Here is a 274,755-nt window from a genome sequence, read left to right on the forward strand (position 1 = left end):
TGCTGGGGCCTTGGCCCCACCTTCCAGCCTGTTCCACAGAACAGCAGCTGGGGCCCTGTTGAGAAACTGCCCACAGGCCTCACCAGCGTAAACCCCTCCCTCTCTAATATCCTCCTGCCATCTGGCTGTGAAGCAAACAGCTGAACGCTTTGGGGTCTGAGCCTCAGGCCGACGTGTGCCCTGCTCCCGTGGTCTGGCCCATGTAGGTCACCGGCTCCCTAACTGCAGGCTCATGGCCACAGGGCGCTCTCTCCAAAGTCAACCCACTTCCTGGTCATCAAACTCAATCCTGAGAGGCCTTTAAATCAACATCTGCATCGCCTGACCCCTGGACCATTCTCTCTTCCTGCACCGTCCAGTCCAGTAGGCACTAGACACATGTGGCTACTTAAGTTTAAATTACTTAAAATTAAAACATCAGTTCCTTGGTCCTGGGAGCCCCACTCCAGGTGCCCAGTGTGGCTGGCATCAGGTGTCGCTGTGCATAGCTACCCAGGCCGGTGCAGCCCTTCTCCTGCCCCAGCCGCCAGGGCCCTTCCCGAGGCGGCTCCTCGGCCTCCTGTGTCCAGCCTTGCCCGGCGCCCCCACCCCATGCACAGCCTGAAGTACACACTGGGCCACCATCTACTGCTGCTAAACAAGGTCCATTCCTCTGGCCAGGGACCCTGGGACTCACCAGTCAGCTCCAACACGGAGCCCCTGGCGTGACCTCACACACCTCAGCCCTTGTCAGAGTGGCCCCCAGGCCTCTGCTGACTGGCAGGGAGAAGGCTCAGATGAGCCAGGGGAACAAGTAGCCTCCCAGAGGCCAGCAGTGTTCTCTCAGCCAGTGTCACCTGGGATTTCCCATTGTAGAGAAAGGTTTCTTATGTGTCTACCTCCCGTCCTCCGTTCCTCAGGGAAAAGTCCAGGTGGTCCTGACCTGGGAATCTGGTCTGGAGGCCACAGGGCTGAGCCGGTGCAGCTGCTACAGTCGGGACCAGACAACCTCACTCCCTTGCCCTTCAGAGCCCGCGTGGCTGTTCCCTCTGAGGGACTAAGGAACTCTGACAGAGCCTGCCAACACCACCGCAGGCAGGAGGGACACTCGCTGCCAGAAAGAATGCTGTCCCGTGTGTGACTCTGAAGGACGTGAGGCCACCATTTTAAACAACTCATGGAACGTTTACGGGATGCACACACAGTCACCCTCATGGACGAGTCCAAGTGACCCACTTCTGCTCAGCCCAAGAAAAGCCAGCAAGGCGTGTCCCTGACCCCTCAGTCATCAGTCTGGCTGAGCACCAAGTGTGACTCGCACCATCTGTCCCCACTGACAACCACCAGGATAGGGTCAGGGTGAAAGGCTGATGAGCACGTACCTTCAGCTGGAACAGGGTGTCTGCAAAGAGAGACGATTAAGGAATCGTGAGACGACTGAGGAATGTGAGAAGCAGCACCCCTAGCTGATGGGGTCACCACCTCCCCTGAATGTGAAGAGCTGGCATAGAACTGGGCCCTGCAGGGAGGCCCACTCACACCAGCTTGGCACCTCCTTAGCCACAAAGCTCGGGCAATGAGAGAGTTTCCCTGACCCTCTGACACGTCTAGGAAACACTTGGACGGCGCCAGCTGACATTAAGGGTATGAGCGCAGCCTACAGTGAAAACTCAGCATGCTCTGTAATCAGTGGAGCTTTACAAAGGGCCCTTGGGAGTTCTCCCCACTCTAGTAACGTTTACTACTTGTTGTTGTTCAGTTGCTAAGTCTTGTCTGACTCTTTGCAACTCCATGGACTGCAGCACGCCAGGCTTCCCTGTCCTTCACTATCTCCCGGAGTTTGCTCAAACTCATGACCATTGAGTTGGTAGTGCTATTTAACCATCTCATCCTCTGCTACCCCTTCTCCTTTTGCCCTCGATCTTTCCTAGCCTTAGGGTCTTTTCCAGTGAATTAGATCTTCACATCAGGTGGCCAGAGTATTGGAGCTTCAGCTTTAGCATCAGTCCTTCCAATGAATATTCAGGGTTGATTTCCTTTAGGATTGACTGGTTTGATCTTGCAGTCGAAGGGACCCTCAAGAGTTCTCCAGCACCACAGTTCAAAAGCATCTTCAGTGCTCAGCCTTCTTTATGGTCCAACTCTCACATCTGTACATAACTACTAGAAAAACCATAGCTTTGATAGAAGGACCTTTGTTGGCAAAGCGATGTCTCTACTTGTTAACAGTTTGTCATAGCTTTTCTTTCAAGGAGCAAGTGTCTTTTAATTCCATGGCTGCAGGCACCATCTGCAGTGATTTTGGAGCCCAACAAAATAGTACTTGACAGTCTGTTTCTCATGGATAAAAACAGCAGGGTAATGATTCTTACGTTGTAAAAGAGCTGGCCCACAGAGACCACTCTCCATGGGAGCTGCCATTTCTGAGCCATCAAATCTGCAATGACCAACCGGAGACGTGCATGTGCGCACGTGTTACTGGCAAAGTCCCTTGGTATCTGAATTTGCCACTCATCCAAACTCAAGAGCTAGGTAGTTTGGGGTTCATCTTAAAACTATCTCAGTGTATCCCATTCCTAAATTTGGGAAATGATTCTTGAAACTGTTTACCACACTAGCCCAGAATGAAGAAACAAAATCCTAGAACCAGAATCCAGACCTATAAAGGCAGGTGAAGGCTCCCAGCCAAGAGCTCCCCTGGGCCCTGTGCATCTGCCACCCATGAGCGCAGGCCCTGGGCAAGGCCAGGTCGTCTGTGCATCTAGAGCAGGTGGCAGGCAGTGTGCTTCCTGCGGGGGACAGCAAGGCTGTGTTAAGTGTGGCCCAGACTAGGGTGGGAGGGACAGACTCCACAGGGCAAAACCTGGCCCTGGAGAAAAGGGATATGGGAAAACAGAATTCCCTGGGGAGCTGAAGCTGAGTGCGGAAGGCAAAACCCAACGTGTGTGTGCTGGGCATTGGGGTGGGGTGCGTTCATCTTCTCTCTGAGGCAATCTGTATAGAATTTCCTTCTCAACAATGACGTTCCACCTCTGTCACACCAGCACTGAAATATTCTAGCAAATGTACCTATCTTCACTTTATCACAGATGCTTCCTGTTCCTAGGCAGAGCAGAGCAGAGAGCCCTGAGGTGGTACTGCTGGCAGTGGAGGACCAGACGGACGACCAAGCCGCCTGGGGCCTGCGCCTGCACGGACTCCCTCCCAGCCTCTGTTTTCCCATCTGCGGAATGAGATGATACGGTTCCTACCTCAAGAACTTCTGTGCCTGTACCTAATGAGGAATTTTTGTCTTAGCTCTTATTTCTCTTGATAGTGTTCTGGGGACACTGGTACAACTGCCTCCTTTTCGGGTGCCCTCTGACCCGGAATCCCAGGGCCCAAAAGCCTGATGTCCCTCACCAGTACAGCAGCTTGGCAAGCGGAGGGTGGGGCGGGGGCAGGGGCAGCCGGTCGCTGGGGAGAGGCGGAGAAGTGGGCGGGGATCAGGGAAGGGGCTCTGGTATCCGAGTTCTGGGTCGAGGTCCCGGGTTATGGGGTCGGGGACTGGGGTCCCAGGTTCAGGCCCCAGAGTCCGGGGTCGGGTTTCAGGGTCTGGGATCGAGGCCAGGGGCACCCGCCTAAGCCCCGCCCGCCCCGCCCCGCCCCGTGCAGCCCCGGAGGGCGGCGGCCTCTCACCGTCCATGGCTGGTCCGGGAGCGGCAGGCCTGGGGAAGACAGACCGACAGGATCTTCCAGCGGCGTCAACAGAACCGACCCCGGCTGGCGAGCGGACCGGAGGGCTGGTGGGCACTTCCGGGTCGCACCTATTTCCGGCTGCGGGGCGCTCTCGCGAGAATGGGCTGGTCCCGCGGGCGGTGGTGTTACCGTGGTGACCGCGCGGGCTTGAGTGGCTGCTGTCGGGTGTCTGTGAGTCAGTGGGCAGGGCGCCCACTAGGTGCAGGAGCTGGGACTGACGCTGGTGGGGGCCTGGGGCGGTGGGCTCACCTATGGGCCTTTCCAAAAGCAAACGCAAACTGGGGAAAGGTAAAGGGCCGGTGGCCCGCGATCTTCCCGGCGCGGCCCCGCCCCCGTAAATCTTCCAGCGCCGGGCTCTCTCCGAGGACGGTGCCTCGGGGACCTTTTCATCGGGGGAAGTATCCATATGTAGGGAAATGGAGTGCCCCAAGTCTTTCAAGCTATCTTATTTCATTCCGAACAGAGCAGGCAACTGAAGGATGGGGTCCATTGCCCAGACTCAGTAAAATAGATTCAGTTAATTGTACATGTATTTTCAGATGAGGAGTCGAAGACCTGGCGCACTTACTTAGTCTCAAAGGCTGAGGAAAGGCGGGTGGACAGACCTTCACAAGAGTCTAAGAAGCCTCCAGACACCAAGCCTGAGGAGAGCTTCCATGGGGAGAAAGGGGCGGCTAAGCGGCAGTGGCCTTCATCTGAAGTGGGAGGTAGGACAGTCCCGGAACCAGACGTGTATTTGAGGATGGGGCGCACAGGAGCCTGCGGTGGGGTGCTAGTAGCAGGGGGGCGTGCCCTGATGATTGAGAAGGTTTGGGGACCTTTATCTAGGAGGTAAATATGAGAGTTCTCGTGAAAAATGTAATAAGTTTGCATTTAAGTTTAATGTAATTGGTTTTTAAGTTTCCAAGTGGTAGCTGCGTAACACACAGCAAGGAGGGCCAAGCCATGTGCAGACCCAAACCAGCCTGTTGTCCTCCCGAGGGCTGCACACCTTTGGCCCCCCTGCCACTCCCTCCGCATTCCACAGACTGGAGCCTGAGCAGCTACTTTGGCGCCGGGGTGGGGGTGGGGGTGGGGTGAGGGGGCGCTTGTCGGAAGTAGTGGGGCTGTGCCGGAGGACTTGCTGTCTGACAGGATGTGGGGGCAAAGAGAGGAGCCACGTGGGCTTTGGTGACCATGAGAGTGGATGGCCCCGTGCATCCGACAAGGAAGCTCAGGAGGAGAGAGCAGCTGGGTACGGAGCTCACACTGAGGCCCCTTTGGGGTCATCAGGAGCAGGAAACCGTTTGAGAGGAGCATGCCGGCCATGGGAGCGAGGCCTGGGCTTCAAATTCCAATTCACGAGCTCTTATATAAGGCAGGAAGGGCCAGCATCCTAGGGGGAGGTTTGGAAAATTGCTGCCAGTCTGTCAGGACGCTTTTGGCCACCGGTCACAGAAGAGCTTTACTACCAAGGGGCTCAGTGTCCTCCAAGTAAAGGAGAGGTCAGAGGCTGGGCCCTGGGCGTGGCAGCATCCAGGATTGTGTGTTCACACTTGGCCACCCTCAGTGTCCATGGTCCGCAGAGGGCTGGACAGCTTTCAGTGGCATGCACACAGACTATGTCTCGTTTGTGAGAGGTGTTATCGTGCATTAGCAAGGGAACCGTCCCTCAGAGGCCTGCGTTCCCAGCTCTCCAGTACGGGCTGGACCTGTGCCAGCAAGGAAAGGTGTGGCCATGTGCGTCACACCCTCACTTCGGGGGCAGAATGAGGATGGAGTTCCCAGAAAGCAGGTGAAGAGTGCCGTCTCACGGAACATACCCCTGGCACACGCTGTCCTGGGTAGCACACCCTGTCCTGGGTAGCACACCCCAGGGCAGATTCGAGTGAAAGAAGCCAGGCACAGATCCTGCTCTGCTTATGTGAAAAGTCCAGGAAAGTCAACTCCATTTGGAAAGAGCCCGGGCCAAGGGTGGGCACAAGGGCTGTTCGGAGAATGATGGAAATAGACTTAAAAACTCAGTCAATGGGTGCCCAAGTTTGAAAGTTTACTAAATTCCATTGAATTGTATGCTTTACACAGGTAAGTTTCATGGTTTTTAAATTATACTGAATCAAGTTGTTAGGAAAGGAGAACTTGTTGGCAGTGTTGAATGCTGCAGAGAGGTGGAGTGAACCCAGGGAAGGCTGTTGAGTGAGACCAGCCGCTGCACTTGGTGGCCTTCGTGGGAACCAGGACTGAGGTTTGCCAGGATGACCACCTCGAGAAGGGCAGGGGCATCTTCTCATTCACATTCTTTTTTTTTTAAATAACAGTTTTTATTTATTCATTTATTTGGCTGCTCTGAGTCTTAGTTGTGGCATGTGAGATTTTTAGTTGTAGCATATGGGATCTAGTTCCCTGACCAGGGATGGAACCTGGGCCTCTGCCTTGGAAGTGCAGAATCTTAGCCACTGGACCACTAGTGAAGTCCCAAAATTCAAGTTTTAAAGCTGAGGATTTTCCCTATTGAAAAAATGAAAGTTAACTTAATACTGTAAAAACCTTAGAGAAATGATGAGTTCAACAATAAAAAATTCTGTGTATTATACAGTTAATAAAAATGGGCTTTACTACTGTTGAATGATTTCTGGGCTAGGGTCAGAGGAGGTGCGCTGACTGGAACAGGGCCCATGGGAGCTCGGTGGGATGCTGGAAAGTTCTGCATCTTGTTTGGATGTGGGAAACTGCAGCTGAACACTTAAGAACTGTTCATTGTGTCTGGTGTGAAGTATGCCTCAGAAAACATGGCATGGAATACACATGAGTCCTTGTCTCTTAGAGCTGTACCCCCAGTATTCTGAGTGTAAATAGATGTGCTGGATTGCCAGGTGAAGGAGTGCACGTGTTTTCACAGGTGCTGCTTCCCTCCCTCCCCGCAGGTTCTGTGATATGATCTCAACGCTTCTCCCACCTGTGGGCTCTCCCTCCCCTCTCTAAACCTTTGCAGGTCTGACATTGTCTTGTAACCGGTGGAGCGGCTGAAGTGACTTCCAGGCGGTGGGCGATGGAGGGAGGCAGGGTCTGGCAGGCTCACCTGGGTGCTGGCTGTGCTGCGCCGGCCGCTGGGGAGGCCATGGGGGAGCAGCAGTCACGTAGCCCGTCCCACCCGGGTGATGGGCATGTAAGTGACAAGCCTACAGTGACTGCAGCTGAGCTGCTGCACAGCACCTAGCAGCCTGGTGAGTGGGTGTCCGCCGTGACCAGCCCAGTCGAGCCTTCAGATGGCATTTGACTGTAGCCCCTGGGAAACCACAGTGATAACTGTCCACCTGAGCCTTTGCTCAATACCTGACCCATAAAATGGTGAGAAAGTAGTTATTTCCAGCTGCTGAGGTCAGGCTGAGTTGCTACCCATCAGTGTAGTAAGCAGAACACAGGTAAGTGCGTGCTGTGGTAGAGACCAGGTGTGACCGGGGTTTGTAGTTGTGGCAGCTGGTGATGCAGATGTATTATACTGTGCTCGCTTCTTGCTGTTTCTGTCCGTACTTCAAATTTTATATTAAAAACCCAAAAACATACATTATAGAGACTAAGGCACCACAAGTTGGCAGTCAGCCAGTTCCAAAATGCTGCAGAATCTTCTGGAAAAAAAAAACAAAACAAACTTTTCTACAAATAAATGACTTGAAAAGGAGTTGCTTTATAGGTCTGATCAGGTGGCCATCACAAACACCATGGGGTGGGGACTTGCTTGGCAATCCAGTGGTTAAGAGTCCACACTTCACTGCATGCAGAATGGGTTCAATCCCTTCTCAGGGAACTAAGATGCCACATACCCAGGGAAAAAAAGCAAATCCTATGGGCTTGGTTTAAACCACAGACCTCATTTCTTATCATACTGGAGACTGGGTAGGCCCCCTATCTGTCTGTGTTCCTACGAGGATCCCAGACAGCTGTCTGATGGCTGTGTCCTCACGCGGCCAGAGGAAGAAGGTTGTGGTCCCCTCGTCCTCCTGATCCCTTCCTAAGGGCTCCACCTTCATGACCTCATCTAACCCTAATTCCCAAAGGCCCCACTTCCAAATACCATCACATCAAGAATCAGGCCTTCAACATATGATTTGGGGGGAGGGGGACAGCAACTTTCTGTCCACAGCAGTTACTAGGAGATTTGAGAGACCTATGAACAAAAAGCAGTGTTTGGATCTGGGCTAAGTTATTCTTGAGATAACCGAACTGGGTATTAGATAATAAAAAGTCAATGATAATATCCTTAGATGTAACAGTGCCATTGTGGTGCTAAAAAAAAAAAAAATCCTCATCTGATAGAAATACTGTATTGTATTATCAACTATTAAAAAAATGTGAAAAACCAGTTTCCAAAGATTTACATGCTGCATGATTTTATTTATGTAACATTCTCCAATGAGAAAATGATGGTGATGAGGACAGACTAGGGACTGCCAGGGGTTGGGGTTGGGGCGGTGGAGCGGGATGAAGTGTGGCAGGAAGACGGGCCTTGTGCTATGCCTGGATCTGGTAGTGGCCACAGGTGATCACACGGCTCAGGACACTCAGCACACCACAGTCAGCCCTGTTCTGCTGTCGTCACCCGAGGTGAACAGACGTTCTGCTGCCCGAGGTGTCACCTGAGGTGCTGCCACTGAGGGCAACCGACAAGGGTGCAGGGAGCTCTCTGGGCTACTAGTGCAGCTTTCTGTGAATTGATAGTGTCACAGTAAAACGTTTTAAAAGACATCAAAAGTTATAATAATTGAAATAACATGGCTACCATATAAGAAGAGCAGGTCAGTGAACAGGGAAACACGGACAAGAGTGATTGTGTATGTATCGACATCACCATGTCTGTATATAATTAGAGTATGAGAAAGCTGGCACCAAAATCAGGTGGGAAAAGGAAGGCTTGTATGATAAACTGTGCTAGGAAGATTCCTTAACGTTTTAAGAGAAAACATAAGGTGGACTGTAACCTCCTGCTGTATGCTCTGATAAATTCCAGATGGGTTGAGTGAATATAAAAAGTGACTACATGTACATCTCTACTTAAAATTTTTTAAAAGGTAGACTGACTGTAAACTGATGCGGGCAACTCAAAGGGGAACTAGTACCATCTTCCAGATGACAGTGTGTGGTCATCTGAAAAAAATTTCCTTACTGGGAAAAAAAAAGGTGACTACAAAATATAAGATGTACATTTTATTCTGATTCCTCAATTGGAAACATCTTTCTAAGCCTCAGAGCAAAGACATTACAGATAATACTGAAGGATTTGACTACATTAAAACATCTCCCCAGCCCTCTATAAACAAATGAAAAACAAATAATGGTAAGCTCAAAAAATATTTACAACAGAAACAAGAGGTCAAAGAATAACACATGACAGGTCCAGAGCCCAGACACGTTGTGGGTCGAAGTCAGACTGAAGGCATCTGGTAACATGGGAGGTGGGGTTCAGAGGCCCCCAGATCGCAGTTCTGTGAACAAGGCTGTAGTAGTCCCTGCCCTTACGTGTGGTCATCCCTGTGAGAGGGATGGGGGAGGCTTCCAGGATCAGGTTAGGAACATTTGGTATTGGCTTAACCCAAATGGGGCTTTTCTGGAGCATTCCTGAGCTCATCAGAGAAGCCTTTGAAAAAGGTGAAAGCATCCGAGAGGTGGCTGTGAAGCAGTCAGCTCCCGTGGTTTGAGAGTCGCCAGCCAGCAGGGAGACAGTGCTTTGTCCTTGGCCCACAAAGAAATGAATTCTGCCTACAACCTGAGTGGCTGTGGAAGGTCTCCAGGTTCAGATGAGGACACGACTGGGCTGACAGCTGAACTGTAGGCTGGACTCCAGACCCAATGGAGCCCGTGGTGATGTGTGTGCTCTTTTACGTTGGCCACTAAAATGTAACTTGCAGGCAGTAACTGAAAAATAGTACAGGTTGTGTGCATTAAGAACTGTAAAAAGATTCGTGTTTATAAATGAAGCTTTAAAACTCTGAGCAAGATGCAAGGAGTCTTGTTTTGGGTTAGAAACCTCAGCAGCGTAACGGTGTTAATTCTCCCTTATTCTAGCAAATCAGTGTGACACGCGCAAAAGAGCACAGGTCATTTTGAGAACAGAACCAAATTACCCCAAAGGTCCTGTGAAAGAGGAACAGTGTAGGGATGGCAGGAGGCATCCGGAAAAGTGGATAGAACCGATAGAACCCTCTGACGTGTGAGCGTGTCTCAGTGATGAACTCACAGTGATGAACACGGTGTCCACCGTGCTCCAGTGGGGCCCCCAGAGGTGCTGTGCTAAAGATGGTGGTGGGGGGGAGACAGGTAATCTCACTAGACAACTGAGAAAACAAGTATGAAATAAGTATGAAAAGGAAACGAGTGAATGGTTTTTACAAGTTTGGAGCCGGGGGAGCCTTTTCCAGTCTGATGAACTCTACAACCCATTAAGGAGCAGATGGGTGAATCTGGTGCAGAAGAAAGCTGTAATAAAAAGCCAGGAGCTATCTGTAACATATTTAATAAATCCCTAACAGTGAGTTTCCCAAATATATTAAAAAAAAGCTCACACACAAAAAAGAGGTAAAAGTAGAAAATGCAGAATGATATTCATTCGCAGGAAGATTACAGGGGAGGCCCATGATCGAGTGAAGAGATGCCCAGCCTTCCAGCGTGGGCTGGAGGGGAAGCTCAGGGCAGCTGGCTGGCGACCAGTAGGGGCGGAGCCAGCACTTCCACTGTCACTGTAGCCTTGGAAAAGGTTTAGAAAAACGAAAGAAGCAGGAGCATGTGGAGAAATGTCCCTGGTGATAATCTCTTAGCAAAAATACAAATTAATATAATCTTTACGGAAAGCAATTTGACAATATTGGCTAACATTTTCCTAGTAACTTACCCAACAGGTAAACCTCCAAAAGTTTGTAAGTACCTAAATGCAAGAATGTTCATTGCAGCATAGTTTAACCAGAGAAACTGGAACTAAGCTAGGTTATATTCATCAAAGGGAGCTGTTATAGCATGATGGCCCCCACAGTGAACTCTAGGCTTGCCTGTGCTCAGCCGGGGAGGGTGTGGTCACTGCGAGACTCAGTGTGTGGTTCCAGCAGCAAGTGTGCGTGAAGTGTCTGCAAGAAGCAGCATTCCATATGTAGCTTTTAACCAATGTGGATTATTTTTAAGTGAAATGTTTTTAAAAAATATTTTTAAGTAGTCTTAATATGTAACATACCCGCTCAATTGGTAAAGAATCTGCCTGCAAGGCAAGGCAAATTCAATTCCTGGGTTAGGAAGATCCCCTGGAAAAGGAAATGGTAACCCACTCCAGTATTCTTGTCTGGAAAATCTCATGGACAGAGGAGCCTGGCTGGCTGCAGTCCATGGCATTGTAAGAATTGGACACGACTTAGCAACTAAACCACATTATGTAAAAAAGCTTGTGTAAATTGATATGAAGAAATTATCTTAATTTTAATTCAAAATACGATGAAATGCACATTGACTTATGCTAAAAAGGAGAAGAAAGGATGCTCTTGAGCTGAGTGCAGGCGTGGGCCCCTCGGCCGTGGTTAGAACCATGGAAGCTGTGTGTGTGGCCCTGGATGGCACCCGCATCTTCCTCGGCCACTAGCCCTGGGCAGGTGACAGCACTGCTCTGTGCCTCAGTTCCTTTAGTAAAACGTAGGTGTTAAAGGACCCACCTCAGAAACGTGTGGGTCGCTATTCCGGGGCTCAGAGCAATGTCTGGCACAGAATGGGCTGCTGCTCCTCCTCCAGGTGGCTGAGTTCCTGAGGTGTTAAGTGACGAACAAGCAGGTGACGATGTCTTCTAATTCTGTTCAGGACACGTGTGCGCACAGGGGACACAAAGACCTCTCTGTAGGGCTGAACAGAGGCCCAAGTGGAGGAGCCCCAAACTGGTGGCCTCCAGGAAGCAAGGCAGGAGGTGAATGGTGGAAGCAGTAAGGAGCTTCTGCATTTAAGCTTGTAGCATTTGGTAGTGGTTCACATGCCCTGTGCATTCCTGGAGACTGTAGCGTGTTTGAGGAAATGCTGCGGCCCCAGCTCTATAGCACCCCCACTGATGACGTTCTGTACGAGAGCTTCCACTCCGTTTAGAATCCTGTGGAAACTGTGTCTGAACCTTCACCTGTGGGGCAGACCCTGCCTCTTCCAGGTATCTCTCCTGCGTCTGTCTCTGGGCCGCCCCACAGCTCAGGCTCTGCACAGGATGGTGGGGGTGCCTCTCCTGTTCTCCTCATGGAGGGGGCCCCTCCTAGATTCACCACCTGCGTGTCTGAGTTGTTGCTTGGTTTAAGTTTTGGAATGTTCACTTAGGGTTCTGACTGCTTTCAACCTCGCTCATTTCTTTTCCTGAGCCACAGACCTAATTGCTTTGCTCTGGCCCTAACACAGACTCATGAAATGCTTGGATGTTTTCTTCCTTCTAGAGAAACCTGATGTAAATCCAGAAAAGAAGTTTGCCATCCCACAGATCATCACCACCACACCCTCAAAAGAGACTGTGATCAGCTATGGTTCCATGGGAATGCAGGAGCAGAGAACCATTCAGGAACGGGCTGAGCAGGGTCCCTACTCCCGACACAGAAACCCCAGCACAGTAGATGCCTATAACATAAAGACCACAGAATAAACAGGCACCCCAGCAGCTGTGGTCCCTCCCTGTGCAGTGTCTCAGTGGTGATGGCAGAAGGGCCACCCCATCCTGTGAAAACCTGCAGATGCCCCTTCAGTCAGCAAGGTTCCCCCAGCTCTCCGAGACCGGCAGGCAGCTTGGCAGAGGGCAAGAGTGACTCTGGCTCCAAGAGTGAACGTGGGGTGATCATGAGATGAGCCCTGCTGGAACTGGCTGGCTGCACATCTCGATGGAGAGGTAGCAGGCAGCATCTCTTGCAGTTCTGAACTGAACCCTTCCCGTTCAGGACCAAAGGGGCATGGCACAAGCACCCAGCAGTGGAAGTGAAGGAGGTGTACCCACCTCGGAACCAAAGGTGGGACTCTGAGGTGTCAGGACCCAGAACAGAGAAGGGCTTTTAGCTTGAGTACCACGTGATGTGCAGAATGTGGACGCAGCCCCAGCACTTGGAACGCTGGCTCTGTCACAGCCACCCCAGGGGGAAGGTGAGTTGAGCTGACAACTTCCCCTCTTTCTGGCTGTGTTTGAGAGCTTCTGCTGGGGAGGGGCCATTTGGGGACTCACAGCCTCAGGTGTCCCATCCTCATCAGCAGCCCTCGGGTCAGAGTCCACTCTTCTCCGGGTTGGCTGGAGGGTGTCCTGCCCTATCTGAACTCACATGTTTAGTCTGGTGACAGTGTGTGTCAGCTTTCTTCATTCCTGGAATGATCAGCAGGCTGCATACAGGCTCTGTCTTTGTTGAGGAGGATCATATCTTTTTAGTAGTAAATAGTACAAGTGACTTCCAGTCAATGAGTTTTGATATAACCAGGAAAACAGACATCTCATATTGACATCGTTTACTAACACATTGTTAATATACTCGTTCGTGTTTATTTAGTACATTTATTTATGCAGTCTGACTGACACGAATAAATATACAGAAAGATCAAGCCCATACAAAGGTGAATTTGATCACGGAGGGTCAGCATGCTTCTCCTCCATAAAATTTCTAGTAGCTGTTGCATTTCTATCATTTGACCTAGAAATTGCCCTCCTACCCCTGCCCTAAGCATCTCAAGCATATAATCCAAAAACTTGTTTAGTCTTTTAGTTGTGTCCGACTTTTGTGACCCCAAGGACTGTAGCCCACCAGGTTCTTCTGTCCATGGGATTTCCCAGGCAAGAATACTGGGGTGGGTTGCCATCTCCTTCTCCAGGGATCTTCCCAACCCAGGGATTGAACCTGCATCCCTGCATTGTCACATCCGCTGAGCCACCTGGGAAGCCTCCAAAGCTATATTTACTATGGCATTAATTCTAGTCTCATTATTAGCCATAAGTTTAGCTTATCAGAATTCAAAAACAACCAGAATGAAGCGAATGTGGTAACTAGTTTAAATCATTTTGACTCATTATCTCCTTTCATAATTATCAACTGTCCTTCACTTACCCTAGTAGTATTTTAGCATTTACAGTGTAGTTCTTCCTGAGCAGGCCGGGTGCATGACTTACCTTGTTTACTGCTTCCAGTGAGAATGTAAGGTGCCCTAGGGCAGACTCGGACATGGGCAAGCACGTAGTGAATGCTCAACAAGGATGTGTTAGGGGACCCATTGGTCCCAAAGTCCGTCCGTCGCCGCGTCCTGTCAGTTCTTCCCGCATCTCTCAGACGCTCCCTCTACTCTCAATCCCCCTGGCTCTGCCAAGCCTTTCCCTTCGCGGCTCCGGGTTGGCCCTCTAGTGCTCCAAGGAAGAGCTCTAAAGCACAGCTCCCACTGCAGGGAGGACACCACAGATTCCCGCCCCCTCAAGCGCCTCCCCCGACACCCCTGGGACCCATTGCAACCCCCCAGACCTCCTCCGCTGGCCATTACCCAGCGCGCCAGCGCAGTCATGTGCTTCTGTGTGTGTGTGTGTGTGTGTGTGTCGCTCAGTCGTGTCCGACTCTTTGTGACCCCATGGACTGTATAGACTGTAGCCTGTCAGGCTCCTCTCTATAGAATTCTCCAGGCAAGAATACTGGAGCGGGTTGCCATATCCTTCTCCAGGGGATCTTCCCAACCCAGGGACCGAACCAGGGTCTCCTGCATGGCAGGCAGATTCTTTACGGTCTGAGCCACCGTATTTAAAACTAAAATAAAGCTAGAATCTTGGTAGTTTGAGTGCTTCGTAGAAACTGAGGTTCTCTGGGATCTTGGGGAGGTTTCCTTGGTAACTGTTGCTAAGGAGGGGACGCCCCGGAAGTAGGCCATGCGCCTGCGCAGAGGAACCCTGGTCTGCGCCTGCGCAGATGGGAACCTCGAGGGGCTGCTCTCGGCATGGGGGAGCCGGAGCCAGAGCAGATCCGTCTGAAGTGTGTCCGTAAAGAAGGCTTCTTCACGGTGCCTCCGGAGCACAGGGTACGAAGAGGGCCTGTTCTGGTAGCTCTGTCCTCGCTAGCGGCAGGGCGGGGCTGAATCGTACTAGGGCCCTCAGCGTCGCCAGGTTTCCGTCAGCAGCGGGAACGGCAATCCCAGCGGTCCTCGGGGGTTTCGTCCGCGCCAGGGACTGGGCGGCTCTCAGGTCGCCGGCCTCCTCGTCAAGAGCGCGCTGCAGCCCGGGCGTTTCTTAGTTTTGCGTCCGGGACGGGCGCCTCGTGTCAGGGGAGAATAGTCGTGGGAAGTGTTGGAGACGTGTCTCCTACCAGCCTGTGGGTGCACTGGGCGGGTCCCCGTCTCTGACCCGGCAGCTCCGCTTGTGCCTTGCTCCGTGCGGGGCCTCTCCGTGTGTCAGTCACTTAGTCCTTTCGAGGACCCCTCGTAGAGGTGAGAAGGGTGAAGCTTAGGGGCTTCGAGTGGTTTTACTAAGATAGACGGCTCGTGCAGGGGCAGGTGTGATCCCTGGTGGCGGGTTGTTCTGACTACTTGCTGGTGCTGTGCGAGGCCTCATCAGTGTCCAGTAAGAACCGTAACAGACTGAATGAGTGAGCGCAGGAGCCAGCCTTGAGCGGTCCCTCGTTGTTCACCGAAACTCAGCAGCTGCTCTCAGTTAAGGCATACCTAGACGAGGACAGTGCAAAGTGCGCAACAGTAAGTGCTGCAAGACCAGTGTCAGGGGATTTTGCAGAGAAATGTTTTCAGCTGGGGGTCAAGAAGCAGTTTTGAGAAGGGTCAGCATTTCTGCTGGGCGGGGAAGTGTGACTGGGTTTTGGATGCAGAGATGAGGAGGCAGGTGGGCTTGCTAGACCTAGGGAGCAGCAGGAGCAAAATCCCGCGAAAGGCAGTGTGTCCAGGAAACACCAGGGGTTCCGTAGAGAGAGGGGGAACGAGGGAAGCAATTAGATTGGGATGGGATGAGGGAAGGGGTTCATTCGGAGCCAGGTGACCCTGACTTGGTTTCCCAAGATGGAGGGCAAGGTAAATAGAGGCAGAGAGAGAGTCAAGAGAGGGGCAGTTTAGAACCTGAAACTTGCCACATGTCATCCGACCCACGGGGAAGTGCTACAGATGAAGTTGTATTAGGGTACAGGCTCTGCTAGAACTTGGAGACCCCAAAATACAGTGCTTTAAGGACAGGACTTTTATTTCTGGTGCCCCTAACATCACACAGGTGCGCCAGGCACTCAGGTTGTCAGTTTTTGCTCCACCGAATCCTAGCGTGCCTCAGGAGGCAGAAAGGAGTGAAGGGCAGCCAGCTTCCTTTGATCAGGAAGTGGTGCTTGTCCCTCTGTGCACATCGCACTGGCCAGAATTTAGTCACATGTTTACACCTAGCTGCAAGGGAGACTGGAAACTCGGGCCACCATCTGGGTTGCCATGTTCCCCCAGCATTGTTTCATAACGCAGAGGAAGAAGTAATGTATGGATGTTGGAGACAGTTTCTGCCACTGTGTTTGGTAGATGCTTTGTGAAGGTCTTCGAGCTTTTCCATATCCAGAGCTTTGTTTATTTATTTATTTATGGTCACACTGCTCAGCCTGTGGGATTTCAGATCCCTGATCTGGGATCAACCCTCACCCTCAGCACTGAGAGTACAGAGTTCTAACCACTGGACCACCAGGAAATGGCCCAGAGCATAGTTCAGACCATTGCTGCTCAAGTGGACTTTCTGTGATGATGGAAATGTTCTGTCTTCTGAATTGTCCACTGTGGTCGCCATGAACTGCTTGGGGTCATCGAGCACTTCACATGGCTCATGCAGCTGAAGAAATGAACTTTTAATTTCATTTTAGTCAGTTTTAACCAAATGTGGCTGGTAGTTACTCTTTTTAGGCAGCACACATCTGGACCATGGGATTGAAAGGGAGTGGTTGGACCGACTTTGATTTCACTTTCAAAGTGTCTGGCCAGTATCATCACCCCATTTTCTCACCTGCAAACCCAAGTGTGTGGTCAGGACAGGTGCTGGCTCTTTGGAACAGCTAAAGTGTCAGTATCCATCTCTGGTTCCCTTAGCTGCCAGATCCCCTCACTGCCAGCACCTCTCTTTCAGCTGGGACGGTGCCGGAGCGTGAAGGAGTTTGAGAAGCTGAATCGCATTGGGGAAGGCACCTATGGCATTGTATGTGAGTGGCTACGGTGGCAGGCCTGGGACCCAGGGACTGTCCTGGCAGCAGCTGTGTCAGGGCTGGAAGGAGAGTGCAGGTGACCTTTAATCCTTGGTATAATTGCTGTCGATTTCATACCACGACTGAGTGAATGGAAGCATCAGGTTGTTCATGTGTCCCTGTGAGTGGAGGGCGCTATCACACGATCAAGTGTAGCACCGTGGACAGTGGCCAGAAGTGTACCCACAGCCACTGGGACGTCGGTGTGCATCACCCTGCCGCGGGTGTGGAAGCTGCTCAAATCCCCACAGTGCTCTGGGGATCAGCTTCAAAAAGATAAGGCTGCTTTTTTCACAATAAGGACGTTATTTGCTGTTAGAAACCACAGAACACGAAAGAGTGGTCTGCACTCCGACTCTAAGAAGGAAACGTTCAGGGAGACTCTTCTAGCGGGGGGTCCGCTGTTTGCTCAAGCCAGGGGACTCCTCAGGGAGCACCTGTCTCCCTGCATTGGAGTATTGCTTGCACAGGGTACCAGCAGTCAAGGAAGAAGAGCAAGGGTGCCCCCACGTGGCAGGAGGGCAGGGGGTGGGCCTGGATCCTACTGTGGAGGCGCTTCCCTTCCAGATCGGGCCCGGGATACCCACACAGATGAGATTGTCGCCCTGAAGAAAGTGCGGATGGACAAGGAAAAGGATGGTGAGCTGGGAGGGGCCGCTGCACCACTTGCGCTGAAGTGGGAGGGGATAGGAAGATACAAGTTCCCTGAGCTCCCTGAGTGGCACCTGCATGATGGTCAAAGGAGGCTGGTCTCTAGGGGGCTGCAGTCTGGCCCTGCCTGTCTCCCCTGGACTTCTCCAGCTCATCACCCCTCCTCCACACCCTAGCCTCAGTTCCCCTGAGCCGCGTGCAGTTCATCCCCTTCATCTGTCCTTTCCTTCCTGCTGGCTGACTCTGCCTTCTCTTCTGTCTCAGCTCAGTGTCACCCTCCCCAGGGCTTTCCCACTGAAGACTGGGCAGGTAGCCCCTGTCTGCTGCTCACACCCCTGCTGACCGCCCCTTGGCCGCCTGTGCAGGCAGGGCTGTGCTGTGCTCACTAGGGGCTGGCTGCCATATACAGTGGTCAGTACAGAGAGCTGCTTGTGTTTGATGGAGGAGGAGAAGGTTAAAGGTGCTGGTTTGGATGACCTTACCTCTCCTTGAGGTAGCAGGCAGAGTTCTGTCGGGTAGGGCTGGGAGTCACTGTCTGCAGGGGTGGGGTCACTGAGCCTGGGCCAGCTGCAGAGGCAGGGTCACCAAGGCCAGGCTGGTTGCAGGGGTCCCCATCAGCAGTCTTCGAGAGATCACACTGCTGCTTCGCCTCCGCCATCCCAACATTGTGGAGCTGAAGGAGGTGGTTGTGGGGAACCACCTGGAGAGGTGAGCAGTCTGCTTGCTGCCCCCACATTAGGCCCTGCCCAGCCCCCTCCCTGCTTCCCTTCCTGCTGCCCAGGAGGGTCCCTTGGCTCACCTGGGAGGAGGTGGGAGGTGGCATGCGTTTCTCCCTCTTACTTTAGCATCTTCCTGGTGATGGGCTACTGTGAGCAAGACCTGGCCAGCCTTCTGGAGAACATGCCAACACCCTTCTCTGAGGCCCAGGTTGGAGGCGGGGGCTGGGGTGGCTTCCCAAGCCCTTGTTAGGCACATTGTGCCAAAAACAGACCTCCTGGTCTTCTGCAGGTCAAGTGCATCGTGTTGCAGGTGCTCCGGGGCCTCCAGTACCTGCACCGGAACTTCATCATCCACAGGTGGGCGGGGCTTGTGGCTTGGGGGCGGGGTGACCACCAGACTGACTCAGCACCAACACGCAGGGCAGTAGAGCCACCTGAAGGCAGTGGAGCTCCTGGAACTGGTCCCAGGGGAGGGCGGGACAGCATGGTACCTGTTTTCCCCTCTGCCAGGCAGATGGCGGGGAGGGACCTGGATTCCCTGTGCAGGGTGGCTCATGTGGCCCTGAGGGGACCAGGACAGGACTCCACCTCTCAGGAAGTCACTGAGAGCTCTCTGCTGTTTCCAGCTACCAAATGGCCTTGCATTACCTGTGCTCCTCCTTCTAAAAAGTGCAAACAGGATGAGATGTGTGGGGAAGCTTCTGAGTGTTGCGGCAGCGGTAACAACCTCGTTCCTGCATGCGAGTTTCTGGGAACCACTGGTGTTCTCTTTCTGTCATAGGGATCTGAAGGTCTCTAACTTGCTCATGACGGATAAGGGCTGCGTGAAGACAGGTGGGTGCAGGTGCTGCCTCTATGATGGGGTCCGTGAGCGCCCCTGCACTGGGGTGGCAGGCTGGTCTCCGGAAGCTCCCTGCACACTACACACTGGCTTCAGGTGGCAGTGGTCAGTCTTCCCTGGGTGACACACTCTGTCTCGTCCCTCTGCCTCCATCTCAGCGGATTTTGGTCTGGCCCGGGCCTATGGCATCCCAGTGAAGCCAATGACTCCCAAGGTGGTCACACTCTGGTAAGTCGCTGGAGACCAGGGGAAGTTTGGGCGGGTGTGGGTGGGTCTTGCTGAAGTGGCCAGAGCATCTTAGAGGTCTTTCAGCTGCCAAGAAAGAGCAGTGCTGTCACGGGGAGGGACCTGCCCATCCAGATGGGGTGCTGTTCTGTCCTGAGGCCGCCTCACCCCCAGCTGGCTCTGTGCTGCTCAGAGGGGAGGTGGCTTCACCACTGGAGCGTGGGAACAGTGCAGGTTTCTGCAGTTACTTCTCACTTGACATTTTGAAGCAAAATGGGGTGTGGTTCAGGGCAGGCTGCGTTCTGCTGTGTGTCATTCACCCCGACCTGTGTAGAAGGGCCAGCATAGGACACTGCAGCACTCAGGGATCATCCAATGAACGCAGCATGTTTGTCGAGCTTTCGTGGAAGGGACAGCCTTAGCTGAGGTTCATGCTCCCTCATCCCAGGGCATCTCTGGCTCTCAGGGCAGGGTGGTGGCTGGTGGGTGCCCTGTGGAGGCCAGGCTGGAGGAGAGGAACTGTCAGATGCAAAGGAGGGGCTTCTGTTCGCAGGTACCGAGCCCCTGAACTGCTGCTGGGAACCACCACGCAGACCACCAGCATCGACATGTGGTGAGAGATGGACGCTGCTCCCAGGCCTCTCAGATGGTGGGGTGGTCTTGTGAGACCTGGGGGTGGGGATGGACAGCTCTGGGGCTGGGGTCTCACCAGCTCCCAGGAAGATGGGCCTATGCCTGGGGTCCTGAGAGGCAGAGGGAGACAGCCCCATCACTGAGGACCTGCCCTCGTGGCCATAGGAGGCCTGCTGAGGCCAGGTCACGTGGCTCAGCTGGAGACCCCAGTAGTCATCCCATCATGACCTCGTCCCAGCTCTGCCCCCAGCCTCTGCCCCAGCAGCTGGGGGACTGGTCCAGGCGGAGCCAAGGAGCTAAGAGGAGACCCTGCACTCCTCTGCAGGGCGGTGGGCTGCATCCTGGCTGAACTGCTGGCCCATAAGCCCCTTCTCCCCGGCACTTCCGAGATCCACCAGGTGGACCTGATCGTGCAGCTGCTGGGGACCCCCAGTGAGAACATCTGGCCGGTGAGTGCCAGCCTCGCCCTTCTCTCTCCTGCCCCTACTGGCCACCGGCCTTTACTGGCCCCTCCCCACAGGGCTTCTCTCAGCTGCCGCTGGCCAGCCAGTACAGCCTGCGGAAGCAGCCCTACAACAACCTGAAACATAAGTTCCCGTGGCTCTCGGAGGCCGGCCTGCGCCTGATGAACCTCCTCTTCATGTACGACCCTAAGAAGAGGTGCTGAGAGGGCCCCACATGTGCATGAATCAGGCCCGATTTTGTGGGGTTCTGTCGGTTTACCCAACTTCCTGTTGTGTGGAAGGGAACCAGGGGAGGCTCTGTGGGGCAGCTGTGCGGGAGACGAGCCTGGCTGGGCCTGGGCCCTGTGAACAGTGAGGTCTTCCCTCCAGGGCTACAGCTGGTGACTGCCTGGAGAGCTCCTACTTCAAGGAGAAGCCCCTGCGTGAGTCTTCCCTGCTGGCACCTGGCCGGGGGCCCTTGTGTAGGGTGGGGGTTAATGCAGGTGGGTGGTGGGGCCCAGGTGGGTAGGGGTTGTTTTGGGCCACGTACAGAGGCTCAGGAGGGGAGCAGAGGGTAGCATGGGGCCCCTCCCTCACTCAGGGCTGATGCAGTCCATTCCCCCAACCCCCAGCGTGTGAGCCAGAGCTCATGCCCACCTTCCCCCACCACCGTAACAAGCGTGCCACCCCGGCCACATCCTTGGGCACTGAGAGCCAGAGCCGGCGCTGCAGACCCTGATGGGTGGAGGCACTCCAGCTGAGTATGCCGCCTCCTGTGCCCCTGCCCACCTCTGCCCCGGGACAGCAGAGCGTGGACCTTGGGGGTGATGCCAGTGGTACACTCTGAGGGCCCAGCCACCCAGAGGCCGGCCCACTGGACTGTGACGCCACGTTGTGGCTGGGCTGGGTCCCACCTGTGGCCAGGCTTCAGATCCTCGGTTCCCAGGAGGAAATCCGGCTGAGCCCATCTTTAACGGGTGTTGCTGGCTTGGGACAAGCAGACCTCAGACCTCGTATGGTCACTTTTGTCCCCAGTTGCTCCCCAGGATCTGCCTGGAATGGAGAGGCCAAGGCGACCCCCCTGGTGGGGCTGGGGGGACTCGGAGAGGGGAGGAGGGATGGAGATGTAGACTGAGTCTGAGCTGCTCTGAGACCCCTAGAGTGAGAACCTTGGGTTGTGCCCTGGGCCCACTCCCCCCTTCTGAGGCCCATGGGGAATGGGGGTGGTCCGAGAGATAAATGCTTTCCTCAGACGGAGTTGGAGCCAGTGTCCTTTAATGTACTTGGAGGTCATGATTTGTGTGACGTGACAGGTGTGGGGGAGGGGGTCAGACGGCCTGGGGTGGGGGCACCATTGAGCAGAGGCCACACAGAAGACTGGCACCTGCCCCAGGAATCCCGGTGGGCAGAGCACCCCCAGTCCAGTGAGCTGGGGATGGCTGCTGGCATCTGCGCGCCGTTACCACTGGATCTGGGGTGGGCAGCCTTTGAGGTCTCCCACCCTGCCTTCCAGAGTGGGGGTGGGACCAGCGGGGAGCTGTCCATGGAGGGTGAGTCCCCACCTCACCCGGTAGGGCACAGACCGCATGGTAGGAGGAGCAGGGTGGCCAGTGGGCGGGGCCTGAGGCAGAACAAGCCCCAGAAAAGCACCACGGAGTTTCTCCGGAGAGCCCTTGCCCTGGGGCCAGGTGGGTCTAGGGCCCGGGCGCGGGGCTGTCATAGAGCAGGGCGTCCACCTGGGCTCGCTGCAGCCACAGACGCCGCTGGCTGTTCCCACGCAGGGTGCGCAGGCCGTGGCCGGGGTGGCAGCTGGGAAGGGCGGCACAGTGGGTGGCGTGCAGCTGGCGACACGTGTCACAGCAGAAGGCGGGCAGGGCTCCCGGGGCCAGGCAAGTGTGCATCTGGTAGCCGGGGGCCTCCGGGACGGGCGCGGGGCTGGCCTGCTCAGAGCTCCTAGGGGAATGGGGAGGGGCCAGGTCCCCAGGCCGACTAAGCAGCTCTCTACGCAGTGAGAGGAAGGAGAAGGCTTCGGGCTGGGGCTCCTCCTCTTCTGAGGCCCCGGAGGTGGGGCTGCTGGCCTCAGACGGCTCCCATGGCCCGCCCCCCGACCCCCACAGTCTGGCACTCTGCTCCCAGAACTGAGGCTGGCAGGCCAGTTCTGAGGCGGGAGAGTCGGGGCTGGGCGAGGGGCCCCCATACAGGCTGGCCTCATCTGAGCCCTCGTCCTCCTGCACGTCCCGGTACAGGTCCAGCTGGGCCTGGCACCCCGTGGGGGAGCCACGGGGGGGCAGGGGTGGTGGTTCTTCCTCACGGGCCAGTCGCTGCTGCAGCCAGGCCACGCAGGAGGCCACGTCCACGCTGGCCCGCCGTGCCTGCAGCAGCTCCTCGGCTGGCAGCACGCTGGTGCCCAGCTGCGCCAGCACCTCACCCAGGATCTCGCACTCCAGCCGCAGGGCGAAGCAGCCCAGGGCCACCTGCACCAGCTGGTGGGCGGGGGGCAGGGCAGCCACCATGAGGCGGTGGGCGTCCCTGCGCACGTAGCCCATCTTCTGGAAGCTCTGGATGAGGAGGTCCTCCGAGAGTGCGCCCTTTAGCACGTGCACGTAGCCCCCGGAGAACGTCTGCAAGGGAGGTGGTTGGTTGGTGGCAGCCCCGCTCCCACAGACCCAATGAGCTCACTTCCAAGTGGTGCAGCCCTGGACACAGCCTCTACCCAGGCTGGGGGTGTGAGCTAGGTTTTTGTCTAGGCCAGCTCTCCTAGGGCATGCAGGGGTACCCCCAGCCCCTGCCTACTTCATAGGAGATGCATTCATCTCATGTCCTCCTCTACTCCCTCCACTAGGTTCAGTCCCTGGTTGAGAAACTGGTATCCCGCAAGCTGTGCAGCCAAAAAAAAAAAAAAGAAAAAAAACAGAATTTTGGGTCACCTCTGAGGTTCTAATATTATTGGCTGAGGCAGGCCTAGGCGTCACAGTTTTTTTTAAAAGTCTGATACATTTCACCTGCATCATAGAACAAACTAAAGAGCCCCTATGCTGAGAAATCTCACTGCCCTATGGGTCCCTTCCATCTCCTGTCAACTGTAGAGGTTTGCTCCTCTAGTTTCCTGTGTACCTGCTGAGTGTCTGGTTATGCAAACACACAAAAAATAGAGGTGTTTTTCTGCTTCTCTGAGCAGGTAGCCACCTAAACAGTTTATTCTGAGCTCTACTTTTTCAGTTTCTGAGAGCTTTCTCTATTAGGACAGAGGGCTGTGTAGCTTTCCACCACATGGATGGAATGTGTAGTTTTTGGAGGCTCCAGACTGCGGAGGAACTAAAAGTTTCCTAGGATGGTGATCTTGTGTCTCTCATGTGTTTGCAAGCCTATGACATCTGGGACCCCATGAGTGCTCTGCTTAGAGCCACACATGGGGGAGCTACTGTGTGTAAGATTATACCCAGGGCTGTGCCTTCACCCCTCAACAATGAACCTTATGCTGGACTATTCTTTTGTCTGCTTCCCAGAGGAAGAAATGGATTCTTGCCTCAAGCTACAGCAGATCCCATACAGGTCTGCTCAACACTGAAGCCAGTTAGCGTCTCAAGATCAGGCCTGCCCATTCTGCACCTGGCCCATGTGGGGCTGGATCCTGCCCTCTGTCTGAGTGGATGAATGAAAGCTCTAGCAGATGTCCTGTGGGGCGGTGAGCCCCAGAGCTCGCAGTCCCTGAGAGAGGCTGCTGTTGCCATGACAACCAGCGGAGGCAGCCGCCCACGTGCCCAGTGACGTCATTATCTTCCCACTCTTGCCCAGTGACGTCATTATCTTCCCACTCCTCTGAATTAGCTCCGGAGCCCAAAGCAGCCTGCCCCCTCCTGCCAGCCCGCAGCTCACCTGGAGGGGTCAGGCCCGCACAGCCTCTACCCAGGCTGGGGGGTGAGCTAGGTTCTTGTCTAGGCAGCTCCTCTAGGGCATGCAGGGGTACCCCCAGCCCCTGCCTACTTCATAGGAAATATATCCACCCCATGTCCTCTTCTACAAACGGGATCAGCCCACATCCTGGAGGGATTAGGGTGATTATGGAATGCCGAGTCCTTCCCATGCACCTGTCCTAGGATTTCTATGGTAACAGGCCACAGGGCCGCTCTTAGGGCAGCGATACAAGGTTTAAGAAGCAGGATCCCTGAGAAGACAGGTACCCAGACAGGTGTTCTCAGCCCTAGGAGTACCAAGGGAACTTCAGCCAAGAGATGCTCCAACACGCCCAGGACACTGGCACACTGAGCCCTCTGAAACCCATCTGGCTCTGTGGACACCTGCAGTCCCTCATCCCAACGGTAGCCCCTGTCCGGGCGGTGCCCAACACCCAGTAGCCGGGGCAGGGAACCTCCACGCGGCTCGGCGCCCTACCTTGATGGTTGTGAACTCCTTTCTCCACGGCAGCAGGTACAGGTGCACGGCTGCCAACTCCAGCAGCTCAAAGGCACGGGCCAGGCCGCGCAGCGCGGGGGCCAGGTCTGCGCGCCCCCACAGGCCGTCGGTGAGCAGTGCCAGCGCGTCATCCTGCAGCGCCCCGTGCAGGTCGAAGTCTTCCACGAGGATGTGCCAGAGCACGGCCCGCAGCGATGGATCCCCGCACACGCCCGCGCGGCCGCGCCGCAGTTCCCGCTCCAGGCACAGGCGGTAGTCCTCGGACAGTGAGCTACTGCCCATGCTGGCGGGCAGGAGTAGGGTGTCAGCACCCAGAGGCCCCTCCCTGCGCGCTCCGCTCCTCCAGAGTCCCCGCCTGCGTCCACAGTACCCCCTCACCCCCAGCTTAGCGCCCCCCGTGTCCACAGCACCCTGTTCCTTGGAGATTTGCGCCAGTTGAATCTCCCTTCCCAAGCAGAAATCCGCTTTTGCCCAGCAGCCCACCGCCCTACCTATCTGCCCCCAGCGGTGCCGACGAGCGCCGGCCGCTCTGTTCGGGCTTCTCAGCAGGCAGTAGCGCGCTTCCGCCGGGGGCGGCTCCGCCCCTCGGCTTTGGCCCTGACGTTCAGGGCGGAGTCTCCTCGAGGGCGGGGCCTAATCGGGGCCGGGGAGCACTAATACAACGCACCTGCAATGCCCGCGGGGCGGAGTGAGGGGTGCACAGCGGGCGCTCCCACCCAGGCTGGCACGGGGCGCTCTCCTGCTGCGGGGGCAGACTGCCAGAGCTGGTCCCTTGGGAACGCTAGGCCGCAAGGGAAGCAGGTACCGGGGCTCCTCGTGGGCACGTAGGGGTCCCGGGCCGAATCTTGAGGGCGGGGCTACCCGACGGGGCGGGACCCTTCTCGTCGCCTAACGGGGATGACCGGATATGGGGAAGAGGGCGGAGCCGGCGCTCAAGGTGGGCGCCAGACGTGCGTTTCCGTGTAATTTAAAACAGCAACCCGGTGGTCCATTTGGTAGGACTCCGCGCTTCCGCTGCTGGGGGCCCCGGGTTCCATTCGTGGGCAGGGAAGTTCCTTGTGCGCGCCTCCCAAAAGAAAAAACAGAACAGCAACGTGGGCCTCTCTGACTCGGTCAGAGATTCCAGGCATCCGGGCCCAGAAGGGCCACAGCTTCCAATTTCCTTATTCTGGTTTTCCTGCCTAACTCACCGTTAAGACTGTGTGGAGGAAGGATGGGGGAGGGGGTTCGCTCCCTGAGCAGCCAAGGGTCCGCGATTTCTGGAACCCTAACCTCTCCACGCCAAGTGGGACCTGACTGGGGAAAGGATTTCTATACTTTGAGAAAAAGATCATAACCAAGTAGGGAATCAGCCGAGCGGTGTTTTGCCGAGCACCGCTGAACGTTCCAATCTTTCACTTACTGTTTACTTGACTCAGCCCCCTCCGGGCTCGCATCGACCCTGAAGGGACATATGACTTCGCACACCTCCAAGTGCATCCTTGTGTGAAGGAAGAACAGCTGGGCTTACTACGCTCCTCAGTTCACAGTGGTTTATGATGGGTGTACAGCACCTGCCGCTCTGTGGCATCGCCTATGGCCTTGCCCACAGCGCCCCTCCTCCACAAAGGCGATCGCTGAAAGTGGTGGACACACCCTAGGAGCACAGTGTTGCCAATGTGCAGGCCCATGTGTGGACAGTGTTCTGCTTCGTGTCCTGCTCTGCTGCTCCACTCGGCCCCTCAGTGGCTTGCAGGTGCTTGCTCTGGATTGTGTGTGCTGCTCCAGGGAGCAGGCCCCTGTTTTGGTGGGACCCTTGAACCTGGGTAGGTCTTGGCACTGTCCTACCATAGAGGACACACAATGAAAATGACAGTGTGTGGCTTCCTAGGTTAGGTCATAAATACGCCTTGTTGTCTTGAGATGCTCACTCTTGGAACTTAGTCACATGCTGGGGGAATGCCAGCAGCTGTATGAGGGGCTAGATAAAATTCAGACTCCACAGAACCTGGGAATGTGAGCTTATATAATCAAGTTAAGACAAAGTCAGACTGGATGAGGGTGGACCCTAAGCCAAGTTAGAACTGTGTCTTTATAAGGAGAAAGGTTACACACTTCAGGAGGAGGTATATGATGGACACAGAGACTTGCAGCCACGGGCAGAGGCTACAAGAGCCCCCAGAGCTGGACGAGGCAGGGAAGGGATCTGTCTGGCACTCTGCCCGCCCAAGGCTCTGTGGATACCTTGATTTAAGACTAGGACTTTGAGAGTAAACTTTTGTTGTTTTGCGCTCCCCAATTTGTGTTGTTTTGTTATGGCATCTAGTTAGTTACAGGAAATGGATGTGGGCCTCGCATGACTGTCCTCACAGCCCTGAGGCCCTTGCTGATGGCAGAGGTGTAGGCAAGTCTCCAGATGACCCTAACCCCTGGACCTTGTGTCACCCCAGCTTGAAAGCTGACCTAATTGATGCTGGAGGAGGGCAGAGATGAGACTTCCATACTGAATCCTGCTGAAACAGGAGTTTCAAGAGCAAAGCAAATGGCTGTCCTGTGTTTAAGCCACCAAGTAGACTGGCTTGTCACCTAGCAGGCCGCTCTGCCTCCTGTGACCTTGGGCTACAACCAGGAGTGGAGTAGGTAGGTGGGAGGATCAGTTGATACTTACCTTGGCCCAGCATGCTGCACACTACATGTGCGGCCCTGTCTCCCAGGCAGCACTGCCTTCTGGGTTGTCCAACCTTATCTTCACCAGTCCAATGCCTAGGTTTCCTATCTTGTGTTTTACTTTGTATTTCTTGATTTTTAAAATGATTTCAGACACTTCTTATGCTGATTAGCTTTTTAAATTTCTTCTGAAGACAGACTGTTCATAGCCTTTGCTATTTTTCTAAGCGGAGTTCCTGCCGTTATCTTGTTGATCTGCAGGATTTTCTATGTGAAGAATCCATCATTCACTCGTTCTATGGAGGGCCATTGGCTGGGAGAGGCTAAAGGATTGGCCCAGAATCACCAGCAGGAAAGCTGTCTGATCAGAGGAAGGAGATAGCCTCAGGGCCAGCAGGGGCCTGCCCAGTCAGGCCTAGCTTGAGACCCACCTTTACGTCCACCTGCTCTGTGAGGGAGACTTTACAGTCCCATCCTCGAGATGTACCCACCAAGGCCTGGACCAGGGGTGTAATCCTCCCCAGCCTTCACAGCTGGCTGGGACTCGTGTCCAGGGCTGGGGGCTTTCCTCTGGAGAGGGCAGGGATGGGAGACAAGGGCAGGAATTCAGAGGCCGCAAGTTCTGAGAGCAGGGCAGGGTGAGTGGGTGGGTGCCTCCTTGTTTGTTCCTGGGGTGCTGGTGGGCAGGGGACTCCTGCTCACAAAGGCTCCCGAGACAGGCAGCTGCCCCAGTGCACTGGGCCTGTGCCTGCCCTTCAGGTTATGTCCAGTGATACCCTCTGGCCTCTGGAGTCAACCTGCTGGGCTCAAAGCCAGCTCTGCTCTGGGAGGTGTGGCCTGGAGGAGGCAGTCACCTCCTCGTGCCTCACTTTCCTCATGGTCTCCTGCAGAGCCCTGGGATAATGTGCACACAGGATGCACAGTCAAGTCCAACTGAGCCTTTCCTAGGGACCTGCCCACTCCTCCCATGATGGGCCTCTGCCGTGGTAGGGCGAACCACCCACCTCCTTCCCTGGCAGATGCTGTCTGGGGCTGCGGCCAGGCCACCTGTCTTGTGTTCTCCAGGGGCCCCTGGGTGTGCTGCCCACCTGGAGAGCAAAGCTGACTCCAGAGAACTCTTCAGAATAAGTGCTCCAGGCTTAGATCCTGCCCAGTGATGACCTCTGACCCTACCAACCCGCTAGGCCCCACAGAGTGTGTCTAATGCTACAGTGAGTGGCCCCTGCAAGAGCCCATCCCTGGGCAGAGGGTTGGGAGGCAGGGTGAGTTTGGCAATGGCCCCCTGGGCTCTCTGGGACTGTCTGGTTCCTGCCAGTCAGCCAGGAGTGGCTGTACTGTCCAGGCCTTGGGCTGGCCAGTGGGATGGGGAGCAAATGAGCCACGTGGAGGGAGATGCCAGTCACCTTTTTATTTCCAGTTGGGTCAGTGGCTGCCCAGGGGCCTGTAACAGTTTGTGGGCAGGTGGTGGGCTACAGACAGGTGCTGACCCAGGCTTCGCACCGACCCCAAAGGGGCTGAGTGGGGGATGGGGATTGGTGGGGGTCTCAGGATTTCCATCCCTACCACCAAGGGTGAAGTGTGGCTCAGAGGTCCCAGACATGGGTAGATGCCCTGGGGACACTTGGGCCTCCAGGACAGAGTGGTCAGTGTCCAATAAATAAACAGCATGGTCTGAACCCACCTGGGCCTCGGGCCTCTGTGGGGGTGATCAGCTCTCTTCTCGATTCAGACAACAACCTGGCTCAGGGGGCTCCGAACGTCACGGGAATGTAGGGGAGAAGAGCTGCCCTCGGCCAGGCCCACAGCCCCCTCAGTCCTTGTGCTAGCTGTCAGCGGCCCAAGCTGCCAGATGTTCATCCTACCAGGAGCAGAGGGGCCTCCCTGAGCCCTGGGGCCGAAGTCAGGCTGGGGCAAGAGCTCCTCCACGGCTGGCCTGCTGCCCCGCGCAAGTGCCTCCTGGCCAGTCCTTGGCCGGCTGGTCCTCCACTACTTGCCCAGGGCCCGCCGGGGCAGCAGCTCCACGTAGCTCAGGGCGCTCTGCAGGGATGTCAGGCAGTAGCCCTCCTCTCCAATCAGGTACCTGCGTGGAGGCGACACCGGCACCTGTCACTGGAGGGGCTGCAGGGCAGAACCTCAGTGCTGAGGTCCCACAGAGGCTGTCGGGGTCGCTTCTGGGCCACATGCTGAGGGTGGGGCAGGGACGGGCTCGAGGACCCCACCTCTCATGGATGAACTCCTCCAGGGCTGCACACTCCGACACCAACTGAGGGAGGCCACTTTTCAGCGCCACAAAGGACAGGATGGGCAGCAAGTCATCAGCACCACTGTTGGGGAGACACACATCCAGCCAGGAGGCTCCAGGGACCTGGGTAGGGGGGCCTGCTGAGTCCCCAAAAGCCTGAAGCTCCAGCTCAGTTCTTGGAGCAGCCTTGAGCTTGCTGGCTGCTCACTGTGCTCCTCCCACCCACTGGACGCATGGGATAGGGGGAGGGCTTGGATCAGCATGACAGACAATCTGGGAGCACTGAGGCCATCCTGAATGGGGACCCTGTGCTGCAGAGCCCAGGGCTGGACCAGGGAGGAACCGTTCCTCATTCCTGTGCACTTGCCCGAGCCCAAGGACAGGCGGCTGGAGTGGGAGGCCCATGTTCCCAGGCACCCTATTCACTCCTGGGATCAGGATCACTCATTTGCCATGTCTGGTATCCCAGATCTGATGCAGGACGCTTCTCAGTGAGGGAGTCCCTGGGGGATGGTCAAAACCCCAGTGAAGGCCCCACGGGTCAGTGGTCTCTGCCAGAAGCATGAAGGCACAGGCCAGGGACTTCTGTTCCCACTTCCCTGGGAGCCACACACCTGCACAGACACTCACCACCTCTCTGGCTCCTCAGAAATCCTGAAGGAGCTTATGTGGGGACTGGCACTCTGAATACTTTTAGTTCTGGGACCCTTTCACCTGCAACAACTTTTTTGGAGGCCAGATGGTAAAATGGTGAAAGCAACCCCAGGCCTCTGCACAGGTAGGTGCCACAACCTGCCCACTCGGGTGCAAGCACAGGTGCCTTCAGGGCAACCCTGGTCTCTGGCACAGTGTAGCAGGAGGCAGAGCCCTGGCAGGGAGGGTTCACCAGTACCAGGGCAGGAGACTGCCAGCTCTAGGCTGGCCCAGGTGAGTTAAGGCAGGACACGGTGGGGAAGGCCCCTACCTGCCTCCAGAGTATGGGCAGAGACTAAGGAGGCTTCCCCAAGTGTGAGACAGAGTGAGACAGAGGGGAGGCACAGGCTTCAAGAATGCCACTGGAATACAGAGGGTCAGGGCCCTGCCGTCTGCAGGGCTGGAGCCAGGGGTCTTTGGTGGGAAAGGGCCATCCTGTCCTTAAGGAGAAGCAAGACGGAACCCCAAGCGCCCAGTGCCGGGGCAGGGTGAAGCGTTTCTGCTTCCCTGAGCCTCTGAAGGCATTCACAGACAGGCCCAGCGCGCCGCCCCCCCCCGCGCCCCCCCCCCACCTCACAATGGCATCCTTCTGGGACTCACATAGCGGCGATGCCAGGCTGCAGCGCAGTCTCCCGAGCCCGGTAGTAATCTTCCGCACAGGAGCAGATGATTCGCAGGGCCCGAACTATGGCGCAGAAGCAAGGCTTCGGGTGAGGGGGTGGGGACGGCGTCCCAAACCGGCCCGGGGCACCACCGCACCCCCACCCCGTGCAGGACTGGGCAGGGCAGGACCGCTTCTGTCCCAAGGGACTCCTCCCAACCAGACGGGACCAGGCTGTGGCTCAGAGGTGCAGACTCAAGGTGCCCCGTGGGACGGGACACTGCTCTCCCTTCCCAAACCGCCCCCTCACCAATGCACTCCAGTTTCTTCTGGGGGCAGCTCTCCAGAACCAGCAGCCCCAGCTCCTGGGCTGCGGCGCAGTAGGGGTAGGGGCCCGCTCCCGCGGCCTCGGGGTCCTGCGGGAGGAGCCTGGTGGGGACACCGACGGCCGCCGGGGGCGCATTCCTGTACAGCTCCATGCTCCGGCTCAAGGCCGCCTCCCGCAGGCGGTGAACGCTCCTGGGGTGGAGAGGGGCCAGGTTCAGCGGCGAAGACCCCGGCCCCGGGGCAGACAGAGACCCTGCTGGGGGAGCCGGCCACGCCCAGAATCCTGGACGGTGGGCGTGGCACCGCCTGCGAACCAGAAACACCTGAGGCTGTGAAGGGAAGGCGCCCGCCGAGGGAAGCACCCAGGTGGACCTCAGGGTCGGGGGCCCACCTGTAGACGGCCAGCAGCAGGGGCCACAGTGGGGAGAAGAACGGCTCCTCGATGCAGGCCAGGCAGCGGTCCTTGGAGGCGGCCGTGTTTAGGCCTTCAAAAGCCAGGAGGGTGAGCGAGAGCAGCCTGTCTGCCGGGAGCAGAGCCGGCTCAGCGGGGACCTCCAGCCTCGCCCCGCAGAGACAGCCTCCTCGGGGTGGGCCTCGCCGCAGGTTGCTTCTGGGCTCCTTGGGAGGGCGCTCTGCCTGGCCCTGCCTCCCCTCCCCTTGAAACCCTGCGGCCTGGTGAGCCCTCATCCCTGGGGTCACAGGGTCACATGCAGCCGCCCAAGCGCCCGTCTTGGGGCCTCACCGATGGCGTCGTGTATGTCCTGCACGGTGCCCTTCAGCTGCTCCAGCATAGGCTCCTTCCTCACCCCTGGGGTCTGGAGCTCAGGCCGCTCTCCAGGGCCCCGGCCCCTCCTCTCAGGAGGAGCCAAGAACTGTTCTAGATCCTCGAAGGAGCTGTCCTTGCCCAGCAGCTGGGGTGAGGGAGGCCCTGCGGGGCTGCCGGGGCGGGGTGGGCTGGCGCATGGGCCGTCCGAGGGCCTTGGGGCCGGGCTGGGCTCCAGCGGGGAAGGCATGCAGTAGAGGCTCTGAGAAGGCCGGAGCCTCCGGCTTCCAGGAGCCAGCAGCCCATCGGCGTCAGGGGGCAGGGAACAGCAGCCGGGGGCGGCGCCCTTGCTCACGATGGGGTACAGCGCCCGGTACACCGCGCACTGGAGCTTCTTCAGGAGCTGGGAGATGGGGTGGTCGGGAACGCTGTGAGTGGGGTAGAAGCAGTGTAGAGGGCAGTCCCGTAGGGCTGGCGGCTGCAGCCTCCTCACCAGGCTCTGGGGTGGGGGCTACAAATCCTGCCCAACCCCCTCACCCACTGGTCATGTTGCCCTACTGTGAGGTGTTTCAGAGAAGGGACTGATGGATAAACCTTGTGGGCAAATGTCCCGCCCCCTAAGAAGGCAGAAGGCCTGTGAAAGGCCATCAGGGGCCTACTGCCCCTGCAGTCACCCCAGACCTCCCCCTCCTTCCCACTTAATCCTTTCCTCTGCCAGCAGCCTGCAGCCTGCTGGAGGGAGATGAGGCCTGATACCTGAGCAGGTGGGAGACCAGGCTGGTCACCAGGGACAGGTCCCCTGGGCTCCTCTTGAGCTTGGCCTTCCAGTGCTTTGGCCAGTCCTGCAGGACAGGAGCCCTTGGGAGAGAGCCCCCGGAAGCCCCTCCTCCCTCACCAAGGCTGCATCCCGGGGACTAGACCTTCCCAGCCCGCCCTGCCCAGCACTCACATGGTCTTGCTCGTACTCCAGGATGGCAGCATAGAGGGCCCGCTGCTCCCGCTCCTCGGGGGTCAGGGCAACCTGGCTGCAGAACCTCCTGGAAGGAAGGACAGGTCTGAGGACCTCAGGGCTGGACAGGCAGGCGTGGGAGCCCCCACCTGCTCCCCCACCCCCCGAAGTCCTGGGACCCAAGGCAGGGACGCACTTGTTGGCGGCCTCCTGGAGCCGCAGCCGGCGCTCTTCCATCTTCCTCTGCAGCTGGGGCAGCAGAGTTAAGGCCCTTTCTGAGTGGCATGTATGGACCCCTGGCGTCCCTGAGCCCTGCTGGACACGGGCCGGCGGGGTGGGTGGAAGAAGGCAAGTCCTAGTTGACCTGAGAGGGGTGGAGAGGAGTCTGTGGGTGCTGGGAGGGGCAGGGCGGCCTGTGCAAAGCCCAAGAGGCAAGAGGAAGCAGGCTGGGCAGGAACCACTGCTCCCTGCCCCCCCAACAAGGATGCTGGGCTCTGGCACCTCTCCTCCCTCAGCTTAAGCCTCTGGACCCCAAGGCTGGATGGAAAGGATACTGTGTCCTCCCGGGCCTTAGCGATCACCAGGTTCTCCATCATCTGGCGCTGCAGGGACAGGGTCTAGGACAGGAAGAGGGAATAAGGCCTGCCCCCCTGGCACCCCCACTCCACATGGTCCTGGGCCCCACTCACCAGGGATGTCTTCTGCATGGCCTGGCTGGGGTCCAGCCGGGCCATCCGGGCCTCATAGGCAGCCTTCAGCTTCTGATTCTGCAGGGAGGCCTCTTCCAGGGGTGTCAGCTCCCTGAAATGTTGACAAGTTGCTGGCCAGGCTCCAGGAAGCCCGCAAACCCTCCAGTCATCTGAGGACCCCTCCTGACCCTCCCCTGAGGCCCTAAAGTGAGGAGGTGGTAATGGGGGCCAGCAGGAATGTAAAGGAAAGAGGATGTCTGGGGTGGATAGGAGACACCTGCCCCCTGAAATATGGCCCTACTGCCTGGACTCCAGACCTTTAAGCAACTCAGTCATTTGAGTTTCTGAATAGCATGAAACTCTCTGAAGGCACCATGTGGGCTAAATAGCTAGTTTGCAGCCCACGAAAGGGAGGTCACAGTACTCTGTAACAGCCACTGACAGCCCTCTCACCATCCAAAGTTTCAGTCTAATATCTTCCTGCTTTCATGGGTGGGAGGAGGTAGGCTGTGGGGCACAAGACTGTCCTGGGATGGGAGTCGGTGCCTGGCCCTGCCCCAGAGCAGCACATGCAGAGACAAAGTGAGCAGTGGCTCAGAACCTGCAGCAGGAGGAGCCCATCCCCTTGCCTACCCTGCTGGGGTTCTGGCATTTGTGTCTTGGGGTCTTTCATCAGCTCTAGAAAGAAAATTGTCTTTCTCTCTTCAAATAATGCTCCTCTTACATTTTCTTTGTCATCTGTTTCTGGATAGACCTTCCATGTCTTTTTCATCTTTTCTTTTTGTGTGTGTGAGCCGTTCAGGAAAACCTTTAACCTTTTATTTAGTTCTCTAATTCTCTTCAGCTATGTCCACTCTGCTGTCACAAACTTGTACACTTCTTTTTGGGTCCACGTGTGTATTTTTACAGGAGAATATAATTTGTTTCCATTGTTTTTGATTAGTTTTTTAAAAAATTCAGTATTTCTTATTACTACTTGGTTCTTGCTGCTGCTGCTAAATCACGTCAGTCGTGTCCGACTCTGTGCGACCCCATAGACAGCAGCCCACGAGGCTCCTCTGTCCCTGGGATTCTCCAGGCAAGAACACTGGAGTGGGTTGCCATTTCCTTCTCCAACGCATGAAAGTGAAAAGTGAAACTGAAGTCGCTCAGTCGTGTCTGACTCTTAGCGACCCAATGGACTGCAGCCTACCAGGCTCCTCCATCCTTGGGGTTCTCCAAGCAAGAGTACTGGAGTGGGGTGCCATTGCCTTCTCCGACTTGGTTCTTATTTGACCTCTATTAGAAACAAGGGTCAGGTTTTACAGTTTCTTGTTCCCTAAAGGTATTTTAAAACTTTCTTTTTATTTCTCTGACTATAGAGAGCATGACTGTGTTATAATCCGTGTCCCATAACTCTATCTGAAGAGTTTTCAGCTGTGCTTCTGCTACTGCTCAAACTTCTTTTTGTGCATGGTTGTCTTTGACTACGTACCACTCATTTCATGGAAGCTGAAGGTGCTTTTCTCCAGAGACAATTTGCATTTGCTTCTGCTAGGCACCAGGTTATTTCCATTCTAGGGTTCTTTTTGACTAAAGCCACCACAGTTATCTCACTGTGCCTCCAAACCCAGGCTCAGCCCACAGGCCGTGCTGTCCCATCTTACTTCTTAGAGCTTTGTGACTCCACGACCTGAAGCTTCTGGAAGATCTCAGGTGGCAGGAACGGAGAGAGCTTCCCTCCCTCATCTGAGTATACCCGGCGGTGTCGACTAGCAGGGGAGGGCACGGGCGCAGCCACAGGCATGGCTGGCCTCAGGCATGTTTTCCCTGTAAGACACGCACAGTCAAGGATCCGAATAGGGGCCCCACATTCCACAAAGGAGAGGCAGACTGAGCTGGAGGGGTGGAAGTGGATGACCCAAGAAAGCTTTCTGCTGGACACCCACCAAGCTTGGCAGCTGTTGACTGGGCCCTCTCCAGACACTGCTCGGCCAGCTTCAGCATCTTTGAGGTATCAGAGGTCACAGTTTCCCCAGCTTCTGGGGAGCAAGTGACAAAAAAGATGGTTACCATCCCCTCTGTCACTGGTCAGATTCTCGCTGAGATACAAACAAAGGCACCCCCCTCCTCATCTCGGACCACCTGCCCTCTATGTGGCTATCCTGTCCTTCTGCCTGGACCACCAGAGCCTTTTCTCTAACTAACCTGGCCTTTTCTCCCCACGGACAGTTTCACACGTACTTACGGCCCCTCCTCCAGGCGGGCCCTGCAGACAGTGTGGCTGTTTCACAGAAATCATTTCCTTGTCCATCTCCAGCCCTCCACCCTGCATCCCATGCACCCCGGGGGCATCTGTTCTCTGCTCTGCACTCCCTCCTCTGGAATCGCTCCTGTCAGCAAACTCAGGCTGGAGGGGCTGCCATCTGACAGCCTCCCATGGACCCCACCAGCCCCAGCTCCTGACCCACCTCCTACTGCCTTCAGGGCCAGCCCCTCACTATACCCTAGTTCAGCTGCCAGATTTCTACTCATCCACTCATGTGCTACCCTTCTCCAAGGGTCCCTGACCCCTCATAGTCTTTCCTCTGGGACATCCCCTCAGGGCCTCTCCCACTGTGCCCTACTCCTATGCACAAAGCTCTGCTGAGCTCCCCAGGGCAGTGCTCACTGTGGGGACAGCCACCTCCCCCTGACCATGCCAGGGTGCCACACACCTGGAGCAGACCATGCCCATGATGGAGGCCTCAGCTCCTGCCACCTCCTGCTCGCTGGCTCCCAACCCACCCCCGCACCTCACTGTCCCCTGAGAAAGTCTGCTGAGGCAGATCTTTAGAGAACATCCCCCAAGCCCTTCACTTGCCCACCTCCCGGCACTCCCACCACTGCTGTCCCCACTGTGGGTACCTCCTGGAGGCTCTGCTGTCATGCTGGCCTCTGCTCACAAAGCATCCATTGAGCTTCTCCTCATGCCAGAACAGCCCCAGGCCTACCCAAGGCCCTGCCTGCCCCAACTGCACCTCCCTCTCTCCAGAAGGCCTTGTATCTGACGCCCTCTTCACTGCAGGGCCTCTGGGCTGCCCCCAGCGCCAAGCCATCGTGCAATTCACTCCTCCCAGGATTGGGGTTCAGTGGTCAGTCTGTGGTCATGTCCCCAACCATCTCCATCGCCTGAGTCACAGCAGCCGTCCCTTCCTGCTCCATGTCACACTCATGCTGAGTGTTCAGGTGTTCATCTGCTAATGACCAGGCAGGTAGGACATGGGACACACCCAGGTCTGGGGCCCGGAGACCCATTAAAGGCCAAGATGTCCACAGTCTGGGCAGCACAGGAGAAGCTGTACCTTTAGTGGCCTCCACTTCTTCCAGCAGCACCTGGGAGATGTAATGGATGCTCCTCAGGTATTCTGTATATGCCTCCTGAGCCCAGGGAAGAGAAATGACATAGGCCATGCCATTAGAGGCAAATAATTCCATCATGCCTGCTTGGTGCCCTTTTGAAAACAGCAACCATGGTGCCTGCTTATCTCTGAGATACACTTGCATTATCCCAGCTGGTTAGCTGGTACCTGCTTTGCCTGGGGCACAGAGAATAACCCTTTCTTCTAGACTTGAAGCTGGTGTCACTCCTTTCTCTTCAGCACGGAAAGGAATGGAGGTTCTCATTCAGTGGGTCAAGGAAGCAGCACTGGCGGGTGCTGCCGTTTCCACTCTATGCAACAAGTTCTTTTCCTGTATAACTCAGGGGCCATTCATTCAGTGGCTTTAAAGAAATATTTCCTGGGAGGTGAATCAGGGACTGTGTTGAGAAATCTTAGGGTCACTTTCTGACTCAGTCTGGGAAAACCCTTTCCTGAACCCCAGTGTAAGAATTCCCCGGGCACGCAGGAGTCTATGCCACTAGAATGCTGGCACTTTCAAACATGTGACCCTCCTGGTCAGGGCTGCCTGACAGAGCTCAGGGCATTTGGAATGATAGCACGGAGCTTTGTTTTTTGTTTCGTTGCATTCCAGTTCTCGTTACTCACCTTTGTCTACACTTCAGATAAAGATAAAATGGGTTCCGGGAAGGATTTCTGACTTGTGGGGGCATTTGCTGCCCTAGGATCCCGACTTGGGAAAGGAAACGGATGGAAGACCTGAACGCCTCTTCCCTTCGGCGGCCCAGAGTGGCTCCGCCGGCTTTTCCACGCGGTTGCCACCCTTAGAATTAACACCCATTCTCAGAAACAAGCCGCACCCCTCCCCCGCCGGCACTTCCTACTAAACAAGCTCTGAAGGCGACTGGAAAGCCGCAGTTAACCTCTTCTGCGTACCGTCCTCTTTGGGAATCTGACTAAATCTACAGGGCCCGCCTCCAAACTACACAAACACACTGGACTGTCTGCCAGATACACTTTGGAGGGCTGCTTCACGGAACCTCCTGAGTCCCTTCACAAATAAAAACGCCTCGGCTCCGACCGAATTGCTAAACAGACGGGGAAAAAAACAAAAAAATGTCGGGAGCTGTCCAAGGTCACGGCCTAAGCCGGAGCCGGCACACCGGAGTCTTCAGAGAGGCCTGGAGGTGCCCTGCCCGCGGCCCCGCCCTCGCCCACGCCCACCAGGCAGGTCGCAGATCGGCGACCGCCCCCGCCCCGCTCTGCTCCGCCCGCCTTACCCGGGGCCGGTTGCCCGTGTCCAGCTCGATGGCCCCGTTGGCCAGCTTCATGGCGCATTGCAGTGGCTTCACAGAGCCGTCCCCGGCCGCAGCGGCCATGGCGGCGGCGGCCGAGGGGCGGGGCGGCCGGCTCGGGACCCGGAACGCAACGTGTGCAGGACCAGGTGCCGCCCGAGCCTAGGACCATCGGAAAAGGCGGTACCAGCAAGGGCCCACTTCCGGCAGCCCCTCCCCGCCGGCGCGCTGCGCGCTGCGCCCTTTGCTCCTGGGGCCGAAGGGGTAGAGGTGGGGGTGACGGAGCTCTCAAATAACCTCCTTAGGCTGTAGCCAAAAGCGTGTAAGTGCAACTACTGCTGCCCGCACTCCACGTTGGTGACAGGCCAATCGCGTAGACCGCGTCCCTTACCCTCAGGCCGTGCTGCTCTGCCCTCACTGCGCCCCTCCCCTCCTCACTGCGCCCCTCCCCTCCTCACTGCGCCCCTCCCCTCCTCACTGCGCCCCTCCCCTCCTCACTGCGCCCCTCCCCTCCTCACTGCGCCCCTCCCCTCCTCACTCTGCTCCTCCCTTTACGCTCTCCTCGCCCTCCCCTCCGCTGGTCAGCCCGCCCCATCCAGGTCTCTTCACCCTCCTTCTCCCTCCCTCGCCCCGCCCCTCCCTCATCGCCTCGCCCCCCCTTCGAGTAAGTCCAGCGAAGCCGATCGGCGGAGTGGAACGGAAACGAACGAGCACAGTCCGCCTAGCGGACGAGAGGCTCCGGACGTCCTACTAGCTAGCCGAGCGGGGCCGAGTGGGACCGAGCCGGGCCGGGCGGAGCCGAGTGGGGCGGAGCCGGGCCGGACGGAGCCGGGTGGGGCCGAGTTGGGCCGAGCCGGGTCGGACGGGGCGGAGCGCTGGGGCCGAGCTTAAGCCGTCTCCAAGGCTATGAAGCGGGACCGGCTCGGGCGCTTCCTGTCGCCCGCGGCGTCCCGGCAGCGCGGGAGCTCGGGCCGCGGCAGTTGTGGCGGAGGCCGGGCCCGGGGCCGCCCCGCCCGCAGCGGGCCCGACGTGGCCGAGGCGGCTGCTGTGGTGGCGGCGCGGCTGGGCTGGGGCCCGGCGCGGCCCTGCGGGGACACGGGCCAGGACGGCGCGGACGAGGCAGGTGGGTCCGGCCGTCGGGTCGCGAGGGGCGGCGGGTGGGGCCCCTGTGACCGTAGAGTGCCCCCGGTGGCCACCGGGACCCCGCGGGACCCCCCGGCCCAGGTGGGTCAGAAAGCGGACTAGGCCTCCCCGCTGGGAGAGGTGAGGCGGCCTCCTCGGGACGCCGCGGCTGCGCGGGGTGCTCTTTCGCAACACAGCTGACCCGTCAGCTCCCCTCAGAGCTCGCGAAGTAGTTTAATGCTCGAGTCTTGCTGTCTGTCGGGCAGGCCTGGTTTCAGTCGTGGTTTTGCCCTGTGCTTTTCGGATAATGGCTGAATCTCTCAGGGCCTCAGCTTCCTTTTTGCTAAACAGAACTAAGGATTAAGCATAGGAGTGCCTGGGACGGACTGTATGGGGGTTAATATGCACTTGGTTTTAGTGTCATGCTTTTGCCCCCTCAGAAAAGACTTCAAGCTGCTCTCCTATAATCCCGGGGCAGAGAGGCAGGGGCATCGTCTACTCCTGCAGTCAGGAGTAGAGACCCCCCGGGAAAGCAGTATGTGGACGCGACTCCTTCGCTTCTGGTCTCAGGGGAGTGGTGTGAAGAGGAATGAAGTGTCCAGCTCAGTTTATGACGGTTCCATAGCTGTGGAGGCATTTATATACTCAAACTTATTTTTTTGAGAAAAAAATTTGATGTATAGTTGGCACATAACGTGATGTTGGTTTCAGGTATACTAACATCCATCACCACTCGAAGTTAGCAGTCTTTTTCTCTTGTGATAAGAACTTTTAGGATCAACTTTTAAGAGCTCTTAGCAATTTTCAGATATACAGAAAAGTATTATATTGTAGTAACTATAGTAGTTACCATACAGTAGACAACGTCTCCAGGACGTGGTTTATAACTGGAAGTTTGCACCTTTTGATCACTGCACACCGCATTTCACTCAGGACCTCACTCCCCTTCTTTCAACCAACAATATTTTTTCTGTAATTATTAGTTCATGATTTTCTCTTTTTGAAGATTCCACATGTTAGTAACATCATGTGGTATTTATCCTACTCCATCTGACTGATTTCAGTTAGCATAATGCTGATAATGTGCATCTTTGTCATTGGAAATGGCAGAATTTTCTTGTTTTTTAATAGCTGAGTAAATATTCCATTGAGTATACCACTTTGTTTATACATTCATATATTGATAGACACTTTGGGTGTTTCCATACCTTGGGTATCATAATGCTGCAGTGTATATAGGGGTGCATGCATGTACCTTTTCCTTTTTTTTTTTTTTGACATGATTATCATGTTTATTTTACCTTTGAAACTCAAGTTTTCATTGTAAACTGAGACATAATTACAGAAAAGTGGCCCCCTTTCCCCACAAAGTGCACAAAGATTACATGGCAAGCACCCTTCTAGAGATGTTGGTAGAACATCAACCAACTATGCCCCTTCCAAGGCTGCATGTACCTTTTCAAGTTAGTTTTCATTTCCTTAGGATAAATACCGAGCAGTGGCATTGCTGGACGGTATAGTAGTTTTATTTTTAATTTTTTGAGGAACCTCTGTACTGTTTTCCATAGTGGCTGCACCAAGTTACATTCGCACTAACAGTGTACAAGGGTTCCCTTTTCTGCACATCCTCACCAACACTTGTAATTACTGGTCTCTTTGATGATGGCCATTCTGATAGGTGGAAGGTAAATGTCTCGTGGGACTTTTTTTTTTCCCTCATTGTGGTTTTGATTTGCATTTCCCTCGTGAAGTAACGTTGACCACCTTTTCATACACCTGTTGGTTATCTGCACGCCTTCTTTAGAAAGAGGTCTCTTCAGAGCCTTTGCTCATTTAAAAAATCAGATTATTTTTGTTATTGAGTTGTATGAGCTCTTTACATAGTTTGGTTATTAACCCTCTATGTGATACATAACTAGTGAATATTTTTTCCTATTCAGTAGGTTGCCTTTTCATTTTGTTGATGATTTTCTTTGCTGTGCAGAAACTTTTTAGTTTAACATAGTCCCATTTATTTATTTTTGCCTTTGTTGCATTTGCTTTTGGTGTCAATCCAAAAAATCATCTGTAAGACAGATGTCAGGGACCTAACCATTATGTTTTGTTAGATGAAAGGAGTTTTATGGTCTTTCAAGTCTTTAATCCATTTTGAGTTGAGTATGGTATAAGATGGTCTAGTTTTATTCTTTTGCATATGGCTGTCCAGTTTTCTCAACACCATTTGTTGAAGAGACTGTTCTTTCCCCCATTGTATCTTGGCTTATTTGTTGTAGATTAATTGGCTATATATATATATATATATATATGAATTTATTTCTGTATTGTCAATTTTTTTTTAACTAAACATATTTATTTAGCTGTGTTGGGTCTTAGTTGTGGCATGCAGGATCTTTGATCTTTGTTGCAGTATGTGGGATCTTTAGTTGTGGCAAGTTCCCTGACCAGGGATTGAATCTTGGCCCCTTATAATGGGAACGTGGAGTCTTAGCCGCTGGACCATCAGTAAAGTCCCTTTATGTGCCTCTGTTTATGCCAGTACTGTACTGTGTTAATTATTGTAGCTTTGTAGTATAGTTTGAAATCAGGAAGCATGATGCCTTCAACTTAGTGCTTCTTTCACAGAATTGCTTTGGCTGTTCAGGGTCTTTATTGGTTTCATATACATTTTAAGATTGTTCTATTTTTGTGAAAAATACCAATGAGATTTTGATAGGGGTTGTTTTGAATTTGTAGATGACTTTGGGGAGTGTAGACATTTTAACAGTGTCTTGTTAATTAATGTCAATTGTCTTATTATTTGATGTCAATTAATTATTCCAACCCATGGTCATGGACTACTTATTTGTGGTTTCAGTTTTTTTTGTCAGTGTCTTACAGGTGTCAGTGTACAGGTCTTTCATCTCTTTGGTTATATTTATTCATAGGTATTTTTTTTTTGATACTATTGTAAATCTGATTATTTTCTTAATTTCTAATAGTTTGTTATTAGTATGTGGAAATCAACTTATGTTTGTATATTGATTTTGTATTCTATAACTGAATTTGCTTATTCTAACAGTTTTTCTCATGGAGTCTTACAGAATTTTCTATATGTAATATTAATACACAAACAGATGGTGTTGCTTCTGTCTGTATGATTTGAGTGGTTTTTATTTTTCTTGCCTAATTGCTTTGGTCAGAATGTCCAGTACTGTGTTGAATAAAAATGGTGAGAGTGGGAATCCTTGTTTTGTTCCTGATCTTAGAAGAAAGCTTTTAGCTCTTTACCATTGAGTATGATGTTAGCCTGGGGCTTGTCATGTATGGCTCTTATTATGTGGTGGTATTTTCTATCTGTATACAGTTTATTGAGGTTTTTATCATGAATGGATATTGAATTTTGTCCATTACTTTTTCTCCATTTATTTAGAGGAGTATGATTTTTATTTTGTTAATGTGTGTCACATGAATTGATTTGGGAAGGCTGAGCCATCCTTGCCTCCCTGGAATACTTTCCAGCTGATCATTGTGCAGGATCTTTTAAATTAAGTGTTGAATTCAGTTTGCTGTTATTTTGTTGAAGGCTTGTACATCTATGTTTATTAAAAATAAATATTATTTTATTTTATTGTTGTGTCCTTGTCTGGTTTTAGTATTAGAGCAATACTGGCTTTGTTTTGGAGGCATTTAGAGTTCTTTGAAAGGATTTTCCACTCAGAAGACCCTCCACTGGCCATTCTTCCAAAAGACTATATGTTCATCTGGGACCCTGGGTCCAGAGCCCTGCCTCTGGCCCAGACCTGGACTTGTATTTAAGGGACATATCTGGGGAGGTCCCACTCCAGGAGCTGGGGCAGGGGCTGGTGGAGTGTGGATCTCACCTCACCTGGGAGCTGTGTTCTGCTTGCCTGACTTCCTGTTTCCTGTGCTTGCCCAGGAACAGCCCGGGCCCTGGCCATGGGGCACTGTCGCCTTTGTCATGGGAAGTTCTCCTCCCGGAGTCTCCGCAGCATCTCCGGCAGGGCACCTGGGGAGAGCTCAGAAAGGCCACCCCCTGGGGACCGTGTTTTCATCCGGGATTTCCAGCGCCTCCTGGGTGTGGCTGTCCACCAGGACCCAGCTCTGTCCCAGTTTGTCTGCAAGAACTGCCATGCCCAGTTCTACCAGTGCCACGGCCTCCTCACATCTTTCCTGCAGCGAGTCAATGTTCCCCCGACAGGCCGCCGGAAGCCTTGTGCAAAGTAGGTGCCCCTTCCCTCCTTTGCTGGGGGTGTGCAGGAGACCCTGTGAACAGGGCTGCATGGGCACAGGGCAGCCCGGGTGCTGGTGAGGCAGACACTCATGAGCACCAGTGGCTGGGTGTGTGGGGAGACTGACTGGAGAGCACAGGGCGGGGAGAGCCTGGTGGGTGGCCTCGGAGGAAAAGGCTCAGGCGGCACACACAGTGGCCACTGGGCCCCATGCTTGCTCTTGGTGAGCAGCCCTGCTCCTTTGCAGGGTCGGTGTCCAGCCACGGATGGGGCCGGAGGAGGGAGCGTGTGTGGGTGAGTGCGCCCCCAGGGTGGGGTGCAGGGTGGGCGGGAAGTGGGGGGACTCAGTTGCTGACTGGCCATGGGCTGGCGTCTCTCTGCCTCTCCTCAGTGGACCTGATTGCTTCGAGCCCCCAGGGCCTGCGTGGCTTGGTGGGGTGGGTGCACAGACACGCGGCCAGCTGTGGGGCCCTACCTAGCCTCCAGAGGACGCTGTCCTCCGAGTACTGTGGTGTCATCCGGGCCATGTGGGGCTGCGACCAGGGCCATGACTACACCATGGACGCCGACTCCAGCTGTGGGGCCCTCTTGCTGGACAGCGCTTTGGGTGTCAAGTGGACGTGGGACAAGGATTCAGCCCCGCGACTCCCCCAGCATCGGGGGTTCAACCCCACCGGGGCTGCCCCTCAGAGCTCCCAAGGCAGAGCAGCTGCGGCGGGGGCTGAAACCGAGACACTCCCCAGCCTCGACACAAGCCGGCTTCCTTCAGATGGTGACCCAGTGGGGCCGGGGCCGGGCCCCCCGTCTCAGCCAAGCCTCCCCCGAAGTGGGGCCCCAGGTAGGTGGCTCCTCTGGGCTATTTGACCAGTATTCCTGGTCCTGAGCCAGGTAGGGCCCTTGACAGGAAGTGGCTGTTGTGGTGGTAGCAGTGGTATGCGCAGAGGGGCCAGCGTAGTGGCCAGGGCAGCCCTGGTACTGCCTCATGTGCGTCTGACAGCAGAGAGGGGCTGAAGACCCCGTTTGAGCGCCTTCCTTTAAGGCATGCTCGCCTGCCATCCAGGCTTCCTCCAAGCCTGCTTGGGGCCAGGGCACGGAGGGAGGAAGAGCCCGGGCCTTTGTGGGGCACGAAGGCAGCTGGGGTCAGGGGTTGTCCCGAGCCAATACAGGTCACTCCCTGGGCCTGTCAGTGCCCTGTGGGGCCTGATCCCGTGGCCCTGTGTGTTGGGTGCAGCTGTTCACCAACGTGGTATTAGGAGGGCTGGGCCGGCTTCCTACCCACGTCTCTCAGCTTCCATGTGGGTGCCAGGCTGCTCCTGCGAGTGATGTTTGCCACTGGATGGTTCAGAGTGAGGCAGTGCTCATGCTGGAGGGCTTCACTGTTCTTAGAACTGCTTGGAGTTTTGAGCCATGTGCCTGCAGTACTTGGATACCAGTGATCTTTTTCAATGTTCTGAAACATCCGAGAGCGACTGGATCTGAACCTCTGAGGCAGGGCTGAGTTTGCTGCTGTTGCTACTGCTGGCAGGACATGGGGGTGGTGTGGTGGGCTTGGCTATGCAGGCCTTGTTGAGGGGGCCAGGAGGTGAGTGGATTTGGAAGCATGGGAACCCTAGGCGCCCCGTCATGCCTGTGGGGAGCACTACCGTGCAGTTCCCCTGGGGTGACAGGTGACTAGAGTCTTGTTCTTTGTTTCCCAGGGCAATTGGGTGAGAAGCAGGTTCCATCTCCAACCTCGGATGATCGGGTAAAAGACGAGTTCAGTGACCTTTCTGAGGGGTGAGAGAAGAGTGGGTTTACATAGTCTAACATTCCTCCTTGGCAATCCAACGCCACCATCCCAGGGGCTGCGGCCTGGCTCTCACTGGCCTCCCACTTTCTCTGTTGGGAGGAGGGGAGTGGTAGGGGGTGCTTAACAGGCTTCTGTTTTTGATTGGGGGCACTTCAGACCTGATAGAGCTGCACGGGGGCCCAGCCAGGTGTGGACATCACTCTGTTCAGATGGTCCTCTGGCTGCTGGCTCATCTCGGCCTCCAAGGCTGAGTTTTATGCCAACCCCAGATTTTACTAGAACAGAAGCCAGCCTCTGGCTGTTTATCATGGTGTTTGTGTTGTGGAGTGGAGGACAGACCTTCTAGAGGCAGGCAGGATACCTGTCTGCTCCTGGGGACACCCCCTTCCCGGTCGCCAAGACCAAATCTCTCAGGGTGGAGGCTGCACACCAGCTGACCTTTCCACCCTGCCTTGTACACTGTGGCTAGACCACAGATGCACTTTGTCCAAACAAGTAGAATGACAGCGTGATTTTTGGTGCCAGTGACAGATGACCCAGGTGTTGGAGGAGAACCAGTGGGTGCCAGAAATCCACCCCCACCCTGGGTCAGGAGGCTGTGGCTATCCTACAGCCACCAGCCATCCTTGGGCCTTTCTCCGTGGGGAGGGTGGCAGCCTGTAGGGGCAGCTGAGGCATGCCAGCCAGGCTGTGTGCGGACTAGCAGAGCTTACATCGTGACTCACGTTTTGGGGTAGAGATTATAGACGTGCAGATCTTTTTCAGGTCTTTGTTACCCTTTGAAATCACTGACAGCTGGCCTGTCATTTGGGCAGGTGTTTATAGTTACGGGAGTGAGGTGACATTCTAAAAGCCTGCTTCCTGCGAAGCCACCTCTTGTGAGGGTCTTCACCTCTGCCTGGGGCCCCGTAGGCTGACTCTTTCTGAGTTTGGGGTCCTGTTGTGATGAGAGGCATGGCTTACCGGGGATCCTCAGCCTGTGACCCTGGTTTGCCCTTTGTGTTAGGAGATGGTACTAGAGGATTGGGGATTTTAGGCCTTCTGAGAAGTAAAACATGTAGTGTGGGGATCCACATGGTATTAGACAGGAAGTTTCACTGCTTCCATCACCTGCTCCAGAGCATTGCTGAAGGTTCTCTTCTTTCCTAGAGATTTCCTGAGTGAAGATGAAAATGACAAGAAGCAGAACACCCAGTCCTCGGATGAGTCCTTTGAGCCGTACCCAGGAAAGAAGTAAGAGGATGGTGGTGCCATGAGCTCCCCGGGGTTTGGGGGTGTCCAGTGGGTGACCTGGAGACCTGCACCTGCCCTGGGGGCAGCGGGGACCGGACGGTGGCTTGCCCCTGTCTGCCTTGGTCAGCACACACTCTGCTTCTCGAATGGCCTGACCTCACCAGCCCAACAAAGGGTGGCTTCTGGGTGACCCAGGAGGACTTTCCCAGTTCAGCGCAGGGACCTGGCCTAGCACAGCCCTGTGAATGTGCTCCATCCACCCACCCGTGTCTGCTCTGGTGGCCTCTGGTCCCCCTGCTCGCCTTTTGCCCTCTGTGCCCAGGGCCTTGGCGACATGGCCACCTGGCCCTGCCGTTGCTCTCGGGTCTACCTCTGGCCCTGATCCCTTGTTGAGGCAGCGCACCTCCCACAGGGTTTTGTGTTCTTGCTCTGTGGGTCCTGGCAGAGGAGGCTGGTTATCACTGTGTCACCCTGGGCCCAGGAACACCCAAACACCTCCAGTTAGTAGATGCCCAGCTTGGGCCTTTGGCATAGAATGAAACCACACCATCAGCCAGGAAAGTGCAAAACAAAATGGAGAAGCAGGCACAACTTCCTTTTTCCTTTGTGGGTGGAGACAAGAGAGGCGGTGGCTCGGGAGTTCCCACTTGGGATGTGGGACTGGGTCACGGCCCTTGAGCGGGCCTGAGTGGACAGACGCTGCTGGCCAGAGGGGCGTCAGGAGGGCCAAGATGGAGGGGCCAGGTCTGCTGCAGCAGGAGCCCTTGCTCCACCCTGATCTCCATGGGCCCCTCTTATGTCCTGCTGCCAGGAGTCCTAGGGCCACTGGCATGGGGTTAGGAGAGGGAGAGGCCCTGCCCTGCTCCAGGTGGAGATGGCACGCAGGCGGCCCCCTTCCCTGGGTTTCTGGGAGGGCACACAGACACTGCAGTAGGACGGGACACACCAGCTATGTGTTCAGAAAGAAAGAAAGTGGAGTCGCTTGGTTGTGTCCGACTCTTTGCAACCCCATGGACTGCAGCCTGCCAGGCTCCTCCATCCGTGGGATTTTCCAGGCAAGAGTACTGGGGTGGGTTGCCATTTCCTTCTCCAGGGCATCTTCCCAACCCAGGGATTGAATCCAGGTCTCCCACATAGCAGGCAGACGCTTTACCGTCTGAACCACCAGGGAAGCTGCAAAGTGTTCAGAGGCTGTGGTCAGATGGAACATTTTAGTGGAAGTTGTACCTGTGGGAGGCTGGAGCTCTGGGCTCCTTCCTGATGGCCTCTTGGTGCCTCCAGCACCACAACACGAACGCCTGCTGACGTCCTAGAATAGGGCCTGGGTCCATGTGACCTTGCAGCAGATGTGCCTGCCGAGGTCCTCAGCCACGCAGACAGAAGGGGACACCAGCTGCCAGGGCTCCCACAGGAGCCTGAGCGGCCATGGGAAAGAAAAGCACCAGCAGCCCCAAGTTGGGCCTGCGAGCGCCATCTTCCCACGCCTGCAGGGACCCCAGCCCCTTGTCCTTCAGGGACGCACTGGGAGACCTGGAGGCTGCTCCTGCTCTCAAGGAGCGTGTGATGTGGTGCGAGCACTGGGCACGGCTCAGCTCTCACTAGGTGCCTGAGCTGCACAGCAGCAGAGGGTGGAGGCCAGGACCGTGGCCGGGTGGCAGAGAATAATCATAGGCAAAGAAGGGGAGGAGCAGCCTGTGCAGTTGTTGAAAAGGTTCTTGTTAATATACTGTTTGAAGAGAAAAACAACTGTTCATGTTTCTATTTGTGGTAAATTAATACACAACAAAGGTTACTGTTTTACCATTTTCTAAGCGTACAGTTCACTCCCGTTTCAGAACTTTTACAATGTTGTGCAATTGTCAGCACTGTTTCCAGACTCACCATCCCAAATGCATCCTCATGAAGCAGTGACTCCCCTGTCTGCCCCTCAGGCCCTGCCCCCTCCTAGTGTAGGTATCCATTCTGGGGACTCTGTGTCGCTTTCCTACTGGCTTCTTTCACTCAGAATAGGGTTTTTGAGATTCATCCATGTTGTGACCTGTCAGTTTGATTCCTTTCTATAAGATCCTATTAAAGGGACTTCCCTGGTGGTCTGATGGCTAGGGCGCCACATTTCCACTGCTGGGGACATGGGTTTGATCCCTGGTCGGGTTGCCATGCAGCACGGCCATGGTACGGAGGGACCACATTTTGGCTGCTGTCAATAGTGCTAGAAAGGGTGGTGTAACAGTTATCTGTTTGAGACCTGTTTTTGATTCTTTAGGTCCTACGGTACTTTTAACTTTCTGAGGAACTGCCATAGTTTTCTACAGCAGCTGCACATTCTACATTTCCTGCTGCCGATGTACAGGGGTTCTGATTTCTACACATCCTTACCAGACCTTGTTATTTTAGGTCCTGCTAGTGGATGTTAAGTAGTATATCATTGTCATTTTGATTTGCATTTCCCTAGTGATAGTGTTGTTGAGTAGCTTTTCATGTTTGTATCATCTTGGGGAAATGTCCATCCAAGTTCTTTGCCTGTGTTTTAACTAAGTTGTTTGGTTTTTTTGCCACTGAACTATAGAATATATTTTCCCCTTTTTTCACTGTCTTGAAGTCCAGTGTTCCTATTTTTACTTTTTTAGTTTACTGTGCTTTTGGTGTCATATTCAGGAGAAACCATTACCAAGTCTAAGGTCATGGAAGATTTACCCATAAGAGTTTCAGTTTTCACTTAGATTTAGGTCTTGGATCCATTTGAGTTATTTCTGTGTATGGTGTGAGGTGTAGATTAAGCCCCACTCTTTTGCATGTGGATATGTGATTGTCCCAGCACCTTCTGTTGAACAGACTGTCCTTTCCCTAGTGAGTGGTCTTGGCACCTTTGTCAAGTCAGTTGATTGTACTTGCAGGGGTTTATTTCTGGTCTCTCAGTTCCTTGGTATGTATGTCTGTCTTTATGCCAGTACCATGCTGCTTTGATTACCGTAGCTTTGTAGTAAATTTTGGAATCAGAAAGTGTGAATCCTTCAGCTTTGTTGTCTTTCAAACTTGTGTGGCTGTTCAGTGTCCTTTGAAGTTCCATGTGAAACTTAGGATTTTTTTTCTACTTTGTGAAAAAACAGAATTTTCATAGGGATTGAATGTATAGACTGCTTTGGGGGATTATTGCCATCTTCACACTTTTAAGTTTTCCAGTTCATGAACATGTGTTTCTACTTGCTCAGGTCTTAATTTTCACAGCGTTTTCATAGTTTTATGTACCAGTCTTTAATTTTTTAAGTTTACTCCTAAGTATCTTATTTCTTTTGATGCTATTAAAAATGAATAGTTAATTACCTTTTTTTGACTATTCATTTCAAGTGTGTAGGAACAGGACTGGGTTCTAATGTGTTGATTTTTCCACCCTGCAACTTTGCTCAATTTTTCTGTGTAGGTTCTTTAAGGTTTTCTACATAGAACATCATGGCATCGTGAATAGAGGTAATTTTCTTTCCTGTTAATTTAGATGCCTTTTCTTTTTCTTTGCCTAATGGCTCTGGCTAGGACTTTCAGTACTGTGTCGAGAACTGGTGAAAGTGGGCATCTCTGTCTTGCTCCTGATACTCGAGGAAAAGCTTTCAGTTGTGACCATCGAGGATTGTATCAGCAGTGCCTTGTCTTTATGGCCCTAGAAGTTGCCTTCTGTTCCTGACAGATTTCCTTACATTCCTGGATCTAAGAAGAGGTGTGCATGTCTTTTTAAAACTTTGAAGGATACCAAGGGGGAAGCTGCTCTGTCTGGCCTGGTCCTCAGGGCCCTGTGAGACTGGCTGAGGTGCACAACCCCATGCTTGGAGGACAAGGTCCCCACTGCCTAGGGTCTGCGGTGGGGGGACAGCAGCAGGTGTAGAGCTCCCCCTGGTTGCTGAGGGTCTCCAGGCAGGTTCTAGGAGAGTGGATCTGGGTCTTCTTTCTAGCTTTCCCCACTGCAGTATTTTCCCTGGTATCTCCAAAGTTGTGTTTTTGGTGTTGATGACAGGGAGTAACACTTGGCCCTGAAGGCCCACTCCTGGCAGAGCAGGGACTCCACCTCCCCACAGTCTTTCTAGTTCTGGTGGGCAAGTGTCAGTGTGAAAGCCAGGTGGTCAGTATGGGGACTGGAGGTTAGCTCTGGAGATCTGAGGAAACCACCTCAGTGTTTAAAGAAAAATGAACACTGTGTATGCAAAAGATCAGAAACATTACTGACCAGTGTTGTCTTTTCCTCCAGGGTGTCTGGTAGGAAGAGTGAAAGCAAGGAAGCCAAGAAGTCAGAAGAACCAAAAATCCGAAAGAAACCTGGGCCTAAGCCGGGCTGGAAGGGCAAGCCACGGTGTGAGAGGTGAGGGGCTGGAGCGGGGGTTGCGCAGCCTGTGGGGGCCGTGGCTCCACGTGTGCTCTGCATTGCAGGGAGGAACTGCCCACCATCTACAAGTGTCCGCACCAGGGCTGCACAGCTGTGTACCGCGGGGCCGACGGCATGAAGGTGAGGGGCCTCCCAGGAGAGTGCACCCCCAGCTCTGCTGACAGGGCCTGGTTGGGTCTGTGCCTCCGCTGGGAGGAGGCACGCACGCTGGTCCAGGGTGTTGGCCAGGCTGGGGTACTCATGCCCCTGGTCCCTCCCACAGAAGCATGTCAAGGAGCACCATGAAGAGGTCCGGGAGAGGCCCTGCCCACACCCCGGCTGCAATAAGGTGTTCATGATCGACCGCTACCTGCAGCGCCACGTCAAGCTCATCCACACAGGTGTGTCCCCTCCCCTGCAGATGGGGCTCCAGGGAACTGACACAGAAGAAACCCTGGTGCTGTCCTGTGAGTTTATTGTGGTCTGTTTTAACATCATCATGTGTGTTAGTTCGGAAAAGGCAATGGCAACCCACTCCAGTACTCTTGCCTGGAAAATCCCATGGATGAAGGAGCCTGGTAGGCTGCAGTCCATGGGGTCCCTAAGAGTTGGGCATGACTGAGCGACTTCACTTTCACTTTTTGCTTTAATGCGTTGGAGAAGGAAATGGCAACCCACTCCAGTGTTCTTGCCTGGAGGATCCCAGGGACAGCAGAGCCTGGTGGGCTGCCGTCTGTGGGGTCGCACAGAGTCGGATGCGACTGAAGCGACTTACAGCAGCAGCAGCAGCAGTGTGTTAGCCACTCAGTTGTGTCTGACTCTTTGCAACCCCATGGACTATAGCCCACCAGGCTCCTTTGTCCGTGGGATTCTGCAGGCAAGAGTACTGGAATGGGTCGCCATTTTCTTCTCCATTTACATCATTACTGGAAGAAAATGATATGTGCTTTTCAGATTATAAAACTGACCCAAATTTATGGTAGCAGCTGGTGGGAAAAGCACAGGGAAGGTGGCGCCCCAGTGCTCACCGCCATCAGTGTGTGATGTTACTACCCCTTCTCTCTGAACACGCGTCCACGACCTTGGACTCATGTGTGCCTATGTTCGTGATTGCTGGTTCTGCCCAGAAGGCAGCTCTCCCGACCCTCCACCCCCATGTCCAGATAGTCCATCCTAAACGATATTTTTCCTCTGTTGACCTTTGTACAAATGATTGACTTCTTCACTCCGATTTGCCCACTTAATGGCTGGCTCACAGTCTCTCAGTTTCACACCATTTCATGCTTTGAGTGTTCTTGTCTGTTACTCCTGACACAGTAATTCCCTGGTGTCGGGTCAAGCCATTGTAACTCAGTCGGACCACAGTCGTCGTGATCATGAGCAGTTTTTATTTTCAGCACAGAACAGTCTAGACCTCACACTGTCAGGACGATTGCTCCTAGTCATGCAGGAGCCTGCCTGTGCGGCTGTGTCACGTATTGGTAGATGCGCAGTGATGTAGGAGAGAAGCATGTGGTGTTGCTCCAGGTGCATGGCTGGGGGTGTGATGTTCAAGTTTTGTTGAAAGGCTCTTTTAAGACTGACTGCCACAGTGGGTACCCCTGTGGTGGGCCCAGCATGGGGACAGTCCCTAGAGTAGCAGTAGCTGTAATCAGTCATCTGTGAAACTGCACCGATTGGGCTCCCTCTAAGAATTGGTGCTCCAGAAAATAGGAGGTTTAGGGAAACATGCTGCAGCCAAGTGGGTCAGAGCTGTGTCACCTGTGAGTCAGGTGCTTGAGCACCAAAGGGACAGTGTCAGGGCCTGTGGGTCACTCCCTGTCTGGTCCCCAGAGGTGCGGAACTACATCTGCGATGAATGTGGACAGACCTTCAAGCAGCGGAAGCACCTCCTGGTCCACCAGATGCGCCATTCGGGAGCCAAGCCTCTGCAGTAAGTGGGGGGTGGTGGCCCTCCCGCTGGCAGCACCCTGGCCCTGGCTCACTGGCCCCATCCCATAGGTGTGAGGTCTGCGGGTTCCAGTGCCGGCAGCGGGCATCCCTGAAGTACCACATGACCAAGCACAAGGCTGAGACAGAGCTGGACTTTGCCTGTGACCAATGTGGCCGGCGGTTTGAGAAGGCACACAACCTCAACGTGCACATGTCCATGGTGCACCCGCTGACGCAGACCCCAGACCAGGCCCCGGAGGCCCCACCCAGGCCCGCAGCAGGGCAGGTGGTGAAGGCTGAGCCCACCTGAGGGCCTGGCTGCCCTGAGCACAGGTGGTGACTGGTTCAGGCCTGTGCGCAGAGTGGTGCCCTGATGCGCCCCCACTCTGCGTGCTGGGCGGCGATGGTTCAGTCTGCGGCTCGCAGGATCTTGTGGCCTCTGCTCTGGGACCAGCAGTTTCTTCTCCTATAACCAGAGTGACTTGGGCCAGATGCAGATTTTAGAGAACTGATTCCTCTTTACCCACTAAAGCAATTGAGATTTGTAACCCACTTCCGAGGAGCTGGGCAGTGCCCTGTGCAGGTCAGGTCAGAAGAGTTGGGGCTCCTGGGAGAGATCGGGGTCCAGCACAGCCTGCCGCCTGCTCAGGAGGGCGGCACTCACTTCCGGGTCACAATCTCCACTCACAGCCAGCAGCTGCAACAAAGCCCACATGCTGGGCCCATTCTGCCCCCATCCCTCCTGGGCCTGGATGCTGGATGCCGGCTTTCCCCAAGGCGTCCAGCATCCTCATGTCACACAGTGACATGGACCTAAACATAGCCACCTCGGTGAGCACCTGGGCGTTACCTCTGCCACGTGCAAGAAGCTCCTTTCTGGGCACCGAGGTATCAGTTGCAGCAGAAACAGACGGGCATTTGTTATCAGGCTTATGGGGTCACCCTAGAAAGAAGATGGGCAGTGCCAAGGTCAGGGTGCCCAGAGCTGTGAACTGTGCCAGGAGCGTCACCCCAGCCTGTCTGAAGATGGGGCCTGGCCCTGCACCTGCCTGAGTTGGGAGCTCCCCACCATGGGCCACAGTCCAGACTGCACTGGTCTCCCCAGCCACAAAGAGGCCAACAAGCTTCAGGTACATGTTGAGAGCAACGTGCAGGAAGGCATCTTCTTTGAGGAGGGCATCCTCGTCAAAGTAGGGAAGGAGGCTGAAGGCAGACACAGGTGTCAAGTGACCTGACCTCACACGTCTGACTGGGGCTGGTGGCAGGCAGCAGGGGCACAGGCTCTCCGTCTTGAAGGACCCCTGCTGTTCCTCCCCTGACCTCCAGGCCCTGAGGGTTACCTGTAGAAGGCGACCGGCAGCAGCCTGACCTGGTGGTCGGGGGCCAGGCCAAGGAGGGTGCGCCCCAGGGGGACATCTGTAAAACCAAGGGGCTTGTCAGCAGTGCGGGGCCCTTCCATAGTGTCAGGGTCTCCACGAGTTGTGTGCCTGCTGACCCAGGGGTGGCAACCTCATGCCACAGACTAGGGGGTGGGGGCTGGGTCCCTGAAATCGTCAGGGCTCCACTAAATTATTAAATGAGTCTGTATACTTAACCAAGCACATAAAGTTGCAAAAATGAGTTTTTAAAGTGAGCCCCAAGGAGGGCTCCTGTGTAACCATTTGAAAGTTGGTTCTGAAGAGAAGGACTAAGGAGTCGGCTGCGGTCTGACCTGCTCCCGCCAGAGGGCTAGGAGCCAGCACAGACATGGCTGGCAGCCTCCGGATCTCTCACCCGCCTCCGTCAGCTGAAAGACCAGCAGCCAGGAAATCCTCCTCCTCTGCAGACACCCCAAGATCTCCGCACAGATGTCCAGAGCCCTCAGGGAGCCAATGGCCTGTGACCCACAGAAGAACAGAACTCAAAGGTGACAGTGGGCAAGGAGGGGCTGTCTACCTGGGGCCCTGCGCAGACCCTCAGGGTGCAGGGTCTGAAGGGAGACCCCACAGGGCAGGCCCATGGCCTGGGGTTTTCTCTCCTGAGAAAGCTTTTGCCCCAAAGGTACCACACCTCCCCTGCTCAAGAGACCTAACTTAGGAGGTCTGCGGAGAAATGGGGATCCATGGTTTCAAGTGCCCTGGGGGCAGGGGCTCGCCACCCTGTCCAGTGTGGGAGAGGGTCTGACATACCTGTGGAGTCAGATATGAAGAGAGCAGGCCCATCAAGGAAAAGAAAAACAGGGAAACGAACAGCTACAAATAAAAACACATCCACTCACAACATAAGACTACCTGTATTCTGTTCCCTGAGAGTATAAGTAAAAAAAATTCCTCACTGATTGAGTGTTTATAGGCCTAGGTTAGAAATCTTTGGGGGGATTTTTGCAGGAATAAAATTTGTAGTCGCTCTTACAGAATTTAATGGGTTATAAACAATTACTGCTTGGGGACCCATCTCTGTGGGTCTGTAAGGGGACAGTGGTCTGGAAGATACGGAGCCACTAAAAGCCTTCCAACAAAAACAGCCTGAAAAGTCTAAGAACAGATGCTCCCTGGGACTCTGTTACTTGAAATTATAATCACTCAAACCCCACAGCTCAGCAGTTGTTGTCAGGCAGGTGTGTACAACCTGAGCTGCTGGGGAGCTCTGGGTTTTAGAGAACTAGGGGTTCAACTGGGTGTACCATGGCGGCTCCCAGTGGGGACACCAGCCTGCCTTCTGAGCAGCCCTCCATCCAGCCCTGGTCTCAGCGAGCAGCTGAATGGGGTACAGGTACCTTGATGAGTGCCAGTCGGCCCTAACTGCCCCCACCTGGGGATTATGGGGAGAATAAACAGGTCAAATAAAAGCAGTTGAGAGTTATAAGTCTTATCAAACCTGTACACCCAGGAAGGTTTGCTTCCAAATAAAGTCAGAAGGACCCCAAACACTTGTGTGTCCTTGAAAAGCACTGTGTTAGATGAACCCTGAGAGAACGTGAGCTTGCAGGAAGAGGGTGTCATCCTTGCCTCCTCTCCTTGGCCATCCAGCTTCCCCAGCTCCTGCCTGAAGCTCTCCTTCCTGGCCCGTTGAATTGCAAAGTGCAGGGCAGCCGCGCCGAGCCAGGACGGGCCAGGTGCGGGGGGTGGTATGATGGGGGAGGACATGCTGCGCAGACAAGAGGAGTGTATCACCACAGGAACCCCTGCCCCCAACCTGGCTCTGCACAGACTGGCCCTGTGCCCTGGACACAGGAAGCGGTGCAGCTTGCAGGGGGTCTCAGCTTTGTCAGGAGGGTGTGGAACACAGGGTTGCCTGGAGCCCTTCCCCTGACCCCTAGACCCCAGAATCTGCACTGGCCTCCCACACAACCCCTGCCCCAATTGCACTGTGATGTTCAAGGTCCTTCAGCAGGTTAAAACGGCCAAAAGCGAAAAACAGAATACAGTGCAATGATTTAAGAAACTTTCCTGCTCTCTATACGATTAGAGTCAGTGGGCAGACTGGCTTTCCTTGTTTTCTGAGGTTTCCAGCATCCCTAACTCGGGGGGTGCCTGAGGGATGGAAATGGTCACAGAGGAAAATGTAAGGAGGCTGGAGAGGGCCAGCGATCCTCTCTGTGACCTCTAGGAGGGCACCCGCTGGGAAGTAAAAGGAGACGGGCAGGTGAACCCTGCACCTTGCAGAGCCTGTCCAGAGGCCTCTCCAGCTCCCGAGATGCTGGGCAGGTCAACGAGAGCGTGTGCCCATACTCACCTCTCAGCGAAGAGGTGGGCCTCCTGCAGCTTCCGCAGCTCTGCAGGCAGCGGGCTCTGGGACCACCTCCTCCACCGGCAGTGCAGCTCGGGCTCCAGGCTTGACCACCACAGCTCATGGGAGAGAATGGGCACCAACAGTCATTCACCACCAGCAGGACGCTTTGCAGACCTCAGTGACCCCGACCATCTGGGCAGGACACATCCACCTGCTGGCTGACACCCAACCCCCTGAGCCTGGGTCTGCTCATCTAGTGCTTCCTAACTACAAGGACAGTGTCTCATCTACGGCCCAACACAACTCATCCTCAGAGGACACACGGTTGCCCAGGGAGCTCGGCGGCGGACGTGCTGCTCTGAAAGAATGGGGCTGTGTCCTCCCTCCTGACAAAAGGGGAAGGGGTGAGAAAGCCCACAGGGGAGCCCCAACTGAGGAACTTCGGAAGGCCATGCAGAGGCCGGGCTGCAGGGGCCGAGCCGGCAGCTCCAGCCCAGAGCACACATTGTGAATGACTTCTGCTGCTGGCTTTGGTGCGGAGGGACTCCTGTGACCCAGTCCTCCCTCTCCAGTTCTCTCCCTACTGCTCCCAGGGCATCTGCTCCTGACTTAACACCCACTGCGCCTGGGATCACACAGCCAGGAAGCCCTAGACGTGCAACCCCCAGCCACACTGACCCTCACGGTACCCCACCAGGCCCGGGAGCTCCCCTGAGAAGATGGCAGGCCTACCAGAGCAGAGGTGAGCAGCAGGGGGCACTGGGTCTGGCAGGCGGTCAGGGCCAAGTCGGCTGCCAGGGATGGGTCTCTGCTTCGTGCACAGGTGTTGAGGAGCCCCTGGGGAGGAGATGCCCACCACTGGGTTTGCACATGGACCCTGGGAGCCACTGCATACGCAAGGGCCAGGCCAGAGGTCTGAGTAGTGACACGGGAGGGGTGGAGGGAACTGGAATTACCCTGAAGAAGTGGGTGGTGATGTCGTGGGTGAGAGCACCATCATGGGAGAAGTTTCTCTGCAAGATAGTAGAGGCCAGTGAGGAGGGAGGGCGGTGGACAGAGGTGGGCAGCCGTGTGCTGTCCCTCCTCCCCCGCACCTGGCTGCTTTCACAGGCCGTTCTCAGAGCTTGAGGGGGAACAGCCTCCAGAACGAACTTGAACAGAAAATCTCACCTCATTTCTGCTGCTCCCCAGTTACCCTATAAGCTCCACACACATGACCAGAACCTCAGATCAACCTCCAGCCACATGGTGCATTTTTACAAGGCCTCCTGTGGTGGGCACAGCACCTCCCTGTCCCTGACTGTGCACAAGTAAGGGAGGGCACCCTTTGGAGCCTGAAGAGCCAGGTGTAGGCTCTGTCTGGCTTTTGTGCCCAGAGGTGAAGCAGGCAGGTCAGTCAGCACTTCTGGGGCCCAAACTGCTAAACTGGGGAAGGTTCTATGAAGGAGTCATGTTCCGGAGAAGGCACTGGCCCCAGTCTCTGGCCTTGCCGCCTGTGTCCAACAGAGTGAAGGACTCCCTGTGTCTCCAAGTGCCACGGCCTAGCCTCAGTGACGCCCTGCAGGTGGGACCCATACCAAGGCCACTGGCTCCATGTGACCACAGATGCACTCCTGAACTTTCCCCAGAACCAGCCCGCGGTGCCCACATGGCCCCCAGCCCCGCACCTGACCTTATTCACTCCACACCTACCAACTCTGAGTTGACCAAGTGGAAGAAATCAGCGCAGCTGGGGGCGGTCGGCTGCTCCGCACAGGGGCTGCTGACTAGCATGGAGGGGGGCAGGCCGAGGAGGGTGCTGGGAGGACAGAGGTGTGGACAGTGACCCCCGAGAGCAATGCTTGGAGCGGCAGCCACCCTCCCAGCTTGCTGGGAACTGGCCCGAGTCTGCGGCCCATCCATCCCAGGAGGGCCTGGGCTCCTGTGCTGCTGGGCCCATAGACACCACTGTGCTTCCCCAAAGCAGCCATGCAGCTTCATGATGACCCAGGGTGGGAGCAGTGTGTGAACCAACCAGCTCACTAGCCTGGGAAGGATGTCAATTCACAGCTCAGTTGTGATGAAGCTGCTGTGAGGACCCCTGAGCCCACATTCGATGTGAGGCCTTTGAACTGAAGGGATCCTGGGCCCAGACCCTGCTCTCCAGGGGACTCCCGGGGAGAGGCCACCCTAGAGACCCACAACTAGAGGGAACAGAAGCCGAAGTCGGGAGAGACCCTGGGACGCAACCGTGTTACCGTTTGCAGGTGAGCAGCTCCTGCTGTCTCTGGAGGCGGCTGGCCACATCCCACCCATGAGTCAGGGCCTGGAGGCGTCTGCGGAAAACTCCGAAGAGAAAGTGTCCGTGGGGAGCAGCGTGGCCGAGGGGCGCAGGGCCCTGCTGCAGGTCAGCAGCCATCTCCTGGAGACGGCACCAGATGAAGAGCACCCGGTCTCCTCATCGCCCTGTCACATGCGACCTCTAAACCCATGACTCCTTCTGCGGCCACCCTCCCAGGAACTCTTTTCCACTTCCCACTACGATGGATGCAGAGGACATGCGTCCCTTTTGTGTGGAGTGTTAGGATATCCCTTTCATCCTCCACATTTTCTAAATTCAGGCACTTTTAAAGAGAGAGAGCGGGAATTCCAGATCCCATAAGACAGCTGCATGGCCACGTACACAGTTACAGACCCCCAGCGCACAGCTGTAGAGAAGGAAGGACAGGCCTGTTCTGCCTTCTGACCCCAGAGCCCACTGGGGCTGGGCAGCAGCATGCTGACAGAAAGGCACTTTTCACTCCAGGATGAGAACCTGCAGGGCCTCTGCACCCTTCTCAGTGTTCCTGCCTCAGTGACAAGTGACCTGGGAAACAGAAGAGGCTTCAGCCTCTGGTCTTTGCAAACTCTCGATACTCAGCCAAGTGGAGGGTTATTTATATCAATTCTCAAGAGTCTGACCTCCTAGCGCAGCACCCAGAGTTAAAGAGCAGAGAATGGGAGTAGCAACCAAGTTACTACTGAAGTCCACATTTTTACTTCCTGTTTTCAAATCTTAAATGTCCTAAAGCCTGGAGATGCTTCCTGTATTTCACCTTTCATTTTTGTGTTCCTTTGATGTTTATGGTGATATGAGTTCACAGAGCACGTGGCCTCTGGTCTGAGTGACCGTGTCTGTAACTCAGGCTTTCATTCTGCTTAGAACAGACATCTGGACTCATTGGATACTCAATAAATATCTTGATAGCACATGGCTTCGATGCAGTGGACACACTGAGTTTTGCATTTTCTAACTAACCTGCAATCTGGAAAAAATGTCCCGATTTCCTTTGCAGCCACCAAGAACCAAATCAGAATTCTCTGAGTGATGATAACTCCTCGAACTGAAATAAAAACAGTGAAAGCCTCTTTAGTGTCTCCTATCTATGCTGGGCTACCTCTTCTTCTGCCTCCAGCATGGCCTGTGGTCACAGGGCCAGGGAGTACCCAGGCACCACAGGGCACACATGGTGCCCCAGCAACAGCACAAAGCCAGCAACCAGCTCTGGCAGCATATCAAAATGATTACACAACCAACTGGGATTTATTCTAAGAATGCAAGGTTGGCTCAATATGCAAAAATCAATTAATGCAATTAACATGAGTAGAATAGAAAACCAAAACCCACACAGATAAAACATTAAGTTCAACACCATCTCATGACTAAAAAAACAAACTAGGAGTAAAAGGGACCTTCCTCAACCTGGCAAAGGGCATTTATGAAGAACCCACAGTTCACATTGTACTCAATGATGACAGACTGAAAACTGTCCTCCCAGGACCAGGACCAGGACGAAGTGTCTGCTCCTACTGCCTCCAGTGAGCATTGCACTGTGAAGTTCTAGACAGGACAACTCAGCAAATAAATCAGCACATAAAAGTCATTCGGATTGGAAAGGAAAAAGTTTAACCATCTCTATTCACAGGTGACAAGACCTTATATATAGAAAAATCATAAAAAATTAACAATAAAAAGCCATCTGAGCAAATAAGTGAAATTAAAGCAATGCACATTTACAATGGTGCCAAAAAAAATAAAATACTGCAGAATAAATTTAATCAAGGAGATGCAAGACTTGCACACTGAAAACTATAAAACACTGTTGAAAAATATTAAAGATGACCTAAACAAATGGAAGGACCCAAACTGATACAGTGCAGTCATTATCAGAATCCCAGCTCGTTTTGTACAAATTGATAAGCTGATCCTAAAAATCCAGATGGAGCTGCAAGGGCTCCAGAACAATCTTGATAAAGGGCAAAGTTAGCAGACTCATGTCTTCCAATTTTACTTCCTTGTTTATTTTTTGGCCGCACCGTGCAGCTTGTGGGACCATAGTTACCCAAGGACTGAACCCGGGCCCTTAGCAGTAAAAGCATGGAGTCCTAACCACTGGACTGCCAGAGAATTCCCACATTTTCCAATTTTAAAACTTATTACAAAGCTATAGTAATCAAAATGGTGTGGTCATGGCACAGGGACAGAGGTAAAGATAAGTAGAACAGAGTTGAGAGTCCAGAAGTAAACTCACACAGATGGTGAGTGGACTTTTGACAAGAGTAACAAGACCATTCAATGGAAAAGAACAGTCTTTTCAGCAAAAAGGGCAACTGGACATTCACATCCAAAAGAATGGGGCTGGATCTCTACCTCACATCTTACAAAAAATTTACTCAAGAGACTTCCCTGGTGGTTCAGTGGTTAAGAATCCACCTTGCAATGCAGGGGATGTGGGTTCCATGCCTGGTCAGGAAACTAAGACCCCTCATGCCGAGACGCAACTGAGCCTGTGGGCTGTAACTGGAAAGTCTGTGCACCTCAACTAAGACCTGATGCAGTCAAATAAATAAATTTAGGGGAAAAAATAACTCAAAATGGATCAAAGGCCCAAAAGCTAAAATTAAAAACAGATGAATACGGCTTCTTCAAAATGTAAAACTCATATGAATCAAAGTACTTTATCAAGGGAGTGAACCAATGACTTTAAGGGATGGGAGAAAGCATCTGTGATTCACGTATCTCAAGGGAGCTGGCATCTGGACTATATAAAGAACCCTTAAGACTCAATAAGCAAATAGCCCAATTGTAAATAGGCAAAGGATCTGATCAGACATCTGTCCAAAAAAGATAAATAAATGGTCAACACTGTGAGCCATCAGGGAAAAGCAAATCAAAACCATAACAAGATAACACCACACACCACCTGGACACAGCATATGTCCTCAACCAGGAGGATGATGAGACTGAACAGGCCGTGTCAGACACCCATGGCCTGCACGGCCCAGACGGGACTGGGAAGGCCTGCCTGTCGTGGCAGCCAGTCCACACCGGTACTTCCTGCACCATGGGTGGCGACACTGGCGCCCACCACCTACTAGGCCTTTTATTCTCACATTTGCTGACCAGGTGACGCACAGAGAGAAAGATGATACCAGAAGCTTGCCTTCATTGCGAAGATTCAGACTTGTTATCAGATATGTCCAAATGTGTGGACCGAGAGAAATAAAAACATTCTTAGAGCTACCAAAATCAAAACACACATGCCTCTGGGCACCAACGTTCCTAACCTTTGGCAGAAGTCCATGAGCACATCGACCAGGGTGGTACAAGCGGCTTCCAGGTCTCCATCGCAGCCACCGGCGGCAGAGGGCATGGGGAGGAAGTGCTGGTGGATGGCCCACTGCTGGAAGTCCTGCCTACAATGCAAACGCCAGGGTCTGTGCCTAGGGAGGCCGCCTCAGCTGGAGGGGTGGGGGACTGCAGGTGCACGGCTGCTGAGCAGGGGGCAGAGGGGGCGTCTGTACTGGCTGGGTCCAGCAGCAGAGCGCCCAGATGTGGACCAGGCTCCATAGTGCTAAGACCGCAGCACTGGCAGCCGCCAGTGCTGCAGTCTGCCCCCACAGGGAGACCAGAATCCAAGCAGGGCCTCGGCCACGACCACGAGAGGCAGGGGGCACTGCAGTGAGGAGCAAGGGAAGGAGGCCCCGACCTGAGGGAGAGCTAAGAAGGCGTACTCTGGATCTGCACGCCAGGACGCTGGAGAGGAGGGAGGCCCCGGGCTCATAAGCGCAGGAAGGAAGCGCTCAGGAAGCAAGCCGGGCACAAAGCTGATAGGTGGGAGTGCCCCACCAGCCCCTCCACCCCCACCCTCCGAGCTGCAGAAGGCATTGTCGTCACTCCCACTCCTGTTTGCCATCCTTCCTAAGTCTACTTGTTCCATCAGAATCTGACACCACGTCACAGCATCTCCACGTGTGGGAACGCCTCTGACCACACCACAGATGGCGGCCTGAGGACAGCTACCCCTGCTGCGAAGGCCCTCAGCACACACCTGAGCCCCAAACAGCACACCTTATGGCTCAGCCGTCTCGTTCACCGGCCCCGAACCCACAGGGGCTCCGGCACCCACAGGGGCTCAGACCCCAATTTGCTTACTCCTGTTGCCACGCCTCGAAGCCAGCAATTGATGAAGCCGTGCCCACCCTCCCCTGCCTTGGCTGACGCCAGCTGAGATCTTCGTGGCTCCCTGACCACGGCCCTCGGGGGTTCAGACTCCTTGCTCCTCACCTGCCAGCACCTGCTCCCACAGCCCTGCTGTATCTCCCTGCCTGCTTCCGGGCTGCACAGTCCCTCAGCAGGAGTGCCCACTCAGGGCCAACGGGGCAGAAGTGCAGGCAGGGAGCCCCATCTGTTTTGTTCACGCTATATCCCTAGCTCCCTGACCATTCTAGAAGTATCTGCCAAACCACAGGAGCTCAGGAAGTATTCCTTGAATAACAGAATGAATAAAATTATATTATACTATAACATAGACTTTATGTTAAGCTGAACGTTAAATTGAGGACATCATGACACAAAACAGTGTAACGTTTTAAAGGGCAGATCCTTTAAGCACTTACCTTTCTGTATCTGAAAGAGAATCAACTTCAGGCTGAATTTCTATTTCCAGTTGTAACCAGTCTCTATAAGTCAACTGAGAGAAAAAGCTCAAGTGACCACCATGCCAAGGATGGCCCACAGAAGCCACAGGGCAGGCTGTGACTGTGGCTCTCATGGCAGCTGGAGGTCTCCTGGGTCTCAGACCCTCTCATCCTCACGCCACTTCCCAGTGTTAGACAGGGAGCTTGGCATGAAGCCCCAAGAACCAGTAATTTAACCCTGAAAGTGAAGCTACCTGAAACTTTTCAAACTGGTCTTAAACTGCATCGTCCACACTGCTGCCTGGTCGTGGACAGATCGTGGCGTCTGCACAACTCATTTCAGCTCACCGAATTGGGCATATAACATGAAGCTTCCAGCAGTTGCACAGCACTCACCCTGTCTTTAAATTCTGGGGCAGCTCCACATGTCCATGGAGACCAACCTCAAAACCTCACACTGCGTGTAGCAGGTGTCCCAGGGAGGGGACTGCAGGACCTACCTGGAGCCCCTCCTGCTTCAGCAGTTCCTTCAGGGCTCTTTGCTTCCACAGGCAGAGGGCAGCTCTCCGCCAGTCCACGGAGGGCAGGCACAGGGGCCTCCAGGGTGGGCTGGCCAGGTCCTCCTGAGACGGGGGGTCTCGAGCTTCTGGGAACCATCTGAACATGATGAACTGGAACTGAAAAAACCCAGTGGCGTGTGTGCTGTGAGGCCGGCCACGCTCGGCTGGCAGTGGGGAGCCCCTGCTCCTCAGATGGCACTTCAAGGGGCAGCAGCTCTGACTGCACATCTGAGGCCGCTGTGTCCTGCAGCCGTGCTCAGCTGTCACCTGAGGCTCGCTGGCACTGGGGTGTGTGTGAGATGCTCCCGGGAGATGGACAAGCCACCTGTCTTTCCTTAGGAGACAGAAACCCCTGCCCTGTGCTTCCGGAGTCACAGGCAGCGCAAGGAGACCATGGCAGCTTGGGACTCCGCCTGACCTGCCCCCGTCCCACACTGTGAAACTGTGGTACCAGCCCCCAGGCTGCTCCTGACAAGGCAGCTCCTAGCAGGGCCCAGGAGTCCAACACAGAGCCTGGAACTGAGAAGCAGGCTTATCGCCGAGTGGACAGGCTCCCTGGAACTCTGCATGTGTCGCAACCCCGGCTCCCGCTGGAACGGACAGCCCTGCCACCCTTGACACAGAATCCCAACACGCAGTCTCCAGGGCTATCTTTAGAGGAAGTATAGGGCGCCTCTTTACCTGGGAAGACACTTCTTATGACTACTCTTATGAGCCAATTTTATAAACTGGAGGGACATCTGTGGTTCACCTTACACCCCCTCCTCTTAACTCAGCCAGAAAGAAAAGGCAGAAGGCGGTGGCTCCCAGGAGATAGCCTGCCACAGACCAAAGTGGTGCTGAGCATGAGATGGAGGCCACACAGCCTCGGGCCAGAGACCCATAGAAAACAGGAACTCGGCTGAGAAAGGAACCCAGAAGACTCACCTTTTTTATAAGGCCAGGAGACAGACAGCTGTGCAGAAGCTCATGTGACTGGGAAAACTTACACAAGGAATAAGAAATTGCTGCTGTAGAAAATCTGAGAATAGAAAACGGAAATTATAACACAGAAACGGGATGCACACAAAATACAGGGGGGAAGTCAGCATGAGTCACACAAAGTGAACCAAGGGCATCCCAGCACCCCCACCCCACCCCCTAGTAACGCATCTTGGAAAATGTAAACACACAAGCACTCCACGTAAGAGCTTGCTTCCCCAGCGTGTCGGGGAGGGCGTGCCCCGTGGGGTTCATGGGCATGACCCACACATTGTTTGCTGTTCCTGCCTATAAGGACCTCCAAGCCAGGGAGAAGTGGGTCCAGTAGCAGCCTCGGCTCTGCCCACCCATGGTGGCTGTGACAAGTCGGGCAGAGGCTGGCAGGGAGTCTGGGTGGTGAGGACAGGGCCTGACTCCCGGGGGCCTCATCACTGAGAGCTGCTCCTGAGCTTGGCTCTCCCTGTCTGCTGATGTCAGCTTAGTCCACAAGCCAGGACCCTGGCCCTGCCAACATCCCTCCCTGCCAGAGTCTCTGGCTTCTGTCCTGACTTCAGTCTGTTCACCTCAGCAGCTGCAGAAAGCCCCAGGTCTCTGCCATGGGTGGCCGCTCTCACCCCAGCCATCTCTCACACCTGCCAAGCCTGGTGCCGGGCTCCCTGCAACTGCTGGGTCCTGGGAGAGGTTCTGGTGCTTTGTGTATAGTGACAGGACAGCCATGTGTGCAGAGGAGTGCCCCAGAGAAAGCTGCTTGCCACAGGGAGACCCCAGAACTGAACCTGAGGGACAGGTCCACCCAGCTGCTGGTCACCCAGCCTAGAGAAGGACACCTGCAGCCCAGAGCCAGGGTCTCCAAAGGCAGGGAGCAAGGCAGGATGACTTCACTGTCCTAACCAGAGATACTAGCATGCGCCCAGATACATCCAGACAGGGTTCCTTCCGGGAGGCGTGGACCAGCACAGTACGAGCACGTGTGTCTGTGCTGTGCTGTCTGAGGAACACGTTACTACTGACAAGGTGTACTTACTTCAGACACAGGGCCGAGGCCTGCTGGGCCACACAGGGCAGGAGGCTGTCGATGAACTCAGGGATGGGCAGGCCCCTGGCAGGGGCAGGAGGGCCCACGTGCACCTTGGGGAGCACAGACCTGGACTCACCCAGGTGAACAGCCAGCGCAGCCAAGCCCAGCACGTGTGAGGCACTCAGGCTTGGGCCCTAAGACAAGAGAGAAAAGGTGTTCGGTGCTGGGGGGCAGGGTGGGGGACCCACTCCCAGCTGGAGGGAATGGCAGCCCTACCTGGTGACGGAGCAGCTGGCAGAGCCTGGTGAGCACGGCTGGCAGGAACCTGTGTCCACACAGGGCCCTCACGAAGTGGGTGGCCCAGGGGCCCTGCCTACGGGGGCAAGCAACAGAGAACAGGGCAGTGGCACTCCCAGCCCTCCCAGAGCCCATGGATGAGCAGGCAGGCACCGCAGACCCAGGAAGAGCCAAGTTGCTCCCCAGACAACAGGCTCACTGCCTTGGCCACGTGCCTGTGGTACGGTACATCAGCCCCCAGCCCTCCCCGCCTTCCCCCAGTGCAGCAGGACATCGAGGGCAGCCCAAGACCGATGGCCTCTCATCAGGAGCACCAGGCTGCCCTCGGGACAGCTCCAACCACCTGCTGGGACCACCTGGCCTCTACCTGTCCGGTGGGGCGACACTGGAGGCTGCCATGAGGTTCTGACAAAAAGACGTCAGCAGGAGGTCCACCACCTGAGAGGAAAGGTCTCGTTTGAGTGTTTACACCCCGGACACACAGGATCAGAGATAAGCTCACGAGACTATGAAACAGGCTAGTGCCCAGAGAGAAGGCTGCCACTCCCAGGTCATAGGAACCCTCAGACCCTGGGAAGGTCCCCCAGGGTCATGATGGGATGTGTCAGTGGAGAATAGGGTTGGCAGACCTGCCCACACCTTCCTCACAAATGCAGAGTTTGCATGCAGACAATACCAAACCCTCAACTCGCTCACACACGGTCTCCCACACTCACCCTCTGCTCCCGCGGCTGCAGCTCAGGGGCCTGGATGCTGAGCTGCACCGGGGCCGCCTCGCCGCTGCTGACATCCTCGCTGAGGCCCAGGACAGAGTGGAGCCTCTCGGAGACCATGGCCACCTGAGCTGATAGCACTACGAGGGAGGGGCTGCCATAAGCAGGACCACAGGCTACAGGGGCAGTGTTAGGAAGGGCCATGCTGGCCACAAGGGGATGTCCTGGGCCCGCAGGGTGACCACAGCTGCAGCAGAGCTAACCACACAGGGCTGGGACTGTGAAAACCATGTGTCACTTCTGACCCTCAATTTTAACTCCTCACAGGCTTCCATGTTCTCTGCAGGTCAGATGTGAATGTACATACACTATATGCATTCACAATATACCTAATTTTTTTTTAATATTTCCAGGCTACATGGTTTATCTGCAAGTTTTTTCAAATTGTCATTTACCTCCAAAAAATTAAGTATATTACTGAAAATAATCTGCATATATTGAATGGACCTGTGCAGTTAAAAACATGGCTTATTTATATTAGTTTCTGCATTTAGCATAACAAAGTCTAAAACTACTGGAACTGAGCACTTTATTTTGTGGCCACCGCGTGCTCTGAACTGCAAGACTGGTTCTCCAGGTCCCCCAGAGACAGTCCAGGAGCAGAGACCCAGTGCTGAGGGCTGGAGGTGCTGGGCAGTGGAGGTCAGAAAGAAAACCACACCCAGCCCAGCACACAGCTTCCTCCTCTACATCACCTATCCCACCAGTGCCAAGGAGAGAAAGTTCACCTTCTGCCAAGGCTTTGGGACAGCCTGCATGTCAGAAACAAGGCTGCGTCCTCCACACCCACCAGGCCATGGTCAGGGCTCGTGACAGATGCTGAGCTCAGGGAACGCAATGACCACTGTGGCTCAGGGACTTGAGCACACGGGACATGCCTTCCCACCCACAAACACCCACTGTGGAGAGCCCTGCCTGCAGCCCCCTCCTCACCGTCATGCTGGGTGGGGTCCGTCATAGAGGCCCTGAGCTCCTGCAGGGCAGCCATGAGCAGGTCCAGTGGCTCCTCTGCACAGCTGGGCTCCACCTCCCCTCCCTGGGCTGCATCTGAGAGGCAGGGGGTGATTTTCACAATTGGGCTAGACGTCAAGACACGGAATTTTAGGAAAAAACCATGGTTCTATGCACATCATCGCTGCAAGTGTACCATGCACATATGTAATAAAAAAGACCATACGCTTGTGGAGGGAGGCAGGGCTGGGGGTATGAATTATGGACAGATGATGGTCAAACTGATGATGATGTTTCTCAAACTTCTAAGTAACATTGTGATACTGTTTTTTATCACAGGATGTTAAGATCAGATGTTAGAGGGAATTACCAGTCCTCAACATACATTTAAAAGGTTCTAGAAGCCCTTTTCCAAAAGCAGGACCAGGGATCAGGAAGAGAGGCAAGGCTGCTCTTGGTTGTGGACACAGCCCTCCAGCCCCTTGGCACCTCATCAGTGAGATATTCTGACACAGGGCCAAACAGGTGTGGGTCCCCTTGGCCATCAGAACCTGTGGCAGACTGTGTGAGGGTGTTCTGCCAGACAGAACCAGAGAATAGAGTTGCAGGCAGTCAGTCAGCCTAACTGGCTGGCAGGCAGCAGAGGCTTTGACCAGCAAACAGCAGCACCATCTCAACACTGACAGGCCAGGTCCTGTGCAGATGGCACCTTGCTTCTGGGAGGTGGGGTAGGGACAGTGTCCCTGGCTGCTCCAAGTCGGATGCACTCTTGGCCCAGGTCTACATCACTGTCCCCTAGAAACAGCAAGATCCCCACCAACATCACCAAGAGCTGAGGCAGACCCCCAGTAGGACACGGTGCAGAACCAGCACCATGACCTCAGCCTGGCTGGTCACCTGAATGTAAACTCGAATCAGATGGGCAACAGAAACCATGTTACAACCTCAGCAGGGCACACAAACATGACAGTCAAGTGGACTTGGTACCACGTCCTTTAGGAAATGTATGGCAGGTACTTCCCGGCTGAGACCTGAGAGGATTGACATCACAGGCAGCCCTCTGGGAGTCACAACCATCCAGGGGCTGAGCCAGTCAGTCTCTGAAGCCACAGTTCTGACCAGACAACAAGCATGACATGACCAGACCAGAGGGACTAGGGCTCCACCGACAACGTCTCGTGATTCAGGAAGTGGAGATGGGCACGAATGAGGACCACACCTTCTGGCTGCTTCTGTCCGGCAGTGGAGCAGGCTTGGCGGTAGGTGGAGTACAGGGCTGGGGGAATTTTATCCGCTCTGGGTCAGAAGGAAACAGTAAAATAGACCACTGCAATTTAAATTGATTCTCAAGGTTACAATTTCAGAAACTATCAGAAAACAAAAATATGCAATACAGTAAACTATACGACACATAAACAGATTATACAACACCACACCACATGACTCTACTGAATGATACATGCTACATAAACGCCTGCAATGGCTTTTGTTGGGTAGAGAGATTAGAAATGATTTTCACTTCTCTCAGTCAAGTTTTGGTAATTCCCAAATTTTAAAGGTGAACTTAATTACTTTTTATGAGAAATGCTAAGAGAAACACCCAGTTAATGCTTATGTCACTCAAAATATAAGTCCAGTGATGATGCCGGGCAGCTACAGGGCATGGACCCAGGTGGCACGCCCTCATGGCACAAGGACGAGTCCAAGGACAAGAGCCGCGGAGTCACCTTCAGAGGAGTGGAAGTCACAAGCGGCCCAATTATGAGACACATGGACAGCAGCATGGTCTGCAGGACACTCCCCCTCCACACACACTGTGCTGCAAACTGTGATGGCAAGACTCAAGCAGAAGACCAGAGAGAGACCTGCTGTGGTCTAGAGTATGAATGTGCACAGGGACTGGAGACCAGGAACTGAGGGGCACCGCCTTCTGCCCTGCGGTCAGTAAAGCCTTTAGCCCCAAATCAGAAACCAGTGCGATTAAAAAGAGCAAACTCAAGGAAACAGAGAAATCCACAGAAAAGAAACTGTGAGTCTTTGCTCTCATTAATATCTTCAGAGAGACAAGACACAGCACTGCAGCTATGAAACAAGAATGGATTGCTGGGGGCTTCTCTGGAGGCTCAGTGGTAAAGAATCTGCCTGTCAATGCAGGAGACAAGGGTTCGATCACTAGTCCAGGAAAGTCCCACATGCCATGGGACAGCCCGTGCATCCCAACTGGTGAGTGTGTGCCCTAGAGCCCCTGCTCCACAAGAGAAGCCACCACAGTGAGCATCCTGTGCACCACAACTAGAGTGGCCCCTGCCTGCTGCAACTAGAGAAAACCTCACACAGTGACAAAGACCCAGCACAGTCAAAAGTAAATTATATAAGAAAAGGAATGGACTGCTGTACAAAGAAATATCTGATGGCAGAAATGAAACACTCAGTAAAAGTATCTACAGATAAACTTTAAGAAATCTCCCAGAAAGGAGAGGGAAAACAAACTGAAACAGATATGCAAAATATGACAAAAGAGAAAAAAGTCAGAAGACACTTCAGGAAATATAACACCTAAAAAAGAGAAGTTCCAAGAAGGAAAAAGACACAGAGGAAACTTTCAATGATATGAACCAAGATAAAATAATCAGCATCTGGGACTGGCTTCAAAACCATCCAGAATACTCAGTGGGTAAATGAATTTGAAGGCTACAGACGAAACAAGATTGGTCATTTATTGATAACTATTAAATCTGGGTGATAGATTCTATTCTGCTTTTCTGTCTTAAATTTTTTGTAAAATTTAAAAAAAGGGTTTTAAATATCCAAGAAAATTCCTTAGTACTGAAGGATATGAACTTCCAGATTAAAAGCCCCACCATATGCCCAGCCCGGAAATGAAATCAGATCTACAGTGAAATGCACTGCTATAAAACTTCAGAACAAAGGGAACAAAGACACTACAAGCCTCCAGAAAGAACACAGATCCCATGCAAAGAGTCAGAAATTGTAAATTTCTAACATGTCAGCAGCAACACTGGAGATTAGAAGTCAAGGAAGTGATGCAAAAATTTGAGGGAAAATAATTTCCAACTCAGATTTCTATACCCAGCCAAACGACCTATCAAATGACGGGCTAAAAAAAAGTGTCAAAAAATTTACCTCCCATCCATCCTTTTGTGAGAAGCTTCAATAGGATGCTTTCCACCAACACAAAGGGGTAAACCAAGAAAGAGGAGGATCTTGATATAGAAAAGAGAAGCCAGCACAGGCCATGGCAGAGGACAGCACAAGGTGATGCTGAAGGGAGACACAAGGGTGACAGCTGCCTTAAAGGCATAAACAGCTAGTAAGTGAGAGTGGAGCAGGTTAGAAGGCCTTAGAAGAGATTTCCCTACACTATAACTGCTGGGATACTCAACGATTCTGAACAAGAGAACAGTCAGACATCCAGCTGAGTTCGCAGGGAAGCATATAAATATATACAAGGAAAACTAAGATAAAACAAAGATGATTATGAACTCCAGAGAAAACAAAAGGAACAACTCTGAACAGTGTCTGGATAGCCTTAAAGACAAGCATTAAATACTAAGGTTTTAAAAACTATTACAGGAAGGATAGCTATGTTTGTTGGTGCAGGACAGAAAACTAAAACAGAAAAAGTGGTTAAGCACAGAAATAAAATTATTAGGAGATTTGGGGCAAAATATAAAAAAATCAGGTAAGAGTTGAAAATGCTTGCTTCCAGAAAGAAAGTGAAGTGGCAGGATGGGTGGAGCATGGCTATCTGTCTTAAACTTCATAGAAATATCTGATTCTTAAGTCTTTTTTTTTTTTAATTTTGATATATAGTTGAATTACAACGTTGTGTTAATTTCTGCTGTACAGCAACATGACCCAGTTATATATATCTACATTCTTTTTCATATTCTTCTCTATTCTGATTTATCACAGGATGTTGAATAGCTACCTGTGCTATGCAGTAGGATCTTGCTATTTATCCATCCTATATGTAATAGTGTACATCTGCAGATCCCAAATTTCCAGTCCATGCCTCCCCTTCTACACCTTGCTCCCCTCCCAGAAACAAGTCTGTTCTCTATGTCTGTGAGCCTGTTTCTGTTTCATTTGTGCCATGTTTTAGATTCTACATACAAGGGACATCATATGGTATTTGTGAAGTTGTGATATTCAGAATCAAAGAAATTTTCTTTTTAACATTTTAAGTAACTAATTTTAAGGCAACTTTATAGATAAATCGAGCATATACGTGACACCACACAGGTCTCTGTGCTGCTAGCCCCCAGCCGCACTGGCCACACGTACCTCCTCAGGGACTCAATAAGGGCCTCGCGGGAATCAGGGGCTCTCGGGAGCTATGAGGAAAGACAGACTCTGTGAGATGCCGAGAGGAACCTCAGTCTCTGCCAACCCGGCCCCAGGGTCACAGGGACGTGTACTGACCACTCGTGGTGTGAGCAGCGCAGGAAGGAAGTGGGACAGGTAATAGGACCTCCGGAATATGCTGCAACAGAGAAGGGCAGGCTCAGGGGAGGCCCCTGGCAGAGGACCTGCAGCAGGGCAGTGACCATCCACATCTGGGGCCGTCCCTGAAGGTCAGCATCACGTGTTCAAGTCTTCTTTCTCACTGGTTTGGGAGCCCTTTGCACAAATAGAACTCTGTGCTGGTGACTACCTGTGCCTGGAGAGTCAGGGCATTTTGGAATCTGGGCTCATCCATGATCAGGAGGCTGACTGTGGGAGCTGGAGGCCATGCACATCCCTCAGGGGCAAAGCCTTAAGAAAGCTACCCCACACTGGGAGCAGCCAGAATTTATACTTTGGGGTCACAGCAAATTCTACAAAATTTTGCTATTCAACTCCCTGCACTGGCCTCACACGGTCACAGCTGAAGCATGAACAAGAAAAATCATTGTGGCTTAAGGGAGGGCCTGTTCTGATCCCTCTGAACAGCTTTCCTAAAGGTCCCACCCATCATGGCCACAGACCTTTGCTGGGGCCTGCCCAATAGCCCTCCCAGTGTGTGACCCTACCTGGCCTCTAGGATGGCGACGGGAACCTTCCCTGTGTGTTCAAACACCGTGAGTGCCTTCTCGACATCCTGGGATGCTTGGCTCTGGGGCTGGACAGAAATGAACAGAAGACTTAAAGAAAAGGCAGGAGCAGAGCAGGGCCATGGTTTTGTGGTCAGGTGAGAGGCACGAGAGAGCAGGGCACGTGGCCGAGCCCCTGTGCCAGCAAACTGCTAGGAGGGATCAACTGCTGCCCCCAGCCTCAGTGAGCTCACCATGTGTGAGAACTGTCCTGCCAGCCCCCATGGGTCTGTCCCTCCACCCTCTTTCTGCTAGCAACAAAGATCCCAATGCAAAATTTTCAGGTGGGAAGATGCAGAGACCTGATTTTTGACATTTAAAAACATTTATGAAATGGCAACTTGTAAACAACAATAAATCTTAAATGGAAAACTGCTTTACATATTTTAAAGCTTTAATCTGACAGTCCAGCAGAACCTCCAAAAGTTCTTCATAGACTCACAACTTTGAGGTCAGAGTATCTTAGGAAAGCACACACAGCCCATATCCCCACCTGACATGTGTCTACACAAACAGTTAACACTTTTTTCTAGAATTCCAAGAAAAGCAGAACCCTGCCCTTCCCCAGCTGATTTACAGACCACTTTATCCATGAAACCACGTGAAGGGGACCCCAAGAAGAAACGTTACTGACCGTGGGGCCCCTGCTGCTGCTGTGGACAGACACCAGAGGACGGCTCTCCTGGCCGCCACACGTGCAGGTGCCCCGACGGCAGAGGCGCAGAGTCCAGGAAGGAGGCCACGCAACGAGCATGGGCACATTACCTGAGTGACATCTCCAGCAGAAGACAGGTCCTCATAGAGCCCCATGTTTTCTATAGAAACCTGCAGAGAGGTGGGTGTCGGTGAGGAACCCCAGGGGCACTGGGCTCCACGGACAGAGAGGAGGAGCTGGGACTCACTTTGAGGTCGGCCAGGCGCGTCTTGGCCAGCGCCACATAATCGGTGAGGAGGGTGCGATACTTGCCGGGGACCAGGGGTGGGTGGAGAATGTGTACCTGTGGGCAGAGGGTGGGGGCGTCCATCAGCTCCTTAGCTGCCCCGACTTTCTGGGGCAGTCACTCACACTGACCACAGAAGAGTCCCAGGATCAGCCACAGACCACAGAGGACATGGGGCAGACAGGGCCCTGGGCCAGCCGAGGGCAGGAAGGGTTCTGTCACAGAGCTGGCTCCCAGGCCCCACATGGGAGGGAGGCAGTGAGGGGCCGGGGGACAGGACTCAGGAGGGCCTGTGCTCACTCCCTCTATGTGCGTTACCTCATGTGTACTCTTTAAAATGAAATACACATTTCTTAATTAAATAGGATGATGATGTTCATTTTCCAAGTGTCTTACCCATGAAAGCGAGTGCTGGGGATAGTCATCCTATCACAAAAGCAAGTGCACAGCAGGATGCTTTTGGTGACAACATGAACTGAGCACCCAGTCTTACACCCCAGTAATAACAGTCATGGCCTCGGGGGCGTATTCCCCCAGCTTCTTTGTCAGTATACAGATCATTTTGAACACCAAGCACAGGGCCCAGGACGCTTGCCTGCCTCACTGTCTGTGGTGTGTGGGCATGCAGACAGTCCTGCTCAAGTATCAGCTCCCAGGACCACACACGCTGGTTTCTGGGCATTTACCAGAAGAAACCTGCCTCCGTCGGGTACACCCTGACACCCCAGGGTAGCATCCCCATCTTGTGACTGTTCCCTGCTGCAGTGTCCTGGGGGAACCCCAGGACCGGGGACTGAGCAGAAGGTCCTGCTGGCCTCTCACCTGCAGGTACCGGGGGACCTCGAAGGGTACAAGGTCGGACAGGAACTTGAAGAGGAAGACCAGCGCCTTCTTGCTGCAGCTGTGGATGCCCCTAGCGCTGCCGAAAGTAGCCTGGGGAGGAGCCCGGGAATGAGGTGGGGGCGACAGGAGGACCTGCCATGCAGTGGCCATGGCTACGTCCCGGCCTCAGCAACAGCAGGAAGAGGGAAGCAAAGTCATTTTAGCTTGTTTGTCTCCAGGATGCCATGACTGTGCCCTAGCTAAACAGACGGACTGAGAATTTAAAAAGTAAAAAATACAGTCCCGTAGGACTTCCCTGGTGGCCCAGTGGTTAAGAATTTGCCTGCAAATACAGGGGACATGGGTTCCATCCCTGGTTCAGGAAGATTCCACATACGGAGGAGCAAGTAAGTCCATGCACCACAACTACTGAGCCCCCACTCAGAGCCCATGCTCCACAACACAAGCCACTGCAATGAGAAGCCTGGGCTGACTCTGCCCAGGCCGCGTGGCCTCCCACCTCTTCACAAGTGCAGTCTGGCAGGACGGCGAAAACCAACACGGCTGCTCCTGTGCACACTGGGCTGCTCTGTGGTGGTTCTCACGTCCATGGGGATGGGGGGCGGTGCCCTTCTCTCTGCTCTGCTTCCCACCAGGTGCAGGTGTTTGTTCTACTCTCACAACTAGAGAGTAGCCCCAGCTTGCTGCAACTAGGGCTTGCTGCAACCTGTGCAGCAAGGAAGACTCAGTGCAGCCAAAAATAAATAAAAAAATTTTTAAATTTATAAAGAATACATTCCGGTAGAAAATGGTAAATACGGTGCCTTCCTATGAACCTTAGAGACAGGATTTGTCAAATGCCCATGAGAGCCCTGTCCTCGAAGACACACTCATTCCACTCTAACCGCATGCTCAGCTGAGTGGACGACAGCCCTGCAGGGGAGGTAGCCATAGCAGGTGGGCCTTCGGCGAAGCCCCAGGTCACAGCAGGAAAGTGAAGCAGACTCTTAGAGAACTGGGGGCGCCTAGGGGCGCCTGGGGGAGGGAGGTTCTGAAGGGTCGGCCCTGAGCAGTCTGGATGAGCCAGCAAAGAGCAGCACCCACCCCACGTGAGGCCCGCCCGCCCGCCATATTGCAAGGCCTGCGGCAGCTCCTCCTCCAAATCACAACCCTAGTTCTTCTGAAAAAGGCTGGTCAGACAGACAGCAGACATACAGTCACCAGAGTGAGCATGCAGGACACAGTCGACACCACTGGGGCTGCCATCAGAGCACTGCGTGGGCCCCAGGTGGATCCTCAGTGCCAGGATAGTGGACACAGCTGGGGAGCCACAAGCAGGAGCCCCTGGTCCGCTGTGTGGAGCTGGAGGACGCACGGGGCAGGAGGGAGCTTCATTCAGTGAAAAAACGAACCACGCCCACCAACCCGACAGGCAAGCCGGGCACAGAGGCAACAACTCTGCCACCCAAGCTTCTACGAAGAATAGGCCTTGTAATCCCAGGTCCACACGCACCCAGATGGGCTCAGCAGTCTGGGAGGAGCAGCAAACACCAGCACCTGGTGGGAAGTAGAGCAGAGGGACGGGCACCCCCCACCCCATCCCCATGGACGTGAGAACCACCACAGAGCAGCCCAGTGTGCACAAAAGGAGCCGTGTTGGTTTTCGCCGTCCTACCAGACTGCACTCATAAGGAGGTGGGAAACCATGCAGTCTCAGCAGAGTCAACCACAGCTGCAAGCGTGGGCCATGCTGGAGCCCGGGGGCCGGGCAGGAGTGCAGGCAGCTCACCTGAAACCAGGTAGCGTAGGACGGGAAGACAGCTGGGCCCTCTAGCGCAGCCTGCCGCACGACTAGGAACGCCAAGACCATGCTGTCCAAGTCCCAGCTCTCGAACGCACGTGTCAGCAGACGGGTCACCCAACCTAGGTAAGAACACCAGTACGGCTGTGGACGAGCCAGGGGTGTGGGCAGGACCGTCCGCCTGCCCCACACCGATCCCCAAGCATAGGCGGCAGCCCACACGCAGCCTGGCAGTGGGTACGAGGGCAGACGGCAGCGGGCAGACAGCTGAGCAGGGTGGGGTGCTGGGAGACACCACAGCCACAGCTGTCCCCAGCTGGATGATCACCTGCTGAGCAGGCGTGAAGGGCTTCGTTTTCACTTAGCTGGATACAGTAATTCCATGACAGGCTCACCCACAGACACTGGTCCATAAATCACACACACACACACACACACACTGAGAACAGAACACAGCTCCCTCCCTACGCGCCAACACACACACACCCGGAAAAGGACACAATTCCCGCCCGACGCACCATTAACCAGCTGCTGTGCATCCGGGAGGCAGATGACCAGCGTGGACACACAGGACAGCACGTGCCTCCAGTTTACCTCCTGCGTCTCCAGAACGTCTTGTAAGTGGCCCACCAGCTCCTCTGGGCTCAGGATCACAAAGAGCTGGAGGCAGAGAGTCAAAGCTGGACCTTCACCTCTCCCACTCTATGTCAGACACAACCTGGACTCAAAACACCTGCTCATGCTGACCCCCGCGGCCAGCACCAGCTAGAGGGAGTTCTCCTCTGAGGCTATGGTGCTCTGCCCTAGTAACAAGTTCAGTCTTGGACCTAGATGGTCATCCAGCCGGGGACAGCTGTGGCTGTGGTGTCTCCCAGGACCCCACCCCATGCACTCACCCTGCGGTACAGGCCACTGAGCAGAGCGGGGGTCCTTGCAAAGCTCCACTCTCTCTGCATCTGAACGGCATCGGAAACTTCATTCAGGAGGAAACACACAGAATGACAGATCAGCAATCATCAATGTTCATTGGTTCAATGTCAATCAACCACCGTGCTTTAATTTGCACTTTTCCAAGTGTATGTGAACTTCACTGTTTCATTTGTCAACCATTTTTTATGTCATATTCTTTATCATACATATCTACTAAATATCCTCCAACCCTTCAGTTACATTTTAATTATTTGGCTTTCAAACTTTCACTGTGAACAAGCAGTGAGGACGCTGTGGAAAGGATGGCAGGTGGAAAAGCACAGGTCAGCAGGTCCAGGCCCTCTGCTGGAGCAGCGGCCTCTTAGGAGTTTCCTGTGCCCCAAGGGCAGGCATGTTGGGAGCCATGCAGACCTGGAGAAGGCTTGGGTGCTGGACACCTTTCAAGAAGCCATGTACCCATAGGAAATGCTGACCTGAGCCACTGAGACAGAACCCTGGAATTCACAGTATGAGCACTGTTTTAAAAACCTACCTAGACTTCCCTGGTGGTCCAGCAGCTAAGACTCTTGGCTCCCAATGCAGGGGACCTGGGTTTGATCCCTGGTCAGGGAACTAGATCCCACATGCCACAATTAAGATTCTGCATGCTGCAACTAAGACCCAGCTCAGCCAAATAAATATTAAAAAAAAAAAACAAACACAAAACCTACCTAGAAAAGACAAGAAGGCCTTCACCCATTGCCATTCTACTGTGGCAATGGGTGACACTTCAATTCAAACTTTCTTTATGGGAAAGTGTTACTCTCAGACAAGATGTTTAATGACAGAAGACTGTCCTTCCAGTGTTAACACCCACAGTCTGAGTTCCCGTCAAGGGGAGCACCAGGGCTCTTGGACCCACCTTTTAGCACAGGCTTGTGGGTGAGGATCTGGGTCAGAGTATGACAGAACCACCTCTTCAGAGTCTCTGCTGAGAGTATACTCTGGCACATGGGTCCACTGAACACACCAAACCTGTAGACACAGCAGAGGCACTCAGGGAAGGGACCCTCTAGGTTCCCATTGCCTGGCTCATCCGAAAAGCAGCGGAGACCTGCAGGGCCCCCACTCCAGACCCCTGGCTCGGGCATACGGGCTGGCCTTGCCCACACCCTGCCACACTTCCCTAGCAGGCCTGCAGCCTGGCTTCCATGCTGCAGGTGGAAATGGGATCTAGGGGGGCATCACTCTACAGGACCGGATGAAAGGTAACAGTCACTGTCACAGAGAGAAGCAAGCAGGTCAGACAGGGGGCGTGGAGGGCCACTCCTCCCGGCAGGTTTCACAGGCCACAGGAACCACAGCTCCGCCCTAGACCACAAAGCTCTCAACCACACCCACGTTCCTCAAGCCAAGGACGCCATCCCGACATGAGAGGGAAGGCAAGATGAGGGTGCACAGAGTCACTGACAGGTGAGGAGGGACGGGGGCTGGGCCTGACAGTGGGGCGCCCCTTAGGGGAGAGAACCCAGGGTCCCAGATGCCATGTGACCTGCCTGCATCCCGCATGCAGTGAGCAGGCTCTGGGTGGGAGACAGGGCGGAAGGCACCCAGACAGGGCGGGGCCTCTGAGTTCACTGATTGAACCTGGGAGGCTGTGATCGCAGAGTCAGCACACGATGAACACGCACACACATACAACACAGCTGTGTGCTGTAGCTGCTTACTAAGCGCTGAACCACACAGCAGGCTCAGGACTCCTGATGTCATAGCGGGGAACAGGAGCCAGGAGCAAGGTAATTAAGAAGGGGAAGGACGAACAAAGCACAGAAGCCTCCCAGGGAAGAGCCACAGTCCAGGTGGCCTCAGTCCACCATCCCCTGAAACAGGTTCGGTCCCCAAGAGCATGGGGCACGCCCCCACAGAAGCATATACAGGTCCTGCTGGGCCAGCATGGCAGGGCAAGGCCACCCTGGCTTGGACCCTGAGGACCCAGGCCTGCCCCCTCCTCACACCCGGAGGGGCACAGTTCTCACAGGAAGGGCCCCATCTTCAGACGGTTCCTAGCACTTTGAGCTGTCACCACAATGGCAAAGGATCACGGAGCTTTCAGGAGGGAGAGCACAGCTGGGACGCTCAGCCTGCAGGCCCACCCCAGGAACTTACCAGCAGCTCCCTGCCTTGTATGCTGGGGACCCCTCCTGTAGGCCAGCTGCCATGGCTTCAAGAGTGGCTGAGGCAGAAAAGAGACATCAGCATCATATCATCACATCTGTCAGAAACAGCCTTGACCAAGTGCTTCTGGGCAAGTCAGGTCATGGACCTCCAACCCACAATCCCTTCAAGCTCCCATGCGTCTCGGTGGCACCAGACTCAAGCCTTGAAAATCCACCCGAATACACAGATAGGAGAGTGCTTTCCTAACAAACCATCTAGCTGTTACCACCACTGCTCTGGAGACCAGATGTGAAGCCAGCAAAGCTGGTCTCCAGAGGAGACTGCAGTGAGTTGGTCAGTTTGTACCCCATCACAGCCATCAAAGGGCCTCTGGACGGCATGACTGAGCTGGAAAGGCAGGAGCTACGGGAACCCCAACCAGCTGGGCCCACAGGGCCACTCACAGGCCAGTATCCGCTCAAGAACAGCAGCAGCGATCTGTGGGGACAGAACACTGCAGTCAGCTGTGTGCAAGCAAGCCTGCCATCATCCCAGATCCAGTCTCCAGACCCCCTCGGGGGGTCTGCCCAGGACACCCCTCCCCGTTCCCAAGCACTGGCCCAGAGTCTGGGAGCTTCAGAAACCAGCGACATGGGGGAGAAACCACTGCCCAGGCCCACGCCCTCGCAGCTGGACTCAGGGAGCACCCCCATATGGGGCTGCACACCCAAGCCCCTCATCCTGTGCCCGCTGCCCAGAGTCCAGCTCCACTCGCATGGCACCCACCTGGGCCATCTGCGCTGGTGCCCCGTCTCCCCTCAAACCCTCGCTTTTCTGGAATCCTCTCAAAACAAATATTTGCACAAGATCTGAAAAGCACAAAAGCAAAGTGTTTTTGTGCACTGTGATCCCTGGACAGACCACCAGCTTCAGAGAGTCTGGGAGGGCAGGATCTGCACGAAGCTGGAACGCTGGCTCTGGGCATGGGGGGTCCACCAACCGCATCCACCAGACCCAGCCAAGTCTTCTCTAAGCCCACTGCACAGAAAGGGAGACATAGCCGGTCAGGTTTATGGAAGGATGTTCTCACTTGAATAAATTTCAAGAGGGTTTCATGTGTCCTTTCCCTCCTACACAAACCAGACTAGGACGCTTTTAGGGCCTGAAAGTGTTAAACTGTGGGGAGAAGGGCAGGAGATGGACTCAGAGCTTCTGACAAGGTTACCATCAAGGGACTGAAATTAAACAGTTTAAGCTTCATATGGGAGCAGACTGCAGGATAACTCACATCGCAGGACAGTTTTAGGAAGAAGGAATGCCCCTTCCGCAAAGGAGACTGAACAAGCCCCACAGGGAACCCTCTCGTCCAGGCTTCCATTTACTCATGGGCCGCACTCCTCGGGGAGGATGGGGGACAGCAGGCCTGCTGACCCGAGCGCCGCAGGGGCCGGGTGTCTGAGTGAAGGGCCACAGCAGGCGGCCTTGCTCACCCAGGGTCGCCACATTCAGAGCACCTCAGGTTCCTGCCCAGTTTCCTCTCTGCTTCTCCGGGGCACTTTCTAAAATCACCAGTTGGAGCTGGGCCTCGCAGAGGCATGGATACTGCGCAGGTACTAGGAGCCGACTGTCTGCCCTCTCCCGCCCGCTCGGGGCCTGGGAGGCAGGACAGGTCATCCACGGAGCCCCTGCCTCTGTGCTCAGAAGGCCACCACGTGCCCGTCCTCAATATAGCAGCTGGCCCACCCATCAGGCCAAGAGGCTGCTGGCGCACACCCTTGAGGACAGGTGTGCCTGGCGCTGACTTCTGCCGGCTCTCCACACCCCAAGTGCAGCCCGCTGTGCTTCCCTGACCATCGCCGCAGGAAGCACCCGCCCGCGCCATGCACTCACCGGCAAGCACAGCCCTGGCGACCTCAGCGTGCTGACAGGGCACCTCTATCTGCTCACACAGCAGGCCCAGGTCCTTGCAGAGCCAGACCACCACGGCCTGGGTGTCAGCGCGGCTGAGGGCACAAGCACAGCATCCCGTTGTCTGTCACACTCACTCCACCAGGGAGCTGAGGCCACAGGCAGCAAGCCAGCACTGCTCAGCCTCCTGCCCCCACCACTGTGGGGCCAGCCAAGTAAAAATCATCACTTTTCCCACATAGTGTAGTTACTTGGAGTGGCTTACTATTGTTGGGGGAAAAGAAAAATCTTAATAACAGTAATGAGAGTAGTAATAATGGGCTTGGCTCTAGACCAACAGGGGAGTATCTGGCAGAGCAATGCTGGTTCGGGGGCATCGCAGTGGGTGGGCAACTCTCACTTGCCGGGTTTGTATTTCCATGGTGACTAATGATGGTGAGCATCTTTTCACGTGTTTGGCTATTGGTGGATCTTTTTAAAATTTATTTTTATTTATTTGGCTGTAGTAGGTCTTAGTTGTAGCCTGCAAACTCTTAGTTGTGGCATATTGAATCTAGTTCTCTGACAGGGACTGAACCTGGGCCCCCTGCCTGAGTGCAGCGTCTTAGCCACTGGACCACCAGGGAACTCCCTGAAAGATCTTCTTTAGAGTATTGAAATCCTTTATCTGCTTTTTAACTGGATTATTCCTCTTATTGTTGGACTAGAGTGATTATCTGACTTGTAAACAGTTTCCTGTGTACTCTTTTCATTGTCCTGATAGTCGCATGAACTTCAGGTGTCACATCCGAGAAACCCCTGCCTGGTCCAAGCTCATGAAGATTTACCCTCAGATCTTCTTCCAGGAGGGTTATGGTTTTACCCCTTAAGTTCAGGTCTCAGATGCACAGAGTTAACTGCCATCTGTACTGGAGGTAGGGGTTCAACTCCATCCTTCTACATGTAGATATCCAGTGGTCCGAGCCCCACTCCTGAAAAGACCATTTTCCCCCCATTAAATGGTCTTGGAACCGCTGTCAAAAACAACTGACCATAAATGTATGAGTTAACATCTGGACACTCAATCCTGTTTTTCTGTATGTCAACTGTTATGCCAGGACCCCGCTATCTTGATAATGACTCTTTTGTACTAAAAGTTCTGGAAACAGGATGTGTGGGAACTTCCCTGGTAGTCCAGTAGCTAGGATTATGTGCTTCTACTTGCAGGGGGCATGGGTTCGACCCCTGGTTGGGGAATCCCACAGGCCGCATGGCAGGGAAGCAAGCAAGAACTCAAACAATCAATAGAGTAGGTGAGACTCCTTCAGGTTTTCCCCTCTTTCTGAACAATTTTTGGCAATTCAGGCTCCCTTGCATTTCCATATCAGCACTGGGACAAGCTTGTCAAAGTCTGTGAGCAAAGCAGCTGAGACCTGAAGGACACGTACTGGGTGCACAGGTTGTGTTGGTGAGCAGTGCCATCTTGATAAGAATGTCTGATCCAGGAGCCTGGAGCATCTATTTAGGTCTTAGCTTCTTTTAGCATGTTTATAGCTTTCAGTGCACTAGCCAAGTTCTTTAACTTTTCCTTTTCGATGCACTATTAAATGATTTCTTAGTTTCACCTTCAGGCTGTGTGTTGTTATCGTATAAAAACAAAAGTGTGCTTGTGTATAGGTCTGGTACCCTGCGACCACACAGAATTCATTTATTCACTCCAGAACTTTTGGTGTGGATTTCTGAGGATTTTCTATATGCAAGATGATGTCATCTGCAGACAGTTCCAGTTCTTCCATTCCAATCTGGACGCCTTTTTATCCCCTTTGCCTAGTTCCCTGGCCAGGAAGTCTGGTGATACTGAACAGAAATGTTAAGAATGTTCCTGATCATACAGTCTGCAGTCTCAGTATGATGTGAACTGTGGGTTTTTCTCAGATGACCTTTATCAGGTTGACACGTTCCCTCTATTCCCAGCTTGCTGAGTGTTTATCATGAAATAGTATCCGATTTTGTCAACTGCTTTCTGCTTCTATTAAGATGATCACTCTTGTCCTCTATGCTATTAATATGTATGTTAATTAACACTCAGATGTTAAACCAACCTTGCATTTTGGGGATAAATCTCCATTATCATGTGTTTAGACCCTTTTTGGTTGCTGGATCCAGTCTGTAAATATTTTGCTGAGTTTCTGCATCTATATTCATTAGAGACGCTGGTTGGTAGTTTCTTGTCCTGTGGTCTCTCTGGCCAGCTTTCCTGTCAGGGTACTACTGGCCTCATGCAGTAAGGTGGGGAGTATTCCATCGTCTTTATTTTCTGGAAGAATTTATGAGGAACACTGCATTTCCTCTTTAAATGCTTGGCAGAATTCTCAAGAGGAGCCAGGACCTGAGGGTGTCCTTGTGGGAAGCCTCTGTATCATTTAATAGTGACTTGGTTTCCTCTCCTGTTACAGGTCTATTCAGTGCAATCTTTTGTATCATTCTGGAAATTCATCCATTTCATCTGTTTTCTAATTTATTGGCATAACACTGCTCACAGTATTATCTTACAGCGCTTTTAATTTTCTGTACGGTCAGCAGTAATAACCCCCCTTTCATCTTGATTTTGGCTGGCTGTGTCTTCTTTTCTAGCTAAAGGCTTATCAATTTTGCTAACATTTTCAAAGACATCTTCATTGATTCTCTCTATTATGTGTCTCATTTCATAGATTTCTGCTCTAATGGTTATTATTTCCTTCCTCCTTCTTGCTCTGGGTTTGGTTTGCTTTCCTCTCTCTAGTTTCTTAAGGCCAAACTTTAAGTCACTGACTTCAGATCATTCTTCTAATATAGGCTTTTGCAGCTATAAATTTCCCTCTAAGCCCTACTTCAGTAGCACCCAATATATGTTCGTATGTTATTCCCATTTTCTTTGTTACGCTATTTTCTAGTTTCCCTTGTGATTTTTTTTGCCAATCCACTGATTATTTAAGAGCGTGTGGCCTACTTCCCAAACACTGTGGATTTCCCAAATTGTCTTCTGTGGATTCTTTTCAGCTCCTCTGTGATTTGAGAAGATGCTTGTATGGGTTTCACCCTTTTAAACTTATTCCCACTCTCTCTAGGGCCTGACCCATGTGGCCCCCTCCTGCAGACGGTTCCACACTTGAGAGGCAGTGTGTTGCTACCACTGGGTGGGACATGCTGCAGGTGTCAGATACGTTGGCTGGTCATCACCAGTCTGACCACTGGGATCGACCCATTACTGAAGGCTTCAATTAGTACGGTTCAAAGTCCATCTCTCCCTTCACTACTGTAATGTTTTGCTTCATATATTTGGAACTCTGACATTAGGTGTGTGTGCTAGCAGATAATGGTTTTCATGTAGTCAAACTAACCAAACTTGCATAACTTCTGGATGCGACCCACACATCATGGAACCACTGGATTCAATATGGCATTTACCACCGTGCCTGACAGTCCCCCAGACTAGACACTCTGCGTTTCTTCTGACCAGAGGACAAACACCTAAACCTCCCGCCTTCTGTTGGCCAGAAGGCTGCCTTGAGCAGGGCCGGCCACCCAGTAAGGCTCCTGACGCTTCTCAGATGTGAAGCCCGTCCACCTGGCTCCGCCTGGACCACCTCTCCTTCAGCCCCTCCTCCCCTTGTTTCTCCTAACTATATAGGGTTGTTCCTTTGTAAAACCCCCTTTCTGACTCTTGGTGGCATTTTGGGAGGTAACAGTTGCACACATTTTACCAGTCATATTTACCTGAAAAAAATATGTTATCACATTATGTATCTCATAAAAAAAAATTACCAAGTCTCTGCATGATGAAGATTTCAACTATAACAACGTTCTCTTTAAATAATAAAGCAACTGCTTCTCTGGGTGATTTTTGGTTTCACATATACCTGAGTCATATTAGACTAAATTACAAAAAGTAAATCATGTAATATTAACTTAACTTTATGTTACATAAAGATTTCGTTTTAGCTTATTTCAATGCTAAATAATCACTGGTTTACCTTTCCAGCAGCTCTGGGATGCTTACAACATTTTGAACATGAAGACGCCACACAGCTTCAAGCAGCAAAGAATTCTGAAGAAAGTGACAGAACTATGAGTCCTTCACCCACACCTTTTCTTCTAAGACATTCAACTCATATGCCTAAAGATGTGCTTTCCTGAAAACCAAGCCTCCAACACTCACGTGACCATCTGAACCCCCATCCCCACCATGATCCCACGTTCAGGCCCAGGCTCCAGCTTAACTCACCTCCAGGCCTTTCTCCAGGGTGGCCAACACAAGACCCCACAGTGTAGCTGGTCACGCCAATTTCTTCTTTCTAGGGCCCTTCAGTGGTTTCTCTCCACTTTCAGGACAAAGGCCCTCCGGTTGCAGCCCTGACACGCCCCACCCCTCGGACATGGTGCCCCAGTCTGACTCGGGCTCCCACACCCATTCCACCCTTCTCTTCACCCAGGAATTCTGACTCAGGCACCACCCCCGATGAGCTTCTTCCTGGAAGCCTTTTCTAACCACCCAATCAGACACCCTGCCCACTCTTCTCTGCTGCCTGCAAACACCCGGACCATCACAACCCTCATGCATTCAGCTCATTATCAGCAGGTGCTGGGACCATAGTAAAGCCTGACAATCACCTGAACTCTAGACAAACGCTGGATAAAAGTGGGGAAAAAACCATGAGTGCATCACCACTCTTGGGTTTCTTCTTTGCTACATAACTGACCCCGTTTAGTAACTAAGCGATAACTTTCAACTATAAATCAACTGTGTGCATTCTGTTGCTCAGTTGTCTCTGACTCTTTCCGACCCCATGGACTGTAGCCCGCCAAGCTCCTCTGTCCATGGGATTTCCCAGGCAAGAGTACTGGAGTGGGTTACCATTTCCTTCTTCAGGGGTTCTTCTCAACCCAAGGATGGAACCTGTGTCTCTTACATTGGCAGTGGATTCTTTACCACTGCACCACCTGGGAAGCCCTGTCAGTCAACTACACTCCAGTAAAAACATCTGTTTAAAAACCTGTAGGCCTACTGAATTTATAACTTTTCAGAAAACAACAGATAAGGGAATTCCCTGGTGATCCAATGGTTAGGACTCGGCCCTGTCACAATCTTGGCCTGGGTTCAATCCTTGCTCCAGGAATTAAGATCCCACAAGCTGCATGGTGTGGCCAATAAAAATAAGAATAACTTTAAATTACATTTTTCTAGTTTACTACCCTGGGAAATTATTCATCATAGTACACCTAAGAAGGCATAACATGATGTTTCTGTGTACAGCCTATTCTAATAAATATGACTAATGATGGGAGAATACTGATAAATACGGTAATTGAGGGTCCTTCTTCCCCATTCAGAGACACTTGCTGAAAGCTTTCCACTCCAGTCTCTGTGATTAACAAGACGCTTGCTGGAAATTCCTAACAGAACCTGGGGATTCTATTGGCTCCACCAAAATGAACAAGATACTGCTTGAAAATCCTGGAATCAGAGTTACCATCTCAACTTTACCTGTGCTTTCCATAATTCTTGACAGAAGTAGAGACGGGAAAACATGCTCTGTGCTAATAAGTTCTGAGCGATCTCCAACAAGGACGACAATTTCTTCTGAAAATAAATTAAATCCTTTCTAAGAAAGCATATTAAACGTCCAGTTTTCCCAGACAGCCGAACAGCAACGAGCACAGTCCCCTCACTCGCGCTGTATCTTACCCTCTGCTCTGGTGTCAGCAGCACCTTGGGAGGGGGCCTCGTGTCTGCCTCACAGATCCGCATGAAGCCAGATGCCACCACCTGGCTGGACAGGACAGCCACTGGAATGCCCAGCTGTATGGCTTGATCCCCCAAAGCAGAGCCTTAAAGACAGAACAAATATGGAGATACCCAACAAAATCTACTGAAGGAGACTGGTTAAATGCTTTCTCTTAAGCTCTAGCACTACAGAAAACTGCCTTTTGAAGGGGAGAAGAGACCTGGGGGACACAACATATAAAAGTAAGGCAATTTCAGTCTGATTGAAGCATCTCACGATGGTCTGCGGCCCCTGAAGCCTAGGGCTGCATACACATACACACACATTTGGACATTATGGGTGACACAAACAGGGCGCTTGGCAGATGGATTCTCTTTCAATTTAATTTTTGGCTGTGCTGGGTCTGTAATAAATTACAGAAATTGAAAAAAGAAGAAGTGGAGCCTGAAGATGTGACTGATTTACTGCAACCTCGTGATAAAGTTTGAAGGATGAGGAGCTGCTTCTTATGTCTGAGCCAAGAAAGTGGTTTCTTAAGATTGAATATAGTCCTTGAGAATATGTCAAGCAGCTGCTCAGATGACAACAAAAGATTTAGATTATTACAGAAACTTAGCTGATAAAGCAGCAGCAGGGTTTAAAAAGACTGACTCCAACTTTGAGTCAATCTTTGAGTGGGTAAAATGTTATTACCCAGCACTGCAGGCCACAGAGAGAGGATCTGCGAAAGGAAGACACAGCAGACTTCACTGTTATCTTGTCTTAAGAAATGGCCACAACCACTCCAGCCTTCAGCAACTTCTACCCTGATCAGTCAGCAGCCTCAACAGTGAGGGAGACCCTCTTACCAGTAACAGAGATTATGGCTCTCTGAGGGTTTAGACGATGGTTAACATTTTTAGCAATAAAGTCTTTTTAAAATTTTAGCAATAGAGCATTTTCTAATTCAGGTATGCACACTGTTCTTTTAGACATAATGCTGTTGCACACTTAGTAGATTACTGTGCCATGTAAATGTAACATTTTTATGCACAAGGAAATGAAAAAAATCTGTGGGACTTGCTTGCCTGCAACACTGGCTTCCCAGCAGTGGCCCGGGGCAGCCTTCATCTCCAGCTGCCTTCTGCTCTTCCCTACGCAGCACGGCCTGTTCCTGCCACTTCCAGAAACGAGGACCATATTTCTGTCCCATCTTCCCAGGGGTCACTTAGGTTCCTACTGTTCTGAGCCCGATGCACAGTCACTGTTTTTAAACAAGAGCCTCAAAACAAGCCCCAAGCAAGCCACAGAAACTTGTTGTTGGTGACCACAAGTATAAGTAAAAAACCATTACTTGGGGGAATTTAAACACATCTGCCTGTTAGAAGCACATCGTCACTTTACGAACAGCTCTGCCATAACGCAATATATTCGGAAAACAAATCTATAACTCACCTATCAATGAACTGGAAAGCTTAGTGTGGGCCTCAGGACCATCACAATCAATCAACTGGCGGAGACACAGCTGGTCACAGGGAGGACCTTCCACCTAGAAACCAAACACCAAGAGCTCCACTTCAAAATTCAAGCCATGTCCTGAAGACAACCAAAGTGTACACAGTGCTTGCCTACTGTTCGATTCCCAAATAATCTGAGGTGAAAAAAATTTTAAGGTGAAACTTACTAAAACCTTTGAGAATTACCAGACTCCTCCCTGGACTATTCTACCTCCAAATAGATAAATGCTCCTCCCAGATACTCACGAGTCTTGCCAGGTGTCTCTTCATAAAGGTGATGCCTTTGAGAGGCTCAAAAACCTGCAACCCAAATGTGCTTACAAAGGCAAAGCCAACTGCCTCTCACCTCCAGAATGAGGTCATTCAGGTTTAGATGGCGTCTCAGGAGGCGAACGGCTGACTCTCTCACCTTCTGCTCCCCTTCGGGTCTCAGTTTCTGCCTCTCAACCCTTCCCTCTAGGGAAGAAAATCAGTTTCACAAAAATTACAGCACTCCTTAAAAACAGGCAAGGAAACACTGTGACACGCTGTACCCCTGAAGGTGATGCACCCTGGAACGTTATGTCCATGGGACTCCTGCCAAAAACCGCACAAACTTAATCTAATCCTAGGACATATCAGACACACCCAACAGAGGGGCACTCCTTCAAAAGCCCAGGTCAGGAAGACCCAGGAACTGTCACCCACGCAGGGACCAAGGAGAAGGGAGTAACTGACACGTGGGAGCCTGGACAGAAAAAGGACTTTACGGGGAAAACTGATGAAATCTGAGCAAAGTTTAGTTTAGCTGGTTAGGATTGTACCAAAGCTACTTTCTTGGGATTGATCCTTTCAAAGGCGACTCGGGCTGAGCGGAGCTGAACAATTACTGTCATCCAGGCTACTGGGGGGTGGGGGAGGTCAATCTTACGTCTCTACCTTCTGGAATCGCCCCTCGTGACCGCACGTAGGACAGAATGGACAGAGGGCTGCCAGAATGGGAAGCTCGGGTGAGCGTGGAGAGATCAGGGCTCCGGGATCAGGATGAAGGGGGACGAGGATGGCCAGAAGAAGATTCGGGGGAGGAGTCTTGGGGCCCGCGCCCACCTACCCAGCAGCTCAGCCCACGATCTCCTGCGGACCCCAGGCCCCTGATCCGAGGCGGGGCCCCGGGCCCCGCGGGCTGACATGTCGTTAACAGAGCGCGGGGCCAGGGCTCTAGAGGGTCCTACCCGCGCTCCCCTCTCATTGGCTGCGGACAGACGCGAGCGTCCATTGGCTGCCAGCTTCCAGGCCACACCCACCTCAGGGGCGGAGACTCGGCGGCCATCTTGTCCGGGGCTGAGGCGGCCATCTTGCAGGTGGCGGGAGAGTGGGGTCAGCCGTGTCTGTGGAATTTATTTAGGCCCGACTGAAGGCGGAGATTAGCGGCGCTGAGTCAGACGGAACCACCGGGAGAAGACTGTGCCATCCCTTTTGCGTTATTCCTGTCGAGGTGTGCAGAGGTGTGTGTGAGGAAACAACCGACAACCCCAAATTCCGGAGACGGCAGAACGACGCCGCCTGTAGGGAACCGAGGAGAACGAGTCTGCGCTCGGGACCCCGCGGAGCCCGGCGGCGGTACTGAGGCTGCCCCTCCCTCCTTCTCCCCAGACTTAAGCGAAGTGTCACCGCGAGGCCGCGCACGCCGGGGTCGCACAACAGCGGTCTCCCACTGAAATCCATTTCCAGCCCCCTCGCTCCCCTCAGGAGGATGTGGGGAGGAGGACTGGAAATCCGGGCTTGTAACCATGGTGACCAGCTCTTGTCCCGGAAAGTCCTCTTGTTAGAAAGATGCTCCCAATATTCAGCCCACTTAGGAATTTACAGGGATTCGATGGGTATGTGCCTGGTCTGGGCGCAGACACTGACGTGCACCCCAGTTTCTGTGTCCAGGTTTTCAGGCAACGTGGTTTCCTCGGCCGTGAAGTCGGGGTGAGGGATGCCCTCAGACAGCGCTCACTGCCACCCGCTGAACCTTTTCCAGGTGGCCGGAATGTGCGTGCAGGCCATGACCACCACTGCTGCTGCCCCCCGCCATGGGGGCTGTTGAACTTGAGTAAACAAGGGTCCGAGGGAGGTGGGCCTTGTGGGTTGCAAAATGTGGCCAGGAGTCCAACCCCTCAGTCTTTGTCCCTTCCATTTGGGCTGGTGATGACATGCGAGTGACATGATGCAAACAGGAGTTTGAAACGAGCTCATGCTGAGAGTCAGGGAACCTTCCCAGCGACCCTCAAAAGAACAGCCTGAGCCAGCCCACCAAGGACCAGACATGGAGGAGAGGCAGCCGCTCAGCCAGCAGGCCCTGGCCAGCTGCCTGCCCACTGCCAGAACCTGCAAATTAGGCCATCCAGCTGCCAGTGACCTGTAAACGAGGGGACAAGGCTGGCTGACACCAGAACTGCTACAGGCACATGATCAGGCGCTAAGCACACAGCTGAGGAGGGGAGCACCCACGTGGCCTTGTAAGTATTGAGAAGACCTTGCCTCCAGGCCCAGTGAGCAGAACCCTGGCAGGTGCATGTCCCCAGTTATGCATCTGGTTGAAAAGAGACTGTGGGGAGGCAGAGGCAGGGCGCAGAGGTGGCTGAGATGGACTCGGGCCATCATTCGGCAGTGGAACAGGGGCTTGACCAGAGCGGTGGCCTTGAGGTGAAGAGAAGTGATGAGATCGATTTCCTGCCTCAAAGGTTGATCCCCCAGCTGAGGAAGAAGTACAGAGTTTTCTAACCCGAGCCCATGGAAATCCGGAGATACACATACATTATACACACAAGCACCACACACATGCACATCATGTTCGCATACATCATACCATATACTTGTACATCATATATGTACATGTGCATCATACACACAACGTATGCATGCATTGATACACCATATGCACGTGTATGTATAACATACATATTCACGTACACCATACACACGTCATATTCACATACATCATACCATATACTCATATCATTTGTATACATGTGTTGTACACACAAACATCATATGCATACATACATTGAGATGCCATATGCATACGTGTATACATCACACATATATCATATACACACATCACATACCCACATACATCAGCTGAGAGGTGGCAACACTGGGAGGACGGTTGAGAGACAGTAACAGGACAGGCCCAGAGTTCAAGTGTGAGTGTGTCAGATTCAAGATGACAGACCCTGGATGGGGCTGCCAGGGAAGTAGATTGTAGGAGCCTCAATACACACATGCGCACACACACACCAGGGCTACCCGTCCCTGCCCATCTTGGCAGTTCTCACCCATCTGCTTCGAAGAACAGTGGAGAGCAGATACCCAGTCATTGGAAGCACGTCAAACATGCCACTGTCGTGACCCATGTGTCCCCTGTGCTGGATGGACCTTCTCTGGGGAAGGGGCTGTAACTAAGTATTTCCAAAACATCGTAGGAGCCTGTGCCTTCCCAGCATCCGCTGATAGTCTACATTATTTAGGGGCTGCTGCTGTTAAATCCGGAGAAGGCAATGGCACCCCACTCCAGTACTCTTGCCTGGGAGATCCCATGGACGGAGGAGCCTTGTAGGCTACAGTCCATGGGGTCGCTAAGAGTCGGACACGACTGAGCAACTTCACTTTCACTTTTCACTTTCATGCATTGGAGAAGGCAATGGCAATCCACTCCAGTGTTCGTGCCTGGAGAATCCCAGGGATGGGGGAGCCTGGTGGGCTTCCGTCTATGGGGTCGCACAGAGTCGGACATGACTGACGCGGCTTAGCAGCAGCAGCAGCTGTTAAATCACTTCAGTCGTGTCCGACTCTGCGACCCCACAGAAGGCAGCCCGCCAGGCTATTTTCCTTTAAATTTAGTCATTTTTTACCTCTTTCCTTCCTGTTTGGCTACCTTGGGTCCTGCTGTGCACAGGCTTTCTGTAGTTGCAGTGCTTGGGCTTCTTATTGCAGTGGCTTCTTTTGTTGCAGAGCCCAGGCTCTCCAAGTAATTGGGGCTCGCAGGCTCTAGAGCCTGCAGACTTCAGTAGTTGTGCAAAGGCTTAGTTCCCCCAAGGCATGTGGGATCTTAGTTCCCAGACCAGGGATTGAACCCAGACCCCCTACATTGGGAGTGTGGAGTCTCAGCCATTGAACTACCAGGGAAGTCCCTGACTGCACTTTATTTATTTTTAAAATTTATTTATTTATTTAATTTTTGGTTGTTCTGGGTCTTTGTTGCTGCCAGCAAACTTTCTCTCACTGTCGGATTAACAGTGTAATTAATAAATTATTTATTGTTGGGTTATTTTTATTTTGTGACAAGTGGGTGCTACTCATCTTTGCAGAGCTTGGGCTTCTCGTGGTGGTGGCTTCTCTAGCTGTGGCACACAGGCCCTAGACCTGCAGACTCAGTAGTTGAGGTGCACAGGCTTTAGTTGCTCCTCGCCATGTGGAATCTTCCCAGACCAGGAATCGAACCTGTGTCCCCTCCATTGGCAGGCAGATTCTTATCCACTGTACCACCAAGAAAGTCACCTGACTCCATTTTAAATGAGGTTTCTGTTAATTTTCACACTGTAAAGAAACCCCCAATGTCACCAGTGGGAAGCAAACAGTGTTCTTGAGTATTTTCTCAGCTGCTGACCAGGAATCCAGAGAAAGCACCTCTGTAAGCACCCCCTCCTTGTCCCCTTGGCAGAACAGCCCTGTCTGCCTCCCCTCCATCCTAGTCTTGTGGGATTTCTTCTCACCACCTTGGTTTAGCTCTGGGTCCCCACTTCCTGCTAGTACCAGCCTAGAAATCTGTAGTCATGCCCAGCCCCAGTGCCCTTCTCCCAGAGCTGTGTTGGCTCCTTTAAGAAATCAAGCACAGCCTAGCTGAATCCAGCACCCCTGGGAATTCATGGCCTTTATCATTATCCCAAAATAAACCTAAAGCACAAACCACAGCCTCTTGAGTTTCAGCTTTTCCTCCCAGACCCCTGAGCCCTGCCTCTCTGCTCGGATGGTGACAGAGAAGGCATTCAGGGGCTGGTTGCTCACAGCATCCAGTGTGCACAGATCCCCTGGGAGAAGCCAACCTGTTTTTCAGGCTGAAGTGGAATTCAGTGCAAGCTGAGAGTCTCTGCTTCCTTCGAAACAGGTGAAATGGCTCTGCCTCTGTCTAGGGGAATTAACTGGCCTTTCATCTCATGTCTGACATTTAACCTAGTTACTTACATGCCTGACTCACTCTGACCTTTGTCTCTGAACTCTCAGCACACTCTCTCAGTGTGGCACCCTGGAACCCTACACTGTCCTCCTGGAGTCAGGTACGTGTATTCCACATGCCACCTGTATTTCCGGCTCTAACTTTTTGGCATCCAGGGGTCAAACCAGGATCTTTTAGTTTCTATTCTGCTAAGATCCTTAGATGTATTATTCCTGGAGATTTTAGCCTCTGGCCAGTGGCAGTCATGAGCCACCCACCCCTCTGATGCCCTGCCCTGGCGCAGACACTATCTGTAATCCCCTTAGCACATCGGACACAGATAGTGGGAAAAGCAGACGTAACCAGTGGGGTTGTGTAGCCATCTGTCCATTTCTCACCTGCAGTGACCTTTGTTTCCCTGTGGCTGTTTGCCCCTGAGGACCTGGGGGATTCTTAGGGGGACCTGGTCAGATTTTTCAAACTGATCCCAGTCTTAAGACATGAACACTTAGTACTCAGCAAATATCTGTGAATGAACAGCCTATACTATGAGTATCTGGGGAGTGTGCTAGTCCAAGTACTGGTGGGTTAGTCACTGCACTGAAGGTTTCCGTTCTGACTCCAAGCACAGCCCATGGTGACTGACAGCCTTCCTCGTGTACTGGACATGAAGGGTGAAAGACACGGCTTCAGGAGTGGGCTACGGCTGATCCCATCATTGTAGAAATGACCTGGATCCAACGCTTTCCCGGTTGGTTTCATGGCTGACCCATCAGTTTCTGTTTCTTGTTGAGACTGAACAGCTGGAAATACACTAGATTTTCATTTCTATAATCCAGGGGGCAACTTGGAAGAACTATTTCTTCGACTTAGTTCTGTGTAGTGTTATTGGTGGACAAAGAGCTCCATGTTTTGACTTGAAAGCCACTTTCTACTGGGATGAACCCCGTTCACATCTCAACCAGGCATCGTCTGCCCTCCCTCGGTGGCAGAGTTACCCACACTAGTTTTTATTAAAGTATGGGTGGGGCTTGGCTTTCCACTCCAGGAAGGAAGTGAACACCTTGACTCTGACTTGTAACCACTGTGTGTGCCCACCAACCAGATCAGAACCCGCTGCATCTGGTTGATCAGTTTCGGTCTGGCAGAGTCACTCCATTGCCCTTTACTGACTTAGAAGCCACACTTACACTCCCAGGCTACACCCGTGACACCCCTCTCGCTGCCACCCACCTGCAGGCTGCTGCTGCTTGCCTGTGTCCATTTCTGGAGCTCATTTGGGACTTTTTCAGGAGATGTGTGAAAAGTGACCTGGCAGGAAAAAAACAAAATGGTTTCTAGGGGCATCTAGAGAGCTGCCTGATGCTTCTGTTTTCAGAATTTGCTACAGCTAGAGAGACAAACCTTCAGATATTGAGATAGGGAAGTAGAACCTAACAACTTTTTTTTCTTTTTCTTTAGTAAAACCCCAGTGTTGTACATCTTGCTGGCTAAAGTGCACAGGGGTCCCTGAAAAAATAATGACAGATCAGAAGTGGTCTTGTACCTTACACAGGTGATTGCAGGGCCCCTGGATCAGGTAGATGTGAGTCATCACTGCCAAGTACAAATCGGCATAACAGGTCTTCAGGTATTTTCAGAAGATTTTATAAGCCCAATTCTTATATGTCCTCGTGTCTAGAAAAGCAGTAAAAGCACTGTGACATCTGCTTGTGACTAGCACCAAGCCTCTGGCAAAATGTGTGCCTGGCTGTATATCCCCCTTCACTAAAATCATGTACATACTAACCTTCCCCTGCCTCTTAGGGGCAGTTCTGTGCAGCTGTCTGATGCTGCCTCATTCCAGATAAACTTAACTTACAGCTCTCATGGTGGTTCCCGCCGCCCCCCTCAAGTGAACAACTAGGTCCTTACCAAGGCCTGTCCTCATCAAACAAGACCCTCAGTTAGGGAACTTGAGGCCCTTTGAAGATCTACCAAGAAAGGTACTTTTACTACAACCCAAGCACCTTCCAGTTGAGTACTTGCCACTTTCTGTCCTGGGGCCAGGGTGCCCCTTTTGAGAGGCTCATTCCAGCAGGAGGCAGGGGGTGGCTCTGCCCAAGGTAGGAGCAGTGACTCTAACTTCCAGTGAGTTGGTGGTGGTCTGAATGGAAGACTTTACCTGCACGGAGTCTGAAAGCACCCCTTGTGTGGGTTCATGGGGAACAGCCACGTTGGTGGGGGAGAGGACAGCTCTGTGTCCTGTGAGTCTGGGTCTTAACCTCACCACCGTCTGGGAACTCCCCACTGTGGTAAGACACACCTGGAGGTTCTCCCTGACCTCTACTGACAACCATGGGTGGGGGTTCCGGTGGGTGAAGGTTAGGCAGAAGATCAGGTCTTAGCTGTCATGCAGGATCTTTCCTTGCAGCACAGGGACTCTAGTGCTGTGCAGGCTTTATTGCTCTGCATGTGGGACCTTAGTTCCCTGACCAGGAATCAAACCCTGCATCCCCTGCATTGCAAAATGGACTCTTCACCACCAGACCACCAAGGTCCCTAGACAGGAAGATTAACTTGAGTCCAAGTGCTTGCAGTTCTTGGAGCCCCCAGGCTCCACCTTCCTCACAGTGGTGGCACTGCCTGGTTTCTGCCTGCATACGCGCCAAGAACCAGGAAAGCTGTGAAAGTGCCCAGCTATTGGACGCCAAAACTTGTACGATTGATTCATCTGTACAAACTCCTTTTTTTGGAAGATGAAAATGCCAGATGGGGTTATCTGAGAGTAGGGCCCTACGGGGCCGCCTACAAGTCTTCAATGAGGTGACATTGCAACTCTGCTGTGATTTCTATCTTCAGCTGTTGAGAATTCCCAGGAACTTTCCAGTCCCAAGTTCCACTACAGACCTGAGAGAATCGCCAGCATGGAGAAATTCAGGAATCTAGGCCATGAGCTATCCAGGGTGGGGACCGTCGCCTTTCTTGCCTCACCTACCAGTGCATTTTGGCCATGTCACTCTGACCCAGTGCAACCAGGGCGGAAGAGCCCGCGGGGGCGCCTTTGAGCCGGTGCTCCTGGCCAAGGGTGAAGCGCCGCGCGCGTTCCACGGAGACGCCAGAGCTGTCAACACTGACGCGTGTTTCCGCTGGAAAAGGGACACTTAAGTACTTCCTTCCTCGGGTCTTCCTGGCTCTCTTCACGGAGTGGTGACTCCCGAGGTGACTTGGCCAGCTGGCTCTGCAGCACCGCCTGCCCCTCCGGGAGTCACAGTCCTCCGGCTCCCCCGCAGTCACCGCGGTGGGGCTTGGGCGGGATGTTGGCCTGACACGCGTGTTGAGAGCCTAGTGTGGGTTCGCGGGCCGGGCGAGGAGGACCGCGTCTCCGTAGGTGCCCCGCACCCCGGGCACCCCTCTGCGGGTCAACCCTGCGCACCCCTGCCCCCTCCCCCGGACTCTTCCCGGACCTCCTCCCGGCTCTGCGTTCCCCCAGCACCCTGATCCCGGCCTGTCCATCCCCGCCTCAAGCCCAGCTCTGCGCCCTCTCCCGCCTGCCCATCCCCTCCGCGGAACGCCCCTCCCTTCCCCTCTCCTGCCCTCCTCCCCTGCGCGGCTTCACCTGCGGCCGCTCGCGCTGGGCGGGGCCGGGCGATGACAAAGCAGCGGCCGGCGGCGCGGGATCCGCCCCCCGCGCTTCGCGGGCGCGCCGGCCCCGGCGCGGCTGTTATGGAAACCGGCCGGGCGCGCAGGCGGCGATGATGGGGCGGCCATGGCCCGGGCCGGCAGCTCCAGCGGCGACGCGGCCGCGGGCGAGCGGGCCGGGGGCGCGGGGCGCTCCGAGCCGTGGGAGCTGTCCCTGGAGGAGGTGCTGAAGGCGTACGAGCAGCCCATCAACGAGGAGCAGGCGTGGGCCGTGTGCTTCCAGTGCTGCCGCGGGCTGCGGGGCGCGCCGGGCGGCCGGCGGCGCATCCGGGACACGGCGGACATCCTCCTGCGCAGAGACGGCTCGGTCAGCGCGCGGCGGGAGTCCGGCGCGGCGGGTGAGGCCGGGGACTGGGTCGCTGCGGGGCGGGGGGCGGCGCCCGCGGCGGGGAGGGGCTGCGACCCTCCCTCCCTCCCTCTGCCCGACCTGGCCTCGGACCCGGCGCCCCCTTTGCCGCGCCTTCTCTCTGCGGGACCCGCCGACCTCTCCCACTTCCGCGCCCCCTCTGCCGCACTGGGGGCCCTCCTCTGGCTTCTCTCTCTACCGGACTGGAAGGCCCTCCTCCCCCTCTCCCTTTTCTGGGTTGGGAGCCCCCCAACTCTCCGTTGGAGCTCGGACCTCTGCCCCTCGGCTCCCCCCCAACACACACACACACACCTGGAACCCATCTTACCATCAGGGCCAGTGCTGGCTGGAGAGGAGAGGAGCTTTGGCTCCTTGGCCGAGGACGTTCCTCGGGGAGACCAGACTCTGCCTCTCCTGCCCGCTCTCCCCACCCGGTCTGCTTCCTTCTGCTCTGGGAGTCGGTCCCACCCAGTGACTGGTGGTGTGGATCGTTGTTGGACTGGTATTTAGGCAAGAAAGGAAACGTTTTGCTTGGGCTCTTTTTTGTGGGTCTGCCGATTTAATAGAGAAAGGAAAATGTAAGATTTGGGGAACAGCTTGCTTAGTGTTCAACTCTTAACCATGAGCAATATTCAACAATGAAGCCCTTGAAAGATATTTGAAATCTTTGGAGAATGATGAATTTAAGTGATTTTTAGCCTCTTTAAGAAAAAAGTTTTCTTCCCTGGAGAACCAGGGTGCTGGTGCCGAGCATACTACCCCTAAAAGGGATATACCTGGGGAAGTGCACCAACCGGCTGTGTGTGCTGGAGAGGTGGGTTTGCAGAAATCCATGCGATGGGCCAGGCCGAAGCTAGCCAGTAGGACAGTTCCTTTGATAACCAGGCAATCTGCTGAATGCTTGCCACTCCTCGACCCTCAGTATTCTTCCACAAGCTCCCATCTCATCTGTGTGCCCTGTTCCCACCTCCCTAACACAGCAGTTGGGTGATATTTGAGCTATTTGCACAAAAAGCTCTAATATATTTGTCTAGATGAAATAATAAGAACTGGACTCAAATGGTACTGTTTCCATTCTGCGCGCAGGTAATCTGAGGCTCAGGCTTACCTGTCACACAGGAAGGGTTAGGATCTGGATTCAGCACAGATGCTCTCAGTGCCTGTGGACACCGTCCTCACAGGTGGGCTCAGAACATGGGACAGGGTGGCCTCGTCTCACCTGTGGGCCCTGGAGTCTGTATGTTCACAAAGAGCTTTTCTCTCCCAACTGTATTTCCTCCTTGAAATACCTTCCCTGTGCCCCTGCTCATCCCTGGAGACAAACAACCCAGGGACTGGCTTCTGCCACCGCAGAACAGGGCTGTAAGGGCCTGCCTGGTCTGACCCTCTGATTTAAAAGGTGGGGAACTGAGGCGGAGAGTAGTAAGTGGTCTGCTGCCAGTCCTGGCAGGTGGCTAGAACTGAGGGCTTCTCTTTGTAGAGGAGTCAGTATTGTCCACATGGAACCACAATGGCCATCCTCTGGGGTGGTGGTCTTCTGGACCTGTCCACCTCTCCTGCCCACCTCCTCTTTAGCCCCTTCTTCCTGGTCCCTGCAGACCCAGAAGCACTGACCTGTACTGGCCTGTAACACAGGAGCCCAATTTCATTTTCCATTAGATACAATCTTTAGTTTCTGTCCATAAGCATGTCTTGTAAAGGTGGATGAGGTTTGTGACTTGCTGCCTCTATAAAGACTGAGAAATAGACTACCCTGAACTTCCTCTTCTGTCCTTGTCGAGCTTTCGTCAATCAGCTGAAACTTTAGGCTGACTGTCTCCTGTAGGTAGCTAATACAGCATTTCTCTGGGACTTGGGTGCTTCTTTCAGTGGATTCACTGCAAGAAGTATGCTGTAATAGCCATCAAGAAAAAGGTCACATGGGCCCTCAGTTCCCAGCCCCCCTCATGAAGTTCTGGTAAAGCTAGGCATTAAGTCATTGTTTAAGATGATGGTAAAGAAAGCAACAACCAGGTACTTCCCCAATGGTCCAGTGGTTGAGACTCCAGGATTTCACTGCAGGGGGCACAGGTTTGATCCAAAAGAAAAAAAAAGAAAAAATTCAACAACCAAACTAAACTTTACCTGGGGAGGATGAACAATATTATCTTAGGATATGAGCAGGAATACTTCCCACTTTCTGCTACTTGGGAAAAGCTGACTTGAGTAAACTTCTTAATCTCAACCTCTTCATAACTGCTTGGAAGCCCCCCTTCTTCAAGTGGGGAAAATGAAGAAACATGTTAAGTGAGGTTATTTTTAGGAGGCTATTATTAAAACTTCCTGATAGGCAAAAGTTTTGGTTTTTGTTTAATTAAGGCAAGAAACTCCATCAGGCAGCACAGGTGCTGACCGTTCCCTGAGACAAAGCTCACCCCTTCCATGCAGTGTAGTCGTGGTCAGTGACCCTGGGACAGTTTCAGTGGCATTTGTCCACCTGATGCCTCCAGGACAGGCCCCGCAGGACACTGGCTGCTCCCAAAGTGACACTTGGCTGCCTCCTTGCTTGAGACCTGCCCGCCCAGCTGACATCTGCAGGGGAAACAGACATACTTTTCTCTTCGCACAGGCTCTCCGCCTTGAAAGCCCCAGGCAGGCGGAGGGTGGATGCGGGGCTGTCACAGGGCTGTGCCTCCTTTCACCTCCAACCTTCTCTGTTCTTACATGAATCCACACACTGCCTTACTTTTCCATGTTTGGTGTGTTTTTTGTCAGTTTCGATGCTAAAATTTTTCACAGGACCCATTCTGCATGCCTGGGTGCCTCACGTGGCCCGTCCACCAGCTCGCACCTGCATCTGCAGCCCTCCCTCCTTTTCTGCCTGTAGTTCTGCGGCCCCTCTGCCACCCCCAAGACACCGGCACCTGTCCCCTTGCTGCCCACCGCTACCTGGAGGCAAGACTTTTCCAGTTTACCTCCTTGGCAGCCCTGTGTCATGACCTCCGTTCTTCACCTCTTTACCTCCAGCCCAGAAACTGGAGTTAGGGTGAAGTTTAGGGGCCCCCTTTCCTCCCCCATAAACTGGGGTGAGAGTGGCACATGCCCGGGGACAGGGGAAGACTAATGAGGGAATGTTAGTGTGAAGCCGGTGTCCACCCTGGGCCCAAGGACCTGTGCACACAGCAGACACATGGACACACACACAGGCACACAGACACGTGGGCACATGGACACGCAGTGCCGCCGCCGCCACGGCTGCTGCATTTCTGTGCTGCCGGCACTGTGTGTGTAAGTGGGGCTGCCCCTTCCCATGGGAGGCACCTTTTCATGTTTCTCCTGGCTCAGGGTGTCCCCTCCCAGAAGCTGAAGTGGGACCCCCAGTGTTCTGGGCAGCCCTGCGTGTCCTGTGGGCTCTAGGCCCTCATGCTGGACTTGCTAGGCCTCCGGCAGGTGGCCTCCTAAGTGACCAGGGTTGCCTGTATCTTTTAAACGGCCTTCCTCACAGAGGGGTGTGCAGTGATATGAGGAGAGCTTGGGATGGCTGCAGGCTGGGATGCTTCCCCTGGAAGACAGCACACATCCTGAAACAGAGCAGCCAGAGCTTTCCCATGTGGCTCTTGTCTCCTACTTCTTGGCCCTCTCCAAAGCTGCTGGTGCCACCCACCCTGGCTGTCCCCCAGCTGCCCCCGCCAGGCCCTTTGCTCCTCTGAGGGTCACCCAGGAAGACATGGTGTGGGGCTGCAGTGGCTCCACCTTGTCATTGAGGGAGATGGGGGCTTGCTCTGCAGCCTGCAGCCCACTGTCTCATTCAGGCCTCTGACGGGGAGGCAGAGCTATGCGCCCATCATACAGACACGGAAACTGAGGTTCAGGAAGGCCGAGCAGCCATGCAGTTACCTGCGGGGAGACATGGGGGCAGGGCTGGGGTGTGGGCTTGGCTGGCTTGCGCCCACCCCCTGCCTGACCTTGGGAAGTTACTTAGGCCTCTGGGTGCTTCAGTTTCAGTCTCTGTGGAATGGGGCTTTGCTAGCAGCTGCCCCAGAGGTCATGTGGGTATCTGTGGAGCCTTGGGACATGCTGGCCCCGGGGAGGTGCTGCTCACATGCCCCATGTGCACCTCACCCAAGCATCGAGGAGGATGTGCTGAGCCCAGGGCACCTGTGCACATCACTGCCTCAGCTCCACCAGGAATCCAGTGGAAGCCTCCCCCAGGAATTCAGTGAGTGCCAAGTTCGTGGGTATCCACTCGAGTGTTTTCCCCGAGGATTGGAAAATGCAAACAAGCGGAGTGTTTTAAAAAATCAGGACTACCGAGGGAGCAAGCTACACAAACTTACTGCTTAATACAAATTTACCCTTGTAAAGCCATGATAATCCCTTTGCCTTAAGGTCATCTGAGTAACAACTGAACCTCCGTCTGGACCCCAAGACAGAGTTCTGTCTTCTGTCTTGGGTCCCTGGGGCTTGACTCGCTTCCTGGGCCTTGCTGCTGGGTAGGAAACCACACCCATGGTGATGTGTGAGTTTATGGCAGAAACGACCTGGAGGAGGAAGGACACACCGCAAACACAGGGCGCCTTTGACCCCTGTGCTGAACAAACAGCTTCCGGGTTCGGAGCACTTGTCTCCTCTTGGCTTCAGGCGGCATCTTGCTTTCACCAGCTCCTCTCTCGAGTGAAGAAGTGAGGAGTGGAGAGGAGAGTCCAAGGCTCCTTCCGGTGCTGACCCCAAGCCCAGAGGACATCATCAGCGGACGATCACCGGCCCCCGGCATCCTAGCAGGACACTGCATCCCCGTCCCCCTGTTCCCTGCGGTCAGGGAGGCAGGACGCCAGGGTCCTTACTCACCACAATGCTCCTCAGCCCCAGCCCTGCAGAAGGGGGAGAGGCTGCTGGCACCCATCCCACCACCCCCTGCTGGCCCCAGGGAGGCACTGCCCCCAGGATTCCAGACTGCAGAGTCCTCACAGAGTTCTCTCCCACAAACGAAACCTGTTTCCTGTACTATGACAGGGTCATCTCAAAGAAAACGCCCTCACTTCTTGACTTCTTGTCTTTTGTTGTTTCCCGGAAGAAACTGAAACAACTTTCCACCCCAGCACATATTGGGGAGGGTGGTGAGGATGCCAGGGAAACCAGGTGGCTGCGTCTAGCTCCCATCTCATCGTGCATCAGTAGAGCCTTGCGTCTACCTCCGTCTCTCTGCTCCTCCCCAGGGAGAAGTTGGTTTGTAAATAAGTATGAGCTAGTGTGCAGGATGCCAGGTGAGCAGCTTGTTATGTCAAGCTTCTATCAAAGTTATGTCAACTCCAGGTGTTCTGGGGGCTCTGGAGGGTGCAGCCGGAGTCTGGCTGTGCCTGGTGGGGCTCCCAGCACCACCATTCTTTAGCTGTGTGATCTTGGTAAACCCTCTCTGTCTCTAAGCTCCAGCTTCCTCATCTGCGCAGAGGGAAGCGTGGCCCTGAACTTTGCAGCAAAGCACTGGGCACGGGACCACTGCGGGGCTCCTTGCTCTGTACAGCCCAAAGGTTCCCCAAGCCTGTGCGACTTTAAATACAGCTGGGTTGGTGAAAACTCACCTCCACACCGTGCTGGGTTTATAAAGAGTTCTGAAGAGTTGGCTGCCCCCTGCCCTTTATAGCAAGGTAACTCGGGGCCCCGGCCCCTCTATTTCTCCCACTTTCCACGATCTCTGTCCTTCACAGCTACAGACTTTTTACTGAACCTTCAATTCAGGCCAAGGTATATGCCCAGGTACTCACTGTTCCATCAACGCCACCCATGTTGGGAGTGCAGTGTTTTAATGGGAAAGTGTTTTCATGGCTCAGCCCTACACAAACTCCCTTTATCCCTGGCAATCTTCCTGTCTCTTGATGGCATTTGGAAAATATTTGCAGAGTTAGCAGGTTCACTCAGCGGAGAATGTCATGGTTTGTGTTTTTATCCACCTCAATTAAGGCAGCTGAAATTCATACCCTCCCACAGCTCTGTGTGCTTTATTCAAGCAAGGCTATGGAAGGAGGTGGGTTTCCTGTCTTTCCAGCCTGGCCTCTTGGAAGGCTGGAGGGTGGCTCAGGCAGTGACTGGAGCACAGATTCTGGCGTCCCCCAGCCTGGCCGCAGCCAGCACCACCACTTACTAGCTGTGATACCTTGGGGCACATAAGCTCATCCCCTAGAGCCTCTGTTTCCTTATCTGTGAAGTGGGTACCAGGACCATCGACCTCCCAGGCTATACACTGGCTTTGCAAGTGCTTGTAAACATGCCAGCTCAGTGCCATGTTTAATAATAAAATACCCACAGCCAAATTCAGCACATGGGCACCCTGTATGAATGGCTGAGGTGCTGACAGTCTGGGGAGAAATCCCCAGTGCCAGAGGTGCAGCCAGATGGCAACTCACCCGCATGGCTGCTGGGAACCCTGGAGCAGAGCCTGCCTTCCCCACCATACCCGGCTTTCTCATCCGACTGGTTTGGGAGTGCATGGCTCCCCACTGCACCCGGGTTTCCCATCTGACTGAGCTTGGGGTATGCCGCTTCCCACCGCGAGGCCTTTCCTTGGACCTGGCTGACCTGAGCTGCCCCCTTGACCCTTCCTCTCCCCTTTCACTCTTGCCCCCTGCCTGCTTCCCCAGGGGGCGGGATGGGCTTCAAGGCCCTGTAGGCTGCTCCTGTCTGAGTGGTCCCTTCGGGGTGTGACCGCTGTGCAGGGTGGGACCATCTGCCCCAGGGCAGGGCCACAGGGCTTGCCTGGCGTCCGGCACAGAGCTGGGTCTTATCAGTGTCCATCCACTGACTGATGGCTCGGTGCCCTGGTTTCTGGTGGAGATCTTGAGAGGTGCGCTGTGTGTTCCTGGGGGTAGGTGGGGGGCTGGCCCAGGGGATGCTGAAGCTTGTCTTGACTGCTGCTTCTCTTCTCTTGCAGAGCCCACAACAATGGTGTCACCGGCCAGCTCAGAAGCCCAGGTACTTTAAAAACAAAATTTAAATTTACTTGATCCGAAGTAACAGTTAGGTGTGTTGTATGCTGTAAATTAGCAGCACATACAGTTGTGCTTCTAGAAGGACCGGGAGATAGTGAAGCCTGGCATGCTGTAGTCCGTGGGGTCACAAGGAGCTGGACATGACTGAGCAACTGGACAACAACAGTTGTACAGTTGTTCCTATGAGGCAGGATGTGGATAAGTGCTCAGTGGCTTGGTGGAAAGGCTTGTGGGGAGACGATGCCTGAAAATAGGCATCGTGTACAGGCAGGGAAGCCCATGCACACGGGCTGGGGTGGGGCGGACTCCAGGGGTCTGAAACGTGGGGTCTCCCCTGTGACCTCTGGGCTCCTGGAGGTGCCTCCCACTGATCAGAGGGCAGAAGGGGCAAAGGAGATGTGGTCTCCCTGGTCAGAGCGTTGGGCAGGCGTGTGGCTGGGGAACAAACAGGAAAAGCAGCCCATCCCCTGTGTCCCTGAGCTCCAGTGCCTCATCCCTAGGACCTTTATCTGTGTCTCCTGTCCCATCCACCTGGCCCCAGGTGCTTTGTCCTGAATTTGATGTTTATTCCACTGCTTTATAAAAAATGGTTTTGTGTAAACACGTATTCATATGTTAAACACAGTGTTATAGAAAGGGGGTGGGCACAGCCAGTTGGTCTGCTGTGAAAGTGAAAGTCACTCAGTCATGGCCAGTTCTTTGCGACCCCATGGACTGTAGTCCGCCAGACTCCTCTGTCCATGGGATTTCCCAGGCAAGAATACTGGAGTGGGTTGCCATGCCCCTCTCCAGGGGATATTCCTGACCCAGGGATCGAACCCTGTCTCCTGCATTGCAGGCAGATTCTTTACTGTCTGAGCCACAAGGGAAACCCATTGGTCTGTCATGGAGGATTTTTACCTACAATAATAAAACCATCGCAAAGTTTTCTGACTTTTTCTAGTCACCACATGCTGGCAATTCTTAATTGTGTCAGTGACAAAGTACATCCTCTGGCCGGGCGGATGCCCTGCTGTTTATACAACACGAGTTCCCAGGGGTTGCTCTGAGCTCACGCTACACAGCGTCCTGGAACCTGAGTAAGAAAAGCCTAGCCCTGTTTTCAGGACGCGTCCATCTCACTGCTGTGTGCGGCTCCTGCTGCCAGGCTGCCCTGCCCCACAGCCCCAAGTGAACTTGTGTTCCCCACCCCTGTTCCACTTGTGTTCCCTACTGTCATCAGTCTTGAAAACACAAAGAACTTTGTATATAGGCTCGGGAATCGACGTGGGGGCCCCAGGAAGTCGGTCAGGGCAGCCTCCTGGCCTGGGTGCTGAGATTCTCACTCCGGCCCTTCAGTGCCTTGAGCTGGTCTCGGGGCCTCAGCTGCTTGGTGCCCACACTGCCAGGAGCAGGGGGGCTCGGGGTTCTGCCTAGACTTTTCCCTGGGGGGAAGCCAGTGGTCTCTCCAGTGTCTGGGTCTGGGGCGGCTCTCTAGAGGCTTGCAGTGGAGTTAACCCTTTCACTGATGTGAGGCCAGCACAGGCCAGAGACCAGAACCAGGGGAGGCAGGCCCAACAGGGGTGCTCTGTGCTGCACTGGAGCCAGGAAGCTTTGGTGTTAGGCCTGCTGCCTGCCCGGCCCGAGGGGTAGAGTGGTCTCCTCCAGAGAGAGAGGGTCACCCTGGGGTCAGCGGGGTCTGTGGGGCAAAGCTGGGGTGAGGTGGAGTTTACTCTGCTTTTTTTGTAAAAGTGATTTTATTTGTTTATTTTTGGCTGTGCTGGGTCTTTATTGATGCATGGGCTTTTCTCTGGTTGTAGAGAATGGGAGCTACACTTTGTTGTGGTTCATGGGCGTCTCATTGCGGTGACTTCCCTTGTTGTGGCGCCTGGGCTCGAAAGCACAGGCTCATTAGCTGTGCCACTTGGGCTTAGCTGCTCTGCAGCACATGGGATCTGCCCAGACCAGGGATCGAACCTGCCACATCTCCTGCATTGGCAGCGGAGTCTTCCCTCCTGAGCCACCAGGGAAGCTCATCTCTGTCTTCTTCCTGCACCTCCCTCTGGGCCAAGAAAGGACCGATGGGAACTTGTGTGAAGTGAGGTCCTTGCCCGCCCAGCAGTCCCAAGGGGCTGCCCCAGGGACTCCACTGGCCAGAGCAGGCCCTTTGACTCCTGATTCTGGGGTGTGACCTGTAGCCCAACTGGTCCTCGCCTCCTGAGGCAGAGATAAGGTGCCTCCAGGCTGGGAGCGTTATTGACTTTCACTGGAACTTCGCTCCCACAGGGCCTCACCCTCCCCAGGCATCCCCGAGCCAGGCAGACCCCCCCTAAGCCCCTCCAGACTCAGGGCATCTTGGGAGGTGCTTCTGTGGACAGAGAAGGCCTGTTCTTGTGCCCTGCCCTCTGCCCAGCGCTGACTGTCACACTTTCCTTCAGCTCTGCTCTGACCCCTTCCCTTGGGGTCTGGGGGTGACATCACAGGAAACAGAGGAGAGACCAGAAAGGCCCAGAGGCCAGGTGGCCTGCACATGCCTAGCGAGGGTGTGGCTCCGTCCAGGGGCACGAGGTCCGGGCACAGGCTCCAGGCTGACCACCCCCCCCAGGCCAGCACGGCCCCCCTACCTGAGGCAGGCAGGTGACCAATGTTTTCCCCACCTGTGAGGGTCTTGAGACTAGTGGCAAAGAGCTGTGGTCATTTTGGTGTGTGTATATCTCTTGTACTGAGTCGTGAAAGGAAACCATTAATGCCCTTTCAAACACAAACACTCGGTGCTGTCAGCACTGGAAGCAGCTTCCTCATTCTTCTTGCTGTGCGCCACTGCCTGGCATCGAACCGCTTCCCCGGCGCCTCTCTCGAGCAGACCCAAGGCTGTGGGGCACAGACAGTACACAACCTGGATCTGAAATGCTAATGGTGGTCCCTGAAAGCTCAGTTCCCTAGGGGCTAAGTAACACCAAAAGCAGAGTTAAGAGGAGTGCAGGACTCGTCTCTAATGTGCTAATCCGCTTTTTAAAACCTTGTTGTGGAGAAAGAATTTTGAGCTTATGCAAAGCCAGCAGAATAGCATAGTGGCCCCACACGAGGCTCCACCAGCAAAGGACTCACCTATTCCCTGCAGCGCCCCCTCACTACCTGCCTGCTGGTGACCCCACCCCCTCTCCCTATAATAGGTACAATTATTTTTTAGGTTTTTCTCTTTCAGGTTAAATTCACATACATTGAAATTTACATGCAGCTGAAAATACTTGAGGGGTCTCACTTTTTGTGAGATCCAGTGTCAAGCTTTATATGTGTCATTAAGCAATTACTCCAGCAGCGTTTATTGAATAAGCTAGCCTTTCTCCTCTGATCTAAAACATACTGTCATTGCACGTGAACTAATGCTTCCTTAGGTTGCCTCTCTGTCTTTTTCTAAACACTTTTGTTGGGGGTAAACTGTACATGTGGCAAGCTCTGACTGGTGTGTAAGCAACACCACACACATCTTTCCCAACATGCTTCCCCCCACCCCCCGACCCCCGGGAGCCAGGGGCCTGCCCTCTGTGGCTGTACACTGCTTCTGTGTTGTCTGGAGCTCCAGAGTCCTGGCTCTGGGCGGTGCTGGGGGTTCAGGGCTGTGCACGGCTGACTAGTTAGTATCCCTCGGATCACCACCCCACCGACCTGGGGTGGATTTGACCTTTGTGGATTCCCGCACAGGGATTTCCAGTTTTCCTCTCTTGGCGAACCCCCCCGCGCGCCCCCTCCCCCGCCCCCCGCGCCCAGAGGAGCTGCAGTCTAGCGGTAAAGCGTGTCTTAATTATAAGAACCTGCCACGCAGTTTTCCGCGGTGGCTGTGCTGCTGGGGAGCACTGTTTCCCGGGTGGGGGCGGTGGTGCACCCCTCAGAGGACAGCTGCTATCCCATTTCACCAGTAGAACCCACCCGATGGTGACCTCCTGCGGCGGCTAGAACGCCCCCACCCCGCCCTGTGTGCCCAACCTACCCTGGCCTAACAGCAGGGCCCTGTCCCGCAGGTGGTGCAGTCGCTGGGCTTCGCAATCTACCGCGCGCTGGACTGGGGGCTGGCTGAGCACGAGGAGCGCGAGCTCAGCCCGCAGCTGGAGCGGCTCATCGACCTCATGGCCAACAGCGACTGCGATGACGACGGTGGTGGCGGGACGGCCGACGAAGGATACGGGGGTCCCGAGGAAGAAGAGGAGGCAGAGGGCGGCCCTCGCACCGTGCGCACCTTCGCGCAGGCTATGCGCCTGTGTGCCGCGCGCCTGACCGAGCCCCGGGGCGCACAGACCCACTACCAGGCCGTGTGCCGCGCGCTCTTCGTGGAGACGCTGGAACTGCGCGCCTTCCTCGCCAGGGTCCGGGAAGCCAAGGAGGTGAGGCAAGCGAGTGGCCCAGGCCGGAGGGCCAAGGATTTGCTTGGAGTGGAGGGTAGTGGGTGGGGCCAGCCGAGCGAGGGGTGGGGTCCCAGAGGCGCCTCCACACGCAGAGGTGGGGCAGGTGGGCAGGGCCCAGCCCTCTCCCTGCCTAGTTTCTTCTGTCCCTCCGTCTGTCCACAGTGGGTGTCCACTCTGTGGCAGACAGTCCTGAACACTTTGTAGGTTTTAGCTTAATCCTCAGTGTCCTGCTTACCTGGCTTTGCACAGAGACCAGAGGCTCAGAAATTCACAAACTGGTGCCTTTACCCATGACCTCACTCGTGTGTCTCTAAGTCAGTCCTTAGCTTCCCTGGTCCTCATGTTTACATCTGCAAAAGGGACTGTGTCTCCAGGTCTCCTGCCCCAGAGCTGGTTCCTTCTGAAAACAGGGAGCAGAGGAGCCAACAGGTTGGAGCTTTGGGGAGGTGGGCAGTTCAGTGAGGGGTCACTCGTCCTGGTGTTTATCCCTGGATGACAGTCCCACATTCCTCTCCACCCCCCACCCCCACCACCCCCCACCCGCACCGTGGTTTTCACCCATTTCCCAGTTGAGCAGCTGTAGGCGCTAAGAGGTCGTGTTCTCACCCCAGGTCACAGCTAGTACGGAGCAGAAGGGCTTGACCGGCTCCCGGCTGGCATTCTCCCCACAGCTGTTCTGCCGCTTCATGGTCTCAAAGTCAGGAGGTGACAGTCTTTGCTCAACTCTCACAGCCTCTCCCTTGGAGAGAACTGAGGCGTTTCGTTGAAATGGGGGTCACAGCCCACAGGGACCCCTGCCTTCCACCAGCATTTCACAGATGAGGAGGAAAATGGAGACTTTGGAGAGGTCAGGAGGTACTTTTGGAATTAACCGGTGCTGGTCCCTGATGTTACCCTGACCCTTCGTTGGCGAGTGTCTCCTTCCTGCCCAGCTTCCCCAGGCCTGGGCCTGAGCACTCTAAGGGTTGTTCTCACCAGGGGCCTGGCATCTAGCGCAGGACAGCTCAGATGCTGCTCTGGTCACTTGGCCTCGTCTGCAGCCCACTTGTAGCCCAAAGTGTGTGTGTGTGGTCCCTCTGCCCACCCGCTGCCCCCCAGCCCCATCCTTTGTCTTCCCTCCACTCCTGCGCAGCATCGCAGAGATATCCTGCCAGTGCTTTAATTGTGGCTGCCCCTAATGCTTGTCTGCTTTTCCGTTTGTTTTGATTGGACTCTAGAGGATGGGTGGGGACTATGTCTGAAACTCATGCCCCACTAGGGAGATGTCCATTCTGGTTTTCCTGAGACGCCCTTCAGAGCATTGTCTTCTTGGAGCCACTGCTCTTGCTATAGCAGCCTCTTCAGGTCCACTGCCGAGTGGATCCTCCCTGGAAGACAAGTTCCTCTTTTTCTTGAGGACCCTCCTGTTTCCTGACTCTTCAGGGTCACTGTGTGGTTCCTTTTTGGGGAAAGATTTCTTCCTCTTGGGAGGAACTCCACAGCCAGCTGTCTCTTCAAGGTCACCACTAACCGGCTCCTCCTTGGAAAGCATTTCTTTTCCTTGAGTTTGAGAAGGAGACAGATGGGTCTTCCATTCCGTTCTCCCAAAGAGCCTCTTGGGCTTGTTTTTCCTTCTTTGGGGTCTTTTGCTTGTCTCCTCGCACTCCAGTGTGGCACTAAGGATCCTAATGATTTTCAGTTGCCTGACTGTTGCTGAGGTCAGTTCCTTGGCCAGGCAATAAAAGCTCTTTCTTTAAGTATAAACAGCTCTAAACTTCAAGCAGTTGACCCAGGAGAAGTCAGGGGACTGGAGGAGGCAGTGAGAAGTGGGCTACTGGCAGTGTGTGACTGGGCTGGCATTGAGAGCAGAAACAGCCTGCTCAGGGGCAGTAGAGCTGCTCCAGAAAGGACAGGAGACCCGCCTTCATGCCCTTTGTCCACAGAGACGCAGGTCACACCCAGCTCTATTTTTAGAACCACACACCTTGTGCTTCTCAGAGACTTGGCTGAGTTTTTTAGAGCATCCCAGGGCAGTTTGGCAAGTGGCTTGGGAGGGAAGCCGGGGTGACTGGTTCTGTTTGACCTGGGGGATGGGGTGGCAGAGGCTGTGTGCTAAAGGCAGGTGCTCCTCCAGCATGGAGGGCCAGTGAGAGCAGAGCCCCTGCTGCTGTTAAGATCCAGGGCAATGAACTTAGCAGCCTCTTCACAAATTCTCATCAGAAAACAGCTCCCTGAGCATTCCCAACATCCTTTCTGGGCCCTCACCTTGCTGGTGGCGTTTCTCCCAGTTCGTGAAATACATCTCTATGACTTTGGGGTCTGCTGAGTGACTCGCCCTCTTGCCCATCTATCCACCCATCCAACTATCCACTTACTGACTCATTTATTTACTCAACCAATGCTTTAGACCTAGCATGTGTCACACAATGCTGGGAGCCAGATTTAAAACAACCCCAAAGCTGAAAACATGTTTCTGACCTCATGGAGCCAACCATTCAGAAAACAATCAAAGAAGCAGATGACTGTAGGCTCCAGATGGGATGACATGCACAGAAGAGGTCGTGCTGTTCCACGAGGGTGGGTGTGCCCTGTGAGCGGCAGTCTGGAGCCCTTCCCAGATGCGGGAGGGCCTCACGCCTGCATCATGGAGGATGGGGCCCCCGTGGAGGAGTGTGGGTCAATGTGAGGAGGCCATGGGTTCTGCTGCAGCCAGGGGTTGCTGCAAGGGTCATGCTTCCCCCGGCCCTTGCATGGGAGGAGCGGCCACCAATAGCCAGCAGGACATGAGTGTTTCCATGTGGTTCTAAGGCTGATGGCTTGGTTCCCTCAGATACCTTTCTGTGCCCCAAAGCCTTGTCCAAAATGCCCACGTGGTGCAGAAGCGTCCCCAGGGGGCAGACCAGCAGGGCGCACAGCCCCACTAATCCCGTTCTCCCATTTCTCCCGGACTTAACAGATGCTGCAGAGGCTCCGGGAGGATGAACCGCAGGCAGAGAAGCCCCTTGTGGAGCTGGACAGCCTGAGGCGCACAGACTGGGTAAGACACGTGTCCCCCACCCCCACCAGGGCACAGAGGGGGCACAGGCCTGGAGCCCCGCCCAGGGCTAAGGGCCATTTCCTTCTTCTCGTGGGCCTAGGCCCGACTCTGGGTCCAGCTCATGCGGGAGCTCCGCCATGGGGTGAAGCTGAAGAAGGTGCAGGAGCAGGAGTTCAACCCCCTGCCCACAGAGTTCCAGCTCACCCCCTTCGAGATGCTCATGCAGGACATCCGTGCCAGGAACTACAAACTGCGCAAGGTCATGGTGAGCCACTCAAGGTCATAGCGGGCCGGGTTAAAGAGGTCACATGTTCAGGCCCCTCTGCCTGCCGGAGCCCCTGCTTGGTGCGCTGGTCACTGAACCAGGGAGTCCAGTGGGAATGGGCAATGTGGCCTCGAGTCATATACCTCATGGTCCTTTCAGGGACATAGTGTGACACTGGCAGGGAGAAGGGGACCAGGGGCGGGAGCTGAGGCTGTGGGATTGTCCCACTTAAGTCTCACAGGGCCTCGTGGTGTGCTAGCGTTGCTCTGAGAATCTAAACGTGTGTTAATCTCACTCTTATGAAGACCCTGTGAGGTAAAGCCACTGACCCGCATTTCAACATACAGAATCTGAGATGCAGGGAAAGCTGGTGGTCAGGTCTTGAAGGCCACAGCCACACAGCCACTGAGGGGGAGGCTGGGTGAACCCCTGTCATGGTTGCGGCCCAAGCAGACGGCCCCTTAGCCTTGCTGCCCTCCTTCTCTCCCACAGGTTGACGGGGACATCCCTCCCAGAGTGAAGAAAGATGCCCATGAACTCATCCTGGACTTCATCCGCTCCCGGCCTCCACTGAAGCAGGTACCAGCCCCTCGGGGCATCCGGAAGCTTGGTTCTGGGACGCTGCCTGCCAGAGCACACAGGGCCTCCAGGGAGCTGGGCCCCCACCTGGTGCTGCTAAACCCCCTGCAGGTCTCAGAGAGAAGGCTTCGCCCCTTACCTCAGAAGCAGAGAACTCTGCACGAGAAGATCCTGGAGGAGATCAAGCAGGAACGCAGGCTACGCCCTGTGGAGAGCAGGCGCTGGGACGGCCGGGGCGAGCGGGGTGAGCACGGAACACCCCTCCCCTGCACCTCGTCTTCCCCCGCACTGTCCTGTCCATCCTGCCTCACCTCCTGCCTCCCCCAGGGTTCGGCTCTCTGCCCTGCATCCTCAACGCCTGCTCTGGGGACGTCAAGTCCACTTCCTGCATCAACCTGTCCGTCACGGATGTCGGGAGCAGCGCCCAGCGCCCGAGGCCCCGGGTCCTGCTCAAGGCCCCTACGTTGGCTGAGATGGAAGAGATGAACACTTCTGAGGTCAGAGCCCACAGGTTCCTGAAGAGAGACTGACATGAGGAGGAAGTGGGGCAGGGGAGGAGGGATGAGGAGGGGAGGGAGAAGTAGGGGAGAGAAGGAGGTTCTAGAGAACAGAACACAGCCAGGGTGCAGCATCCAGCTGTGGGCCCTCTGCTAGGGGTCCTGTCTGCACCCTGCTGTGGGGCTGGGTCTGCCCTGGGGACAAGCCTGGCGGGGCTCAGGCACCCTCTCCCATCTTGGTCACTCACAAGGGTGACTGAGACAGTGGCCTTGAGCCTCTGTTGCCTCAGCACATAAAAGGATGAAATGGAGAGCCACGTCCTCCTGGGCTGGGCAGCCGCACTTGGAGGTGCAAAGCCTACAGGTCCCAGCGTGACTCCCCACCCTGGCTGCATTGCCCTCTGACCCTGGCGACTGGGCTGGGGGCTGTCTCCACGTGACCCCACGTGACCCCAGGCCTGTCATCTCCAGGACTTTCCAGGGACCTCAGGGCAGGGGCTGGCTTCTGAAGCATGCATCTCCTCTGGCTGGGGTAGTGCACAGCAGTCAGCTTGTGCACCCCACGCCTTGGTCCAGAGACAGGCAGGAGGCACTGGGGCAGAGCGGTCTAGTGATGCTAGACTGGACTGTCCACAGGAGGGTGGACAGGGTGTTGCTGGGCTGATGTGTCCACAGGAGGAAGAGTCACCGTGCGGAGAGGGGACGCTGAAGCGAGATCGTTCTTTCTCTGAGCATGACCTGGCGCAGCTCCGGAGTGAGGTGACCTCTGGTCGGCAGCCGGCCCCTCAGCCCCCCGGAGGCCTGGAGTTGTCCCGGCCACGAGCGGGCAGCATGCAGTCCTGGAGGCCGAGCCCCCTGGAGCCGGGTACGTGGCCCCTCCCTCCTTGGACGCCTTCCTGCAGGTCCTGCTGCTCCAGATGGAGCTTGCACTGCCGGAGGGACATTTATCACTTCAAGCAGCCACACTCCACCTTTTAAAACTCTGTTAAAGTAGTAATCCATATCCAGTGTAAAACTTCAGAAAAATCCCCACAATTCTTTTACCTAGAGATGTTAACTTTGCCATACTGGTCTGTAGAAAGACAGCTGGACCAATGGATGGATTGACAGACTGTTCTAATCTTTTTCTTTGCTGTCAATGGGAAGGGGCCCAGAGAGCATGCACACCACTCTGGACTGGACTAGTCCCCTGGGGTTTGTCACAGCCCCGTCCCTTCCCGTCGGTCAGCCGGCCACTCTAGGTTAGCTGGTCCCACAGTGCTGAGGCCTGGGGTTGCCATCCCGCCCACTGCCTCTTCGTGCCTAGCACAGCCCTGTGGCCCAGAGCTACTGCGGGTTGTCCTGACAGCCCCTGTCTCTTCCACCAGGTTCCCTCCCTGTCAGTGTCCAGTCCCAGCCTGACCCCAGCTCCCTACCACGCAGTGACGTGAGCTCAGTCGAGGACAGGCATGGGGCCTCCGCGGCCCCGGATGCCAGTCACCTGTGGCTGGTGAGTGACAGAAGTGCTGTGGGGCAGGGTGGCCAGGGTCAGGGACAGCGAGAGGGGATGGGGAGTCCCCTTTCAGGCTCAGGAGTGGGGGGGGCCCTCTCAGTGGATGCCTGGGGAGGTTGGTCTTTGCTGCCGCCTCCTGGGCCTTCTGGGCACTGCAGCCAGGCCAGAGAAGGACCTTGCTAAGGGCACAGCCTAGTCCCATCTCTCAGGGTCAGGGCACATGAGAAGGCAGCATGCTGACACTGGATAGCACTTTCTCGGGTCTTAACTCTGGCTCCGGGCCCTTCCCTCTCTGTGCCACAGTTCCCTCTCCTGTGAATTCTGTCTGACCTGTAATCATGAACTAACAATTGCTGGCATCTTGAGGCTCCCACTTGGACCTGAGCCGAATGGAGTGCCTGCAGGGCCACAGGGCACCTTGCTGGCATGTGGAGGGGGATCCAGAGGGTGGCTGTCATTATTGCTTCTTTGAGGTTTTACTGAGAGGCTCAAGTGAGAACGGATGTTCAAAGGCTTTGAAAAGTCAAGGTCATGTCACTGTAATAATACTCCCCAACTGAAGGGCATGCTTTACCCTCTGAGCCCTGTATTAGGTATCTGACCACCTAGAAAATCACCTCTCACTTAGCAGCTGCAACAGCACACAGTTACCATCTCATCATTTCTCTGGGTCCAGAGCCCGGAAGTGGCCTCCATGGGGCTGCAGTGGCAGGGCTGTGTCTCACCTGGAGGCTTGACCTGGGCTGGAGGACCCTTCCTAGGAAACTCCTCCCCTGGCTCTGGGCGGGGCCCCAGCTCGTCCCAGGTGAAGCACCCTCAGGAGGTGGCTCCCCTGAGTGAGCCATCTGAGAAGCAGAAGGAAGCCAGTGTCTTTATGACACATTCTTGGGACTGACACTGTCAATTCCACCTTATTCATTCCATACAAGTCAGTCACTCAGTCCTACTTAGGGAACTACATCTTATTTATTTGGCTGTGTGGGGTCTTGGTTGCTGCCCTCGGGATCCTCCTTGCATCATGCGGAGCTCTTTCCTTGTGGCACATGGCATCTCTAGTTGGGCAGGCTCCAGAGCACAGTAGTGGGCCCAGTGGTCGTGATATGAGGGCTTCGTTGCCCTGTGGCTTGTCCCCTTTTTTTAAAGATGGATTCTTTATTAAAGATGTTATTATTTTTTATTTTATTTATTTTTGGCTATACTGGGTCTCTGTTGCTGCATGCCAGCTTTTTCTAGTTGCAGCGAGCAGAGGCCACTCTCTAGCTATGGTGTAAGGGCTTCTCACTGCAGTGGCTTCTTGTGCTGTAGAACACAAGCTCTAGTAATTGCAGAGGGTGGCTCATTAGCTGCAGCACACGGGCATAGTGGCTCTGTGGCATGTGGCATCTTCCTGGACCCAGGATCAAAGCTTTGTTCCCTGCATTGGCAGGTGGATTCTTAACCTCTGGGCTACCAGGGAAGTCCCAGGACCACCTCTTGAAGGGAAGGATGTCGAGCAATCAGGGGACATGTGTTTAATAGCAAGTCTCGTGAGTCTTTCTCCAGCTCAGGACTCGAGAGCTTTCCAAGAGGCTTGGCTATCAAACCCCTGAACTGCGATGACCTTGCCTCAACCCAATCTACTGAGCACCCAACTTGAGATCTCTTAGCAATGTGTACAGTGAGTGTAACATCTGTAAGGTTAGAGGGAAATTGTTCACATATAATCAGCACCACCAGGCTACAGGAAACACTAATCGGAAGCCCGGAGACCTGGACGCTTCAGGTGAGAGAAGAGAACGCAAGGTCCCAGATTCACCCAGTGCCAGACAGTAGCAGCTGACCAACAAGTGTAAATAGGAGAAAATCTGACCACAAACACCATCCACTTCCACATCCTCTGGTGCCTCCCATGCCACCTTGTCTTCGTAGCTAACATTTTGATTCTGGTGCCAGACACTGCATCTTCTTAGTGGAGCTGAAATAACCTACTTCATAGAAGAGGAAGTGACCCTTTGAGAAGTCAAATTCTGTGCTAAGAACACAGGATTGTTCCCCTGGGGCAGAACAGGGTATACTCACCATGACCGCCCAAAGGGCCAGGCGGTTATGATGAGGTGGACAGGAGCATCCAACTGACTAACAGACCCAGAGTGGCAGTGGATGGTTAGCACTGGGAAGGAGGAGGGAGTACGGTGGTTGGGGGTTCCTGGAGGCTGGGGGCAGAAGGGGGCGTGGTGGTGTTGGGGTTCCAGGAGGAGTGAGGTGGGGGGCAGGAGGGCACTCTGGTGGGGGTTCCAGGAGGGAGACAGTGGGCCTGGGGACTCTGGGTGACTTTGATTGTCCTGGGGTGTTTTCAGGTGAGCAACAAGTTTGGAGGCAGATGGTTCAGGTCTGGGTAGCATCATGAACAAAGGTGGGATGTGCTGAAGGGTTATGTGAGCAATGAGGTCATCGAGGGGCTGGCTGCCAGTTGAGTTGTTGGGCCCAGGTCAGGGAGCTGCCTGTAGGAGTGTCCCAGGAGCAGTACAGCCTCAAGGCATGGGCGTTTTGGGGAGCTTGCATGGACTGAGGCCGGGAAGATGCCAAGTCCTCAGGGAAGTGGGGAACTTGTGGAGACGTCCTGAGAGCCTGAGACCAATGCCTCAGGCCTTCTGCCCTAGGAGTTCAGCCACCCCGTGGAAAGCCTGGCTCTGACGGTGGAGGAGGTGATGGACGTGCGCCGTGTGCTGGTGAAGGCAGAGATGGAGAAGTTCCTGCAGAACAAGGAGCTCTTCAGCAGCCTGAAGAAGGGGAAGGTGAGGAGCTGGGTGGGGGTAGGTGTGGGCAGGGCTGGGCCTGGTGAGTTTGGGACAACACTGGGCTCCAACCAGGCTCTCCTCACAGATTTGCTGCTGCTGCCGAGCCAAGTTCCCGCTGTTGTCATGGCCACCCTCCTGTCTCTTTTGCAAGAGGTGAGCCTTCTGTACGCACCTTGGCTGTGAATTCACAGGGGAAGGAGGTAGGAAGCCTCTCGCTTTCTGTCCAGTAGGGCTTCCTGTGGTTCGGGGCATGTTCCATCAGGCACGGTGACCAGTGCAACCAAGGAACAAAATTTTCAATTTAACAACTGAGGGACCCCCACTTTCATCCAAGATTGGGTAATGGGAAGCAGAACAGGCATTTTCCACAGGAAACGGCCAAAAAAAAAAAAAAAAGATGCAAAAACTTGAAACATTAGTTCTCAAGAACCAATCAGGTATGAAGCAAGTACCAGAAAGCAGACAGGGTAAGCTCTGTCCTACGACTGCCTCAGCTCTGGACTCGGGCCTGTTCAGCTGAGAACAGGGGTACCCGGGCAGCTAGAGTTCACAGTACAGATCTCCACAGGGGAGAGGATTCTCCAGGAAGCAGGTCTCAGAGACCTTCACAAGGTCCTCCTTGCATATTCAGAGTTCTGGTCAGCACATACATAAAGGAAATTACTGAGGGTGTGGAAACCTGGCCCACTGCCTATTCTAGAAATAAAGTTTATTACAACACAGTCACACCCACTTGTTTATTATTCATTTAGTCACATCTAAAATGTTGACTATCTGAACTTTTAAAGGAAAAGTTTACTGACCCTGTCCTACAGATTTAAAGGAGCAGTACCAGGAATAGTGTCTGTTCCCACCAACCAAGGTGGCAAGTTGTGACTCATGGGCTGCTGAGTGAATCACAGAAAGGTCTTGCCTCACTACCAGGAATAAGCACCCCCACAACTGAGCGACTTCACTTTCACTTTTCACTTTCATGCACTGGAGAAGGAAATGGCAACCCACTCCAGTGTTCTTGCCTGGAGAATCCCAGGGACGGGGGAGCCTGGTGGGCTGCCGTCTATGAGGTCACACAGAGTCGGACACGACTGAAGCGACTTAGCAGCAGCAGCAGACTGAGTGCTGCTCCAGAACTAACAAATCAAAGTCAGACCAGAAAAGACCAAACTATTCCCAAGGATCTTAACTGCTTCCTAGAACAAAACTCAAGTCTATGTGTCTACGTATATTCGCTCAGTTGTGTCCAACTCTTTGTGACCCTGTGTACTATACATGGAATTCTCTAGGCCATAATACTGGAGTGGGTAGCCTTTCCCTTCTCCAGGGGATCTTCCCAATCCAGGGTTCAAACCCAGGTCTCCCCGCATTGCAGGCAGATTCTTTACCAGCTGAGCCACAAGGGATGCCCAAGAATACTGGAGTGGGTAGCCTATCCCTTCTCCAGCAGATCTTCCCGACCCAGGAATTGAACCTGGATCTCCTGCATTGCAGGTGGATTCTCTACCAACTGAGCTATCAGGGAAGCCCATAAAACTCAAGAATAGGAGTAAAAAAGTAGCCAGCATCAAGCCAGATAAAACGCCTGTCATCCAGTTGCAGATTATCAGGCATGTCAAGAAGCAGGAAAACATGACCCATGGTGAGAAAAACCAATCAAATCATGGAGAACTGACTCAGATTATAGGATTAGCAGATAAGGACATTAACAATTTTGAACTGCATTTTATGCCTTGAAAAGTTAAAGACATGGAAGACATAAAGAAGTGACAAACGTCTAGACCTGAAATGTCTGAGATGAAAAAAATTACACTGGATGATATATAGCAGATTAGACATTTAGAGTAATGTGCAGAAGAAAAGGTTAGTTAACTTGAAGACACAGCAGTAGAAACTATCTGAAATAAAACAGACAGAAAAAAAAGAATTAAAAATGAAAATGGCATTGGCAAGCTGTGGGGTAACATTAAGAAGCCTAATACAGCTGTAAAGAAAGTCCCTAAAGATGTGGGGGCAGAAAAAGTATTTGAATAAATAATGGCTAAAAAGGTTTTCCAAATTTGATGAAAAGTGTAAACCCACAAGAAACTCAGTGAACCCCAAGCACAAGAAACATGAATAAAATCACACCAAAACTCAACAATCAAATTGATCAGTGATAAAACCAATGATAAAGAAAAATTCCTTTAAAGAAAGACAGAAATTCCTAACTTCAGTCAGCAAATAAAAGACATGTTGTGTATAGAGAAAGATAAAGATGACTGCAGATTTCTCATCGAAACACTACAAGCAGGATGTCAGTGGAATAACATCTTTAAAGTACTGAAAGAAGAAAAAAGTGGTCAATCTAGAATTCTGTACAAGAATATTTGTGTCAAAAACAAAGGCAAAAGTAAAGACACTTCGAGAAATACGAAAGCCACCAGCAGACCCATACTGGGACAAATGGTAAACGAGGCCTGCTGCATAAAGTTAAAATGATGCCAGATGGAGATGTGAATGTACACAAAGGAATAAGAGCACTAGGAACAGTAGCTACTAAGATGTAAGTCTCCTAACATAAAAGATTCTCTTCCTATGCCTCCTTGAAAGGTAAACCGGTGCTTCCCTGATGACTTACTGGTAAGGGATCTGCCTGCCAACGCAGGAGACATGGGTTTGATCCCTGATCTGGGAGGATCCCACTTGCCACACAACGACCAAGCCCATGTGCCACAGCTATTGAGCCTGGACTCTAGAGCCTGGGAGCTGCAACTCCCGAAGCCCACGTACCCTCGAGCCTGGGCTCCACAAGAGCAGAAGCCGCTGCAACGAAAAGCCTGTGCACCGAAACTAGAGTGCGCCCTCACTCTCTGCACTGGAGAAAAGCCCAGGCAGCAGTGAAGACCTAGCACAGCCAAAAATAAACAGATGAGAAAAATACAAACGGTAAACCAATATGTAGCACCCAGCAAGGTGAAATTCAGTCTGCCATCCAAACAGAGTTTATTAGGAATGCAAAAAAGTAATAAAAAATGTATTTGGGAGCTTCTAACAGATGTATAAGTAAAAATATCCTAACAATATCATTAAGACTGAAGGTGAGGATCAGAAATATGCTGTTATAAGTTTTTTATACTGTACATTAGATGGTAAAATATGACTAGAAGGAAAACTGTGATAAGTTAAAGATGATCCTGTGAGCCCAAACACAACTGTTGAATTAGCCTTTAAGTCAAAAGGAATATACTGGATTGGCTGAAAAGTTCATTTGGGTTTTTCCAAATAAACTTTTTGGCCAACCCAATAAAATGGAATCATAAAAAAAATACTCAGTACAGAAAGCAGAAGAAGGAAAAAAGAACAAACACGACAGAAAGAAAACAAATCCCAAGATGACAGACTTAAACCCAACTGTATCAACAATTACATTAAACATAAATGGCTTAAACAAGCCAATTAAAAGACAGAGTTTCCCATATTGATTAAAGAAACCAAGACAATCTGTTGTCTATAAGTCGTGTATTTTTTTTTTGGCTGTGCCATGCAGCTTGTGGGATTTTAGTTCCCCTACGAGCGATCAAATGCACACCCTCTGCATTGGAAGTGTGGAGTCTTTTCCTCTGGGCCACCAGGGAATTCCTATGACCTGTAGTTTAAATAAAAGACACAAATTGATTGGAAGAAGGATGGAGAAAGATACCTCATGCCAATAGTAGTCTAAAGAAAGCCTGAGTTGGTATGTTAATACCATACAAAGTAGACTATGGAGCAAAGAATATTACCAGAGTTAAAGGAGTTCATTTCATGGTGATAAAGGAAGGAAATAATTCTGAACACTTTCTGTACCTATCAAGAGATTCAAGATACATGGAACAAAACGTTGACAGAATGGTAAGGAAAAATACCTAAATCCATGGTTATAATTAGAGAAATGAAAAACTAAGGGTATAGGAGATTTGAATGACACCATCACCAACTTAATCTACGTGATGTTTACAGAAACTAGTCCTTACAATGGGATGTACATTCTTGTCAAGTACACATGGAACATTAACCAACATGATTGTATTCTGGGTCATAAAACAGGTCTCAGAAATGTGGAAGGATTCATATCATACAGAGTATGTTCCCTGACCACAGTGAAATCAAATCAAATGAATACAGAGGTTTGTTGATGGCAGATTAAGTATGGGACATCCCTCTAAGAGTATATGGTCCCTTGTTTTAAAAAATGAATTTGGACAGTTTGCACTGATGTGGAGAAGAACCCTGGTGTATCTTGATAGGACAGTACACAGGATACCCCATGCCATGTATTTTGCTGTTATTTTAAATGTATGTTTTTATTCATTTATGCTTAGATCTGGAGCATGGAAAGTGTGCTAGTAGGGAGCATCTCCAGAATGGGCTATACAGGAGAGAACTCATGACTAAAATTCTCTCTAGTGTTTGAATTTTTACAACAAAAAGGCATGTACTTTTGAAATCACATATGGATGGGAAATAAACATTACTCACTGCTTAAAGCTGGGCATGTCACCTGACGGCCCTCTGGCTGTGGCAGTGCTCATGTCGGGGAAGTCAGGCACCCTCCACTGCAGATCCATGGTCCCCAGAAAGAGCCTGGAAGGAAGGAGTATTTTGGGTGTGGAGCTAAGTAAAAAGAAAAGCAAGATTTGGGAGTAAAATGAGACTAAAACACTGATGTGGCCAGGGGGCAAGCAGAAGGCGGCAACAGTCTGGCCTGGCCTGCGTGCTAGACCCCTTGAGCTGACCCTACTAACCCTCTTCTTTCCTCTCCAGAGCCGTCTGCAACTCCTGTAGCATAAAGGTGAGGACCACCTGGGGTCAGAGCGAGGCCCCGTGTCCTGAGCGTCCTGCAGCCTGGCTGGGTTGTCTGGGAATGAGGTGGGGGGTTGATAGAGGCTCTGCTATCTCGAGTCTGATGACTCCCCTCCCTAGTCACTTCTTTCATCTTCTCCTTCCAGGAAGAACCCACTCCTACACTGCCCAAGACTACAGTGGAAAGACCCTGTGGATGGTTCTTTTTAAAAAAAAAGAAAAAATTCTGTTTTAGTAGGCCAGTGCCAAGAAACCCTTCTCTAAAGTCTCCTTCCAACACCACAGTCTTGAAGTGTTTTTGGAAGGGCTCGTTTTAGATACAGCAGCCTGTAGTGTCTGTGTACACCTGAGGTGCAATTTGGGTGTCACTCCTTCACCTCTCCTTTATCCCAGAGATAGTCCTCTGTTTGAGAGGTTTTTACCACCATGATTTTCAAACCCTTGCCTTTTATGACCGCTCTCAATGTTAAGTGATGGTTACGTTCAGGCCACTGGGCTACACCTGGCATGTTAAAAAGGCACACTTTGCTCTACAAGGCAAGGGAACCATGCCTTCAAACGCCAGGTGTGAAGGGGCGTCCAGTGAGCATGTGGGAGCCAGTGACCTCAGGCAGGGTCCTCTGCTGGCCGGGCAGGTGGCCTTTTTCGGGGGAGCGAGGTGCCTGGAGTGTCTCTCTATATTGCAGATGAAGATGCCTTCTAAGAAGTTTTCTCACATCCCCGTCTACACACTGGGCTTTGAGAGTCCTCAGAGGATGTCAACTGCCAAAACCACGCCAACACAGAGAAGAGATGCCTTCCAGTGCGTGCTGCCCTTGGTGATGTTCCTGATGGGCTGGGAGCTGGGCAGGGGTTTCTCTGCTGGGGAAGGAGGGCAGAGTGGTCAGAGCCCGGAGTCCCAGTTCTTCCCGAGGAAGGGCTTTTGTGGGGTGGACTTTGCTCTGCCTGGCGTGGATGTGGGGGGTGCAGAGGCTGGGGCAGAGCCCCCTAACAGCCCTGTCCTGCCCCAGATCGCTGCAAGGGCTGCAGTGGCGGAATGTGGAGGAGGAGTTCCCACACATGTACACCCACGGCTGTGTCATGAAGGACGTTTGCAGCGACTGCACCGGCTTCGTAGCGGATGTGGTGCACTCCAGCCGCAGGAGCGTGGATGCCCTCAACACCACGCCGCGTCGTGCCCGCCAGACCCAGTCCCTGTATGTCCCGAACACCTGGACACTAGACCTCAAGTGATGACCTGTAGCCCCTGGGCTGCCTGGCAGATGCTTCTCAAGGTGCCCCCAGACGGCCATGCCTCCAGAGAGGAGCTGGGCTAGGCCTGGACCAGGACGAGTCTCCATCCTGGGACAAGAACCCCCGTCCTCCTGATGTGCATGTACATATATACATACGTTTATATAATATATACACACAGCCTATATATTTATATTCACATCCCTTGGCCCCCAGAGCTCACGCCAGGACCCTCCCTGGGGAGACTGTTCCTCTCAGGATTCCTTGGGCGGGGTGGGAGCAGGTCTTCTCACTGAGACAAGGAGGGGCAGGTGGGTGTAAGCAGCACACTCAGAGGTGCCGGGGTGGTGCTGGTCTGGGGGCCCTGGTGATGCTGGAGGTCCTGGTATGGGAAGGCACTCCGTAGATTGTACCCATGGCTACTCCTGGCCTAATAAAGGTGGTCTCACAGTCTCCGGTGTCGGGTGTGAACTGAGCTCTCTAGTTGCAGCAGTGGGCCTGTGCTCTGAGGGCAAAGGCTGGGCTCTGAGGGGCGGAGGCCGTCATGACACAAGGGTGCTCAGGGTCACTCCATGACCTGGCCATCTTGGTCTTACAGCCAGCAGGGCTGCATGTGTGACAACCGCTCAGCTGCTATCACCTGTCAGCCAGGGAGACCCTTCGGCCTCGTCCCCCAGATCTCTGCTGCTGTTCTCTAGGCAGAGGGCTTGCTTAGGGCCTGCAGAGCTGGGGGAATGTGTGACCGGCCACCCACGTGCTCTGCAGTGGGCTTCTGTGGTCACGCCATCTTACAGATGAGGAAGCTGAGGCTCAAAGAGGTGAGGGAACCGACCAAGATGCACAGCCAGGCCCGCTGGATGCCAGGCTCTAGGCCTGAGGAGGCCGCAGGGACAGAACGTGCAGCAGACGGGCCTTCGGGTGAAGTGCTTTCTTTCCCAGGCTGCGATCCAGGGACACTGAGTGACACAGAGAGCAGCCAGGAACAACATCCAGTTCCCAGACTTGTTCTAAGCACTTCCTGTGCAGGGAGTATTATTCCCATTTTAAATGGAGAAAACTGGCACAGAGAGGGTAAGGAATTGTGCCCAGTCACACAGCCAGCAAGGAGAAAGCACCTCCAAGGGTGATAACATCCCCAAGGGCAGATAATCCTGCAGGTGAGGAAGCAGGCAGGGGACACATGCAAGTCCATGCTCCCAATAAGGAGAGACTTGGGTTCTAATCCTCACAGGGATACTGTGAAATGAAAGCCACCCTGGGACAGCTGGACTAAGCCAGGAGGGCCCACATGGCTCCAAGGTGAGGTCAGGAGGGAGGGTCTAGGGTTCCCAGTGCTCCTGCAGCCTGGGTGCTGCGGGTTCGCCTCCTGCTGAACCCAGGGGAAGCAAACTCTGGTGTCCACCCAGCAAACCCGCCCCACCTCTGCTCACCTAATGTCACCCTCCTGACACGGAGGGTGCTGGCTCTAGAACTGTTCACAGCCAAGCTTCCAGCTCAGGCCAGGCCTTTGGGAATACTGGGAGAGACCCAGGCCCAGAGTTGCCTGTTCAGGGAGGGCACCCCTCACAGTTCCCGGGCAGTCGACTTAGGGACAGCAGAGCAGGAAGCAGCTTTAGGTGACACCCCCGCGTTTCCATCCACAGGTGAGGTGACAAGCCTGCATAAGCTAGTCACATCTGGGACGAGGCTGGCCCTGCACAGTCAGAATCTTCCTGAGGAGGGTGGCCTGGAGGTCCTGTGTGTGTTAACTTAACTCTTAGTGGCTGGATTGGGGCCCGGGAGGGGGTTGAGGCAGCAGCCACGTGCCAGCCACGGTGAAGGAGTCCCAGGGACTAGCATGGCTATCGGACCAGCGGTGCGAGCACTGGCACACACAACTGCCTCCCTCTGGGTCCTCGCCAGCAGCCTTCCTCATCTGAGCTCTGCAACCGCAGGCAAGAAGGAAGAAAGACCTACGTTCTACGTGGGCCAGTTCCCTTACCTATAAACGGATGGATATCGACCTTCTAGGGCGATGAGAGAACTCAGTTCAGGGATCGGCCTGGTGCCGCAGTCGGAGTCGTCCGACTGACCGTGGCCCTTTGCTCTCCTCCGTCAGGGAGGGAGGGCCCATTTCCACGCAGATCAAGATTATCTTTCCCTCGCGTTTGGAGCTCTGCTGGGCAGGGGTTCTCAAATCTGCCTGCACGTTCTAGTCCCCTGAAGATCTCACGTCGGTATTTCTAGGGATGAGTCGTCGACCTTCACTGTAAACCGCGCCCCCCACACCCGCCCCGGGAGGTTATGACACACGGCCAGAGTGGCGAGCCTCCACGTTAGACCACGGATTCCCCCATCCAAATATGCGGAGGAATCACCGGGGACTCACTAATTACGACAAGGCCAAATTCCTAGGGTGGACCCTAAGGGTCGGTTTTAGCCTGTCCGGGGAGGGAAGTCCAGAGGACCTTCATCTTCAGCATGTCCAGTCCGCAGCTTTGGGAAGCTCCTCAGCTTGGAGGCGCCTACTTTTAAGGACAGAAGCAGCCTCACAGGCGGCCGGCACAGGATGGCCCCGCCTACCCCAGGTGTTGCCCGGCCCCGCCCCCGGCCCACCCAGGAGACCAGCACTCGGGGCTGGAGGCTCGGAGCCCCACCCCGCGCAGAAGACCCGAAGACTCCGGCCCGTGGAGGCTCCCAAGTCGCGCGAGAACTCGCCCGGAAGTGTCAGAGCCTTTTCTAATACTATCGACAACAGAGGAAGTTCCGCAAGGCACCAGCGCGCAGACGCGACACGCCAGCCTCGCGCCACCGCGCCTTAAATGCGCAGGCGCGCCGGCTGCTCTCTTTTCTGCTCTTCCTCCTGCCTGTCTCCAGACGTCAGCGGCTGTTGGGTCCTATGTCGCGCCGGGCCCTCCGGAGGCTGAGGGGGGAACAGCGCGGCCAGGAGCCCCTCGGGCCTGGCGCTCTGCAGTTTGTCCTTCATGATGACGATGATGTGGAAGAAGAATGCCCAAAGCGGGGTCCAGGTGGCCGGCGCCCCCGGGGCGCAGGGAAGGAGGGAGTCCGAGTCAACAACCGGTTCGAGCTGGTGAGACGTGGGGCTACCTGGGGTGGGGGCAGCAGGTGGGGGCGGTGTGCGAGGCGGGTCCGCGACGTCACGGGGCGGGGCGATGAGGGTCTGGGCTGCAGTGGGGGGGCGGGGCGAAAGAAGTGGGCGGTGACCTGAGGCCGGGGCGGAGCTACGTTGGTTTTGTGCCGCGGGGAGGGGAGAGGCCATAGCGTTCAGGGGCGGGGTAAGTTGGGTCCAGGCTGCCGCGGGGTGGGTAGGGTCTGTCATGGGGGCGGGACCGCGGTTTGGTGGGCGGGGCTTCACTCCTATAGACTCGGGGCTCCAACACTGATTTCAGGGTTAAGTATCTCCCCCGCGGTGCCGTCGCAGGGCCTTCGCAAATGTCCTCACAACCCAGGACTCTATGCCTCTCCCTTGCTCGTCGTTTCATCTCCCACAGCAGGTGCCAGGCACCGAGGAATAACGCCCCCATCCTGGGTTCTCCAAAGCTCTGGCTTCAGACTGTAGTTTTATTTTTTTTCTTTTGTCTGCGTGGCTAGTGATATCTTAGTTCCCTGACCAGGAGTGAACCTGGGCACTTGGCACTGAGAGCTTAGAATCCTAACCACTGGACTGCCAGGGAAGACCCAACTGGGTCTGTAATTTTGCACGTGATGGTTCTGGCTCCACCGACTACCCTGTGTAGCAGGTAGCATTCTGCTTCCTGTGCCCAGCACACACCTGGGGCTCCACACGACTGCCGAGCGATTGGAGGAGTAGCAGTAGGTCTGAAGATCTAGGAGAAAACACCTCTCTCTTGGTCTGGCTCCCAGCTTCCCAGGAAGGTGGCACGTTAGGACCCATCCTAAGACAATGGGGAGTGTAGGCCGCCCGTCCCACACAGGAAGTTTGGTTTAATGGTTGTCCTGTCTCTCTAAGGTGAGAAGGCCTCACTCCAGTTTCTGCTGGAGTGCTGGGGGTGGCATGAAATCTGTCTTCAAAATCTCTGGATTCTCTGTCCACCTCTTCTGAGCCTCCCCCCACCCTTGTTTCTTGTCATTTCTTTCTTTGTAACTTTTTATTATGGAAGATTTCCAACATATGCAAAAACAGAGTGTTACAAGTAACCTCCATGTTCCCCCTACCAAGCTTCCCTGGCTCCCCACACACAGCCAGGTCTGGTTGTTTTACCTCAAGGCTCTCATCACATCATTTATCCCTAAATTTTGCAGTTACTTTTTGACTTGTCCCAAAACCATCAGGGCTTCTTTCCATCCCACTTGTTCACAGTCTGAAATGGGTTTGTGCTGGAGTTGGCCATTTTCACGGATCTTCTGTAAGGGTAATTTCTCCTTATTCTGACATCCTCCAGGTTTAGTCTTTTTTTTTTTTTTAAGTCAAACAATAATAAGTTATTTGGAGAACATTCACACATCCCAGGCACTGTTGTGATGTTGTGTGCCATACTGTCTGCGCAGGTCATGTTGTCCCCATTGTACAAATGAGGTAGTAAGTGACACCCACTGTGTAAATCCAGGCTTGATGACTTACAGTTGTACTCTTAACCATAACCTGGTATTTGTCTCTGAGGCATAGTTAGTGTCCCTTCTGAAGAAGAATGAAAAGTAGATGGATGGTAGGCCAGGATATGTGGGGTAAATGGGGGAAAAGGCAGGTTCTCCTCTGTGTGAACAGAGGGAAAGCATGCTTATGTGGAGCCCCATGAACTCAGGTCAGGGGACCAGTGGCTGCACCTGTCTGGTGTGCTGTGTGTGTTTCCTTGTGCTTTCCGGTAGGACACTGATGTGGCCGGCACAGACCTGCATCGTGGTCTCTGGATTCACACCTCACCTCCCATCGTCCCTTTTAGATGTTCTGCAGACATCTCAGACTTGGTGTGTCCAAGCTTCAGCTGCCTTCTGCCTCCTCCAGCCCTCCCTGACTGTTGAGGGAGCTTCACTCTCCTGTCACTAAGGCCAGTAGCCTGGAAGCACCCATGACCTTTCTCTCTCACACACCACCTGCAGAGCCTGGTAAGGCCTGGACGGCTCCGGGCACAGCGCCTGTGGGGTGGCCATTGCCTCCGCCTGAATCATTCTGACCACTCCCGCTCATCCTCTTGTCCTCTGCCGCCTGTCTGGACGCAGTAGCCACAGGGATCCTGTCAGGTCCACGTCTGCTGTCAGCCCTGCTTCCTTACAGCCCCCGAGGGCCTGGGTCATGTTGCTCATCTTCTGGAGCCACAGGCCGGAAACACAGGTCTCCCGCCATCCCCTCTGCCTGGGACGTGCCCTGTTCCCCCGTCGCTCACTTCTCAGGCTTCCCTCAGATGTTGCCTTCTGAGTCTTGCTCATCCTTCCCAATTTAAAATTACACTCCCCTCCCACTCCCGTCCCCATTCTTCTGGTCTTTGTCCTTTTCCCATGGAGGTTTATCACAGAGGAAACCAGCCAAGTTACCTCCATGTTCTTTTTATCTTGTGCCGCTTGCCTCCCTCTGCCTTGTGAGAATGGAGATTTCATTGTTCCCAAGTGTGTCCCCACCCCCCAAGTGGCATCTGCCCCCGTGGGTGTGCAGGGAGGTTCTCTGAGGCCAGCCTGTGAGAGCTTACACCTAGCTTTGCAGTCAGAAAGACCCAGATTTGCATCCTGGCTCCACCTGTCCTTACCCGTGAGAACTCGGCCGGCATTCGTAACATATGTGAACCTATGTGTCAGCTCCACTGCTTCCTGCCTCATGGGGTTGTCACAAGGGGTCAGTGAACTCCATGCCAGGCACACCGCACTAAGCAGATGTTGGTATTAAATGATGTTAACAACCGAGAAAGGGTGTAAATAGTACTTAACTGGTTCCCCTACCATCCGTGGGAGTGAGAAGATCTCTAGGGTGTCTGTGACTGGGGCTGTCCTCTTTTCTGGCTCTTGGGTGAGTTTCCTTGGCCTTAGATTAGAAATCATCTGTCCTACCTCATTCCGAGTGGGTTTTGAAAATCCATTTTATTGAACTATAATTTATATGATAAACATGCCTGTTTTGAGGGTATAGTATGAATTTTGCAGCATAACATACTGTATAACTGTTAAATAGTGTTGTGAAATAGAACTTACTAGTGTTTTGGGGTCAGGGACCACTTTGACAATCTAATTAAAACTACAGAAACTTGAAAACTATCAAGTTTTACTCTATATCATTGAAAAGTTTTAGCAACAAGACCCATTTTGTTCCAGAGAATTGCATGAGTCTGTCTCTCTGTTTTCATGTACAGTGCAGTAACCAGTCTCTGAAAGAAACCTCAGTTATAAAGGAAATCTAAAATTATGTAGTTAAATAAAAACAAACTTCTTTCAAAATAAGCGTCAATGTTCAGGTTGCTATTGTTTGAGTGGAGTAAGAACTTGATGTTGTTCAGTGACCACCAACTTGCCAATATGTGTCATCTTCATCTTTGATGTCCAGTTCAGGAGCAAAACACCTGGCTTCATATTCACGAATGCGTTTAATATCAGGTGGCGTTAGAACCTCTATAGCTGTTTTGACTGGTCAAGGGCCCATTTGGATGAGGATTACCATAGTTTTCTAAGATTCTTCGTGTTAACGTCATGTCACATCAATTGTTTTATCCTCAAGTCCGTGAGAAAACCTTAGCAGAGATGGCCTCATTGATGCCAGTGTCTACCTACAGTAGACAGTAGATGAGGCATTGTCCTCCTTGACTACACACCATAGGAGTACTCTGTCAGTATTGCAGAGGTTTAATGTTTTCTCTCTTTAAATGGGAAAACAAACTAAAATGAAAGGCTTTTTGTGTTTTTCAACCTGCAGGATCTTAGTTCCCTGACCAGTGAGCAAACCCAGGTCCCTGCAGTGAAAGCACCAAACCCTAACCACTGGACCGCTAGGAATTCCCCAAAAGGCTTATGTTTGTAGAGCCAAAAATAATCTCTCAATAAACCAAGCAGTGCATTAATAGAAACAAAAGTAAGATTTCTACTTGAGCCCTGGCAGAATAACTGGTACTGAAGTAGCCCTTTTGCCCTAAACAACTGTAAGATCAGTAGAATACTGAACTAATCGTGTTCAGACATTAGACAACAAACGTTGCAGGTCTCAGGTCCCCAAGTCCCCTGTGCCAGCTCTCTGCTTGGAGACACTCCAGAGATTAGCACAGGGAGGCTGTCCCAGCAGATCACGGTGCTCTCGGTGAGTCGGGGGGTGAGGGGTAGACTAGATTTGGGGTCTGCAGAGGTGGCTTGAGTTAAGGGAGAGGGAGCTGATAAGAGGAAGTTCTAGAAGCCTGCTTGGAGTCTTGGGCTCGATACCTGGCTGTTTGGGCATAGAACAGTCAGTGAAGGAGGGACAACACCAGAGATTGACCGCCACTTGAGCTCATGGGCTTGGGAAAACATTCAGCTCTGACCGACCAAAGCAGAGAGGCCTCATAGAGAAACCTGGTGACGAGTGGAGGCTTCCAAAAGGCCTTGCCGTAGGAGTAGGGCACAGTCACCCTCCAGTGAAGAATGCCCTATACCCATCCTAAGATAGCCTAAAGTTCGGAGGAATTGTGCTAATCTGCAAGTAAACTTACTGCCTGCCTAAATAAATATTGACACTCTGTTAAGGAAAACTACAAAATCCAGTCACTCAGCAGTGTCACATCATGACAGTCAGTGCCCACGAACAAATTCCAAGCACATGAAGAAGCGGGAAGATGTGATTTGTAATCAGGAGGAAAAGGATTCAGTAGAAACAGACATGCTGATGACAGATGGTAGAATCATACACAAGCCTAAGAAAGGTACAGACGCTCAGAGATTTAAAGGAGATCACGGTCATAATGAGGGAAAAAATAGAGAATCTCCTTATAGAAGTAGAGACTACAAAAGAGCAAGTTCCAGATGGGAAAATATTTACCATCTGGAATGAATAACTAACTCATTGGTCTGAGTAGCAGATTAGGTAATTGAGAAGAAAAGATCAGTGATCTTGAAGTAAGGGCGAAAAAAAAAAACATCCAATGATCCAGAAAGGGGGAACGTTTTGGGAAAAATTAGTACTTTGTAGAGCAGTATCAGGTTGTTTAATGTCTGTAATTGGAGGAGCAGAACGGGAGGGGTTCTGCAGAAAAAGCCATCAGTGAAATTGTGGTATAAAAAGTCTCAAATTTGACACAGAAGAAAACCCCATTGATCCAAAATGTCCAACAGACTCCAAGTGGGATAGGATTTAGCAACAGTTTAAATCATAATTGCTGAGAACCCATGGTGAAGAGAAGTCATAAAAGACGCTGGAGGTAAGAGACAGGTTGTCTATAGGAAAGCAATTACTGACCCACTCTGGCTCAGGGTGGGTCAGCATCCTTAAAGTGCATTCTACGTCCAGTGAAATGTTTATCACAAATGATTGTGAAATAAAGATATTTTCATAAACACAAAAGCTGAGAAAAATGATTGCCATAATGCCTACACTAAAAGAAATGTTAAAGGAAACTTCATTTTGAGAGTAAATGATACTAGCTAGTAATGTGGGTGTATGTGGCGGAGTGAGGAGTGCTGGATATGGTAAATATTAGGAAGTACACAATATTTTTTAGTGTTAAAAATTTCTGTTAAAAGTAATTGGCTGTTTGCCTCTTCTTACTCTTTATTTACCTAATGGGGATTTGATATTCTTTTATTTCCCTTTCTGTGAGTGTTGTCATGAAGTTCTTTGTGCATTGAGCATGAGGACATGGGTTCACTTCCTGGTCTAGGAAGATGCCACATGCCGAGGGCCATGTAAGCCCAGGTACTCGCTGTGGAGCCCATTCTCCGCAACAAGACAAGCCCCAGCAATGAGACGCTCAAGCACCATAAGTAGAGAAAGCCCACATGCAGCAATGAAGAGCCGGTGCAGCCAAAAGCAAATAAGTTTTTTTAGAAAAAGAATGAGATGACCATATGGCTCAGAAGCCATACAGTGTGGGACTAGACACAGAAAACACTGGCCTGTGGGTGCAGTGTGCTGGGACAGGCAAAGTCACAGTGGTGAGAAGCCTAGGACTCGGCCGCCTGAGCCGTGGCCTGTGTTTCTGGGGTCACGGAAGGGCCTTGTCTCTCGACCAGAGTTTGGGTCACACACCTCCTCCAAAACTTGTCCTGTACATTCATTTCAAGAGTTTTAATAAAAAGCTTCCTACCCCCAACAGACATCCAGCCCCTCCCACATCCTCACTATTAGTGTGCTTTGCGCCCTGTTGTACTGTGGATCCCAGAGTGCACACCGGCAGTGGACAAGAGCCTCTGGAAGTTGGCATCCATTTGGGACCCTGAAGCTGATGACCGACCTGGAGGCTTCTGGATGGGAGTCAGACACGTCAGGGTGCTGGACAGAGGTGCCGGGTGGCACCGGCCAGTGTGGGCAGCAGTGAAGCTGCTGACGTGCAGAGGTTTTCTTTCCAGGGAAGTTGACCTTGGGATGGAGCTTGTTATTAATTGAAATTTCTCAAAACTTTCTCAGCTTCCAAACGGGGTTCAAATATGAGAGTTTGTTTGAAGGAAGTGAGCAGAACTTAAAAGAGAACCAGTCCCTAATTCCCGGAGGTGCAGAATCCTAGACAAAGTGTGCGGGCCGTTCCTCCAGGACCCCCGCCACAGAGAAGAAACATCACAAGACCCTTCCTGTACTTCCTCCCTTTGTGGCACTGGTGTGGGGAGCAGCCCCCCACCCCTGCTGCTCCCCGTTTCCAGTCGTTACAGAAGAAGAGCTATGAATTTGAGGGACAGGCAGCCATCACACAGCCTCACGCTTTGTCCCTGCCCTATGGGAACCTCTACTGCTGAAGACAGGAAACCAGGGCACCCATACAGGCGTATGTCCCTCCCTGAGACCTTCCATGGGAGCCCGGGCCTGCAGGAGCAGGCAGTGCACGGTCGCTGAGGATGTTGTCCCAGTTTTGTTTTGAAATCATCCTAGGACTCTGGGGTTAGAGTGGATTTTATTTTTTATTTTCTGAGCTTTATGTTTTTCGGATGTTCTGAATTGAATGTGGTTTTTTCTCTACTTTTGGACCTCAGCAAAGCAGCGTGGGCCCCTCAGATCTGGCTCATGGAGCCTGGTGGTTCTGCTGCGTTGCCTCTGGCTTGTTGGTTCATTTACTGGCCAGAGGGCCAGAACTTGTCCCATGACTTGTCCCCACCCCTCTCGAGCACGAGGGTGTGCGTCTTCCGGGACCTACCATCCATCCAGCATTGGGTCCCTGAGGTTTGCGTACATGCATACGTGTGGCTTATTCCTGTTCACCACCCGCTGAGGTCCCATCCTTAACTCGTGCGTGTCACCCACCTCCCCAGTGCTGGTCCTGTCTCCCAGTGTAGACCGGCTAGCTGGAGTCCAGGCGGGAAAAGGGAGCAGTGAGGCATTAGCTGAGCGAGTATGTTTGCAAACCGTTGCTCCGGAGTGGTGCTCGGAGGGGGAGCACTTGTCACTGCTGAGCACAGATGACGTGGCCTCATGGCGCCCTTGGCGCCCATGGCGTTCCCTGGGGACCCTAGACCAGTGATGTTCATGGTCCTCCCCTTTGCCACTTCAGTGACCTGACATGCACCCGCCACCCCAAGACAACGTGTGTCTCAGATTTCACCTTTGTAATTGGTGACTAGGACACAGCCCTAACACCCTTGCTTCCCCATCTGTGTTTCCAGATAAACATCGAGGACCTTGATGAGGCACCCGGGGTGAACGGGGAGAGGACAGACTGTCTGCTTGTGGACGCTGTGGTGTCAGGAAACAAGAGGAGGGCCCAGAGCGGGCACTCAGAGTCCACCAGGGGTGGCGACGTGGCAGACACAGCGGTTCCCTCAGAGCAGGTGCGGCCCACCCTCTGTCCCGCTGGTGTGCTCTGGGACTTGCTCGGCTGCCTGGATTGCCTTGGGAGCCATGAGCAGACTTGCATGGACTCCTTGAGACTAGTTGTGGCCGGGGAAGGACCATAAGTAGGGGCCCCTAGGCATGTCTCCCTGGCACAGGGCCTACCTCCCACTTTCTGGGTGTGTTGTTTGGGACTGGGTGGATGCTCCTTGAAGAAACACATAGGCTAGATTAGGGTTGGATGAGAAGGGGTCCCCATAGGAGGCCCCTCATCATTCACCTGTAAGTGCTTACTGCAGGCCCATCTGTGCCCTCCAGGGACCTCTGGTGTAGCTGGGCACCCGACTGGTCTAGGGGTGTTAGGGGGCTTCCTTGAGGACCTTCACAGTGATGGAAGGAGGTGGCCAGGTAACGGCACGAGAGATCTTGAGGCAGGGGCCCTGCAAGTTGGAGGGGCCTGCTGACCATGGTGGGGAGTGGCTGACTCGGTGAGGCACGACAGCAGAGGGCAGACGGGTGTATGGTCCAGAGCCCATGAGTTGTCAGGGACACCTAAGAAAGGTGGGGTGAGACCAGAGTCAGGGAGACTGGGGGAGGGTCAGCTGCTGGAGAGAAGTGGGTATGTTCCTAGGGGATTCAGAAGGCAGGCGACTGGACAACAGGCCTGCTGCTGTGTTCCCCTCAGCTGACTCCCCGCCTCCAGCTAGTTCTTGGGTTTAAGATGTCCTCTCTCTATTGAGTGAAATGTGCTTCTTTTGTTAGTCCAATGCCTGTAGCAAACTCCGCAAGAAGAAAAGAAAACAGAAAAATAAGAAAAACGCAGGAGAAACCTCGGTAGGTACAGCTGGCAGATTTCCTGTCAGTCCTTTTCTGTTTCTTGAGGTGGTGTTGAAAACAGGCCAGTGATACTGGATATTTTGTTGACTATTCAGAGGTTGGGGGAAACTAGCGAACTTGTTCACTTAGGGCCCAGAGGCTTGGAGCCATCTGTGCTGTCCATTTTCTGGCAAACATCTGAAACAATGCAGGCACTGAGTCCCTTCCTGGTCTGTGGTTCTGAGTGCCCATCTTACGACACACCTCTCCTTTTTCCTCACTGTACCTGCAGTACATGGTGTTCAGATCGGACTGTCTTTGAGGAAGGAGACACGATATAATACTTGCTTTTAGTGAAAGTAGATTTTGCCACTGATGCTCTGTGTGGTGTGTGTGTCATTTGGGACTCTCAGCAGAATGGCCTGGAGGACATTGACCGCATCCTGGAGAGGATTGAGGATGCCAGCGGCGCCAGCCACCCGGGCCCGCCCCCCCTGAGCGCCAAGAAGCACGTCCTATATGTGGAGCACAGGTGCGGCCTCGCCGAGGGAGCAGTGGGCATGGGCGGTGCTCTCCCGGCAGGACCTTTCTCTAGCTCTGTGTGCCTGGGAATATTCCGAGTATATGACCTCCTCTGCTCCTGTCCCTACCACCGACTGTGGCCTCCTTCCTTCCTAAGGCAGGGAAGACCCCTCAGTCTCATGCCCAGCGAGTGGTGGCCAGCATGGCCACGGGCTGTGTGGTTGCAGAGAACGTCAGCCGGCAGGAGAGCGATTTTCCCTGTTGGGTTCTCATGTGACTTTCTAACATTCCCAAGATTGTTGTCAGAGCACTCATCTTCGTTTTTTTCTCTAAAATTTTCAATCCTCTAGACACTTGAATCCAGACACAGAGCTGAAAAGATATTTTGGTGCCAGAGCCGTTCTCGGGGAGCAGAGGTAAGGCCACCGCTGTGTTCTCACTGAAGGGGGTGGGGAGGGGCTTTAGAGCCACAGTGACAAGCAGAGTGCCAGGCCCTGAGGGGAGTTGAGGAGAAGTCATGCGGCCTTGCCGATGGGAGCCGGGCTCCGTCCCTCACCGCCACTGCCCACCAGGGTCCTAGTTTTACAGAGCCTTGAAATCTCAGCCAGATGCATTTCGCCTTGCAGTCGAGAGCAACTCTGACCTGGAGTTTGGGTTCTGACAGAAGTCTGATCTTTGTGAAGTGTGTTCAAGGCCATGGGAGCAGAGCACTATGATCCTAGGCTCCTGTGGGAGGGGCTGCTCTGCCCGGCACTCCCTTGCAGGCCCAGCCCCAAGTGAGGGAGTTTTCTCTCGGCCCAGGCTGTATCTTTTCTTTCTCTTTTCTTTTTTTTCCTTTTTTTTTTTCTAATTTATTTATTTTAATTGGAGGCTAATTACTTTACAGTATTGTAGTGGTTTTTGCCATATATTGACATGAATCAGCCATGGGTGTACGTGCGTTCCCTATCCTGAACCCCCCTCCCACCTCCCTTCCCATCCCATCCCTCTGGGTCATCCCAGTGCACCAGCCCTGAGCACCCTAGGCTTTATCTTTTCAAGTGCATGTGTTTCTGGTTGTAGGACTCAGTGCTTCTGTAAAAATCAGCCACTTATTCCAGCAGCTCCAGGCTGGCTGGCTGCTGTACATCCTGGGCCTGCAGGTCCTGCTGTCTTTCACGTTCCTGGTTTGCATGGCTGAGCCCTGGGCACTGTATACCAGGGCACAGGTGCTGGGGTGTGTTTGACTGCAGCCTCTGCTGGCACTTGGCATGGGGGTGCCACCCACTGCCCTCTTGAGAGTTGAACCCCTGCCCCCAGTCTGGGTGTGGCTTCCTGCTCGGATCCATGGCAGGGGTGGGAGGCTTTAAAGACTGTTGTGATAACAAGATGAAAAATAGTCATGTGTTGAGTTTTGTTGGTTGGTTTTTCTTGGCCTTGTTGCTCACCATGAGGGATCTTGGTTCCCCAGCCAGGGATCGAACCTATGACCCCTGCGGTGGAAGCACGGAATCTGAGCCATTGAGTTTCTCATTGTGTTTGCTTTATAGTTTGCTTTTGTTTTTGGTGTCCAGTTATTCAGGACACAGGGGTCTCTGACTTTGTCTTCTCTTTTGGAATATTAAGGAAGAACGTTTTTAGCGCAAACTGCCTTTTTCCCCTGGGCTCCCCTGGGCTCGACCTTCCACCCTGCTTTCTTGCCGGGTCTTCTGTTCCACATCTTTACATGTTTGCCTGATCGTATTTCTGTGCAAATTACAGTTGTTAGTATACTAGTATTTAATAGCTCTGCATGTGTGTTTTCAGTGGTAAGTTGTACTTTTTGTCCCATTTACTCCGTTGAACACTTAAGTCCTGTGTACCTGGGCCCCTGGCCCCACGCGTCTCTGGCCACCTCGGGACCTCCAGGTGCCCTGTGCACCTCACCTTCTCTGCTGCTGGTGTCTGCCCCGCCTCTTGGCGCACCACCTCCCAGGGCAGCCTCTCTTGCCTGGCAGCCCCGTGCAGGGTTGGACCCTCCCTCATATTCCTAGACGGGACAGTTCTGAGCATCTGGTTAATTCTCCTTTGTACACCTTACCAGTCACCCAGAACCATCCCACATTTCAGTTTCCTCCAGGTTTTGACCACTGTTTTCTTAAAGAGTTGTGTTTTCTTCTGTAGGTTTTTACTTTTTTTTTTTTTTTTGGAGTAAGTGGGATTTTAAAAAATTTATTTGGCCACATTGGGTCTTAGTTGTGACATGTAGGATCTTCGTTGTGAAATGCTGGATCTTTTGTTGTGGCCCATGGGCTCCAGAGTGGGGAAGCTCAGCAGCTGTGACATGCAGGCCTGGTTGTCCTGCGACATGTGGGATCTTAGTTCCCTGACCAGGGATCAGGCGCATCCCCTGCGTCTGAAGGGGAAGGCAGGTCCTGAACTACTGGACCACCAGGAAGTCCCAGTTTTTTACTTCTCTGTTGGAAGAAGGGACATACTTTTTCATCCCATTCCTCACCCAATCCAGATTCTTACTCATTTTTTTTCCTTGATGAAATAATTCAAATAATCAAAGAATTATCCAGAGAAATGTAGACGAGTCCATTAGGCCACTGCTGCTCAGTTCAGTCATAGAGGAGAAAGCCTTTGGTGTGACTATGGCTGGGGGGAGAGGCTGGCGCCTGCAGCAGAGAACACCCCTGTAAGAGGCTGGGGGAGGGCTGGGGCAGGAAGCCGGGCCGTGGCCCGCTTGTGCTTGTGCTTGTGCGGCTGGCTTTCTTCTCCAGAAGTGTGCTGGTGTTCGGGCACCAATGCCCCATCCCTCTGGGGCTTGTTGGTGGACCCTGCTCAGCGGGCCATCGTCCAGGGAGGCCAGCGCATCTGCAAGTCGTTGCAGGCTCCCTCTCGCCTTGTCATCTTCACGTTAGGTTCCACCTTTTGCTGCTTTTTTGACTTTTCCTGCTGTTTCACCAGCCTGAGTTTCTTATTTTTCTTACCTCTACATGTGTGGTTTGGTTGCTCGGATCACAGTGTGCAGTCCTGTCTGGCAGCCTAACGGCTGTTGTCCAAGCAGTTTATACACTGTCTTTGCCCGCCAAAGTAAAGCCATGCCCTGTCCATTCTCCCCAGGCCGCGGCAGAGACAGCGCATGTACCCCAAGTGTACATGGCTGACCACCCCGAAGAGCACGTGGCCCCGGTACACCAAACCAGGTGAGGGAGTGGGGCCGCCGGGCTCTGTGTGTGCACGTGCTGCCGGGGGCTCCAGCGTCTGGGCTCAGACCCCGCCACCGTCTGTCTTCTCAGCCGTGTGGTAACCCGCTTTTGTTCACCTTCGCTCTTTGTGCTTCGGCTCCTACCCCACAGGAACAGCAAGTTCATTCTTAAACTGTGCTGTTCTGTGTTCGGTTGCAAACTCACAAGTGTACAGAATTCACAGAACACCCACAGAGCAGAAAGGTTTGGATGTGGGGTAGTGCCCTGTTGGGGGCTTGGCTGTGTGGCGTGATGGATGAGGGGGCCCTGGGGCCTGGGGTGCCCTGCGAGACCCCTTGTGCCCAGTGAGGGCCTGGTGGGTGCCTCGTCCCCCTGGCCGTTCCCTCCCATGCTCGCAGCAGTGGCCCCTGAGTGCAGGCAGAGGACACAGTGCCACAGGGTCCTGTTAGGCTGGTGTAGACTTTGTCAGAGACTGTGGCTAAGGGCATCCCCAGACCCTGACGGGTCTCACGAAGGTGCTGAAGGAGATGAAGTTGTCAGGCTTCTCAGACCCTGGACCTGGCACCCAGCGTCAGCGTAGGAGCAGAGGTGCCATGAGTTAGCAGTCCCTGTCGCCTCGGGGGTGGCATCTGCATCCTGACTTTAAGCAAACCATGTCCAGGGCTGACCAGGTCGGGGAGGTGGGGCGGGCTCTGCATGTCCCCCTGTTGTCCCCGTTCCTCAGGGGAGAAAGGGTAGAACGGGTGTTGGAGGTGTGGCCTGAGCCGCGGGCAGTCGGCTCTGGGCATCCTGACGTGGGCAACCCCCACCCCAGGTCTGTCGATGCGGCTGTTAGAATCCAGGAAAGGCCGCTCGGCCTTCGCCTTTGAGCACAGCGAGGAGTACCAGCAGACGCAGCACAAGTTCCTGGCCGCCGTCGAGTCCATGGAGCCCAACAACATTGTGGTGCGTGGGTGCCCTGGTGTGGTCCTGGGGGCGTCTGGAGGCCCAGGGCCTGCCTGGGTGTCATCTCGTAAGCATGCACCCCACCCCACCCCACCATAGGTCCTGCTTCAGTCAAGCCCCTACCATGTGGACTCGCTCCTGCAGCTCAGCGACGCATGCCGCTTTCAGGATGACCAGGAGACGGCACGCGACCTCGTGGGTAAGGCTGGCCAGTGCCTGCCTGCATATAGGCAGGGACACTCTAAATACAGCTTTATGGATCTAGTGTACACATAGCTGTTCAGCCACACCCCTGCTGATTCTGGGTCATTCCCATGGGGTGTCAAAGGACCTTGACCATCAGCCGTCACCTCCCCTCCCCGGCCACATCAACCACCAGTCTGCCCTCTGTCTCTGGACTGTCCTGTGAATGGAATCTCGACCAGACCTGTGTCTCCACCTGGCTTCTTTCATTTATCACGATGTCCTCAGGGTTGACCTGTGTGAGCCCTGTGTCAGCATTTCATCCCTTCATTCATTCTCCTAGCTGGCTCCTGGGAGTTGGCCCCTGGGAGCGTCTGGGTTTCTTGAGGGGTGTGGTCAGGTCATGCCTCCCTTTCTCTGTGACTGACGCCTGCTGTGTGTCTGTTGGCCGGCAGAGCGTGCGCTATACAGCATGGAGTGTGCCTTCCACCCCTTGTTCAGCCTCACCAGCGGGACCTGTCGGTTGGACTACCGCAGGCCTGAGAACAGGTGAGCCGACCACCCGGGTGTTTGTGGGCCACTGTGTTCCCTTGCCGGGGTCATAGGCGTCACGATGTGAGGGCTGGACAGCTGTGAGGGGCAGCACTGGGATCCTCGGGTATCTCACTGTGTTTAAAGCTTGTATACAGGAGGGCTGAGCCCAGGGATGGACAGGACCGGCTGGCCTGGGGTTGACACTTGTGGGCAACAGGACAGAAACCATCAGCCATTTCACCACATGGGGCCTGCAGTTGTACTTCCTCTTGTGTCTGGACTCAGGATCCTCTGGAACGCCTGTGGGCAGGCGTGCATGCTGGCGCTGCGAGCGCAGTCATCATGTCCACGTGTGGTGGTCACACGCACATGTGGGACCCTCTTCCTGCAGATGCCCCTTCCCCGAAGCCCCTACTCAGCAGCGCAGCCTCCCTCCTGGGCCTCCGCCTCAGGGCCCTGCACACATGGACAGGCTCCACAGCCCAGGCTCACTCTCTACCCTTCTGTTGTGTCCCACATGGGCTGTGTCTCCCCAGGTGGGGGCTGTGCTGGGCCCCAGGGCACCAGGCCAGTCCTGAACTGTCTCTCTTGCTTTTAGTTGTATGAGCTCTTTCCAGTGAAACTCTTTAGTTCTTTGAGATGCTGAAAACACTGATGTTCCTGACATTAGCAGGCATTAACAGGGCAGTGGTAGCAGTTGAAATTGGAGGATAAATAAAGATGGTGATTACAGTTGGAGGTGTTAAGTCTCTTCCCTTAAACGAGAGTTATTTTTAAGAGAAAGCCGAAGATGGAGGTCTCCACTAATACATCAGCTTGGTTTTCTGTCCGTGCTCCCACACGTGACTGCAGACAACAAGCAGAGTCACCTTCTCTGCAGACAGGACCCTGGCGAACGTTGGCGCTGATTAGGCCACACAGGATACGCCAGCGAAGCCCGCGGGCAGAGGGTGGACGCGGTGTTGGACGAGGCGCCGAGCGACGTGCGGTGCGGCCTGCTGCCGCGCTCATTCACGAGGAACTGTCTTGGGTCTAGGAGCTTCTACCTGGCCCTCTACAAGCAGATGAGCTTCCTGGAGAAGCGGGGCTGCCCACGCACGGCGCTGGAGTACTGCAAGCTCATCCTCAGGTAGGGGCTGCCGCTGCTCCCCAGCCCCGGGGCTGCAGCCCGTGGGCATCCGCGCCGGCCCACTCTGGGTTTTGTCTCCCTCTGCCTGCCCTGCTCACCGTGCTGCCTCCCCCTGGAAGCCTGGAGCCGGACGAGGACCCCCTGTGCATGCTGCTGCTGATCGACCACCTGGCCTTACGAGCGCGGAGCTACGAGTACTTGATCCGCCTGTTCGAGGAGTGGGAGGTGGGTGTGCACACAGGCCAGGCGGGGTGGGGCCTGCAAGGAGGCTCTGGGGCAGACCCTAGTGCTCCTGCCTCTCTGCCTCGCCACCTGCTTACAGGTGAGTGCGAGCGCAGAGGAGGCCTGGGGGAGGGGACGGCCATCGGGCCCCTGGACACTTTGGTGCCGGAGGGGTCTGAGATTGGGCAGGACACCAGCAGTCCAACTGATGACCTTCACGGTGGCTTCACGTGCAAGCGTTGCTGTGTTAGGTGCGCTAGGCTGCATGTAAGGTATTAGCATCAATTCTACCCATCTTCTTCTAATTTGCTGCTAGAAACTGTATACTGATGGTGTGCTCCTGTTGGGTGGTGCTGTCTCGGGGGACACCTCCAGTCAGGAGTGGGTAGAGGCAGGAGGTGACAGTCATTACTACTCTTTGAACTTCCTCATAGCACATGCCAGTGTACAACTGAAGGCTAACTACATGGATCCCTTTGAACTCTGGGTCTGTGGTGTAGTTGGGCGAGGATCCCCATCCATGGGGTCTAGTTCACACAAGTTCCTGAGGTCACAGGAACATAGCTGCAGGGGCTGCGCCTGAATGTTTGGGGTGAGACTGTGGCTTCATCCTCACAGAGCATCATACATCTTGTGTGTTCTGCCATGTGCCCGTGGGCAGGGCGGCAAGGGCCGGGTGTCAGCAGCCGTGGAGGTGGGGGGCGGTTCCGCTGCCCAGATGACCCTGAGCCTTGGGAAGGTGGACATCTGGCCTTTTCTCGCTCACCCGGCCTGCCTCTGTCCCCACACCTGGGTCCTTTTCTTTGCCTTTCTGCACAGAGGAAGGGACAGCTTGCCCATCCAAGCCATATGCCTGTGAGCATCACCTTGAAGCCCCTAAACTTCTCCTTCCCCTTGTAGGCCCATCGGAACCTGTCCCAGCTCCCAAACTTTGCCTTCTCTGTGCCACTGGCCTATTTCCTGCTGAGCCAACAGGCAGACCTCTCTGAGCAGGAGGTGAGCTCCGCGAGGGAGGAGGCCTGTGTCCGGATCCAGCAGGCGCTCACCATGTTCCCCGGAGGTGAGTGTGCCCTGCAGCTCCAGGCTCAAGTGGGTCCCATGCCGGTCCAGCTCCCAATGATGCATCTGAAAGCCAGCTGTGCTCTCAGAGCATCTGCGGGGCTTAGGGCACCTTTAGATATTGACAGTTCTAGCAGAACTTGTCACCTGAAGCCTACGCTTCCAGGGAGAGGGCTCTAGGCTGGGTGTGACAGGAAGCAGGGTGTCTGTCTTTGTCCTGAGGACCCAGTTCTCACTGGGTGAGGAGCTCAGGGTCGGGGTCGCCCTGGGTTCTCTCTGATGACCTGCCGGTTTCCATGGGCCCCTGATGTCTGGCTGTGTGGATGGGAACAGGGCCCGCTGCCCTATCAGGCCCTGGTGGTGTTGCGGTCCTGTGCTGTGTGTAGTTCCTGAGGGGCTCCCTCCCCGGTGCGAGCCTGCCTGCAGGTGGCCTGGTTGCTCAGGGTCTCCTGCTCATCTCGATCTGGCTCCATCCACGCATGGGGCTGCTGGGCTGGGTCTGAGGGGAACTGACCTTGCCCCGTTGAGACCCCTGCACAGGGAGGTCACCCGCTTCATGGGGAAGCCCCATGGGGCAGGCGGGCAGCTGTAGTGTTGTCCATCCCAGGGAGAGTGCGGGGGGAGGGTCTCTGATGACAGCGTCCAGCGCACATGCTCCAGAGTCCTGGGTGAGCCCCTCAGCCTCAGCGCTTCAGGGTGCCGCCCTGCTCCCCCACAGTGCTCATGCCCCTGCTCGAGTACTGCAGTGTGCGCCCCGACGCCACCGTGGCCACACACCACTTCTTCGGACCCGACGCCGAGATCAGGTACAGACTGGAGGTGCCTGGGTCCTGGGGAGTGATCACCCAGGTGTCAGCCTGGGGCCACTGTCTGCTGGGCGGATAGTGTTGCTGTAGCTGTGCATGTGGTCCAGATGCCTGTGTTGCCACCTGCTACCTTTTGAAATTTCTCATAATAAATGAAGAAAGACCTGTGACGGGAGCCAGGCACCTCAAGGCTGGTCAGCACACCAAGGCGGGTCCTCAGGTCTATGTCCACAGGTGCACACGTTCTCCGAGTATTTATGTTGTCATTGGGGAACTTGTTCTTAGTAAGGGTGCTGGCTGTACAGAAGGAAATGCCAGGGTGCCCCACCCTGGGGGCCGCATCCCAGGGCAGCAGCCCCCTCGGGGCAGCCTCCTTCTGCTCCAGGTTGCCAACAGCCTGGAACCCCCAGAGCACCAGTGGGCCTGTGGAGCCGGTCCATGGGGTCTCACAGTCCCCGCTGCCCACAGCCAGCCACCTGCTCTGAGCCAGCTGGTGAGCCTGTACCTGGGGAGGTCACACTTCCTCTGGAAGGAGCCGGCCACCATGAGCTGGCTGGAGGAGAACGTGCACAAGGTTCTACAGGCGGTGGACGCCGGGGACCCCGCTGTGGAGGCATGTGAGAGCAGGTGAGCCAGGGCGTGGGAGTGGGCAGTGTGGAGGGCCGGCCTGTCTCACGGGGCCGCGGCCTCCTGCAGCGCCACCCTCGTCTCCCGGCCCCAGGCGCAAGGTGCTGTACCAGCGCGCGCCCAGGAACATCCACCGGCACGTGGTCCTGTCTGAGATCAAGGAGGCCGTGGCCGCCCTGCCGCCGGTAAGGAGCGGGCTGACTGCAGGCTCTGTCCCTCCAGCAGCTCTGCCCCCAGATCATGGTCCATGCAGAGCCCCCTGAGAGGCAGAGCCGTGCCTGCAGCTTCCGTGATCTTATGGGGTGCAGAGTGGTAACCCGGCGGCTCAGGGCCCATGGCCTGTAGCCAGCAGCCCTGACATTTGGGGGCAGTCACAGCACCTGTGAGTGGAGGCCCTGTGATCCCCACACATGTGCTTGTCCCGGGTTCACCCCGATCCTCAGAGCAGACAGGCTGAGTGTCCTGGTGGAGGAAGCCCCTGCCCCAGACGTCCCCGACAGGGAATGCGGCCCGCCCCCAGCAGAAATGTCCAGTCCAGAGCTAGGTCAGTTGAAAGCAGACCATGCTCTTTGTCCCTTTCTGTAGGATGTGACCACACAGTCTGTGTTGGGCTTCGACCCTCTACCCCCACTGGACACCATCTACTCCTACGTCAGACCAGAGAGGTACTTCTTGCTTTGCTTCTGGGCTTGCACTGCTCCGAGGTCAGTGCTGGGGCTCGGAGGGTCTCAGAAAAAAGAGTCAGCCTCTGCAGGCCGTGTGTTTTCACATATCTGTCCACCCAAGGCCATTTCTCTGTCAGATTCTGGAGCAGGTGGTGGATACAATGGGATGTGGGTATTGAATCCAGGAGTAAATGTAGTCAGAACTGATGTAAGAACCTGGAGGAGATAGCCGTGAGCCTGGGGTATGAGGGGCAGCTGGTTTCCCATGGGAGCTTCAACCCGTGCAGGGCCCCAGGGACAAGCGTCCAGCACAGCCAGAGGCTGGGAAGGAGGCCCCAAGGCCCGATTGTCCAGGCTGTTCCAGAATCATGTCAGAGACAGGCTTTTTTCCCTTTCCTGATGGCCTTTAGCACTGAGTGAGTAAGTGCTTCACTTCACGCAGAGCCCACCTCACAGTCCCCAGCCTAGGAGACCCAGACAGACTTTCTCATGTCCAGGGCTCAGGCAGACGTATTTTCTAGAGCCAAGTGTTTTTTTCCTCCGTTGAGGTATAAAACTTCGGGTACGCATTCATAAGGAAATACAGTCCCCAGTTAAAATGTCAATGGGTTAAGATGAAAATTATTAATGATTAGTATCAGAAGGCTCAAAACCAAGCTGGCATGTAGGGTGTGGTCCCACTAAGGACAGTTAGGAGCCATCCTGGCTCCAGGCGCCCAGAAAGTGCAGGAGGCCCCCGAGATGCACTTGCTGGCATCATCTCTCACTGCACAACTCGGAAGGAAGGACACTTGGAAACATAGCTTTTCTCAAGATGCAGTGGGGCTCGGCTGCAGTGGCTCCAGTTTGCACTCTGCTCAACCAGCCTCATTCCAAAGGGCCAACCCCGCTCTGGATCCCCTTCCCCCTCAGGCCCCAGCCTTCATGGGGGCTGCCCTCCCAGCCCACCAGGCCTTTCTGAACATCCTGACTCCCTCCTGCAGGCTCAGCCCCGTCAGCCACGGAAACACCATCGCCCTTTTCTTCCGCTCACTACTGCCCAACTACACTGTGGAGGTATGTGGCGTCAGCCCACGGGGCACCAGCCTGAGACTGGGCATTGGGCCTGGAGGCCCGGCTCAGACGAGTCTCGTTTCCACAGGGGGAGCGACCAGAGGACGGGGGGCCTGGGGGTCTGCACCGTGACCAGGGCCTGAACAGACTGATGCTGGCCGTGCGGGACATGATGGCCAACTTCCACTTCCACGACCTGGAGGTGCTGCCCGAGGAGCACCCTGAGGGCGATGGGGAGTGGGACTGACTCCAGCGAGGCGCACGCCCCAGCGCTGCACAGTCATGCTCCGGGTTCTGTTCTGGTCAGATCGGCCAGGTGGCCACCTGCTCTGCTCTTCTATAAACTATGTGGGTTGCACTCTGCCGCGTGAACTCTTCTTTCCCAGGGCTGCAGTCGCCGCCCCCAGCTCCCCTCATGGGCAGGACCTCGCCGCCACTGCCCTGCTGCCCCAGGGCATCACAGGGCCAGAGTCCACGCTGGCTTCAGGGGACGTGGGTGGGTGTGAAAGCTGAGAGATGTGTCTTGGGAAGATTGCTCATCCTGGCAGCTCTGGGGAGTGAACGAGGCAGAGACTAGGGGGCACTTGATCTGGGGGCAAATGGACTGAGGGGTGGAGAGGGCGAAGACTAAGATGCTTCATCCAGGATGCGTCCTAGCACTCTTGAGTGACAGCTCAGAACCACACAGGCCACCCGTGACTGAGGACGCTGTGTGGTGGTGGAAGGATCCAGGCCACTGAGGTTGTGAGTCCCACTGGGTACTCTTGTCTACTGAGCACCCTCCCAGCCCTGACCTCTGCCCACAGAGGCTGCCTGTGTGCTCCAGGGCAGCATCTGGGCCCCAGGCCGGTCAGTGTGGCAACAGGTGTGACCCAGTCGTCTCCTGTCAACAGCCACCCAAGTCCTGTCCATCGCCCGCCTTCCAGGAAGTCCAAGGCATCCTAGTGATGTGAGCTCACCTTCCAGCCGTTCCCAGGTGAGGGACACCTGAACACCTGGCAAGGACAGGGTCTTTCAGACATGATGCTGTAAGCTAAACTTCCCCCCCATCCACACTTAGCTCCAGAGACCAGGCCTGCCCTGGAGCCACACAGCCCCAACCAAGGTGCCCTGTGATGGATTTTGGCCAGTAATACAGTCTGTTGGGGATCTTCTGGGAAGGGACTTGCTCTCTGAAAATGACTGGCAAGCAAGGAGAGCTTGCTGCCCTGCCTCTTTCAACCTTAATGCATTTAGGTGGGGGTGTGATGTATGGAGCTACAGCAGCCATCTTGCAACCGGCAGTCCAACTTTATGATGAAGAGCCAGGGTCCTGGGATAGTGAAGCAGAGGCTGGGCCCAGGCCTGGTGCCCACACAGTGCTTAGCCATGCTGCTCTGGCTGCTAGAGTTAGACAGCCAGGGCACTTACATCTAGACATCTGTGTATAAAGTCTCACCTGACCACTCAGACCTTGTGTTGCTCATGGATTGCTGTTGTACTCTTTCCTATCGAGTCACACCACACCTCAGGTCTTCAGCACGAGCACCAAAGAACGGGCACAAAAGCCGCTTCCTTCCCCAAGTTCAAAAGAAAATAGTTCTTGAACCAAGACCCTATGACTTGACTCCGGGCCAGGCCTTCCTGAGCTCTCCCTGCGGGGTGGGGTGGGGAGTCGGGGTGCGGCAGCAGGTTCCCGTGGCTGCCCTCGGGTCACTCCTTGAAGGCGGGCCACGCTGGTGTGACTGGCTGCGTGCAGGCGCCCCTCAGTTCTGCAGGCAGAGGCTCCTCAGGCTCTGGCTCCCAGGAGCTCCCTCATGGGACAAGCCTCTGTGTGCCTGGCCCTCTTCTGGTTCTGGGGTTCCCACTCAGCCTCCACATGTGGTCGGCACATGGTCTCACGTGGTGTGTCCTCTGAGGGGGTGGCCATGCCCCCCGCCCTGCCTGTCTCCCCTCACTCGTTTACTCCCGGGGGCAGAGGCGGATGGGCTGCAGGGCTAGCTGTGGGTTTGCATGGATGGTTCCCAGGACCGTGACCAATCGCAGCTCGTTGGTCCCGCTGTCCCCCGCCTGCGGGTGAGCACCAGATGGGGAGTTGCGAGGCCTCCCCAGGAAGAGGGCTGTGGCTCCTGGCAGAGGCAGCCCAGTTCTCACGCCCTTTGAAGTCTCAGGCTGGGCGACTGGGGGTTGGAGAGGCGCAGGCAGCTCAAAGGCCTCATTTATGGGGCAGCAATGACATGGAAGCTGAAGGCAGGACGCCACTCACCCAGTGGCCTTGTTTGGTACCTGGGGAGTCCTAGGCTCGCATGGCTGGTTCAGGGCTGAGGTCCCAGCACAGGCCTTGCCGTGGCTCTTGCGTGGTCCTCTTCTGGGACCCTTTCCTCCTTTGGGGGTGGGAAGCTCGTGCCCAGCCAGGAACAGGCAAACAGTCCGCCAGCAGGTAAAAGGGTTTCCCTGAATGTACCAAAGCTGAAAGTGTGGCTCTGACCAGGTGGTGTCACCCAGCAGCAATGTTTGTGACAAACAGGAGCCGCCCAGATGCCCACGTGGCCAGTGCCGTGCCAACCACTGAGTGCAGCCAAGAGAGTGCCTCAGTGCTGAGTGAGGAAGGGCCCCGAGTCCTATGGCACAGGTTCTAAAATGGCAAGAACGATGGTCAGGGAGTGGCTGCTGGGCAGGAGGCGCCCCGGAGAGTCTGGTGTGGTCCTGTTAGGTTGACTGGTTACGGAGTGCTGCAGTCCCAAGGGTGCTGGGTGCGGCATGCACCAACCTGCGTGTTTATAACTTGTGTACTGTCTCTCACCTGCCATGTGCTTCAATAAACAGCACCAACAGAGCCACAAAGGAGAGGGCCATGTGAGTCCTGGATAGGGAAGGGAGGAGGGCACGGCGCAGGTGTGGGCCTTGCCCGTCGGGCGGGAGGAGGAGAGACCCTGACAGACCAGCGCCCATAGCATACCAGCCCCATCAGCCCACCTCTGACTCCCCGCCACCCCCTGGTGGGACGGCCTGTACACCCCACCCTCCTCCTAGGAGGGTTTGTCGTCAGCACCACGCACTCCTCAGTGAGAAAGTGCTGGGGGGCTGGCAAGCGGCTGCAGACAAAGGTTTGTCCTTGAAGTGGTTGCTGGCTCTGGGCCAGCTGTGGTGACCTTTCACAGAGGAAATGGGGGCTGTCAGGGAAGGACTGGCAGTGCCCCTCCCCCCAGCCCCCACACCCCAGGGAGAAGCCACAGTGCAGTGAAGGGGCTGGGAGTCCTTGGGCGGGGTTGCCCTCAGCCAGCCTTTAACATGAGTTGGGGGGAGGGTGGCTCGGGCCAGGCTGCGGGTTCCTGAGGCAAGATTGGACGGCTTAAGGGAGGAGGTAATGGTTTTATTGTTGGGCTTGGAAGAGGGTTGGAGGTCTCAGGCAGGTCTGCAGGGCCCCCACCCACCACCTGCATCGCCTGGAGCACCCGTTGGCCGAGCACCAACTGCTGCACAGGCCGGACTGCCTTGGTCTGACAGGCCCGGGTTCCGCCTGCGCCACCTGGTGGCGGACCTCGCTGCAGCCCGGCACACGCCCATCATGTGGCCACCCTCAGGAGGAGGGACTCCGTGACGACTTTAAAGATGCCAAGGAAGGCTCTGTTCTCCCTGGACCTCAGCCCACCGCGGCCGGGTAAGGCTGGAGATCCCCACAGGACAGGAGGAAGCAAGCGGCCCAGAAATGTCTGCCTGTGGGCAACTGCACATCCAGAGAAGAGGCAGGGAGGCGGACTGAGGGCGGAAGAGCGACACTGCGCCCAGAGGGCTGGCCCCACGAGCTTGGGGCCATGCCTGGGCCAACATTTGTCCAGCCAGGGAGGGGGCGGTGTGAGGCTCCTCCCAGGGGAGCCATGAGTCGAGCAGGACCCTGAGAGCAAGCACCCTTTCCTGCTCCCTGCGAAACGATGCCTGCGCTCGGCTCCCAGAGGCGGCTGCTGGGTTCCCTTAACTGCACACCCCCAGCCACCCTCCCCCTCACACTGGCCCCCAATCGGACAGGGCCCCAGTGCCTGGAGGTGTCCATCCCCGACGGGCTCTTTCTCAGCCTGGGGCTGGTGAGTCTTGTGGAGAACGTGCTGGTGGTGGCCGCCATCGCCAAGAACCGCAACCTGCATTCCCCCATGTACTACTTCATCTGCTGCCTGGCCATGTCCGACCTGCTGGTGAGCGTCAGCAATGTGCTGGAGACGGCAGTCATGCTGCTGCTGGAGGCTGGTGTCCTGGCCACCCGGGCGGCCGTGGTACAGCAGCTGGACAATGTCATTGACGTGCTCATCTGCAGCTCCATGGTGTCCAGCCTCTGCTTCCTGGGTGCCATCGCTGTGGACCGCTACATCTCCATCTTCTACGCTCTGCGGTACCACAGTGTCGTGACACTGCCCCGGGCGTGGAGGATCATTGCAGCCATCTGGGTGGCCAGCATCCTCACCAGCGTGCTCTCCATCACCTACTACAACCACACGGTCATCCTGCTGTGCCTCGTTGGCTTCTTCATAGCCATGCTGGCCCTGATGGCCGTCCTCTATGTCCACATGCTGGCCCGGGCCTGCCAGCATGCCCGGGGCATCGCCCGGCTCCAGAAGAGGCAGCGCCCCATTCATCAGGGCTTTGGCCTCAAGGGCGCTGCCACCCTCACCATCCTGCTGGGCGTCTTCTTCCTCTGCTGGGGCCCCTTCTTCCTGCACCTCTCGCTCATCGTCCTCTGCCCCCAGCACCCCACCTGTGGCTGCATCCTCAAGAACTTCAACCTCTTCCTGGCCCTCATCATTTGCAACGCCATTGTGGACCCCCTCATCTATGCCTTCCGCAGCCAGGAGCTCCGGAAGACGCTCCAAGAGGTGCTGCAGTGCTCCTGGTGAGGGTGGCAGTGCCATCGTGTGCCCAGGCCTGGAAGGCCGGGGCAGTCCCTTGACAAAGAGGATCGCTAGACCAGCTCTGAAGGTGAGGGTGCACAGGCCTTCGGGGGCCTGAGAGGGGAATCACAGGACTCTCCAGGAGGCTGTGCAGAATGAGGAGGCTGGGGAGATGGTGGGGCACGGCCTCCCACACCTAGAAAGGAGGGTCCCCACCCCTCCATCCAGAGACCCACTCTGGGGCCGGTGCCCACACCCCACCCCGCCCAAAGCTGTGGGAAATCCCGCTCCAAGGACTTCATGACCAGCACAGGAGGAGGTGGGGGCTTCTCTCTTCTAACGCTCTGTGGTGACTGGGAGTCGGGCTCAGCCCGTCTGCGAGCAGCACATGCATTCGGCAGACACCCCAGCCAGGCCTGCTCTGGGGACCCAGCAGCCAGTATGCAGGCTCCAGGGCCAGGAAGCAGTGCAGCAGTATTAATAAATGTGATGCTTGGTGCAACCTCCTTCCCATCTTTCTTGCCTCTTTCCGGAAATTGCCTGAAGCTTGGGGTGGAGGAGTAGGGGTGTGGTGAAGAGGGGAAAGACCTAAGTCCCAGGAGCCAGTCAGAAAACATGGCTCATCTGCCCAGGTCATGACACCACAGCCCCCAGTGTCAGAGGGCTCACCTGGGGGAGGGCGAGGAGATCCCAGTCACACCCACTCCATCCTGTGTCTTTGCATTCTGTCTGTGGTACAAACTCCAGCCCAGAGGTCCCCCACCCCAAGTCACCTCCATTGTGACAAGACCCTGGCACTGCCCAGCTGCCCTCAGCTGCAGCAGAGGCAGGACCATGGTGACCTGTGTGTGACTCTGGCCAGAACATGGCCCTCTCTCAGCCTCCATACCTGCTGCAGGGTCGCCCAGAGGCTCGGGTCTGCTCTTAAGTTCCGTCCTGCTGGGAGAAGGGTCAGTGCCCCGCCAGCCCTGGGAGATGTGAGACAAACTGCCCAGAATAGGGTGTGGCTGTCCAGGGGCTAAAGAGGTGTCCAAGCCCCAGGGGTTTGGGCTGGGTCCTCCCTCTGCCCCCCCACCCCATTCCTCCACAGACAGAGCATATGCCCTACCCTCTTGCTGGGACAGGCTTATGGACGAAAAGCAGGGGTACCAGCCAGCCCTGCAGCCCCCTGGCCAGTCCTCTGCCCTGGTAGCACCACCCGACTGTTGGCCTCAGGGCTGGGAGCTGGTTCCCGGCAGGGCCGGCCTTTGCTGGGAGATGGACGATGAGTCAGCCTCGAGCCAGCCTCAATTCCTCTGGGGACGGAGGGGGAGCAGTCCTGGCCGGGAGCCATCCCGCAGGGCAGCAGGTGGGTGATGGGTCCTGCTCAACTGGGTGCAAAGCTTCTTCCTTCCAGGGAAAAGGACCCCCTGAATGGGGACAGAGAGGGGCCCCAGGCAGCTGGAAACCAAACGCAGGAAACCACATCAGAGACACATCGTGGGGGAGGGGCATCTCTTGAGAACAAAAGACCCTTCCAGACTTGCCAAGTTGGGGAGCTTCATGAGGGGAAAAAGGGGCACCCACAAGCAGTGTGAGCACATGGGAACAGGCTATACACGCTGTGGCTGAAACCCTTCCAGAGGCTTTTGTCACTGAAATGTAAGACGGGCTTTCTTGTAGGTGGATTCACTCTACCCTCTGACCTCAGGAGACTGGTGGTGTCCTCCAGGGTGTGTACCGTGAGTCTCTTCTTTTCTGACAGTGACCTCTCCCGTCTGCAAACACCAACTCCTTACAGAGCCTCTTCCCACCCACTGAATTTACTTGGCCTCATTTGGACCAAGACTCCAGGGGTACGAGTGACAGCAAAGAGTGAGTCAGACACACCACCCTCCAGGCTGATAGTTCTGTGTCTGGCTTGTTTGTGTCCTTATGACAGTCCTGGACACCAGTGCTCACTAAGCAGCAGCTACATCCAGGTGCGTGTCTGGCAGGGGTTCAAAGCACCCAATCGCAATAGGTCCACCTGGAATGTCATGGCAGTGCCCTGGGGCAGCAGGGACAGGTGGCACCCCACTGCAGAGATGAGCAGTGACAGAACTGCCATAGGAACCCACCTCCAACTCCTGCAGCCACCGCCCTTCTGACTCAGACGTCTAGGAGCCTTGCCCCAGCTTGCTTTCTTCTGGAGAGAATCTAGCGCCCGCTGCAGCCTTGCCTGCCTCCCCCACCATCAAAGGCTGCGGGCAAAGCTCAGAGTACCTGGTCTGCCCCTTCTGACAAAGGAGGGCTGCTGGGAGGCGTTCCTTCTGGCCTTCCGGTGTGGGAACATGGGGTTGGTCCCTAATCAGATGTGCACAAGAAAGACCTTCCTTGCTGCGCCGAGGGGTGAGGCTCCTGCTGGGAAGGGGAACAGAGGGCAGTCGGGGCGGGGGTCAAGGGCCAAGGGGGGCTTCTATTGTCCTCCCTGGAGCTCACCAGCCCCGCCTTCCCGATGCGCGGAGCCCAGAGACCGGGTAGCGGAGGGAGGCGGCGCCGCCGCAGCGCGCGGTCGAGCGGGGATGCGCGGCACGGATGCTTGCTGCAGCCGGTGCCGCAGTCTTCGGCGGCGCCCGGGGATTGGCCGCGCGCGATGACGCCGGGCCGGGCGAGGCGGGCGGGGCCCCGCCTATAAGAGCGGGCGGCGGGGGCGGCAGAGCCTCCGCAGCCAGCTGCAGCCGGTCCGCTCGCGTCTCGCAGCCGCCCGCCATAGCACCGAGCATGAGGGAGATCGTGCACATCCAGGCCGGCCAGTGCGGCAACCAGATCGGGGCCAAGGTGAGGCTGCGTGGCTCCGTGTGCCGGGCCCCGCACTGGGCGCGTGTTCCGCATCCGCAGCGCGCCTCCCGCGTCCCCAGCGCGAGCGGGTCCCGAGGGAGGGAAGCAACGGGGAGGCGTTGTGTGCGCACAGCGGCACCCCAAGCCCGGCTCACCACTACGAAACCCAGGAGAAACGGACGGGATCGTCCCCGCTGCTGGCGGGCGGCCGGGACGCCGGGTCGCCCCTCTGCCAGTCCTACCCCGGCCTTTCCGCTCCCCGCCCGGGTTACCTCGGGCCTGCCGGAGGCACAGCGCAGGTCAGCGGCTCCCTACTCTCCAGCCCCCCGCAGCTGCAGGTGCAAGTGGAAGGCGCTGGCTGGGCGTGGCCCTCTTTTCTGGGGTCGCAACTCGGCCTCGGGCGAGATGGGTGGGGTGGACAGGCTCGGGTGGGGCGCCCCCAAAAGCCATAACGATTCCCTCTGCCCTCCCACGCCAGGAGCTTGATGTCCCCCGACCGTTCAGAGCCGCCCCCATTCCCCTAGCTAGCTTTGACAACCTTCAGCTCCCTGGCCCCGCCCTGTTCCTTTGTTGGGGAAGGAACTGTGCCCGGACTCAGAATGACCTTGGTCCAGGACTGGGCTCTCCCTCGGCGTAGCACCGCCCGGGCCACCCCTCCCCCAACCCCACTTAGGGACGGCAGGTCTAGGGGTCGGTGGTGGGAACAAAGCCGGGCTGGAGCGGCGCGGTCCAGAGCTGCTTCCCTGCTAGGCCCCTCCCCTTCATTGTTAGCCCCCCTCACAGATGTCGGGATTGAGGCGCTCAGGCCACGTTCCCCCCACCCCGCCCCCAACCCAGGAGGCAAGTGTGGTATCCCCAGGTCCAGAGACGCTGTTCCTTGCCCAAGGTCACACAGCAAGTGGAGACGGAGCCTCTCCACCCTCCGGCTCTCGGTCCCTGCAGGTGCCCACCCAGCACAAGGCTCAGGCTGAGTGGGTGGGGCCTACTGCCCTTTGTCAGCACCAAGGCCAGGGGCCCAGCCGGGATGGTGTGGAGTAGGTTCCCAAAGGAGAAAGTGGGAGGAGACAGGTCCTGGAGGGGAAGGGACCAGGAAAGCCTGCCTCCGGAGGCTGTTGCCATGGAAACCAGGCAAGAACAAAAAGCTAATTACAACAGGGCTGGGGCAGCCACGTGGCTGACATGTAAATTGCAACTTGGGCTCTAGGGTGGTGGCGCCTCGGATGGGGGGAGGGCCTGGTGGGGAGACACCCTAATCACTGAGGAGACAGCTGTGCCTGCCCGAGGAAGGGAGTTGGGGGAGGGGAGGCCTGGGGGACCCAGGCCTCAAATTAAATCAGGCCTCTGGGGGCCGTCACTGACAGATGCCCTGGCCGGGCAGGAGGGGCCAAAGACTCATTATTGTGGCCACAGAGGCCAGGCCTCCCCTGAGCATCTGCTCCTCTGAGGGTCAGGGGTCACTGACGGGAAGGAGGGCAACCCGAGTTCCATCGCAAGCCTGGGGAAGTGTTGGTCGGGTTGCTCTGTTTCCTTCTGCGGCTGCATGGGCACCGATCGGGCAAAGGTAGGTTCATGCCAAGCTGCAGCCCCAAGGGGCGGGGTGGGGTGGGGTAGGGATGGGCAGGGGGGACAGGGGGAGCTGCCTGAGTGCTGGGCAGTGTCCTCTGCAGAGATTTTTTTCCTGCTTCAAGTTCCGTGTCCTTTGGGTTTTCCTCATTACTTCTTATTCATTTGAGGTTAATTTCCTTAACTCTTGTTTGTTTTTAAAAGTAGTATCTGATGCTTTTTAACAGTACAAAAGAGAAGTGGATTTGGGAGGAGGGGAAGCAGTGAGCAAAGGAGGCAGTCAAGTGGTTTCCTTCTGGCCCCCCTGCCCTGGAGCACCTGGGCAACCAAGCTGGAAGAGCTCAAAGCCCGGCGGGGGCATTTGCCTGCACAGGCGCTCAACAGCGGCCTGTGGACAGGGTCTGGCCGTTTCCTGCTCCCACACAGGTGTGGGCTCTTGAGGGAGGGAGACCAAACTTTTCCCGCCAGTTGCCAGCGGCCGCTGACTGGTGGGGGCCGGCGGGGTGCCGCCAGACTGCTACAGGTAGGCTGTTACCCTACTTGGAGGCAGGCTGCCTGCTATGGGGAGGGTCCTGGCTGCGGGTGGGGTCGGGATGGGAGGGGTTATGGAGGGAGGAGGGGAAGTCTGGGCGATCAGGGCTAGGAGAGAATGTGTTGGGCACTGTGCCAGGTGCGTCCCTCACTGTGCCTCTCGAGGTTGCGGTGAGGCAGGGTGCTACCCTCCCCGCAGGGCACGGGTGTGAATCCAGGCCTGTGTAGGCACATCAGGATGGGCGGGGAGCCTCCAGCCCCCACCACGGGGCGAGGAGTGAGAGTACCCCACCCCCCTCGCCTAGGGGGTAGGGCAGTCCCGGAGCCTTTGTCTGCCCCCCCTCCTTGACCGCTGGGCGGGGCCTCGGAGAGACGGCCCTGGCCATGACAGCCAATGGGAGGAGGGAGTTTCTGGTTTCCGACCCCACCCCCACACGCCCACTGATGCTGTGAGTCTGGTGGGGAAGGGCGTGGAGTCCTAGAGGGGCTTAAGCCCGGGAGTCAGGCCAGCCCTCCCTCTGGAGCCGCACACGCAGCTTGCTTTGGGCTCCTCTGTGTGTGTGCGCCCCTCTGCCTCCCCGCCCCAGGTGTGGGCGCGGCGAGCGTCAGCACCACGGACAGCGCCGCGGGAGCTACAATTGAGCGTGTGAAATAGGAGCCTGGCCTGGACCCTGGGGTCCACGCGCCACTTCTCATCTGTGGTGATGATCATAATCATTATTTAATTTATAATATAGTATTTTGTTGTTTATTAATGTTATATAATACATGTAATATATTCTGCTAAGCTTTTATTAATAATATTTAAAATTGCAATTTATATTCGTTTTAACTACTAAAGCTATTATTAACATATGTCCCTTCTAAGACGTTGAAGCATTGCAGATAAAGTGCTTGTTTAAGCACCTCCCCCTGGTGGTCCCCCTTTTCTGGGTGGAGCAAGTTTTTTTTCCTTATTCTAGTCCATTTTCTGTGCATGTGCACCTATGCATAAAAATTACAGCATCTGTTGTGAGGTGCCCGTTTTTACCCTGAATATCCTTGCCATGTGCCGTTCCCCCCAAGGATGTGCCTTGGAGATCTACTCATACCAGTGATAATCTTTTATTGTGCCACAGTATTCCAAAATATATTGATTTTTTAAAGTACTTTTTATTTTATTTATCAGTGAATGTGCGTTGGTTGCTCAGTCATGTCTGACCATTTGTGACCCAATGGACTGTAGCTCAATAGTCTCCTCTGTCCATGGAATTCTCCAGGCAAGAATACTGTAGTGGGTTGCCATTCCCTTCTCCAGGGGATCTTCCCAACCCAGGGATTGAACCTTGGCCTCCTGCATTGCAGGCAGACTCCTTACTGTCTGAGCCACCAGCAAAGTCCTTGTCAGTGAATAAGGCTTGACAAATTTAGATAGCAGCCTAAGGACTTTTAACTTGGTGAGACTAACGTTTGCTGAACGCTTTTATTTGTCAGGCCTTGAGTTGACCACTTGAAGTGAGTACTGTCGTCCTGTCTACTTTACAGATGAGAAAATGGAGGTCCTGAGAAGTGGCACGCACTCTGGTCTGTTGCATTCCATACATGAGTTCCAGAGAACTCTCCATAGATGTATTGGTGGCTGGGCGACTGAGTCGCTCTCTGCCGCCCCCTCACCTGCCATCTCAAGCTCATTCCCTCTCTATAGGGGTTGTGGATGTCCCAGGGCTGTGGGCCAAGGTCCTGGAGCCAAGCAGTGATTTAAAGCTCTGATCAGGTCCAGAAGGCCTCAGTAACACCTCCAATTACAGTATTAACACATACCTAATGCAGGGAGAAAGAAGAAAACTTATCAATGACATAAATCACAAAGACCAGCTGAGAACTGAACTTTGCCAACAGTCTCTCTGGGTGAACTGCCAAGATTCCTCTGTGCATTTGATAATAATGACTCATCATATTTTTCAGGTTTTAAATTTTTAGTCTTTTAATTTTATATATATATATATTTTATTTGGCTGTGCTGGGTCTTAGCTGCGGCATGTAGGATCTGAGTTCCCTGACTGGGGATCAAACCTTGGGCTCCTGCATTGGAAGTGCAGAGTGTTAGCCGCTGGACCACCAGGGAGGTCCCTAAAATTAAAAGAGTTTTAAAAATTTTAACTAATCTTTTTCTTTTCTTTTGAGAAGTTAATAAGTGCATGTGATAAAAATTAAAAACCACCAAAGAGTGTGCAGGGCAAAAGCCTCTCCTCACAACCAGGACCAGGCTTCCCTTGTGGCTTGTCAAATAAAGAATCTGCCTGCAATGCCAAGACCTGGGTTCGATCCCTGGGTTGGCAAGATCCCCTGCTTCTAGAAGGAAATGGCAACCCCCTCCAGTGTTCTTGCTTAGAGAATCCCGTAGAAGGAGGAGCCTGGTAGGCTACAGTCCATGGGGTCACAGAGAGTCAGATATGACTGAGTTACTAAACAACAACGAGCCCCATACAGCATTCCCCATCCAGAGTAACTGGATTTATTCTCACAGCAATTAGACTTCATCTTCAGGCCTTTGGGCCTTCAGGCCCAAGGCCCTGAGACACAGAAGCTTCAGGGCTTGGCCAAGGTCACGCTGGGAAGGGGTGGTCCAACTTGAAAGCAAGACCCTGTCCTTCCTTAGTCCTGAGAGAAGCGCTGTGGGTTCTGCCCAGGGCAAACAGGGCAGATTGCAGTGTGGTGAGTGAGCCCTTGAAAACCGGGGCTACGCCATCTCAGCTCAGACAGGCTGGGTGAGCCCAGGCGAGTCACTCCCCATACAGGGCCCCTGTGGGCTGAGGCTGCTGCTGTGGGCTGCTTCCAGGCCCTGGCACTAGACGGCCTATGCTCGACACTGAGGGGTTTGCATATCCTAGGCCTGCTCTCCATCACTTACCTTCCTGGGCCTCAGTTTTCTCATCTAAAAAGAGGGATATTTAAAAAAATCCCCCAGGTGGGTGTTTGCTGCTAACCCTCTCATGGAGAAGTGGACTTTCAAGGCCCCTGTCAGCAAGTGGAGAGCTGGGTCTGGGGCCTAGGTCTGTGTCAGTTGGGCACTGATCCACCCTGAGGGCTCTAGTCTCCATGGACATGCATATTTTTTATTATGACAATTCTCTTGATGACAGAACTGGGGCTTTTTTTCAAAGTCACTCAAAGGGACTAGTGCAGGCTTTGGGTCCACATCGCTCATTTTATACCAGGACCTTGAGACTACCAGAGGGCGGGCTTTGCCAGGGGTCATGACCACCAACTGGCCCTTCCTTTCCCTGCAGTTCTGGGAGGTCATCAGCGATGAACACGGGATAGACCCCAGTGGCAATTATGTGGGCGACTCAGACCTGCAGCTGGAGCGCATCAGTGTCTACTACAATGAGGCTTCTTGTGAGTCCCCCTCCTTGACCGGGTGGGGGTGGGGTGGGGGCCTTGACTGCTGGGTCCCAGCATCCCTGCCTTCCTTCCCTTGGCTGGCAGGTGTAACCAGAGACTAACAGAGTAAAACAAGGAATCCCAGTCACCCTAGTGAGATGCAAGTGTGTTTAATGGCCATGAGACACACGTAGGGGAATGACCAGGGCTAGGCAGGGTCCCAAAGACCCTTCAGGAGGCCCATGGAGAGTCCAGAGCAGGGGTTATCTGGAGAGGTCAGTCAGGGGCCATTCAGAAGCTGGTGTGAAATGGTGCCCTCAGGGACACCTGCCCATGTCCAGGTGTCAACCATGACCTCCTTGTCACATGTGATCCCTGCTTCTCTGATCCCAGAGTCTAAGCTTTTAGGTGAGAGCATGAGGCAGAAAGGGTGCGTAACTTCTGTGATCCATGTAACCCACCCCTCTCCTCTCAGCACACAAATATGTGCCTCGAGCCATCCTGGTGGACCTCGAGCCTGGAACCATGGACAGCGTCCGGTCTGGGGCCTTTGGGCACCTCTTCAGGCCTGACAACTTCATCTTTGGTAAGTTTCCCTTGTCCCCACCTTCTCATGGTGGATCCCACCACCAGCAAACCCAGACCAACAGAAACAAGGGCAGAGTTACCTCTGCCCACAACGCTGCAGAGCATCACTGAGTTCCCCGATTTGCAGCAAAAGAGTCCCAGAGAAAAAGTTTTGTGCAGGAAACAGACACTTGTGATTTCAAGCAGCGCGGTGTGTGCAACAAAGCTTACAGGATGTTAGAGAGCTGGAAGGGGTCTCCAGAGCACACCAGCTCATGAGTACTCTGCATTGCTGGGATCAGGGGTTGCCAGTTCTCATGCCCATGACGGTGACAGGTGGAGGGCCTCACCCCACTTTCACCTCCTAGAGCTCAGCACCCAATGCATGGGCATGGCCCGCATCCTGATCTGAGCTGCAAGGCACTCAGGGTTGTAGTTTACCCTTCCAGCACAGCGGGCTAGAGGGTGGGTGGACTGGAGGACTGGGTGGACCAATTCCACTAGGAGTTCCTCCTGAGGCAGTGCAGAAGCAGAAGCTCCAGAAGCTGTGTCTGTGTCCAGATCCCAGAGCACTAGGTGCCGGGGGTGACATCCCCAACACGCAGTGTGGCTGGTGCAAAGAGCCATGGAAGTGAGAGTTGCGTGCCCCCACTTCATGGAGGGCAGAACAGGCACCAAGCTGCCTCCTCAGCTGCTCTCTGAGGTGGGCTGTTCAGGCCGGTGCTGGAGCTGTGACCCCGTCTGTATCCCCCTGCCTTCCCCCCCACAGGTCAGAGTGGGGCTGGCAACAACTGGGCCAAGGGCCATTACACGGAGGGCGCCGAGCTGGTGGACTCGGTCCTGGATGTGGTGCGGAAGGAGTGCGAGAACTGCGACTGCCTGCAGGGCTTCCAGCTGACCCACTCCCTGGGTGGTGGCACAGGCTCGGGCATGGGCACACTGCTCATCAGCAAGGTCCGCGAGGAGTACCCTGACCGCATCATGAACACCTTTAGCGTGGTGCCCTCGCCCAAGGTGTCAGACACGGTGGTGGAGCCCTACAACGCCACGCTGTCCATCCACCAGCTGGTGGAGAACACAGACGAGACCTACTGCATCGACAATGAGGCACTGTATGACATCTGCTTCCGCACCCTCAAGCTGGCCACGCCCACCTACGGGGACCTCAACCACCTGGTGTCAGCCACCATGAGCGGGGTCACCACCTCCCTGCGCTTCCCGGGCCAGCTCAACGCCGACCTGCGCAAGCTGGCCGTGAACATGGTGCCCTTCCCGCGCCTGCACTTCTTCATGCCCGGCTTCGCCCCGCTCACTGCCCGCGGCAGCCAGCAGTACCGGGCGCTGACTGTCCCCGAGCTCACCCAGCAGATGTTCGATGCCAAGAACATGATGGCAGCCTGTGACCCGCGTCACGGCCGCTACCTCACTGTGGCTACCGTCTTCCGAGGCCGCATGTCCATGAAGGAAGTGGACGAACAGATGCTGGCCATCCAGAGCAAGAACAGCAGCTACTTTGTGGAGTGGATCCCCAACAACGTGAAGGTGGCTGTGTGTGACATCCCACCCCGCGGGCTGAAGATGTCCTCCACCTTCATTGGCAACAGCACGGCCATCCAGGAGCTGTTCAAGCGCATCTCAGAGCAGTTCACGGCTATGTTCCGGCGCAAGGCCTTCCTGCACTGGTACACAGGCGAGGGCATGGACGAGATGGAGTTCACCGAGGCTGAGAGCAACATGAACGACCTGGTGTCCGAGTACCAGCAGTACCAGGACGCCACGGCCGAGGAGGAGGGCGAGATGTACGAAGACGATGAGGAGGAATCCGAGGCCCAGGGCCCCAAGTGAAGCAGCTGAAGGGGTGGGACGTGGCTGCGGCCAGGACCAAGTGGTCTGTCCCCCGAGCCATGTAGCCACTGACACACCCCCAGTCTCACCCCCACGAGGTTCAGTCATGTCACCCTGGGGCTCCCAAGTGTTTCTCCTCCAGTATTTACAGCATCCCTGCCCTGCGTGAGTTCTCTCAGCTATCTTCCGCCTTAGGTCAAATCCGTTTCCTGTCTCTGCTTTATTGTTAGCTCCAGGCCTGATGTTTCATGTTTTTTTTTTTTTTAAACTGGTTTCTGTTTATATTTGGGGGGGAATATTTAATAAATTTATTGCTGTCAGATACCCATGCCTGGTGCTGGAGTTTTCCTCTTTGTCTAGAAGGATGGGGCCAGAAGAGGTAAGGAGGGCAGATGGGGAGGCCTGGTGGAAGCAGGAAAAGTGACAAGTGGGAGGGGTTGAGACGGGCCTGTGCTTGGAAACTGCAGGTGTCTCAAGGTGCTGCCCATGGCAGGGGGAGCTGCTGGCGGTGGTGTTGGGAGAGATGGCCAGGCCTGGAGGAGCCTCATCCTCGAACCCCAGACGGGCTGTCAGGCAGCTCAGGACAACCCTCCAGGGTGACTCATGCTGGAGAGCTTTCCCCTGGCTTCTCTGTGTGCCAGACATTAGAGGCAGGTGGCCGAGACCCAAACAAGTGTGAGGAAGTAAGGAGCTTGAGGATTCCCCCAGAAAATGTGGTGTGTTGGAAGGTGGGGGTTTGAACCCTGGGGAAGGGCTGGTTGGGTCAGCAAGTTGTGGCCACCGCACCTGGGTGCAGGGGTGCTGGGAGCAAAGTTCTGGCCCCATGTTCCTTCTGGAGATCATTTCCATGGCTGCAGGGCACCCAGGGTCCCACAGATAGGGGCAAATCTGGCTGCCCCCTCCTCCTACAGAGAGAGAAGTAGAACCCAGAGTTGTTGTCTGCCTGGGGCCCAGGTGAGCATGCTAGAGCTGGACAAGCCTCAACCTGGTGCCCTGAGCCTCCTCATACCCCACCCTTAGAAGCCAGGACACTCCTGCATGCTCTCCTCCGGGTGGATACCTGAGCAAAGAGAGGTCGAAGGGGCTGATCTGGACTGGGGAACAGAAGCCCCGAGAGGGCCTGCATCCTGGGCTTGGGCAGGAGCGGATGCTCTGGGCACCTGCTCCGTGCTGGGTGGCTTGAAGTCCACTGCACTGCTGGTCCTGGAGGTGGCCAGCTGTCAGCGTGTGAGCCTGTGCAGGGCCCTCTGACCCCACCTTCACAAGGCTGCAGCCTCCACGCCATTGGGGGGAAAGGTGTCCACAACCCAGGTTCTCCAGGCTCCCCATGATCCCCAGAAGGTTGAGTCACCCACTGAGTGTTGACAAGGGTGCCCGGGCTTCTGATATCCTGGTGATCATGCTGGGCTCTCAGTCCACGGTCTTGTGGGATCTCTCCTGAGGGTTTAACCTTCACAATGAGGCCACCAGTTTCCTCGGCAAGAAGTGGGACTCTTCTGCCCACTGCCAGTTGGCAGGTAGCACAGCAGGAGGCTGGCCCAGGCCACGTGTTTCTCCATTTTGCTCAGATGGCTGCAATCACACACCCCTCCTGAGGACCTGCACGGTGAGAACATCATCCTGGCTCAGGTCACGTAGATGAAGCTGACCTGCTGGGGCCACCCTGCCTTCTCCCCTGGACCACACCCACTCTAGCCCTTGTAGGGGAGAGTCCTCTCTGTCCTTCCTCCAGCAACCCCCTCACCTCCCCTTGCCGAGTCCCTCAGCCCTACCCCTTGAGGCTCCAGCCCACTTTCTGATGAGAGGCCTTTTAGTTCTCTCCTGTGTTCCTCAAGCATAGCCTCACTCCTCACCCTAGAGCACAGGCATGGTGGAGCAGACGCGGCCCTGAGCAGGGTGAATGGCTATGCTCCACGTCACTGCATTTCAGAGTGGTTTGCTGTGCACCTGCAATTGGGAACACACACGGAAAGTGGCTGGGACAGCATGTGGCCCATAACGAGAGCCCTAAGCGTTAGTGCTCATTTACCTGTGACTATGCTGAGGGGGGTGTATTTGCAGGCACACCTGGACAAGAGGGGGGCAGCCCACTCAGGGGTTACTCCGTCTCACCTGAGCCTCCCAGAGGGCTCTGACCGGCCCAGCACCGTGCAGTGTTGACAGCGGGCACTCTTGGGCAGCCTTTGGTGCCACCTACCTCCTTGGCTATTTGCCTTCAGATCAGTCTGTCCCTTTCAGCCTGGTAATGGGCCAGGGGTGTCCAGACCTGGGCACACTCCTGTCTTGGCCCAGCACCCTCAGCCTGGCATGCAGAGCTGCTCAGGGGCCAGCAGATGGCCTCACACCCAGGGGAAGGGCGGCCAAAGCAAATCCAGGATGCCCAGTCACACTGGGATTTCAGATGATGAATAAATAGCATACTTTCTGGGGACGTGTTTGTACCAAGAGGTTACTCCTCAGTTACAAAGTTAGGGTGATCCTAGGCTGGGGGCTGCCCCGCCCTGCACTGGGCCTGTTTGGGGGGCCCAGCCGCCTAAAACTTATCATCCACTATGTTACACATCCCCACAGACTTGTGAGGTGGATACTTCCAAGGAAGAGGCTGAAGCCTGGAGATAGACAAAGCTGCCCCAAGACCCCAGCTGCTGGGGGCAGGAACACAGGAGGATACTGGGGTTGTCACTGCTCCCACCACGGTGGGAACCACAGCAGATGTGAAGGGGGACAGTGAGCGTGGGAAGCAGGTGACCCTCAACTCTGTCACGCCACCTGGCAGAGCACATCCCCTCTCTAGGGCAGTTTCTCCAGTGGAAAAGGACATGTCCTATTCATATTTTGGGAGTTGAAATTCCAGATGGACTCACTGGAAAGAACACATCTTGCTTAGATAATAATAAATGAGCGGGTGCACATATGAGTGTGATAAAACCCAGCATGCCGACTGGATGTGGAGTTCGCTGCCAGCACAAGTGTGGGTGGAGACCGGGGTGGTGGTCCTCCCAAAGAGGATGGATCAGAGTTACAGGGGGTCCAAGACTGGATAGAGTCAGGCAGAGCTGAAGGGAATTGAGTCACCATGGGTGGGATGTGAAGGCACCCTCCTCAGACCAGGAACCTGACACGGGTGGGAATCTGCTCCCTGGGGCGCTGTTGAGCCCGGGTGCAATGGGGACATGGGTGTGCATGCATCTGTGCGTTTCCCTGTCTCCTTCTCCAAGGGCCTTTGGAGGAGGGCTGTATTCTCCTCTAGCAGGAGCCATTTATGAGGCAGCTTAGTGTCTCCCCGAGATTCCCACACTTTCCAGCGTGTTTACAAGGGCCGCTCCTGAACATCCCCTCCAACTGTCCCCCACCTCCCTCATTCTTACCTTTGGGAGCACTGGGGAGTAAGAATTTGTCGGCTCCCTTGTCATCCTGTTTATTTTCTTGCTGTGCCTCACGTCTCTTACTGATGTGTACCTTTGTTTGCTGTCTGGCTCCTTGCATTCTGGGGCTGCGCCAGCCTTCTCCCTGCTGAGTCAGAGTCGGCCTGGGCCCCTGTTGGTGGAGCGGGGGCACAAGTGAAATGAGGCCAGCTCTTCCTTAGTCCCTGAAACTAAGCACCTATGTGCCTAGGAACTGTTCTAGGCCCCAAAGCAGTGAAGAAAACGAACAAAACCCTTGCCGGCAGCCTTTAGTTTCTGGTGCCAGGTGGAGGTTGGGGGTGCCTGTGGAGAAAGACAAAAATAAAGTGAAAAAGTGCAAGATGTAGGACATTGGGCCGCGACAGTAAGTATGGAGAGAACCATAGCAGGGGCTCTGGAGCGCAGTAGGCTTCTCCAACACCTCTCCCATCTGCACTGAACAGCCCCTTGTCTCACGGTGGCTCAGTTTCCTCCTCTGTGAAATGGGTAGCATTGCAGTAACCTCTCCCCAACCAGTGATGAACATGGTGGAGGCAAGCACAGCTGCTGCTTCTGCTCAGCGATCACCTATTCCATTTTCCCCACAATTGCTAGGGTTTAAAAGAAAATCAAACACCATTTTTTTTCTTATACACACACACACACACACACACACACACACACACACATATATATTTAAAATTTGGCTGCACTGAACCTTAGTTATGATGTGTAAACCCTTACTTGCAGCATGTGGGATCCAGTTCCCTAACCGAAGATCAAACCTGGTCCCTCTGCATTGGGAGTGTGGAGTCAACCAGTGGACTACCAGGGAGGTCCCACCAATTTTTAAAAGAGTGTTTGGTTTTGATTTTAATCAAAACTTTTGTGAGTATGGAAAATCTAGTCAGTGCTGCCTCACTCCCACCCCCGCCCCAACCTACCATTGTGGGCAAAAAATCAATCAGGTGATCTAAGAAATAAATGGAAATTTTTATTCAATCCAAATTTGAGGATTATAAGCCAAGAACAGCATCTCAGAAAGCTCCAAGGACTGTTTTGCCATTAGAAGTCACAGTTAAACAAGTTTCTTGAGACAGAGCACAGGAGTGTAATCCACAGTTTACATAATTCAGATCTAAGCTCATCATGGCCCCTCACAAGATCAAGAAGCTGTCCAGTTGCTAAGTTGTGTCCAACTCTTTGTGACCCCGTGGACTGCAGCATTTCAGGTTTCCCTGTCCTTCACCATCTTCCAGAGTTTGCTCAAACTCATGTCCATCGAGTTGGAGATGTCATCCAACTATCTTGTTCTCTCTTGTCCCCTTCTTCTCCTGCCCTCAGTCTTTCCCAGCATCAAGGTCTTTTCTGATGAGTCAGCTTTTTCCATCAGGTGGCCAAAGTTTTTGGAGCTTCAGCTTCCAAGGAGCATTAGCCCTTCCATTGAATATTCAGGGTTGATTTCCTTTAGGATCGACTGGTTTGATCTCCTTGCAGTTCAAGGGAGTCTCAAGACTCTTCTCCAGCACCACAATTTGGAAGTATCAATTCTTTGGTGCTCATCTTTCATTATGGTCCAACCCTCACATCCGTACATGACTACTGGAAAAACCACAGCTTTGACTATAGGGACCTTTGCTGGCAAAGAAGTTCAGGAAGTGACCTTATCTTTTAAGCAGCTGTGCTGAATTCCAGGAGGCGTTTCTGCCGATGGGGGTGGTTTGGCAGATGCATAAATGCAGATCAGATGCACAGCGAGGAGAGAGGCACGTAAAGGGCAGAGAAATTTTTCGTGTTTAAATTTCCTTGTCTTCCATGAAGCATGGATTTTATTTCACACCATCTTCAACAATTGGCATGAAGGGTCACCCATTTCTTCGATTGGGAGGTGAAGGCCTGGGTCCGGGAGTGGGACGCGCAAACTCCGCTGTGTTGTGAGCCTCCCGACCGCAGGAGGCAGCAGCGAGCGAGGCGAATACAGTGTATCCAGGGCGGCGATGGATACGCTATAACGAGCCCGGCGGGGCGGCTACAATGTAACCGGGGCGGTGGTGGTCAGGTGAGCGGCGGGAGGGGCGCGGGCGGGGTTCTGGGTGGCGGGGACTCGGACGCTCGGGCCACCGCGCCCCGGAGCCCGGGGAGCCTCTCTCCCGAAACGGACACCGGGGCGTAGGGGGCGAGGAGCCCGGCCGAGGCCCAGGCCCGGGCGCAAAGTAGGATTCAGACTCCCGGGCGATCACCTGGGGGCAGAGGGGCTTGGGGACCTCAGCTGCCCCGATCCCGCTCTGTCAGGGTCTAGCTGGAAAGGCCGTCCCCGGGCACACTGTCACCCCTTCCAGCTGTCACCGCGCGCGTCTGTGGGATGCGAGAGGCCGGAAGGGACCCCACGGCTGTGCCACCGTGCCCTGGGGCTGGACCACTCTGAGCCTGTTTCCTCATCTCTGAAACGGACAAGGTGTGGTGGAAGACACCTGGCCCTGTGCGGAGCCACTTAGCGAGGGTCCCCAGAGTGTATGTTGCTGCTGTTGTTGTGGGTGAAGGTGGGGGAGGCCCTTTTGGGGTGGCGTCACCCAGAGGCAGGGGTGGCGCTGCCAAGCTTCAGTGGCAAGCAATCCTTAAAGGGACAGTAACGGCCCTGCTCCCGGTGGGGTCCTGGAGGCCTCCTGATGGCTGTGAGCAGCTAGGGTGCACCTTCGCCTTGTCCCCTCTGGGGCGAAGTTTAGGGACCTCTGGTGGTAGCCGGGTGATGACAGGACCTCTGGTGGCTGTGTCACAAGCAGAACAGGCAAGGCTGGTTCAGGCACCTCTGAGCTTCAGCCCTGTGTTCCTCAGGGCCTGAGAGATGCTGGGCTTTGTTCTCAGGGTCCTCTAAGTGCAAAGTCGTGGGCTCCTCACCCCGACCCCCGTTAGAGGAGGTCTCTGGAGAAGGGGAGACAGTGGACTAGTGGGTTTTCTGCATGCTGCTTGCTCAGTGTCCACCTTCCGGCCTGCACCTGCGAGGTCAGGCCTGAATTTGGGGTGCAGAGCTCTCTGTTGGCGGAGAAGGCAATGGCACCCCACTCCAGTACTCTTGCCTGGAAAATCCCATGGACAGAGGAGCCTGGAAGGCTGCAGTCCATGGGGTTGCTGAGGGTCGGACAGGACTGAGAGACTTCACTTTCACTTTTCACTTTCATGCATTGGAGAAGGAAATGGCACCCACTCCAGTGTTTTTATCTGGAGAATCCCAGCAACGAGGGAGCCTGGTGGGCTGCCGTCTATGGGGTCGCACAGAGTCGGACACGACTGAAGTGACTTAGCAGCAGCAGCAGCAGCTCTCTGTTGGTGAACCTGGTTGGGTGGTGAGGGTTGCTATTGCTCTCCTCTAAGCCGTTGCTGCGTACTTTGTCAGCTGGGCCCCTGCATTAGGGCCCCTTCTGGCTGCTCCTGGTACCCTCTTCTCCCTGGAAAATGCAATTCTCTTAACTTTGGCAGGAGAGGAACTGAGGCTGAGAGAGGTCAGGTTACCCCAGTCACTCACTCATCCATGGCCTCTCTGCCTGGCCTACCCATCAGGAGCTTAATGAGAAATGTGATTTCCAGGAGGGCTTGTATCCCAGAGAAGGGCAGCTGAGCAGTGTTCCTGCCTTTGAGCTCCTCAGGTCATATTTTATTTTCTTTCTGACTAAGGCCTAAGAACCTGTGCATTTTGTGTATTTTTAAAAATTTAAATGTAGTTGATTTACAATGTTGTGTTAGCTTCCGGTGCACAACAAAGTGCTTCTGTCACAGATACAGATATCTTTCTCACGTTCTTGTCCATTATGGCTTATTACAAGATGTGGGCTATATTTCCCTGCACTATACAGAAGGATCTTCTTGTTTATACATCCTTTATATAGTGGTTTGCATCTGTTGACCCCATAACCCCAATCCAACCCCCGCCCCCAACCACTTGGCAACCACAAGTCTGTTTTCTACATCCGTGTGTCTGTTTCTGGTTTGCAGATAAGTTCATTTGTGTCATATTTTAGATTCCACATTTAAGGGATATCACATGGTATCTGTCTTTTGGACTTAGTGTGGTAATCTCTAGTTGCATCCATGTTGCTGCAAATGGCATTATTTCATTCTTTTTTATGGCTAATATTCCATTGTGTATATTTGTACCACACCTTTATCCACTCATGTGTTGATGGATATTTAAGTTCTTTCCACGTGTTGGCTATTGTGAATAGTGCCGTGATGGATGCTGGGTGCATGTATCTTTTTGAATTACAGTTTTCTCCAGATGTATGCCCAGGAGTGGCATTGCACGATCATATTGCAAGTCTATTTCTAGTTTTTTCAGGAATGTCATCCTGTTCTCTATAATGCCTCTGGCTGTATTGTAAAATCCTGAAAGGTTTCTGAGGAGAGACCCATGGGGGTGGTCCTGACCCTCCAGTCTTTGGGGGCTGGACTGACTGGCATGTGGTGTCACTGCCACGCACCTATGCTTAGTCTCCAGTTTGTAGTCTCCTTTAGACTGTATCTCTTTACAGCGGATACTCTTATTATCCCCGCTTGAAACATGCCAGCTCAAAGCACAGAAAGGTTTAGGCATTTGCCCCAGGTCACACAGCTAGAGCTGATAGAGTGTGGATTTGAGTAGGGCCAATTTGCCTGCTGATCATAGTCTGTTGGGGGTGATTAGTATGGATCTGTTTTGGCTGCAAGAGACAGAAATCCTCCTCCCAATAACAGTAGTTTAAGCAGAAGTTTATTTGTGTCTCAGTTGAATGAAGCCTGGGGGTGAGCAGCCCAGGGGTTCTTCACCACTTGGGAAGAAGGGTCTGGTGAGTATGGGGACAGCTGGGTCTCCCCTGCATTCTGGAGGCTTCCCTGGACGCTATGGTTCCTGTCATCTGGGGAGGTGCTGGGCATCAGAGCCGAACAGTTTGTGAGCTTCCCAGAGACCTCAGGTTATAAGGGAGATAGGGGTTTGGGCTCATGGCACCATGTCCTGCCCTGCTGTGACCAGTAGGTAGCTGGTCTGCAGGTGCCAGTTCTACCAGTCCAGAACCTTCAACCCACATCCCTCCAGAGGCAGACAGGTCCCGCAGAGGTGTGGGGGTCCCCGCCCAGGTGCAGGGCAACACTAGGGGTGAAGGGTGGCTTCGGGCCATTGCCGCTGGCTCAGTTTTCCTTTCAGTGTGTGTGTGGGCACACAGGAGTCATAGGATTGCTTTTTATAGTTACAGGTTATTTCAGACTGCAACCCAGGTGTCAGTAGAGCATAGCCAACATCCATGTCCTTCCTACAAAGTTTTGAAAACATCTTAAACCTCCTGTGAACTCATTTTGTCTTTGGAGCAGAGAGAAGCTAAGGAATGTGGGTCAGCTAGTTAAGTGTGGGCCTCTGTCTCAGGAGCCACCAGCCCTGTGTGTCTGGTTTGCTGAGCTCCCAGCTGTGAGCTCAGCACTTGCTGCCTGTGCCCTTGGGTTCTGGGGTATGGGGCCAGCCATGGGCTCAGGCCGCATGGTGGTTATAGAGCATTCAGGAGGCCTCTCCACAGGGCAGTGTTAAGGTGGGTCCTGCCCTGGGCCACACTGCAGGTGGCACGGCAGGCCTGAGCCCTGGCATCAGCACTGAGCCTTCTGTTGGCTGGGCTTTCTGGGTGCTCTTTCAGGGAAGGAGCACCCTGGGTCCTGGGCGAGAGGGAGGCACTGAGTGTTGGCTGGCCAGGCAATGTGTGCAGGACCAAAGGGGCTCCGTGCTGGAGGTCTGGCTGGGCACCCCCAGCCCTGCCTGCCCCATCGGTGACTTGGGCATCACTGCTCTCACTGAGGGGCCAGCTGTGGGGGCTGAGCTGGCTTGGGGAGGGGCTGCGGGGGGGGGGGGGAGGCCATGGTGTGGGGATATTTGGCCTGGACCCTCCAGGGGAAGTGAGAGGGCCAGGTCTCCACTCTGATATCTCAGGCACTTGAAAAGGGAAGGAGACCCCAGTGAACCTGGGTTCTGGACACCCACCTCTGCTCTGCTCTGCTGTCTGCAGGTAGGGTGCTATGGAATATGACGAGAAGCTCGCCCGGTTCCGGCAGGTCCATCTCAACCCCTTCAACAAGCAGCAGCATGAGCAGGGGGCTGGCGAGGAGGCCCCGGACATTACTTCTCAAGGTGGATGCGGGGGGCTGGGGTTGTGTAGGTGGTCTGCCCTGCTCACGCCAGCCCTCATCCTCTTAGGTGGTTCCCCCTGGGCGCATGCAGGTGGCTTCTTCACAGATCAGACTGCTTCCCTCGTCGGTCCTCAGGAGAATGAACACGCCCCTGGGCAGGGATGTCTCACTGTCTTGCCTGCCTTGTCCCAGGGGCCGCACACAGCAGGCACTTCCTCAGGGAACACTCGGGGCGTGAACTCAGAGCCGAGCCCTGCAGGGTGAGAGGTCAGCAGGATGTGAGCCCTGAGATTGCAGACTGAGCGCACAGGGTGCCAGAGTCCACACAGGGGCTCCCATGTCCTGGTATGTAGCCCTTCAGAGGTCCTCCTCCAGGCCACAGATGCACACACAAGCTGTGAGCCTTAGAAACTGGCGTGCTTCTGTAACCCTGGTATTGCATGGCTCTGTCCTGTGGCCACAAGGACACAGGGTCCTCTGCTGGTGGACACAGGGCTCACTCCAGAGTAGAGCCCTGCTTCCCTGGGCACTTCTGTGGGCTCCCTGCTCCCCGAGGGCCCCGCAGCGCGCTCCTGGGGTGGCAGGCTGACTCGTCTCTCTGCCGCCCTCCCCACCTGCCCTGCTGCAGCGCGCCTGCCTGAGCTGCCTCCCGGGGAGCCAGAGTCCCGCTGCCCAGAGCGTGTGATGGATCTTGGCCTGTCTGAGGACCACTTCGCTCGCCCCGTGGTAAGGTTCAGGGTCTGTGGGTGGACAAGGTGACCCCCCCCCCCACCAGAGTTTGAGGGGTTGGCCACGTCCATCTCAGCTGGGCCTCCTAGGTGTGGAGTCTGAGGCCTGTGTGACACCTGGCTCCCACCTTATACCTGTGTGCCGGCCTGTGGAAACGGGTTGGATGCGGTGTTTGGAAGCCTGGGCTCTGTCCTCCTGGGCAGCCATTCTCTCCCCTCCATGCAGGATACTACAAAGCAAATATGGGGGTTGATTCCATCTGGGGTTCTGGGGAATCCTGTGGTCCATTGCAGGGTAATGGCGAGGGCAGCCACTGCCCACCACCACCCGCTCAGCTAGGCAGGGCCACTCCTGTCTGAGCTAGGTTTTGTTCCATGAAAACCTTGTGGGGTGTTTGTTTTTTTTTTTTAATTAAAGAGCTCTAATAATTCCTTTAAAGTTTCAAAATCTTTGCAAACTATCTCCAACTGTTGTTTGAGAGAGATGCTATGGTAACAATAACATAGGACTTTAAGATTCACCTGAGCCCCCGTTTCTCGTTTGCTGCTCATTTTGCTGGCCATGTGGACTTTAACTTTGCATTCTGCAGGTACATACACTCCTCTTAGTTATGTGTTTGAACCCTTATTTTGCACTCCTGTGGGCAGTGACACCCCTTTCTTGGGGCCCCAGCCTCTAACTCTGAGACCTAGCCTGTTTCCTTGCCCAAGTTTAGGGCTTTGTTGGACCCAAGCTCGGGTCAGCCTGTTAGGTGCTGGGCCCAAGGGCAGGTGGCAGCCAGGGGTATCTCTGAGCTTGGCAATTGAACCAGAGGCCACTTCCTCTCCTTCTTGACAGACAAGTGTCATTTCCCCTGCTTTCATCCAAGAGGAAGTTCTGTAGAAGCAAGCGAGATAGCACAGCCAGAAAAGCAATTGGATTTCTAAAAGAGGGAAGTTGTGTTTTGAAGAACACTGTGAGTTAGGTCTCCAGAGGCCCATGGGTGGAAATGTCCAGAGAGCGGGCAGGTGGTGTGGGCTGGGGCCTGCCTCTGCTGCTGATGGTCCTGGGCCTTGAGCAAGTCTTTGGGCCATCAGGGCTCAAGATGGGGGGGGGAGATCTGTTCTGGGCCCAATGACACACAATCTGACTATCGTTGTCCCCAAACTGCCCTCCCCCATGTGAGCAGGGCCTGTTCCTGGCCTCTGATGTCCAGCAGCTGCGGCAGGCCATCCAGGAGTGCAAGCAAGTCATCCTGGACCTGCCAGAGCACTCGGAGAAGCAGAAGGATGCCGTGGTGAGACTCATCCATCTCCGGCTGAAGCTGCAGGAGCTGAAGGTGGGTGCCGGCCCACCCCCACCAGCAGCCAGAGCTGAAGTAGGGGCTGGGGGAGTGATGGGCCCTCAGCCCAGCTCTGATCCTGCCTGTAGTCCTGGGTCATGTGTCCACCCACTGAAGCAGGTGGGTGAGTTAGTCCCACCTTGAACCACATGACCCAGAGCGTGGCCTGGTTCCCTGGAGATGACAACAGAAGGGGTCGTGGATTCTGGAAGCCAATAACCACTGGGGTCCATCACGTAGTCCTTGAGTCTGGTTCATGAGTCCATAGGATTTGGACAGTGGTGGGTTCATTAGAATATAGGTAAGGCAATAGTATGGGCTCAGACACCCCGAAAGACAGTGGCTTAAAGGATTGGTTGTGTAGATTTACTCACATGGAAGTGTTGCGGGTTCCCTGGGCCCATCTGGCAGCTACTGGCATTGGAGACCGCAGGTCCCCCTCTAATGTTGCTCTGCTCGTCCCTGGCAAGTCCAGGACAGCTTCCACCAATCTGGGTCTGCTCTCAGCCAGCCGAAACAATGCAGGGAGGGCAGCGAGTGCCCCTCAGTACTGCTCACATGCCCTTGGCCCTAATGTGGCCCTGGCGCAGCACCTAGGTACAGAGGTGGTCTGTAATCTCAGTGGACCAGGCCTGACCGGGCACCCTGTTCTATTGTAAAGGGAGGGGTCTGTGGTAACCTTTGCTATATGTGGTGCCTGGAAGATGCAGTCAAGGGACTCATGTGCCCAGAAGGAGCTGTGACCCCTCCCTGGTCTCCTCCCTAGGACCCCAATGAGGATGAGCCCAACATTCGAGTCCTTCTTGAGCACCGCTTCTACAAGGAGAAGAGCAAGAGTGTGAAGCAGACATGTGACAAGTGTAACACAGTCATCTGGGGCCTCATTCAGACCTGGTACACCTGCACAGGTGGGCGGAGACCAGACTGCCCTTCTGGGCTGGCAGTCTAGGTCTCCAGGGAGAGGGGTTCTCTATTGAGTCCTCAGTATTTGCAGAACCCTGCAGTGTGTGGTGGGTGTAACAAGAGGTGTCTGCCTTCACTGGGCTTAAGTCCACTAGCCACATGTAACATTTCAAATTTAAATTATTGAACATAGATAAGTAGCTCCTCAGTTGTACTGTGCATGTTCCAAGTACACCGTAGCCATGTAAGATTGGTGGCCACCCCGCTGGACATTGTAGAAACACATCACTGTATTGGAGGTGCTGCTCTGGATGAGAAATCAAATGAGTCAGTGATGTGATATGTTAGAAATAGTGAAGAAGGCTAGGGGAGGCACAAGCATGTCAGGGGGTGGGGTGCTGCTATTTTAGGGTGAAATGAAAAGGCTTCATGTGACATTTAATAAAAAAGCTTGGAGGTTAGGGGCAAACCAGGAGCATATCTGGGAAGGGACATTTCTGCAGGGGAGCTGTCTGTGCAAAGGCCTGTGGTCAGTGTGTGTCCAGCGTATTTGATGAGGAGCAGAGAGCAGCGTGGCATAGAGGTGCTTCAGAGGTGGCAGGGGGCTTTTCTCTAAGTGCACTGGGGCCATGTGGGTGGATATACTTAAGTTTTAACTCCACCTGCTGAGCTGAGTGTGGCATGGGGGAGGGAAAATGATGGCCTTCTGACCAGGGTGAGACTCTGACATTTAGATGAGAAGGGCCAAGTGCAACTGTGGCTAAAGGACTGGACATGGGTGTAAGAGAGGAGTCGGGATGACTTCCCAGTTTGTAGTCTCAGGAGGTTGAAAGACAGAGTCCCTGAAATCTGAGATGGGAAGTTGGGGTGGATTTGGGTAGGAAGAACCGGGTTTTACTTAGATGGCTTGGCCTTGATCCCCTTGAGTATCCCAGTGGGCATGGCTGGTAGGCCCCTGGACTTCTGAGTCTGAAATTAGGGGAAAGGTGTACACGTACCTTCAGGGCAAGGCTTGGGGTGGGGACATTTGGGGACCTGCAGTGGCACCTGGAGAGGCTCTTGGGTTGGTCCGGGAAGCCGAGTGGAGCCCCCTGGGGGTCCCAGAAGCTGAAGGTCATCCTGGGCTGCAGAGTGGCGCTCTTCCTAAGAGGCCTGCTGTTGGGCCCCCATCCCAGGGTGTTATTACCGCTGTCACAGCAAGTGTTTGAACCTCATCTCCAAGCCCTGTGTGCGGTCCAAAGTCAGCCACCAGGCCGAGTATGAGCTGAACATCTGCCCTGAGGCAGGCCTGGACAGCCAGGATTACCGCTGTGCTGAATGCCGAGCACCCATCTCTCTGCGTGAGTGCCCCCGGGGTGGGGGTTGGGGAGTTGGGCAGGGTGCAGGGCTGAGGGGAGCTGTTCTGGGCAGGGTGCCCTGCTATCAGTGGCGTGAGTAAGTGGGAGGAATGCGCAGTTGAGCTCCTCTCCTTGGGAAGCCAGAAAGGACTGCTTTTGGCACCTTTTCACGCCCGCCCAAACTGACCAAGGTTCCCCTAGGAGTCCCTGCAGGGCTGGGCTAGTTTCCCTCCTGTGACTGCATCATCACAGAAAACCCACCCCATGGGAAGACCACACTACACTCACACCCTGTGTGTCAGGCCTTCCTAGAAACACACTGACATTGACTCAAGGGATTCCCCATCTACTGTCCCATTTTACTGATGGGAAACGGGAAGCGGGGCGGCTTAGAAGAGGACGAGTCAGGGGTGAGGCCGGGCGGTGGGGAACCCTTGGTGCAGCTGGGGGAGGGGACCTCTGCGGTCTCCCTGACTTTGGGACATCTCCTCCACAGGGGGCGTGCCCAGCGAGGCCCGGCAGTGCGACTACACTGGCCAGTACTACTGCAGCCACTGCCACTGGAACGATCTGGCTGTCATCCCAGCGCGTGTGGTGCACAACTGGGACTTCGAGCCGCGCAAGGTGCGGGGGGAGAGAGAGCGGGGAGCGAGGGGTGCCGCCCTGGGGATTGGGTGGGGGCGTGGTGTGGCCAGGGGCGTGGCGGAGCGCTGGGGGGTGGGACGTGGCTGCGGGGGCGGGTCAGGACACAGACTGGGGCGGGGCCTCGGGGTGGGGTAGAGTGGGGCGGGGCCTCGGGGTGGGGTAGAGTGGGGCGGGGCCCGAGCCAGGGCGGTGCTGCGGGGGCGGGGCAGAGTGCAGAGGTGGCACCTTTCCGTCCCTCTGGCCCAGGTGTCCCGTGGCAGCATGCGCTACCTGGCGCTGATGATGTCGAGGCCAGTGCTCCGGCTCCGGGAGATCAATCCTCTGCTGTTCAACTATGTGGAGGAGCTAGTAGAGATCCGGGTAAGACAGGGGAGGGCCGGGCGTGGGGCAACCCTGCTCTCCCTTCGCAGCTGTGTGAGGAGATGCCACCTGTGTCGCTGGGCACCCCCCTCCCCTACTGTCCTTTAAGTTAAAGTCGCTAGAGCAACTGTCCAGTCACTACGAAATAGGACGCGAAGCTCAGAGGCAGTTTGAAATTTTCTAGCAACCACAGTAGAAAAATGAAGCTCATCTCAGTGATGTCTTTTATTTCGTGCACATTTATTGAGATACATCGTGTGGCGTGTCTGTATTGTGTTAGTCTGCATCCCAGTGTGTATTGTCAAGAGCAGCCTCACATTGGCCCAGCCACGTCTGGTCGGTGTTCTGAGGAGCTGTGTGTTACTGAGGGTCCTCTCTTTGGCACTCAGCAGGAGGGCAGGGTGGGGTGTGCCTCAGGCAGGTGCGGAGAGGAATGGGACTTGTTGGAGAGGAGCTGAGGCACAGGGCCACTGAGCTGAGGAGGGAATCTGGGTTCAACTGGGCAGTCTGATGCAAGCTCAGGTGCTCCCAAGGGGTGTGTTCACGTGTGGAGCCGGGTGGGGAGCAACTGTGCACGAAGGAAGTTTAGGGTCCTGCCTGGTGGGGAAGCTGTGGCTTGACCTTGAGCTCTGCTGGAGGGCTCAAAGCGGGGACTGTCATGGGGGGACGGGAATGCACTTACAGTCCCCTACTGACCCAGAGTGTAAAGTGACAAAGCTTCCCACAAAGCCAGCCCCGCCCCACCCACACTGGCCATGAAGACATGCCTGGCACAGCCCCTGCTCTGGCCAGAAATGCCCACCTGCCCCTCTTGTCCACAGAAGCTGCGCCAGGATATCTTGCTCATGAAGCCATATTTTATCACCTGCAGGGAGGCCATGGCAGCGCGCCTGCTCCTGCAGGTCAGTCCACCTGCCCCCCGGGGTAGGGGAGGGGTGGAGTGGGGAAGGGGTCCTCCAGGAGGGCAGGAAACAGACCAGGATTGTGAGGGGAAGGCTTGACACTGAGCGTGTGCTGCGCCGTCAGCAGAGGGTCTCCGCACTGTTCCAGGGAACACCAGGTCTACCCACAAAAGCATTCTACCCACAGAAGTGGTTTCTGCTTCTGTCAGCACGAGAAGCACTGAGAGAGTGGGTGTCGCCCTGCAGCCTTCACGGGAGCCTCCACAGAGTGGACCCAGGGAGGGCCAAGCACAGAACACTTCGTGGCTCACCTACTTACTTGTTTGCAAGCGCTCACTGGGTGCCTGCTGCGGCCGACGGTGTTCTGGGTCCTGGGGAGCAGCGAGCAGAGCGGGCGGCCCCTGGCCTTCACCTAGGGGTGCACTCTCCAGACTGGGCTGACAGGAAGAGTAGGAAGCAGCACACTGGGTGGTGAGATGTGTGGACAAGATAAAGCTGGGAAGAGGGCTCCGGGCAGGCAAGGGCCCCGGTCTGGCGGCCCCGGGGTCACATGGCTGCACCTGCAGCTCCAGGACCGGCAGCACTTTGTGGAGAACGATGAGATGTACTCGGTGCAGGACCTGCTGGACACGCACACGGGCCGGCTGGGCTGCTCTCTGGCTGAGACCCACACGCTGTTTGCCAAGCACATCAAACTGGACTGTGAGGTGGGCCCCCACAAGCCAGGTGGGGAGGTGGGAGGGCGGCTCGGGAGGATGTACCCCCCTACCTGGGAGTGGGCACTGACCTCCCCACCTCACCCGCAGCGGTGCCAGGCCAAGGGCTTTGTGTGCGAGCTCTGCCGGGAGGGAGACGTGCTGTTCCCCTTCGACAGCCACACATCCGTGTGCGCCGACTGCTCTGCCGTCTTCCACAGGTCTGTGTGAGCGTCCGCCTCCATAGACTGTAGACAGGTGTGGGAGAGACAGGTGCTGGGAATGTTGGGTGGGGAGAGGCTGGGGCTTGACCTTTGCCACCTGGTTTCAAATGGGACTTAGGTTTACTGAGGCTGGAGCTTCCTAAGCTCTCTAGTTTTTGTGATTTTCTTTTTTCAAACATCCCTAGGCCACAAGAAATACCCAACAGTTTTATTTATTAAGTACTTAGGTTCAACAATGGAAGCATTTATGTCCTAAAGACTTGTGGATGTTTGGAAGAATGACACACAGAAGTGGGAAGAAGATATTTAAACTCTAAGTACACTTTTCAGTAGGCGTGTGCCTGTGGGGCCCACACGGCTTGTCACACTGGGCTCAGATGGGACCCCACCACCCTGTTTCTGTCCACACTGGACTTTCCTGGCCCTTGCTGTTTCTCAGAGTGACCCGCAACTTCATAGATCAGCAGAGCTGGACTGCAGTCTCAGTAAGGACTGTAGCAGAAAGTGTTGAAACTGAGCTCCCTTGAGCTGGCAGTTTGTGTGGTGTCCTATCAAATGTTCCTGTGTCCCCTTCAAAAATTAAGCTGCCATGGGAACTGTGTGCACCTCCACGGAGCCCTGGGCGGGGGGCGCTTTACACAGTAGTGGAAACAGGTCAGGGAGGGGAGTCACTGAGAGGGTCAGAGGGTACCAGGTGATAGGTGTGGCCCCTTGGGATGTCTGTGCAGAGGTATGGGATACAGGCCTGGCCAGCACACCTGGGTGAGACTGCTGCAGGCTCCTGTCTGTTAAAGGAATATTGTGAAGACTCAGGGTTACAATTCTACTTGTGGAGCCCCCTCTTCATGGCCATTCCTGTCTCCCTCAGGGACTGCTACTACGACAATTCCACCACGTGCCCTAGGTGTGCGCGCCTCACTCTGCGGAAGCAGTCGCTCTTCCGGGAGCCTGGTCCAGACCTGGACGCCTGAGCAATGGAAGCCCTTCTAGGCCTGTCTGTCCTGCTGGCCGTTGCCACAGTCAACATGTTTCCTGTACTGTGGAGACCTAGGGTCTGGCCCCTGGACCTCACCACTGCTGAGCCAGCACCACCAGGACCACCGTCCCCCGGCTCGTGTTGGGGCTTGAAGTGTCTGTTTTTTGGTTTGGCTGCTGTGAGGGCCAGGATGTGCACCCTTCCTCCACTGCAGAGCTTTGAGGGTCAGGTGGGGGGAGCATCCCTCACCTCCCCTTTGGTCAAGAGCCCCCCACCCTACCCTGCCCACCTTGGGAGCAAGGCTGCTGGGCCCTGGCTATCCTGGAAATCCTGGAAGTCTTCTGGGAGTGCTGACAAGACTGAGGATGCAGCCTTAGCCTGACTTTTGCCTGTGGTGGATGGTGTGGGTTCTACTTGGAGGCCCCTCCCCCAGCCCCTGGCCTCTTTGAGGTCCCCTGGTTGTCCCTGGCTGGGGCTGTGTTCATCACTATCTCCCAAGGGCCCTGCCCCTGCCCCCGGGTTCTCTCTCTCGGGCCTTCGCCAGTAGGATCATTCCAGGGGCTGCTGGCTGCCGTGGAGATCTCACCTCCTAACCGCCCCTGCCTTGGCCCAGCCCAGCTCACTCTGGTGCTTCATGCTGGGTGGCTGAGGGGGTCCCACCCAGTGAGGAAGTGTGCTTCCAGGTATTGGGCAAGACCGTGCCCCTGGCAGGTCAAGGTTAGGTGAGAGGGCTAGGGGACAGTAGACCTGGACCGAGTGTGCCTATGGAGGACTCTGTATCACTCAGAGACCCCCCAACCGGGGCCTTATGTTTGGGGAACTGAGATCAGGCACTGGAAATACTTGCTCAGGGGAGCACCAGGCAGGACTCATGAGGTGTGGGAGGTCCTGCCACCAGCGGGCAGAGGGAGCTGGGCATGGAGGACTGACCCAGTGGGGAAGATGCATTTGTGGGGACCATCCAGGGAAAGGCTGCCCTGGCCTTGCTGGCCTTTTTCTTGCCCTGGATTGTGCTTGGCTGTTGACACCTGGGGCTGACACACACATGTGGTGGCTGGTGGGCAGGAGGCTGTCACCTGGACATCCATCACCTTTGACTGGGAAGCGCAAGGAGAGGCTTGGCCAACAGGGAGGCCAGCTGAGCCAATGTGGGAGGTGGGTAAGGACAGTGCCAACCCCTCCATGCCCCTTTGCACCCCAGGGAAGCCCTGCCCAGGGACTTTAGGCCACCCTCTGACTGTGGTGGGCTGTTCAGAATGTCAGTGTGGGGGACTGGTCCAGATGGGGCCACCCTGCTTCCCATTCTTGGGTCTAGGGGGTTAAAGGCTGAGCACCCTCTTCCTACACCTCAGATCTGTACGTCTCACTGTGGCATCACATTTCTGTCCCAGGGATCCTGGCTTCTCCCAAATGGACTCTGTAATCAGCATCGTGTTATTCCAGTTACAGTCACTGTGTCCGTAAGAAATGTCAGTAGCCATTTGTTGGGCAAGGTTGACTCTTTTTTTTTAAACTTCTTCCCACATCACGTCTTCTCCTCCTCCCCCTTCTGGGTGACAGATTATTTAAACGGAATCATGTGTAGGTCTTTCTGAGACCACATCACAGAACCCAGAGGAACCAGTTAGTATGGGCAGGCCTCCCAGGAGAGCTGTGTGGGCTGGGTGCTGCGGACACAGCAGGGTTTGCTGCAGGGTTAGTCAGAGCCCACAGGCCCCTCCCACAGGGTCAGGTGTAAATGGGGCACCTGACCTTGGCCTCAGTGTGCTGACACCTCTGTAGGCTGCACTAAAGCACACCCTCTGGGGTTGTTTGGGTTCCAGGAAGTGCTGAGCCCAGTCTGGCTCTGTAACAGAACCTATGTCTTCTCTCCTGAGTCCTCCCAGAGGGAGGACTGTCATGTTAATTCAGTGTAAGCAGTGCCAGCCCAGGTCTAGCTCCCAGAAGCACCTCTGGTCTTCAAGTTTGACTCACTGAAAGGGCCCTTGGAGCTCAGGAGAACCCGAGACCCCCTCCCAAATGACATTCAAACCTCTGTGTATGTACATTTCTCTCTGGAGATACGACCTCTGGTTTTGAGGATGATCTCAAAGAAACATCAGGAGTGTTCGACACAAAGGGTGGGGGAAGGGTGTGTGTGGGCTGTCTGTGGGCCCACGCTGGCGCCTCCACGTCAAACAACTAAAGCCACACTTTGGTATCAGAGGGAGCATGGAGTCTCCACCCACCCACTTCAGGTATGAGGATGAGTTTTTCTTAAACTTTTAATTTTAACAGCTGTAGGTTTACAGAAGTGCTGCAAACACATTCCCAGGTACCCATCTCCTGGATTCCGTGAATGTTAACATTTTCCCCATTTTGCCTTACTCTTTCTCCACACACTTTCTTTTGAACCATCTGGTGGAAGTTGCAGATGGTGCCCCTTTGTCTCTAAGTGCTCCTGTGTTACCCCAGCAAGGACATGCCTCCCACAGCTACGGCGTAGTCATGACATCAGGATGCTCACGTGGATGCCGACCATAAAGCCTACAGCAAGCGTGTTCAGATTGAGCCACTTGGTTGCCACGTCATTTTAGTCTTTAATCTGGAAGGGTTCAGGACTCTGACACAGAAAATCACAGATAAATTATTCTGAAGACTTTCCTTCAGTGTGGGTTTTTTTTGACTGGACTTGGGCTTTGCACTTTTGGTGGGATTTTCCACCCACCAAAGTGGTGGATGGGTCCAGTTTGCCATCTGTCCTACTCAAAACGCTCTGGTCCACTTGGTCCAGCTGACTGACATCTTCCTGGCACTCTTTAGGCACTTTCTTACTTTCTAGCACAGGAAAGTGTTCCAGGCTTAGTTAATTGCCCCAGTCCCGCCCTGACACCAGTCATTTTTCTTGAGGAGCCTTGGGATCTTCTGGTGGAGGATGAATGTGATAGTTGGGTGTGCTCACTTTTGGGCTGATCACTGCCCATAGGTCCTTTCAGTAGTGTGGAAATAGTTCTCCTTATCTATTTCTTTTCTGGTCTATAAACATTAAAAACCATGAGTTCACAGTGAAACTTCCAACTTCAAAACAACACAAGTCATTCTTTCCCTCTTTTATGTTTATTTCCTTGCTCGACAGTGAGAAAGCTGGCTCCCTTATCCAGAGTACCCTTATTTGCTCAGTCCAACAGTACACAGAAAGCACCTTTGGGACTGGTCACTTACGCTGGTGAGAAATAAGGCTACTCACGAGCCTTTAATATTTGTCTATAGCCCAAGGGCATACAGTCAAAAAGTACTTGCTTTTGCTTCTTCATTGTGGGTGTGCAGTTCCTGTGAAATACGGTTCCATTCAGGTAGTCTACTGATTTATTTCCCCACCCTTGTTTACTTTTGTTTGTGTAGTATATTAACATGGTCCCCAAAGTCAGAACTTCATAAAAGGTACAAAAGTTATATCTCCTCCCACCTCTGGGACCAATCTCTTTAGTCTGATTTCTCCCACCTTTGTTTCTTATTGTACAAATGAGTATGATGTATGCGTATTTTCTTACTTCCCTGTCTTTCTTCCACAAAAGGTAGCATACTCTACTCCTGATGTTGCTTTTTTTTCTATTAATAATATATCCTGGAAACCACTCCACATCAGTTAAGTTCGCCCTTGTTCTATTATTGTAGTTATCATCACTTACAACTGTCTAACTCGCCATTGTGTACAAGCACCATTTCATATTTGACTTTTTACATGAGACTCTTCAGGCTATTTCCTAGGTTTTGAAGTTACAAACAAGGCTGCAACAAAATCCATGCATCTGTATTTTCTTTTGTTGGAAGTGTATCCTCCTAAAAGTGGGATTGTTAAATCAAAATATATTTTGTATTAGTGCTTGATACTCCTCTGTAAGGGATGTACCAGTTTGTGTTCCCACCAGCAGTGAATGAGGGTGCCTGTGACCTCACAGCCTAACCAGTGGAGTGTGTAGCCATACTTTTGATTATTGCTGATCTGAATAATGAGAAATGGTATGAGTGTTGTTTCATCTGCACTTCTCTTATGTTTGAAGAGCTAATTTACTTACTTATGAATTATATCTTTTGTCTACTTTTCTATGGGGTTTTTGGTATTTTCTTCTCAATCTTTAAGAGTTCTTCACATATCAGAGATATTAACTCATTATCTGTGAGAAATTTTCTTCCAGTGTGTCATTTGCCTTTGACTCTGTTTGTCCTCTTCTATTCTCATGGAAAAATTTTATTACATTTTCATATCATCAAATTGATTAATCTTAAATTTCACCTGGACTTTGAGTTACAGAAGATCTTCCTGATCACCCATGGGGAAGAGGCATATATCCATGGGTTGTGTAGCATTTGTATTGTTTCAGCTTTTACAGTTAGATCCCTCGTCTGTTTGTTTATTCCTGTGTATGCTGTGAGGTGTGAACTAACTAGCTTTTGCCAAATATCATCTAGCTGTCCTGCACTATTAAAAAAAACTTATCTGTATCTACTTCTAGACTTTCTATTGTATTCTACACATTTGAGTACCTCCTTGATTCAATCAGAGGTTTTATAGTGTGTTTCAATGTCTAGCAGGGCTGGTCTCCTCATTGTGTGTTTTAAATAACTTTTCCTGGATTTTTCTTTCAATCTTCTTAAAGCGCATATTTAAGCACAATTTCAGTAACAAGATGTGATGCTCTTTAGTGTCAAAATGAATGTACCAGAAGCAGGGTTTCCAAGGATGTTAAACATCTAGAAGCCAAGACTTGGCCAGGTGTCACCTAGGAGGTTGCCCTGTCATGTCTGGTCTTCCTGCCGTGGAGTGTGTTGTGCACTGAGGTCACCTAGGAGAGCTGTTTGGAGCACCGCTCCTTCTCACTGTACAGCTCCCTGTAGCAGCTTATTGCATCATTGATTGCTCTTGAAACTTGACGTTTCCACACGGCATCAGGGCTGTTACTGGTAAGGACCTGCAAGCCGGCCTCAAAATGTGAGAAGGCTGCTGACAGCTCCCGTGTGGTTAGTTGGCGCAGGGCAGGGGCAGCCTCTTCACCCTCCTCCTCCTCTCCTGCGGGCTCCTGCTCCAGCTGCATCAGCTCCTCATTCGAGAGACCCTCCTCATGGGACTGCAGCAGCTGGTCCACATCAGCTTCTCCCACCTCTCCAACAGCCACACTCTTGGCAAGGATCACAATATTTTGTTGAAGCTGTGCAATGCCATCTGTTTGGGAAGCACTCTGGAAATGAACACACTCAGGCCAAATCTTCTTCCACACACTGTTCATTGTTGCTGGTCTGAGCTCCCCCCAGGCTACTGAGATGTTGTCCACAGCGTCCACAATGCTGTAGTTTCTCCAGAACTCCCTGATCTCTGCTGTATCCTCCCCATCTGTTGCTTCTAAGATGTGCTCAAAAGTCCTTCTCAGGTAATGAGCTCTGAAGGCAGAGGCTACACCTTGACCCATGGGCTGGATCGAGTCAGCTGTGCTGTCATGAAGATACTCCACTCTTACATTATCAGACAGATCGCTCAGATTGACTGGGTGGCATGGTGCCTTGTCTAAGATGAGCAGGGCTTTGTTGGTCAGGTTATTTTGGGCACAGTATTTCTCAATGGCAGGGCAAAAAAAATATGTGAACCATTCATGAAAGATGCTCCTGGTTGCCCAAGCCTTTCTGCTTGAGCGCCAAATCACGGGCAGATTGGGCTTGGAGTACCCCTTCAGAGCCTTGGGGTTTTCTGAGTGGTACACCAATAGGGGTTTCAACTTGAAGTCCCCAGCTGCATTGCCACCAAGAAGCAGCATCAAGCGATCTTTGGATGATTTAAATCCTGGCTGAGCTCTCTCTTCTACTGAAAGAAACGTTCTTTCAGGCAGTCTTTTCCAATAAAGACCTGTCTCATCCACATTAAAAACTTGCTGGGGGGTGTACTCACCTTCCTGAATGATGCTCTTCAGTATTTCTGGATATTCATCCTCCTTGGCAGGAGCTGCAATGTTCATCTTGAAGTAAGGCAAACAGTGGCGTTCCTTGAATCTCACAAACCACCCTTTACTTGCATTAAACTTTTCTGTTTGAGAGCTTTCACCTTGCTCACGCTGTAAGTCATCAAACAAACTCTTGGCCTTCTTCTGAATAACGGTGACACTCAGGGGCACGTTTCGCTGGCTCTGGTCTTCAAGCCACAAGCTCAACAACCTCTCCATGGTCTCCATGACTGCACTTCGGTGGCGAGTCAACCGGGAGGCTCTCAAAGGAGTGGCTATTTGTGAACTCGCTTTGATTTTGTCTTTATTATCTCTGATGGTCGCCACTGTAGAGGCAGCAAGGCCTAAGGCCTTTGCGATCTGGCTGAGCTTCTCACCCACTTCAAACCGTCTTAACACTTCTAACTTCACGTCGAGGGTGATTGCTTTCCTTTCCCTTTTGGCACTCCGGATGACTGCGGCGTTTAGGGACCTTTTCCCAGGCATCTTTGCCGCCGGTATGTACTAACCACAGCAGTCTCAAGGGCGAGAAAGCCTGTGGTTGCTCCACGCCCCTTCGCAGAATTTGGGGAAGAGAAAGTGGGGCTTCCCGGAGGCGCAGGATGACGACACCGGGGACGTGACCGGGTCAGCGCAGGCCGGCCCACGACACAGCCCAGGACAAGGCCGGTTCCTTCTGGGTTCCAGGGAGTCGATCAGAGCGGCCAAATCCCTGGACAGCAGGACTGGGTTTCCCTGATGCAGAAAACAAAACTCCGTGAGGGGCGGTAATACCGCACAGCCCACGCCGCCCGGGGTCTTCGGTTCCTGGGGAACCGGTTCCCAGCGCTGTACCTGGACCACAAGGAGCCGGCGGGCAGGCGGGGTGGTGTACGCCGCTTCCCAAGGAGGACTCCAGATTTAAAGTAAGCCTAAAGGCTGTCTCCTCAGCATCTAGCCCGCGTCTGCCACCGTAGTGTAGGTGGCGCAAACGTTCAGATCCGAGTCAGGCCCGACAGTAGACACCTGAGGCAAGGTCCCCACCTAGGCGCCTTGGCCTCACCGCACATGCGCGAGACCCCGAGGTCCGCTGGAGGTGTGGTGCCCTATGACCTACTCGCCGTCGCACTGCGCGTGCGCGCGCCGCGCGGCGCGAGGTCTGAGGGGGAATGTCGCAGTGGCTGGTGGCGGCGGCCGGCAGCAGGGCGGTGGCGGGGCCGCTCGCCGTGCTGTGGCGGTGCGGCCTTGGCCCACGAGGGGGCAGGACGTTCGGGGCCGGCGTGAGGGCGCTCGGAACCGCTCAGCAGGTGAGCGGGGAGGCGCAGCCCGCCAGTTCCGGGCGGTGGGGGCGGTGGTCGCTCTTGACTCCGCGGTGACGCCATCCACGTGCGCCGCCGGCTCGGGGAACGGGTGAGGGAACCAGATGCGCGAACCCGAGCCCCAGAAGCTGAGGCGCGTCGGCGGCGGCCACAGCTCTGGCCAGCTGGCTGGCCCCGGGGCTCCAGCCCTTCCCAGCGGCTGAGGCGGCTGCCGCTGGCCCGAACAGGTCTCCGTGTGCCTTCCTTCCTGTGGCCTCTTAACGCCCTTTTCTTTGAAAGTTCCCTGAGCCTCAGTGCCCTGCCCACTGCCCCTGCATACTTGTTCCTGGGCTTTCTGCTCAGTGTCACAGGGTTGTTCTCCGTCATGATACAGTTTTGTAAAGTGTTATGTATTTTTTATTCGGACAACATTCGTCGAGCCCAGTTCTACACTGTAATCATAGCTAACGTTGTGTGAGGGGTTTCATGCTGAGGGCTTTACAGGGACTGTCTCATTTAAGTCTTATACCCGTCCGGCAGGTAGGCGCTGCACTAAACCCTGTTTTATAGGAGAGGAAACGCTAGAGCATAGCTAGTCAGTATCTCCCCTTTTAGATACTTTTGTATCGTATGCCTTCTTCTGGGTTAGATTCTCTGAAGTAGACCATACTTTAAGGTTTATTTTTGTATTGAGCATCCAAGGGGGACAGTGATCACGTTGATTTCTTTCGTGGCAGACTGATGTGGAGCCTCTGGATTCTGGTCAGAGAAAGCTGTCTTGATTTCAGACGGTATTAAAAGAGGAAGAAGGGGGCCCATGCGTTTGTTTTCTGTCCTGTTTCCAGGAGTCAACTTTTCCTTCTTACCTCTTCATTTTGGGGACGGTGCACTGTCAGTTTGATTGTTTTTGGCAATATCAGTGAAAGGAGAGCCTTTCATCTGTGGCCACGGGCCAACTCAGCATTGCAGGGGACTGTTCAAGTTGTTAGCTGGATGGAATGCAGTGATTGAGGGGTGCAACACAGTTGTGTCATGAGGCACTGAATTCCATGGAGCTCAGTGGTTTTAGTTAGGGAGGGAGGAAGTTGAATGATCTTTGAGTTCCTTCCCAGACAAAGCTGTTCCTCTGTGGAGTCTATTAGCCACTGCATCTCATCTGGAACAGATGTGAGCTCTCTTTTGAGGGACTTGAAGGCTTAGACCGGGTGTGGGAAGGCTGGAAATGAAGTCGCAGTTTGCCTTCTGGTTAAAAGAAGTGCGGGAGCAGTCAGTACTCCTCAAGGGGAAGCTTATGTTTTGGATGCCTCTTGCGGTTACGTTTTCATTGACTGAGCTTCCTACATTGCCCATTCCACTCCAGAAGGAGAACCAGACAACAGCATGTAGCTAGTGTATTAGGACGTGTGAAGGAGAAGGAAACAGAACAGAGGGAGTAGACAGTGAAGAGAAGGGTGGCGGGGATGAGTGCCACGCTATGAGAGGTGGGGTGATCGACTCCTGAAGGATGTGAGGCTTGAGCAGGAACTGTCAGCAGATTTGCAAGCGCCTGCTGGGGCTGCACCTGTATGCATCTGAGACACAGGCCGGAGTCACCTGATTCGTGACCTGACAAAGAAAGGACAGTGGCACTTTGCCTGTTACGGGAAGACTGCTGTGCACAGCTTCACATGCTGGCTTTGCATATCCAGACACCAATAATGGGTGGTAGATCCCTGTCTTTGCGAGCTGTATCTGATCTACTGTGGTCCCCTAAGCAAATCAAAACACTAAGTCATGAAATAAAGGAGTGGGATGTTTCTCAAGTTTTGAAGGCCTGAAGATCATACTTTGTCTTTCTAGGGCTGGAGACCTCCTAACACCTCTAGGAGCCCCAGCTCCTTCTCTGGGGAGCTGCTGGGGAAACCCTGGGGGCTGGGCGCTAGAGCACTCATCACATACCACTGGCTCCCAGTCACCTTACCTCAGGCCCTCACCTCCCTCTCCTCACTTCTGCGTTTTCCACCCCGCACGGGAGGGCCTTGAGGAGCAGAGGGGCCCAGGACCATCTTCTTCTGTGAGCTTTTGTCTAGGCCTCCCCTTACGGTGACAACCTTTGTGACATTACGTTCTGGTCCCCTTGTGCGTGGTGACTTGCTGTGTGGGGGGAGGGGACACTCATGGAGCAAAGGCTCCAGGAGCCTCGTCACCATTTCTGCTGTGCCTCCTTCCTGAGCCCCTTGTTTATGGTTTTCCCAGATTTCAATATTCTCATGGCTTACCTGACTTTTTAGTGCTCTGTGGCCTCTGATAAGGATGTGTGAATGACTGGGCTTATCAGCAAATTAATAATTACTAGGAAATGGAGTTTGCACTGGGGAATAGCCTGCCACCTTGAAAGACGACACGGCTGAAATAACACAAGAGTCGTAGTGTACGGATTCAGTTTCATTTTAATAAAATATTGGGAACAATCCAAATCTTTGGTTGGGGTGTTTTTTTTTTTTAACCATTTATGGACCTTTTTAAAAAAGAATTTTGTTTTTAATTGGAGGATAATTGCTTTACAATAATGTGTTGGTTTCTGCCCTGCATCAACATTTAAAAGAGTTTTTTTTTAAAGTATTTATTTATATTGGCTTTACTGGGTCTTCGTGGCTGTGCGGGGGGCTACTCTCTAGTTGTGGTGCAAGGGCATCTCATTGCAGTGGCTTCTCTTGTTTCAGAGCATGGGCTCTAGAGCAGGGTTTCAGTAGTTGTCCACAGGCTTATTTGCCCTTTGGCATGTGGAATCTTTCTGGACCAGGGATCAAACCTGTGTCCCCTGCATTGGCAGGTGGACTCTTACCCAGGGGACCACCAGGCAAGTCCTGGTTGAGGTATTTTGGCTGTAGTTAATACTAAGTGACTGTGCTTAGAGCTGGTTTTTTACTGTGGTGGCTTCTGTTGTACTCGTTTTTCCTATGATGGCTTTCGACCTATGATAGTGAGAAACCAAAATTGTCTTTCATCCTGTCTTTAACTGATGTTAAGTATTGTTAGTAGCTTATGGTAATAAAAACTGTCATTTTCCTTTTTGAGAACTCAAGAAAATACAGGGTTTCTCAGGTGGTGCTGCCTGCCAATACAGGAGACATAAGAGATGTGGGTTCAATCTCTGCGTCAGGAAGATCCCTTAGAGAAGGGAACAGCAACCCACTCCAGTATTCTTGCTTGGAGAATCCCATGGACAGAGGAGCTTGGTGGGCTACAGTTCATAGGGTCATAAAGAATCAGACACAGCTGGAGCAGGTTAGCAGGCAGAAAATGTTTGCTCTCCTGACAAAACCACTAACCTGTGGCTGATCAAAGATAAATCGTAATACCCTTTGGTTTTTAAATTTCACATGATTTTGCTGTTTTTTTTTTAAGAGTTATTAATGTTTGTTTTAATAGCTTCAGTGACAAAAATTGCCTCAGGCAGGAAGTGATTACTTAGTTTTTTTTGATAGCTGTAGCTATACAAATTCTTCATGTATTTCTGCACTGAATGTAGTTTCTGTTTCTCCTGCTTGAATCATATTTGTTTTTAAAGATTTTTTTTGATGTGGACTGTTTTTAAAGTCTTTTTTGAATTTTTTACAATATTGCTTCTGTAGTTTATATTTTGTGTTTTTTGGCCACAAATCTTAGCTCCCCAACCAGGGATTGAATTCGCACTCCCTGTATTGGAAGGCAAAGTCTGAATACCTGGACCATCAGGGAAGTCACATTGAATCATATTTTTAATGAGATAAAGCAGGTGAAGTCCTCAGGTTTATGTCTCCACTCGAATCCTGGTCCTTTCCAACCTGGAACTGCCATTGTGAGAAGATGCTGCATCAGAATTTGTGGAAGCTAATTCTGTCTCCCATTTCAGTGTCTCCAGGGAATCCGCTTTCAGCAGTCGGCTCTGCAGATAAGACTGGCGTCAGTTTCCCAGTGGCTGTGTTCAAAACCACCCAAAGGTACGTGTCTTTCTTCTGCCGTCATTAGCAGCATGAGGTCACAGGACCTGAGTGTGGCTTCCTTGGTTCCCTGTGTTGTGGGGAGCAGGGACAGGGTGCATGACGGTCCAGGAGACCCAGGCCACCCCTCTTCTAGCTTCTGTATGTATTGAGTCACACCTAGCTCCTCTCCCGTTTCTGGGTCACCTGCCCCATGTCTTTGCAGTGTTAATATATCAGTGAAGGTGGCAAAAGAGAGAAGGTGTTCCAGAAGGAAGTGGTGGGTGAATCTTTGGGGATGCCTGGGAGCAAGCCTTTGTTTCTGCACATCTGAGGGTTAAGCTGAGTTTCATGTTTGGAAAGCAGGACAGGGACCTCATGTCTATTGCAGTTAGTTTGGAGCACGTGAGCCCCTTGAGCGCAGGCTGCGGGCTGTGCAGTGGGTCTCTGAGACCCTGTGTGAGGAGGCTTGCAGAGTTCAGACTTGGAGCTGCGTGTCTATTGCACCAGGCTAAAGCCAGGAAGAAAATTGGCTTCTCCCTTACTCCTTTCCTGTTGGACAGTCTGGCTGCTTATGCGAGTGTGGTGCGTGCTTTTAAAGTGCCAGAATCTCATCGTTTTCCCTATGGGTTTGAGAAATTCTTTAAGAGGAGGAGAAGAAACACAGAAATGCAACAGCTCATAAAACAGCTCATAAAAGGAACAATTTGACCAATCAGACTATCAGAGTTTTACATTTGAGAATTTTTAATTTTTTTTAAACTTTATTTTTGGTCATGCCACATAGCATATGAAGTCTGGGTTCCCCAACCAGGGATGGAACCTGGGCTTCCTGATGTGGAAGTACAAGATCCTAGCCACTGGACCACCAGGGCAGTCCTACATTTGAGAATTGTTGAAGCATTCATTAATTGTGGGTTAATCGTGGGAGGTGGCGAGCAGGTGGGCCCGTGTGCAGGTGGTCTCAGCACTTCCTTCCCTTCACTGGTTTGTGGACATGGCCTCACTACCTTCCTTTGTCTTCGGGCCTCTGCACGTGCATAGCTTGTGTGGATCCGAAGCCTTGACAAACCTATCTTTGAAGTCATAAGTTTGGTGATGTGGGGGATGTGCAGTGGCGTCTTCCTGCTTGGAGAGCCTGGAGCATCGTGAGAGAAGAGGTGCGCAGAGCTCACTGGGGGATGATTCACTGTGACTGTAGGACTTCGTGTTTTGTCCTTCACGTTTATGCAGATCTTCGCTCTACCCCGTCCTGAGTTTGGTCTTTCCTGGGGTCTTCTGGCCTTCCGGCCTTTGAGTTTGGTTGTTGCTGTGGTGCCTGTACATCAGGGGCTGCTCTGGCCCCGTTTCTCTGGGAACCCATGTAAGTGTCGTGCTCAGGCTCTGTGTCTGCTGCTGTTGACTGACACAGAAGTGATTTTTGTCTCACGCCTCTGTCTTTCCACCTTTTCTTTTCTCAGGGGAATGATTTTTTTTCTGTTTTGGATTATTTTCCTAAGTTCTTATGGGAAAACATATTCCTTTGTGTTCTCCACTCTCAACTCTTTCCTTCTGGTTTTGCACCAGAGTAACAGTCTTGTGTTATTTCCTCTTGTCATTCTGTGTATGCTGAAATGCCTTCTGGATGTTTTAATGGGAGGAATAGTTGATTTAGTTGCCTGTGCCCAGCTTTGCAGGATGGTTCAGGCCACCTGACCCTTAGCTTGTACTTGGAGGTAGTGGGAGCTTTAGACCACAGATGGGTGTGTCCCGAGTGAGACCCATCCTCACAGTACATTCTTGGCACCTGATGGAAGGGTGCGGGGGCTGCAGAAGTGTTTCTGGGGGTGCCCTGGTGTGGTTAGAGCTGTTACTACTTTACATGCACATGTTAAGAAAGAGGCTTGGGGACTGGGTTCAGTCATCTAGTCTGTGCGTCGCAAATGTTCTGAGGGGTGGTGACGTGAGTGCCAGCCTAAGGAGTTCTCTGGCTGTCCCGAGGCTAGGACTTCATGCTTTCAGTGCCAAGGGACCAGGTTCAGAGAGCTAAGATCCTGAAAGCCATGAGGCTCAGCCCGAAAAAAGCAAACCAAAATGTAATGCCTCCTAGATCTCACCTGGCACACACAGTCACTCTGATTTCAGAAAACGTAAGAAACTGTTGTCAATTTCCCTTCTTGTCTGGAACTGTCTGAGATTGGTGTAGGCTTGCAGTCTCCACTACCCTGGCCCCTGCCCTGATCCCAGGAGGGCACTGCAGGTTTTCCTCTCACCTTGAGAAGCTCTGCCCCTTGCCACATGCAGCGCTTCCTTTACGCTCCCCGTTTATCTCCATAAGGCAGCGGTGTTGGAGAAGTTGTGTTTTGGAAGCGTTCTTCTTTTCTCTGGGCAGTTTGGTGTGACCATTCCCTGAGGTCAGAGTTTGTTTTCTCTTAGGAACTAGTGAACCAAAGGATGCTGGTCCTGGAGCGGACGGAGGGAAGAGAGGAGGAAAGCGGGATGACTTTGCCTGGTGGAAACGAATGCAGAAGGTTCGTGCGTGTCCATAAGGGCCAATTCCAGACGGCCTGTCACTTTTCTGAGGAAGTAATCACTGAGGGCTTGGGCTTTGTACAAACTAATTCAAAGATTCTAAGCAGTGGATTTAATTTCTAAAACTAAGATCTCCATCAGAGTTTTTAAAGACCCAGAGAAGCGATGGTCTCAGGAAGGCCAGCTGCTTTTCCTGAGTGGCCTGGGAGCTGCCGTGGCCTTACACGCCGGCCGATGCTGTGCCCATGGAGGCCAGTGGCAGGGAGGGTTCAGGTGGAGGGCTTGGCGACTTCTCCCTTGTCTGTGAAAGGACGTTTTTGTGAGAGAGCCTCTCTCTTTCAGTCTAACCTATGTTGTGTTCTCCTCCTGCAGGGGAAGGTGCCCTGGGATGACAAGGATCTCCACAGTCTGGCCGTGCTGGGGGCAGGTGTCGCTGCAGGATTTCTCTACTTCTATTTCCGAGATCCTGGGAAGGAAATCACTTGGAAGCACTTCGTGCAGTATTATCTGGCGAGAGGTCTGGTGAGGGGATTTGCATGCTGCCGGCCTTGGAAGGAGATGGCCTGTCGGCCTCAGGGTGCAGATGTGACTACCCTGCTGCACCCCCACACCTGCCCGCTCCCTGAAACGCTCACTCATTGTGTGTTAGCTCTGGCTTCTCATTTCACTTGGTTCTGTTTGTGAATCTTGACACTGCAGTTGTGACTGTGACTCAGAGCCTTTCTCCTTGAGGGCACCCCTGGCCCACTGCTAGGCCCTGGGACAGTAGGGGCCAGCACTGGGCTCTGAGTCACACCAGTGGAGTCCTCCGTCCTCCTCACACTCAGGCTTGAGCGTACACCTTCACAAGCACAGTGGCCTTGCTCCCCGTTGCATGAACAGTGTACTGTTAAGACTTCCTGGTGTGTGGTGACATCCGCAGGGAGTTCTCCTTTGCCCTGGGGTCTGTCCACATTCTGTCCTCAGGGAGGCCCATGGTGATGGTCTCTACGCGGTGGGGGAAGGGCTGCTGCAGCTCCCTCTGCTGGGGACCTGCCCCCAGCAGGTGTGGCCTGAGGGGCGGGGGGAGACAGGTGTCCTGTGCTTGCGGTCTGGACTGGTTCCAGAGGTTCCTCGAGGTCTTACGTGGCTGACAATGACATGCTTGTTCTGGAGCACAGCACGGTCTGGAGCACAGCACGGCCCGGAGCACAGAAGTGTGACATGTCCATCCCCCCACTCAAGCCCACCTAATGCAGCCCTGGCCAAATCTGTGGTGCCTGATTGGAAGCTGACACTCGCCTGGCCTAGCTAGACAAGGACCAGATGCCCTCACATAAGGGGACTTTCACATCAGCTGGGAGAGTCTAGCACCTGAACCTGAGGGCGGCATCTTGTTCCAGCCCCCTGAGCTGTCCGAAGAGGTCCCCTGATAAAATCTCAGGATGTCACGGAAATAAGTAATCTTATCTGCAGAGGTCCCTGGCCTGGACCGGTTGTTCTTTTGTGAAAGGCTTGTTTAGGAGCAAAAAATTGTAACAAAACCTCAGTAGTGGTCTTCATTTTATTCAGTTCTTTACTTATTGGCTGCCTGGTGGGGCATGCTGGATCCAGTTCCCCGCCCAGGGATGGAATCTGCTCTCCTGCGCTAGAGGCTCTCAGTCTTAACCACCGCACCGCTAGGGAAGTCCCTGCAGTCTTTGTTTCAAGCAGCATTGTTTTTCCTGCTCACAAATGTAACATGAAATAAAAGTATAAAGCAGGAAGTCACCGTCTGTCCCCACCCAGGGGCCTTTTTCTGTGACCCTGTTGGCCACAGTCTGAAGGCGAGGCTGCTCACCCTTCTGTGCCCTCTGTCCCGTTGCACACTGACAGTGAGCATTGCGGTGGGGAGGCATGAGGAGTCAGCTGGCAGGAGTCTCGCAGGGCCAGGAGGACATGCCGCACCCTTGTCTCATGAATGGGCCTGGCTGGCTGGGACTCTTCATGTTGGCGGAAGAGAAACCAAGGGGGTAGTCGTCTGGAGTCCTGTCTGCCATGGTTTCTGGAGTCGTGTTGGGTGGCGGTGAAGTTCCACACTCAGGATCGTGTCCTCACTGTGCAGTCCTGAGTGTTGCTGTGTTTTCTAAAAGGAGCTTAGTCGTGGTTAATGAGGTGGTGACAGCAGGCCGTGTCTGAAGCTCCCCAGAGGGTGTGTGGCTTCCAGGCGGTGGGCTGTAACTGGATGGACTGAGTGTTACGTACGAGTGTCAGTACAAGATTTTCATTTGTGTTCCTTTTGGACTTTTTTTGTTTTTGGAGTTTTTTGTTTTGTTTTTTTGGCCATGCTGCACATTTTGTGGGGTCTCGCTTCCCAACCCAACCGGGGATTGAACTGGAGCCTAAAACTTATTTTAGGATCCTAACCAGCAGGGAACTCCCCTCCTTTTGGAGTTTTAAGCCAGTTTGAAGGCTTAGTGCTCAGATGTGCCACATTTTAATTCCTCTTCTTGGATCGGTTCCTGTTTATTGCCATAATCTCAGGCTAGAATTGTCCATGTTGGTAGGAAGACAGAGCCGAAACTGTCCTGCAGAGTGTGAGCTGCGCTGGGACAGGTGCCACCCGTGCGTGTGGAGCTTGACTGAGACCGAGGCCCAGGGTACTGTTCTGGTCCTGACTGGCTGTCTGTCTTCTAGGTGGATCGGCTAGAAGTGGTGAATAAGCAGTTCGTGCGTGTTATTCCTGCCCCTGGGACATCACTTGAGGTGAGGGCTGGGGTCAAGGCCAGTGTTCCACGTGTAGGTTTCAGTGTCAGCGTAAGGTGTAGTTTTCTGGGATTTCCCTGGTGGTCAGGTGGTTAGTACCAGATGCCCTCATGGCCACAGCTTGTGGAACTAAGATCCCACAAGCTGTGTGACCTGAAAAAGAATACACAATAGTTTTCTGTTTTATTGGAGAAGTGCCTCTCCTGGCTTCCTTTTCCAGCACCCACCTGTGCCCATGTACCTGTAGAGAATAGTCTTCCACGTAGCATAGGACTCTCATGAAGCTGTAACCACACTTCAGTTTTGCCCAGTACCATGGACAGTCACCAGCTGAGATCTGAGAGGAGAGACTAAAATGACAGATAGGGGACAGAGGCAGACTGTGGTTTGGGGCCAGGACAGGAGGCCCATCAGAGCCGCTCAGGACTTTGCTGTGAGAGAAGCTGGGGAGCGGGTGGTGGCCATGGGGGGCAGACCCCTACATTGCTTGGCACCTTGGTTTCTGCAGAAGTATGCGTGGTTCAGCATTGGCAGTGTGGACATCTTCGAGCGCAACCTGGAGACCGCCCAATGGGAGCTAGGCATCGAGCCCCCCAACCAGACAGCCGTGGTCTACACCACCGAGAGCGATGGGTGAGCGGGTGTGGTCAGGCCTGGTGCTGGACACACAGCGCTTCCTGCTGAACTTGTTCAGGCATGTTGTAGGTGTCTTCTGGTAGTCAGTGTCTGTGGTAAAGACAAGTTTGTTAGCTGTGTTTTTACTGGGGAAAGAATTGGTGGGGAAATGTTTAGCTTGGTAGCCTGAGGGCTGTGGTGCGGCAGCAGGGTAGAACTAGCTGGGAGGAGGCCGTGCTGGGTCAGGGGGTTTCTGAAGACGGGCCACAGCTACCCTGCCCTGCCCACAGGGGAAATCAGGCAAACAGATGCTCGTGGACAGGACCCTTTACAGTGGGTGAGGCCGTGTGTCCATACGGACAGTGCTCGCTTTTGTGTAGCAGAGCCAGGTCTGCTGTTCACAGCCTGTCTCTCAAGGGAATGTGACGGATTGTTTTCTTGGCCTTTCTAGGACTTTCTTGCGAAGCCTGGTGCCCACCCTTCTCCTGATTGGCATCTTCCTCTATGCCATGAGGAGGGGTCCGATGGGGGCTGGGCGTGGTGGGCGAGGAGGGGGCCTCTTCGGCATTGGTGAGACAATAGCCAAGATCATCAAGGATGACATCGGTGTGCGGTTTGCAGACGTGGCTGGTTGTGAAGAAGCCAAGCTGGAGATCATGGAGTTTGTGAATTTCCTGAAGAACCCCAAACAGTACCAGGACCTTGGGGCCAAAATTCCAAAGGTACTGACTTGAGAGAGCACACGGTGGTACCTGAGCCAGAACCAAGCAGCTTCTGGTAATGATTCTGTGTTTTATTAATCACATTGGAAAGTGGAAATAGCATTTGCAGAGTCAGAAAAAGAATCCTCTTATTTGATAGCAGCTGTAAACAGTGCACATCCACCTGTGTTTATTTCACCTGCAAGCACAAATGCCCGTGCTTTGTTTAGAAAACAGGCCTTCCTTTGAGTGTGACACCAGCAATTAGATTCTCTGTTCAGTATCCTGCACAAAGCACTATAGTTGTTTTTTTTTTTAGTGGAAAGTTTGCATTTTTTTGTTTAAATTTATTTTAGGGTTTACTGGGTCTTCATTGCTGTGTGCAGGCTTTCTCTAGTTGCAGAGAGTGGGGGCCGCTCTCTAGTTCTGGTGCAAGGGCTTCTCACTGCGGTGGCTTCTTTTGTGCTCTAGGGTGCACGAGCTTCAGTAGTTGTGGCACACGGGCTTACTTGCTCCTTGGCTGTGGGATCTTCCCTGACCAGGGATCGAACCTTTGTTGCCTGCTTTGGCAGGCAGATGCTTTACCACTGTGCCACCAGGAAAGCCTTTGTCTGTAGTTTTGTTTCTCTAAATTGAACTGAGAACTTCAAAGCAGTTCTAAGCACAGAATCATGTATTCTTATCACATTTTCTTACTATTTCAGTTTTTTGTCCGTTCAGTTTGACAGCATCTTTTTCTTTAATAATTTGCCTTGATTGATTTATTATATAACAGTTTCAGCTTCGTTTTTGATGAAACGACTTTCTATTCTATTATTTATTGTTAAAGTATATAATTAAAGCAAGTGCAGGAAATTCCCTGATCCAGAGGTTAGGACACCACACTTTCACGGCCGGGGCCCAGATACAGTTCCTGGTTGGGGAACTGAGATCCTACAAGCTGTGTGGTGTGGCCAGAAAACCCAAGAAAACAAAGAACCAAGTACAGACTGCCGTGAACGGGTCTGGGGTCAGCTGCCTGTCAGATAACCCACGACCCAGCAGTGGGACAGGTGTGCAGTGTGGACGTGGGTCGAGGTTCTGCACACAGGAAGTGACACTGTGGAGACTGTGGCCACTGGCTTTCCCTGCAGGTGCCTCTGGGTGTCATGGATGTTCAGGGGCCCTAGCAGTAGCTGAACCTCCTTCCCGGAAAGGTCTGCATCTCACGTGGAAGAGGCTCACAGACCACGCCCTCCCCCGCCCACCCCCACCCAAGGCGTCTCTGGGCTCTAGATCAGGCCGCAAGGTCTCTAGGGTGGAGACTCAGTGCACTGACTTTCCTGATAACCCTGTGTGCTTCCATGAGACTGTTCTGAACAGCAGAGAACGTGACTGACCTCTGGAGATTAGGGAGCAGGAGGCCTGTGCTTCTCTTTGACCACCTGGTAAGGTTGGCTGGAAAACTGGGGTGTGGTGGCCCAGGGGTCCCCTGGTCCCGTGGCCCACTGCCTTGTGGAGGCCCTTTGTGAGTCCATGGTTATGGGGCCCTGGGGCCCTGGTGCCTTGTGAGTTTTGAGGCTCCTTCATCCTCCCTGCCTTGATATGTTTTGTTTTTATTTTTACAGACTTAGAAAAAAAAACTTTTTTGTTTCTTTTGAAATAAGTAGATGTTAACCCATACTGTCAACTAGAAATGAAGTAGTGTGAGCCCCCCCTTTAAGTCCCTCCTCACTAAAGGAATACCTAGGTGTGTTACTGGGTGTGAATTTCAGCCTTGAGTCAGCCTAGAGCAAGGCAGGTTGCAGACAGTACCGCACACAGGTGCCACTGTCAGACCTGCTGGACAGAATCATAGGAGCGAGTATGGGGAGGGCCTCTTGCTCATCCTGGTGCGAGTTGGCGTGTTTCATAGAGCAATTTGACAGTAACTGTTAAAGTAAACATTGGATCGCGAGATCCATTGAGTCCTGCCCTGGGAGCATCACTTGAAGAAATAACCTGCTTGGTTGGGCTGGGGCTTTGGGGGGTTTCCTCTACCTGCAGCATTTGAACTTTTCATGGTGAATGTACGTTCGTTTTACAAGCAGGAAGTTTCAAACGGAAGGCACACCTCGGCCGAAAGCGTGGAGTAGGCCGAGGAGTCAGTGGAACAAGATCTCCTCGGCCCGTCTCTCCCCTTTCAAAACCAGGTGTCGCCTTTCTGTTTCAGGGAGCCCTGCTCACAGGTCCTCCCGGTACCGGCAAGACGCTTCTTGCCAAGGCAACCGCGGGGGAGGCTGGTGTTCCCTTCATCACCGTGAATGGGTCTGAGTTCCTGGAGATGTTTGTTGGTGTTGGCCCAGCTCGGGTAGGTAGAGGCACCCTTGTCCTTGCCCTGGCCTTCGGGTGGGACCCTGGGGACGGGCGCAGGGCACAGCATAGATGTAAAGATGACCTGGCAGGCAGACAGCAGCCGAGATGGGAGTCAAGCCCCAGAGATGGGGCCTCAGCCCAGGGAACTTAGTCCTGTCCTGGCTCCAGTGACGGAGCACAACTGTGTGTGGACCCCTGTTTCAGGTTCGTGACATGTTCACAGTGGCCCGGAAAAATGCTCCCTGTATCTTGTTTGTGGACGAGATTGATGCAATTGGCCGGAAGCGTGGCCGCGGGCAGTTTGGAGGCCAGAGTGAGCAGGAGAACACCCTGAACCAGCTGCTCGTGGAGATGGACGGTGAGCGGACTTGTTCTCTTGGCAGAACTCTCTGGGCGAGACCCCCGCTCACTCAGTCTGAGGAAGGGTGTCCTCAGGCCCCACGGTGCAGGGAGCTCCCTCTGAGCTCAGTGGCTGGATGAGGGCTGATGCCCGGGCTGCGTCCTTGCTGCCTGTGTCCTGCTGCCTCCTGCTCCAGAACCCTCTCTCCACCTCGGGACTCCTGTTCAGGCAGGGTCTGGTCCGGGTGACAGCCGTGGGCCTGCTGCTGCCTCTTGGGGAAGGTCCAGTCTGGGGTGATAGCCATGGGCCTGCTGTAGGCTCTTGGGGAAGGTCTGGGTGTTTGTGCCAGGTTCGAATTTGGAGAAGCTTTGACTGAACCTTTGGCAGGTCCTGTGCTCACTTAGCTTTGTAGCTGAGTCAGGGTACCCAACGTGACCCCGGGTTGATCACTTGCTGGGAGGAATCCATGGGTCCTTGGATTCATAATCATAGTTGCCTGCCAGGCCAGGACACGGGAGAATCATGGGGAGCAGGTGCCTGGGCTGGGAAGGCAGCCACAGCCTCCAGAGCTCTCTGCCCACTGAGTCTGGGTCGCAGCTTCTTCCTGGCAGCCAGTTGGGTGACATTCAGGAGTGTCGTTGACCAGGACAGGGTTTCCCCTGGGGCTGGTCACATGTCAGTCTTTAACCAGCATGGGTCACAACCCCAGCCTCCCAGGAGGAAATATCATCTACTCAGATGACTGAGGCACGCAGGGCCCCTCCCTGAATCCCAGGTCCTGGGGTGGCCGAGGGCCCCAGCAGACCTTTCTGAGGACGAGTGCTGGTGAGTCAGGCCCTCACCCTGCTGGGTACCACCATCCTCTCCCCACTGCATCTCCCCTGCTCTCACCCAGTCTGGCTCCCTGGGCCCAGCAAGCTGTCCAGGACCTGGGTGGAGGGGTCCGCGTGGCTCCTGCAGCTCGCTGTGTGGTGTGAGAGGTTGGCAGGGATCCATACCAAATTAAGATAGGAGTGTACACCCTGAGACTGGGCCATGGGGCTCCCAGTTGGCTGAGGAAGGTCGGGTTATAGCCAGAGCCACCGTTTCCTGCCTGCAACAGCTCCCTGGGTGGGCAGTGGTCCCGGAAAGTGGGGACCAGGTGTGCAGGGGAGAGGAGACAGCTGCTGGCCGGGTCCTGGTTGGGCTCACCTGCTTCTCTCGTGTCCAGGATTCAACTCTACCACGAATGTCGTCGTGCTGGCCGGCACCAACCGCCCTGACGTCCTTGACCCAGCCCTGATGAGGCCTGGCCGCTTCGACCGTCAGATTTACATTGGTGAGCTGAGGGTTGAAAGTTTGGTTTGATCATTAGTTATGTATTTGGAGGAGGTTTTGAGGTGCCCTAAAGCAGCTAACCCCACTTGTGAAACAGTGGAGGTGCGGGACTGGGCCCTACTTCGGGACGAACAGGTGTAGCTGGGGCGCGGAAAAGGTCATAGCAGTCCATGCAGCTGAGAGTGAGGTGACAGTGTTGGGTCCTTCAGCTTTTCTTTTTCGTGCACTGTTTACGAGAGAAGCATTCACCCTGGCCTTTCCCGCTTGTGAGCAGGTCCTAGAAATTTAGGACCTAACTCATTCCTGCCCAGGTCCCCGGCTGCCAGAGCAGCCATCCTGGGGATTGAATTGTACAGACTTGAGGCCCCATGGTGAGGAAGTGAAAGCTGAATGGATATGACCTGTGGGTCGTTTCTGCCACAGGGAGCTCTGGCCCTGGTCGGGTAGTCGAGTGTGCAGTGCAGACATGCAGGGGCGGGTCCTCCTGGCCCTGGTGAAGCGGCTGTGGGTGACCCCGCCCTGGCCACCTGTGCCTCTCTCTCAGGCCCCCCGGACATCAAAGGCAGGTCGTCTATCTTCAGGGTCCACCTGCGTCCACTCAAGTTGGACGAGAGCCTCAGCAAGGATGCCCTGGCGAAGAAGCTTGCGGCCCTCACTCCAGGCTTCACAGGTGAGTGATGGAGGCGGGCGGCTTCCCTGGGGCTGGCCGTGTCATCAGCAGGTGGTGTCTGGTTGTGCTATTTGGTCCTGAAAGTGCGCCCTTGTCTTCAGGACTATGAATCTGGTGGGCACACCCGAGGCCCCAAAGCTGGCTTTTGTCAGCTTTCGCTGTGCCCGCCCCCACCCCCCACCCCCGCCCACCGCCCCGGGAACGTAATGTGGTGATGATGGGGATAAGGCCCCATCCTCTTGGTATGCTGCTCAGGGAAGAAGTCCTGGTCCACCCTTCCCACATTGCGTAAGAGATCTGAGTCTGCACATCCAGGAAGTGGGATAAAACACAAGATGCCCACACTGAGACAGTATCATAGACCAAAGGGTAGCAGCTGACTTCTCTTGGAAATGGAGGCCAGGAGGCAGTAGGTCAGGCAGAACTCTTCTTCTATAGTAAAGGAGAAATTAAGGCATCCCGTATAAAGGACAGGTGTGTAAAACCATAATCACATATCTGTGTTAATGGGCACACAGTGTAGAAAGATGTAACCTGTGAAGGTGAGAGGGGCTGCATAGGAGCAGAACCTTTGAACATTGTGAAGCTGGATCCTCAGCTTCACATGGAGTTGGCAGGGGATGGAAGAGCCACACAGCCTGTAAGAACAAAGTGGCTTACACTTCCCCAATGTGGAGCTTCTGAGGGCGGACGTGAACCATCAGGATAAAAGTGAGAGGCCAGGTGTGGGCCTATGCATCTCAGTCAGTTGTTTTGTCAAGGGTGTGAAGACCATCCAGTGGAGAAAGAATAGTCTGTTTGACCAAGTATTCACAAGCAAAAGGATATAACTGGACGTTAGACCACATATAGCAGTCAACTCAGAGTGGTAAGAGACCTGAGCAGTGGAGCAAGAACTGTAAAAGGTCTTAAAATCTTTAGGACCTTGGATTTGGCAATGGTTTCTTAAAGCACAGGCTGCAAGTGAGAAAACAAAATAGAATTCCTCAAAACTGAAATATTTTGTGCATCAAGAGACATTATCGATGTGATGAAAAGAGCCCACAGAAAGGAGAATGTTTGGAAATTATGCACCTGGTAGGGTCTAGAATCTACAATATATAAAGAACCCAATTTAAAAATGGGAAAAGGGTTTGAATAGACATTTCTCCAAAGTATGTAGATGGCCAGAAACCATGTGAGAAGGTGGTCATGGTATTAGTTATTAGGAAAATGCATATTAAAACCACAGTTTGACACCACCTCACGCCCACCAGGATGGCCATAAAAGACGGAGGGTTGGCAGGTATGTAGGGAGACGAGCACGCTCACATGTTGCTGGTGGGGATGTGAAGTAGTGTGGCTGTGGTAAGTTGGCCTGGCGCTTCTAGAAGTAAATACAGTTAGCATATGACCTCCAGTTCCACTCCTACATAAGAGAATTGAAAACATTTGTCTGCATAAAGGCTTGCACATGGATGTTCACAGTGGCATTACTCATAATAGCTAAACAGTGGAGACCACCCCAGTGTCCAGCAGGCCGTCACCAGTAGCTGTGTGTACGGTGGGCGGAACCTGTAGATAGAGCTGGCCGTGTTACATGAGTGACTCGAGCGTCTGTGGAATCTGGTGTCTCCTGTGGCTGCCTCAGGCCAGATGGAACCTTACTCAGCCATGAAAAGGAATGAAATACCAGGACACGCTCCTGACAGTGGATGAACGGAAAAACACTGTGCCATGTGAAAGGAGCACACACAAAAGACCATACTGTGTGATTGCACTTACGTGAGACTTCGGGAATGGGCATGTCTAAAGACATAGAAGGTAGAGTCGTGTTCGGCTAAGCCTGGGTACAGGATCTAGCCCCAGACAACACCTTCGTGATGGGGATGTCTGAGATGAGATGACAGGAGTTGTCGCACATCTTGATGAAATTACTGAAAGTCTTTGAAATGTACACGTTTTTAAATGGAAATGAGCCAAAAAACTGGCTGAAAGCAGCAGTGACTGACAGAGCAGGTGCTGTTTCCTTCACGCCCTTGACCTGTTTTAGCTCTGGCTCCAGTACTGCGGAGTCCCTGTGACAGCCTGCCCCGGGCCCCTGACGGACGGTTTCTTCTTCTCCGGGTCAGGTGCTGATATTTCTAATGTTTGCAACGAAGCCGCCCTGATCGCCGCCCGCCACCTAAACCCCTCTGTTGGGGAGAAGCACTTCGAGCAGGCCATCGAGAGGGTCATTGGAGGTAAGCTGGGCCACCGTTGGTGAGTTTCCACCCTGAAGCCCCAAGCTCACTTCAGGGTACTCCGCCTGGGCAGCTCTCGAGACCCAGATCTAGGACGTGGGACCTGCCAGCAGCCCTCCTGCTCTTCCTGGAGCAACGTTCAGAATCTCAGAGAATTGTAACCTCCAGGGTCCCTACCGGACCTTGTAGGTCCGGGTGCCCGCTGTGCCCTAGAGGACAGCCTGCTGGGAAGTTTACCAGGGTCCCCAGTGCCCCCCAGTGGCCAGCGTATCCAGAGGAGGTACAGGCTTCAGCCTGAGGAGTCAAGGTCTCAGAGTGCCATCCTGGGGACAGAGGTCAGGAAGGCGTCCGTGTGGCCAGCAGCCATCCACAACCCCATCTCATAGCTGTGAGCACCAGCCCATCTAGATGGCAGGTAGCCAGAGTTGCTTCGTCTGGTTCACTTTGTATTGAGGTGTGACACGTATGCAGGCATGTAGTATCAGGAGCCCAAGGCAGTTGCCGCAGCTGTTTGGGGCTGTCATGGGCCATGCTGAGCTGAGCTGCTGTGAAACTGACTCACAGTAGTTGTCTGTGCCTCTCCATGCCCCGTTCTCTGCCTGTGACTGGGTGTACAGGGTGTAGAGAACACCCCTGTCTCCCTGCTTTGGTTTCACTACCAGCTGAGCCACAGAGTAGCTAACACTGCTGCCTAAGAACAGGTTTCCCTGAGCATATGTTGCTTGCACGGGAAGTGGAGTGGGGTACGGGATGTCTGCAGAGCAGAAGGCAGCTTAGCGTCTGGTTTGCAGGGACAGACCCCTGTGGGCCTGAGCAGTGTGTGTGGAGCCGACAGGCTGCAGGTCTGCTCTGATCAGCCCCCTGAACGCCAGAGTGGGGGCTTGGTTCCCACCTCTTTGCTGGCGTTCGTCCTGTGCCTCTCACCAGGAGTGTGACTTGCAGGCCTTGAGAAGAAGACACAGGTCCTGCAGCCCGGCGAGAAGATGACGGTGGCCTACCATGAGGCTGGCCATGCGGTGGTGGGCTGGTTCCTGGAACACGCAGACCCCCTGCTCAAGGTCAGTCCAGCCCCTTACACATCTCCTGTGGGTTCAGGGCCCGCTCCCGCCCTGGGGGCCATGTGTGCACAGTGTGTTGTGGGTGTCAGCCCTTTCACTTTTGAAGAGATGGAACCATCTAGAATGTGTCCTTGAAGGGTGGGTGGGAGGGCAGGGGCGGGGTGCTGGTTCCAGGAGGGGTCTGGATCTGGCCAACTGATAGCTGGAGGTTCCTGGTTAAACTCACCTCACTGCAAGCTTCTCCCCGAAGGCAGGCCCCTCCACAGCTTCCTGGGGACTGCGGGACAGAGGATGTTTCTGAGTTCACCCTCAGGGTGACCCCCTGTGAGCGCTGGGGCCCAGGGTCTCCTCTTCTGCCACACTCTTGTGGAGATGGGTGGTGGTCGGGGGCCCTGGGGATGACAGGGCACCCTGCTGTGTCTGGCAGGTGTCCATCGTCCCCCGGGGCAAGGGGCTTGGCTATGCCCAGTGCCTGCCCAGGGAGCAGTACCTGTACACACGGGAGCAGCTCTTTGACCGCATGTGCGCCATGCTGGGCGGCCGCGTGGCTGAGCAGCTGTTCTTCGGGCAGGTCACCACGGGGGCCCAGGACGACCTGAGGAAGGTCACCCAGAGTGCCTATGCCCAGGTAGACCAGCAGCCTTGGGGGGTGGGGGGTCGGGGTCTCTGCACCGGGCTGACCCCGGCACTTGCCTCCTGCAGATCGTGCAGTTCGGGATGAGCGAGAAGTTGGGCCAGGTGTCCTTCGATCTCCCACGGCCAGGCGAGGCGCTGGTGGAGAAGCCGTTCAGCGAGGCCACGGCCCAGCTTATAGATGAGGAGGTGCGGCGGCTCATTGGCTCTGCGCATGCGCGCACCCTGGATCTGCTCACATGCTGCCGCGAGCAGGTGGACAAGGCAAGTGGGCGGCCATACCCTTGGCGCGGGTGGGGCTCTGCAGGCCGGGCAGCTGTCTGACAGCTGCTGGGTATGCAGGTGGGCAGGCGGCTGCTGGAGAAGGAGGTGCTGGAGCGGGCCGACATGGTGGAGCTGCTTGGGCCGCGGCCGTTTGCCGAGAAGATCACCTATGAGGAGCTTGTGGAAGGCACAGGCGGCCTGGAGGAGGACACGGCCCTTCCTGAGGGTCTGCAGGGCTGGCGTGGGGAGCCCACTGCAGGAGAGCCCAGCCTAGCGCCTCCGCCTGGAGAGCAGCCTCCAGAACCCCCAGGAAGCAAATTAAAGCACATGTAACTGGAAGCAATGGCATCCCACTCCAGTACTCTTGCCTGGAAAATCCTACGGACGGAGGAGCCTGGTGGGCTGCAGTCCATGGGGTTGCTAAGTCGGACACGACTGAGCGACTTCACTTTCACTTTTCACTTTCATGCATCGGAGAAGGAAATGGCAACCCACTCCAGTGTTCTTGCCTGGAGAATCCCAGGGACGGGGGAGCCTGGTGGGCTGCTGTCTATGGGGTCCCATGGAGTCGGATACGACTGAAGCGACTTAGCAGCAGCAGCAGCAACCTGCAAACAGCTGTCTTCCAGTCAGGGTCTTTGAAGAGCATGGGCTTCCTGCTCCTTGCAGGCACCCTCCCACCAAGGGGGGCTGGGACCTGGTCAGTGCAAGTGCCCTCACCTGCCCCAGGGAGAGAAGGCCCAGTTCAGAAGCCCTCACAGGTGGTGAGGTTCAGCAGAAGTGTGTAAGCCCAGAATCTAGGGAATGGCAGTTTGGGTATTGGAAAGCTAGCTGGTCCTCATGGATGGAGCTCAGCACTCCCACAGGCTTGTGGCCGGGGTTGGAGGACGGCTTAGGGGTCTGAACCTGAGAGGGAGGGGTTGCCCTTTTCTCAGGGTGGGGCCTTGTTGCTGGCATGTCTCTGGGAAGCTGTTCCTGGTGGCCTGGTTTTGTTAGAATCCAAAAGGTGACTCTGGGCTACTTCTTGGGACAGGACAACCCCTAGGGATGCAGCTAAGCTCTTGAGCTGAGGCCAGCAGTTGTCTGGTTAGACCTGGAGCAGGACTAGGGCCTGGTCCCAGGGAGCTGGGGTTAGTGGAAATGGCCCCACAGGTCCCCAGCGCACAGCCAGGGGGCCGGAGTCATCAGAGTCGTGATGGTAGCAGCAGTTCCTGCCTTGAGGGGATGGGGGGACAGGCATTCTGGGCTGACAGTGGGTGAAGGGGTGCCATCCCATGTGCCCCCCTGTTGCCAGCCCAGCCCACACACACGGCCTTGGGGATGAAATTGTCCACATCGATTGGTATGTTTGCCTCAAAAATAGAATTTCCAACTTGGGACAAACACTTTCAACTTTGCTCTTTGTAGAACATGTATTGTTGATTTTCTTGTCTCTGGGGCTTGCCCTGTATTGCAGCCTCCACCATTTAGCCTCTGTGCTGAATTGCTGGGGACCCTGCAGGGGCCTGTTCTGGGACCTTCTGATGGAGGTAGGATGCTCCCTCATCGCAGGAAAGCCCCATGTTGTCCCAAACCTGGGGTGCTGCCCCTCCCCAGGTCCAGGGCACACTCCTGGTGATAGCGCCCCTGCGTGTGTGCCCTGTCCGCTCACCCCCTCCTGTCTCTTCAGCTCCGTTCATCTGGCTGAGCATCTGGGCTGAGGCCTGGCTGAGAGTGTCTGCTCAGGGAGGCTCCACCCTGTGGGAGGAATTGCCTGCTCTCTTCTTACTCTTCTGCTCACAGACTGGCCCTCCCTGCTGGCTGCCTCCCCAGATCCTGCCCTGGGCTGGGAGGAGCCTTTTGGGGCTGCCTCTTCCAGCTTGGGCTTGTGGGGACAGAGCCAAATGCTAGCCCCCAGTGTGTCACAGTGGAGCCCCCAGATGCTTCAGCTGGGGGAGGACCAGAGCACAGAGCTCCTGGAGGTTCCTAGAGCAGCCAGCCCACTGCCCCTGCACAGCCCTCACCCCTGAGCTCTGGTGTCAGCTGGAAAGGAAGACACTGATCCGTGAGACTCAGGACAGAGTGATGTTTTAATTGCGCTTTTTCGAAACGAGGTCACGGAAGCTGCAGCAGGAAGGACGAGGGCTGGAGGGAAGACCCTAGGGTGGGTGGGGTGTGGCTGCTTTCTGTTAAGACTCTTGGTTGTATCTGGAAATCACCCCCGTGTTCCAGTGTCGCCCCAGTGCTGGTGCAGAGGCGACTGTTTCCTGGCAGGGTGTGCCCAGGGCTTCCACAGAGGAGCCTTTTTTCCTTCCCCAGAAATGTCTCAGTGAAGAAGGGGTTAGGACAGGTGGCCTTGGGGACAGAAAGCAGACTGGACTTGCTGTCAGACTGGAAGCTGGTCCTGTCCTCAGCACATAAGCAGCATTGGGAGCAGTCAAGCCTGGCATCTCTGAATTGAGGTTCGGGGGGTGTGCCTAGGTGCCCTCATGTCCCCACCCCCTCAGACTGCTGCACCCCAGACTGGGACGCTAGCCAGGGACACAGACCTACACGTGTGTGTGCTTGTGTGCCTGGTGGGTTGTGGGGACTGGGTAAGCCCTGCCTGCCCTGCTGTCTGAGGCCATCTTGGCGGACTTGGCATTCCGCGCTTAGGAAGGTGGGTCTGGCTGACAGGGAGGGAGGAGGACGAGCAAGTTGTTGGGGTTGTCTGGCACTGACAGTGTTCCTGGGCAGCAGCAGGGAATCAGAGGTGATCTGGGGGACTCACTCCCCTATACACTCCCTGGCTGGACAGCAGACTCCTGTGGGCTGGAGTTCGGCATGGCGGTCCATCCCCTTTCACCGGCAGATCCCCACTCACCCTGGCCCCACCCAGGATTCTGGTGGCAGATGATAACACTGTTCCTGCAGACAAGTCTCCTCTCATCCCTGGGCCTTGTCCCTGATCCAGGGACCAGGAAGGAGCTGATATAAGGCCACTGGGCTGTGCTTATGCTGAAGTGCCTTGAGACCCCAGCCCAGAGCCGCAGTGGGGAGGGTGGGCAGTGTCCACGTGGCCACAGCTGTCCGGATGTGCCCCATCTTGGCCCCGGGCCAGCCGGCCTAGTCCTCCTTGGGCCTCTCCACAGTAAGAATCGTGTCCACAATGGCAGGCTGTCGCTCAGGATCACCAAAGGGTTGCTTCTCACGGTTCTGCTCCACCCTAGTGCGCGTCCAGGAGGGTGAGCGCAGACAGCCGGCTCGGGGCAGCGGGTGTAGGCCTGGTGGGAACACGGGCTGGATCAATGTGGCGGACCAGCTACTCCTGCATCTACTGCCTGGCCTGTTTGTGCCTCCAGCATGGTGTCCGGCCACACCTTGGGCCCCCCTGCAGTGTGTGCATATGGGTCTGGGTGCAGCCTGGGCACTGGCTTTCCTGATGCTCCCAGAAGGGTCCCCATGCAGCCAAGGTCCCACCCTGGGTGTGAGCCTGGCCTGGAGCTGGTGTGGGTGGGGAGTAAGGAGGGGAGGAAGGTCTCTGGGCCCCCACACTCCAGTGGCTTGCATGCCATTTCTTTGGTCAGTGGGGTCCAGTGCTTCCTGGGAACTGAGCTGAGGAGCAGCCAGGTTTGGCAAATGCCACCCCTTTTGTGCTCTGCCTTTTAATTAAATCTGCATAGTGAATTCTTCTCCTGGGGGGCCTGTGGCTGTGGTCTTTTGCTGTTATTTGAAAGCCGAAATTGAGGAGGGGCAGACAATTCCTTTAAGTCAGCACAAAGGTATGTAAAGTGCAGAAGCGGTGAGTGGAATGGTGCCATGTTGACAAACATGCATTAGAAAGGAAATAATTTTCCAGACCAGGTCTTCAGGGGGCAGTGCTGGGTAGTCTCAGGCCACGGGGCCTCCCCACAACACCCTCAGAGCCCAGAGGCAATCCCACCTGCATGCGAGTCGCTGGCCATGTTCTCGTCATCCGAGTCTGCAAAGACCTCAGCCAGCTCCTGGTCAGACATGTCGGTCAGCTCGGTGAGGTCCAGGAGGTCGAAGTGCACCTCCAGGGAGGAGACACTGCTCAGCGGCTCTGGGGGCAGAGGGGTACGTTAGTGGGCCTGGTGATGGCCAGTGTGGGGGAGCAAGGTGGGGTCAACCCATTCCTGGCACCTGCTCCCTGGGGCACAGTGGGGCCCAGAGACCCGTCCCTGGTCCCAGGGGACTCGTGGAGCATGATGGGTGGGTGGGCAGTACTTACGCCGCCTTTCCGTGACCTGCAGGAGCCCTGGTGCTGGTATTGGGATGCCCAACAACTCCTCCTCAGCCACAGGAGACTGGCCACTGGTCCCTGTGACAGGGACGGGGGCACTGAGGGCAGCCTGTGGCACGTCGACCTCCTTAACTAAGCCTGCAACAGAGAGGGTGTTACCCGGGAGGGGCTGGAGTCTTCACCCCCACTGCCAGGACGCAGGCTGGGAGGACCTGAGAACCTGGCCCATGGGGCTAGCCCTCAAGGTTCAGGTAGTGACGGGAGTGGTCCTGGGTCAGGAAGGACAGGGCACTGGGGGCTTCTCTGAGAAAGCTGACTTTCCCCGCCTCCTCGTTCTCTGGTTTCCAGATCCTCTGCCCTCATTACTTGAATGGGAATCACTGCTGGTCCTGCAGGGACCCTTGCTGGTTCTGTCAGAGCCCCCAAGACCCCAGTACTGTCACCTGTCTACTTTTGGTCCCACTAGGGTTTACTAAAGAAGACTGTCTTGCAACTGAAGATGAAGAAACTATACGGTCAGCAAAAATTAGACCAGGATCTGACTGTGGCTCAGGTCATGAACTCTTTATTCCAAGAAGAGTCTGGAAAGTCTTTTGGACAGCAAGGAGATCAAACCAGTCAATCCTTAAGGGAATCAGTCCTGAATATTCATTGGAAGGACTGATGCTGAAGCTCCAATACTCTGGCCACCTGATGGGAAGAACTGACTCATTTGAAAAGACCCTGATGCTGGGAAAGATTGAAGGCGGGAAGAGAAGGGGATGACAGAGGACGAGATGGTTGGATGGGATCACTGACTCGATGGACATGAGTTTGAGCAAGCTCTGGGAATTGGTGATGGACAGGGAAGCCTGGTGTGCTGCAGTCCATGGGGTTGCAAAGAGTTGGACACAACTGAGTGACTGAACTGAGGGTCTAGTGGACGGTAATACATTTGCTTTAATCCAGCCTGGCCCTAGCTCATGTGTCTGTCCTATGTTGTGTTTGAACTCAAAATAACACATTCTCATAGTGAAAGTTACTAGACGGGGCATGTGGCAGACCCATTCCCCACCAACCTCACAACTGGGGATGGTCCCCCAGGGATTTTTTCTGCTCAAATTTTGTTTTCATGTAACAGCTTGTCTCTGTCAAGTGAGAGCTGAGGCCCCTTGGGGATCTGCTTGGTGGGCACTACCACTCAGAGGTGGGGCTTCCACCCCAAGGAGGGCCGTGTCCATCCACAGTTCATCCATTCCTCCCTTCCAGAGTGTTCTAGTGTCCCTCCCGCAAGAGCCAGGGTCCCAGTCGTCTGTCAGGCATGTGCCCTGAGGCAGCTGGACCCCTCGGCTACCCTGAGACGCCTCTCCACAGTGACCTGCCCTCAGCTGAGGGACCCCTCAGCTGAGGGACCCCCCAGCTGAACAGGTGCCCAGTACAGAGTGCGGAGTCCCTCTATCAGCAGAGGGGCCTTGCCTGTCCGGCGGGCGAGTGTGGAGAGTGGGGTGTGGATGAGGCCACAGGAGCAGCTGCCAAAGAGGATCAGGGGGGCCCAGCACCAACAGCTGCCTTTGAGGGGTGGGCCTGTGCAGCCAGCAGCCTTGACGTGCCTGGCAGGCCATGTCAAGGGTCCAGAGGGTCCTGGCTGAGTGGGAAGTGGGACATGGATTTGCGGCTGCAGAGCTGGCTGGGCTGCCCCAGCCTCAGAGGGCACCCCTCGCTGGGAAGCATGACTGAGGGCAGGTGAGCCTGCTGACTGGCAGGGCCTGCCTGGCTCTGCCCTGTGCTGTGTCACTGGGGCCTGGGGCCGGCCCTGCTGGATGGGGCTCAGGATCTGGTTTCCACCTTGCTGCCACATCTGGCACGTGGTATCTGAGCATCCTCGGAGGGCAGGGTTACACCCACTGGCAGCCCAGCCCACCCAGCCTGACAGGGGCACCTTTCCTGAACCTCAGAGTTCCTGCTGCATCTCAAGGCCCAGGAAGCCCTTGGGGCCTTTGTAGGACACGGTTCTGTTTCTTAAGAGATGGCACAGTGGCCAGATTGCCCTTCCCCAAGGGCACATGCGTGCCTGGAGTGTCCTGATCCTCTTCTGCACACGTGGCCCATCCTGGTGGGTGAGCAGGGTGGCCTCTGTCCGGCTGGGGGCTCCGGCCAGGTGCTGCCATTTCTGTGGAGCCTCCACATGGGGCGGGTGACTCTGGGTTAAGAAGAAGAAGAGTGACAGTGGCTCCTGGTTTTCTGTGCTAGACACAACCCCAGCAACATGGTTTTCAGCTAATGTCACAACCAGCTACTACGAGGGAGGGACTGTGAGTTTTGTCCTGTAACATGGAGGGGATCAGCTTGTCACAGGCACGTTAACACAGGGGCTCTGGAGTGGGAACTCTTGGCCACCACCTGCCAGCCCATGGAGGGAGGGGAGACCCTGACCTTGTACCCACAGGGAAGCTAGGCCCTGGCCAGGCAGAAGGGGACTTAGGATCAAAGGTGGAGCAGAGGGCAGGAGAAGGCCCTGAGGGAGCTTAGCTGCTCTGGGAAGGAAAGCACCTACCTGCATGTTTATGGAATGGGACTTGGTCCAGGTGGAAAGGAGGACATCTACAGCTTCTGAGATGGGGCAGGGCAAGCAGATGCGCCTCCTTATAGACCCTGGGATCCAGGGGTCCCTCCAGCCCCCACAGGCACAGTGGCCTTTTGTATTGATTGTGAGAAGCATATGTTAACAAATTTCAGTGTATCTAAAACAGCACCATTTAGCTGATGGTGTTGCAGAGCCAATGGAATATGTTAACCGTGAATTTTTAAGTCACCTTCTATTAACTTTTTTATTCCTTCTCCTTTTGGCAGTGGTCTGCTCTTTACTTTGTAAATCCTGGTGTCCTGGCCTGTGTCAGAGCTTTGGGAAGGGGGAGGGAGCAGCGGAAGACACAACTTTGGCATCAAGACACAACCTTGGCATCAAGGACGCTGATCTTTCAGCCGGAAGTGAAGGAAACAGGCCCTTGGCTTGGTCCTCGTGCACAGCAGGTGCACCGTAAATGCTGGTTGAACAAATGAGCCCAAGACCCCACCCAGAGTTCCTAAGCAGCTGTGCTACCTGAGTCTGTCTGATACCCTCTTGATAGACCTCTGTAGGAAGAAGGGAGAGATTCTCCATGGGTGAGACCCCCTGCTCTTCCTGGGGTGTGAAGCAGAGCAGTGACTGATCACACAAGTAGACACAGGGGCAAGGGTGCTTGCCTGTGGCCCAGAAGTAACCCCAGGGTTGCCCAGGCCAGGGCAAAGGTGAGGGGTGTTTCTAGTTCCCCAGGAAGCCCAGCATGGACCAGCAGCCCAGTGCATGCCCCACTGAAGAAATGCAGCCTATGACTCCTGCAGGGGGACCTGCTGCCCTGACCTGCAGAAGCACTGAGGCAGTACCTGCATGGGGAGACTGGAGCTGGGGGGCCACAGTCCTGCCCTGCCCAGGGTTTGCTGTGAACAGATATGGTAGGGTTACCCTGTGCTATGCTGCTGACCTATTTTCCAGCACATTCGTGCCAAGAACTTGGCCCAGATCTCAAGTTCCCTGCTGTGTGCCCAGGACTTTGCCCCAAGCCTGGAGGAGGGGCTCTGCACACACCCACCACAAATGAGTGAATTAATGAAGTGAATGAATGAATAGCATAAAACCAACATGGGTGGAGCAAAGGAGGCATGGGCACCATCCCCTATGTCGAGGATGCCTGGTGGATGCTGGCTCGGCTCAGCCCAGCCCCTCTCTCAGATGGACAAGACTCGGAGGTGGGTGGGCTAGATGCTTGGTCTCCCAACAGCACTTTGCAGAGTGCACCCCCGCCTCTCCCCTCCTTGTCTGTGCATTTGATATTAAATTATTGATTCATTTAGGTTTTAATTATGAAACCTTATAGAAGTAATTTCAGAGGTACTTAAGGCTGAAATAATACGTCTAGATTTGCCACATTAGTACTGAAGGAAGGCTGGTGGAAGTGGGTGAGCAGCTGGCCGGGGGCACGCGGGGAGCTTCAGCTTTCTGTTCTGTATGTGCCCCTCTCTCCAGTATAAGTTCCCAGAAGTTGGCAAACTTAGAGAACGACAGTCACAGCCACCCACACGTGACCCTATGGGGTAGGATGTGGCTGTGGGGTAAGAAGTCTGTCTGCCGGCTTTGGCCCCAGACCCACTGTGTGCCTGCACAGAGTAGGCACCTGGTGAACACAGGTCTCTGGGGCTCCAGAACACTCCCTTCCCTCACGCCTGCTGTCTGCTCTCTTGATCTCCAGGGAAGGGGTTCTATCTACACTGAAAGGAGTGGTCACGGAGCTCAGATGGGTCTGGTTGCCGGCATCCCTCAGCCCTTGCTCACCAAGCCTTCCCCACCGAATCATCCATCATAAGGCTGCACCTGAAGCCCTGGGGTCCCGGTGCAGCCCACAGGAATACAAAACAAAGAAAACCACACCCACTGTCCCCCACCCTCCCCAGTGTGTCTCCTGGTGCTCAGGAGGAGGGTGACAAGGGCCCCCAGAAGGTGTCTGGAACACACCTGCCCAGCTCAGACTTCAGACAGCAGTAAGTGGACTGACTGCTTCAGGACACTTCCACGGCTAGCATTTGGGTCTCCAGAGGCGGCCCTCGTGGGCTACGTGGCCCCCAGCGGATCCCTGTGTGCTCAGGGGAGGGGACCTCCAAGAAAGCCTAGGTGTGCCTGGGGTCTGGCCGGGTGGGTGGAGGAGCCCGGCAGTTTGCATCCAACTTCCTAGGCCGACGGCACAGGAAAACCCTTCCTGAAAGGGGACGTTCCTAGAGTTTTCCTCTCACCACCGGGCCAGGGTCAGGCTAGGGCCAGACTCCCAGGGGAGAGACCCCCGGGTACATCTCCACCGTCTGGACAGCTGACAGAGGCCCTGAGGAGGGGTCACTCCGTTCACCCCTCGACTCCCAGGTGTGTGCGCTCCTGGCCGCGCCAGGGCAAGTAATCCCTGCAGGCGTGGGAGCCCCCGCAGGCCGTCCGGGGCATCATCCGCCTCCCTCGCTCCGAGCCCGAGCCTGAGCCCGAATCTCAGCCTGCCGCCCCGCAGCATCCCGGCTGCCGCCTCCCCGCCCAACCCCCAGAGAGGTTCGGCACGGCCGAACAAAGCAGATGCGCGGTTGAGAGCGTAGCCTCCCCCCCTACGCCTTGCTGACTTGGACCCCGACTCTGGTCCCGGCACGCCCCCATCTCCCGGATTCTCGGCTCTGCTGGGAGGGGGCGCAGGACCAAATTGTGCGCCGCCCACTCAGGAGCGCGCCAGGCACCGCTGCCTCGGCCGGGAGCGCGGAGGACGAGGGGGCGGGGACGCGGTCCGTGCGCCTCTAGCCCAGCGCGGGGGCCGCTCCCGGAGGTACCCCGGCCTGGCTTCCCCAGCACGGCGGGCTTAGGCTTCCACGCTCCGGCCCGGCATAGGGGAACTCGGAGCTGCCTACGGGTCTTGGCGGCCCTGGGGCGTGGTCGGTGAGAGGGCCGGGGGAAAGGACTGCGGGGAGGCGCAGATCTAGGGCTCAGGGGGGCCACACTCACCTCCCGGGCTGGCGCCCTCTGGGGGCTCCATGCGGCCGGTAGGGCCTGGGAGCCGAGCGCGCGGCGGCGGCGGCGTCACTCGGCCCCGGCGCCCCTGCAGCTGCGGCGGCGACTCGGCCCCGGCTCTCTGCGCAGCGCATCGGGGCAGCAGCCGGGGGACCAAGGCAGCGGGGAGGAGCCCGCGGGGCGGGGCGCGCAGCTGCTCCGGGGCCGGGTCCCGCCCCCCGCCGCCCGCCGCCCGCCCGCCGTCTCCTCCTCTGCCCCCGCAGCACAGGTGCGGCCCCGCCCCGCCCTGCTCGCGCCCCCTGTCGGCCCCTGCAGACCGTTCCCCGCCGACGGCTCCCCTCCTGTCCCGCTTCCCACCCGGACCTGCCCGCGGCCCCCATCCCTGGCCTGGTCCCTGCGCGCACCCTCACTCAGCAGCCGTGCCACCGTGCGGGATCATCCTCACGCATCTGTGGGACTCCAACGACATGCCGGCGCTCCGCGGGACATGGAGGGACGGGCACAACATCCTAGGGCCCATAAGCCGAGAATTGCAGACCGTGGCAAAAGCTTTGGAGAGACGCGGTGCGGGGGCTGGGGCGTGGGGGGAATGGGGAGGGAAGAGGGGAAGGGAGGTAAGGAGAGGGGGGCGGGCAGAGAGGGGGCGTCCCGAAAGGCAGGCAGGCAGCGTCTGGGCGTGCTGAGAGCTCCAAACAGTTCAGTGGAGTCCCACTTCCAGTCGCTGGTCCCCTGCACAAGGCCCTGGAATGTAGCCCTGTGCCAAGCTCTTGATGCACAGTATCGCATTTCTTTCTCCTGGGGAATCCTTAGCAGATGAGGCCCTGATTTTTCAGGTGAAGCTGAACACGGGGTGGGGGAGGGAGGGGAGTGCGACCAAGGTGCACAGCCAGTCACAGGAAGCCAGAGGAACCAAGTGCAAGCTCCTGGTCTAGACAAACCAACCAAAGAAGAGCGTCAGGGAGACAGACTTGGTCCCAGCTAGGAGTGGAGAAATTCGCAGAGGAGGAAGGTGTGAACTTGGTGTTTGCAGGAAAGGTACCCTCCTAAGGCATCTTCAGCCATCCAAGGCCTCAGTCCACTCCAGTCACCCGGAGCCCATAGCGTTCTCAACTGTCAGTCAGTGTGGCAGGCTAATAGTTTCTATTTTTCTTTAGCTTACAAAACAAAACAAAAAAACCCTGCTAAAATGATGTTATGACCCATTAGGACAAGCTGTTGCAGTTTGCACTCCAAGAGGCAGATCAGTCCCTCTGGGACAAAGCTGAGGGTGGTGGGGATATAAGCCTTGAGAGGTCAGGACAGTAGGTGCACACTGGCTACTGGGGTGGAAGTTTGCATTGTCTCACAATGGTCAGAGCAGTATCTCTGATTCGCCATGTCTTCCAGAACCTTCTGGTCCCATCCAGCCATACCCTGTTTGTGCTCCTGCTCGCACCTGGGCAAGGCTTGTGCTGCTCTGACCAGTGGACTGTGTCCAGCTGATGCCATGTTACTCCAATGCTGGGTCTTAAGTAGGATTCAGGTCTCACTCCCCAGGCTCCCCTGGAATTCGGCCACCCTGTGTGAGAAAGCCCAGGCCATTTGAAGGGCCACTTGAGTGTTGTCTGGCCCACAGTAGCCAATGAACCAGATGTAAGGTCTCAGCTAGGAGCCAGACCCTTCCTTTGAGCCACCCTCCCTGGGGTGGGGGTAATACATGGAACCAAGGTGAGCTGTCCCCACAGGGTCTCAGCCAAGTTGCAGATTCATGGGCAAAACAGATGTTGTCACTATATTAAGCCATTTCATTTTGGGGCCAACCTGTCACACAGCCATAGTAACTGTAACAGTCTTGGTGTTTAATAATTATCCCTGTCGGACAGAAGAGTAAGTGGATACACAGGGAGTCTTGTCCAGGGCACCAGCTGACCTGACTCCAGAGGCCAGGGTCAAACTTTTCGTTCAAAACATTTTCATGGAAGTCAACTATGCTTCTATTTAAAAAAATTAAATAAAAAGAAAAAACCAAACAATAGTAGAATAGCATAATTAACCCACTTGTACCCATCATTCAGATTCAGTGATTACTGACTCATGGCTGATCGTATTTCTTCTCTGCTTTCAATGCCTTCTTCCACTTCTGGGATGTTTTGAAGCAAATCCTATATGTATTATGTCATTTCTTTTGTAAATACTTCACGGGTTGATCTCTAAAAACGTTTAGTCTTCTTGAGGACTCTGTTATGCTAACATTCAGGCCTCCATCGAGTTGCTGTTGTGATCTGAGGCAGTTTACCTGGATGACCATGTACGTGGGTGTTAGGAAGAGCCAGATATTCACCATAGGTCATTGGGTTTGTATTAACATTTGGTCTGTCATTTTGTAGGAAACTCAGATGTCATTTATCTGGGTTTCTGAGATGCTCAGCTTGATGCCGATTAAAAGTATCTCAAGCCACCCATGTGGAGAAAGGCTCTTTTCTATAAATCTGAACTCAAATTCAGTATGAAAAGCACAGGTCACCATGGGCCTTGTGGGGAGCCCAGAGAGCTGGCAACCAGGCCTCCCTGAACTCTTCATCTCTGCAGTGCACACTGATAAACCGTGCTGTGCTGTTCATTTGTGACAAACGAATACCCTGTCTTGTTATCCTGAGCTAACCCTCCTATTCTTGCCCTTTTTGTTGAAAGGAATTATTGTTAATGCATTCGTTTAATTCAGGACTCCCAGCCAGAATTCTAAAGCAAAAAGCCAGTCAGCATGAGGCACCTAGCATAGTAAGTGCTAAATAATAATCATTAGCACTCTGTCCTACCAGGCTGCACTGTCTTACTTGCCAGAACCCCTGTGAGAGGAACCTACCTTAGGGGAGAAGACCCCTATCAGACCAGACGTGTATGACACAGGCTCAGGCTCTTGTCAGCCCAGGCACAGAGACACCAGCAGACCTCCCAGAGGCCCTGGGGCTGCTATAAATGTCACTCTTTGTGCAAGTCTGTTGATACAGTCCCTCCAAAGGGCCATTCCTCTCCAGGAACAATCAAGTCTTGGGTGGGCAAACAGGAAACCCCCAGGCTCATTTCTGTGGCTCTCTTCCCTGACCTGAGCCTTTCTCCACTATTCACACTCTGTGCCCAAGGCAGTTCTCCAAGGAGAGAAGATTTCTCTCCATTCCCAAACTGACAGAAAAGCTTGACCTGCTGCAAAACCACTATTTCATAAGATGCTAATGTTGAGTGTGGAAAACAAGACAACAAATGGTGTTGTTTTGGGTATAGGTGGCTGGATGGTAAGAGGGATCAGAAATTCTCTCTTCAATTTGTAAAGCAGTTAGCAGTTTTCAGAGCAAGAGGTTAGAGGGAAGAAAACCCCTGAAGACTTTTTTTCCCTGCAGAGCTCGTCTGGAAACCCGTAGCAAAGGTTTCTAGTTTTTCCTCACCAGGAGGACAAAGTCTCTTTAGGAAGAGCAGTTAGTTTTTGTGAAGGGGAGACTTGCTGATTTCAAAACTGTGGACCCCGCTGGAATATATTTTTCTCGGCTTACTTTTGCTTCCTCTGAGGCTTTGTGGAAATCCAGCTGTCTTCCAGCCTCAGGTGGGAGGAATCGTCAAAGGGGGGCAGGGTGAGGTGAGGCCCAAGGGCAGAGGTTCCGCGAGAATTTGAATCTAATTTGGGTAAAGTCGCGGTGTGGCCGCCTCCCCTCGCTCACTCTTGGAGTTCATGCACTGTAGGTCTTGTACCCACGTAAGAGTACGTAACAAGTGGACGGAAACCGTTCCTCCAGCCTCTGTGGAGCTTAACTTTTAGTGGGGAAGACCCGCAGTAAACAAGACCTGTCCAGAAAGGAATGCGTTCCCAGGTATCTTGGAGAGGTAGCTTGTGGATAATGTCCAGCTTCGGCCCAAACCTACAGACTCCGCCTGGTTAGTTGCTAAGGACTCCCGCCGTTGCGAGGCACCGGCCCTGCCTGCGGGGTATCGCGATGGTTCTCGAGACTTCGCGCGGGATCTTGCAGTCGTTGCCTGGAGACGGCGCATCCTGGGAAGGCCGGGCGCTTTGGTTTGTTGGTCCAGGCAGGCGGGAAACCGCAACCATGGTGAGGTGGTCTCATAGGGTCCGCGCCGGGGCCCTGGGGTTCAGGGGTCGGCTGGCCTTGGGCGCCGGGAGTCCCCGGGACGGGAGATCTGGAGCTTTTGGGTCTTGGAGCTGCGGGCTTGGTGCTCTGGGGGGTGGGGGGCGGGGTGTCCTCGCAGACGCGGCTCCCCCGTGGAGCTGAGAGACTTGGTCTCTCCAGAATCTTGTGCACACCGGCGTGGTGGTCAGAGAGCACCGTCTCCCCCGCCCCCAGACCTAGGGCCTGGTGTGCACGCGTCCGGACCGGAAAACCTGGGTCGAGTGACTACCCTACCTGGAATGGAAGGCTCATTGATCAGATGCTTGGGAAACAGAGGTCCTCCAGCCTCTGGGATCGGGAACCTGGGGTATACCATGGTGGCCAGAGGGTCCTGACAGCGGTTCCAGCGCACGTGAAGTCCCCAGGGCAGAGCTTGGGCAAACCTGAGAGGAGTCAGGCGGGAACTGAGCAGAGTGGAGCTTGCTGCCTCTGGGCTTCTCAGTCCCCACCCCTCTGTGGTAGGGCTCTCAGCTGCGCACTCCCCTCTGTGCTGTATGGGCTGTAGGTCACCCAGTTTCCAGGCAGGTGTGGCAGGGTGGCCATCAGTGCGGGGACCCCTCTGTGTGTGGGTGCCCCAGGGGCTCTAGAGGCCCCAACCACTGCCTTACTCCCAGATGCTGAGTAAGCTCCTGGGCTCTTCTGATGGGTTGGACTTCTTGGAGTAGAGGGTTAGAAAGAGGGCAGTGTTTTAGGAGTGAAGATTTCAGCGGTTCTGTCTTTTGCAAGTCAGCTGGGAAAAGATCACCAAAATATATCTACTTTCACTAACTTGAGGGAAATATGCATGATTTTCCTTTTTTTTTTTTTTTTTTGTTACTTTGTGCTTTCTAACATTTCCTCATAAACTTTTTTGGTAATAAAAATGTTACAGAGACGTGCAGATGCGTGCCTACATATAGACAAAAGCATGAGCCACAGAAACTTGTGAGAAGTGAGGGCAGAGGATAAGGCGTTAGTTTTCTTTCTGTTGAGTGGCCCCTGGAGAGGCAGTGGGGCAGAAGGTCCCCTCTGGCACCGTGGAGAAGTGGTTAAAAGCAGGCGTCACCCCACTGACAGAGCCCACAGTGTGTGAGTGCCAGTCTGTGCCAGCAGTCTTCACCCCGGGTCTCTGAGGCACCCACCTTGCGCCCATGGAGCGATATATTGCAGGTTTCTCTCTGGCACTTGCCAAGCACTATAGTCTGTGCTGCTGGGGATACTCCTTTGTGAGGCCGAGTAGCTTTTGCTCCACACCAAGGAAGTCTCTGCTGTATACAAGGAACATGTTCTCCCTCTTCCTTTCTGAGGGGAAGCAATATTCTCTTCTGAGAAGGGAGATTTCTCTTTGCTGTTCCAAAGGTGTCAACAGAATATGCCTGTGGTTAAGGATGGGAAACCTTAGGGCAGAGTGAGGCGGCCCGGGTGGAAGCCTGAGACAGTGGGCAGTCAGATGGAGGTTCCAGGCAGAAATTCCTCTCCCGAATGGCCCTGAAAGGGAATGAACCAGCCAGAAGTGAACCCTAACCCGACCATGTATTCTTCAATCCAAGGCGCCCAAAAAGAAAGGGAAGAAAGGCAAAGGCAAAGGCACTCCGATTGTTGATGGGCTGGCTCCGGAGGACATGAGCAAGGAGCAGGTGAGCGGGCTGGCTGGGCCGCGGCCCCTTGCTGGGGCGGGTGGGATGGGTTTTCTGCCCCGCGCTGGTCCTAGGAAGTTCTTTTAGACCGCAGCACCCCGGCTCCTTGTCTGCCTCCCCTCAGTCTGGCTCCTGCCGTCTGCCCGCACCAGGACATGTGAAACAATGCAGCATGTGTGATGGGTAAACTTTCCTCTAGGGTAGTAGGAACTTGGAAGGAAATGTTTTTCTGATATAAAGCTATTTTAAGTTTTCTTTCATTCTTACCCTTTTTAGGCCCCTACTGTTTACGGAGATGTTAATCATAGTATATACACTTACAGCATTCTCATTTATTTGATTTACCTTTAAACACCGTGAGTTATTTTAGGCCGCTTGTTCATTTCGATGACATTAAGAGCTAGGGAACATGATTTGATTAATTACAGTTTCAATTGAAAGGCTCCCAAAACCTATAACTTGCGCAACCCATGAGAGCAGATGTGGTCTGGAAGTGTTTATGACCCTTAGTTTTGATGGTTTTAAGATAAAAGAAATCAAGGGAGATTCAACAAGGCATAAGACCTGAAGATGGAGAGCTGGGCAGAGGCCCTTGAAAGTGGTGAACAGGCTCTCTTTCTCACACAGGGAAGCCATTGGCAGTCTGTAGAGGGTAATGAGGTCAGGCTGTGCTTCGAGGGGGTCACTGGGGATGCCTCATGGAGGTTGGCTTACCCGCTGTGTCGCCCCAACAATCGGACTGTTTCCTGCCTACAGGTTTACTTCCTGTCCTGTGACACGGCAGGGGTCAGTCTGCAGAGCTTGGAGGCTCTCGGGGTCCAGGCAGTAGTAAGATGAGAGATTCAGGGCAGCTGTGGTCAGATCTGAATTTGCCAATAAGGAGTTCATGATCTGAGCCACAGTCAGCTCCCAGTGCTGTTTTTGCTGACTGTATAGAGCTTCTCCATCTTTGACTGCCAAGAATATAATCACTCTGATTTCGGTGATGGCCATCTGGTGATGTCCATGTGTAGAGTCTTCTCTTGTGTTGTTGGAAGAGGGTGTTTGCTATGACCAGTGTGTTCTTTTGGCTCAACTCTATTAGCCTTTGCCCTGCTTCATTCTGTACTCCAAGGCTAAATTTGCCTGGTACTCCAGGTGTTTCTTGACTTCCTAGTTTTGCATTCCAGTCCCCTATAATGAAAAGGACATCTTTTTTGGGTGTTAGTTCTAAATGGTCTTGTAGATCTTCATAGAACCATTCAACTTCAGCTTCTTGAGCGTTACTGGTTGGGGCATAGACTTGGATTATTGCCAAATTCAGACTTAAAGAAAGTAGGCAAAACCACTAGACCATTCAGGTATGACCTAAATCAAATCCCTTATGACTATACAGTGGAAGTGAGAAATAGATTTAAGGGACTAGATCTGATAGACAGAGTGCCTGATGAACTATGGACGGAGGTTCGTGATATTCTACAGGAGACAGGGAGCAAGACCATCCCCAAGAAAATGAAATGCAAAAAAGCAAAATGACTGTGTGAGGAGGCTTTACATGTGTGAGGAGGCTTTACATGTGTGAAAAGAAGAGAAGCGAAAAGCAAAGGAGAAAAGGAAAGATATACCCATTTGAATGCAGAGTTCCAAAGAATAAAAAGGAGAGATAAGAAAGCCTTCCTCAGTGATCAGTGCAAAGAAATAGAGGAAAATAATAGAATGGGAAAGACTAGAGATCTCTTTAAAAAAATTAGAGATACTAAGAGAACATTTCATGCAAAGATGGGCACAATGAAGGACAGAAATGGTATGGACCTAACAGAACCAGAAGATATTAAGAAGAGGTGGCAAGAATACACAGAAGAACTGTACAAAACAGATCTTCATAATCCAGAAAATCACGATGATGTGGTCACTCACCTAGAGCCAGACATCCTGGAATGTGAAGTCAAGTGGGCCTTAGAAAGCATCATTACAAACAAAACTAGTGGAGGTGATGGAATTCCAGTTGAGCTATTTCAAATTCTAAAAGATGATGCTGTGAAAGTGCTGCACTCAATATGCCAGCAAATTTGGAAAACTCAGCATTGGCCACGGAACTGGAAAAGGTCAGTTTTCATTCTAATCCCAAAGAAAGGCAATGCCAAAGAATGCTCATACTACCACACAATTGCACTCATCTCACATGCTAGCAAAGTAATGCTCAAAATTCTCCAAGCCAGGCTTCAGAAATATGTGAACCGTGAAATTCCAGATGTTCAAGCTGGTTTTAGAAAAGGCAGAGGAACCAGAGATCAAATTGCCAACATCCGCTGGATCATGGAAAAAGCAAGAGAGTTCCAGTAAAACATCTATTTCTGCTTTATTGACTATGCCAAAGCCTTTGACTGTGTGGATCACAAGAAACTGTGGAAAATTCTGAAAGAGATGGGAATACCAGAGCACCTGACTTGACTCTTGAGAAAGCTGTATGCAGGTCAGGAAGCAACAGTTAGAATTGGATATGGAACAACAGACTGGTTCCAAATAGGAAAAGGAGTACGTCAAGGCTGTATATTGTCACCCTGCTTATTTAACTTCTATTCAGAGTACATCATGAGAAACGCTGGGCTGGAGGAAGCACAAGCTGGAATCAAGATTGCTGGGAGAAATATCAATAATCTCATGTATGCAGATGACATCACCCTTATGGCAGAAAGTGAAGAAGAACTAAAGAGCCTCTTGGTGAAAGTGAAAGAGAGTGAAAAAGTTGGCTTAAAGCTCAAGATTCAGAAAATGAAGATCATGGCATCTGGTCCCATCACTTCATGGGAAATAAATGGGGAAACAGTGGCTGACTTTATTTTGGGGGGCTCCAAAATCACTGCAGATGGTGACTGCAGCCATGAAATTAAAGATGCTTACTTCTTGGAAGAAAAGTTATGACCAACCTAGACAGAATATTAAAAAGCAGAGATGTTACTTTGCCAACAAAATTCCGTCTAGTCAAGGCTATGGTTTTTCCAGTAGTCATGTATGGATGTGAGAGTTGGAATGTAAAGAAAGCTGAGGGCCGAAGAATTGATGCTTTTGAACTATGGTGCTGGAGAAGACTCTTGACAGTCCCTTGAACTGCAAGGAGATCCAATTGGTCCTTCCTAAAGGAGATCAGCCCTGGGTGTTCTTTGGAAGGAATGATGTTGAAGCTGAAACTCCAATACTTTGGCCACCTGATGTGAAGAACTGACTCATTGGAAAAGATCCTGATGCTGGGAAAGACTGAGGGCAGGAGGAGAAGGGGACGACAGAGGATGAGATGGTCGGATGGCATCACAGACTTGATGGACATGAGTTTGGGTAAACTCCGGGAGATGGTGAAGGACAGGGAGGCCTGGCGTGCTGTGATTCATGGGGTCACAAAGAGTCGGACACGACTGAGCGACTGAACGACTGAACTGAACTGTCGCCAAGTTGCTGCAGGATTACCCTGTGGGCGTTGGGCTCCAGAGCTGTTTTCTCATATTTGAAGACAAGTGAGAAATCCAGATATTTATAAGAAGTCTAAATATCGAGTGAAAGAACATCCAGTGTGAGCCAGAGTCAGGAGGAGCCTGGTTTAGATGATTCGTTTGAGTAACACGAAGGCAGCAGGCCCGCAGGTCAGGACTTTTCCTGGGGAGCCAAGCCCCATCCCAGCCCTAGTCCTTGCAGTCTCCTGGCTGCCCTTCCTTGCTGAGTTGTTGTCTTGGCCCTCTCTTGAAGTAAGACATCTGGTTTCCTTGTAGGGAACATGGTTATCAAAAGAGGGAAACTTTACAGCCTTGGCCTGAGGCTATGCTCAAAAGATAACTAATTCTTGCAAGTGAGAGTCTCAAGAAACTGGAAATCTGTCCTTTTTTCTTTTTTTTTTTTTTTACCTATTTGCAGATTTGCATTTGGCTCTGGATCAAACCCTCTTGACTGTTTCAGATCTACTGGTTTTGTCTGCTATTTTTTGCTTGACGTGTATCCTTAAAGGTGAAAGGTTTTTACATTTTATATCATTTGTATGAAAATATTTGCATCATTGTCATATCTTTGTATCATAGGCCCATATGACCTTCTGGCTGATATATTCTTGTTTCTCAACCATGCTGTTTAGAAGCAGCTTGGATCGTGTGTCCATTTTAGTTGTCTGCTCTTGTGCTAACAGTGTTGCTAATACCTTTAAGTGGAACACTACTGTGTTCTTTTGAGAAATTTCTTAGTGTAAATTCCCAAGGATGAATAAAAGGATATAATCATATTATGACTGTTGGCCAAATACAAGAGATTTCTGCTGTCTGCTGATGTCCCCTGTTCCTGAGGCTTCCCAGCACTCTGTGTTAGGTTCTCACTTTACACTCATGGTTTACTTTGAGATGAGAGTAGCGCCCCCCACCGTCTTCCTGGCCTTTCTCTGCCCACCCTCCCCTGGTCACGGGTGGGCCCTCTGGCTGCCTCACCCTGCTCTGCCCACCAGGTGGAGGAGCACATCGGCCGCATCCGGGAGGAGCTGGACCGCGAGCGAGAGGAGCGCAACTACTTCCAGCTGGAGCGCGACAAGATCCACACTTTCTGGGAGATCACACGGAGGCAGCTGGAGGAGAAGAAGGCCGAGCTGCGGAACAAGGATCGGGAGATGGAGGAGGCCGAGGAGAGGCACCAGGTGGAGATTAAGGTGAGGGGGCTGGCCCAATCCCATGGGAGTCGCCGCGCGACAGAGGAGCTGGCCCGAGGTCCAGGGGCATGGTCATGCCTTGCTTTGGGTGGTCACGCCTTTTGTGTCCTTTGACATTGGGAACTTGAAGGTATTTTTTTAATAACAAAGCAGGTATGTCCAGCTGAGCATGTGAGCCTATGTGTGCAGGTGAGAAGTCGTGTAGAGGTGCGCAGGTGGGCATGTGTGTTCAGGCGAGCCTGTGTGTGCAGGCGAGCATATGTGTGTGCAGGTGAGTGGACAGAGCAGGTGAGCAGCAGCACTCCCTCACCCCCAGGTCTACAAGCAGAAGGTGAAACACCTGCTGTACGAGCATCAGAGCAGCCTGACGGAGATGAAGGCGGAGGGCACCGTGGTCATGAAGCTGGCGCAGAAGGAGCACCGTGCACAGGAGGGGACGCTGCGCCGGGACATGCGGGCGCTGAAGGTGGAGCTGAAGGAGCAGGAGCTGGCCAACGAGGTGATGGTGAAGAACCTGCGGCTGGTAGGTGCCAGGGCAGCTGTGAACGTGTTGGGACTTAGCCACACCTGGGAATTCATGGTTCTGTATAAGAAGATTGCCGGTGGGCAATTAACTGAAATGTTCAGCAACAACAATTGCATCAGCCAAACAAACCCCTCTGGGGCCAGGTGCAGAGTTCTGTCTCAGACTTGAGCGACCGGTTGACTTCCCGACAGGGAGATCCAGCCTGGGCCGCTCTCCACATGCTGCCGACCCTGGGCCCCTGGAGTGAGCTGCCCGCCAGCCGTTTAGCTGCTGCGGCCTTGGTCCTGTGAGCATGCTGAAAAGCACCTCACTGGCCTTGGAGCCTCTTTGATCCTTTCAGAGGGAGGCTGAGGGGCTCTGGGTGGAGGTTGGAATTCCTTCTTAAGTGCCTGTAGCACACCAGGCCTGGCTCAGATTGTGGGTGCTCAGAGGGTGGGGCTGACAGAATGCCTGCCTGTGTGTGGCTGACGGTCAGGAGAGGACAGGCCTCTCTGAGACAGAAAACAAAGTAAACTGCCAAACACGCGTCACAGGTCCGCGGGCATGAGTGCTCCAGGAGATGCGGGAAGTGAGGTGGTTGCGTTTCTCTACAGGTTCTGTGAATTCATTGAGAAGGTGACACCCAAGCAAAGGTGGGGGAAGGCAGGGCTGAGCCAGGCTAGGGGAGACCAGGCCGTGAGAAAGGTTGGGATGGACCAGCATGAAGGCTGCAAGGAATGAGGAGGCTGTGGACAGGACTGGGGCTTTGACCACCCTGCCGCATCTGAGCTGGGGACCTCTGGAGGGCCTGGGCAGAGAGGATGTGTCCAACTTTGGCTTTCAAAGGTTCTCCTGGCTGTGAGTTGAAAGACTTTTGTCAATACGTTTGCTACATGTCTGGACGCAGCCCAGCCTCAACTGAATCTGGGAACATAATGCAGAGTTTTCCTTGAGGCTTGAGGGTGTGGAAGATGTGGTTCCTCGAGGGGCCTGGCTGTTTTGACAGAAGCACAGCATGGGCTGGCTTCCACCGAGTGTAGTCTCTGCTTACCCAAGGCACGGTGTGGAATAGTTACATGCTCAGAGTGCCTCTTGGCATGAAAATAAAGTATAATTTAAGCCTTTTATTCAAACTTTATAGCTGTCAGAGTAGTTTGTCCTGGTATTCTAAGCCAAAGCAGATCAGCACCACACGGGGTGCCTACAGCTCTGGGTGGGTCTGGTCCTGCTGCCCAGCCTGTGGGCACAGCCAGGGTGTGAGTGTCATCAGCATCTTCCCCAGTCCATTATGAAATGTGGAATTTCCCAGACCCTCATTCCTCTGGGCTGGTCCTGAGCTCGGGGGTGAGGGTCCAGCCAGAGCAGCAGCCGCACAGGCTGTTAGTGCTAGTGAGGAGGGGGCCCTGCCACGGGGCCGGTGTCTGTCCTGTCCCGACTGGCCTCCAGTGACAGCCTGCTTCTGCCTCTGCAGAAACACACCGAGGAGATCACCAAGATGCGCAACGACTTTGAGAGGCAGGTGCGAGGTCAGTGCTTCCTGCGCTCCACTGTGTAAGGTGGCCCGAGAGCCCCTCCTGTCAGGAATGAACTGCCTTCCAGTTAAAACAGCCCAGACATGTGGAGTGAGAGGACGTGGTCATTTCTAAGGCTGGTGTCTGTGGGAAGTGGGAGGCTGGGAGGACCCCCTCACCCCCCCCGCCGTGGCACACAGTGACTTCTGGAGCAGGTTGCCCAGCTAGGGGGTGGGATGCTGTCCCTCCTGTCCTGCAGAGGCGCCGACCTCAGCCACAGTCTGGCTGGATGGCCGTGGTCTGTGTCCCCTGGCACTGGGTGACACTTGGCTGTTGGGATCCCCGAGGCAGGGACTGATCAGCGGTGCCTGCGACAGGCAGAGGAGGGCATGTGCTGGTGCCACGCAGCAGGAGAAGCGCCCTGCCCTGACCCGCTGTCGGCAGCCTCCATCCCCTGAGAGGTCTCCCGCCTTGGGCACAGCCACCATCTGGTCTTGTCGCCACAGCACCAGGGGTTCTGCTCAGCTGCTCTGGGTGCTGCTCCCTTTCAGAAATCGAGGCCAAGTACGACAAGAAGATGAAGATGCTTCGGGACGAGCTCGACCTGCGCAGGAAGACAGAGATCCACGAGGTGGAGGAGAGGAAGAACGGCCAGATCACCACGCTGATGCAGCGGCACGAGGAGGCCTTCACCGACATCAAGAACTACTACAACGACATCACCCTCAACAACCTGGCTCTCATCAACTCCCTCAAGGTGCCGCCGGGGCTGCCTGCCACCTCGGGCCCACACCCCTGCTCGTAGACACACCTGGCCTTCAGCGGCCCCTGATTGAAACGCACAGATTGTGAGTCCCCTCACGTGGTGGGGAAGTCATAGGCCCATGCGCACCAGGGGTGTCGTCGCACCTAAGTGCTAGCAGTGAGCACAGCGGAAGCTCTGCTTGCATGCAGGCCACGTTACTAGAGAATTCAGAAACTATTCTCCGTGTTTACACACGGAACACATGCCCCAGGACCATCCTCTCTGGGCAGGAGAGCTCGCAGCCCCCGTGCAGGCCACAGCCCCTGGTCCTGCCACCAACATCCCCCTCCCGCTCCTCCCCCGGCCCCCCCAGGAGCAGATGGAGGACATGAGGAAGAAGGAGGAGCACATGGAGAAGGAGATGACGGAGGTGGCCATGCAGAACCGGCGCCTGGCGGACCCCCTGCAGAAGGCTCGGGAGGAGATGAATGACATGCAGAAGAAGCTCGGGGGCTATGAGAGGGACAAGCAGATGCTGGTGGTGGGTTTCCGCTGCATTCCTCGCCCTCCCTGGTGTGAAGGGGCAGGAAGGTCGGGCAGGTGTCTCCTGAGTCCCAGAGTGGAGTCGGCCCTCGGGGCACCAGGGGAGGTGCTGAACCCCTCTGTCCCCTGCCTGGTGACCTCCTGGGGTTGGCACCTGTTCTGGGAGCCAGGTGGCCCCTGGCTGCCATGGTGGGGCTCGGTCCATTGTGTCCGGGAGCCATTCACTCTGATGATCACCTCACCTGCTTATCCCTCCTGAGCCGCATCTTGTGGGTGCCTGAACTGGGGATGCTTTGTGACCCTTCTCTCCAGTGCACAAAAGCCCGTCTGAAAGTCACTGAGAAGGAGCTGAAGAGCCTGAGGTGGGAGCACGAGGTGCTGGAGCAGCGATTCATCAAGGTGGGCTCCGGGTTATCTGAGGGGCTCCTGGCATATCTGGGGGGCTCCTGGCATGTCTGGGGGGCTCCAGGATGTCTGGGGGCCTCCTGGGGCATCTGGGAGGCTCTAGGATGTCTGGGGGCCTCCTGGGGTGTCTGGGGGCTCCCGGCATGTCTGGGGGCTCCTAGGGTGTCTGAGGGTCTCCCAGTGCATCTGGGGGGCTCCCGGGGCATCTGGGGGCTCCCGGGGCATCTGGGGGGCTCCTGTTGTATCTGGGGGCTCCCAGGGCATCTGGAGGACTCCTGGCATGTCTGAGGGCTCCTGGCACATCTCGGGGGCTGGGTCCCCTGCTCTGGTCCCTCCCCGTTCTGCAGGGCTCTCAGTGGACGAGGTTGATGTCTTAGCAGTTCCCCACTTCTCTCCCCTTGGGCTGGCCCATCTTTCATCCGTGTGTGTGTCTCCGAGTCCTAACCCTTTATGTGTGTGTCATAGGAAGCCTGTGGGTGAAAATGCAAGGCCTTGGGGCTGCACGCTGGTCCTCACACATGGCGACAGCACCCCGAGTTCTTCCAAACTCTCGAGTGTGCTGGTGTAGGGCCTTGCTTCCCAGAAGTGGGGGCACCTGGCACATGCTGGCCTATTCCTCCCAGCCCACGTTTCTCTCCAGAGTAGCCTGTGTCCCCTGGTGAAAATCCCTTGTCAGTCCTTACTGCTATAGGCACCCTGTTAGGTACATCTTTGTGTGGTGTGTGACCCTTTTTTGGAATGGTGATTCCTAGCAGAGGAATTGGTGGGTCAGACGGCTAGTGTTGAGAATGTGGACGATCTGCCTGAGGGCTGTTCAGAGTTGTGGCCTCATCCATGGTTTCCCAGGGGGCCGTCCCCCACCCCAGGTCCTCACTGATGGGACTGGGTGCGTGTGTCTCACTGAACGTGCTTCTCTGCAGACAGCGCCCCCGCGTGCTTGGTTCCCGGGGTCTGGCTGAGGGCAAGCACCTTGTGTGTCAGCTGTTAGCACCTTTCCCACTGAAACACTCTCATAGACTGTGACGGTGGAAAGGACCCAGTTCCTCGGGAACATCCCACAAGCAGCTGGATCTGGAGTCACCCCACAGGGGCCTCCGAGGGCCCTGCAGGCAACAGGGAGATGCTGCTCCCGCTGGTCAAAGTGGGCATGAGTCGGGAGGAGGCAGCTCAGGCAGGCTCAGGCCATGTAGGTCTGCACTCTCTGCCCCTTGCCCTCCGTTTGTCTACACAGTATGTGAGAGAGGCAGTGTCCTGGAAAGCCAGGGTCATCAGGTTTTAAAGAGCAGAGGGCCTGGGAGTGGACGGAAGCAGATGTGAGGTGTGGCAGTGTGGCCAGAAGGATGGGGCCACAGGTTTGCAGCGCAGTGCTTGTCGCGCCTCGTAGTGCTGTGTGTTCTTTACGGGCGTGGAGAACATTCTGGAAGGAGTCCCAGCCAGTGCTCAGATGGTGGCCTCTGGGAAGTGGGGTTTAGGAGGGTCACTTTTTCCTGTTACACCCCTGCTAAGTCTTGACTTCTAAATGGTGCACAGTTAAAAGAAGACGCGGAAGCACGTTGTCCTTGGTGGGCAGGCAGCTGGCTGTAGGATCTGGGGCAGATGGAGGGGACCTCCTCAAGGGCCCCCACCCCAGCATTGCTGAGTCTGAGGCCCTGATCTCCTGTGGGGATGATTGGGGGTGGGGTGCGCTCCTGAGCCTGCTGCCCAGACCCAGGGCAGGGCTGGCTCTGGCTTCTTGGTGGGAGGGTCTCTCTGCAGCTCATCCTGGGGGTCCCCATGGCTTCCTGCCACACCTCCCAGAGGTGTTTTCTCCTGCCTCCCATTGTGTGGACACTGTACTCCTTTAATTTGGTTGCAGAGAGTGGGGCTCGGGCACAGACCAGCCTGCCCATGGCCAGACGCTGGGGAAGGCGGGGGCGTGGCCCTGGGCAGAGCGGGAGGGGCGTCCTGCCAGCGAGGTACCCGCGCCTCACAGGTGCAGCAGGAGCGGGACGACCTGTACCAGAAGTTCACCACGGCCATCCTGGAGGTGCAGCAGAAGGCGGGTTTCAGGAACCTCATCCTGGAGCGCAAGGTGCAGGCACTGGTTGCTGCTGTGGAGAAGAAGGAGGTGCAGTTCAATGAGGTGCTAGCAGCCTCCAACCTGGACCCCGCGGCTCTGACCCTCGTGTCCCGCAAGCTGGAGGTAGGCCTCGAGGGCTGTGCTTGGGGCTCCGTCCCTCCAGGGCAGACCCTCAGTCAGCCTCGGGGAGGGGCGGTCGCAGTTTCCTGGCCAGAGTGGCCAGGTCCGTGAGCGCCGTGGACTTCTAGCTCCAGTGTCTTCAAGGTCTCCCCAGCCCCTCTTTGGCCTTTTAACCCTCCTAGCCCGAGTCCACTACCCGCTCCAGCTTGGACTCTTAGCCGAGGCCACAGCCGCCATCTGCCTGGACACTAAGCTATGTTGGAAGAGACCACGGCGGGCGAGAGGCAGGCCTGCGGTGGCCTGTGCGGCGGGTGGTGGGAAGGTTTCCCTGGGAGGCATGCCTGAGCACAGGCTGAGCGTCTGTTCCTGTGAGCGTCCGCAGTTGTCTGTGGTGTTCCCCTGGGGCAGGCTGTCCTGGGCACCGGGCATTGCTGGGAAAGGACAGATGAGGCCTCGGTGCCCAAGGGCCAGAGGGCCTGACCATACCTGGCAGGGACCCCGCTCAGAGCTGGGCCTCGACCTCTGCTCCCTGACCTGGGATGTGTCACAGAAAGAGCAGGTGACGGGGACAGGAGTCTCTGGTGTTGCCAGGGTGGCGTGGCCTGGCTCTGGGGTCCTGGTCAACTGGCTGACCTGAGGCTGCTAGGCCCGAGGTTGGGTCCCCTCCGGGTCTAGGGGGTGGACATACACTGGGGTCTCACTCTGAGGCCTTCCCACAGCAGTCCCTCCCTGTGTGGATGTCCCTGAGGTGGGGCCGGGCTGTGGTTCCCTGATGCCTTCCTCTCCCCAGGACGTTCTGGAATCAAAGAACAGCGCCATCAAGGATCTGCAGTATGAGCTGGCCCGGGTGTGCAAGGTGCGGAGGGCCCCCCACCCCCCCTCACCCAGGAGTCCCCATCTTGATGCTGACTCCCCAGATCAGGGTGCTGACCCAGTCTGAGGCCATCGGTGCCCGCCTGGGTCACTGGGCCTGTGTGTGGCCGAGCCTCTGCTGGCGCCTCCCAGTGCATGGCCTGCCTGGTGTCCCATGCAGCCCTTGCTCTGGCACCGTGGTGCTAGCCTGGCCTCTGGGGCGGTTGCTGGGGGGTTCTCTTTGCTCCCCCAGGTTAACGTCCACGTCCTCCATGTGGGGGCAGTTAGGGCTCCAGCCTTTCTCAACCACTCATGGAGGCTTCCCGCACAGTGCCCTGACCCTGGTACCATCTGTGTCCTGCACTGAGTGTCCCCAGCTCCCCGGCTGAGCCCACAGCTCTGTCAGGGCTTGGCCCGTGGAGACACAGATGCAGTGCTGCCTGCAGAGAGCAGACACCCCACAAGTGTGACTCAGACACGAGCCCTGGGTCTTGGAGCCCGGGTGAAGGCATTGCCATCATGGGCACTGGGCTCCGTGGTGACCAAATGCCTTGGCCTTCCCTGCCCATCGGGCCCTCCCCGGGTGCTCTGGCAACCCTGATGCGTACTCGCAGAAAATTAGGGCCATGCACTGGGTGCGTGTGGCTCTCGGGAGAACTTCCGTAACCCACATCTGATTGTCGGGAGGGCTGAGCCCCAGAGAAGGAGGAGGGCCGGGGCCCATACCCTGGAGCCCGGTCCTTACTCGCCCTTCTGTCTCAGCTCCCAGCATCTTGTCGTGATAATGCTGAGGACAAGGTGTCCCTTTGAGCTTTTGTCCTGAGTCAGGCTAGGCTCTCAGCATGTAACATGCTCCGCTCTTCACATCCTTACCACCACCTTGTGAAATGTGCTCTTTGAGAAAAAGTAGGGGGGACAGAGATCCTGCCTACATCGGTCCTGCCAGCACCACTGCCCAGACCTTGGCTTTTCTGGGAGGGGAAAGGGAATAGATGCCAATAGACATGGCGGGGAGTGTGGTTCCTAGGAAGGCAGGGATGGTGAGCCTGAGTGAGAGCCTGCGGGAACCAGGAACTCTGAGTGCACCCTCTTCAGCCTCCCCAGCCGTGAATCAGGGACGTTACTGGAGGTCCCACACATGAAGTAGCTGGGTAGCACCTGGTGAAGTTCTTAGACTTGGGCCACGCTTGTTCTCTCAGTAGGGAAGCCCCTGGTTATCTTCCAGCTGAGCTGGGGGGTGTCTGTGCATGAACATCACCACCCGCTTACCTGGAACCGTACTTCCGTGGGTGGGGCCTCAGTGACTTCAGCCCTCCTTCCACAGGGCCTTTCTTGGGTGAGTTTGGTCTTATGGAGGCCAATCACCCGGGTTTGTTCTGCTTACTTTACTCATCCCCTGGAGAGTCATGTGCTCTGAAAAGCTTTACATGCCTGTTTGCACCGCTAACTGCCGAGCAAATGCTCTCCTTAAGACTGGGACGTTAAGAGGGGGAATGACAGAACAGGGTCAGCACAGGGTGAGAGGCCACAGGTGGTGGTGGCTGAGACCACGTCTCTCAGACTGACAGCCCGATCAAACGGGGGCTGTTAGAAAGCAACAGGACGCCCCAGTGGAGTCACTTGTGTGAGCCCGACCAGGGCTTCTGCCTAAACTGACCGCCACCTCGGCCTCTCCAGGAGTGGAGATTCTGACCCATCAGCCTGGGGCTTTCTGGTCAGCACTAGGGAGGTGACCTGCTAAAGACCCCCGCCTCCCTCAGGGAAGGCACCGTTGTTGGAGGGTGGCTGCACCCTGCCCCTCCATGCCCATTGAGCCTCCATCTTGTGCAGCTCCTTGGAGGGCCCTTCTGTTTAACAAGTGGCTGTTGCCGACTCAGGAAGCCCCAAGTAGAGCTAGTTAAATCTAAGTCTTTAAACTTATATAAATGTGTGTGGGCCTGGGCCTGGGCCTGGCACAGTCAGCACCTGGAAAAGGCGTGTCCTCCACGGGGCTGGGTGGCCTGAGCAAGGGTCACCCCGGCTACCCCCACCCCCCCAACAACACCGCTGTGTCCCTGCAGGCCCACAATGACTTGCTGCGCACATATGAGGCAAAGCTCCTGGCCTTCGGAGTCCCCCTGGACAACGTGGGTTTCAAGCCCCTGGAGACCGCTGTGATCGGGCAGACGCTGGGACAGGGCCCTGCAGGACTTGTGGGCACCCCAACGTAGCCCCAGCCTGGGTGAGGTCCCCCCACAGCAAAGACAGCAGGTATTTGTTCTGTAGACATGTGTTGTCAGAGAATGAAGGTTTCCACGTGTGCTGCGTGTCCTCTTGTGTGGCTGTGGGGAGAGGTGCCCCCAGGCTCCCCAGTGCTCCCCCTGTACGCACGCCCGCCCCTCATCCCCCCGGGGCAGCTCCCACCAAGCTTGCCTCATGACTGAAGCCACCTTGCAGATGTCAGCAGCAACTTTATTGAAGCCTGAGTGACACCTGCCCCTGCGACATGGGGCCAGAATGTCCCAGGGAAAGTGTGACCCTCGTGCCCATCAGGAACTTGCCCACCCGCTGCTTGGGGGAGGCCTGGTCTGCTGTGGCGCCATGTCCGCGCCCACAGGCTGGCTGCCGGTCAGCTGCTAGCTCCCTCGGTATGTGGTGTAAGACCACGGGCTCAGCAGCAGTGGCACGTGGAACGTGTGGGTCTCATTTGTGATGGTGAAAACGACCTGCGGGGAGAGGGGGCACTGGGAGTGCACACAGCCTGGCCCAGCAGAGACAAGACTGTGGGTGGGGCTGGGGTCTGCCCAGGGGAAGCACTCAGTCTGAGGGGCCCCTGGGCCTGAAGGTTCCCAAGGGTTAGGACCACCCTGAACAGGTCAGGCGAAGGGGACAGAGACTGGAAGGGCTCGGGTGAACCTCTGTCCGCCTGGGCTGAGTCAGCCTGACTGTGGGGTGGCGCGGCACGGGCATGGTGTGGTCAAGGCCAGGAGCTCAGAGCAGGTGCTTATTGGGATGGGGGGCAGGACCAGCCTGCGGGTCACAGTGCATCTCAGGCCTCCACCCGTCTGGCCCTCACCTCCACGTATGGGTAGAAGCTTTCCTGGCCCCTCTTCTGCCAGTAGCCCTCGGTGTCAAAGGACAGCTTGTAGGTGCCCGCCTTCATCTGGCCTGGAGGAAGGAGCCCAGGGCAGCGGCCGTCACGATCTGTGCAACTGGGGAGAGGGGGGTTGCTGCAGAGGGGTCCCTGCCTGGGTCTCCTGGGTCCGTGTGGCCAGTGGCCTGACTCGGACCTAGGTGAGCAGGGCCTGGGTGGCTCTGCAGCAGGGCAGCGTCCAGGACCAGGGCTATGTCCCCTCACTGTCCTTAGGGAACCCCAGAGAAGAGAAGGGAAAGAACCTTCCCTTCCCCCCCACTTCATGTCTGGCACAAAGACTTCACATTTTCTCTAGGCGTAGGAGTGCTTATTTACAAATTAAAAAAAATAGGTTGTACTAGCTGTACTGTTTCATAACGTGTGCATGTGGGCTAAGTCACTTCAGTCGTAACCAACTCTCTGTGACCCTTGGACTGTAGCCCATCAGGCTCCTCTGTCCATGGGATTTCACAGGCAAGAATACTGGAGTGGGTAGCCATACCCTCCTCCAGGGGATCCTCCCAACCCAGGGATCAAACCCATGTCTCTGAAGTCTGCATTGGCAGCCAGGTTCTTCACTGCTATCACCACCAGGGACGTGTAAAAACCAAGTACTTGCTGTTCACTACATTGCGCTTTCTGGGTGAGTGACTGTGTCCAGGCTGCCATCCGCGTGTTTCCAGCTGCAGTGCCGGAGGCTCTGAGGGCCTCTGCTCACCAGGAGGCCATGCTCTCAAGTGTCCGTGCTGTGATCAGCATCAGCAGCACTTACCAGCCCAGTTTAGGGGGTTGGGAGTGGCTCTGTGTGGCTCCATGTGCTCCTCCACGCTCAGATTTGACCTGGACCCCCTTTCATGAAGGGCTCCATAGCCTCAGGCCCCAAGCCTTTGAGGTCCACCAGGGGCAGGGGCCTCCTGGCTCACCTTCCATCTCCTCATGTGTGGAAGGGTTTCCTGCAGGGTCTGTACACAGGGTACAGTGAGAACCTAACAAATGTCCAGTGCTCAAGAGCTGCCCAGCACAGGTCACCGCCAGTCAGAGTGACAACCAGGCCTCTCCAATCCCTCCTCAGGCCTCAACTGGCCGGTGGGCAAGGAGAGACAGAGCCCTGTCCCAGCGCAGTGGGCACTCGGTGTGAGCTCTGCCAGCAAGGCTGTAGCACGACCAGGACTACTCAGCCTGTTGAAACAGAGGCTCTGAGAGTCTGCAGGGAGACCGTCCGGCCGGGTCAGCCCTGCCACTTGCCAGCTGTGCCCACACCCTTTGCCCTGGTGCAGGGCCCCTTGCAGGGGGGGGTGGGTGAGGTGGGGGGTGTTCTGGATTGAGCCCTGCCCCAGACCACCCTCCTACCTTTTCTTCAGCTCGGTCCACTGCTGGCCACAGTCCTTGAGCCTGGACAGACGGAGGTAGAGGCCTTGGGCCGGGAGCCCTGAGGCAGTGTCCAGCACGTGTGTGGTCAGCGGGCTGCTGCCTGGCTCCATGCCTCTGCCCTAGGCCACAAGAGGGGCAGGGATGCACTTGTGGGGCAGACGTTGTGTCCACACCCCTTGGTAGGAGGCAGTGCCTTGGAGTAAACAGCCCCCTGATCAAAGTCCCAAACTGCCCTGGGCGGGGTTGGGTGAGGGGGGTGCTGGGGGTGGGAGTGGCATTGGGTAACATATTGCCATACACAATGCTGACCCTTCCCCTTCCTCCCAGCACCGAAGGGGTCTCTACGCCCAGAGCACCCTGGCCACCTTGAACCTCGTCAGGGCCTGGGTGGCCTCAGGGGCTTCTCTCTGAATCCAGCTCTGTCCCCTGATCTGCGGGCCACCTCAGAACTTAGCCCCAGGTGGAGGAGAGGTCAGGGGCTCCGGACCAGGTCTGTCCCCCTACCTCCTGGAAGCCCACGTGTCGCTGGAGTGTCTGCAGCCTCTGGGCTGCCCCAGAGCTCATGCCGCCGACCTGGGGACTGGCGAGGAGGCCAGCCGTCACACCACACCGCCACCCCCAGAACCTCCCTGGGAAGCCCTGCCCTAGCACCTCCCACGTGTCCGGCCAATCCAGGGAGGAGTGGAAGGTGCCCAGCCAGAGGGTCCTAGGGGTCTTCTGGGTGGTGGTTGCGGGGGCCAACAGAGCGAATGCAGTGCGCAGACCTACGGAGCTCCTCCGGCCGGAAGTGGAGGGGCCCTGCAGCGTAGGGTTGGGAGTAGGGGTGGGGTACGAGGGGCGGGGCTCGGATGTGGGGGTGGAGTGCTGGGCGGGACCGGACGGGGAGGGGCGCAGCGCGGGCAGGGGGCGGTGGGGGAAAGGCGGGGCGGCGCTCCAGCTGGGGTCCGCGCCGGCTGCTGGAAGCGGAGCAGTGAACCCAGTCACCCCCAGGGCCCTACACCAGTGCCGTTTCTTTTCCTTTCTTGGACGGTCAGGATCTGCTGGAAGCCCCGACAGGCCGCGTGGAGGTTCCTCAGGCAGGACCGACCCCCGGGTTGAGAGTGACAGTGTGGGGTGACACCCTTGTGGTTGCGTTTTACCCCCTCCTACCTGCTCTGACCCTCGACCCCCAAGGTGCAGGGACCTGGCACACTGACAGCGTAGGGTGAGGGCTGTGCAGAAATGAAGGAAGAGACAAGTCTGAGCACACAGGCGTGAAACCCGTCGTTGTACTACAATATCATGTGATGTGCGCACGAACAGATTTTATATAACATAAAAATAATGGCATTCTGTATTTACAGTCTGCGTGACATTGTCTGACGAGTTGTGTTGCTCTGGGTGTGGGGTCGTTTTTCTTCTCGCTAAACTGCATGTTCTAATGATCCGATAGTGAGCGACCTCAGTTTGAGCTTTAAGGATCAAGCCCCTCTGAGGTGGGGAAAGAGACCTCTGCCAAAGTTTGTGCATTGGTTACAACTGCTTTGGAGATAATCAGGAAGTGTGTGTTTGAGACGTAAATATGATGAGGTTTGGCAGGGCTTATGGTTTTAGGAGGTGACCCCACAGAGACACACACATCTGTTTAGGCAAACTGCTATGGGGATGGGACCAGAAACAAGCTTACTTCCCCCATGAGGGATAATTAAATCAATGAACTCCTCTGCACACTGGCAGCTGTGCGGCCCTGTCCAGAGAGTGAGTCCGGTACAGCCCAGTCCAGAGAGTGAGCCCAGTCCAGCCCAGTACAGAGAATGAACCCAGTACAGAGAGTGAGCCCAGTCCAGCCCAGTCCATAGAGTGAGCCAAGTCCAGCCCAATCCATAGAGTGAGCCCAGAACAGCCCAGTACAGAGAGTGAGCCCAGTGCAGAGAGTGAGCCCAGTGCAGAGAGTGAGCCCAGTACAGAGAATGAACTGAGTACAGATAGTGAGCCTGGTACAGAGTGAGCCCAGTACAGCCCAGTGCAGAGAATGAACCCAGTCCATAGAGTGAGCCCGGTCCAGAGAGTGAGCCCAGTCCAGCCAAGTACAGAGAATGAGCCCAGTACAGAGAGTATGCCCAGTACAGAGAGTGAGCCCAGTGCAGTGTTGGTGTGTGAGGTGAGTGGTGAGAAGTGGCTGGTGACTAGGGGGAGAGGCAGCTTTAGCCTCATGTTTGAATCTGCAGCAGCTTTCACTCCATTATGAGGGTTCGTTCCCGTCTTCACCGTCACAGGCTCAGGGTGCAGCTGTCAGAGTCTCCGTGTCGCAGAGGACAAAGCTGACGTGCAAAGGGGCTGTGTGCTGGAAAACTTTCTGGTGTGGGACACAGGCGAGGGATGCCAGGACCATGTCAGGGATGAGCAGTGTCCATGGGCTGATCATTTTCACTCTGTAACCTTTCCTTGCACACGTACAGTCTCAAATGTCAGAAGCAAGCTAACAAAAACAACAATCAAACTTTTTTTGGCTGCCCTGTCACCCCCTCTGTTTAGAGCCCTGATGCCTTCTCTGCCCAAGAGAGAACCTAGTCCTGGGAGAGCGCTGGGCAGGGCAGGGCATTGCCACAGCTGCTTCTGTGGCCCCACCAGGGCCCCTGCCCAGCCTGCAGGCTTCACCTGGAACCTGAGAGGGCAGCAGATTGACTAAGAGCAAGCCTGGGGTCCAGCCTAATAGTGCCAGGGCCAGCCATGCCACGTTCACCATGTGACCCCTAAGCGGTAGCTACCACACAGCACCTTAAGGCTCCTGGGAGCAAAGTGCAGCTCTGCTGGTGGGCCTGCCCTTCTCCTCCCACTCCCTTTTCTGACTGTGTGATGTGATGCTGGAGGTGCAGCAGCTCCCCAGCACCAGGAGGCACAACTTGTGCTAAGGAAGACATGAGATCACAAGGAGGAGACAGGCAACTCCCTTTCTGATGTTGCCTCTAGGCCTCCTGGCAGGTGCGTGGGGCCTTTTGTGTCTGGACTGTGTATGGATGTGAGAGTTGGACTGTGAAGAAGGCTGAGCGCTGAAGAATTGATGCTTTTGAACTGTGGTGTTGGAGAAGACTCTTGAGAGTCCCTTGGACTACAAGGAGATCCAACCAGTCCATTCTGAAGATCAGCCCTGGGATTTCTTTGGAAGGAATGATGCTAAAGCTGAAACTCCAGTACTTTGGCCACCTCATGCGAAGAGCTGACTCATTGGAAAAGACTTTGATGCTGGGAGGGATTGGGGGCAGGAGAAGAAGGGGACGACCGAGGTTGAGATGGCTGGATGGCATCACTGACTCGATGGACGCGAATCTGAGTGAACTCCGGGAGTTGGTGATGGGTAGGGAGGCCTGGCGTGCTGCGATTCATGGGGTCGCAGAGTCGGACACAACTGAGCGACTGAACTGAACTGAACTGTGTTTTCTTGAGTGACCTTAAACCACTCCTTTTGATTGTTCCAAGCATGTAGCCCGAAGCATTCTGCCTGAGGAGGTTGAGATCATGCAGGTAGCACATGTAACAACACATAGGGTGCTCAGTACCATGGAACTGACAGTCCTTCCCTGGCAGTCGTGACCGTGAACAGTGACAAGAAACTCTCGCCACTGTGGTCCCAGGGAGAAGGAAGCTGGTCTGCCTGCTGTCCGGGTCCGAGCCGGTGCTGGGAGGTCCCTGTCCTACCCTGACCACTGGAGTGGCCCAGGTGGGTGCAGCCTCTCAGGCCCCTCTGAGCCCCTGCTTCACACCTGTCTAGAGTCCTTCCAGGCCGCCGTGACAGGTATTTGTGGTGGGAACTCAACAGAAAGGGTGTGAAGGCAGCTGGGACCTTCCTTCACCAAGGACATAACATTGTCAGGTACACTGAGGTGATGCAGGTGTTGGGGAGGCCATTTCAGATGGCGGTGCATGCTGAGAAGGACACAGGGCATGGGGTGCCAGAGGCTGACGGGCTGTGAGTTCAGAGAGTCGCCTTCTCGGAGGACGGGAGATGCTCAGATAGAACTGCGGCTGCGGGCTGGAGTTTCAGGAGGGCCGGCCGATGGGCTGGGGATGGCGAGGCCAGGGCCAGTGGCCACAGGAAGGGTGCGTTTGGCCCCTGGTAGAATTTCTGCTCCCCAAGGACTGGGGTTAGTATCTGTCTCCTGACAGCTATTCCTGTGCCTGGAACATGACCTGGCCAGAGGCAGGTGCTAAACAAATATCCTTTGAATGAATGGACAGTCTGAGTGTGTAGATGCACAGGACAGACAGCGTCAGGCTTCAGAGTGGGGGTTAAGTAGATTAGGAGGCAGAGAGAGGCATACAGGGTTTCTAAGCCCAACCTCCCAGCCCCCATAGGGCTCAGCTCCACCCAAGCCTATCTGTTCCCCCAGACACTGTCTTTTATGGTAAACTCGCTCTGGCCTTCGCTCACCTGTGTGTCCTGCTCTGCATGTCTTAAATGGCTCTGAGTCTGTTCCCACCACCTGCGCCTGGAGCTTCTTTATGCTTAAGCCAGGGAAGCCCCTTCCCTGCCTGGGGACAGCTGGACCTTGTCCATGCTGTGGACTCTGCTCTCTGCACCCGTCTGCCCGTTCAGGTCACTGCCTCGTCCAGGCCTGGGAGCACTGATGGGTCGGGGTGTCCCCGCTGATTCTAGCAGTCCACCAGGCTGAGTCCCACTGGGCTGCATCGGGACACTGCTGCTTACCAGTGACACAAGGGCCCCCCTAGAGCACAGGTCGTGGAATGTGCACTGGCCTCAGCTGGACTTTGCAGTCGGGCCAAAAGCCAGAGGGTCAATGCTGTTGATGCCTGTGTATTTCTTGTTTGGAGATATGTCTGTTTAGTTCTTCTGCCCTTTTTTCAATTGGGTTGTTTGGCTTTTTCTTTTTTTGAGTTGTATGAGCTGTTTGTATGTTTTGGAAATTAAGTCCTTGTTGGTCACATTATTTGGAAATATTTTGTCCCATTCTGTAGGTTGTCTTTTTCATCTTATTTATGGTTTCCTCTGCTGTGCCAAAGCTTGTAAGTTTGATTAGGCCCCCTTTGTTTATTTTTGTTTTTATTTCTGTTGCCTTGGGAGACTGACCAAAGAAACCACTGGTGTGATTTATGTCAGAGAATGTTTTGCCTGTGCTGTCTTCTGGGGGTTGTTACAGTGTCGTGCCTTTTGTTTATGTCTTCATTGCTCTTGCCTGTTCTCGTTGGCTGCTATGTCTGTCCCTCACCAGGTGGGACAAGTGTCGATTCGGTGGCTTCACTGGTGGCCCCCTGCTGACCCCCTGACTTGTGGGTCCATCCGGCAGTGGGTGTGCTGGTGGTCTCCACGTGCTAGCTGATGTGACTTGGCGCTGAGGGGTCTTGGCTGAGGGTGTTGGCGACGGCCGAGCTGTCTGTGCTGTCGGCTTCTTTACTGCCACCCATGTCCAACGCTGAGACTCACATCGCAGAGGTTCCTGTGGGGACAAAGGGGAGGGGAGTCGGTAGTCTCAGCCAGTGTGACAAAGCAAACTAGCATAAAATCTAAAATCAAATGTATCCCTTTTTAGTCTGCTCATGATGGAGATGATAAAATGATATCAAATGATACAAGTTCCAGTTCAAATACTTCACCAAAGTATTTTAATAGTTTCCACATGGTTTGCTTACTCTTCCAAAAGTCTTTAGGGCATCCTTTCAATGTGATTGTCACTATCGGGGAACAGGTTCCCCTTGATGTGATTAACTTCAGGGACTGGGAAACTGTTAAGTGCTGAAGGGGAGGGTGATGCTCCACACTCCCACCTTTCCATCATGCACTGCTCCCTTCTCCCCGCCCTTGTTAGGGGAGTCTTATCTGGACACTGGCCACGGGGCTGGAGCTGGGCCGAGCATACAAACCAGAGGGGGAGAAGTGCTTGGTTGGGGCTGGCCTGACGGGTTAGGGGCATGTGTCCTGGTTGTTAGAACTGAGCCTCTTCTGTTTGGTCCACTGATGGCCTGAGATGGTCTTGGCCTCACGTGGGTGATCAGAACACAGCTTGTCTGCCTGCTGAGCAGCACAGGGTCTCATGTGAGTGATCAGAACACTGCTCGTCTGCCTGTTGAGCAGCATGGGGGCAGAGGAGGCAGCTGGTCCTCTGATGGGTCCTGAGATGGCCTTGGCCTCATGGGTGTGATCAGAACACAGCTCGTCTGCCTACTGAGCAGCACAAGGCCTCACGTGTGTGATCAGAACACAGCTCATCTGCTCGCTGAGCAGCATGAGGGCAGAAGAGGCAGCATTGGTGGTTGCAGGTCGGAGAGGAAGGAGAACACCCTCTCCCAGCTTCCTTTCCTGTGAAACACCTGGTACTTTTCAGTCCTAGGTGTTGGTCAGAGACTCTGGGTTTGTGGACATGGCACCAACAGAAGCTTCCTGAGACACCGTGGTTGGAGGGGGGGCATGAGTTTGAGAGTGGGACAGCACCCCTGCAGGGAGAGGTTGGCCCTGGAATGGCCAGTCATTCCTGTTTTCAGGGGCAGGAGTTGGGAGCATGAAAGGACAACCAGCAGCTGAGCAGGGATGGGGGCAGCCTCAGGGAGGAGGGCCTATGAGCAGGAGGGACACAGCAGGGGCGGGGCTGCCAGTGGACGACCCTGGTCTGTGGGTGACCCCAGATAGTGGATAGTGGCAGCCCCACAATCCCAGAAGGGCCCCCTTGCTGTGAGATGCTGCCTCCCCAGCTTCCCCCCAGTCCCAGCACTCTGGACCAGGGTCTCTACTGCTTGAAACCACAAAAGCCTTTGCAGTCCTGGAGCTGCCCCTGCTCATCTCAAGAGGAACCGTCAGTGCAGTAAGATTTTCTTTGATATTCATACTTTAGTTTCCCAGAGTCTTCATATTTTCCCTGGTGGTGTTGCCATGTGTCACTAAGACCTTCCATTGTCTAACGGTGGGCTTCCTGTCACAGATCTCTCAGAGGCCATCTGCTGGGTGAATACGGGTTTGCCAGACCTCTCAGAGGCTGTCCACTGGGCGAATGCAGGCTCTTGGTCATTCTGGTCTGTCACAGACCTCTCAGAGGTCGTCAAATGAATGCTCATCACTCTGGCCTGTCCAAGACCTCTCAGAGGCCATCTGTTGGGTGCATGTGGGCTTGTGGTCACTCTGGCCCGTCATAGACCTCTCAGCCTCTCAGAGGCCATCTGTTGGGTGCATGTGGGCTTGCCAGACCTCTCAGAGGCTGTCCGCTGGGTGAATGCGGGCTCATGGTGACTCTGGACAGACCTCTCAGAGGGCGTCCGCTTTGTGAATGCGGGCTCATGGTGACTCTGGTCTGTCACAGACCTCTCAGAGGCCGTCTGCTGGGTGAATGCGGGCTTGTGGTCACTCTGGTCTGTCATGGACCTCCCAGAGGCCATCTGTTGTGTGAATGCAGGCTCGTGGTTACTCTGGCCACACAGTCTCCATGGGGCTGTCAAGAGGCACTGTGTGGCTGCTCCAACTAGGGGCCCCTTTCCCACTCTTGCTGCCTACAAGCTAGGTCTAGAGAAGGCCAGTCCCAGTGAGAAGCCGCTTTCTGACTTCATCTCACATCCCAGGAACTAGTCTTCCAGCCTAAGCAGGTCATTCAGGGTTTCCTGTGTTAGTGCTCATGGCTCACATCCCCTAGAGAGAGTGTTTGAGCCGGGGACACATGTCCCCTGCCACTGGACGCGACACAAGACTGCGTTCCCAGGGGTGGACCAGAAAGGGCTATGGGAGAACTTCTGCCCTACTTGCACTGTGCCCCCAGCCCCTTCCTTCTCCCCACTCAGGATGGAATGTGGGAGAGAAGGAGGGGAACCTGGGTCCCCAGTGAGGCCCTCTCAGAAAAGCTGGGCCTCGGTCAGGCTTGGAGTGTGTGACCAAGAGTTTTCTTGACAGGGCGCCACACTTAGAAGGCCTCCCGCAGTGTAGGTTTTAGGGCTACATAGCAACTCAGATCATGAACTCCTTATTACCAAATTCAGACTCAAATTGAAGAAAGTAGGGAAAACCACTAGACCATTTAGGTATGACCTAAATCAAATCCCTTATGATTATAGAGTGGAAGTGAGAAATAGATTTAAGGGCCTAGATCTGATAGATAGAGTGCCTTATGAACTATGGAATGAGGTTCGTGACATTGTACAGGAGACAGGGATCAAGACCATCCCCATGGAAAAGAAATGCAAAAAAGCAAAATGGCTGTCTGGGGAGGCCTTACAAATAGCTGAGAAAAGAAGAGAGGCGAAAAGCAAAGGAGAAAAGAAAAGATATAAGCATCTGAATGCAGAGTTCCAGAGAATAGCAAGAAGAGATAAGAAAGCTTTCTTCAGTGATCAATGCAAAGAAATAGAGGAAAACAACAGAATGGGAAAGACTAGAGATCTCGTCAAGAAAATTAGAGATACCAAGGGAACATTTCATGCAAAGATGGGCTCGATAAAGGTATGGACCTAACAGAAGCAGAAGATATTAAGAAGAGGTGGCAAGAATACACAGAAGAACAAAGATCTTCATGACCCAGATAATCATGATAGTGTGATCACTAATCTAGAGCCAGACATCTTGGAATGTGAAGTCAAGTGGGCCTTAGAAAGCATCACTATGAACAAAGCTAGTGGAGGTGATGAAATTCCAGTTGAGCTGTTTCAAATCCTGAAAGATGATGCTGTGAAAGTGCTGCACTCAATAGGCCAGCAAATTGGGAAAACTCAGCAGTGGCCACAGGACTGGAAAAGGTCAGTTTTCATTCCAATCCCAAAGAAAGGCAATGCCAAAGAATGCTCAAACTACCACATAATTGCACTCATCTCACACGCTAGTAAAGTAATGCTCAAAATTCTCCAAGCCAGGCTTCAGCAATATGTGAACCGTGAACTTCCTGATGTTCAAGCTGGTTTTAGAAAAGGCAGAGGAACCAGAGATCAAATTGCCAACATCCGCTGGATCATGGAAAAAGCAAGAGAGTTCCAATAAAACATCTATTTCTGCTTTATTGACTATGCCAAATCCTTTGACTGTGTGGATCACAACAAACTGTGGAAAATCCTGAAAGAGATGGGAATACCACACCACCTGACCTTCCTCCTGAGAAATCTGTATGCAGGTCAGGAAGCAACAGTTAGAACTGGACATGGAACAACAGACTGGTTCCAAATAGGAAAAGGAGTACGTCAAGGCTGTATATTGTCACCCTGCTTATTTAACTTCTATGCAGAGAACATCATGAGAAACACTGGGCTGGAAGAAGCACAAGCTGGAATCAAGATTGCCGGGAGAAATATCAATAACCTTAGATATGCAGATGACACCACCCTTATGGCAGAAAGTGAAGAGGAACTAAAAAGCCTCTTGATGAAAGTGAAGGAGGAGAGTGAAAAAGTTGGCTTAAAGCTCAACATTCAGAAAACAAAGATCATGGCATCTGGTCCCATCACTTCATGGGAAATAGATGGGGAAACAGTGGAAACAGTGTCAGACTTTATTTTGGGGGGCTCCAAAACCACTGCAGATGGTGATTGCAGCCATGAAATTAAAAGACGCTTACTCCTTGGAAGGAAAGTTATGACCAACCTAGATAGTATATTGAAAAGCAGAGACATTGCTTTGCCGACTAAGGTCCGTCTAGTTAAGGCTATGGTTTTTCCTGTGGTCATGTATGGATGTGAGAGTTGGACTGTGAAGAAGGCTGAGCGCCGAAGAATTGATGCTTTTGAACTGTGGTGTTGGAGAAGACTCTTGAGAGTCCCTTGGACTGCAAGGAGATCCAACTAGTCCATTCTGAAGGAGATCAACCCTGGGATTTCTTTGGAAGGAATGATGCTAAAGCTGAAACTCCAGTACTTTGGCCACCTCATACAAAGAGTTGACTCATTGGAAAAGACTCTGCTGCTGGGAGAGATTGGGGGCAGGAGGAGAAGGGGATGACAGAGGATGAGATGGCTGGATGGCATCACGGACTCGATGGACGTGAGTCTGAGTGAACTCCAGGAGTCGGTGATGGACAGGGAGGCCTGGCGTGCTGCGATTCATGGGGTCGCAAAGAGTCGGACACGACTGAGCGACTGAACTGAACTGAAGCAACTAAGTGCAGAGCATGGTGGCTGAGCTGGTAGCTCTGGATCCTGCAGGCTGAATGCTGAACCCTGAATGTTGGAAGATTGTCTGGAGTCACAGGACAAGCTTGCTCTCTCTGCTGAGATGATCACAATGGGGACCCAGGTTCCCCCTCCTACTTTCTAGCAGCCATCAGACTGCAGCCACTCCCCACAGTGAGACCTGAGGAATTTCGGGAAGGAGAAGAATACCTGCTCTCTAGCAGCTATCAGACTGCAGCCAGTCTCCACCGTGAGCACAGAGGAAACTCAGGGAGTAGCCAGGATACTGGCCCCAGATGGTGAAGTGTGTATCAAAAGGAATAATTTCAATGAGATGACTCTTGCATCTTCCCATACATAGAAAAGTGCTAAATTCCTTACCTTTAGATGCTGCCTCCAGTTTTGAAGTCCTAAAAGATTCTCACTGAATAAAACTTAACTCTCAACACCTAGGTTATAAATATTTTTATGTCTACACATATGACGTAGACACTTTCCAAAGAACAACAGAAGACAAATCTCAACATTCAGAACACTGGCACCAATGGTGGACACTCCCCCAAAGATGTAACTGATGGAGTAATTAGAACAATCATCACCCCTTTTTCCATAAGATTGTGGAATGGACACTGACAGTGGGGAATTGTTACAAGGAAGAACGAAATCTGACTCCATGTTTTAAATTTTTTTTTTTTTAATTAAAAAAAAATTTTTTTAAGTCCTAAAATTGTTTTTAAAAAATTAAATCTTTTACTTTAAGCTTTGCTTACTGTTGGTTTGTTTACTACAAGGATACTGTCCATACCTAATGGCCTACCTCAGGAAACCCTGCCCTCTGCTTTTGTTCAGGACCTGTCCACCTGTGGATGGGCACAGGAAGGAAGAAAACGACACATCTCCTCCTGAGGCTGGCCATTCCAGAGATATTTGCCAGATTAATGGCCTTTTTACTTTATTTCCTTGCCTCCCCAGCTCTGTGTCCTATAAAAGACACAGGCATCCAGACCCCAACAAGGTGGTTTCTTTAAGATATTAGTCTGCTATCTTCTTGGTCTGCTGTCTTTCTAAGTAAAGTAATATTCCATGCCTCAGCACCTCACCTCTGATTTATTGACCTGTTGTGCGGCAAGCAAAGCGAGTTTGGACTTGGTAATAATCCCACAGGCCTTGCAGTCAAAAAATCAAAACATAAAATGGAAGCAATATGTAACAAATTCAATAAGGACTCTAAAAATGGACCATATCAAAAAGACCTGAAGCCAAAAACCAAAAAGAACTCAATGGTTGTCTGAAATTTTTAGAAAAGGGGTTAGTACCCTCTTGCCAGTAGCCCCTGAAGCCACGCTGGACAGTTAGGCCCTGTCCATTCAGGACACCTTCTCCAGACCCCAGGTGCTGCTGCCCCCAGTGCTCACCTGGATCTCGGGAGGTAGAAGAGACACAACCTATGGGTTCTCTTCTCTTGTCCAGGGGAGTGTCACACCAGCCACCCTATCTCCCTGCCCATAATAAACACACCATAAGGAGCGTCTTGTTGGTACCTGGGCCAGTGATGCTGTGAACACCTGGACTGCCTTGTCCTTGTGAGACTTGATATGAAGACAACACAGAAAGAGAATCAGCCAGGAAGGATCTGATCAGGAGTAAGTCCCTCTTCACAGGGACCCTGTGAGACCCAAGCTTGCTCTGCTCACCCTGCACCGACTTTTGGGAACTGGCCTTTGTCAGTCTCTGGGCAGGAGGTGGGAGAGACAACCTAGTCTTTCTTCTACCTCCTGAGACCCAGGTGGTCACTGAGGGCAGCAGAACCTCTACCTGGAGCCCAGAGAGGGTGTCTTGAATGGATAGGGCCTAACCATTCAGTGAGGCCAGCCCTTGTCCATACTGCACTGACCTGCTGCAGGGTCTTGGGTTCCCTGGCATCCAGCTCACCCATCGTTAACCCCAGCTTGAGGTGTCTTGGGAGCCCCTCGCTGGCAGGCACCCAGGAGTAGAAAGCTGCATACCCAGCAAGAAATAAAAATTTCCTCCTTAGTCTCCACACAATACGGAACTGTGAGCAGATGAAGCCACCTAAGAGAGGGCCAAGTTAACACTGAGGCTGAAGACCTGTTTCATGTTTCCTAGGCTCACAGGCACCCAGCACTTCCTGTTACCTACAGTAATCAGAGCTTCGTAGTTCTTTTTCACATTCCTATATCAGACTTTCCCCCCATTATCTCATCTCTGCCCATTCTTCCTTGGAGAAGTATATGGAAATGTCTTTGAAAGCATTTTTGGCCTAAGAAAAATAATAAAGTTCATCAGTGACTTACTAATATAAGTCAGAGTTTAGAGCTGGGCCTTTTCCTCCACTTTGGGTGCAGGGAGTAGCGTGAAGCTAGTGGATGGTCTCTGTGAGACAGGGATGAATAATTTCCTTCCTGACTGTGTCCTGCTTAACTGAGCAAACACTGAGCCTCCTAACTCTCCCTGGACACGGAGCAATTGACGATGCTAGTGTCCTGTTCACCCTACTCCATCCTACCGTCTCAGACAGGACCAGGCACTCCCATCCTGTGTATGTTCACAGAGTTTACTCAGTGGCACAGGCAAGCAGTCTGTGGTCCTTCAGGGACCACCTCCGTGTCCTTCCTATAGTGCTGGCTTAGAGTCCAGCTTTGCCACTCTGCCTCTCACCATGGGCTTCCACTCTGTTCTCCCAGGATCTCCCTCAGTGCTCTCCTCTGGGGACCTGTTGGGGCTCATGGCCATGGCACTGCCTCAAGGCCAAGGTTACCTGGGGAAGAAGATGCTGAGATAGCCTAGACCACTGTCCAGAGGCAACTCTGTCTTCCTTGGGTGGAGTGTCCAGGGCAGGAAGGGGTGGGGTTATTGGTGGGATGGAGGGATCCTAACCAGCTATGGCAGACCAGCCTAATGTGAACTAGATTTGGTTTCTTTGATTCCCCTACAATGTAGCCCCTCTCAGGAAAGGCATTGGGAGTGTTGTGTCTGTGGGTGACGGAGGGAGTCCTGAGGAGACCTGGAAGCCCCTAACTGCTAGACTGGGGTCAGGTTGAAATCAGGGCTCTGTTCCAGTGCCGGAGAAGGAATATTTCTCCAAAAAGCATTTTGGGGATCTCCGCCTGGGTACTCTGGGAAAATCTGGGCACAACATGGGTTCTACATCTAAGGGACAAATTGCTTGGCTTCAGAAGATCTGGGTCACACCGGCTGAAGGAACTGGGGTTCCTCAGAAGGAAGGGATGGGGGGGATAGTCTTTTGGCTGATGTAGAATGCACAGGGTGAGAGAACTTGGGATCTTTGAGGCTGAGGAAATATGGGATCTCTCATTAAGGGGCTTTAGGTGTCCAATATGCAGGACAGTTGGGGTCTTGAGCATGACAGGATTGAGTTCCCAGGCTGAAGTATTCAGGGTCTCTGAGGTTAAGGAAATTTGGTGTCTCTGCAGGTGCTGTTTTTAGGGTGCCTCAGGCTGAGGGGAATTGGGGTTCCTCTAGGTATTTGGGGGTCGCAGCACTAGGGGATTTGGTGTTTCTGTGGGTGAAGGGACTTGTAGTCCCTAAGCTGACGAGACGCGAGCTCCCTTCAGGTAGGACCCGGGTTTCTCAAAGTTGACGGGATTTGGGGTTTCCCAGCCTGGAATTGGAAGACGCCAGGCTAAGAGTTTACGAGGGTTTCACAGGGCGCTTTTCCCTCTGTCCTGCAGCGCTGCCCACCCTGGTCGGGTGCGCGCTCGGAGCTGGGCGGCCTCCAGTCGAGCCTCGTCCAGTCCTCCCAGGATGAGGATAAGCGAAAGGCGAGCAGCCGGCTTATACAGGCCTGTCAGGCACAAGCCTCCAATCGGCGTTGCGACCGAAGCAGCCCGGCCAATAGGGAGAGTGTGGAGCTCGCAGAAGGTCCCGCCCCACCGCTCGGGGATTGGCTGCTCTGCGTCTCGCGCGTCTGTCAGGAGGCCTCCAGGCGCAGGCGCATCTTGACAATTTTCTGTTTGCGGGCGCGGAGTCTTAGTCTTGGAGCCTGAAGTCGGCCGTGGGTCCTCAGGCAGGGTGTTTCCTTCCAGTTCCCTGAACTAGACTCTCGCCTCCACCAGACTTGAAGTCCTGCCCTCGAACTTCCTCCCTGGCTCACCTGTGCCTTACTTTGTCAAATACAGTTTTGGCAAGAACTGTACGTGATGAGTACTGCGTTATTCAGGAGAAAATTGTGTAATTAAATTCAGATGAGACACAAGATAAATAACATATAGTCAAAGATTTAAATGCAACACATGGAATAATAAGTATATTAGGAAAAACTTGGAGGATTTTTAACCTCAAAGTAGAAATGGTACTGATGAATAATCTGTATATTTAATATAGGTGTAGGCTTCCCTGGTAGCTCAGACGGTAAAAAATCCTCCTGCAGTATGGGAGACCTGGGTTCGATCCTTGGGTTGGGAAGATCCCCTGGAGGAAGGCATGGCAACCCACTCCAGTATTCTTGCCTGGAGAATCCCCATGGACAGAGGATCCTGGCAGGCTACAGTTCATGGAATTGCAAAGAGTGGGACATGACTGAGCGACTAAGCACAATGTAGGTATTAAAAGGCTTCAGAAATAAGCCATAAATAAAACCTCAAAGCCCTACCAGTGTTTTCCATAAAAGGAGGCATTGAATTGGAGGATGATGGATCCACAGAAGAGAGTTTGACACCTACTGGCTTCACAAAATAACATGGGGACACTGTTTCTGGCCCTTACTTAGCTTTGCTTGCAGAAAAATAACATGATTTCCATGTATTGGAAGCAAGACAACTGACTAGAATTATTATCAAGGGGGGCCAGGAGTGCTGGTTGGGAGTCTGGATGGAGAGATGTTACCAGAAAAGTGGGTTTGCCTCTCAGGGGTTGTTGAACCAGAAGATACAACTCAGCCAAAGCTCATTGGAAGGAAAGGTATATTTCTTGAAGAAGTATGGAGAACATCAGGGAGTTTTCCAGAGCAATGTCTCTTCAAACTACAGTTGGGGAAGCCTTAATCTATTGGAACAGACATGTTCAGGCTTCCCTGCTGGCTCAGATGGTAAAGAATCTGCCTGCAGTGCAGGAGACCTGGGTTTGATCCCTGGGTGGGGATGATCCCCTGGAGGAGGGCATGGCAACCCACTCCAGTATTCTTGCCTGGAGAATCCATGGACAGAGGAGCCTGGCAGGCTACAGTCCACAGGGTCAAAAAGAGTCAAACACAACTGAAGTGATTTAGCATGCACACTGTCTCCATAGTGGCTGTTCCCAGTTGACTTTCCAGCATCGATGGAGGAGGGTTCTCATTTCTCCACACCCTCTCCAGCCTTGGTTCTTTGTAGAATGTTTGATGGTAGCCATTCTGATCATTGTGAGGTGATACCTCATTGTAGTTTTGATTTGGATTTCTCTAATATTTAGCAAGGTTGGCAACATTTCCTGTGATTTTTTTTAAAGGGTATGAGTGAAACCTCTTGGAGCTGACTTCTTGAATGTCTGCCCTGTTTTTCGATGAACACTCCTAGAACATTTTTTGAGGGCAGTTGTTTACTCAGTCCCATAGGCCTTCTGAATATTGTGACCATCAGCACAGCTTTTAACGTTGTTGTTATGAAAACGGCCACAGGGTGGCAGCATTTCTTCATACCCCTTTCTTTTTTCTTTTACTTTCTCTGTAATTTCATTTTGATCTTATATTGGAATAGCGTTGATGGCCAATGCTGTGTTTGTATCAGGTGTACAGGAACTTAATTCAGCCATGCATAAACGCATATCTATTCCATTTCAGGTTCTTTTTCCCATGTACAGAAGAACCTAAAAAGTACTGAGAAGCAAGTCAGAGAAGAGAATAAAAATGCAGCAAGATGTGGTGGAGGTGTTGGAAACAAATGGAAAGTCCAAGAAATGTAATCCTGTAGAAGCAAGACTCTACAATATTTTTACATATTTATTTATTTATTTGTCTCTGTCAGGCCTTAGTTGTGACACTCGGGATCGTCATTGCATCCCACAAAGTCTTTGATTGAGATGCACGGACTCTCTAGTCGCGGCTCACAGGCTAGTTGCTCTGAGGCCTGTGGGATCTTAGTTCCCAGACCAGGCATCGAACCTGACCCCTGCATTACAAGGTGGATTCTTAAACCCTGGATGCTCAGGGAAGTCCCAAAGCCTCTGCAAATTTAAAGCACAGAAACTGGATTTCGGGATTCTTGGTGGGTCCATTTTGTCTAAGAAGCTGCCAGAGAAGCCACCCACCATCCCTATTGGCTTTGATTTTGAAACAGAGAAAAGAATCAAACAATGAGAAGCAAAGAAGACATAGGAGGATAAACACTTTAAATTTCATGCGGAGCCTTGCCTTTCTTGTAGCTTCTTAGATGTTGTGGGTGTTGCTGAAAAGAAAGAAATTCTACTCATTGACCCCAGGTCACCTGCCTTTGTTCAGAAGAAGAGAACCCCAAAACCCACCCAAGAAGACGAAGATGAGGAACAGCCAGTAGTGATAAGAACTTAACAACTGCCTCACTGCTGCTGCTGCTGCTGCTAAGTCTCTTCAGTTGTGTCCAACTCTGTGCAACCCCATAGACGGCAGCCCACCAGGCTCAGCCGTCCCTGGGATAAGCCCAAAATCCCGGTGAGGAGAACTATGGAAATAGGCCCTTTCTCTTTTGATTCAAAAAATTCACTTACAGAAGGAGAAGAAAATGAAACAACTGCAGAAAGGGGAGGTGCCCAACTTCTAGGCACTTCCTTTGCTTCATTTTAACACCATTAACCTGCAGGAGAAGATGAAGAACACAACCCAGGCTGAACCTTCTACTTGGAGCCTGGCAGAAGAGGTGCTTGAAGGCACAGACTTTGGTTCTCTCCGTGCCCCGGTGACAAGGAAGGCTCCTCCTGGTGTGAAGGAGAGAGCAGCTCTGGTTCCCAGATGGTATCTGCAGCCGAGTCTAGCAGTGGAGTTGACTGGAGAATTTGGGTGGTACCCATATAGTCAAGGGCTGCTCACTTGCAGTAATTTATGTGGCTTCCATCCTCCTCCTCTGTTTTATAAGTGTCAAAATATATAGTAATTTATTCACTTAAAGTGTAATTTTTACTGCTTTTATTCTTTACTTTTTATATTTAAATCTAAAAATAAAGATACTTGATTTCGTTTATAGTTTATGTCTGATTCTTTCTCATCTCTGTGGAAAATGAATTTGGAGTTAAGGGGCCCTTTGCTATGAGGGGGGAGCCTCGTTAACTGCCTGATGAATAAGGGACTTGACTGATGAGTTCCTCACCGAGGCTGTCTGCAGGCTTCTGGTGGAGCTGCTGTTCAGGCACCTTCTTCCCTTGTTAGTGCTGACAATGAGGGAACGCTGAGCAGTTCAGTTCAGTTCAGTCGCTCTGTTGTGTCCGACTCTTTGCGACCCCATGAATCGCAGCACGCCAGGCCTCCCTGTTCATCACCATCTCCCGGAGTTCACTCAGACTCATGTCCATCGAGTCAGTGATGCCATCCAGCCATCTCATCCTCGGTCGTCCCCTTCTCCTCCTGCCCCCAATCCCTCCCAGCATCAGAGTCTTTTCCAGTGAGTCAACTCTTCTCATGAGGTAGCCAAAGTACTGGAGTTTCAGCTTTAGCATCATTCCTTCCAAAGAAATCCCAGGCTTGGTCTCCTTCAGAATGGACTGGTTGGATCTCCTTGCAGTCCAAGGGACTCTCAAGAGTCTTCTCCAACACCACAGTTCAAAAGCATCAATTCTTTGGCGCTCAGCCTTCTTCACAGTCCAACTCTCACATCCATACATAACCACAAGAAAAACCATAGCCTTGACTAGACGGACCTTAGTTGGCAAAGTAATGTCTCTGTTTTTGAATATGCTATCTAGGTTGGTCATAATTTTTTTTCCAAGGAGTAAGCGTCTTTTAATTTCATGGCTGCAGTCACCATCTGCAGTGATTTTGGAGCCCAGAAAAATAAAGTCTGACACTGTTTCCACTGTTTCCCCATCTATTTCCCATGAAGTGATGGGACCAGATGCCATGATCTTAGTTTTCTGAATGCTGAGCCTCAAGCCAATATTTTCACTCTTCTCTTTCACTTTCATTAAGAGGCTCTTTAGTTCCTCTTCACTTTCTGCCATAAGGGTGGTGTCATCTGCATATCTGAGATTATTGATATTTCTCCTGGCAATCTTGATTCCAGCTTGTGTTTCTTCCAGTCCAGCGTTTCTCATGATGTACTCTGCATATAAGTTAAATAAGCAGGGTGACAATATACAGCCTTGATGTACTCCTTTTCCTGTTAGGAACCAGTCTGTTGTTCCATGTCCAGTTCTAACTGTTGCTTCCTGACCTGCATACAGATTTCTCAAGAGGCAGGTCAGGTGGTGTGGTATTCCCATCTCTTTCAGGATTTTCCACAGTTTGTTGTGATCCACACAGTCAAAGGCTTTGGCATAGTCAATAAAGCAGAAATAGATGTTTTTCTGGAACTCTCTTGCTTTTTCCATGATCCAGCGGACGATGGCAATTTGATCTCTGGTTCCTCTGCCTTTTCTAAAACCAGCTTGAACATCAGGAAGTTCACGGTTCACGTATTGCTGAAGCCTGGCTTGGAGAATTTTGAGCATTACTTTGCTAGCATGTGAGATGAGTGCAATTGTGCGGTAGTTTGAGCATTCTTTGGCATTGTTTTTCTTTGGGATTGGAATGAAAACTGACCTTTTCCAGTCCTGTGGCCACTGCTGAGTTTTCCCAATTTGCTGGCCTATTGAGTGCAGCACTTTCACAGCATCATCTTTCAGGATTTGAAACAGCTCAACTGGAATTTCATCACCTCCACTAGCTTTGTTCATAGTGATGCTTTCTAAGGCCCACTTGACTTCACATTCCAAGATGTCTGGCTCTAGATTAGTGATCACATCATCATGATTATCTGGGTCGTGAAGATCTTTTTTGTACAGTTCTTCCGTGTGTTCTTGCCACCTCTTCAGGACATGTTTTAAGTCCTCCTGTGACCTAGGCTGGAATCAATATGTTTGTCTTACTAAAAATTAAAAAAAAAGACAGTTCCATACTCCTCTCCACAGTGATTCTTAGCCTTTACATCTCATCAGCCCCGTAGGTATTCTCTTTCCTCTATATCTTCTCCACCATTTACCTTTGTAGACTGAGGATGGCCTTTCAAACAGATGCAGAGTGTTCCCTCGCTGTGGTTTTGATTTGCCTATCTCTTAACGATGTGCATCTCATTTTCATGGATTTTTATTTTAACTAGTGTGTGTGGAATTGACTGTGGAAACTTTCTTCTTCACAATCTGCCCAGTTTTCATTTATTTTCAATTAGTTCAGTTCAGTTCAGTTCAGTTCAGTTGCTCAGTCGTGTCTGACACTCTTTTTGATCCCATGAATTGCAGCACGCCAGGCCTCCCTGTCCATCACCAGCTCCCGGAGTTCACTCAGACTCATGTCCATCGAGTCAGTGATGCCTTCCAGCCATCTCATCCTCTGTTGTCCTCTTCTCTTCCTGCCCCCAATCCCTCCCAGCATCAGAGTCTTTTCCAATGAGTCAACTCTTCGCATGAGGTGGCCAAAGTATTGGAGTTTCAGCTTTAGCATTAGTCCTTCTAAAGAACACCCAGGACTGATCTCCTTCAGGATGGACTGGTTGGATCTCCTTGTAGTCCAAGGGACTCTCAAGAGTCTTCTCCAACACCACAGTTCAAAAGCATCAATTCTTCAGCACTCAGCTTTCTTCACAGTCCAACTCTCACATCCATACATGACCACAGGAAAAACCACAGCCTTGACTAGACGGGCCTTTGTTGGCAAAGTAATGTCTCTGCTTTATGCTAGGTTCAATTAGTTACCCATGGAAATTTTTAAAGTGCTGGTATCATTTAGAGCCCAGCAGTCCTTGTGAATATGAAGTGTTCATAAGTGTGGCAGTGAAATAAGAAGTAGTTTTCTTTTTCTCTTTTGCCTTTTGAGTCCTTCTCTGCTTTACCTGTTCCTGATCTACAGCCTGCATTGATAACTAAGTTTCCTTCTTTACAGGAGACTAATCTGTTATGTAAGCTATAGCCTGCACCTGTGCGTGTGCGTGTGCGTGTGCGTGTGCGTGTCTGTTAGTCGCTCAGTTGTGTCTGATTCTTTGTGATCCCATGGACTGTAGCTCACCAGGCTCCTCTGTCCATGAAATTCTTGAGGTAAGAATACTGGAGTGGGTTGCCGTACCCTTCTCCAGGGATGCCCCACACCTATCACCCTCTAACTCTGCATGAGCCGTACTTTGCATCTATTATCTTTTAATTTCATGCTAGTCACATCCTTAAGTCATGCTTAACTTTACGTTATTCTCTCTGCAAACCTTCCCTTGTCATGTGTTTGTCCCTCTTTTTGCATTATGGAAAGAAAGGCACAGTGCAATCCACAAAAGGCAATGAGTCCAACTCCTGGGACTGCCTGCCAGACCCAAGTTATTGGGCTCGCTGACACCAGCCTGTTGACTGTTTTGAAACAATGCAAAAAGAAAGAATACGGGATCCTTACATGTGTGCTCTTTATCTCCAGCCTCTGACTATGAGCCCTAACTGTGTGATCCGCTTGACTCCTTACTGGGGGAGACACAGTTCTTGAGCATAAGCCTCCTGTGTTCTCTCCTCTGCCAGCTTGAGGATTAAAGCCATCTTTCTATTTCCTCCAAAAAACATTTATTTCCACAAAGGTATAAGGTTCCCATATTCTTGTTCCTTTTTGCATTGTTTCAAAACAGTCAATAGGTTAATCGTCTGAAAAGAAGGAAACTTAGTTATCAATGCAGACTGGAGAGCAGGAGCCGCTAATGTAAGAAGGAACCAAAAGGCCAAAGAGAAAAAACTTTTTTATTTCACTGCAGCATAAGCAATAGCTTTAAAGTTTCTGTTGTGGGAAATGGCCACAAGGAGATGGGATTTCTTCATGCCTTACTCCTGTTGCTACAGTAACCAGAACCTTAGGGTTACTCCCACACACATGTCAGAAGCCTGTGTCTCATTAATCCTTTTTTGTTTGTTTGTTTTTTAAACTTCATGGTTACTTCTTTTGGAGGATAGCTGACTTACAATGTTGTGTTTGTAGGTGGAGAGATTCTTCATCAGTTATCCCCATACACATTGATTCATCTTTGCTTTTATCACATACATGTTATTACAGAGTGTGTAGTACAGCACCTTTTCTAAAGTAGGTCTGTGTTGATTCTATATTCTATATGTATTTCTGAGTATACATTAATCCCAACCTCCTAATTTATCCCTTCCACCCACAACTCACCTTCGTTAATCATGCTTGTTTCCTAAGACTGTGCGTGTGTTTCACTTTTATAAAATAGCTCATTGGTATCAGTTTCTCCTTCTGAAGTACTTCACTTACTATGGTCGTTCTAGATTAATCTATGATTGTTCTAGCTTATCCCTGCAAATGGCATTTTTTTCATGGCTGAATCACATTCCATTCTCTGCATATATGACTTCTTTATTCATTCATCTGTCCGTGTACGTTTTGGTTACTTCTGTATCTCAGCTATTGTATATGCTGCTGCCGTGCATGCTTGTGTGTGTGTGTGTGTGTGTGTGTGTGTGTGTGTGTGTGTGTGTGTGGTTGCTGCTCAGGCGCTACTTCTATCTTGCAAAACCGAGACAGTCCCCACAAGACACTCAGTCCCCTTTTACCTCCCTCAGCCTCTGGCACCCACCATTCTGCTTTCTGTGAATATGGAGCCGGCTGCTCTAGGGGCTTGTATGAGTGGACTCAAACATCATCTGTTCTTTTGTTTCTGGTTTCTGTCACTGAGCATAATGCCCTAGGGTTCATGACTGTGTCAGAACTGCCTTCCTTTCAGGCTGGACAACATTTATTATGAGGATGGACCATAGTCTGCGTGTCCATTCTTCTGTTGAGGGACACAGGGAATATCTACAGTCATCTCTCACGTCTTGTAATATTTGTGGAATAACTTCAGAAAGTCCCATGATGAAAGTCGCCAGAAAGTCACTCACCATTAACTACTTTGTAAACTTTTTAAATTTGAAACCCATCAAAGCTCAGAAGAAGGGAGGAATGCATGTGAGCTTCACTTGTGTTTAGGAACGGACGCCTTAGGGTATTCATTTTTCCCCTGTGTGTGTGCTGTGCGTGTGCACACGCCTGTTTGCGGACATGTGCTGTTTGTGTGCACGGTGTAGGCGCATTATGTGTGCGCATGGGTGTGTGTGCTTGTGTGGTAATGGGTCATGGGCTGGGGGCTTGGGGCCCGAGGTGGGCAGGCGGGCGCAAGTGGGAGCTCCCTGTGGGTTCTCTGCTCTGATGGCGTCTATGCCCCACCTCTACCTGCATTCTCCACTTGGATGCAGCGCGGTGCCCTGTGGGCATCAACTGTGCACGAAGTCACTTGACTGTGAGTCTAGGAGGTGTCAAGCTCCCTACCCCACCACCCTGCGAAGAAGCAGGACTTGAGCGCGCTCCATCCCTAACTGACCATCGGGATGGACAGACCCGCTCTCCCCGCCGGACCCTGCAGGACTGTCCTTCTTGGGAGACCAAGGCAGTGCCTCCTGCTGGAACCCTGGGACGCTGCAGCCGGGCCACTTCTGATCTGTCCTGCCATGGTCCAGGAGGTTCCTGGCTCTCCCCTGGGCCCTGACCACCACGTGGCCACAGAACCTGGTCACAGTTTTGTTTTGCTCCTTGAAATGTTTAGCAACAAAGCTTTTGTTCCGTTTCCTGATGTGGGTGATGTGTGGAGCCCAGTGATGATTTCTTCTCCAAGAAAAGTGCATCCTCGTTTTCACATGTGGGTGAGCCCCCTGTCCAACGATGAGTGACCCCAAGTGTGTGACCTGTGCCTTCTGGCACAGCCCTAAGCTGCTTTGAACCTGACCAAATTCTGTCTGCATGGTAGATTCGGACCTCTGCAAGTCCTGTCTACACTGATTATGTTTAGATGAGACCGTGTGATTCTACACTGAGAACATTTTCACCTGACTGGGTTCTCTGTGCAGTAGGACGTGGAGACCTGGGTAGAGACCTGGCCTGGCCTCTGTCCTGGAAAACTCTGTGCCTGCGTCTGAATGTCAGCGCTCAGATGCCTGGGGTCTGGAGCAGAGGTGGGTTTCTCTGGGTAACCGTGGGGTTCCATGGCCCTCCCAGGGGTCAGTGCTGAGGTACGGCTCTTAGGCTTTCCCTCTGATGAGTTCACCTCCCCTGGGGCTCACTGAGACACCCCAGGTAGGCTACCTGGTTGTTGATGTTCAGTCTCTAAGTCGTGTCCAACTATTTGTGACCACATGGACTGCAGCGCGCCAGGCTTCCCTGTCCTCCACTATCTCCTGGTGTTTGCTCAAACCCATGTCCATCGAGTTGGTGATGCCATCCAGCCATCTCATCCTCTGTCATCTCCTTCTCCTGCCTTCAATCTTTCCCAGCATCAGCATCTTTTCAAATGAGTCAGTTTTCCCCATCAGGTGGTCAAAGTATTGGAGCTTCAGCTTCAGCGTCAGTCTGTCCAATGAATATTCACAGTTGATTTCCTTTAGGATTGATGGGTTTGATCTCCTTGCAGTCCAAGGGACTCTCAACAGTCTTCTCCAGCACTACAGTTTGAAAGCATCAGTTCTTCGGTGCTCAGCCTTCTTTATGGTCCAACTCTCACATCCATACATGACTACTGGACAAACCATAGCTTTGACCATATGGACCTGGCTTGGTTACACATTGGGGGCCTGCCGACCACAGCCATGGTGTCCTGACCAAGTGAACATGTGACCCCAGGTTGGGGGATCTGGGGACTGTGTGAGTCTCACCCCATCTGCGTGGGTCAGAATCATATGCAGAGGGAGACCATACACTCAAAGCTAAGAGAAAGGGAAGAATACATGTGAGCTTCACTTGACTTGTGTTTAGGAAATGCATTACAGTATCATTTTATACAGGCCTGTGCCTATTCCCTCTCTGCCCCTGTGAGGTTCCCCATCCCTGGGGCTCCTGGAGACTCCTCAGGTGAGCTACCTGGTAATTATTCCAATTCACCAGCCCAAGCATGGTGAGAAGGGAGCAGGTGTACCTGTGCAGTTGATTGCAGGGCACACGAATCGGGCAAAAAGCCAGTGAGCAGCAGGTGAGGTTGCTGCTGTGATCTCCTTCCAGTAGACTGTCCATGCTCAGCAGCGACCAGACCTGCCCCTCGTCTTCCAGTGCAGTGTCTGGTGTGTTTTCACAGCACCTCAGCGGGACGACAAAAGACTGGGACTGCCAGCATTAGTGTGTTCAGCATTATCATGACAGCTGTAAAAAAAGTTAGTATCACATAGAACCAAAGGGAAAAGAGGAGGACTTCTCTGGGACAAGTGTGGGGAAGGAGACCCACCCCACACTTCTATCTACCAAGCCAGGAGCTTACAGGAACTCACTCGTTTCCATTGCAGGGGCCCAACCTGCAGAGACCTGCTGTCCTAACCAAGGGTCTTGCCACCCAGGTGCAGGGTCTGGGAGAGGTCAGCCTGGTCAGCCATTGATTTTCTCAGTCTATGAGTCTGTTTTGTGAAGACTGTGGAGACTGTGGACATGTGACCCCAGGTGCAGGGTCTGGGAGGGGTCAGCCTGGAGACTGTGGACATGTGATCCCAGATGCAGGGTCTGTGGATTGTGTGGGTCCCACCCCATCCACAAGGGTCTGGATCCTGTACCGAGAGACCCGCTTGTCTGCTCTTTACCTCAGTGTGTCTATTCCACTCTGAGATTTCCAGCATCTGAACTGAGGGTGTTGCCCAGATTAACCTGTGGTCCTTTTACGTCTCTTCATGTCGTCACATTCACATGAGGTCAGGCACCTCTGAGTGAGGTGCTGCTCTGCACTCCGCTGGCTTTCTCTGATACTAATGTGCCACATTGATATCGTATATCTGATTCACACGGGCACCACTGTCTGGTCTCCTCTAGACCGAGTTCATGTAACTTAATGTGTAATTGATTGTTACTTTATATTGGGGGTAGAGTTGATTTCCAGTGTTTTGTTTTAGGTATACATGAACTTGATTCAGCTACACATAGATGTATACCTATTCTTTTTCTTTTCTTTTTTCCCCTCATATAGGCTATTACAGTGTGTTCAGTAGAGTCCTCAGTTCTATTCAGTAGGTCCTTTTTTGTTATCAACTTGATGTATATTAGTGTGTATCTTTTCATCCTAAACTCTTAATTTATCTGTCCTTTCTAACTTTCCTTTGATAGTTACAGTTTGATTTTCTCAGTCTGTGAGTCTGTTTCTATTTTGTGAATTAGTTCTTTGGTCTGAACTTACAGATTTCCCCCTGTATGTGATATCTTAGGATATTTGTCTTTTCTCTATGAAAAGGATCTGTAGTATGATACTTTCCTGGTCTATCCAGGCTGCTGCCAGTATCATTATTTCGTTCTGTTTCGTGGCTGAGCAGCATTCCAGTGTATAGATGTACCACGGAGTCTTCATTTTTCAGGCAATGGACATCTTGGCTATTGTAATAGGGCTGTCCTGAAAATCAAGGAGCACATGTCATTTTAAATGGTGATTTTCTCTGGACCTAAGCTGGTGAATGGGATTGCAGGATCATATGATACCTCGATGTTTAGCGTTTCAAGGAAACTCCATACTGTTTTCCATCGTGGCCTTACCATTCACATCCCACCAAGACTGTGGGAGGATTTTATTTTCTGTACCTTCTCTGCAGTAATTATTCTCTGTCGCTCTTTCCGATGATGGCTATCGTGACCAGTGCGAGGTGAGACCTCATGGTTTTGTTTGGCATTGATCTAATAATTACTGATGTGGACTATCTTTCCATCTGATTTTATTATTATTTTACATCTTGTGAGAACAACTGACCTCTTCAATCTGGCTTCTTTAAAGTTGGCCCTGTTTGGAATATTTTTCTGATGATTTACCCCAGGACATTTCTTGAGAGCAGGTGTCATTTACAACCCTCTCGGACTTGTCACTATTATGAGCCCTTTAGCATCTGTTTTCAGTTCAGTTAAGTTCAGTCGCTCAGTCATGTCCGACTCTTTGTGACCCCATGAACCATAGCACGCCAGGCCTCCCTGTCCATCACCAACTCCCAGAGTTCACTCAAACTCATGTCCATTGAGTGGGTGATGGTATCCAGCCATCTCATCCTCTGTCGTCCCCTTCTCCTCCTGCCCCCAATCCCTCCCAGCATCAGGGTCTTTTCCAATGAGTCAACTCTTCGCATGAGGTGGCCAAAGTATTGGAGTTTCAGCTTCAGCATTAGTCCTTCCAATGAACACCCAGGACTGATCTCCTTTAGGATGGACTGGTTGGACCTCCTTTCAGTCCAAGGGACTCTCAGGAGTCTTCTCCAACACCACAGTTCAAAAGCATCAATTCTTGGGCACTCAGCTTTCTTCACAGTCCAACTCTCACATCCATACATGACTATTGGAAAAACCATAGCCTTGATTAAATGAATCTTTGTTGGCAAAATAATGTCTCTGCTTCTCAATATACTATCTAGGTTGGTCATAACTTTCCTTCCAAGGAGTAAACATCTTTTAATTTCATGGCTGCAATCACCATCTGCAGTGATTTTGGAGCCCCCCAAAATAAGGTCTGACACTGTTTCCACTGTGTCCCCATCTATTTGCCATGAAGTGATGGGACCAGATGCCATGATCTTAATTTTCTGAATGTTGAGCCTCAAGCCAACATTTTCACTCTCCTGTTTCACTTTCATCAAGAGGCTCTTTAGTTCTTCTTCACTTTCTGCCATAAGGCTGATGTCATCTGCATATCTGAGGTTATTGATATTTCTCCCGGCAATCTTGATTCCAGCTTGTGCTTCTTCCAGCCCAGTATTTCTCATGATGTACTCTGCATAGAAGTTAAATAAGCAGGGTAACAATATACAGCCTTGACATACTCCTTTTCCTATTTGGAACCAGTCTCTTGTTGCGTGTCCAGTTCTAACTGTTGCTTCCTGACCTGCATACAGATTTCTCAAGAGGCTGGTCAGGTGGTCTGGTATTCCCATCTCTTGCAGAATTTTCCACTGTTTCTTGTGATCCACACAGTCGAAGGCTTTGTCATAGTCAATAAAGCAGAAATAGATGTTTTTCTGGAACTCTCTTGCTTTTTCCATGATCCAGCGGATGTTGGCAATTTGATCTCTGGTTCCTCTGCCTTTTCTAAAACCACCTTGAACATCTGGAAGTTCATGGTTCACATACTGCTGAAGCCAGGCTTGGAGAATTTTGAGCATTACTTTACTAGCATGTGAGATGAGTGCAATTATGCGGTAGTTTGAGCATTCTTTGGCATTGCCTTTCTTTGAGATTGGAATGAAAACTGACCTTTTCCAGTCCTGTGGCCACTGCTGAGTTTTCCCAATTTGCTGGCCTATTGAGTGCAGCACTTTCACAGCATCATCTTTCAGGATTTGAAACAGCTCAACTGGAATTCCATCACCTCCACTAGCTTTGTTCGTAGTGATGCTTTCTAAGGCCCACTTGACTTCACATTCCAGGATGTCTCTCACATTCCAGGTGAGTGATCATACCATCGTGATTATCTGGGTGATGAAAATCTTTTTTGTACAGTTCTTCTGTGTATTCTTGGCCACCTCTTCTTAATATCTTCTGGTTCTGTTAGGTCCATACCATTTCTGTCCTTTATTGAGCCCATCTTTGCATGAACTGTTCCCTTGGTATCTCTAATTTTCTTGAAGAGATCTCTAGTCTTTCCCATTCTGTTGTTTTCCTCTATTTCTTTGCATTGATCTCTGAGGAAGGCTTTCTTATCTCTCCTTGCTATTCTTTGAAATTCTGCATTCAGATGCTTATATCTTTCCTTTTCTCCTTTGCTTTTTGCTTCTCTTCTTTTCACAGCTATTTGTAAGGCCCCCTCAGACAGCCATTTTGCTTTTTTGCATTTCTTTTCCATGGGGATGGTCTTGATCCCTGTCTCCTGTACAATGTCAGGAACCTCCGTCCATAGTTCATCAGGCTGTCTATCTATCAGATCTAGGCCCTTAAATCTATTTCTCACTTCCACTCTATAATCATAAGGGATTTGATTTAGGTCATACCTGAATGGTCTAGTGGTTTTCCCTATTTTCTTCAATTTAAGTCTGAATTTGGCAATAAGGAGTTCATGATCTGAGCCACAGTCAGGTCCCGCTCTTGTTTTTGCTGACTGTATAGAGCTTCTCCATCTTTGGCTGCAAAGAATATAATCAATCTGATTTTGGTGTTGACCATCTGGTGATGTCCATGTGTAGAGTCTTCTCTTGTGTTGTTGGAAGAGGGTGTTTGCTATGACCAGTGCATTCTCTTGGCAAAACTCTATTAGCCTTTGCCCTGCTTCATTCGGTACTCCACAGCTGTACTCCAAGGTGTATATATTGATCTGAACCAGCTAATTACTCCCTGTCCCTCTGCTTCTGTTTTGGTTACCATGAGTTTCTTTTCTAAGTTTGTGAGGCTGTTTCTCTTTTGTAAAGAAGTTTGTTTGTATCCATGCTTAGATTCCACAGGAAGTAATATCCTATGCTTGTCTGTCTCTTACTTCACTTGGTATGATTCTAGTTTCTTCCCGGTAGCTGGAAACGCCATATTTCAGCCTTCTTTGTGTCTGAGTAATGTTGCATTGTGCACATGGACCCGTTTTCTGTCTTCACTCATCTGTTCCTGTGCACTTAAGCTGCTTCCGTGTCTTGGGTATTGTCCCTAGTGCTACCATGATCACTGGGTGAAGGTGTCTTTTTAAATTTTGGCTTTCTCTGGATCTATGCCTAGGAATGGGATTGCTGGGTCACTGGGTACCTTTATGTTTAGTTTTTTAAGAACCTCCATAATCTTCTCCCTAGTGGGTGGGTGTACTGACTTACATTCCCACCAGCAGTGTAGGAGGGTTCCCTTTTCTCCACACCCTCTGCAGCCTTTATTGTTGTAGGGTTTTCAGTGTGGCATTCTCATCAATGTGAGGTGATACCTCATGGTACACTTGATTTGTCTTTTTCTAAGAACTAGTGATGCTGAGCATCATTTCATGTGCTTTATAGCCATCTCTATGACTTCTTTGGAGAAATGTGCATTTATTCTTTGGCTGATTTTTTATTTTATTTTTTACTATTGAGCTGTACTAGTGGTTCGTATGTGTTGAAGAGAAATTCCCTATAAGTATCTTTGTTTGCAAGATTTATTTTTTCTATTCTGACGGTTGACTTTTTCTTTCACTGACAGTTTCCTTTGCTGTGAAGATGCTTTTAATGTTTATTAGGTTCCATTTGTTTATTTTTGTTTCATTTTCATGGTTCTACAAGGTGGATCAAAAAAGAACTTGCTGCATTTTATGTGAAGGCATGTACTCTTTTCCCCAAGAGTTTCATAGTATCTGTCCTTTTATTTAGATCTTTAATCTGTTTGGAGTTTAGTTTTGTGTATGGTGTTGGGGAGCATTCTAATTCCATTGCTAAGGAACCTGCCCGATGTCCTCTATAGCGGTTGCTCCCAATTTCCATTCCCAACGTCAGTGTCGGAGGGCTCCCTTCACGCTACACCCTCTCCAGCATTTATTGCTTGTAGAGTTTCCATCTCTGGCCATCCTGACTGGTGAGAGGTGATACCTTCTTGAAGTTTTGATTTGCATTTCTCTCATACTGAGCGATGTTGACATTTTCACATGTGATTTTTTTTTTAACAGTGTGAGTTAAACTTATTCAAATTGGCTTCTTGAATGCCTGCTCTTTTTTAATATTTTTCTGTTGACGTCCCCTAGGCCATTTCTTGAGGGGAGGTGTTTTTTACTTACAGCCCCCCAGGCCTAGTGAATATTAAGTGCCAGTGAGCAAAGGCAAAATGGCTGTCTGGGGAGGCTTTACAAATAGCTGTGAAAAGAAGAGAAGTGAAAGGCAAAGGGGAAAAAATGATATGCCCATTTGAATGCAGAGTTCCAAAAAATAGCAAGGAGAGATAAGAAAGCCTTCCTCAGTGATCAGTGCAAAAAAATAGAGGAAAAAAATACAATGGGGAAGACTAGAGATCTCCTCAAGAAAATTAGAGATACCAAGGGAACATTTCATGCAAAGATGGGCACAATAAAGGACAGAAATGGTATGGACCTAACAGAAGCAGAAAATATTAAGAAGAGGTGGCAAGAATACACAGAAGAATTGTACAAAAAAGATCTTCATGACCCAGATAATCACGATGGTATGATCACTTACCAAGAGCCAGACATCCTGGAATGTGAAGTCAAGTGGGCCTTAGAAAGCATCACTACAAAGCTAGTGGAGGTGATGGAATTCCAGTTGAGCTGTTTCAAATCCTGAAAGATGATGCTGTGAAAGTGCTGCACTCAATATGCCAGCAAATTGGGAAAACTCAGCAGTGGCCACAGGAGTGGAAAAGGTCAGTTTTCATTTCAATCCCAAAGAAAGGCAATGAAAGAATGCTCAAACTACTGCACAATTGCACTCATCTCACATGCTAGCAAAGTAATACTCAAAATTCTCCAAGCCAGGCTTCAATAGTACATGAACTGTGAACTTCCAGATGTTCAAGCTGGTTTTAGAAAAGCCATAGGAACTAGAGATCAAATTGCCAACATCCGCTGGATCATTGAAAAAGCAAAAGAGTTCCAGAAAAACATCTGCTTTATTGATTATGCCAAAGCGTTTGACTGTGTGGATCACAATCAACTGTGGAAAATTCTTCAAGAGATGGGAACACCAGAGAACTTGACCTGCCTCTTGAGAAATCTGTATGCACGTCAGGAAGCAACAGTTAGAACTGGACATGGAACAACAGACTGGTTCCAAATAGGAAAAGGAGTACATCAAGACTGTATATTGTCACCCTGCTTATTTAAATTCTATGCAGAGTACATCATGAGAAATGCTGGGCTGGAGGAAGCACAAGCTGGAATCAAGATTGCTGGGAGAAATATTAATAACCTCAGATATGCAGATGACGTCAGCCTTATGGCAGAAAGTGAAGAAGAACTAAAGAGCCTCTTGATGAAAGTGAAAGAGGAGAGTGAAAAAGTTGGCTTAAAGCTCAGCATTCAGAAAACTAAGATCATGGCATCCGGTCTCATCACTTCATGGCAAATAGATGGGGACACAGTGGAAACAGTGTCAGACTTTATTTTTCTGGGCTCCAAAATCACTGCAGATGGTGATTGCAGCCATGAAATTAAAAGACACTTGCTCCTTGGAAGAAAAGTTATGACCAACCTAGACAGTGCATTAAAAAGCAGAGACATTACTTTGCCAACAAAGATCCGTCTAGTCAAAGCTATGGGTTTTCCAGTAGTCATGTATGGATGTGAGAGTTGGTCTATAAAGAAAGCCGAAGAATTGATGCTTTTGAACTGTGGTGCTGGAGAAGACTGTTGAGAGTCCCTTGGACTGAAAGGAGATCCAACCAGTCCTTCCTAAAGGAAGTCAGTCCTGAATATTCATTGGGAGGACTGATGCTGAAGCTGAAACTCCAATACTTAGGCCACCTGACTCTTTTGAAAAGACCCTGATGCTTGGAAAGACTGAAGGCGGGAGGAGAAGGGGACGATAGAGGATGAGATGGTTGGATGGCATCACCGACTTGATGAACATGAGTTTGAGTAAACTCCAGGAGTTGGTGATGGACAGGGAAGCCTGGCATGCTGCAGTCCGTGGGGTCGCCAAGAATCGGAAATGACTGAGCAACTGAACTGAACTGAGCAAAGGGTTTTAAATTGTTGTTATGGGAAATGGCCACAAGGCGGCAGCATGTCTCTATGCCCCTACCCTGGTTATGGGGGGAACCAGAGCCTTAGGGAAAGTCCTGTTCTTGGATTGTCAGAGTGGAATGTGCCAGAAGAAGCACCCAAGGAATGTGCCAGAAGGAAGCACCCTTCCTTCTTCCTTCCTTACCCTATCCCCTGGACACATCCCAATTACTGCAACACCAGTGGAGGTTGCTTTCATCATAGGTGGGGTGCGCCTTAGGAGGGAAGCTGGAGGTGGGAACCCCATCACCTGGAAATGTGGAACCCAGGGGGCTTTTCAAAGCTCTTCCAGCCCAGAGGCTCCACATCCTTTGGGTGCAGTAGGTGTAGTTTCACCACAGGAGGACCTTCCAGGATCTGGAGGTTGTGGGCTGGTGTAGAGGGGAACAGGCTCACCAGGTCCACGAGGCATGGCTCATTGGCTGGCACATCCTCCCCAGCTCCCTCAGCCCCAAGACAGTCCATCCAAGGGACCCAGGCCTGCCCAGACTCCAGGGATGTGGCAGCAGCCCAGGTCACTAAGGCCTGAAGGGAGTACAGTCAGCATTCTCTTTCTGTAGAGAGCATTCTTTTTGTAATTTGTATTTTGTAATGGTGTAGAGGTGACTTACAATGTTGTAGGGTTTATTTCTTTCAGGTGTACAGCAACACGATTCACTCATGCATAGTGACGTATAAATGTTCTAGTGATGCTTAGTACATGTTCTTTTTTGGGTTCTCTTCCCATGTAGTTTATTATGCAGTGTTGATTAGGGGTCCTCATCCTATAGTGGGTTCTTGATTATTTTACAAAGAGTCGTGTGTGTATGTTCATCTCCACCTTCTCATTTCCTTTGCCCACCACCTTTCCCTTTCGGTAACCATAAGGTTGGGGAAGGAAATGGCAGCCCACTCCAGTGTTCTTGCCTGGAGAATCCCAGGGACGGGGGAGCCTGGTGGGCTGCCATCTATGGGATCGCATAGAGTCGGACACGACTGAAGCGACTTAGCAGCAGCAGTGGCAACCATAAGGTGCTTTGCTATGTTGTGAGGCCATTTCTTTTTGGTAAAGAAGTTCATTTGTATCCATTTTTAGAATCCACCTCCAAGAAATATCATATGATACTTGTCTTCCTTACTTCACTTAGTGTGATCGTCTCTACTTCTTTCCTTGTTGCTGGACGGGGCGTGATGTCACCCTTATTATGGCTGAGTGATAACTGCCCTGAGTGCGTGTACCCCATCTTGTTTACCCATCCATCTGTCCTTACCCACTTAGGCTTCATCCATGTATTGGCTCTTGTGCACAGTACTGCCATGAACATTGGGGAGCACCTGTCTTTAAAATTGTGGTTTTCTCTGGATCTGTGCCCAGGACTGGAATTGCTGGGTCCTATGGCACTTCGCTCTTTAGTTTTTAATGACCCTTTGTCCTGTTCTCCTTCATGGATTTAATGACTTTCATTCCCACCAACAGAGAGGAGGGTTCTTTCTCCTCCATTCCCTCTCCAGCATTTATTGTCATAGATTTTCTGTGCTGACCATTCTGGCATGTGTGAGGTGATGGCACTTCTGATTCACAGTTCTCCAATACTTACAGATGCTGAGCATCTTTTCATGTGCTTCTTGGCCATCTCTATGTTTTCTGTGGGAAAAGGTGCATTTAAATCTTGTGTCCCTATTTGACTGGGTCGTTTCTTTGATATCAAGGTGCCTAAGCTGTTTGTATGTTTTGGAGAGAAATTCCTCATGGGTGTCTCTGTTTGCACATATTAGTTTCATTATGGGGCTTGTCTTTTTATTGTGTTTATGGTTTCCTCTGCTGTGCCAGCGCTTTTAAGGGGAATTAGGTCCCTTTAAAAAATTTTTTTTTCATTTATTTATTTTTGTTTTATTTTTCATGATTCTAAGAGGTAGGTCAAAGAAAAACTTGCCGCATTTTATGTCAAAGTGTGTTCTGCTTTTTCCCTTAAGAGTTTCATATTATCTGTCCTTTTTTTAGGTCTTTAATCTATTTGGAGTTTATTTTTGTGTATTCTGTTAGGGAGTATTCTAATTTCATTCTCATACATTTCTTTAAAAACCTGCACACTGTTCTTCATAGTGGCTGCTACTAATTCACCTTTTCACTAACAGTGTGGGAGGGTTCCCTTTTCCCCACACTTTCTCCAGCATTGATTGTTTGTCAACTTTTGGGCAATAGTCTTTGTTAACCATGTGAGGAAATACCTCATTGTAGTTTTGATTTGCATGAGTCTAATATTTGGTGATGTGGACATCTTTTCGTGTGATTCTTTTAAAGGGTGTGAGTTAAACTTACCTCTTGAAATTGACCACTTGAACACCTGCCTTGTTTTGAATTTTTTTTTCAGTGACACCTAGGACATTTCTTGAAGGTGTTTTTTACCCTCAGCCCCTTGATCCTTGTGCATATTAAATACCCCGCAGCTCTGCTTTTAAGACTTCCCTGCAGCTCAAGTGATAAAGCATCTGCCTGCAATGGAGGAGACCAGGGTTCAGTCCCTGGGTCGGGAAGATCCTCTGGGGAAGGTAATGGCAATACACTCCAGTATTCTTGCCTGGAGGATTCCATGGACAGAGAAGCCTGGCAGGCTACAGTTCGTGGGGTCACAAAGAGGCAGACCCGACTGAGTGACTAACACACGCACAACCACTTTTCATGGTGTTGTTAACTTAAAAGGCCACAAGGGGGCAGCACTTCTTCATGTCCCACTCCTTTTTTTCCTGTAATTTCCTTGTTATTTTGTGTTCGAATATTGTTGATTTCTGATGTGTTTGTTTCAGTTGTACACATACATGATTCAGTTATGCACAGATGTTTCTTCTCTTTGGGTTCGTTTTCACGTATAGGTGATTACAGTGTGCTCATCAAGGTTCCTATGCTATTCAGCAGTTACTTTTTGATCACCTATTTGATATATATTACTGTGTATGTGTTAATTCCGAACTCTTAATTTCTCCCACTCGTTTCTGAAGGTTGGGGGCTCTGCAGAGGGCAACAGGCAGTCCAGGTTCGTTGTGGAGATACACTGCCTGCGACATGCTCCCAGGTCCCTCAGCCCCAGGACACTCCAGCCTTGGTACCCAAGCCAGTCAGGCTCCAGGGATGTGACATCAGCTCAGGTCACTATGGCCTGAGGGGAATAGGATCAACGTATTTTTCTGTTTTTACCCTACACTTTGAACAGAAGTGAATTACGATCTCGTGGGGCTTTTTGTTTTTTCTTTTCAATGGACTGCATCTTGATTTTCTTGGTGACCAGAAGTTTCTTGTCTAAATCTGGGAGGCTGTGTCTCTTTAGGAAAGGACTTCATCTGTATCCTTTTTTAGGTTACACCTAGAGGCGGTATCACACGATCCCTGTCTCCCTCTGTCTCCCTTACTTCACTCGGAATGCTCACCTCTACTCTGTCTCCTGTGGCTGGACGTGGCGTCATCTCCTGCTTCCTTATTGCTGAGAAGTATTGCACTGGGGGCATGTGCCCCATCCTCTGTTTCCATTCAGCTGTAATTTCTACATTTAGCTTGCTTCCCAGACTTGACTATTGTACCTTGCTGAGCCAAAATTGCAGCAGTTCCCATGTCTTAAAATTTTTTTTTTAATTTTTTCTGGGTTTATGTCCAGCTGTGGAACTGCTGGGTCCTAAGGTACTCGTGTTGCAATGAAAAGGGAATAAAGAGAAATTTGTTGCAGTAAAAAGAAAAAAAAAAAAGAGTGTAATGAGTTATTCTCTTTCCCCTTCCTGAGAACAAAGAAGATAAAGAGAACAGTGAGCAGACCTGAATATTCCTAGTTTTTTGTTTTTTTTTTTAGCCTTTCCAAGCTCTGCATGTCTGTAACTAAGTTTGCTTTCCTGCCCCCTTAACTCTTCAGGAGCTACACTTTGCAACTATTTAAAGTCTCCTCTATACTGGGAACAAATCATACTAAGAATAATCAGTCTAATAACACTAGAAAACTAGGCCGGGTGCCTTATGGACAACGCCAGTACATAGTTTTCCTACAAAATAAGGGTTGGTATGGAACAAACTAATTCAGATGACTTAGGTATATATTGGGCTATACATAGTGGAAGTTCTTGACTTTACTTCTTACTGATAACCTTATTATTATTGCTAGCTATATTGTTTTCTATATTGCCTGTTTCAAAAGTGTTGTCCCGAGCCAGAGTGAAGTAAGTCAGAAAAACACCAATGCAGTATATTAACGCATATGTATGGAATTTAGAAAGATGGTAGCAAGACCCTATATGCAAGGCAGCAAGAGACACACATGTGAAAACAGACTTTCGGACATTGTGGGAGAAGGCAAGGTGGGATGATGTGAGAGAATAGCATCGAAGCGTGTGTATTACCATATGTAGAACAGACGACCAGTGCCAGTTCCATGCATGAAGCAGGGCACCCAAAGCAGGTGCTCTGTGACAACACCCCCAAAGAGGGATGGGTGGGAAGGGAGGTGGGAGGAGGCTTCAGAATGGGGGGGGCACATGTACACCAGTGACTGACTCATGTCATTGTATGCCAAAACCCACCACAATATCGTAAAGTAATTATACTCCATTAAAATAAATAATCTAAAAAAATTTTTAAAGTGTTGTCTCTTACATTACCAAGTGTGTGACAAAAATGGTCAGGGCCCTGCCATCTACCTCTACAAAGATTAAATCATGGCCACTGAAGCTGCTGACCTTCAACACTCTCTCAAAGGAGTTCAGGGTGGAAATTAGAAATGAGGCACTCTGTGCTCTGAAAAAAAAAGAAAAAAACAACTGCAT

At 53.4% G+C, this 274,755-nt stretch overlaps 16 protein-coding genes across 20 annotated transcripts in view; 9 read left to right on the plus strand and 7 right to left on the minus strand.

The window, feature by feature from the left end:
* CHMP1A (charged multivesicular body protein 1A) overlaps positions 1–3,768 on the minus strand; it is a 6,947-nt gene extending 3,179 nt beyond the window's left edge. The window contains exons 1-2 of the mRNA XM_068992126.1: positions 3,658–3,768; positions 1,362–1,381 (exon numbers count right to left, since the gene is read on the minus strand). Coding sequence (XP_068848227.1) covers positions 1,362–1,381; positions 3,658–3,664 — 27 coding nt within the window. The 5' untranslated portion in view covers positions 3,665–3,768. The remainder of the gene's footprint in view (positions 1–1,361; positions 1,382–3,657) is intronic.
* Positions 3,769–3,816: 48 nt separating this feature from the next.
* SPATA33 (spermatogenesis associated 33) lies at positions 3,817–12,334 on the plus strand. Its single transcript, XM_068992267.1, has 3 exons — positions 3,817–3,892; positions 4,257–4,424; positions 12,132–12,334. The coding sequence occupies exons 1-3, from the start codon at positions 3,817–3,819 to the stop codon at positions 12,332–12,334; spliced, it is 447 nt and encodes a 148-aa protein (XP_068848368.1).
* A 2,267-nt stretch (positions 12,335–14,601) lies between these two features.
* Positions 14,602–21,611, plus strand: CDK10 (cyclin dependent kinase 10). Of its 2 annotated transcripts, none has more exons than XM_068992258.1 (13): positions 14,602–14,718; positions 16,790–16,862; positions 17,472–17,543; positions 18,161–18,263; positions 18,401–18,482; positions 18,564–18,631; positions 19,056–19,108; positions 19,274–19,343; positions 19,894–19,953; positions 20,299–20,422; positions 20,494–20,633; positions 20,807–20,859; positions 21,049–21,611. In XM_068992258.1, exons 1-13 carry the CDS (start codon positions 14,638–14,640, stop codon positions 21,153–21,155), a joined length of 1,086 nt encoding a protein of 361 aa, XP_068848359.1. In that variant the 5' UTR covers positions 14,602–14,637; the 3' UTR covers positions 21,156–21,611. The 2 variants fall into 2 exon arrangements, with proteins under 2 accessions (XP_068848359.1, XP_068848360.1); XM_068992259.1 differs by having other exon boundaries at positions 20,494–20,615.
* A 143-nt stretch (positions 21,612–21,754) lies between these two features.
* On the minus strand, positions 21,755–25,374 carry SPATA2L (spermatogenesis associated 2 like). Its single transcript, XM_068992855.1, has 3 exons — positions 25,321–25,374; positions 24,809–25,112; positions 21,755–23,037 (listed from the first exon to the last, which is right to left on the minus strand). The coding sequence occupies exons 2-3, from the start codon at positions 25,109–25,111 to the stop codon at positions 22,111–22,113; spliced, it is 1,230 nt and encodes a 409-aa protein (XP_068848956.1). The 5' UTR covers position 25,112; positions 25,321–25,374; the 3' UTR covers positions 21,755–22,110.
* Positions 25,375–29,013: 3,639 nt separating this feature from the next.
* VPS9D1 (VPS9 domain containing 1) lies at positions 29,014–38,478 on the minus strand. Its single transcript, XM_068992571.1, has 15 exons — positions 38,379–38,478; positions 37,063–37,138; positions 35,668–35,760; positions 35,386–35,548; positions 33,740–33,851; positions 33,605–33,667; positions 33,247–33,299; positions 33,051–33,138; positions 32,858–32,943; positions 32,081–32,529; positions 31,730–31,859; positions 31,322–31,530; positions 31,011–31,095; positions 29,695–29,799; positions 29,014–29,555 (listed from the first exon to the last, which is right to left on the minus strand). The coding sequence occupies exons 1-15, from the start codon at positions 38,475–38,477 to the stop codon at positions 29,462–29,464; spliced, it is 1,905 nt and encodes a 634-aa protein (XP_068848672.1). The 5' UTR covers position 38,478; the 3' UTR covers positions 29,014–29,461.
* Positions 38,479–39,299: 821 nt separating this feature from the next.
* On the plus strand, positions 39,300–55,837 carry ZNF276 (zinc finger protein 276). The gene is made up of 11 exons (XM_068992981.1): positions 39,300–39,516; positions 43,432–43,735; positions 43,992–44,038; positions 44,136–44,582; positions 45,442–45,520; positions 46,683–46,766; positions 51,001–51,111; positions 51,180–51,255; positions 51,398–51,515; positions 52,948–53,047; positions 53,116–55,837. The coding sequence occupies exons 1-11, from the start codon at positions 39,300–39,302 to the stop codon at positions 53,354–53,356; spliced, it is 1,824 nt and encodes a 607-aa protein (XP_068849082.1). The 3' UTR covers positions 53,357–55,837.
* On the minus strand, positions 53,385–90,319 carry FANCA (FA complementation group A). The gene is made up of 43 exons (XM_068992980.1): positions 90,241–90,319; positions 89,497–89,606; positions 89,089–89,182; positions 87,615–87,757; positions 87,414–87,509; positions 85,903–85,976; positions 81,893–82,005; positions 80,789–80,871; positions 80,467–80,500; positions 80,012–80,078; positions 78,768–78,880; positions 77,833–77,909; positions 77,118–77,220; positions 76,925–77,058; positions 75,136–75,246; positions 74,275–74,370; positions 74,138–74,197; positions 73,313–73,401; positions 72,723–72,783; positions 72,585–72,634; positions 69,496–69,572; positions 68,259–68,372; positions 67,269–67,405; positions 66,920–66,990; positions 66,532–66,628; positions 66,262–66,449; positions 65,184–65,277; positions 64,197–64,373; positions 63,676–63,749; positions 62,344–62,472; positions 60,035–60,119; positions 58,995–59,158; positions 58,450–58,555; positions 57,714–57,770; positions 57,490–57,594; positions 56,761–56,873; positions 56,034–56,172; positions 55,215–55,277; positions 54,820–54,922; positions 54,387–54,462; positions 54,096–54,249; positions 53,897–53,989; positions 53,385–53,743 (listed from the first exon to the last, which is right to left on the minus strand). Exons 1-43 carry the CDS (start codon positions 90,317–90,319, stop codon positions 53,636–53,638), a joined length of 4,311 nt encoding a protein of 1,436 aa, XP_068849081.1. The 3' UTR covers positions 53,385–53,635.
* A 7,758-nt stretch (positions 90,320–98,077) lies between these two features.
* Positions 98,078–124,601, plus strand: SPIRE2 (spire type actin nucleation factor 2). The gene is made up of 15 exons (XM_068992287.1): positions 98,078–98,348; positions 105,261–105,301; positions 109,317–109,676; positions 112,633–112,713; positions 112,814–112,978; positions 113,471–113,557; positions 113,669–113,801; positions 113,885–114,054; positions 114,730–114,919; positions 115,422–115,543; positions 118,186–118,320; positions 118,409–118,476; positions 123,103–123,130; positions 123,828–123,943; positions 124,152–124,601. Exons 1-15 carry the CDS (start codon positions 98,078–98,080, stop codon positions 124,372–124,374), a joined length of 2,190 nt encoding a protein of 729 aa, XP_068848388.1. The 3' UTR covers positions 124,375–124,601.
* A 2,613-nt stretch (positions 124,602–127,214) lies between these two features.
* Positions 127,215–147,455, plus strand: TCF25 (transcription factor 25). Of its 2 annotated transcripts, none has more exons than XM_068992088.1 (18): positions 127,215–127,444; positions 135,085–135,249; positions 136,013–136,084; positions 136,483–136,598; positions 136,939–137,004; positions 139,676–139,758; positions 140,576–140,706; positions 140,806–140,905; positions 141,345–141,438; positions 142,460–142,552; positions 142,672–142,777; positions 143,675–143,834; positions 144,552–144,639; positions 145,108–145,266; positions 145,361–145,451; positions 145,852–145,931; positions 146,915–146,987; positions 147,073–147,455. In XM_068992088.1, the coding sequence occupies exons 1-18, from the start codon at positions 127,253–127,255 to the stop codon at positions 147,229–147,231; spliced, it is 2,028 nt and encodes a 675-aa protein (XP_068848189.1). In that variant the 5' UTR covers positions 127,215–127,252; the 3' UTR covers positions 147,232–147,455. The 2 variants fall into 2 exon arrangements, with proteins under 2 accessions (XP_068848189.1, XP_068848188.1); XM_068992087.1 differs by having other exon boundaries at positions 136,480–136,598; positions 147,073–147,454.
* A 3,440-nt stretch (positions 147,456–150,895) lies between these two features.
* On the plus strand, positions 150,896–162,511 carry LOC138096188 (tubulin beta-3 chain). Its single transcript, XM_068992268.1, has 6 exons — positions 150,896–151,845; positions 153,765–153,804; positions 154,346–154,642; positions 160,006–160,114; positions 160,575–160,685; positions 161,436–162,511. The coding sequence occupies exons 1-6, from the start codon at positions 150,896–150,898 to the stop codon at positions 162,509–162,511; spliced, it is 2,583 nt and encodes an 860-aa protein (XP_068848369.1).
* A 5,384-nt stretch (positions 162,512–167,895) lies between these two features.
* DEF8 (differentially expressed in FDCP 8 homolog) lies at positions 167,896–181,813 on the plus strand. Of its 3 annotated transcripts, none has more exons than XM_068992032.1 (12): positions 167,896–167,953; positions 171,912–172,033; positions 172,661–172,758; positions 173,930–174,079; positions 174,849–174,990; positions 176,161–176,325; positions 176,819–176,946; positions 177,214–177,327; positions 178,149–178,229; positions 178,796–178,936; positions 179,036–179,145; positions 180,017–181,813. In XM_068992032.1, the coding sequence occupies exons 2-12, from the start codon at positions 171,922–171,924 to the stop codon at positions 180,117–180,119; spliced, it is 1,344 nt and encodes a 447-aa protein (XP_068848133.1). In that variant the 5' UTR covers positions 167,896–167,953; positions 171,912–171,921; the 3' UTR covers positions 180,120–181,813. The 3 variants fall into 3 exon arrangements, with proteins under 3 accessions (XP_068848133.1, XP_068848132.1, XP_068848134.1); XM_068992031.1 differs by having other exon boundaries at positions 178,149–178,223; positions 178,790–178,936; XM_068992033.1 differs by lacking the exons at positions 167,896–167,953; positions 171,912–172,033 and adding an exon at positions 172,274–172,299 and having other exon boundaries at positions 178,149–178,223; positions 178,790–178,936.
* Positions 181,814–184,947: 3,134 nt separating this feature from the next.
* On the minus strand, positions 184,948–186,579 carry LOC138096189 (tigger transposable element-derived protein 1-like). The gene has a single exon (XM_068992269.1). It carries the CDS (start codon positions 186,577–186,579, stop codon positions 184,948–184,950), a length of 1,632 nt encoding a protein of 543 aa, XP_068848370.1.
* Positions 186,580–187,241: 662 nt separating this feature from the next.
* Positions 187,242–207,036, plus strand: LOC138096190 (mitochondrial inner membrane m-AAA protease component AFG3L1-like). The gene is made up of 16 exons (XM_068992271.1): positions 187,242–187,379; positions 191,245–191,332; positions 193,727–193,821; positions 194,195–194,344; positions 196,478–196,546; positions 197,055–197,179; positions 197,613–197,883; positions 200,054–200,191; positions 200,401–200,554; positions 201,747–201,854; positions 202,398–202,523; positions 204,635–204,745; positions 205,688–205,803; positions 206,231–206,431; positions 206,506–206,700; positions 206,779–207,036. The coding sequence occupies exons 1-16, from the start codon at positions 187,242–187,244 to the stop codon at positions 207,031–207,033; spliced, it is 2,340 nt and encodes a 779-aa protein (XP_068848372.1). The 3' UTR covers positions 207,034–207,036.
* A 2,748-nt stretch (positions 207,037–209,784) lies between these two features.
* Positions 209,785–216,495, minus strand: DBNDD1 (dysbindin domain containing 1). Its single transcript, XM_068993266.1, has 4 exons — positions 216,465–216,495; positions 210,911–211,060; positions 210,602–210,742; positions 209,785–209,942 (listed from the first exon to the last, which is right to left on the minus strand). The coding sequence occupies exons 1-4, from the start codon at positions 216,493–216,495 to the stop codon at positions 209,785–209,787; spliced, it is 480 nt and encodes a 159-aa protein (XP_068849367.1).
* Positions 216,496–220,528: 4,033 nt separating this feature from the next.
* GAS8 (growth arrest specific 8) lies at positions 220,529–235,844 on the plus strand. The gene is made up of 11 exons (XM_068992963.1): positions 220,529–220,546; positions 222,154–222,240; positions 226,697–226,894; positions 227,211–227,417; positions 228,871–228,925; positions 229,462–229,667; positions 230,029–230,196; positions 230,511–230,597; positions 232,576–232,785; positions 233,573–233,638; positions 235,695–235,844. The coding sequence occupies exons 1-11, from the start codon at positions 220,544–220,546 to the stop codon at positions 235,842–235,844; spliced, it is 1,437 nt and encodes a 478-aa protein (XP_068849064.1). The 5' UTR covers positions 220,529–220,543.
* Positions 235,845–236,087: 243 nt separating this feature from the next.
* Positions 236,088–238,761, minus strand: LOC138096524 (5-hydroxyisourate hydrolase-like). The gene is made up of 4 exons (XM_068992762.1): positions 238,622–238,761; positions 238,097–238,236; positions 236,690–236,825; positions 236,088–236,339 (listed from the first exon to the last, which is right to left on the minus strand). The coding sequence occupies exons 1-4, from the start codon at positions 238,679–238,681 to the stop codon at positions 236,250–236,252; spliced, it is 426 nt and encodes a 141-aa protein (XP_068848863.1). The 5' UTR covers positions 238,682–238,761; the 3' UTR covers positions 236,088–236,249.
* Between the last annotated feature and the right edge of the window lie 35,994 nt (positions 238,762–274,755).

Source organism: Capricornis sumatraensis, chromosome 20 (assembly GCF_032405125.1).
Source record: "Capricornis sumatraensis isolate serow.1 chromosome 20, serow.2, whole genome shotgun sequence".
NCBI classification, from domain to species: Eukaryota; Metazoa; Chordata; class Mammalia; order Artiodactyla; family Bovidae; genus Capricornis; species Capricornis sumatraensis.

Excerpts from the sequence above, each read along its gene's own strand:
- SPATA33 (XM_068992267.1), top strand. The coding sequence starts at position 3,817 with ATGGGCTGGTCCCGCGGGCGGTGGTGTTACCGTGGTGACCGCGCGGGC. Across the intron at positions 3,893-4,256 it reads CTGCTGTCGGGTGTCTGTGA|ATGAGGAGTCGAAGACCTGG; the intron begins GTCAGTGGGCAG and ends ATGTATTTTCAG. Across the intron at positions 4,425-12,131 it reads GCCTTCATCTGAAGTGGGAG|AGAAACCTGATGTAAATCCA; the intron begins GTAGGACAGTCC and ends TCTTCCTTCTAG.
- DEF8 (XM_068992032.1), top strand. The coding sequence starts at position 171,922 with ATGGAATATGACGAGAAGCTCGCCCGGTTCCGGCAGGTCCATCTCAAC. Across the intron at positions 172,759-173,929 it reads ACCACTTCGCTCGCCCCGTG|GGCCTGTTCCTGGCCTCTGA; the intron begins GTAAGGTTCAGG and ends CCATGTGAGCAG. Across the intron at positions 178,937-179,035 it reads ACATCAAACTGGACTGTGAG|CGGTGCCAGGCCAAGGGCTT; the intron begins GTGGGCCCCCAC and ends CCTCACCCGCAG.
- SPATA2L (XM_068992855.1), bottom strand. The coding sequence starts at position 25,111 with ATGGGCAGTAGCTCACTGTCCGAGGACTACCGCCTGTGCCTGGAGCGG. Across the intron at positions 23,038-24,808 it reads AGGAGTTCACAACCATCAAG|ACGTTCTCCGGGGGCTACGT; the intron begins GTAGGGCGCCGA and ends CCTCCCTTGCAG.
- LOC138096188 (XM_068992268.1), top strand. The coding sequence starts at position 150,896 with ATGCCTGCGCTCGGCTCCCAGAGGCGGCTGCTGGGTTCCCTTAACTGC. Across the intron at positions 153,805-154,345 it reads TAAGCAGCAGCTACATCCAG|CGGAGGGAGGCGGCGCCGCC; the intron begins GTGCGTGTCTGG and ends GAGACCGGGTAG. Across the intron at positions 160,686-161,435 it reads GCCTGACAACTTCATCTTTG|GTCAGAGTGGGGCTGGCAAC; the intron begins GTAAGTTTCCCT and ends TCCCCCCCACAG.
- FANCA (XM_068992980.1), bottom strand. The coding sequence starts at position 90,319 with ATGTCAGCCCGCGGGGCCCGGGGCCCCGCCTCGGATCAGGGGCCTGGG. Across the intron at positions 73,402-74,137 it reads CTGCTGGAGATGTCACTCAG|CCCCAGAGCCAAGCATCCCA; the intron begins GTAATGTGCCCA and ends ATTTCTGTCCAG. Across the intron at positions 67,406-68,258 it reads GGACCCCACCCAGCATGACG|TGCTATCAGCTCAGGTGGCC; the intron begins GTGAGGAGGGGG and ends CCTCCCTCGTAG.
- SPIRE2 (XM_068992287.1), top strand. The coding sequence starts at position 98,078 with ATGGCCCGGGCCGGCAGCTCCAGCGGCGACGCGGCCGCGGGCGAGCGG. Across the intron at positions 114,920-115,421 it reads GCCGAGCCCCCTGGAGCCGG|GTTCCCTCCCTGTCAGTGTC; the intron begins GTACGTGGCCCC and ends CTCTTCCACCAG. Across the intron at positions 118,321-118,408 it reads GCAGCCTGAAGAAGGGGAAG|ATTTGCTGCTGCTGCCGAGC; the intron begins GTGAGGAGCTGG and ends CTCTCCTCACAG.
- DBNDD1 (XM_068993266.1), bottom strand. The coding sequence starts at position 216,495 with ATGGAGCCCCCAGAGGGCGCCAGCCCGGGAG. Across the intron at positions 211,061-216,464 it reads AGAGGGCGCCAGCCCGGGAG|GCTTAGTTAAGGAGGTCGAC; the intron begins GTGAGTGTGGCC and ends TCTCTGTTGCAG. Across the intron at positions 210,743-210,910 it reads GCAGGTCACGGAAAGGCGGC|AGCCGCTGAGCAGTGTCTCC; the intron begins GTAAGTACTGCC and ends CTCTGCCCCCAG.
- GAS8 (XM_068992963.1), top strand. Across the intron at positions 226,895-227,210 it reads GGCACCAGGTGGAGATTAAG|GTCTACAAGCAGAAGGTGAA; the intron begins GTGAGGGGGCTG and ends CCTCACCCCCAG. Across the intron at positions 230,598-232,575 it reads TGGAGCAGCGATTCATCAAG|GTGCAGCAGGAGCGGGACGA; the intron begins GTGGGCTCCGGG and ends CGCGCCTCACAG.
- ZNF276 (XM_068992981.1), top strand. The coding sequence starts at position 39,300 with ATGAAGCGGGACCGGCTCGGGCGCTTCCTGTCGCCCGCGGCGTCCCGG. Across the intron at positions 39,517-43,431 it reads GGACGGCGCGGACGAGGCAG|GAACAGCCCGGGCCCTGGCC; the intron begins GTGGGTCCGGCC and ends GTGCTTGCCCAG. Across the intron at positions 45,521-46,682 it reads TTCAGTGACCTTTCTGAGGG|AGATTTCCTGAGTGAAGATG; the intron begins GTGAGAGAAGAG and ends CTTCTTTCCTAG.
- TCF25 (XM_068992087.1), top strand. The coding sequence starts at position 127,253 with ATGTCGCGCCGGGCCCTCCGGAGGCTGAGGGGGGAACAGCGCGGCCAG. Across the intron at positions 143,835-144,551 it reads GCTCACCATGTTCCCCGGAG|TGCTCATGCCCCTGCTCGAG; the intron begins GTGAGTGTGCCC and ends GCTCCCCCACAG. Across the intron at positions 145,452-145,851 it reads CCGTGGCCGCCCTGCCGCCG|GATGTGACCACACAGTCTGT; the intron begins GTAAGGAGCGGG and ends CCCTTTCTGTAG.
- VPS9D1 (XM_068992571.1), bottom strand. The coding sequence starts at position 38,477 with ATGGCCGCTGCGGCCGGGGACGGCTCTGTGAAGCCACTGCAATGCGCC. Across the intron at positions 33,852-35,385 it reads GAGTCACAAAGCTCTAAGAA|GGAGCTGACACCCCTGGAAG; the intron begins GTAAGATGGGAC and ends TCAACATTTCAG. Across the intron at positions 32,944-33,050 it reads TGGAGTACGAGCAAGACCAT|GACTGGCCAAAGCACTGGAA; the intron begins GTGAGTGCTGGG and ends CCTGTCCTGCAG.
- LOC138096189 (XM_068992269.1), bottom strand. The coding sequence starts at position 186,579 with ATGCCTGGGAAAAGGTCCCTAAACGCCGCAGTCATCCGGAGTGCCAAA.
- LOC138096190 (XM_068992271.1), top strand. The coding sequence starts at position 187,242 with ATGTCGCAGTGGCTGGTGGCGGCGGCCGGCAGCAGGGCGGTGGCGGGG. Across the intron at positions 200,192-200,400 it reads TTGGTGTTGGCCCAGCTCGG|GTTCGTGACATGTTCACAGT; the intron begins GTAGGTAGAGGC and ends CCCCTGTTTCAG. Across the intron at positions 206,432-206,505 it reads CCCAGAGTGCCTATGCCCAG|ATCGTGCAGTTCGGGATGAG; the intron begins GTAGACCAGCAG and ends TGCCTCCTGCAG.
- LOC138096524 (XM_068992762.1), bottom strand. The coding sequence starts at position 238,681 with ATGAGCTCTGGGGCAGCCCAGAGGCTGCAGACACTCCAGCGACACGTG. Across the intron at positions 236,826-238,096 it reads TGGACCGAGCTGAAGAAAAG|TTGCACAGATCGTGACGGCC; the intron begins GTAGGAGGGTGG and ends CCCTCTCCCCAG. Across the intron at positions 236,340-236,689 it reads GCTTCTACCCATACGTGGAG|GTCGTTTTCACCATCACAAA; the intron begins GTGAGGGCCAGA and ends CTCTCCCCGCAG.
- CDK10 (XM_068992258.1), top strand. The coding sequence starts at position 14,638 with ATGGGGGAGCCGGAGCCAGAGCAGATCCGTCTGAAGTGTGTCCGTAAA. Across the intron at positions 17,544-18,160 it reads GATGGACAAGGAAAAGGATG|GGGTCCCCATCAGCAGTCTT; the intron begins GTGAGCTGGGAG and ends GGCTGGTTGCAG. Across the intron at positions 20,423-20,493 it reads CCAGTGAGAACATCTGGCCG|GGCTTCTCTCAGCTGCCGCT; the intron begins GTGAGTGCCAGC and ends CCCTCCCCACAG.